General features: G+C 40.9%; 6 protein-coding genes and 1 long non-coding RNA gene across 12 annotated transcripts; 2 read left to right on the forward strand and 5 right to left on the reverse strand.

The window, feature by feature from the left end:
* Positions 1-21,475: 21,475 nt before the first annotated feature.
* On the reverse strand, positions 21,476-42,259 carry pcgf5b (polycomb group ring finger 5b). Of its 4 annotated transcripts, none has more exons than XM_084375664.1 (9): positions 41,978-42,259; positions 36,997-37,826; positions 35,396-35,492; positions 34,902-34,957; positions 32,989-33,048; positions 32,018-32,193; positions 31,709-31,807; positions 30,251-30,340; positions 21,476-21,928 (listed from the first exon to the last, which is right to left on the reverse strand). In XM_084375664.1, exons 2-9 carry the CDS (start codon positions 37,109-37,111, stop codon positions 21,881-21,883), a joined length of 741 nt encoding a protein of 246 aa, XP_084231790.1. In that variant the 5' UTR covers positions 37,112-37,826; positions 41,978-42,259; the 3' UTR covers positions 21,476-21,880. The 4 variants fall into 4 exon arrangements, with proteins under 4 accessions (XP_084231790.1, XP_084231787.1, XP_084231788.1 ...); XM_084375661.1 differs by having other exon boundaries at positions 32,018-32,196; XM_084375662.1 differs by lacking the exon at positions 41,978-42,259 and adding an exon at positions 41,776-41,857 and having other exon boundaries at positions 32,018-32,196.
* An 18,553-nt stretch (positions 42,260-60,812) lies between these two features.
* Positions 60,813-68,322, forward strand: LOC311270401 (ankyrin repeat domain-containing protein 1-like). The gene is made up of 9 exons (XM_084375251.1): positions 60,813-60,936; positions 62,192-62,359; positions 63,999-64,127; positions 64,409-64,516; positions 64,651-64,749; positions 64,832-64,930; positions 65,992-66,090; positions 66,250-66,348; positions 66,733-68,322. The coding sequence occupies exons 1-9, from the start codon at positions 60,910-60,912 to the stop codon at positions 66,823-66,825; spliced, it is 921 nt and encodes a 306-aa protein (XP_084231377.1). The 5' UTR covers positions 60,813-60,909; the 3' UTR covers positions 66,826-68,322.
* Positions 68,323-79,121: 10,799 nt separating this feature from the next.
* LOC311270189 (uncharacterized protein) lies at positions 79,122-99,471 on the reverse strand (the record flags this gene model as incomplete). The annotated part of the gene is made up of 18 exons (XM_084374934.1): positions 79,122-80,946; positions 81,433-81,650; positions 82,218-82,371; positions 82,714-82,857; positions 82,957-83,105; positions 83,323-83,478; positions 83,785-83,901; positions 85,090-85,334; positions 89,790-90,004; positions 90,253-90,262; positions 91,916-92,475; positions 92,730-92,947; positions 95,426-95,579; positions 95,768-95,911; positions 96,847-96,995; positions 97,087-97,242; positions 98,616-98,732; positions 99,288-99,471. 18 exons carry the CDS (start codon positions 99,469-99,471, stop codon positions 80,386-80,388), a joined length of 3,651 nt encoding a protein of 1,216 aa, XP_084231060.1. The 3' UTR covers positions 79,122-80,385.
* Positions 99,472-108,867: 9,396 nt separating this feature from the next.
* On the reverse strand, positions 108,868-118,397 carry LOC311270893 (high-affinity choline transporter 1-like; the record flags this gene model as incomplete). Its single annotated transcript, XM_084376120.1, has 8 exons — positions 108,868-109,590; positions 109,802-110,019; positions 112,505-112,658; positions 112,847-112,990; positions 113,375-113,523; positions 113,615-113,770; positions 115,312-115,428; positions 118,214-118,397. 8 exons carry the CDS (start codon positions 118,395-118,397, stop codon positions 109,030-109,032), a joined length of 1,683 nt encoding a protein of 560 aa, XP_084232246.1. The 3' UTR covers positions 108,868-109,029.
* Positions 118,398-120,804: 2,407 nt separating this feature from the next.
* On the reverse strand, positions 120,805-134,779 carry LOC311270889 (high-affinity choline transporter 1-like). The gene is made up of 9 exons (XM_084376116.1): positions 134,695-134,779; positions 131,299-131,543; positions 130,056-130,172; positions 127,473-127,628; positions 127,233-127,381; positions 126,544-126,687; positions 126,202-126,355; positions 122,277-122,494; positions 120,805-122,023 (listed from the first exon to the last, which is right to left on the reverse strand). Exons 1-9 carry the CDS (start codon positions 134,724-134,726, stop codon positions 121,463-121,465), a joined length of 1,776 nt encoding a protein of 591 aa, XP_084232242.1. The 5' UTR covers positions 134,727-134,779; the 3' UTR covers positions 120,805-121,462.
* Positions 133,898-180,667, forward strand: LOC311270888 (kinesin-like protein KIF20B). Of its 3 annotated transcripts, none has more exons than XM_084376114.1 (35): positions 133,898-133,994; positions 136,617-136,731; positions 137,968-138,057; positions 138,183-138,305; positions 138,505-138,643; positions 139,060-139,244; positions 139,613-139,667; positions 139,941-140,147; positions 140,753-140,864; positions 141,242-141,313; positions 141,439-141,585; positions 141,905-142,067; positions 142,577-142,738; positions 142,840-142,950; positions 143,399-143,538; positions 143,625-143,745; positions 144,262-144,460; positions 145,258-145,442; positions 145,529-145,996; positions 146,187-147,385; positions 147,846-147,984; positions 148,333-148,455; positions 148,663-148,723; positions 149,310-149,435; positions 149,841-149,971; positions 150,146-150,301; positions 151,188-151,364; positions 152,645-152,764; positions 154,043-154,150; positions 155,506-155,715; positions 167,495-167,536; positions 173,325-173,399; positions 174,285-174,402; positions 177,203-177,348; positions 179,080-180,667. In XM_084376114.1, exons 2-35 carry the CDS (start codon positions 136,618-136,620, stop codon positions 179,158-179,160), a joined length of 5,805 nt encoding a protein of 1,934 aa, XP_084232240.1. In that variant the 5' UTR covers positions 133,898-133,994; position 136,617; the 3' UTR covers positions 179,161-180,667. The 3 variants fall into 3 exon arrangements, with proteins under 3 accessions (XP_084232240.1, XP_084232239.1, XP_084232241.1); XM_084376113.1 differs by lacking the exon at positions 133,898-133,994 and adding an exon at positions 136,430-136,526; XM_084376115.1 differs by lacking the exons at positions 133,898-133,994; positions 167,495-167,536 and adding an exon at positions 136,430-136,526.
* Positions 180,668-248,343: 67,676 nt separating this feature from the next.
* On the reverse strand, positions 248,344-250,337 carry LOC311270900. The gene is made up of 4 exons (XR_014624311.1): positions 250,229-250,337; positions 249,967-250,035; positions 249,604-249,695; positions 248,344-248,663 (listed from the first exon to the last, which is right to left on the reverse strand). It is a non-coding gene; the product is annotated as an uncharacterized lncRNA (long non-coding RNA).
* Between the last annotated feature and the right edge of the window lie 38,021 nt (positions 250,338-288,358).

The following is a 288,358-nucleotide window of genomic DNA, read 5'->3' on the forward strand; positions in this document are numbered from 1 at the left end:
CCACAACAGATATTTTTGCTCCATTTGGCTCATTTGTTTAGATGAAAGTGCTCATTTCTGGTAGATAAGCCACAGGCTGTTTCCAGTTGGGTTGCAGTATTTGGAGCAGCGATGACCTCAGCTGAAGGTTTTCTCGTTCTCTTGTGAGACTGAAAACTTGTTTGGATTTCAGTTTAGAAACAGAAATAGGAACATGCAGATGATAAACTTCCACTGACTCATTCTGCACCGTTGTCCTGCTGCCGACGGACTCGTCAGTGTGTATCACCGTCAGTGTGTATCATCGTCAGTGTGTACGGTGACTCTGACAGCGAGCGTTTTCTGAGGAGAAGCTGAGCAGACTGGGCCCGGCTGGCAGAGAGGAAACCCTGCAGTATTTTTAACCCACATAAGCATCAAAGCTGCTGACCCACACAACTTTTTAAAGATCTGGGCACTCCTGGAGAAAGTTACTAAAAAAAGAAAAAAGAAAAGAAAAACAGAACCCTGCCTCTGGGTTTTCCACCATAATCTCACCAACGGTCCCGAACAAGAAAAGGTAATGATTTGATCCTCGTTACAGGCTGAACCTCTGAATCCTCACAGACTGCAGATTAAAAACAGATTCATCCTCACTTAGTTTGAACATTTTCAAGCTTTCCTTGCAACAATTTTGCTCATGTTTGTTTTAACATGCCAAAAACTTCTGTTTTCAGTAAATGTTATAGTTATATAGTTTTTCAGTGACTCAGGACGGTGCTCCAACCTTAAACAGAAACAGACAACTTTTCAAATCTCCCCGTCCGAGGGTGTTCCTGGTGGTGCTGTTGTTGCTAACACAGCTTTAGCAAAATGGCTACCGCTAGCAGCCTGGCTACTGTCCAGAACTGTCTAGAAACCCGGATGTCAGAGCTGTGAAAAGTCAAACAGCCGGTTGTGTTAATAAGTCAGCAGGTTTTGTAGAAAGAGTGTCAGTTTTCAAGCGTCTCAAGTTTGTTCCCGTGTTGATATGTGAGGAGACACATATCAACACGGGAACAGACTTTGACACAACACCGGAGCGCTCTCCATCCAGCGAACGTCCGTCTGTTTACTATTTTTTAACCTCGGTTTCTATCGCTCTCCCTCCATCAACGGCTTCTTTTTCTTTCGCAGTTATTCAAGTTCTTCCACCGTTAACTTGGGACAGTGACCGGGGAAAACAATGCTACTTCCTGTTCTGGACGTGTAATATCAGACACACTTCCTTTAATCGGTCATTTTTCCAGGAGAGAGATGGCCTGATGGCAGACTGAATGGCAGAGCCTTTACTTCAGAATGATCATTTATTGACCATTTAAAGCAACAAAGTCGTCTTGTGCCAGTTTAAATGGTTCAAAATGAGATGATAATCGTGATAAACGTAATATTTGGAAAACATCTGGAGTGTAAATGCATGCAGGGAGTTCCTCTTGTACATCTGCTGAGAGCTCAATGTCCTTCGACTCTGGAACAAAACAGCGACGTCACGTTAAAGAAAAAAAAATCTGCAAGTGAACGAAAAACAAGCAAATTGAGCAACACGTTGTGTGTGTGTGTGTGTGTGTGTTTGTGTGTGTGTGTGTGTGTGTTTGTGTGTGTGTGTGACAGCATGATTAGTCAGTTTGTGATCACTCTCAGTTTTTTGTGCTGATGTGAGAACACAGAGGAGCTGTGAGGGAGGAGAGGCATCTGTTGTTAGGAGGAATATTTGGTTTGATTCATAGCAACGCCTCAAACTGTGGGACAGGGCGAGCGAGCGAGAGGGAGAGAGAGAGAGAGAGAGAGCAGAATCCTCTTTTCAGACCTTTTGGCAGCGACACACACACACACACACACACACACACACACACACACACACACACGCCTTTCCTCAAAAAGTGGAGTGAAGAGGGAGAGAGAGGTTACTCCAGTTCAGATCCAGACAGAGGAAAAGAGAAAGAGAGAGTGTGTGTGAGAAAGAGAGAGCGAGGAGGAGGAGGAAGAGGAAGAGGAGGGTGAATGGAGCACATTTCCTGCACATGAGGGTGTTTCTGAACATTGCGGTACACAAGAGTGTGTCTGAGCTGCACCGAAAGGATGAACATAAATGAAACATATGCGGGGAATGTGCCGGAAACGAGTAAATGTACAAACAAAACAATGAACAAAATGAAAATAAAGTGACAAAGACACAAAAAGCAGTTTCTCTGCTTCCTGTCAGACGTGAACGACGATGTCGAGTCTCTGCAGCTGAACGATCGTCTGACATTAATTAACCTTAAATACAACTTGTAACGTCTTCTCTGAACACAAGAGGGTGCTGTTTACCCACGATTCACATGTGGTGGACACACAGGTGTCCTCACTGTACAACAAACATGTCTCTTGTGTATGGACACACCTGCACATCCAACAGACGATTCTGTCGGATGTGACTGCTCGACAAGAATTCAAAGCCTTCAGCTGTAGATTGTAACCAAACATTCAGTCTGACACCTCAGAAGGAGTCCACCATTAATCATTTCATTAACGGTGGAAACACATTTATGTGCTAGTTGTTTTTTTTACGTTAGCAGAACACAAATACGTCATTCATACAAGTAACATTAACGACCCCGTGGCTGCTTCCAGACATCGCCAGCCTCTGGCATCGACCTCGTTCCACATCACATAAGAAAAGGTGACAGACAAAGGAAGCTTCACCAACAACAGGCCTTTTGGACCGACACGTTTCAGTCTACTGAACATGTATTTGCTGCGTGTGAACATTTTGTGTCGTTGTGTTGTTCTTTTTTTCAGCTCTGATGAATATTGTTGGCCCAAAAGATGCCATCTGCTGGACTTTCTATACGCCTACACGTCTGAGTTTGAGGTCGAACATAGACGCGCTGTGACAATAAAGTGTTTCTCACCTGCTGTTGTGACTGATGGAAGTCAGACAGGGTGAGCTTTTTAAACGCTCACAGAGGTTTAGGGGACTCGGAGACAGGATATAACACATTTGGAGAATGTATTTGATAACTGCAGGTAAACAGTAGAAATGCAGCGTTACAAGGTCACCTACCAGGAGTGTGTGCTTCAGATACTGGACCGGTGGATGGACTGAACAATAAATGGTCCCATCAATCCACCGATGAGAGACTGATGTTGGTTTCCTGTTACCAACCAACAGTCACTTTCTTTTTATGTTATTCTTATTTTATCCAGGATGATGGTTATCAAGACACTTTAACCAAACAGTGGTCGTAACTAACCATTGAAGTTGATGCCTAAATCCAAGAAAACTACACGATTAGTGTTGGTAGGGTGTGTACATTTTCATTCCCGTACTGTTTATCGAGTGTGTAACGTAAAGTGTGTGTGAGTGAACTACTGAATGAGTCTGAGTGTAAATGCTGGATCATTTACAGCTCCTCTCCACACTTCGAGCTGTTTGCCTTGACATGTGGCTGCTGTGTTATCAGGTTTCAGCGGCACGGCTCCGTCTCACCCGTTACCGTCTGTAACCGGATCACTTTAAGAGATCTGAACATCTCAGCCGAACATACCTGCACACACTGTCGCTGTGAACATTCACAGCGAAACAAATCTGTGACAGAGCGTGGCTGCTCGCTATCCTTGGACTGGATGACTTAAATTCTCTTTAGCTAAAGGAATACAGCCATTTTCTATGTGTCCTGTATCTGGGCTTTGCAGATAGTTTGTGTTTTATTCTCAAAGGTTTTGAGTTATTTGTCTCCGTGAGGTTTCTGCCTCCACCACAACCAGAATGGAGCTGAAGAGAATTGAGGTTGTGTTACACTGAGAGCCTCAAAAATCTAAAGGAAAATAACAGCAGTCAGGGATTTCCAAACAGCGTCAGGTTCAAATAAAACACAAACTATCAGACCTCACTGATCAGCTGAGCCGCCAGAATATAAAAAATCTCTACAAACCACAAATACTTAACATCCGTACATCTTCTACCTGTCATATCAGCATTTCAACAATACGTGTCACACAATTACAGGCGAGAGACCACTGTTCAAGATGGTGTTTCAATATTTGTAAGTGTGTTAAACCATTGGAGAGCTTTAATAAAACGTCTGGACACTTTCCAGCCATTTTGTGGTGACAGAAGCAGGTATTATAAACCAAAACAGGATCTTTTCCTAACATGTTGATGAAGGTTCTCAGTCATCCAGGTCACGGTGATACTATCGTAGGCAACTGGACCTAAATGTTAGCTAAGTACGTTTTCTGCAAAATCACAGTTCAAACTGAACGTTTCTTTATGTTGCAACTTAAAGTTTATTTAGGTTGAATTTTCTATTTCTTTCTTCTCACGATGCTGTGCTTTTCGCTCTGGTGAGGTTTAGGCACAAACACCACTTGGTTAGGGTTAGGGAAACAAACAATCATGAATGGAGATGGTCCAACTTCCCGTGAACAATAGTCTTGTCGGCTGTAATATCACCACCACCATCCCCGCCACCTTCTGATGTGAAAGTCACCTAATAGGCCTATAATGTGAATGTGATATGCCATGTTTGGTACAAATGTCAGTCTCGGTTTGCAGAAACAAACTTTGTATCCTGCAGACTGGGCTGCTGACCAAGAGGGTCTTAATTTAACCAGACCATAAGCAAGGCATTGTCACAACATTAAAACTGAACCGAGAGAAACGTTAAGTTGCAACATATCACATGTAAAGTTGCCCTATTAATTATAATAATTGCAGATTGCCTCATGATGCCTTCATTGATGTTCACTCACTAAATCAACAGATCAGCAGACCTACAAACAATAATTGCAGTAAGTTAAACAAACTATTTGTCAGGTGTCAGTTGTTTTTGAAGCACTGACCCTCAAATGCATCAGAACAGACGAGATGGTGCTGAGACGTGTAGATGACTGACAGTCTCACAGAGCATGCTGACACGGTCCAGCTTCACTTAAAGCTCAGGGCGTGACATCTATAAACAGTTTGCATCACACTTTAAATATACCTTCAGCATACTGAGACAGGTCATGTTGTTTTTACAGTCATGTGTTTTCTGTTCACGTGAGGAACTCAGGAATCCACGATGATGACATCTGAACATGAAACCATAAAACTCGCATTGACGTAAAAGATGGTTGAATTTAATGGAGCTGCGGGAATGTTCTGCCGAGCCCGGGCCAAAGAATGTGTTTATACATCTTTAAACGTGAAATGTGCAACAGGCTCAGAGCTGCGTTCTGCAGTGTTTGGAGATTTTACACAGCTTTCTTCAGGTCCTGTTGTCTCTAGTTTGTGTGAGTGAACATTTTGGCCCGAGGGGTCATCAGTAGGAATCATCCTCTGGGGACCATATACCATCAGCAAATACATTTCTTTATGTTAACAGTCATAAACGTCCCGGAGACAAACATCCCTTCACACCGCCCCAAAGATCACAGCAGCTCGAGCAGTAAAAGGTCAATGTACACGGAGGAAACAGTGAACATAGTAAACATACTAAAAATGGAGGTAATAAATATAAATGAAGTCCTTCCACTTGTCTTTATGATCACATACTGGACATCATGTAGACTTGATGTTCCAACCATAAACTTTCACCCCCTCATAAATGGATAGAGGACGTTTAAGACTGTTTTATTTATTTATAGGAAGAACATGTCATGAAGTGTTACTGAGCTGACTCATGTTCAGCACAGCTGGAAACCAGCGTGACAGATTTCTACTCTGTCTTGTGAAAATCATGTTTAATGACAACTTTCTCCAAGAGCAGGACCTGCTGCTCGAGCAGTTTTGGAAAGCATTTTCTGTTCGGTATACCGGTACTAATTTGGTATAATCTATGCTCGTCCTGAACGTCCATCACTAGGTGGCGCTATAATCAAGGAAAGTGTGTTTTGGCTTATACTGTAACTCCCATATACTTTGTTGCACATTCAAAAACCATATATCCACGCATTCCCTGAATTCTGTTGAATCTCGTGATGTAGGCCACGCTAATTTGCAAGACTGTTTTTTAACGTTTTACATCTCTAAATATTTTCTTTTAATTTTTATTATTTTTTATTCATTTTTATATGTAAATATTAGCATGTTAGCTCAATAGCTTCCAGGTCATGTGATCAATTGACTCAAAATCAGTGTGGGATCATGTAACTACACTGGCTGCATGAGATACACCTCTTGTTTTTACGTTTTACATCTTTTCTTTTTTACATATAATTGATGGGTGAGCTCTCGGGCCACATAGTGGACAGACTCGCCCTCTGCGTCTGCCCTCCGACGGCGCCACGGCCCGACGTACGTGGGGGGGCGAGGGCCCGTTCATCGCTGCTTGCAGCTTTTATTATATTTATATTTTCACAGTGATTTTTAAACTTTTTGCCATACATGTAGACATGCTGATTTACAATAAATCTGAAGTGGTCCCTTCATTTTTTTCCAGAGCTGTAAAATGCATACATGCATGATCTTTATAAAGTAACAAACTTTTACATACACATTTAGCCATTTAATAACATACCATTTAAAGACATTGGTCCTACTTAAGACAGGCTATATCTAATGAAAATATTTTTTAGGTTATGTATCTCAATGTAATTAAGGCCTCAGCTTGTATGACAAATGTATCACCTTAATTTTATTTTTCACTGCAGAGGTCTGGTGCTTCTGGTCCAGATAGAGAGAAAATTGTGTGCATTAGAAAAGCTTGTCTTTGTGGTATTTTATTTTATTTACTGATTAATATGTTATTGTTCTAAGATTTTCTATTAAAATAAAGTAGTAAAGTAATGACATTTTTTGCGTATCGAAATGCATGTTGGTACCGGTACCGATACCAAAATGTTGGTATCGTGACAACACTAATTAGGACCCAAACGCAGGACACATAAAGTCTGGCAGGTTGAAAGAAGAGGGGAGCTTTAACAATAAACTGATGGTCCACAGGATAGAATCCAAAATTGCAGTCGACGAAGGCTGAAAACAAAAAGCTAGGAACAAGAGGCAGCAAAGGAAAGTCTAAATTAAGTAGAAACCAGTGAAGAGCTGGTGAAGACGAGGAGCAGGGAACACGTGATGCAGGACCGACCAAACCTCAGCGTCCTGATTGGATGAAATTTGACTTGATATTGTTTCTATGACAACTGAGTCAACTTCATCCTCTGAGGAAAGACAGTGAGAAATGTCTGAAAGCTAAATAAAAAGCTTTGATGTGATGCATTTATGAGATAACTCAATGGACAGAGTTTAACTGACATTTTAATCAGCGACTGAAGGACGAACCTTAGTTTATGTAAAGCATTCATCCATTTTTATACACAGTTTTAACTGGACAGTGAGATTATATTGATGGACAAATCAACAACAAAGCAAAAACTGAGCAAAAGTGTTGGTAATGAGGTTTATTTGTCAGGTGTGTGTTACCTCACAGAGATCAGACGTTAAGGCGACTTCACAAATCAAGTTGAAAGTATAACAACTATTGATCTTAGTGAGAAATTGTAGCAGTAATCAGGACGTTTGGTTTTACTCTGAGTTGTTTTTAGTGATGAAGAGTGATGAAGAGGGATGAAGAGTACACCTGCAACACAGCAGACTCCAGCACACACACTGAATCTGAGTCTCATTTAGTTTACTCATTAATTAAATTAACCCATTTAATGTGATTATAAATCACACCAACTATTAGTCTGAATGAAAACATGGGTTGGAGTTTTAAGTGCAGTCGTCTCACAGATGGCCCAGCAGGTGCATCACACACACACACACACACACACACACACACACACACACACACACACACACACACTGGAGGACTCTGACATTAGAGCAGTTTGATGTGAGTGATTAATTAGATCATATTTCCTCAGCAGCAGGAGCAGGAGGCTGTAAATAGGTGGTAATGTGAGGCAGTAAATGTCTGAGGGACGGACAGGGACACTGACAAGAACACACACAAATACACACACATACGATTAGTCCTGCTATACTTGGGAGGACCCTAATTGACACATTAATTCCCGAGCCCCGAGGCTTACGCTAACACGGACCTAAATCCAGCCTTAACCTTGACGAACGCTTTAAAAAGAGAAGCGACGACCGGAGAAATACGTCGCCTCAAGGTTAAAACTCAGACTGCTTCTCATGACACACAAACACAAGACACCTGATATTTTAATGTTATCATAGTCGTAAAACGTTGCTTCAAATGTGTGTGTCAGATTGTTTCACCTGGTTTCAACAGTACATGTAATTACTGTCTCTGTCCAGAAGGGGGCGACAACAAGTTCACACTGCAAGATGAATCTTTGTAACCCAGAGTAAGATGAGGTGTTGCTCATAACTAATCCACCAGTTGATGAGTTAATTAATGAATTAATTATAAGCCAGAGCTCACAGGGGAAATATTGGGTTAGAGAAGCTTGTGACAGCAGATGGTCAAATCTTTACGATGTCCAATTGTTTCAGTTGCTGTTAGTTTGTTCAGTTGTTACAGTTGTAGTTCAGTTTGCTGTGAAGAGAGGTGGATGCACCAGCTTGTTGCAGCATCTTGTTGCTGGTGAGAACTGTGTGTGCTCCCTCCATCCACCTGTGGAGACAGGTCCTGAAGGAGACCTCAGGAAGAAGTCTGACCTTCTGCAGCCGTGTAAAACCAGATGTGTTGAAGGTGCTCTCGGGACATTTCCAGCTGTGTTACCAAAAGAGATATTTTAAGCCAAACCATGATGTTCTCCTGACCATTAACCAAGTACTTTTTGTGACTAAACCGAACCGGAGCAAAAACACAGCGTTGAAACTTACCTGTGGTTCTGCAGAAGCGTACTTAGCTAACATTTACTCTGGCGATCGGGTCGGCATCTAATGAGCGCCGCCAAGTGTCCAAATTAGTCCAAGATATATTTATTTAAATGAAAATGATATCGTGCCAACATTAAACATAAATGGCTCCCACAGACTTAATTTAAATGACTGAGGAAAGCTGGGTTTGTAATTCATGTACCACAGCTTCCTTACTGTCTATCAGTACACAGTCATTCGGAGGTTAGTATTGAGAGATAACACTGAATTAATGTGCATTATTATGACTAATAAAACGATAATATGTTCCCTAATCTGTAGAATATCATTAAATGGTGATTCATCATTCAGCCGCTGCTGCAGTCGGAGAACAGAAGACTCGCTGTGCAGCTTCTTGTGTATTTGAGCTCACTTCACAAAAGATGGATATTTAATACTAAAGAGACAAACAGCAGCGGCCAGCGACAGCTCAGCTGACAGCGCGGTGAGGTTGAGTCATATCTGTGATTCAAGGTGAAACCAAGTTAAATGGGTTTTTTTTTCTTTCAAGCCTCAAGGCAGCAAAACCTGTAGCAGCAGAAGAAGAAGAAGAAAGTGTTTCCACCTTCAATATCTTCTCAGGACAAACTCAGGGATATAAATCCACAGCCAACCCACGCACACACACACACACACACACACACACACACACACACACACACACACACACAATGGCCTGCTCAGACAAAGTTACATGGGCGTTTGACTAACAGCATATTTCACATGCATGCTACATGCTGTCACACACCTGCTGCCATAAAACATGGTCACACCCACCCACATACTGACACACACACACACGCACACACACACACACACACACACACACACACACACACACACACACACACACACACACACATACACACACACACACAAAGCATCCTATAGATCTGCCATATAGATCATACGTACGCGTCGTTACCCGCCCTCTTCTCACACTGTCACACAATCTCCCTCTCTCCTTTTGCAGACACACAATTTTTCTCTTGACACACTCACACACACACGCACGCACTCACACACACACACACACACACACACACACACACTGGCTGTGACATCAGGCTGCCAGTCGGAGCATTATGTCATCTTTCTATTTCAGAAAAACACCTGTGGCTCAATGGCACACACACACACACACACACACACACGCGCTCCTCCACATACCGGTGGCTGAGATGATGGGCTGTGAATATATTTTAGCTTGCAGCCAGTTACACGTATTTTTATATCTAAATTATATGTATTTACCGTCCTATTAACATCTCAGAGCCACAGATATGTTTTTATTTCCGCGCTGCTTCTGTCTCTTGCAGTAATATATGAAGACAAACAGCTGCACAGGTCGTCTGTGAAAGCAGCTTTTCATGACGCATATTTATCATAAAGTATTGATGTAGTATGAGTAAGTGTAAACTCCCAACAAGGGGTCCATTATCAAGAAATAATGGAGGATACGGAGGACAGAACCATCCAGGGAGTCCATTAGCTCCTGATAATGGACACCTTGAAGAGCATATTCACGCTCATACCACGGTCACACGCCAAAGAAAAAGAAAAAGACCATCAGATCATATTTTCATGCATTTTGACCCCATAATACAAAGTTTTACACAAGACAACACTGAAGAGCTTGTGCAGCGGCTCTGTCGCTAACTGAACAAGGATGAGGACGTGTTGTGTTGTAATGTTTGAGTTGTGACATGTTTCCCACTACAGGATTGGATATTGTAATACTCAAACTAGCACTAGCAATAGTAATTTACACAGCCAAGATTAATTTTTATCATAACAGACATTTAATTGTACGTTTCTGCGTTTCTGTCTTTAACTCACCTGTTCCTTGCTTTCACTGCATAATTTGATCTGGAAAGTGCTCATTTTCTGTAACGTCACATGACATTAATCATCACTGAGGATAGCAAATACACTTTATTAAAAGTGAACAAAGTAAATTTTTCCACAGGGGTCCACTTTGGTCCGGTATCAAATCAGCAGCCTCACAGGCCGGCCTCATTTACATTTTGCAAGGACAGCTCCTTATTGAATCTGCCACAAGGTCCTTTATTCACACTTTAAACTCACCAAGAGGGAGAAAGCAGAATATAGAGAGGCACTTTTGCATAAATCATCCCAGACTCTCAGTAGGTAGCAGCTCCTGAGTCAGTAAACACCTGATAAAGGACATTCTAGTTGTTACTTTAAAATATATGAAGGGGTCGTTTCAACGAGCACGAGAAGGCACGAGCAACACAACTGCTCTGATGAAGACTGTTTAATGTTGCAATCATTTCTCTTGTGCTTCTTTTTTCTTCACTCTTCTCTCTGCTGAAATGAGCAGCTGAAGAATCAAAGGTGCCAAATGATTTCATTCCCGGAGGTTTGCACAGATATACTGTAGCGGTGGAAGGTGCAGCAGATGGTCGGACCAACAAGTCCTCGAAATTAAATGACTAAAATATGTTGTTTATCTTGTGCACTGTTCTGATGTGATGCAGGACGACATCTTCTGTCTGTTCGCTCTAAAACTGATTCAAATAAGTCAGTTTTTATGATGTGACGATGCTTCAGGTGTAGGCTGAACCCTCCAGTTACTGAGACAAAGCACAGTGATGACCTCAGAGATGAGGGAATAACAGACCTCATGGAAGTAAAGTGCTTTTTTTTTGGTCGGTTCATTAATGCGAGAAATGAAACGACACAAAATGAGCTCAGTGACAGGAAACCATCAGTGTGAGGTGAGTCAACAGGCGGGAAGAAGCAGTCAGATCGTTTTACCGTACAGCACGTCCTCCACCGTGATGCCTGGAACGAGCATGCAACACACCCAGACGCCATTTATCTTCCAGCTGACGGATCAATGTGTGTGTGTGTGTGTGTGTGTGTGTGTGTGTGTGTGTGTGTGGTGATGATGATGAGCAGGTGCCTTTTGCATGTCTTTATGCATACTGGTGTCATCTGACCTCTGGTGGCTCCTCAGACATGGACCACACGTCTGTGTGAAGTCCGATGAGACCATGCCTATCTATAATATGACTATTGACTTTGTAATTCTGTCAAAACTTCACCTCAGATACATTTAATCATTTGAGTGTTTTTAATTCTTTGATCGGGAGAGAAAATCCACAGTCCTGATCCAGAGAGTCCAGAGTTTCTCTGAAGTTAATCTGAGGCTTCAGTCTGACTTCGTCTTTTCGCCGTGTCTGACAGCTTCAGTTACTTTCAGATTACAATTTTTCATCCCCTTCCAGTCCAGTGAAAACCACGTAACTCCAGATGTGTTGGTGTTGGATGTTGGTAATAAACTGAAGGACGAAGTGTACAAAAGTGGTACGACACCAGCGCCTGCTGTCGTCAAGATCTTTCCTAGCGCATGCCGCCGGCGCGTGCATTTGTTTTGGAAGCAGAGAGACCGCAGGATGGATCGCGATGAGGTAATGTATTTATATGTGATATATGTGATGGACCCGAGCACAGGCGTTAATAATAACTGTATAAAAATAGCAGTCTTGTCGCTGCTACAGCTCGTTTATAATCATCAGAGGAATCCTCGTCGTCACAAACACCAAGGTTTTTATTGTAGGACTTTTACTTGAAGTGTAGTATTTTCACAGTGTAGTATTTGTACTTTTACTGCGGTAAAGGATCTGAATACTTATTTCACAAAGCCCACTTTAAAAATGAGAACAAGTACAGCAGGACAATCCTATTACAGTGCTCATAATGGCACCTAATTATAGTTTGAAGCCACTTGGAAAACTGTGAACCGATCCACTCACACTCCAATCGGCCACACATGCACTTAACAGTATCAGAGATCACACACGCAGCAGGCTCACTAACATACTGTATACTCCACGCCCTGAAGCCTCACACCCTGTTGAATGTGAATGACCTCTGACCTGCAGCCCGTCTGCCGTCATGCAGTCACTCCTCTGGCATCCTCATGTGTCACCAGCCTCAAGTAGCTGCGCTCAGTACGCCGACATGACAGCCCCACAAATGGCCATCGCTGTTGAGCTATGTGCTGAGTCGACTGGCTCTGCCTGTCATCATCATCCTCATCATCCTCATCATCATCATCGCTAACCATCAGAGCCCGGCACATACGGGAAGGGTTAACTCATCTCACTGTTACTAACTTTAGCTGTCAGAGTTGCAGTATGAGCTCAGAGTGTATAAGCAACATAATGAGAAGAGTTGAGATTCAATATGGAAGAATTTTAGTTTAAGAGGTTAAAAAATAACTAAAATAATCAACAGAAAGTAAAGAAACAACAGTTTGGATGTATCTCATCTTCCTACTGTGTTGCAGAGATATATACTGCAGTTAGCATGCTAACCAGCTAGCCCTGGCCCCTCCTACCACTTTTACTTCAAGATAGTACTGATACCGGTACTGATGGTGGGCTATAGCTCAGGAACTCGTAGGTATGCGTTGACTCATGCTGCCTGTCCTATCCCGACCCAACCACGGCTCCCAGTCTGGGCGGATTCAGCTGATAGGACCGCTAGCTACATGGCTAACGGCAGCTACAGTTAGCAGTAGTTAGCACAATACTTGAGGCATGACAAATGTACTTAGATCCTCTTCACCTCACCTGTGCAGCGGCATTAGAGAATAAAATGTGATTTGGATCTGAGTTCTGTGTAGAAATCAGCACCAGTCAGCACTCAGGCCAAAGTTGGGCCTGAGACACCCAGTGGACCCGGCCCAAGTATGCTTAAGCTGATTCGGGCACGTCGTTCATCATAACTCTGACATGTTTCTGGCAATCAGGCGGGCCCGATATAGGCCACTCCTGCAGATATTTTGGCAGTGAAGGAGATATTAGTCTCTAACATCTTCATCAGACGCTGCCAGGAGGCCCACGTTTGGGTGAAGGGTGAAACCTTGAAAGGAGCTGAAGTGGGACAAGAATACAATTATCTGTCAGGGCTTTTTCATCAACGTGGGACAAGTTCTGTTCGGATTCACACACCTAATTCTGAACTGTTAGGTGCATTTTAAACCAAGAATAAAATGGTTCAGAACCAGAGAAGTTGGTTCCCAGTTGAAACAAAGAAAAAGCAGGTTTAACTTGAGCTGAAGTGCAAACAGACGTGGGTGCATCATTTTCCACCGGTTCTACGACTGTTTTGTCGTTCAGCAGATACAACAAGGCTCCAAAAATCTTGAACAGAACCAGAGCTAATCTTATGGAAAAGGGGTTTGTGATCGGCTGTCGGCTAAACGAAATGGGACACAGGCATTGCTTTCTGCATGTTACCAGTCTCACTCATCAGATTTCATCACTCACTGGAGGTCACATCTGCATCGCTGTAGCAGAGTGAGAACCTCAACGGCCGGATGAATAAACCACGATGTTTAAACTGGTCTGAAGTTTCTCTCTGTGTCGAAAACTCAAAACCTGCTCGTGTCTTACAGTCATTTACCTTCACAGGACAGCCGACAGCAACGCGTGACAACACAGGAGGCGACAAAACCTGCAGGTGTTTCTGCTCCTGTAAAATATCACCACACACACACACACACACACACACACACACACACACACCCTACACACACACACACACACACACACACACACACACCCTACACACACACACACACCCTACACACACACACACACACACACACACCCTACACACACACACACACACACACACACCCTACACACACACACACACACACACACCCTACACACACACACACACACACACACACACACACACACACACACACACACACACACACACATAAATGACACGTCTCACAGATAGACACTCATACAGTGAATGTGTGCAAAGTCATGCAGACGCTGTCACATGGTGTCACAGTCACACATCTGATATATACTGCAGCACACACACTCACACACACACACACACACACACACACACACACACACACACACACACCAGCGTCTGTTATGTCACTTGTAAAAATAACTTACATGTTCATCTTATAAATAACCCACAGATCAGCCCACTGGAACGATAAACTTGTCTTTTTCTTTGTTTAATCAGAATCACATGAAATAGAAATGAAATGAGCAGATGAATATTTATGACCCATGTGGTGACATCATTTGTCTGTGACTGTGCTCTGCGGCAGTCAAAGCTGAACGCTGGAGGAAAATATTTATGAGGCCTCCGTACCAGGATCTCACCAGTCTGAGCCTGAGAACGCACGCCGCCGCCGCGTTATCGCCCGGTACCACCGGTTTATTTTATTAAAACCAGACAGAGCTGGTTTATCTGCACAAACTTTCTGTGCTCTTGAGGTTTTTTTTGTGGACGCACTGGTTCAGATTTTGACAAAAGCAAAGTGCATCTTCCATCTCGAATCTTTTCATTCAGACGTGCTGAGCGACTGCAGGAAGTTGTCTAATCCATGTGGAAGTGACTTAAAGTCGCAGTCAAGCAGAAGGTTCTGCGTTTCCAGCTTCTGCAATGTGATCATGTGGACAGGGTTTAGTTTCTTCCCCTGATTTCCCCTTTTTGCTGTTGTTCTAATCATTATGGCCACTAACAGGGCCGGCGACAGATACAGTCGGCAGGCTGACGTGGACGCGTTTACTTGACAGTCCCTGAGTTTAAGAAGAGTCAGAAGAAAGGGAGGATTTTGAATCACATCATCAGGACTTATTGTGTTGCCTGTTCATACTGTATCTTGCAGTGATCCAGAAAGCGCGGCGTGAACATGCTCTGGCGATGCCTCGTCCTCTCAGCAGGTTTCTGTCGGATGCTGTTTGCCCGAGCAGACTCTGCGTCGGCCCCCCCTCTGGCCTGCGGGACGTCCCGTGCCATCTGCTGTTTAACTTGGCCCGACCTTTGACACGCTGATATGTGTTGAGTGATACTGAGCGGTGGGGATGGTATCAGGGTGAGGTGGTGCCATGAAGCTGCCATGAAGCTGCCATGAAGCTGGGGTGTGGCGACATTTCTGGTGTATTCTGTCAAATCGCTGAAGTATTTTAGGTGCAAAAAGCCAACATGTCCAACAGAATTTCTCCAAATAAATACAATATTTATCTCATGATTTATACACTGTTGTACAAAGAGGAGCCGAGGGTGGAAACAGAGAGTGAAATGTACAGTATCCTCACTGGAACATGAATATGTTGGATTCATATCAGTTCCCAATGCACAAGTTACAGTTTTGGCCTAATAATAAAACCAGTTTTCAAAACTGTCCGTAAGCTGCGATATGACACTCTACTTACGCCTCAGCATCAGTTTTGCACATGATTGTCTCTGCAGGCAAGTTAGCAGGAATACGTTATATACAACACCGAGTTCGACTTTCAAAATAAAGCTGGCTGACAAGTTAAATTAGGTACCGCAGGTTAGATCATTACGAACATTATTCTGATTCTTGGACACAAATGGGACGCGAACTCTGGCATCCTGAGGGAAAGTAGTGACCTATCCAACCTCCCTCACACTCAGATGTTTCTCAGAGGAGCGCTTCAAGAAGTGATGCTCCAGGGGAACCGTCAAACTCTGAAGCATCGGTCCACTGTCCAGGCTGAGGCTGAGGACAGTGACTCTCCACACAAATCTAGTCTGTAGTTTGTCTGATACCTCGTCATTGACCTAAGTGTTGAACGAAGGGACAATTTGACCTGATGGGTCCAGACAGGAAGGTCAGAGACACCAAAATCAAGAGAATCATCCTCAAGGGACTAGAAATGTCCACTGACAGTTAAATAAATAAATAAAGCCGAACTAAAAGACAAACTCACTGTCCTGCGAGCACGTAGACGCTCTGTCTGGCTTTTTTATCTTTAATCAGCAACAGAAATATTTAACACGTTTCCCTCGCTGATGATGCAACAGCAACACCTGTTTCCAAGGTCAAGGATTAACTTTCAATTTCACTGACAGATCCAAAACATAGATACTCAGTTTCAGAATCACACTGACGAGCGTCCTCAGAGGACAATACAGTTATGATAAAGGACACGGCTGGATCCAAGGTCGGAGCTCAGATGTGGCTACTGAGCTGCAGGGAGGAGACGTATCTGTGTCTCGTGCCAGACGCTGTTTCCTCTTCAATATCACTGATGTCACTGCGCCGTGTCTTTCTGTCTGGCAGACTGGCAGGAGTCCAGAGCTGGAGGAGGAGGAGGAGGAGGAGGAGGAGGAGGATGAGGAGGAGGAGGAGGAGGAGGATGAGGATGAGGAGGATGAGGATGAGGATGAGGAGGATGAGGATGAGGATGAGGAGGATGAGGAGGATGAGGAGGAGGAGGACGAGGTCTCAGGATCCAAGTGAATGTGACAAAAGGACGTCTTTAGAAACTGGATTCAATTCAGACTGAAGTATTGTTTTGAGATTTTCCTGAAGGGATTCAGTAGTTTGAGTTTATTATTTTAATATCTGCATTTTTAGTGTGTGATTGAATAATACTTTTATTATCATCAGGACTTTATTCTTTTATTCAGGATGTGCTTCAGTTGGATTTCATGTCCCCTTATCTGAGAGCTAATGTGAGCTGCAGCCTGCTGTTGTTGTGAGTGAACTGGACGTCCTGTGAACCCGAAGACGGTGAAGTTGGGTGTAGACTGTGGTGCCGTGTTGGTGTCGATTAAAGAAGAGCATTTAATGAGAAATTGTTTTCCCGCTTATTTCCCGCAGCCCAGAGGAAATGAAGAATGCTTCAGACCGAGAAAAGAAAGAAAACAAGTATTTAAGAACTTAAGCAGAAAAATATATTTCAGTTTGTCTCAGAATGATAAAGAAACCCAGAGATGAGTGTGCTCCTGTGTCATCCATGTAAAGTGTTTTTCAGCCGGGCCATTCTTGTTTTCAGTGTGAAGGCTCGTAATGAATCAAACCAGAGGAAGTGAAAGTCGTTTGTCTTCCCACAGCTGCTTCACTGAAGCAGAATGCAGCTCGTGTTCTGACTGTCGTGACAGAAATTCTCACTTTTCTTTAACTTTTTTTCTCAGCTGGAAAAGCTATTGCAGTTACTTTCAGTATTGTTAACACTCATTATCACTCTCTCTCCGCCTGCACACACACACACACACACACACACACACACACACACACACACACACACACACACACACACACACACACACACAGAAGGGAAAGACGCGTTCACACACACACACACGCATGTTGATGGTTAACAGCTGCATCCTGGCGAATAGACAATGTGGACAGAATGCAAAATCTAAGATTCTCGTTTTTATCGAATATATTCATGAGAAATTTCTTTGAGTTGAATAAATGACACCCGTGACTTTCATAAGAAAATGGTGCAAATACTTCTGGCAGCAAGAATAAAGGCTGTCAGGAGGAAGCGCCTGAGCACAATACAATAAACACAATAAACACAATAAACACAATAAACACAATAAAGGGCCCGAGGTGTTGACCAGGCCTCCAGATTCCCCAGATCCCGATCTGGTCGAGCATCTGAAGGACGTGCTGGAGCAGGTCTGATCCATGGAGGGCCCACCCCCCAACATACAGGACCCAGAGGATCCACTATAAAACGCCCTGGTGCCAGACACCACAGACCCCCTCAGAGGTCTGAAGTCCTTCACAGCTCAGAGCTGCTTTGGCTGCACATGGGGAACCTTCACAATATCAGGCAGGTGGTCATGATGTTCTGCCTGATCGGTGTATATTTAATGACAAAGTCTTAATCTTCACTCAAAGTCCAAAATATTTTTTTTTTTCCGGATTTGCACCAAGTGGACTGAGTACATTAAACATTCAGGGTCAGCAGATATAATGTGATCTAATTCTGTTTGCACATCTACCAGCTCACTGTGTCTTCACTTCTGACCTCTGACTTTGTAGACAGACAGAAAACTGTATTAATCCCAGAGGGGAAGTTAGGTTTAGTAGTAGTTAGTCGTATCTAAGATGAAAGCTTCACATGTTCAGTGATGAATAATTCAGACCGATGTTATAAAAGAAAACCTCTGGAAGAGCCGGACTGTGAAGATGAGTCTTGAACCTGCTCCAGATCTTCTGTCTCAGTCTGCACAGTGCTGTGTGAATCCATCTGCACCAGTATTGATAAAGGTTTTTTGGGTCAGCACTTGATGATTGCTGATATTAACCACAACTGCTGTTTTGTGTCTCTACATGAAACTAAGAGAAACAGCAGGCTAAGATTCAAATGCAGAACGCTGCATAAAGCCGCTGATAACACAAAACTAGTCTTCTGCAGTCGTCTTGTGGATTTCTGACCCTGTGTGACAGGATTTAAAGACCATCTGGGGCAGCGGTAGCTCAGTCTGTGAGGACGAGGGTGGGTGGCCGGTTTGAAACCCACATGGACGAGTCAGCACGGACTGCCAGGTCACCTCCGACTGCTGGAACGCCCTTGAGCAAGGCACCACTCCGGGCAGCCCCGTTGCTCTGACACCTCTCCACACATTAATGCATGTGTGTATGTCCTGCTTGTGTATATGCGTCTACTTCAGGTGTGTGTGTGTGTGTGTGTGAAAAAAAATGAATTTCCCTAAAAACGAGCTTAATAAAGTCTGACCGCTTCTTCTATCTGAAATGTATTTGTTAACACTTATTATATAACACATGTCTAAAATACATACTTATAATGTGTAATAGCAACAAGTCATCACTCAAATATTCATAATGCTGTATAACAATAATCATAACTAATTATGATGCTGATGTCATAATGCATTATTAACTATATGCACATTATTACCCATCATAAGTATGTTAAGAATATATTATAATGCAGTACAGACATGGGCATCATAGAAAGTGGTACCAATTCTGTTAATGGCAGAGGGATTATAAAAACAAATCAAGTCGAAGGAATAAATTATAATAAAGATTGCTTCCTCATAAAAAAAACTATTTTTCATGCCTGCACTCACTGAGATTGAGCGTATTTTTAGACATATTTAGCCTAAATCCAGGCTGACATATTTAATGTTGTTGGAAACTTTAAGATCTCTGCTCTAATTTAAAAGTCAAATTCTGACTGACTGATCCACGACGGGTCAGCCGGCGACTTCTGTCTCCTGCACACGGCGTTGAGCGGTCAGCATCATCGCTGCAGGGACCTCTGGCCTACATAACTCTGACCTGAAAAAACAACTACAGCTCAAGGACACAACGAACAGCTGGAAGGACGAGTGTGTGTGTGTGTGTGTGTGTGCGTGTGCAGACGTATTCGTCTCATCACGTAGATTCCTGCCTGTTTATCATTTTGTCCGTCTGTTCTCTTCATTCATAAATTCAGTAACCCAAAGTATTTCACCTGGCGACTGTTTTAGTGTGCTGTCTGACCCCGAACACAACAAAACAATGTTGTACATGTGTGTGTATTTCTGGATGAGTTGTGACAGAAGACGTGTTTAAATCATTCATGTCGAAGCTGCATGTTTGTAACAGTTGCTGTCACCGTCAGAGTAAATGTGCATTTCTGCAGATGCACATATAATCTGAAGCTGATGTTTCTTTATGCTGATCACGGGTGGAGACGGTCCGACTTCCTGTGAAACATGGCCGGTTTTAGTCGCCACAAAAACAGCTGGAGATGTCTGCAGGTGTCGCGTGACTCAAACTGGGATCGGCCACTTGGCAGCACCACTGTCGCCTCCACCTCCTGACAGGAAGTCAGCTAATAAGCATTTAATGTGAACGTGATATGACACATTAGCTACACGTCAACACGTATCTGTTGTTTGCAGGAAAGTTAACTGCTAACAGTTCATCCTGGTGACGGGGTTTGTTTATGGACCAGCTCCCTGAGGTCTGGTTCAGAAAGCCTAACCCTGAAATCTGAGCTGGAAAACCTTTTTGGGTTTTTGGTTTCAGAACAGCTGATCAGAGTTTGTCCGATAAACTCGGAGAACATTTCTTGTGTTTTGCATTTATTCATCATCTACCAGCCTGACAGTGGTGGAATCTGTCTGTGTCAGGCTGTAGTCTACATTACATTTTAATTACATTTCTCCAGCTTTCATCTGATGCTGACAAAACACGAAGGCCAGTGTGAAGATGAAAAATACAGTTGAAGATTTAGAAAATAGCACTGTAGATTAGCCAATAACAGCCTGCGCAGAAATGTTCACATATAATCTCCAATCTTAAAGGATTAACGTTAGATAAGTAACTTTAGATAGTCCTGATTAACAAACTAAAATCCAACCAGGAGTTTAGTTTCTGACGGAGAGTAAACCTTGAAAAGTGAATGCGCTTGGATACGTGCTGTGGTGCAGACTGAATCAATGAGATAAACCAGCATGTCTGGCTCTGTGAGAGAGGAGACAGCCAGTTACCTCTCTGACCTACGCAAAGTTTAAAAGTTACCTCTGTTTCTGGAGTGGAAAACCTTTGAGTTTCACCTCCTCTCAGGGTTTTTGGTTTTTACTAGACCTGAGAGTGAGAGTGAGAGTTGTGACGGCTGAAGACAAAGACATTACTTTGGCCTTTTCAAGGTTGAAAGATCATTTTGGATTCAGCAGATGCTCCAATCCAAATAAATAAATAACCTCATGTATTTATTCAATGTTAGTGTTACATTCTCTGAGAACTTGTGCACCTTTCATTTCAACCTCCAGAGATACGATACCTGATCGAACCCATCGATGTTTAAAGAAGCGTCTGTGTTTCAGGCTGACACACCTTCAGAGCGGACGTAATAAAACCAACTGAAACAGCCGTCAGCAGTAGAAAATCAACATTTAATCTACAGAGTTAGACAGGCAAAGTGAAGATATGGTCGTACTTCATTTCTGATCTCGACAGGATTTTAGGCACAGGGACATACATTTAAAAATATCATATATTATAGCATATATTATTCTATGTAGCATAAAACCTCTTTACCATAACAACGTATGCACTTCATCATTGGCTGTACAAAAATACATTTCAATCTTTCTCCTCCTCCTTCTCTGCACGCTGTGGGCATGTGTATGTCCATGTTTAAGTATTTGTATTATGCTGCGTGCAAATGTAGATGGTGTGTATGTCTGTGTGTGTGTGTGTCTGTGTGTCTGTGTCTGTGTCTGTGTGTGTGTGTGTGTGTGTGTGTGTGTGTGTGGTCCTCTTCTTGCAGCTGTGGTTCAGCCAAAGTCGATACGTGGCCGGTACTCGAGAACCATGGGATACGTCTGAGGGAGAGACAGAAAAAGAGAGACTGTTTCAGGTTTCAGTGTGAGAGGATCGATCTTTGGAGGATCGACACGCAGCCGCTGCTGCAACACAGATTTGTTTCATAAATACTGATTCATTAAAGATAGAAAATCCAGCGTGCACATTATCATTTACTGATGCTGATCACTCTTTCTGACCCCTGTTTGTTCAAACTCAGGTGTCTTGAGTTTTTCTGACAGAGAGAAAAGCAGATGTGATTTCATCTGACGTCAAACTGCAGGTTTGTTAAAGAAGGGGGAATGTTCACCGGTTTCCATTAAACTTTCCAGGATCCCAATGCTCTCGCAGGGACGGAGGCCAAGTGTCTGATGCCGAAGGAATAGATGTAAAAAGTAACGGTCTGGCTGCTGCTCAATCTGCTGAAGCTCAGTTGAAAAGTTCATTTCCAAAAAGCCTTAAAAGTCGGTGTTTGGGAAAGCACTCATGGTCTGAAATGTATCAATCCAGCGTGTAGAGAAGTCTTACATGTATAACAAACCACCCTTTACATTACAATGAAAAGCCTCTGGATTTAGATTTGATTAAATGCCACCAAATCTAACTACTACTATCTAACTACTGACTAAAAAAGGTCTGTGTGTAGATCTTTGTCGCATCCTTCTTGTGCTTCCAGGATCCCAAGTTCCCTTAATTGACTGATTTCCTGAGCGAAGTGTCAGTCTGCCCACCGTGATTAACTCTGGCCGGTGGGACCGACTTTAAGCAACCCTGTTATAGACATTCAGCATCCATATAATGCATCCAAAAATGTCACACATTTCTCACAGAAAAAGGGAAAACACAACCTTTGCTGCAGAGAAGTCGTGACCAAGCGCAGTGAAAAAGTAGCCTGGAACACAGATCTGGTTTCCTGGATCCATTCACCCCTCACTCACTCATTAGGTGACCACAACTGCAGTTTCAACTTTTTACCTCAAACTCCACAACAAATACAACGCAACGAGTTGTTTTCCACGAGGGTTTCCATTTTCGATCTTCCAGCACAACATAGAAGCTCCACTGATCCCTCTTTATTCACGGCTGCCACTGAGGCCAAACGTCCTCCTGACGATTGTTGAGGATGTTCCTTCAGTTTTTCCAGAAGTTAACACTGACTTCCTACAGATGGCTTGGCCAAAGGGACTCTTGACTTCTCGGGGCCCCTGCGTGGGCTGAGTGGGATTCATCTATCCATCCATCATTTTGTTGAATAATAGAAATGTCAATGCTGACTACTCGTACATTTCCTGCCTTCTTTGGCTGTAAAGCGCTTTTGAAACAGTCAGAAGATGTGAGCTGCCCTTTTCATAAAAAATTCAGAAAGAAAAAAGGCGAGTGTTTGTGTCAGAGCAGCTGTAAGTGAAGACTGTGTCTCCTGTTTTTGGAATCTGTCTCCTATTTCTGGCAGCTCGAGGCTGCTGGTGCAGCAGAGTACAGCTGCTGTCATCTCCTCCAGCTTTCTGCATTTTGCTGCATCATGTCTCAGAAATAAAAAAGGGAACAAAACTGAATCCAGCCTCACCACACTGCCTCTGTGACTGCATCTCTGACACTCTTCACTCAGCATTTCTGTCTCCAAACATTTTAATTATACGGCAATAACAGATTCTGTTCAGCTGTCGGCTCGGTTTAAGGGAATTTGTTCTGGTATCAAATGACTGAAATGGAGACTCGTCCAATGTGCAGCACCAGCAAAACTCTGCAAAGGTGAAAAAATTTGCCGTCAGATGGTTTGATACAGCCAAAATTGACAGTTCATTGGTTTTGTGTAGCACATATCCTACAGGAATATCTGGCAGCTGTGCTTAATGCCAATATATTCTACTTTAACGTGTCCCTTCTGGGGTTTAAGGTCGCACTAAAGCTCATGAAATGTCAAAGGTACCTCCTCTGGGGACCGTGAATATTCAAAAACAATTTGACAGAAATCTGGACATCTGTCTTGTTAATCTCTTGTCATGAACCAAAGTGTTACCCTGACTCACCAGATGCTTTGTTACACAGAGCCATCTGGGAGGTCGCCCTAAGAAGCTGTTTGAAAAAGGGGGCAGCCACTTTCAAAAAATACTTGGCAGATGATTGGGCGAACAATCCGTCTGTCGCCATCAATCTCCACCTCACCACAAGCATCAGATCCATAGTAGGACAGATAGACAGAACCAGAGACATTGTAAGAGTAAAGACAGACACAATTTTAACAGAAAAGTCTGTAACGCCAGAGATGGTGGGTTGTCTGATACATGTCCTGCCTCTTTCCCCCAGAAGCAATGTTTAGATTTACGACAGTTTCAGCTGACTTGGTGCAGCTACAGATGGACTTCTAAGTATGGAAGAGGAGGACATCATGCTAATGTACAGGATTACCAAGAAAGGTGAGGTTAATAATAATACAAATAATTATATCCTGACTTTATATACATCTTTCAAGAGACCCAAGGACGTTTCACAAGGGAGGGCACGGACAAAATTACACTTTGGGCGGAGGACAGAGGAAGGTGGCCTGATGGACAGAGTTAGCTGAGGTTGTAGGCCTTGGTGAACAGATGGTGCTTCAGCAGTTATTTGAAGGTGTCCAGAGATGAAGCATTATTCCAAACATTAGACATTAAACTCACATTTGCTCAAGTGCTCTTGTGGGATGAGCTGATGGCATCACATCATGGCACTCAGATTGAGCAATAAAACAAGTTGCTGTTGTAAAACTTTGCACATTCATAGTAGAAATACAAACTGGTGGGGAAAAAAGCATTTGTATCCAAATTTTGGGGCGAAGTTGCGTTTTTTTTTTTGTCCCAGTAACCACTCAAAGTCAAGTTAAGGCTCTCTCCGTGTTCATTTAGACAGGAGCTTAGTCTTGTTAGCACGACGTTACTGCCCCGGGGCGTTGCCAAGATGGCTGCTGAGTGACGACTTGCCTAAGAGGACTTTGGTGCTGCCATCAGTGGAGCCAGTTGGTCAATCAAACTGATCAAAGTCAGTCTAGAGAAGAGCAAAAACATTTTTTGTCAAAAAAAAAAGCCTTCATTCTGTTCTTTGCTCTTCTCTCACTGAAATAATCTCTCCAGTTCTCATATAACTGATGCTATGCTAACCTCTTGAGTAGTCACCATTGTTTCACTTCTCGCTGCTCGCCGCACCTAATCCACGGCTGTAGCTCCTAACATGACACCGATGGGAACAAACTGAACAGTGAAGGGCTTTCTCTGGATGGAGAGTTTAAGAAAAAGTTTTGGGTTTCGCTCGTAAGTTTTGTTCCATCACTCAGGCCAAAAAACTTTCCTGCTTCTGAACACACCGTGCCAACACCTGAATCTGATTTGTGCTAACGAGGTGAATCCACTGCTTTCCAGTCGCAGGAGGGATGGAAACGACTCTGTCACAGCAGCATCCTGTGACTCTGGGTTGATCTCAGAAATACATTTTATGACTTAAAACAATGCGATTACTCTTTCCTAATCTAATCAGAGAGGTGAGCTGACCTTCGTCTGAACTGATTAAAAATGAAGGGACCATGTGTGACGGCTCATTTTATCCAACAAGACTGTCAGCGACCATCTGGCATTTAGACTGTGAGTATGTTGTTGAGACACTTGTTAATCACCACCTGCCTCTCCCTATCTGCTGCTACTGTTAACACTTTGATCATCAACATATTGATTTTGAGCCATTTTGTGTGGATGTGGAGCATCTTGGCTATCTATTTTGCATCAGGTTAAATAGATTAGTTAAGTGCACATGTAATGACCCTGGCTTCCTCTTTCCAGCTCTCAAGCAACACCAGCAAGTATTTACGGCCATTTTAAAGGTTTTATTTAAAATACATTTGACAGAGAAAGAGGATGCTGGCAGTCTGGCTGAAAGTGGAGAGAGGAGAGCCCACAGGAACTGGGAGGAGCCGGCCTTTAGCCGGGTTGGAGGCTGGAACCAATCAGCTGCCTCAGACAACCTGAACTCACACAGTCACTTAACCAAACACACCTGCAGCCAATCACACACTCACACAGGTAACACAACAGAGGGGCATTAAAGCACATATATTTATAGAAATGTTTATCGGACCTCTGGGGTCACTAATGGATTTAAAATCCCAAATATTTACTACATTCCTGCTACTATTTTATTTTGTATTACAATGTTATTTGTTAAAATATGGCCAAAATTTGAAGGTAGCTCCAGGAACATAGGGGGCAGCATATCACTAGAGTAACTGACAACTGCTGCTTTGCTAGCTACCCTTGGCTGTAGCTAGCTACTGTTAACTAATTAGCTCATGTTAGCTTTTGACCAAGGGCAACAAGGCCAAGCTCAGCTGGATTTGGCAGCCTGAGAGTAAACACAGTTGAACATCAGACTGGGACTGAACTCAGCCTCTGAGAGCGACGGAGGTCAGTGTGAAGACAGAGGACACAATACAGAGGTGATTTACAGCGGCTCTGACCAGGACTATGACTCCGGGGACGAGAAGACAGGGCAGACAGGGCAGGCGGGGACAGGAGAGGACGGAGAGAGAGAGTCGGACATCGTCAGCGTATAGAGCCACAATATTTTCATGCTACTCTGTGAACTGAGGATTTATTTGGACCGAACCAGAGGTGACTGTGGAGACAAAACAACACTGTTCTGGTGACTTTGATTCAGTTTGTGTCCAGTTTGAATGAAGTGTGTTTGACGATGAGTCAACGAGGCAATTAAGCTCGTCTTAGTTCAGTCAAAGAGAGAAACTTGAATTCAGACGGTGGACGGTTGTATTTTTCTGTTTAGTAAGGGAAGGTGTCATATATGGGTGTTTATATTAGCGGAGCGAGGAGGCTGCCAAGCCAGTAACCACAGTTCGAGACTAAGCTTTTACATTTGTAAGCTTGAAACCACCGGATTTCAAGGCGTCCTTGTTATATCTACAGCTTTGTCTGTAACAACCAAAGTGGTGCCAAGTGGTTGTTGTGTCTAAACCTTACCAGACCATAAGCACAGCGCTGTCACATCATAAAATTAAAATCTGAACCTAAAGAAACAGAAAGTTAAGAAATGTAAAGTTTCAACATATCGTGGTTTGCAAAAAAAACATACATTTCTAACTTGGATTGGGTGGAAAGAGGGCGGCTGGGACAATAATGGCAGTCCTTGTGATTCTATTCAAACTAGTGAAATACTGACGGTTATTGACTCTAACATGAAATTACAGCATGTTTAATGGAGCCAAATGTTGACATTTGATTTCAACAGAAATTTACCAAACTGAGCAAACATCTTAACTGCTGAATGACATAATTAACTGCCAGTCAGCACAGACCTCAGACAGAATTTCTCAGATACACTTTGAGTTTTTACTTTAAATCACCATGTCAGAAGATAGTTCGCTGCAGCAGGGAGAAAATGAAGCCAAGCCGAGGACTTGTCAGAAGGATGAGACTGATGAATGACTCGGATCTTCTTTCTCGTCCTCTTCTGTCTCCATTCCTGACTCTCGTGCTTTGTATCTCTCTCACCCACTCCGTCACTCCTCTCCTTACCTTTGTCCTTAAGCAGACAGGGTTCAAACAGAATTCAAAAATAATGTCTCGGTGTTTATCCCTCTGACTCACCAGGCAGGACATAAATAATTCTGACGGGTCGACTTCTGTCCGTTGTTTTGGGACATGAGAGTGGTGGGCAGTGCGGGGGTGGAGAAGATGTTGGTCATAATGGAGCGAGTTATTAAAAAATAAATAAAGTGTTTCACCTTGAACGAGTCATCAGGTATTTAAATTCACAGCAGTCACCTGGAGTCAATGTGACTTTGAAGAGTAAAACATGTCCTCGGGATTGGCAGCGGCGCTCTGAGCTTACGGTCGCCACAAACACGGGCGGACATCATCGAAAATATTCAACGGTTTTCACAGATGGAAACTGACGTGACCTACAATTGTGACAATCTGCACACGCTAAACTGACAAACTGCATCTCATTATTACATATGAAGAATGTCAGTTCAAACTGAGGCCGGACAACGTCTGCGTTGTTGGGAAACAGGCGGAAAGTGAGAAATGACGTGGCCTCAAATGACTCTGTTTTGGTTGTGTTTTCCCTGTAAGTGGACAGCGAGAGGCTGCAGACATCATAAGTCTCTCGTTTCATACTGACTTCCTTTCCCCCCCGCTCCACCTCCTCCCATCATCCTCCTCTCCTGCTCCTGACCTGGTATCTGAAGCCTCCTGTGGAGCCAGCTGTCTGCACTCCTCAGTCAGCGTCCACGAGTGGACAGGACCTTTCATTAGCCGATCGCTCATGTCGAGAAACACACACATGCAGGTGCAGGAATACACACAAACAAGTCACCGTGTGCAGAAATGAATGTTAATCACACCAAGCACACACACATATGGTGTCATGTAGATCAAGGTCATGAACACACACACACACACACACACACACACACACACAGAAGCACAGGCTGGACTGGTGACCCTGAAGCCTGAGGCTGAGCCTGCCGTCACGTTTCAGGTGAAACCAGGTCGACTCCATCTGCTGCTGTGAGCGCGAGCTGCTGCTCTTCTATCCTTGTGAGGACCAATTAAAATGCAGCATCTTGAAAGTGAGGACATTTTCTCCAGTCCTCATTTCCTTATGTAGAGTTTGAGGATTTAAGGCAACGTTAGTGTCAGAGCTGGTTTACAGGCAGAGTGCGATGGTTAATGATAGAGTTAAGATACCATCGCTCAGCGTTGGCCTATGACAGATATTTCAGTAGCTGCGTGTATTTTGTCCGATATGATTTTTTTTACAGGACAGATGCAGAAAACATGCTTGGGGTCATTTATAATTGTTACATTCCCATTGATGTTTATTGTTTCAGTGAACTGATGTAATTTTGGAAAATAAAATGTATCGTTTAACTGAAATACATTTGAGGGATCATTGCAAAAAACATGTTATGGTATATATTCTGTGAATATAAGAATATCAGCCAATATATAAATATTGAAATGTATTAACCCTCTTATATTAGTAACGTAAACAACTTTGACACAATTCCTTGAAAAATATTGATATCCACAACATTGATGGCATGAAATTTAAGATTTCTTTAAGAAGTTTAACAAACCCATACTTGATACTGTGTGTTAAGCATCACAGCATCAGTTAATTTCCTTCTGACCAGAGTCAAAGTGTTTTCCTGTCAACTGAAACTCGGCCCTGACGGCTCTGAGGGGGATTAGCTTAACTATAGGAATCACAGACGACAGCTTACTGAGGCATGTTGAAATGCGCGCTGTCGAAAACCTTTCGAAAATCTGCATGTCGGTCCTTCAGGCGATCTGTTAAATGTGTTTATCCTTTAACTCTCCTTGTTCATTTGCCTCAAATGTGAAGCATTTCCAAACAGCACTCCTGCTGGTTTTCTTGTTAACCAAAGTTGGCCGCGCAAGCTCTGCACTTGTTATCTTTAATAAGCTAACACCATCACAAAACCAGAGCCAATGAGACGAGTGACGAGAGGATGTGAGAGGAGGCGGGGCGATAACCCTAACCCTGCACAGGAAGAAAAAGCAAGAAAATGCAGCTGGTACAGTTTGTTACTGATAATGTGGAGAATGAGTGAGACACTTCAAATATTCAGGATTGATATAAAATCAATATTTTTGGGTAAAGGACAAATTTAAGTCACAGATATTGTGAAAATGCATAAAAAGTCTTGCAAGTGGATTTTTGGCATTCAAGGTCAAATATAAAGGTTAAAAGGAAGTCAAACCTTTAGACAAAGAAGAAGCACAACCTTCACAATCTCGAAACAATGACTCACACACAAAACAAACATTGAGGACAGTCTCCGTTCAGCCTGCTTGAAGTCAGAGTTCTCCCTTTTACAGAATCAGCATGAAAACTTTCTTCCTGCAGAAACTAATTAGCCGACCACCGAATAGAGAAGTACGAGCTTTCACACATGCATTCACACCAGAACACACGCCCGCCACACTGCTTCTGAAAACAATCCATTTATTTACTTTCATTTTTACTCAAACCTCGACCACACTGCAGCCTCATTCTGAGCCTTGACTCAAAACTGAGTCTAACTAACCTTAAAATGAAAGTTTAACCTTGTTGGAGTGAGCTTTAAACCCTTCTGTATAGATAAGATAACCCTTCTGAAGATTAGTCCGCATAGTGTGAATGCACAACACACACACACACACACACACACACACACACACACACACACACACACACATGCATGAATAAATGCTTTCCTGCACCGGTGCATCGACACATTAGCTTGCAAAACATGCACGCACACAAACAGGAAGTGAGGGTGACAGTCTTACATTCTCTCCGTGTAGCCTCCATCGGGTCATGTAGATGAACTCCAGAGTGTGATCTCGGCCCATGATCTCTCCGTTACACAGCACATCCAGCTGGAAAAACAACAAACACCTTTAAATGTAAAGATGCAGATAAAAAGCTCTGATGCACAAACTGAGAGGAGACTGTGGTTAACGGGTGGGAGGCTGCAGAGCGAGTGTGTGAGACTGTGTTCCAGCAAATATGGAAGTCAACAGTTGTTTAATCCTTTGATAAAGCTAACTGATGATAATGATCATCGGAATCTAATATCAATAAACAACAAAAACACTTTAAGAGTCAGCGTTGACCTGCTCACAGTTTCTTTACTCATTTCATGTGGCGTCTGCACAGACTTTCTTTTCATACAATAAATTCAGTTTTAATAAGTGGTCTCTGCTAAAATCAGTTGTTTTACTTCAATAACATTGTGTTTGTATAACGTCGCTGGTCGTCGGGTCAGTTAGCAGGCTACATGAGTCAACAGAAGTTACAGCTCAGTAATAACAGCAGCCTTGAGTCTATATTTAGAGGAACTTTGCAGTGTAGCGACATTATTTGGAGCTCCGTAGGCGACATGAGGAAGAAGAAGCACGTGTGTTTTAACCGTACAGAGATAAATTTATATCCACCAACAACTGGAGCCAAACTAACCCCTGAGACAGAGGGCCTGAACAGCACTGACCATCGGACAATTTCACTGTATAAGAGGCGGTCGAAGCTCTCACCTGAAGAGTTTTCTCAAGCAAAGAATCAAACTTAAAGAAGAGCACAGTCACCAGAATAACACGTGGACGATTAACGTTTCTGCAAACCAGGCAAACGTTCACATCTGTTCATGTCAGAGGCTTCTTACCCTCCTGACATTTCTACGACACGTGCTGTGTTCACGTCACATGTTGACGACCTGAGTTTCATGTCAGGAGGTGGTGGAGTGAGACGAGAAGCGTTTCAGCATTTATAAGTGTGAAGCCACTGGATATTTTATACAGGAAGTCGGGACTGTGGCAGGCATTTAAAGCCAAAACATGAGTTTCAGCATATCTGTGCGGACGTAACCAACATTAATTCTGGTGATTTGGTTGGTAGGAACGTGTCGGATCGAGCTGTTCAGCAGCTGTTCCCTTGTTGGAAACTATGATGTGATGAGCCACTGGACTGACTGCTGAGACCTCCCGTGAACTCATGCAAGAAGGCGAGGATCAGGGGAAGAAAACAACCCACCACGCGACCCCGACAGGGCTGCACAACACCGACATTTTCATTTACTCAACAAAAAAAACATAGAAATGTAATAATCCTAATAATTGACTTTTGAGACTGGGCAAGAAAAAAAAAAGGAAAAAAAGTAACCTGAGAAAATACTTTCTTGAAAATTTAATCAAAATGTTTTTTCTCCTTAAAAACAGTTTCTGAACTGGAGGACTGAACCTGCTCCTTACCTCATACGAGCTCGGGAGCTTTAGTTTAAGACTGAGAAACTTCTTAATTGTTCCCACGGTGACTCGACTGGAGCAGCGGATGAACCTCTTCATCAAATCCTAATTGGAACGAGAGACAAACTCTGTTACACCCTGAACCAAACGAGAGAGGAAGTTAAAGCTTTGCAGGAAAAGACCCCAAAACATTTACAAGAGTTTAGATACTGACGACCGCAGAGGTTTGGAAAAGCTTCACCAACACAGCAGCGGTCCAGAAAAAATATGCTCAATGTATTTTACATGAATTATTATTAAAACACACACACACACCGTGACAGTGCTCTCCCCCGACTGCCCCGTGTTGCGTAGGCAGTCCAGACAGATGGCTATCTGAGGGTCGCTCCTGTGGTAGTCGTCATCGGCGGCGTCGTCTCCGTCATCGCCACCACAATCACCATCATCGCCTCCGACGTCAGGCAGCCCGATCCGCTGACACCTCAAGTTTTCTGCTGTGGTTCAACACACACATACACACACACACACACACACACACACACACACACACACACACACACACACACACACACACACACACACAGTGCTACTGAGTGATAAGCCTGTAACTTCACAGTTATCATGAACAGTTAAAAAAGTAAATATCCATTAAAATACTTCTGTCAGAATTCAGACAAACTGTATATTAAGCTATCAAAATGCCAATTAATCATTCAGTCTGTGAAAAATGCTCATTATAATTTCCCAGAGCCGTCTAATGTCTTCATTTAGCTTCTTTTGTCAAACTAACAGTCTGAAACCCAACGACTCTTCATTTACCATCAGAAGTGACAAAGAAAAGCAGCAAATCGTCACATGTAAGAAGCTGCAGCAGCGAATGTTTGACATTTTTGTTTGAAAAGTGACTGAAGCGAATGATATTCTTCTGATTGACTAATTATTGCCACCTATGGAGAACAGTTCAAGCCGTGTTCACACCAGAGGAAGAAAAGTTTGCATGTTTGGTGCGTGAGCAGGAAATTCCCTGAAAGCAGCGCTGCCCCAGATTCACATGAATTTGAGCTCAAAATGTGTCGATTATTCACACGCTGATGAACCAAAACTTCACTGAAAAACTCCCCTAATCTGTGGATTTCACTTCTGACTGCTCGATGATGTGAGGAAGACGACAGAAACTGTGACCGAGCAGCAAGAAAAGGTCAAATTTCTTCCAAAAATGCTGATTTACAGTCAGGATTTCTTTAAAGATCTCTCTAACTAACAGGTGTGAATGACTGACAGCTCACCTTGGCCGTTTGCTTTGGGCTGGTTCTTCTTCCAGAATTCGAGTTCTTGCTGTTCCTCTTCTGGTTCACATGAACAACAGATAAAAAACGAAGACTTGTGTTAACAAGCAGCTCGGAGACACAAACAGGCAGTCAGACAGATGTTATAATAAATCACTATTCTGCTGTTGCATTAACTTTTCAAGTGTTTTTAACTCAACGTCTCTCAACTTGAATTTAAATCCTCAGAAACATCAGAAAGACTGGACCTGATTTACTGGCATGATGCTGTTTAACATGAGCTGAGACGTCCAGAAGCTTTCGACTAACATCTGCTCACCTGCAGCCTGTTTTCTGACGGCAGTGTAACCAAGACAAGCAGTTTGTTGTTGTTGTTTCTGTCTGCGTTTCGTTGAGTCTATGAGAATTAGAAGTGAGCAGGCAGCTCAACGCCAAAAGGGATTCAAACTTCGACTCGTCAGGAACACAATTTGTTTTATTCAGGAGGTGAGAGCAGAGAAATGAAATCCTCTGCATGGACGTGTGTCTGATGAAAATAAACATCCTGCTCTTCAGCTTCCACCACACAGATTTCACATCACGCTGGTTTCTGCTCCACTCGGCCCGGCGGCACCAGCCTCTGCTATAACTATAAGATGTTTGCTCCGTCTTTGTGCCGCTGGAGCTCCGACTCTGTCAGCAGAGGTGAAGTTATGGAGTCGTAAAATGATGGTAGCATCACAGCTTTAGTTAGACGTGTCGACGTGGCTGCAGAGAGACGAGGGTTGTACATCACCATCTTGTTTTAAAACTCTTCTGCCTCCAACTCTCTAAAAATAATGTGACACTGACGGATGATTACTTTCTCGGTAGGTGATCTCTTCCATGCAGCTGAAAACTGCAGAGCAGCACCCTGGAGCTGGTCCGGATCTGATCCTGGGTCAGCTACTCGAAGGCCGATGAATCTTTTAAATTACCAGCACGACTCTGTGCTCAGTGTTTGTAGAAAATTACACTTTTTAAATATGAAGCATGGGGCTGCACAGCACAGCATGTGAGCTCAGTTTACTGTAGCAGCTGCAAAGACAAACGGCCGTCCTCCAGCTGAAGATGTGTTTTTCTTCTCGTTCCTACAGTTGAATTCGACGTCGTTCACCACCGTTACATTATCAGCGGCCTCCATGTCAGCACACCAGATCCTTTGCCAGCTGCCTAATCAGTACTGTGCTCTCAACAGAGATGGAAAAAGAAGCGCGATATCTCACTCCTTAGCTTTATTCCATTATCAGCGCTGGAAAAACTCACGCGTCCAATTCAGAATGATATCGATTTAGACTTTTAAAAACGAGGTAGCTCAGTTGGTGTAGTGTCATCTCCTGTCTCTCCAGCTGTCCTCTCTGATAAAGCCATGAAAAGGTCAAAAAATAGTATAAATGAATGAATAAAGAATTTTGAAAAATACTTATGAAAAAGAAGTTTTAACGTCTTCTGGATCTAGTCTGATGAGATATATGATTTTCCGGTGCGTTTTGATGAACAAAAAATAAAACAAAAAAGGCAAACTCAACTCTCATCTCCATTTTAAACAATGTTAAAAAATCATATATATATAAATGTTAATTTTGGTGTGAAATGGCAGGTAACTAGTTAAAGGAAGGACACTAATCTACAGTCTGCTCTCATTTAATGCCGCCATTGTTTTCTTCTTTGTCCATGTGTAATTCAGAGTTACTCCACAGGTTAAGCTGCATATAATCCGGTGTGGGGTCACAACACTGTTAGCTCGTGTGCGCGCTGGAGGCCAGCAGTCTGCAGTAATAAATGATGTGACTGGAGTGCTGCTGTTTTTCTAAATGTTTCCTCCTACCTGCCACGAACAGTCACATAATCAAACACTGAGGAGACAGATTGATGAATCCATCTGGCAAACTCACTTTCTCTGAGTCCAGGCACCAGCTTGAAAATGATCTCCTCCAGGGTGTTGTCCAACCTGAGAGTACAGCGAGAGGAGAGTGTGAGAGAGGGAGGAAGAAGAGGGAATAAATGAAGACAAACAGAGGACATTGGTGGAGTTGGTATGGAAACACGAGTGGTTGGAGGTAGTGAGTGTTGAAACAGAAAGCATGGTAAAAAAGTAGATTACACAAAAAGAACAGGATGTGGTAAATAACATGACAGAGGCAGAAGGATAAGAAGTGGCTGAGCTGTTCGGAAGAGAAAGATGAGATGATCAGATGATAGAAAGATGAGCAACAGGTGGATGGAGGACGGCGCTCACACAGTGCAGGTGAATGGAGCTAAATGTGTGACACTCAAAACAGAATCTCTTATGATGTGAAGGAGAAGACGCAGAGCCACGGAGAAAGAAATGTGACGAGAGCTTCAGGGTGACACAAGAGAAGTGGGAGTGAGAGGAGACGTATCTTACCTGAGCATCTCCAGCGGGTTGGTCTCATGGACCTGAATGCCACATTTAGGACAGTCATTACTCTCCTCAAAGTGCTGCACGATGCAGCTCTTACAGACTGCAGGAGAGGCGACAGTAACACAGATTATTGCAGCTGAATAAGTATCACAGATGACAACGCTGCTCTGTCAGGAGAGTTTGATGTCGTCTTTTTAAAGTAGAATAAAGAAACTTGCCTTTTAGCTAGTTAGCATAAGCTCACTTGCAGTTAACTCACTTAGGTCATTAATTTTAGGGTTAGCTCGCTAGCTTTCTATCTACAGTGTTCACGACGTTACTTTAAAAATGAGTTTGCAAACTGTGGATAACCGCTCTGCATGGAGTTTCTGCAGAGTGGCAGAAACAGGGACGGAGAGAGTTAATGTGTTTTTAATGGTGACCCCCATTTTAGTCTGAAGGGACGTCATACAAAGTCTGTAGCGCCTGATAATGTAACAATTTCCTGGAAATGTAATAACATTTGCACTTAACTGGAGCGAAAATGTAATAAAACCCAACAAAGTAATAAATTCTCCTGACTGGTATTGTTTTGTTTTGTTTTTTACAAATAATGTAATAATCACATAACATTTACTGGCTCGTCATTATAATTTTTTTTAAACTGATAATGTAACTCTTTTGACAAATAATGCAATAATGTAATAATGTTATATAGTATAAAGAGTTTCATGTTCGCCGACTGAAACTTCTCACATTTGGCACTGATTTCATGTTTGGAAATGCAAACTGCAGTCTTCTCTGTTTAGAGAATTTGTATACAATATGACTGACAAAGGATGAAACGCAATATATATGAAAGTTATCTTGGCGGACTTCTGATCCAAGCGTGAGGAGTTTGAGACTCTTAAGCTGCACGCCTCCCTCCAAAAACGTGTGGATTGTAAGTGGAGTGACTCAACGTTGGACAGTAAAGAGAGGCATCATCATCATCATCATCATCATCATCATCATCATCATCCTCATCATCATCATCATCCTCATCATCATCATCGGTGAAAAATGATGTAACGATACCAGTCAGGACATTTAATTACATTACTGGTCAAGTTATTACATTCTTTTATTTTATTACATTTCTAATCATGTTTAGTGAAAATGTTATGATACTTTCAGGAATTTATAATATGATCGGGTGCTACGAGACTAAATAAGCTGACTTTTGCAGCACTTTATAATAACCATCATTAATAAATGGCAACTTTATAGTTAATTAAAGTTATTGCGCTGTTAACAAACAATAAAATGGTTTATAAACGTATTTATTAAGTTGCACGTTGACGTTCATACTTCTTTGTAAATGGTTAATAAATGCTGCAGCTCATCTGTAAACATTTACAGTTGCTTATTAAATGTTTATGAAGCATTTCATTGCATGTTAATGGTAAAATAACTACAAACTACAGTTACTTATATTCATACTATGATTATTATAAAGTATTTCCATTATTTTAATTGTTGTACATATCTGTACACAGGACTTCAAACTGTCTGGATGAACTTTTGCCATTTATCTTCAGAGTAACAGACAAACTGAAAGGTGCGTCTTCACGTGTTTTACTCACAGGTGTGCAGGCACTCGGTGACCGTGGTCGGTTTGATCAGGTAACCTCGACACAGGTAACAGGTGATGAAATGGTTAAAGTCTCTCACCAAGTGCTTCCTTCCTGTAGCAGCCATGTTTGGAGTTTTTTTTGTTTGCTGACGCTGCAGGAAGACACTGAGCCGGAGTCAGAGCTACAGTTAGAAGCTGAAGGGAGGCGACACCTTCTAGCTGGTCGAGCAGTCACACGTCCATTCACAGCGATGAGGAATGGAAACGATTGCAGTTACAGGCGAGAAGCGCCTGCTGGAGTTTAGTTAGGATTATTGTTTAACTTGTTTTTGGGCGTAAAGGGTCGGAAACTTCACCAGCAGTGGCTCATGTTAGTCCAGGCCAGTGTTCACTATCCACATGAATGAGAGAGAGGAGATCCTACTGTGTGAAATCCTGCTCCATGCTTGACTCCGAATTCTGTTTTGTAGTCAGTTTTTATTGAGGAGCATCTCCCGCACAGATCTTATTCCACCTTCACTCAGCCATGTTAGTCCCATTGGAATAAAAAAAGAAAAAAGACGGCAGCCACGTCCAGTCTGTGTAATCCTGTTTCAAACAAACGCCTCGGTTAAATTCCCAGAATTCCTGGAGAGTGAGACGTGTCGCTTCCCTCCATGTCTCAGCCAAAGTGACATGTTTAATCCATGAGGGGTCAAAGGTCAGCAGCCGACAGTGAGGCCAGATACTCCTGCACAGTCGCCCTCCTTCCAGTCTGACCGCTCATCGTTACGCTGCTGCTGCTGCCGTCGTTACTCTCCTGCTGGCACACGGAGACGTGAGATCGTCTGATGAAGTTACCTGAAGAGAATAAAACTCAAACATCAGAGTGGGACAGGATAAAACAGACGAGGAGACAAACACAAAGAAGGAACGTAAACAGGACAGCATGTGAGCAGATACTCTGCTGAGACTCTACACTGAATGTTTCACCTCATCGACTAGCAGCTTATTCTGAATCTGATGACAGCAACACGTTTCAAACAGGTTGAGACAGGAGCAACAAAGAGACTGAAGAGGAGGTGGAATGATCCAAAAACACCTGTTTGGATCAACCACAGGTAAACAGGTCTGTTGGTAACACGTCAGAGGTGGGAGGTAACAAAGTACAGATACCTTGTTTCAGATGTTTCAGGTATCTGTCCTGTACCTGAGTCTCTCTGAGACTTTCCCTCTCTACATCTGAACACAAACATCTGAACTTTCTCCTCCTCACAGCTTCAAAACAGCCTCGTTACTTTAGTTTGATGCATTTGAGGTGAATTATGGATTATTTTTCAGCGCACGACGCAAACGAGACGACACAAAGACGTAAAGACGTGAACAGACAGAGAGGGAGGCTGGAACGGGGAGAAAAGGCGTGTTAGTGTCTCGTATCTGCAGAGAGTTTCTTATTTTCTCTCTTTGTTGCTGCTCGGGACGCTTTACCAACCCAACATGTGGCTATTTGACGTCCTGGGAATGAGACTCAACATATCAACTATCTTTGTGGTGCGTTCAGGAACAGCTGGGACAAATCCTGCTGACTCTACCTTTAACTTTAATAGTCTTTGAATTATATTAATGTGACGTGAGCTTCAGGATACAGAAGTTGAATCGGTACTTCTTCTTTTAGGCAGATTTTCTCCCTCTGTACCTGATTTGCTTCGCTCTCTCTCTCTCACCTGTTTTGTTGTGAAGCGTTTAATCACACTCTTAATTAACAGACACAGAATTAATATGATTATTATTAACTAACAGAGTCGTGAACGTTCACCCGACAGGATCGTCGCAGTTCTGACCTACATGCATCCGTCTTCTGGATTAACATTACTATAGATAGCTAAACTCTCCCAACTTGCCCCCATTCCATCCCCACTGTGATGGATCTAAATGAATTCTCGGTTTCCTCTGCTTCAGATAGAGATAGTAGAGCTAAATATTAAGACTCATCGTGGCGGCTGGAAACCCACTCAGGAGCTCCATATGTTCTGTGCTCAGCCTTTTCATAAACCATTTATTTTCACTGGATGTATCAGCGAGCGAGCCAGTAAATGTTCCTGGATGTGGGATTAGTCACTGTCCTCGGGTCTGATCCGATCCCTCAGTAAACACACGGCAGACTGTCCACCGCTTGATAACAGGCTGCCATCAAACACTAATCATCATGGAAATTACTATGATAACAGTTACAGAAGAAACTGTTTGTTGTGCCGGCTGCAGCTTGTATTTATTTCTTTACCTCATCCAACATCTCTGCTGGGTCTGACGCTTCTTACTGAATGTTTGCTGTAAATTTACCTGATGTTCAATTATTACCAGAGGAGGAATTAGTCTCACAACTTCATCATACAGGACAATAATTTACTCATATGATAAATGGCGGGGTGGAAAAACTAAGTCTGGAGGACAGTCAGACTGAAAAGGAAACATTAAGAATTTTAAAAAAAGGCGAGTCATCTTGTCTCAAGTCCGACTCGAGTCCGACTCATCTTTGCTGTATGGTGCTGTGATAAAACAGCAGATTAAAACACCATGTGAACATCATGCTAACCACAAATTAAGGCTTGTTCAAACCCTCTGAACGTATAAACACAGTAAATCTGCCGATAACTGTTCATGTAGACACATCGAGCGAAGGCATCAGGTAGAAGTAATTCAGGTAATGTTAATGTGAGATTTTCAAAACTACTAAAAATAATGTCTGTAAAACAGTCTCATCACTTAGTCACTATAAATTTTATTGTACGAGTTTATCTTTATGGGAAATTTGCACTTTAAATTGAAACATTGCTGTAAACTTTTACACAAAACATTCCTTTAAAACTCCCACATGCTGAATCCTGACAACACCTCAGACTGACCGAGGCCGCACTGTCCTCGTAATTCATTTTCATATTATAATTTGAAAAGTTTAGTTTCTCTTCCCGTCGCCTGTAGAACAAACTTCCTGAACACCTGAGCTTCTGAAACTGAAGCTCATTTAAGGTCACGGCTTCAAACTGTTACTGTGTCCTGCGGCTTCATAACCGACTGGATACTTCATTAGCTTTTTCTTTTAACTGCAATTTATTTTACTATTTATTTGGTTATACTTTTGCTTTATATTTTATTTTAAATGCAGTTAAAAAAAAATATTTCTGTCTTATTGCCTCCGCCAAGAAGGTAAGTTGGCTGGTTCGTCAGCAGGACTACAGAAACACTGATACACGGGTTTCCCACGAAACTCAGGGAATAATGCAGGAAAGACATCAGGTGTCTTTAGGTGGCTCGTGTCGAGGAAGTAACTAAGTACAACCAATTACTGTAATTAAGTCATTTTTTGTCTATTTAGTTACTTTTAAAATAAAAACTGAGCACTGAGTACAATTTGCATTAAACCTTTCATCTGCACGTTTGTAGCCAATAAAGCTCTCCGATCACAAACGGGTCAATGCAAACGGTGCAGGACGTGCAGGTTTGGAGCGGTGACCAGGACCACTGGGCAGAACCGAGCAGGAGAAACAGAATCCTCTTTGATTGAACACCTGCTGTTGATAACGTACAGAGTATCAGAGGAGGACGTTTTTTTCTCATTATGCACTTCAAGAAAAAAGTGTTACAGTCTCCTCATGCTGACGACTACGCTGTGTTTATAAGAGAAATAATGTCTTTGTGACTGAAGCAGATTCTGAAGAACAGTTTCACTCGTTCATCTACACAACACTTCTGTTTGATGTCGTCTCGACTTTAATCTCCACGCTGTGACTTTCTTCTTGAAGAGCGTCCTCTCACTGTTTGGCTCCAATAACCTTCAGTAATAATTCATTTAACATCAACGGTTACAAACTAACACGGAGAAACAATACTTCCTACTTTTTATCATGTTATCACCTGTAGTTTTGACTTTATATCTCAGTAACGTAACTGTAACTCTTCCCACCGCTGCTTGTATCTACCGAGTATTAAAGGGCGGAGGTATGCACTCTACTGAGTGCCATTCTAGCATCTAACATCTGTCTCTGCACGCGTGCAGCACTTTGTGTCTGAATGATGTGATATAGAATAAACTTGTCTTGACGCTGGCTACAAACACGAACCGTCCCAGCAGCAGAACTCTGCTTTGAATCAGGCGCTCCACTTTATGTGCAACTTTGCAATGACGTCACACACAGGCTGCATGTCATACGTCAGGTGTGTGTAAACAGTGTTGCACACATGCAGAGCAGCTGGCTGCACAAACACGACTACACAACTACAGACACACACACACACACACACACACACACACACACAGCTTCACTCCAGACCTGCTCCTCTCAGCGCGGCGCTTCTGTGCTAGAAAAATCTCAAGTGCGCAGTTCAGAAATCCGTGTGTCCGTCAATGACACACACACACACACACACACACACACACACACACACACACAGGCGTGCCGTTTATTCACACACACAGCGGATCCGCTTATCTCATCGTTAAGGCGCGTCACGGGCTACGTCACCTGTGTCAAAACAACATCAATGGACGACGCACGCACATTACAGTGACACGAGCCCATATATAATACATGCTCCGGCGCTCGCGTACGCGTGCGCGCGAGCCAACGCGCATGTCGCAGCTCGTTACCGTATACATACACACATCTATCTCTATACACACACGCACATAGACAACACGCACACGCAGCACGTATCGACAGTAAAAGTTGCGGAGCTTCGTGTCGGGGGCCTTTGAACGACGCGAACGGGAAGCGCACCGCACGCGGGTTATTTGCCGTTTGCGTGAACATACCGTAATCCCGCATGTGAGTGTGCACGGCGACGCACTTTGCGTTTGAGGAGAGGGAGCGAGAGAGGGGGAGGGAGGGGAGAGAGGGAGGGGGAGAGAGAGAGGAGGTCCAGCCAGCAGCGTCAAAGTTTGGCTGGAACGTAACGCGCCCGACGTCGCTGATGAATTGTCCAGAAACGATGAGAAATAAAAAGACAGTCCTCACCTCCGGACACACTTCCCCTCTGTCCCCGGAGTTATGGATGCCGCGGCTGGGCAGGAATGTCCACCATGACACTGCCGGGTCCTCCCGCTCAGGCTTGGTCCGTGTACTGGGTGAGGAGAGAACACGGAACTGGTCGGCTCGGATCTGCCCCAGTCCGTCCAACAGCCAGGCAGCCAGGCAGGCAGGCAGGCAGGCAGGCGGGCGGGCGGGCAGGCAGCAGAGAGCAGCGGTGGGCGGGGAGCCACCAGGCAGGCAGGCAGGGCTCGGAAACTGAAAGCGGTTGTGTAACTGAGTGACTATTGGCCTACAACACACACACACACACACACACACACACACACACAAGCGCCGCGTCTGCCTGAACAGGGATGGAGCAAAGGCAGCACACAGCGAGCAAAATGTTTATAACCTGTAAAATACAGAAAATACAAATGAGATCAATAATTACGCACATTAATAACAAATAGTCATTTCTGATATTCATGGAAAAGTTTGTCTATAAGTAAAATAAATCATATCATCGTCATATGTTTCTGAGCAGGTAGATTTACGAGTCTGAGAGTCAAATCTGTGAGAAAGTAGTTAAAGGAGCAGTTCACTCATCATCTCCTCCTCCATGCTGGTGAGAGTCAGGAAGTTTCATAGTTGCAGCAACTGAAGTAGCTCGCCTGACTTTCCATCAGCATGGAGGGAGGAGATGTAGACTCCATAAGTCCTCAAAAAGACGCTCCTTACATGTGCAGAACTTGCCTTAGAAAAATCATGTTTTTAGGTTTTCTTCAGTATCAAAGTAATCTGGTGATACAGGAACAGGAAGTGATGATAGTTCATTCGGCAAAGTTTTAATGAAGTTTTGGAGTATTTTTTATTTATTTCTGGTTGTTTTTCCGTTTTAAAACAACGAGTCTCCAGCTACTTCAGCTGCTCTGTTTTACTGTGAAGCTCCAGAAATGATTCGTCAGCTATGAAACTTCACCTGACTTTCCTTCAGCATGGAGGGAGGAGATGATGAGCGAACTGTTCCTTTAAGTCCAAAATGAATCGTGTTTTTGAGCAGGTAGTCTCATTAAGGATCCTGAAACTGTTATTACAGTTATTAATGCGCCCAAAACAACATTTTGACATTATGTCTCAATCAGACACTGAGGATGTGAAACGTAAGAGATGGGACCTTCTGTGAGGCCTCGTGTCATCCCGCCACCTTTTCATTGATGCTCCATCATCATTCAGTACATTTGGTTACTCACGTGTGCCACATTCCTGATGAAGTCGTAATGGCAAAACATCACGCTTAGCTGTACCCAATAAATCTTTTATGGGAGTGTCGCGCTGCCACAAATAAAGGGCGGATGATGTGGCTCGGAATACTTTAAATGTGATGCGGAAAAAAGCAGCTCGATGGACCGGAGTTAGTGCAAAAAGTTGGCGTTTATTAACAAAAATATGAATGAAATAGAGACAGAAATGACCCCGGGACATCCAACAACACTCAATTAAGCTGATGCTTGAACCTGCTGAGGCTGAAACAGGGAGGAAAAAGATCAAGCATCAAAATCATACAAAATCATTTCTCACTTACTGCTGACATCACTGTTTACCTGTGGAAAATGGACTGTCATTTATACGTATATCACTTTACCAGTCCCTCCAGAAAAATCAGCCTTTTAACTCCTAACACCCTGAACAGCCCAGTCGCCAGGTTAAGATGTTTGCAGTTAATGTTTCAGCAAACCACGGATATGTTTAAATTTGTATGTAGCCTACGGACTGTATTGACTTTCATGTCAGGAGGTGGAGTTACAGGCAACAAGGCTGCCAAGGTGAAGACCACAGTTCGAGTCACTGTTCCAGCTTTTGTAAGTGTCAACCCGCTGGATAGTTTTAACAAGGGAACTTGGCGTTTCAATATTTGCAAGCATGACATGACTGCATATTTTTTTAAGGAGACCTCGGGACAATTTCCAGCTGTGTTTGTGGTGATCAAAACAGGTGTTTTCATTTTCTAACTCTTACCAAGGGGTTTTTGTGCCTAAACCTAAGCAGAGCATAAGCTCAGGGAACATATTGAAACATAAAGTTGCAACTGAAGAAATATAAAGTATAAAATATGTTATTACATTTATTTCTCAGGAACAATCTGGCAAACCTTGGAAAATACCCCCCTCAAGTTGAGATCCAATGTTCTGGTCTAACGGCAACTAAGTGCTTAACAACACTTGTCACATTCATACACTGATGGCAGAGGCTGCCATGCAGGGTGTCGACGTGCACATCAGCAGCAACACAGTGCTTCTACCCAAAATGTCCCGTGATATTTCTATTTCTCTCTATTTGGGGTTCAGCCGCCCAAGGATACAGTCCGGGGATCAGGGGCTCGAACCAGCAACCGTCTGATGAGCGTACTGGTGCTTGACCATCTGAGCCACAGCCGCCTCGACCGATGAGCGCATCAAAAATAAATAGAAAGTCTCGCCGCACATCTGTGTCCTTCTACACCGTGACATCGTCCAGTCCCTCAGACACAATCAGGCAAACCTGTTTTCTTTCTCCCTGACGGATCAGCTGATCTCCCTCAACATCTCAGATCGAACAACACAACAAACAAGTGAAACAAGCTTGTGAAAACCTGGTCGATGATTTATAGGACGAACAGAAACAGTGGACTGAAATTGATAATTAAAAAGACAAAAACAAACAACAACGAACAAAGTTATTCGTTCGTTATTTTGCATCTTTTCGCCTGCAATACTCGGAGGAGCATACGCTACTTCATGATCACTGAGGAGAGCTGCCTCATGGTCCAGCTGCAGTGATGGAAAGTATATCAGTAAATATACTCAATAACTGTACTTAAGTACATTATGAGGTACTGGTGAGTATTTCCATTTTTGGAGGCACACATTGTACTTTAACTCCACATTTATTTGATTACTTTAGTGACTTGTTACTTTGCAGATTGCATGCTGCAGCAGAGCCAGAGAAGAACATTTAAAAATTCATATATTTTATTGGAAGCTGGATTAACACGACAATTATTCCAATAATAAGAAAAATGCTGAATATCAGATGTGATGATTGTACAGTATCCACACTGCCATGTTTCCCCCTCTCTGTGCATGTTATCTACATGTTATCTACATGTTATCTACATGTTGTCTACATGTTGTCTACATGTTTCCTGACAGCACTTCTTGTTGTTGGAATCGTAAACTCGCTCGATGTTTGTTTTCACTTTGCTTCCAGCAGACTCGTTGGTCCCGCACTGACACACACACATAAGAGGCCACTGGAGGGGAAACAAAAGTCTTCGGTGACATCATCCCTCTGGGATATGACCTCTTGTTTTGGGAAGTGGAATGTGTCGCCATGGAAACACAGTTCCCAGTCACACAGTTGGACAGTCCTTGAGATTGTAAAAATCCCAAGATGAAAATTTTGCCCTGCGACAGTAGAAGACGTGTTATTTTCTCCTGAGACAGTTTCAGGACTGTTGAACGGATCTGTTGTCACCATCTACAGAGGTGCAGGTCATTCTCATTAAAGCTGGCCCAGACCTCGTGCATTGTTTCCTCCTCCGCCAGATGACTTTACAATATGGGAATAACATCTGTGTCAGAACAGTGACTCGCCTGCTGCATTTCTTACCCTGTAGCTGTAATAATGAAGCGGCAGTGAACAAGTCGTCCTGCAGGAATGACGCCGGCTCTAAACGAGTTAATCAGTAACTAGATGGGTCATAACGGTGAGACATACATATACATATACATATATACTTTCTGCAGGGTAAATAAAACATGGAAATCAGTACAAGCGGTGACATAAAAATTATCATGTAAACAGACAAAAGAAGACCACAAAAAAATAAATCACCACCATCAGTGTTTGGGTCACACAACTCATCACATGAGGCAGCCTGGTCGGTGGCTAACGTTCAAACTCAGACGCTCTACCTGTCCCACCAGTGTCAGTGTTGCACTTGAAGGGCTCTGCAGTCAAGTTAGCAATAAAAAGTAATATGCACCATCTGGTTTGACTCACCAAATAAAGCGTGCTGACAGACAGTTTGCATATTATGACTTTTGGACGGTTGTTAAAGTAAACTGCACACCGTTTGGTTATGTTTATGCATGAGAAATATTTGGTTATGTTTAGGAAATGATATGTTAAAATGTTAAAATAACTGTACGGTCTTGAAAAATATGTCACCTCAGATACGTAAGTGACATAACTCGCTTCCCGTAACATGATCGAGGTTAAGTGCGTATGTATGTTGTGATGTAAGTTCTCTTACTGACGCAACGTAACTTAAAAGCAAATCACTTTTAATTCTTCGTCACAAATTGGACGTGAGCCTCGGCCTCTGGAGGGAAAGTCCACATTTTTGGGTGTATGACCAACCGAGCAATCCACCCCGACTCTGACTTAGATGGGCGCTTCTAGAAGAGACTCTACAGGGTAACTAGGCCTACAGTTTTCTGTAATGAAGTGATATAATGCATTATTGTTTCCAAAACTCAGTAATCACAAACAGTTAATAATGGAACAATTAGTTCTTCAGTTATTTTCATGTGTTTTCATGCACAACAACCGTCCATGTAGATGGTCTTCAATCTGGACCGTCTTGTGCTCACTCTCAAGGAGGAACACAACATTTTTGAGAGACTCCTCTTCAAGAAATAACCACTGCTGGACCCAAACGAGGGGATGAGGTGGAGGAACACAGGTGAGGGAAATAAGTGGAAAAACACTGGCAGGAGGCTAATGAGGGAGATGCAGTGCAGGTGTGGAGGGAAAATCAGGCTGGTGAAGAAAACAGGAGGAAATACAGATCACTAGATTAAAAAGGAGTTTTGGATGCTCTTGTGTTTCAGCTGCACATGTAAAGTTCAATCTTTTATTCTTAACTTGCATTTATGTGAAAATGCATCTTGGGTAACGATGCAGAGTGACGCAAATGTCATGTGAACGAGTAGCGTCACAAATTACAAATGCATGACTGTTTTTAATAAGAAGCACAACACAGGAGAATTTCAGTTCATGTTTTTGTCACAATTGTCATTAGTGTTCATGTTTTGTTCTGAAAATGTAAAGGATGTGTGAGCACAGGAGTTTGGGTGTGATGTGGAAAGGAAATAACATTAAAATGAATTCAAAATAAAATAAGGATTATAATAAAATAATACAATTTTGTTTAATATCAATTTAATGTTTAGTAACTGTAACTAATGTGAACATTTTTTCACCTGTAAGTTTGGCACGCTCATTAGACCAATTAGTGCCAGCTGTGAGGATCAGGGTCGCGGGGGTCACGTCGGTCCAAATTACAGTGAAGTCCTGAACAGAAGACTGAAGGTAAAAAAAAACACTGAGACAAGAGGTTAGACTCAGAAGAGCAAGAGAGGAGGTGGTTGAGAGGTCAGGAGAAGTTGGAAAGGACAATTACTGACAGTAAAAACACACATGTAGAGATTCATTGATGAGACAAAGCAGCAAAAGAATGAGGGAGAAGAAAAAAGGGAACAGGGAGGAAGACGAGGAGGTGGAAGCGACGGAAGAGAAAGATCGCGCCATGTGTTTGAGATAACGAGAGGAAGAATGAGAGCGAGGAAGAGGAACGTGGCGGAAAAGAATCGAGGGCAAAAGTGATACGAAGAGGAAGAGTGTCGAGAAAAGAGAGAGATAAAAAGACAAACAGTGACAGGATACAGATACAGCAGATGGATATCAAAGTGGAACAGACAAAAATGAAGACAGCTGCAAAGAAAGAAAAGAAAAGAAAGATTTAGAGAGAGAAAGAAGAGCAGAGTGTGTGTGTGTGTGTGTGTGTGTGTGTGTGTGTGTGTGTGTGTGATAGACAGTCTCAGCTGTATATTTAGGATGTTTGTTTAACATGGCAACAGTTTCACCAGTTTGTATTTTTATCTGTTTATTTAAATCACAAAAGCGTCATCTTCATCTGTTGTGTGTTGTGCACACTGTTCTGCGCAGATACAGGATCTAAATATATACGTCTAATTTGTATCGCCGTGTGTGTGTGTGTGTGTGTGAGAGAGAGAGACTGTCCCTTTGTTTGTGTTCATCCATCATTTATTATTAAATTTGGGATTATTCTGACTCTTATATATATATAGTTTTATCACAGTGGAGCTCTGTGAGGCTGTACGTCTACAGGAACAGTGTTGCTTGAGCTAAATGCTAACGTCAGCATCACCGTGCTGGTGTGAGGCAGCTACAGTCTTCACCTTGTTTACAGCTGTAGTTTTATGTCAGTCTTGCTATCAATCAACACAAAGTCTTGCAGGTGTTGAGTCATTCGTTGCATACTCAGAACTTTGTTGGCTCTGACTGCACCAATTCTCATTCTGGTAAAGGGGGGAAAAAAAACACTTGGCGCTAAACACAGGTTGCATCAGCGGCGCCCCTGCAAAATCGTGTCACGGGAAACTTGTTTTGCACGTGTGGTGGCAAGCCCATGCATTAAAACGTCTGAATACTTGGAAAAGAAAATGGTGACAGCTGCTCGATAGTTTAGATTCCTACCATTCACAGCGAGGTTGGGGTGAGGGTAACTGCCATTTTCATTTGTTGTTGCGATGGGATTTTGATAGCAACATCAGAACCATCTGGAAAGATGCCACTAAAAAGTATTTGGAAAATGGGCAGGCACACTCAAAAAAATACTTGTCAGGTGATTGGATGAACCATCTGTCGATCACCTTCAAACAATCAGATCAGCAAGAAGAAAATCCTTCAGTGTCGTTCTTTGCTCTCCAGTTCTGATAGAGCTGATGCTACAGCAGCTACGCTAACCTCTTGAGGAGCCACCATTATCGTCTTCAAGCTAAATTCACTTCTCTCACCGGTCTTCACACCTAAACACCTGCAGCTGCTCGTCGTTTCCTCAGAGGACGCTGACTGGTTGAGCCACTGTGTGTTCGGCCACGAGCACACAGCCTGAAGCCTGGCAACTTATTTACATGATCTTGTCATTTTGTGAATCCAGCTGCCTTACGAGGTAACGCGTGATCGCAGGAGGGTGGACACCAACAGTCTACACCCGCTGACTCAGACTGTTCAGTCATAAACTAAAGCATTGGACAATTCTGACCTACTGTGATCATAAATACATATCTGTGCCACATCTCTCTCCCATAGTTGAGATATTTCAGTCTGAGGCAAAATCCTGGAGCAACATACCGACTCGCCGTCTCTAACAAATTCAACTCTGTTTAACAATTTGAAGATTGAACACGGCTGTTGACAATAAAATATGGATAAACTTAACATAATAATCTTCCTTCGTGACAAAGTAAATACTAAATGAGAGAGAAGAAGCTGCACTCCTCGTCTCTGTTTTCCTGAACTGGATCTCAGGAGGTTTCTGTGCCCTGAACCCTGCTGGCGGCCATTGCTCGATATCCTCACATGACAGGAATGTGGATCGACTTCTGAACCCCCCAATTACTGACCACTGCTTCATGAATTCCCCTCTGCTCGCCTCCCTCCCTCCTCTCTAATGCGCTCTGTTGTCCTCCTCTTTCTCGTTTCCCTGCCACGTTTCGCTCTCTTGCTTTCCTTTTTCATGTATTTCTTCTTTTTCACCTCCAAACTTCTATTTTAAACATTTTCCCCTCTGCTCCTTCTCTTTCCTCCTCCTCCTCCTCCTCCACTCTTTATCCATCCGGCCCTCCTCTCATCTGCGTTCACCGTCGCTCCGAGGCTCCTTCAGCAGGTTCCCAACTGACTAACTGACTCATCCTCAGTCATCTTTCACTTTGAATGACTCATTATTGTCTCTGCATGATGTACAGCGGTCACATTCAGAGAAGCACTTTGATACTTACAAGCAGCGGCGTGGATGAGTGGCTGCATGGGCAAAGGGACAATTAAACAACATGCAGATCTTAGAGAGTGAAAGAGGCTGCAGTTACATTACAGGATTACACTTAACTCTGACGCAGTCTGGACGTCAGCGTTCGCTGCATGCAGTCATACAAAGAGCACGTCAGACTTTCACACTACATTGAGAGTGTATGTCAGTGGGAGAAGGTATCAGGAGTCTGACCAACACTTTGGTAAGTGGCAGTAATCAAAGTTCAGGGTCAAGGTGATTTTAAAAATGTTTTTTGAGTCAATGGGTCACATGACCAGGAAGCTATTGAACAAACAACTGATTACACATGAACCCTATTGGATAAACATGCTTTATTCTCAATGAAAATATTAATATAACATATGACGAGGACTAATATCCAATAAAAAGATGTGTGTCTCATTCACCCGGTGAAGGAAAACATTTCAGCGTTGATCATTCAACTTTAAATCCCATTAAAACTTTCTTTAAAGCTTAATTATAATGGAAGTCAATCAGACCCACTCATTTTCAAACTCTTCCCAGTCCTTCATACATTCACGTAGAAACTCCAATCAAACTTTGAAACCTTCACAAATGTTAGGACTTTCTCACACCAGTTCAGCTTTTTCACATCATTCATACTTTTTGCACAGTCACAGTTCAAAACTTCATCGCTTCTGAGCCATTTTTCAACTGACAGAGTGGAGAGGAGCTCTAAAATAAAAAGTCTGAAAATCTTGTCTTCAGCTCGCTCTCATTCCCACGATGATCACTCCACTTATATAATTTCAACATCAGCTTTAAGGGAAATTCATGCCGGTCGCACACATGTGACTCTGGAAGCAATCGGACCAACGCTTCCAGCTTGGTGGGCTTTTAAGTGACAGGACGCTGAACAACTGACGCATTGACTCCCACATCCACTTCTCTCAACTGATCCACAAGCCACATTTCTTCCACAATGCGCTCAGTCGGCTCTCATGGTTTCTACCATGTCATCATTTAAGTGATAGCAGTTATTGTCTTACAGGGAGAAGCATGAGATTATGAGGTGAGCCTCAGCTGCTCATTTTTAAAGCCAGAAAACCCATTTAAATTATAATTTTCCCCACATTTGTGCATTTGAAAATGATTTAACTTTTCAGGCCCGTCGGAGTATTTGACTCATTTTACTGTAACATCTCTTCAGACTCTATTAGCTGCCTCGCGACACAAATTCAAGTCAGCGTTGCAGTTTGGCTCACATCTTTGAATCCTTCGTTGTCATCTCACCATTATGACTCTTCTTACTGTGCAGATGCAACTTAAAATATGTTAAAGCCACCAATTCAGTTTAGAGTTAACAAACCATACAGATTTCCACATCATTCATAAATTACTGGTATTATTCCACTTTTTACATCCAGCAATGTGCAAAGTTTTCCATATTTTTCATATATTATTCATATATTCTTTCATATACTCTGTTCAAAGTTTTAACAGCCAGCATTCACATTCGCAAGATCTTCTGTAGTTTGTGTTAAACTTTCCTTCATCGAAATCCCATTAATCATTTAAATCGTTCAAAAGAGCTTTTCTCCAAATCAGCACCTTTAGGCTACAGAAAAAGAAATCCCAGAATCCATCCAAGTAACTTTTAAAGTCAACCCATCAACACCCACAGATTGGCCATTTTGTGCCAATCAGCTTTAAATCGAATCTTGTTTTGTGCTCGTTTTTGTTCGCGGCCGTGTGCCCCACCCTCTGCACGGAGCCTGCTGCAGCTGAACAGCGGCTGAGTCACAGAATACCAAACTGGGATTATTTCAGGGTGTGATGGGCACCAGTGCACGAAGTCCCTTCAACACACTGCAGCTCCGACCACAGACATGCTTCTGGGCAGCCGGATGGCACGAGGGTGGAGGGTGAGTCAGTGCAACAGAGGAGGGGTTCAGACGTTGAAGTGTTTCAGAATAAAGCTCTACCATCCTTTTACAGAGTGTTTAATGCTCCTGTAGAAGTTTATCCTTGAACTTTTTGCTGCATAACTCAGCATCATAAAGTTTGATTCCTAAGTGATAAAACACACCCCCGGGTGTTCACTTGTAGGTACTCAGCGGGTTTTACTGAGACAGTCTGGGAGTGGCTGACGCTAACAGACAGGGATCGCTACATTTTTGCATCACAGATAAACGTTTCAATATATTTTGTCTCAAAAGTAAAACAGGAATAAAACACAGCTCTGTTCCGCTCACGAGTCTGAGAATATATCTTGTACGGCTCTCACCTCAGATGTGTTTCACATGTCACGTTTTCCTCTCTGGTCTCATTATATTGTTCTATTACTCTGACCATAATGCGCTCTCCCTCCCTCCCTTCTTTAACCTTGAACCTGAGGATCAGCACTGATCCGTCTGAAGCTGCTGTTTGGTGTCAGCGAGCCTCTCCTCACCACAAGGCCTCCGACACCCCGCCGCTGGGCCCGCTCCACCTGCTCACGGCGAGCAGTTGGCATTCTTGTGGACACATATCCATAAACACACACACACACACACACACACACACACACACACACACAAAGACATACTACATGATCGTTCCCTCTACATTTGGTTTAACACCAGGGTCTGTTAGCAGCATGTGGAGAACATGTTGCCATATGTGTCGTCTGTGCCAGCAGGATATCACAATCGTAAGGCAGCGACCCTTCAGTGGCAGCAGTAACCATGACGGGGAAACAAGGAAGTCAGGGAGTTTAAAGAGTGTGTGTTGGGAAGGGAGGAGGCCGAGGGCGGATGGGTTAAACACACTCAGGCTTTCACCCTGGAGACTGATGTTAATGCCCCCATGTGAAACCAAAAAGTCCAAAATGGATGTAGAAACGTGTTCTGTACGTAAGTTTGAGACTCGTTGATACTAACACACTTCGAAGTGTGTTTTAAAACAACATATATGACATAACTTTAATGTTCCCTCCTGTTCATACTGGTCACTGAGAGATCTGTTGCTAATGTGCATGAATGCACATGACGGGGAATAAAATTCACAGTCCTCCTTCTGTGCAAAGATACACTTAAACTGATTTAGGAACAGATATGATCAGAACCAGTATGAAAAGAAGTCCGGTACCAACACACCTGTCCTTACATAAAGATTTACAAAAGACAAGTTACGCAGCTCACAGCATCACAGGAGCGTCGTGTGCAGTTTGTTTTGCAAAATGAAATGATTTTATTTTCTGGAATATGTTTTTTCTTTAGCAGAAATCTGTTAAAGGATTAGTGAAGTAATGTTTGAAAAGTAACCGGCGATGTACTTTAACTTCTTTATGTATTTAATGACAACATAGAAAGCCGATCTGGGTTTTATTTGTCTGAGTGTTTCCTCAAAGAATAAGAAGACTGCCTAATGAAGACCACTGGCAGGCAGGATGTATTATTAATATACAGAAACATGAATATCATATAACAGCATAAATGATATATAAGTATCATATATGAGCATTTATCGTTTATATATATTTAATTTCTATGCTGTCGTCGCTTTATTTTTATGTACACATGATACTGTCGACACATTTACATTTACATTATATTATTATAGCTGTAATTTCACCATTTAAGCAAAACTAACTGAGTGTGTGAACTGAACATTGACAGCGAATATAAAACACTATAATTATAGCATGTGAGTGTGATTCTAGGAAACGTGCTGGACCCGTTACTGACCCAGATTCAGTTTCTGTCTGAGTTGTGACGAGCAGTTATTAAACTTCCCCTCGTTAATCTGCTCTCTGTTGTTTCAGACTGGAACTTTGTTTTGAGGCGTGACGGAGATTAGAGGAGGATTATGGATTGTTTCTCATCAGAGGTGTCACACAGACATAACTCGTACAGGGAGTGTGTGTGTGTGTGTGTGTGTGTGTGTGTGTGTGTGCGTGTGTCTGGTTACAGCAGGTGCTGGTTCATGGCACTTGAACTTTGCCCCCACTTTTATGAGGATGATCACATGTACACACGTGCAACCACACACACCACACACAGACACACACACACACACACACACACACACACACACACACACACACACACGCACACACGCACACACACACACACACACACACACACACACACACACACACACACACACACACACACACACAGAGTGTTACCCTGTGATCTTGAGCAGTGAATCTCTCTGATATGCAGCTTTAATGTCCATATATGCCGATGTATGCATGCATGTTTGTGCCTGTGTGTGTGTGTGTGTGCCTGTGTGTGTGCAGCATATGCATGTGTGTGTGTCCGTGCACATGTGAGTGTGACACCTGCGTTTTAATCTCAACACATCTCCACCAATCTTAAAGACCGTCATTACCGCCATCCAGCTCACTGTGTCTATTAATACACGCGGCGACGCTTCGTTCTTAAGCTCCATTAGTGCTAACACAGGAAGTGTTTATATGTCGGGGGTGGAGGAGGAGGAGGGTCAGGTCAGAGGGACCGACCAGCAGCTTGTATTCCCTCGGACTCCTGCCACAACGTCCGAGCTGACCCAATTCTCACACTGTCATAAACTGTAGCATCAAAACAGTGTGTCTCCCACACACACACACACACACACACACACACGGCCATCCATTCACAAACACGCTCACATGCTCATAAAAACACGGACTGATGCAGGCCATGATGTTTTTGCTCCACCTCAACACGCTATAAGAGGAAAATGGAAGCTGTGGTGAAGTTCAGATTCAGTTTAAAGGAGCAGTTCACCCCAAAAAATGAAAATTATATAACAACAATCAAAATATATAACGTAGGTGACGACATTTTGAGACGTGTTACTGCAGATAGTTCATGTAGAGTTTTGTTTGTGTCGCCTGATGAATCTTAGTCCAATCTTTAATCTCTTTTAGCTCTGGTTTTGGGCTCCACCAGCTCCTGGGGAACATATCTGGGTCTTACCTGCCCAGTGCTCCACTATGTTCCCCAGCTAGTCTCCTCCTGAGTCTGTCTCAGCAGGGAGTCTACAGTGCCGGCCTCATGAGAGCGCCAACAGTGAACCAGAAGAGCAAAGTTGTGCCGAAGTCAGCAGCAGATGGAGCTGATCATTTTCTGGAGCGTCATCACTACCAGAGACACCTTTTTTTTTAAATTTTTGATTCATTGTTATTATAAAAATATGAATTATAGCTGTTTTAAATCGGATGACAAGGAGCCAACGACTTTCTATCACTGCCTGTCCACGTTCTGTTTTCATTCTGCTGCGTGTTGTTCTCTGCTGCACTGAACGTCTTTCATTTTTCAGCTCCTGAATTTCTCTCCGACACTGTATCTCCTCTGTGCTACAATAGACCCACTGATGAGGACGTTAATAAGCATGAGTCATAAATTTGAAATAGTTAAACTGTTATATTCCCCACACTGAAGACCTTGGCGGTTCCCAACACAGCCAATAAGATAATGTTGCTTGGCAACAAATAAGTTATTTTCCAGTAAACCAAGTTTTGGCCAGCGCTGCTTAGCAACAAACTTTATTTCCATGAGTTATTATCTGGAGGGAACACCTGAACTGTCAGGTCCTGAAGTATCTCTGCGCATCAGTCTTACAGTTTAAAGACTAATGCAGCTCTCAGTGTGTAACGAGTCGTCCTGTTGCAGCAGCGTGCAGACGGTGCGCAGGTTGTAATAACTGCACACTATGTTTACATCGACCCGTGGTCGTGTTTGCAAAGGAAAGAGTCCGGTTAGTTGTAGTTTACACAAAAAAACGGATTCGATTTGACCTTCGATTTAAACATATCTGTTCAGCGTTCATCTTTTTTTTAAACAAAAAATGCCTTTATTTTATCTCTCATCAGATGAGATGAGATGACCTTTATTTTATACCTTTTATTTTGACCTTTATTTAACAATACATAATAAAATGCAGATAATGTACTGAGTAAAGTATCATCTGAGTAAAATGTGTCAGTATCTGTACTTTGATGAATGAGAATCCTCATTAGGTGGCTGACTCATTCAGGGTTCTTCTTCTGATCAGCCCACAGATAATTCAGTCGGATGAACAGATAACGGTTCACTTGCTCATCATATCATATCAAGTTTGACGCAAAGTTTCATTTTTTTTCTCAAGTCCGTCCCAAGTAAACCCTCTTACCAAACAAGTCAATAAAGGATCTCTGAAAAATAAAATACATAGAGGGAATATATTTCTAAACGAACACATTTTGGGTTCGCCTCTGTGGGTGTCAAATTTCCAAAGAACAGCCGAGGTGGAAGTTTCACTTTGTGTCACACCTTTACGCTCTGCCTCGACACGACACTGCTTCCTGCTCTGCAGTGAATATTGGCAGTGGACGTAAAGCTTTAGGGGTGAAATCGTGTAATGTGAATGTAAATCTTTGAGATGCTGCAGCGTTTCATTTTAACTGCCATCATTTACAGTAGATATGCTACAAACCTGTTCCAGAAGCAGCTTCCATCCAGCGTCATCTCTCCCCGACATAAGTTTCATGTCACATTTTATCTCATTTCATCTCTGCTGTCACTGCTGTCTTTTCTGAGAAACGTGGCAGCAGTGTGACAAATTACCTTTTAAATTTCATCGCTGTCAGAGTTACAGCTCTTTCAGACAGATGGGCAGAGGACGGTCGGGGGGCTGCCGAGCCCCCGCAGGCGCTTGTCAGAAAGCAAACAGCGTCATGAATTACTACCGGACGGTTTGTCTCTCTGAGTGAAGGATTATCTTCATACGATGACACACTCGTAAACAGTGCCGAGGCACTGCAATCGATCTCACAGATGCACTGCCCCACACCCCTCCAATAAGGATAGTGAGTGAGAGGAGGATTTACACGGCTAATAATAGAGTAAACTAGATATATTTCCAGAGAAGGAATTCTGCACGGGGCCTATTTATAATTACAGAATCCAATGATGTATCCCTGTGGGTTCAATGCCAAACTAGACTACCGGCACGCCACTGACCAGGCTGCACAGGAACTCAGCACACACACACACACACACACACACACACATTTATAGATAGTGTTATCTTCACACTCTCCTTCAGACTGCTGACAAATTTCAGAAAATGATCTCTGTGTGTTTGAAAGGAGGGAGTGGCAGCTGTAATAGCCATAAGGGACTTTTATTTTGGTGAGCTGCACCTCTTTTATTTAGTCTCACTGTTGGTGCCAGGCGCTCATTGCAGCAACGTGGTATTTCCGTTCCCGACCGAGCCGTGGAGCTGTCAGCACCGCGGTCGCACACTTCATCACCGCACAAAAATAAATGAATAAAAAGTTGTTGCTTTTATTCCTGTTCATAATTTATGGTCAGTGCTGCTGCTGGAGGAGAATACAGAGGAACCTGTTGTGACGCTGTGCTGTAGGGGGACTGTAGGGGTCTGACTGCCCTAATTAAGACTTGGACCCACCTTAAAGAGGCAGAGACAGCAGGTCTGGTGGAGGTGTTGAACATTTATTCATCCCTTTTACCTACAATCATTAATATCACAACATATTTCTCATATTAATGGTTGGAAGGATCTTGTGATATGATTTCAGACACCCATTAAGTGAACCGTGCTGTTTTTTGGTCTCGGTGTTAGTTGCACATCTCGCCTGTCTTCAATATTCTGATCACTGCAGCGGCCTCATTAAAATCTATGATCACTCGGGTGGAACGAGCCGGTGGAGATGCTGTAGGTGACTTTAACCAGCTAGCTATTGAACCATACAGTTTACTTGTAAAGAGAGTCTGAGGACAGAGGAGGTTGTTTTACTTTCTCACCATTTCTGAATTAGATTGTGTCAATTGTCCACGGATAAATGCAAACATTAGCTAGTTTCTAACTTTAGCGTAACGTTTTGTTTTTTTGTTTTAAACTTTTGAGCTGATAGACTGAGTCCTACCTTAGCTATTCATTTTGGTCCACAGTCCAGGATGTGTCTGCTGTGTGGTATGTGCCCCATGAGCTAGTGTGAGGGATTTAATTCATTCATCATATCGTCATCTAAAGACTGCAGACAACACGGTAAACTTTCAGCCCACTGCAGGGACGTGAAACACGTGCCTGAGGTCCATTTACACCGCAGAGAAATTGTTGCCGCCCTCCTGATTGTCAGCTGCACGTCTGTTTTCTGTTTTACATGCAGTTAAATGTTTCTTCCTTATTTAAATCAATTAAAAAAATCGGTGACAATTCTCTAGAAACCTATTTTCTAATGCACATTAGTTGCATACAAACATCATTTCCAGGAGACAGTGTTGCTAAGTCTGTACAGGACTAACACAGTAATTGTTGGAAAATGTACTTTAAAACAAATGCTGGCCCTTAACTAAATGTGTACTGTCTCATTTTATAAACCCATGCGTCAAAGCTTCTGCTGATTCACGAGGACGCCGTTATGTTCCTGTTCACGTTTCCTTCAGTTGCGCCACAGCTGTAGTTTGCGTTCGACACGCCGCCGTGCACTTGAGCAAGAACTTCAATCTGCTGCTGCACACACATCTATAGCTGGATGTCAAAGTTGTGAAGGTCCACATCCAAAACAGTTTGCCCCCTTTTACCATCTATTTCAGTCACAAGGTCAGCTGCAGAAATAGCTTGCAGCTACGAATTCACTGTCAGAGGGTCAGACACGGACAGCGTGGCTGCAAGCATCCGAGCGACGGCTCAGTTCTGATGTTAAAGGAGCAGAAATAAGCGGAACACTTTTGTTATCATGTCATTAAACATTAATTATCGAAATCTATATTTTTCTCTGGATTGGCCTTGATTCTTCTTCACTTGCAATACGACTTTTGTCATATGATCTTTGTTGTCGGTCAGTTATTATATGTGCTTTATATCCAAGTTTGGTTCAGAACCCATTTCAGTAGGTTACCAAGGAGTCAGTTAACAATGTCTGTCTGTGGACTTCACGTCTTTTTGTCCAAGAGAGAAATTCTACACTTTTACATGAAAACAACTTTCTTTATATAAAATCTGCTTTGTCACCAGTTTATCCACCCCTGCTGCCATCTTTAACTTTACTCCATACGGTCATTCTGCAAGTAAGAATATTTTTAGATTAAAAAACAACAACTCAGTATGCTATGCCCGGTTCCATTTTTCAAAATAAGGGCACCAAAACTAAAAAATACTTCCAATTTTATCAGCAAATAATCGGATAAAATTATAAAACATACATGTAAATATATGTTTAATTTAATTTTACTTTTAGTTTAGATACTTTGGTTCATTTATCGCCAGAAGATTACTTTTAACCTCAGATACTTCAGGACTTTTGTGTGACTTTTGTGTACTTTTTGAAACACTTATAATAACTGAGGTGATTCTCTCCCTCACAAGTACAAGTTTGAGTGTGTGCACTGAAAGCAGCTGAGGTGTCAAGTCAAGTCTGACATCTAACTGAGCACGACTTTGAACTTGCATTAATAATAAAGTACTTTTCAGGCATCACACCTGACATGTTCGCTGTCTTACTTCTGATTGGTTGACGGTGAGCTCACAGCTTGTGACTGTCACATACCGTCCGGTGTCCTGCTGTCAGAGCATGCACTGACATCGCTGTGAGATGTGTAATATGCAGTTTGACCACGTTTACCAGCAGGACATCAAGCAGCTGATACGACGTTACTCACTGCTGGTTGTCACGCAAACTGTCAGGCGTCCTGCTCAACTTTGACCTCGATCTGTGATTGGCTGGAGTGCAGTGAGATGATGTTTGGAACCGTGACTATTTATTTCTCAACCACCATGAACACCATGTCTCCTCACCGTGACATCACTGCATGTCTGAGGCTACATGCCCAGCGTGACGCTGCCAAAGATGGTCTATGTTTGAGAACATCATCTACTCCGGAGTTAACGGGAAAGGATGACACGGTTTACTAAGGATGGGCTTTAACCCCTAAAGGATAAGTTCACTAAAAATGAAAATTCATACCCACACTGATGGAAAGTCAGGTGAAGTCTCGTAGTCCACAAAACATTTCTGGAGCTTCACAGCAAAACAGTGTTGCAGTGCTCTGCTGAACAACTGAAGCAGCTGGAGAAAAACAACCATAAAGTGGCTCCATACAGCTCGTACAGTGTAATCCAAGCCTCCAGAAGCCCTGAGATCCCCCACTGATTCGAAAAGACATTATTTACAACCTCGACGTGCGGGCAACGCTCCTGTACCCACTTCAGACAGGGTGAACGCTTTAAGCTTAGCAGCTACAGTGAAGATTTCGGCTTGAAAGAGGGTTTAAATAACGTCTTCTCGAATCAATTTGGGATCTCAGGGCTTCCAAAAACTTGGAGTAAACCAGATGAGCTGTATTGTTTTTGTGGTTGTAGTCGTTTTACATCTCAGAAAATGCCCAGTGAACATGTGACATTATCTCTATTGCATGGGGATACACAGTCACGTGTGAAAATGAGGAATTCACGTGTGAAAAAGCAAATTTGATGTCCTTTAAAGTGCCATGATTTGTTTCCAGATGAGGAAATCGAAGAAAATGTATGTAATCCTGATGTGAACGTGTATATTTCACTTGTGAAAATATTCATTTATGTGAAAAAAAGTACATTACTTCTGCTGATATGCAGCAAAAGTGTGACGTATATTTTATTTCACACGTTATTTCTCACCTGACGTGAAAAAGCTCATCTCACATGTGACATTTTCGTCCGGTCTTCAGACTACGCATTTCTTTACAGTCCCATTAAATTCTTTCGGTATCACAAACCAAGAATGTGAACACACATCAGAGTGTGATGCAGAGTGACGCCTCTTACCTCACCTCCATCTTTGCGCGGTGACATAGAGTGACATAAACTGGGCAGGTCTGATGGTGGCTGTGTGTGTGTGTGTGTGTGTGTGTGTGGGGGGGGTGATGTTGAGCATGCCAAATGAGCACATGAGGAGGGTAATGTGATCTGAGTCGAGGTCTGACGGGGCTATATAAGAGGCCGAGGCTCCGACTGCAGGCAGCAGAGACACACAGAGACGCTGACCATCACAGCAGAAGAACCGCTGGACTTAACTCCACTCCAGTTACCCACAGAGCTACTGAACTGCTTCACATCAAGGAGAAGAATGGGACTGCACAGTGTTGAAGAGCTGGTAAGATCTGAGATCACGTGTGTCAGTGTGAATGACAGCAATTAAGAGAAGCTCGAGAGGCAGACAGATGAGCAAAACAGAGATTTTGTATGTTTCTAATAATTCTTAAAATAAGTGAAACATGCAGAATGGAAATTTCTCCCTAAAACGAGAAGCTAAAGAAATGATCTCCTCTGGGTTTTTGTTCTCATTTACTTTAGAAAATATATTTTTTTTATTAAGTATTCTCTGATTTTGATTCTAGAAAATGTGTTGAACCAAGAACATCTTAGTTCAAAGAAAAGGAGTTGTTCTAATCCTGACATTAGACAATAATGTGTAATAGTAGTGATGAATAAGTAAACTGTGTTGGGGTTTCTGCAGATTGTTTTAACAGTTTGCCATCTACGTGTAAGTCATCACATCAGTTCCTGACATGTAGAGAGAAAGTAAAACATGAAGGTGATTAAACACCAAACGAAAGATGATTACTCAGAGCTGTTGTTAGTAATTCAACTGAAGGTTTCTCGTCAATAATCATTAAAAGTTAAGTCGGATCATTTCAATAATCACACGAGTGATTCAGTCACATACAAACAGCTGGACGTACAAACAGTCCCAGCTGATTAGAGTGTGCAGGTGTGTGTGTGTGTGTGTGTGTGTGTGTGTGGTGTAATGTGTGGGAGCCTGCTGTGTTTACATTCCTCCGTCAGCAGCGGGACTCGGCTCGGCAGCGGCTGAACGCTGGGAGCTGCTCATGTGTTCAAATCCGGATTGACACAAAACAAAAGCTCTCCTGCTGATCTTCCAACGAGACGTTAGCATGAGAGTCTGCCTTCGCTTTAATTTAGCTTTCCCCAAACTCACGTCTCACGAGTCTTTGCTTTTTCACATTGTTCAGTCTTACACTTATGAAAATGTCACATGTGAAATTTGCCTTTTCAGATGTTGAAAAATCACAATTTCACTTTTACAAATCAATGCAAATTACCACATTTGAATCACATCCATTCACATGTGATTGGCTTTTTTTTCACATGTGGACACAAACCATGAAATCACATATGAATGTTACTATCCACAATATTTGGCTATTTTCACACATGAACTAAATAAAATAACAGTAACTGTAACATATGAATGAACATCTTTACATGTGAATCACGTAAGTTATGTCGACTTTATTGAAACACGGAGGGAGCTCGTGGTGCTCTACCGCTGTGTTTACCCCAGAAACCTGTATTTAGTTATAAATCACCTCTCCTCTCTCCATCAGGTGTCCGGCAAGAGGTCAGAGGGCAAAGAGGCGGACGACTTTCAAGGGGGCGTGTACGAGGCAGCTGTCAATCAAGAGAAGCAGGACGACCGCAGGTCCCACAGGGATCTGTCAGAGGAGAGCGACAGTGGCAGTGAGCAGGAGGAAGTCAGCGTAGCCGCTCTCAATGTAAGAACACATAAATACATTAAACAACAGTGTCAGTACCTGCTGTCACCACTGCAACCAGTAGTAGTGGTTATAGTGAGGTGTGTATGGAAGCAAATATTTCACTACGTTGATTTAAGGAACATTACTTGTGGCATCAGTGACCTCATACAGCTGGTAGTAATAATTAGCAGCTGCAGCAGGAATAATATTAAATGCAGTAACAGGAGAGAAATACATTAAAAATAGTGAGCTAGGTACAGTTTCAGATCATTTACTTCAGTAACGTAGTAATACCACAACAAACCAGTAAATACACTCCACTCCACATTTTTTTACTTTTGTAAAAGAAGTGTTATCTGATAAATGTACTTCAAGTACTTGACTGGTCCTGTCAGTGTTATATTATTATATTATTGGATCAATATTATTGATGTATTTGCATTAAAGTAGAACTTAAATGTTCTATTTTTCCAGTTGGAGCTGTTTCACATAGTTCCTTCGTATTTAATCAAAAGCAGTGCATGTGGCCGAAAAGCAGAACAAAATGACATAAAATAAATAAATAGTCAGTGACATTATTTATTGTGTCATGCACGTTCAGCCCACACGGACTTAAACGACACCAAAAACATCTGTCAAACAATAACAATGTCTACATGAGCAGTGATGGAGTGCTGCACTTCAATACAGTTTTGAGGTACTTGTACTTTACTTGAGTATTTTTATTTTTTTGCTACTTTATACTTCCACCTCACTACATTTATTTGATAACAGTAGTGAGTAGTTACTTGGCAGACTGCAGGCTGAGTTTTAGATGTTTAGACCTTTATTATAGACAGTCTCAGAAAACCTCAGAAAAATGCTAACTATCAGGTCCAATACTCGTAAAGTAGTAAACAGTTTATAACCCAAATATGTATGTATAAATCAGTTGTATGTTTCGTACTTGTGTTTGATACTTAAGTCCATTTAATATCAGATACTTTAAGACTTTTACTCAATTACTACTTGTATCGACGACTTTCTCTTTTACCAAAGTATTTTGAAATGTTATCTTTAAAGCATCAATTACCACAAAAGCTTCCTTCTTAAAACACAACTCAAGATTTTAAATAACCGTCCAACCAGAAGAACTCATCAGAACTGAACCAGGTCACTTTGCAAACATGTGTCATGACATGATGGGCAGTAAAACGTGTTCACAGAGGTCAGACTGCAGTTTCTTGTTGTTTCCATGATTGTACAACAGGTAAATACAGGTGGTAACTAATGCAACACCTCAAATGAGACTGATACATTATACACCATTTAAATCCAGTGACGTTAACGCTGGACGAGGACAGTCTTTGAAAGGCCCCCTGAGTTTGTCTCGTGGTCCTTGCTGCCATCTGGTGGCCTTTAGGAATATAACACATCTTTCTGGATCATAATCTACTCGGGAGGAAACGAGACTCTGAACCTCATTGAAAGTTTTTAAAAAGTTATTTGACACAATCTTTTTCAAGTCCAGTGCGTTCATTTAATTTCCCTAATATTAATTTCTCACTTCACTTGATTATGGTCAATCACTACATAGAAGAATAAAAGCTTTTTTTTAAAATATAAAGCTTTCTTCGTTGCTGTGCTGACACCCTCTGTCTTGACGCTGTCCTGTCAGACCGATAAAAGCGGCAGGCTGAAGTTGGAGACGGTCGATGACCTGTTTAACATCCTGCAGCTGAGGAAGAGGAGACGGGAGAGGAAGGCTCCTGTTCACAAGAAGAAACAACCAGAACCAGAGACGGTGGTGAGATTACACTCTTCATTCCTCTGTTGTAATGATCAATGTCTCACGCTGCTTGTAACTCTGAGACTGACATCCGGTATTTGAAGGATATAAATATTATTATACCATATATTTAAAAGCTACATGTAATGTAGTGAAAACACTCTTTTATTATAAAAACACAATTTTCAGCTGAAATTGTGTTTATTGCTGGAAAAGCAGTAGCCAGCTCTGTGTGTGTTTCTTGGTCAAATATATGATCTGTACCTTTACCGATAGTTTTTTTTAAATGTACCTTTCAGCCTGAGTATGTGGACGAACAGCTGTTTCTGACAGCAGCTATGGAGAACAAACTGCCAGTGGTAGAGAAGTACCTAACTGATGGAGGAAACCCCAACGCAGCCGACCATGTGAGTGTCACGCAGCGATGCACCTCTGTTGATATAATTATTTTGCTTTTAGTTAATCAGTTGTCTCCATAAGAAAACTGTTTTCGAGCTATTTAAAAGGAAACTTTTTATATTGTCCACTTTTCATTGTCCAGTTCCAGAGATCCGCTCTGCACAAAGCCTCGTTCAAAGGACACGTGGAGGTCATGCAAAGACTCCTGGAGGCCGGAGCTGCCATTGACAAAAAAGACAAGGTGAGAACTGTAGGATTTAATTCAAACTGTCATTCTCTAATAAACACACAGCGTCGGTCTAACAGCTCAGAGTGTGTTTCAGCTGGAGGCCACAGCCGTCCACTGGGCCTGCAGAGGAGGCAGCCTGCCTGCCCTGCAGCTCCTCCTCGACCAGGGAGCCAAGATCACCTACAGAGACAAGGTAGGTCCACGACATCTCTGCTGTCAGACCAAAAGACACGAAGGAGCAACCTTCTTCTAATTTCTTCATGTGCCAACCATGTATCTCCAGATGTGTTGATGCTGAATGTTTGTAAAAAATTGAAGGACGTAGAGTTCCTTTTTTTGTGGCTACTACTGTGGTCTTAAACTAAATAAACTCTTTTGAAGGTTTTGAAAATGTTTCTCCACATTTTCAGCACTGCATGGACTCGGCAACGCCACAGTGGCACTGACAGACAACAGTGTAGGAAGAATTAAACAGAAGTGTTATCCTCAATATGCAACTACATTCGAGTGCAGTGCAGTACAGTGTTTTTCTTTGAGCCACTTGTTTTAACATTGTGCCACTTGAAAGCAAAACTGCAGTAAGGATGGAAACTTCTCATTCCTTCTGCAGTTACACTGGTCCAATGCAAACTATTGAACCGCCTTTTCTGTTGAGTTTGTCAGAGTTTTCTCCAGTCCGAACAAACGAAACATGGTTCATCCGGCAGTTTATAGATGACATATTTAGGCTCACATTCAGCAATTATTGTGGATAATCTTTTAGAGGCACTGCTGGTCTTCAGCAAACACAAGTTGAATTTAAAAGGTACATATATCCGAGATGGACGGTATCGCTCTCTATGTTAAAAGAAAGAAAACGCTCTTCCTCAGGTCTTTCTTCTGGCTGCGTCCGTTGTATCCTGTGGTCCACTTGCTTGTTTTATAGTAGATGGGAGGGAGAACCACTCTGCACATATACCCACATCACACAAGCAACACAGGTTAACATTCATAGATAACCGTAAGATCATCTTATGTGTAATATCTCCACCACTGTGTGCAGGTCATGAAAACCCGTAAGGGGTTTGGCACCATCTGGTGGTGGTTTTTAAAAAGACACCAGCAATTCACACCACGACAAACAGCCGAGCTCGAGGCAACCCACACGTCTTTGGTTGAAAATACACAGATAGGGCCTCTGATGTTACAAGTGTCATTTCTGGATATTTCTCATGCATTAATTAAAAGTGAAATCCACTCCTCTCGTCTCCTCAGTTGCACAGCACTCCTCTCCATGTTGCAGTGAGGACGGGACACTGCGAGTGTGCTGAGCATCTCATTCACTGCGGAGCAGACGTCAACGCCAAAGACAGAGTAAGGACCTGGGCAACACAACGCAGAGATCACCTGTCTTCTTACAGCTACATTAAATCGCCACAGACTTGTTGTATTTACGCATATCAAATAGTACCAGAACCAACTGTAAGTTCACATAAAAACATTTTCAATATCTGTTTTCTGCCCCGACTGAAGGATGGAGACACGCCCATGCATGATGCTGTGAGAATAAACAGATTCAAGATGATCAAGCTGTTGATGATGTATGGGGCCAGTCTCAACACTAAGAACTGTGTAAGTACTGAACAACACCTCAGGCCCAACTTGACTCCGCAGAAATTCACTAATCTGCTGAAAATGGATGTAAACAATCCGAGATAACAGTTTCATATTTTGGCATCAAGGGCGACAAATTCAAGTAAACACATCTCCTCCCCAGTGCAAACTACATCCATAAGCATTTTGAACTCTGATAGTCTTCAATTACATTCGCTTTGGATACTCAGTGGGGCCCTGAGGGTGAATCTTGATGGTTTTGATCACTTGTTTAGGGTGTTTAAGGTGTGTTTGGGCTGGTGTCAAAGCTGTCGATCAAAACATGTTGCTAATCAAACAACAGGACCTAGAATGCTTATCTGCAGGGGTGGATCTAAAGAAAAGTGTTTTCTCTCTGTGCAGGATGGAAAAACTCCACTGGAGACGCTGAATTCATGGCAGAACGGAGCCAAGAGCCTCCTGTGTAACTTCAGCCAGGAAAATCCCAACCAGTAGAGCCCTGCACATTCCACTATAAACAGGAATTCAACATGAGATTCAGCCACAGGTTCTACTGGCTTATCAGAGAAAATGTTTTAAAAGGGAAGTCTTTCTTTGAATTAATCTAAACTTGACTCAGCCGGATCGTTTGGGTGTTGAACGCTATCTTAATTAAGGGAGCATTAGCCATAACCTTACCTGACCATACCTCACGTTACTCCTCCTGGATCAGGGATTTTAACTGGCATCCTTACTGGCTTTGTGCCTGAAGAGTCCTTGCACCTTGTGTACAGACACAGGGGAGAAGGCAGCAGGGACTTGAAGGAGCCTTTGATCAATAATGTGAATTCTAATCAGGATGTTGTTAATAATGTGATCATTAGCACTGATAGATTCATTGATCGCCAAATATTGCTGGACAATGTCTCGGCTGACAACATGAAAATGTCTTTTACTTAATTTTGATGTAAGCTGAGTTGAAGTCAGTGACACTACATTGAGAAGGTGACTTATTTATTGATTTATGACAACTGTCAGCATCTATTTATCGAGTTTGATTAATTTATTTCAATACCATACACTTAATAACCGAGTGACTGTAACTGAGTTGTACTGTAACTGGTGTTTTGACTTTTAATTAGCTAACCAGGAGATACTGCTTTAGGTTTTCAGGTGCAGATCATCTGGCTCAGTCTTTACTCACAGTCGCATTAGATAAACAGTCTGATCAACTCTAGTGTACAACCAAGTGATTTATTTGTCTAAAATTTCTCCAGCTCAGTGTGAAAAGTTAGATAAAGGGAGAAACTATGCCTCCCCTGGCTGAGAGACGATGTGTGCTGTTATACTTAAACATTCAGATGAGTCTAACCGAGTTACTTGGTCTTATGTATTTTAAGATTGAGAGATGAGACAGGACAAAGTAAGTTTTTGGATCAGGCTGAGAAGAATCTCTACACTTGCACTTATATTGATTTCAGTGATTTATACGTAGATTTACATGTGACTTTAAGTTTCTTTAGACACCAAGACTGCAAAATGGACTACATTAGAACTTGTCTCCTCCTGCAGGGACAACTGGAAACTGAAACTTACACAGGTCTAAAACCCTCAAACCTCAAGCACTGATTAAGGCATTGGTTTGTAGGTTAAGTCCAGACAACCTTTAGACAAAGTTCATCTTGTTCAGACGTATTAATGGTCACTGCAGTGACACACTGCCACAGTGTGACCTTGGCATTTCAGCTGCTGTTCCCTTTTGTTTGGTTGAAGTGAAGATATTTGGAGAAACTTCTGGTTCGCGTTTAAAAAACAAACAAGCAACAAAAGAGAGAAAGAGAAAGAAAAAGTCAGTTGGTTCAGAGGATGTTTGACAAGTGTTCACATGTTCATGTGGAGAAAAAGAGGTCTTGATATTTGGAATGGTAATCAGATTTATTTTTTATTGTTAAAGATGTATGTACATTTTGCCTTGTATTTATGGACTGATTGAATAAAAAAATATTTTAAATGTATACTTTTTTTATTGAAAGAGAGCACCGATATGCAGACAAGGAAACACAGACAACAAAGTATTCTCTGAGACAGAGCTCCACTTACTCAATGAGCCTGTTCACACCTGGCATTAGCACGAGTCTCTAGTGACCGCTTGTGATCAGACCTCACTTCCCTGCTTTATATGAAGATGAACACATGCATCACCGGGACAGTGTAGATTACACAAGAAGGACGAATTTCTCAGAATTGTTTTTTTTATTATAATTTATGTTTCTTCTTTTGTGTTGCTTCACCTCACTCCACTTGCACCTCATCCCCTCATTGATTGTGTGTGTATTAGTGTTGTCATGATACCAACATTTTGGTATCAGTACCGGTACCAACATGTATTTCGATACTTTTCGATACTTTTTCAAATAAAAAGAGAACGCAAAAAATGTCATTACTTTACTACTTTAATTTAATAGAAAATCTTAGAACAATAACATATTAATCAGTAAATAAAATAAAATACCACAAAGACAAGCTTTTCTAATGCACACAATTTTCTCTCTATCCGGACCAGAAGCACCAGACCTCTGCAGTGAAAAATAAAATTAAGGTGATACATTTGTCATACAAGCTGAGGCCTTAATTACATTGAGATACATAACCTAAAAAATATTTTCATTAGATATAGTCTGTCTTAAGTAGGACCAATGTCTTTAAATGGTATGTTATTAAATGGCTAAATGTGTATGTAAAAGTTTGTTACTTTATAAAGATCATGCATGTATGCATTTTACAGCTCTGGAAAAAAATGAAGGGACCACTTCAGATTTATTGTAAATCAGCATGTCTACATGTATGGCAAAAAGTTTAAAAATCACTGTGAAAATATAAATATAATAAAAGCTGCAAGCAGCGATGAACGGGCCCTCGCCCCCCCACGTACGTCGGGCCGTGGCGCCGTCGGAGGGCAGACGCAGAGGGCGAGTCTGTCCACTATGTGGCCCGAGAGCTCACCCATCAATTATATGTCATGTTGTAATGTATGATTTGGAGAAAACAGCCTGTGAATGTCATGCAAACTGGATGATGTTTGTCGTCACAGCATGATTTTGAGTCAATTGATCACATGACCTGGAAGCTATTGAGCTAACACGCTAATATTTACATATAAAAATTAATAAAAAATAATAAAAATTTAAAAAAAATATGAACAGATGTAAAACTTAAAAACAAGAGGCGTATCTCATGCAGCCAGTGTAGTAACATGATCACACACTGATTTTGAGTCAACTGATCACATGACTTGGGAGCTATTGAGCTAACATGCTAATATTTACATATAAAAATTAATAAAAAATAATAAAAATTAATAAAAAATATTTAGAGATATAAAACGTAAAAAACAAGCCAAAGTACTGCCACATCGCACTTCGCGCCCCTGGTTTGTCCACAAGTTGCTTTCAGAAGCCATTTTCCTCTCCGTGCTCCTCTCTCTCTCTCTCTCTCTCTCTCTCTCTCTCCCTCTCTCTCTCTCTCTCCCTCCCTCCCTCTCTCTCTCTCTCTCCCTCTCTCTCTCTCTCCCTCCCTCTCCAACATCTCTGCTCTCTCCAAGCTTTCCTCCTGCTCCGCTTGTTGCTCCAGTCCACGCTGCTCGCTCACTTGCTAGCTGTTTCCTCCGGCTTGCTCCTCGTCCTCTCAGCTGTAGTTACAACGCGGTGACGTCACGTGGCAAGGTCGCCACGCTGTTGTGGGCGCTGCCAGCGGCGCTGCAAGTACCGGTCCCATCTAAATGCAATATAGTACCGCTTTAAATGCCTCAGTACCCTGGTACCAAATTAGTACCGGTATACCGAACAACCCTAGTGTGTATACAGTTTTTGTTCTCCCCGTGTTATTTCCAGTGTCTTCTAGTGTCACCCCGTGGTAGGTTTTTTCTGGTTTTTGCTCCTGGCTTTATGTTTCTGTTCAGCTCTCGTACTGGTTTGATATTTGCTCTTGGTTTGTACTTGCTACTTTGTATTTAGGCGTTTTTGCAGGTAACACAGGTGAGGCTCCTGGACCAGCTGGGGCTTCTCCCTGTCAATTCTCCTCTTTCAAGGGTCTCATTTATGCACACAGGTCTCCATTTCCCTGTGTACAGCATACTATTTAGTATAGCGTCTCATCCTCAACTGGAGTCAGAGCAAGAATCCACCCGTACATTATTTAATGCAGATGTAGTTTATTCTTGAAATGGCTAACTATATACTAACTAGGAAAATAACTTCTTCTATCAAGCTGAAACAAAAGGCGCCAATCTGCGATTAGGTAGTGGCCCAGCAGCAATAAAAAAATACACCACACGGCTCTGCTTTGACAAAAACGGTAATGCTGTGCTCCTCACGTTTTGCTGCTCTGCATGAACGGGCCCTTAGACTGGGTCAAACAAGGTTCTCAGAATGCCTTTAGGCCTATGCTAAGTGCTGCATGAAAAGCATTTACTTACTTCTCTAACCTCATTTTTAAACTCATACTTTGACAACAGAAACAATGTGAATGTTGTAGTACATTTCTTTCTACCTCTGTATCTTTTTATCTGCCAGGTTCTTCAGGGAAGAGAGCATCTTGAATAGTGAGGAGACCTGTCCAATATGTTTTATCTGCATTTTACATACACAGCTAATTACATTTTCATACCACCCAGCAGGAACAGCTACCAACACATGACTGCAGAATAAGAAGAAAATACAGAGTCTCTCTCATTGTTCTCTCACTCTGTGAGAAGGAAAACAATGAGGGAAACAGCTGACAGATTGAAGATGGTGAGGTTGGTCCTTGAGTGTCTACTGCTCCAACAGTTAATCTGTGGAAAGGTCAGAAGCTGTGTGAACACGAGATCACATCGCTATATCTGTAAAATGTAGTGACTAGCACCCAAGGACAATTATTGAAAACAGAGTCGACCATCCACCCTCTGTAACTTTCCAGTTACACCGTGGACAGCCCAGTGAAAGATGGGAGAAGAGGGAAAGGCAGCACGTAAAAGGAAGATATGTGCTGTTATACTTAAACATTCAGATGAGTTTAACCAAGTTACTTGGTCTTATGTATTTTAAGATTGAGAGATGAATCTCTGCACTTGCGTAGATTTACATGTTACTTTAAGTTTCTCTAGACACCAAGACTGCAAAATGGACTACATTAGAACTTGACATTACTAAAAGAAAATAAAGAAAAGCAGAAAAGGGAGGAGAAACTTTCCATTGTTTGTATTATTCTGTTACTCTTACACTAAATGTTGCCTCAGGATCTGTGAAATGTGCTCTCTATTTTCAAAATCCTACTTTATTTTGGATGACTATCTGAGTGGAGACATTGGGTAACATTGCTGTCATTAAAATGGAACTGATTGTTGTTGAATTTGAAGCAACAAAAGATATACCTCATAAAAGGGAGCACTTAGCAAATAAATAGAAAAGGTGACTGTTGAATTTTAGCAAGACAGCAAAAAAATTAACCAACCCTGTTTAAAAATAAAAGATGTGGTAGGAAAATGACAGATATAAACAGATCTTCCAGCCAAAAACCACAAAAACAAAAAACCCTACAGCCCAGTAACATGTATCCCCTATTGCAACACCCGAAAGCAGACGAAAGTCAAAGATTAAACTTTGTATTGTGATTTTCTTTTTTTAAAGTTAAACGTTCTTGAAATTTCCTCAAATGCTAAAAAACCTAATGTTTATGTTTTATGTGCTATATCGTAGGAAACTGGACTTGTTTCAGTTGCTAATGGTCATGTGCGATGAACCAATCAATCCAGAAGCCGAGCAGTAGTAATGGGGCTTCCTGAACCAGATAACATACAAAGACATATAAACTCAGTTATTCATATAATTGTGACACCAACAATAAAATGAAACAATCACTGGCATCGTACAACCCCTCTATATTGGTGAAAAACACATTTCAACCTCATTACAATGCAACTTTTGCAACTATCAGCCTACAATATAGCCTACAATCAGATCAGATTATCTTGATGACTATGAACCTGCTTTTAGGATGTTTGGTTGTGAGGAGTCTGCCACTCCCCTTGCTCTCTCTATATCTGTCCTGACTGCGGACCGGACTGCGGGAACTGGCTGCGGGAACTGTGCCCAGCCGCAGATGGTGTCTGGGGTAGAGGGAGAGGTGCCCAATATCACGAGGATCTTACCATGTGGAAAAGAATACAAAAATCTTATGAAAGATGTATGACATACAATAACTATTTACTATAAAATATATAAGGCATATATGAAATAACCCTGAAAGTGTCCCATTTCATATAACATTTCTTATGAGGATATTGTATGTCATTTATAGTACTTGGATGTTCGCAAATTGTATATCAGATCTGTTTTTCGCCATTTGTGGTGACATTCAAGATGGCTGACTAACAGTATTCAAACAACAATAACAACAATTATCTCGGGGGGGCGTAGTGTGCGAATAAATCAGTTTAAAAAACGCCAAAATGGCCGCCAAATGGTATTCAAACAACGATAATTCAGCGTGTGATAGTCAGATTGACTCAAAGTTTATTTCTCTGTGTTCAGATGACTTGGGAGCACAAAATAATCAATTGGATCATGTGTCTCCCTCCCACACACAAAGACTTATAGAGCTTTACATTTCTGGGGTCAATATGACCCCTGAGGAACGATGGTGCGGTCAAAAAGTGTACAGAGAGTTTAGAACATATCATGCTGTTGATTTTATATTTTTCTGTGTCACCCTAATGGATTAGGAAAACTCATGAAATATTAGGAAGAAAAACTAATGACAACCATATTTTTAGAGACCCTCAAAATGCATTGGGGTCATATTGACCCCAAGGTCAATAGGAGGGTTAATGGCCACAAAGTGGTGCTCCTCATACCTTTTAATTTGTCACAAACACGCTTCTTAAAGGCAACAGAATTGCAGGAATATCATGTTGTGTTGTTACTGTAGCGCCCCCTGTGTGTAGAATTAACATCACATTTAACAGAAGAATTGGCAATTGATGTCTGATGGTACCAGCCAGAATCACAACAAGAACTTCCACACACTGTTCACCTCACATTCAATCAAGAATTAATTTTAATACCAACCTTTTGGCACAAAGACCTTCATCAGATTATCTGAATGGTATCACCCATAATGTGTGCTGATTGAATCGCGTGTTAAAGAGCTACAGAGGCATGTTATTAATGTCCAAAAGGTGTTGCTGTTGGTACCACTCTTTAGTATATCACACACATGCTCATGGGGAACTCGGTGCAGAGTGTAATCTTTCCAAAAGCAACTGAATTATTCATTAGCCTTAGAGGAACAGAATCTAAAAACAATGGAAAGCTGCTCCCATCAAAAAACAGAATGCAAGGAGAGCTGCTCGGTTGTGGAAAATAGCAATACGCTAAAGATATCAGGCACACAGTAAATAGAAAACTCAGTAAGGGGAGGAGAGGGATTAATAAGGCTCTGACAAAGAGAATCGTTCTGCATATATACACTGAAAGCGACCCAATACCCAGGTTGAACGGGGAACTAGACTCTTCTTTTTTATAACTTTTTTTTCTACCAAGGCATCTGAGGCCTTAAAAGTCTGAAAAGGGTACTTTAGGCATTTGAGAAATGAGCAATTGATACTTATCTGAGTGTATTGCATTCTTTAGAAGTTTAAAGATTTTGTGTATGTATATGTTTCTATTATCTTGCTCACTGCTTGAGATATTTTTCTGCTAAACATGCTCAGTCTATTGATTTTTAACTGCCTGATTATGTGACTACCAACCTGCTCATATTGATCATGTGACAACTCACCTTCCTGTGTAGTCTGTCAGGTGGTTATCTAGACCAGTCATGTTACTGCTCACCTGTCTTCGTTGATCATGTGACTAACTGTCTAGACCAGTCATGTTACTACTTACTTGGCTTTATGATAAAGGCAGCCATTTTGTACTGCCCTGATGAAGGCCTTAATTGCTAAAACTCGTACTATTGTTGTGATTCAACAGCCATGATTAATTAAAGTCTTTTCAACTCATTACCCTCTTGAGTGCCTCAGACTTTTTCTACAATTTGGAAAGTTGCTCCTCTCTCCTGCTTTTCTTTCCTTTACTTGCTGCCTCTTCTTGTGTTCTGCTTCTCATCTTCTCCCGTCTTTCACTGGGCTGTCCACGGGGTAAGTGGAAAGTTACAGGAGGTAGATGGTTGACTTTGTTTTCAATAATTATCCTTGAGTGGTAGTCACTACATTTCAAAAATACAACAATGTGATCTCATGTGAGTGTATACAGCTCCTGACGCTTTAGCAGAGTAACTTTTGAGACACTAGAGACAAGGACCAACTTCACTGTCTTCAAACTGTCAGCTGAATCTCTCATTATTTTCCTTATCACTCCACTATACAGTAGGCTATATTCTTATGATTTTTCAGTCATGTGTCGATAGCTGTTTCAGCAATGCCATTCATTCATTCATTCATTCAACCTTTATTTAAATCTTGAAAAATCATTGAGGGCAAGCCTTCATTTTCAATGATGTCGAGAGCACACATTTAAAAACAGAATAGGTACAAAAATGTGATAACAAACAGAAACAACGAACATAATCACAGAGCGAATAAACAGAATGGGTACAGAAAAATGATAACAGATAAGAAGCAATATGACAAAATACAAATACAACAGAAAAAAGTGCTTGAAAAATGATAAGAAACTGCAGCAAATGAACATGACAAAACACAAATAAAACTGAAGTACATAAAAGATAAATGGCAGACAACCATACAGGACAGCACGTAGTTAAAAACAGTTACACTCAAATGCTGAGTAGTTTGAAAAGAACATCTTAAACTGACCTATAGGTATAACTGTATCAAGTTTAAATGTACAATGTAAAATGTCCCAAGTGTATGGAGCACTGAAACTGAGAGCAGTTTTCCCAAATTTAGTGTTTACCCGGGAACATTATACAATCACTAGAGCGTGTTGAATAGTGACTCTGTGACCAGTTTAATAAAAAGTTGATATATCGTGGCATGTTGTCCTTCAAGGCTTTAAAAAGAAACACAAACCAATGGCTGTCACGTCTTACTGTTAAAGGTGCCCCCCCAAGTTTTTCATATAGAATACAATGATGAGTGGAATAACATTCACCAGTAATGAATCTGAGGGCGGAGTGATAAACCGAGTCTAGTGGAGTAAGAGTGAGACAGAGGCATGTTGAAATTAAATGGGGATATTAATTGATTATCCATTATTAATCAAGTTATTAATGTTAATCAATGAAATGTATGTTATTACTATTCATTAATAATCACCGGAGCACCACCCTGGAATCAGGGATCAATAATCAATTGATATGCTTTTAGTCTTAATGCCTGAAATTTATCACAAATAATAATATCAAATTGTGCAAAATAATCACAGGAAAATGCTAAATTATAATCAACAGTATTTATTAAAGCTTGTTCTCAATCCACAAACCACTCACTTTAACAAACAACAGTCGCTAACTACAACTAGCACATCTGCAAAGCAAAATAAGCAAGCACAGATATAGGAATGGATGTAGACCTGTATGTGTGTGTGTGTATGTGTGTGTGTGTGTGTGTGTGGGTGTGTCTGTGTGTGTGTAAAATGGCCGACAGTGAGTCCTTTGAAAAGAATACAAAAATGGCCGAACCGGACGTTGGACTACAAAGTTGCGGACGTGACGTAGGGGAAGTCACGTTCATAAGACTACAAAAATGGCCGGAACGTGATTTGGTGAAACCACGCACGGACACGAACTCAAAGGGGTGATATTGATTTTGCTAAATCACATACCTGGAATTCAAAAATGGCGGACTGAAAACATCAACCAAAGGTAGTCACTCTAACGAGAGCGCGAGATTTAAAACACTGGCGATGGTTACACCACCATTGGCCTCATATGCACTTTGATTGCACACAAGATAAATTTAGAGGGAAAGTGACTCACTGTTCCAAGAAAGGTAGCTGTGCTCCCAGGAGGCGTCCGCCTCTAAAGTTATGAATGGGGAATATTACGAGACACACGTCTCTTATGCTATAGCGAGGTTATTAACCGTAAGTTTACAACACGTCGCTCATAAGATCACGACACTCGAACACGTATATGTGGATGCGTGTGTGTGTGTGTGTGTGTGTGTGTGTGTGGAGGTTAGTAAAAGGGAAAGAAGATAAGCAGCGGGGTTCCCTGACCTTTATGCCCTGAGTGACGTCAGGGTCATCTGGCCGGAGTTTTATGGCCTGCGGCGACTTTGGTCCAATAGGGAGCGGATTAAAGTTTGGGGACTGACTGTACCTCGAAGTACAGTTTGCCAGACCTTTGGGCGTTGGCCCAGTTCCTTTGTTCTTGAAAACTCATGATGGTTTAGGAGTGCCTCCTAGTAAGGCTTCTGGGTTTCCTTACAGGCCTCTCCTTTGTCTGAAATATCTGATGAAGGCCCAACAGGCATGTCTATAGACAACATCACCATAATCCAGGACAGATAAAAAGACAGCTTCAGTGATGCGTTTCCAACAGAACACGGGGAAAGTAGTTCTGTGTCTCTATAAATAACCAGTTTTTTGTCTTAGCTTGCTAACAAGTATGTTAATATAAAATTTAACTGTGAGTTTCTGATCCAACCCAAATATTCGTATTCAGAAACCCTTTCAATACTATGTCCTGTTGGAGTGGTAACATGCAGACCAGTGTCTGCGATATCTCCGGCTCTTGAGAATATCATGAATTTGGTTTTGTTTGCGTCGAGGACTAATTCCAAGTTAAAAAGAGAATCTTGCAGTTCGTCAAAAGCTTGCTGGAGAATTGTAATGGCTTTATGTGCAGTTTTAGCACAGCAGTACAGGACTGCATCATTAGCATAAAGATGGGTGTTACAATTTGTTATAGAGAATATAATATTGTTAATATAGATTGTGAATAGGACAGGACCCAGTACTGAAGCTTGCAGAACCGCTTTAGACAATGGTAAAACCGGCATTGTATGTTCTGTTTTCTGTGACAGAGAAACTGAACCTGCATACCAATCCAGGGTGTGTGAATATGTTTGCTGTGTTTCTAAAAAGGTTTGCACAACAAACGCATTGTTTCACTGTTGACAGCGTTCTCTTGTGGTTAATTACATTTCTACAGTCATCTGAATGCAGCAGGAGCAGTATGTCTTTCTATCTCATTTGAGGAAATGGTGCAGATGTTTCAAAGTGAGCGCAGTTACGCAAGTGTTTTCCAGAATGGATAATTCAATAACATATCAGGCTCTTGTCAGATGTCAGAAAAGCTCCAAGAAGGCCTGCAAGAGGATTGACACTGTGCTTCTTCCCCCTCCAGGACAACCCCTGTTATCACACCAGGTGACACAAAATACTTTTGTTCAATAAGAGTGTGTTCAGAAGCAACGTAGGTAAAATGTGTTGTCTATGGACCACCTGCAAGTCTGAAATAGAGTTTGAAATCGAAAAAATGTAATTCCTTCAGATATTTTCCACACGTCTACCAACATCTCTCAGCTGCTATATGGTGCTTTGCACAGTTGATCATTCAAGTCTTCCTGATTTGTGTGTGTTTTAAGGTGTTGTCCTTTGTTAGTGCAGTGATAAATGTTTAAAAGTCTTTGCCTTGGATTTCAGTCAGTTTACACATGTACTGATTTCTTTGTTTCCTTGTAGGCTGAGTTTGCTTGTCACCAGTTCTAGGTGCTCTACATTGCTCTGTTTATGCCTGGGTGGGGACAAAAGGAGGACAAAACACCGAGGCATGAACAGAGCAATGTAGTTTATGCTGTTCAATGTAGCCAGGACTGCACAGATTTGTACATTGGGGAAACAAAACAACCCCTCCATAAACGAATGGCACAACACAGTAGGGCCAACTCCTCAGGTCAAGACTCTGCTGTCCACTTACACCTGAAGGAGAAAAATCATTCCTTTGAGGACAACAGTGTAAAGATGTTGGCCAGAGAACACAGATGGTTTGAAAGAGGAGTAAAGGAATGCATCTATGTCAAACTGGAACAACCGTCTCTGAACAGAGGAGGTGGCCTGTGACATTACTTATCACCCACCTACAATGCAGTACTGAGTTCTTTACCCAGACAGCTTAACAACCATTCACACCTGGGCTCACCTAGCCTTAACGACTCTGTAAGGACACTTCCACACAGAGTTTAAAAGCCAGCCAACTGCTCTCCAGTTAGTTAGAACTGAAGAAGCCTCTTGGATGAGAGGTGAAACGTCTTCAAGAAACTGAAACAAGTCCAGTCGCCTATGATACAGCACCTAGATTTACCATGACCTGGATGACTGAGAACCTTCATCAACATTTTGTCACCAGAGTTAATATGCATTATAGACACCGTTGATTGATCAAGATCATACCCCATTTCATTTTGAAAATGACTATATACTACCAATATTCTTTGTAGTAAAGGGGATATAATTAATTTTTTCAAGGTAATTTTCTTTGGTATATATTTTCACCACTGGATGGACACCTAAGACTACAAATTATCCATCGAAGTTGGATCAACAACATGCTGCTATTTAACTGCTGTTTAACTATTTGGTTACTACTTTATTATATATTATCGAAGATTTTGTAACTTTGTGGATAGTGTGACACTTTAAATATTGCTTTTCATTCCACAGTCATCATACCAGAACTTCCTCATGTTACACAAACAACCCTGTGGAGGAATGTTGTTTTACCACAAGCCTTTACTTTAAAGAAAAGAAAAAAAGAAGGCTGTAGGAAGTGAGGACACTTGGATAAAGAGGGCACTCTTTTGCCTTTACTTGACAATCTATACATGTTTATTTGCATTTTCTATACACAAATACATATTTCACATCATACACATAGACCAGCAACAAACATATGAATGCAATATATTAAGAAATATGAGTTAAAGGGAGCACTATGTGGTTTTGGAGAAGAAATTCAATCTCAGAATTGTAACATTAACAACATTAATGAGGTAAGATCAGAAATATTTATTCTTTCCATAACTGAATAAACAAGCTGTTCTCCTAGAGTTCCCCAAAGCTGGTCCCCAGAACACTGTTTGAAACTAGAAAGGTGGCAGGGTCCGCCAAAAAAGTTAAACTGTATGAAATTGTGTTGTCCTTTAAGGTCAGTTTGTTTATTCAGCTTATTCAGGCATGGACACAAACAGCTTTTGTTTATTTTGTTTATTTAGGCATAAAAATCAATTCATGATTATTATAATTCGTCCCCCAAAACTACATTGCGCACCTTTAAAGTAAACTAAAATGAAGAAATGAGGATCGTTTGAAGAAAGTGAGGTTGGTCCCTGAGTGTCTGCTGCTCTGTGAAGAGGTCAGCAGCTGAACGTGAACACATGAGATCCAGTTGTTATTCCTGTGAAATGTAGTGACTAGCACCAGGATCATCTTTGAAAACAGAGTAGATCATCGACCCCTCTGTAACTTTCCACTCAGCTTGGACAGCCCAGTGAAAGATGGGATAGGAAGAAGACACAGTAAGTAAAGGGAAGAAAAGCAGGAGAGCGAAGAGAGAAACTCTCAATTGTTTCGTATTCTGCTACTCTCACGCTACATGTTGCCTCAAGGTCTGCAAAACATGAAATCCTGTTTTATTTTGGATAACTTTCTTCTCAGTGGAGATGGAAAACAGGCCATACGTTATCACAGCAAACACCTGTTTAACAAGCAATACAGAACATATATTTGCTATAAAAATAGCATTACAATATGCCCAGCTATATTAAGAGATTAATGTGGGTTGTTAGTTTTCTGCAAATTGGTTTGTCCCCACTGCAGTATATTATATGTTTCTTTTACAGGGTTAGACATTCCTGTCATAAAAATGGAGGTGACTGGTAAAATATGTGACGACAGAAAAGACATGATTCTGAAAGGAGCCTAAAAGCAACGATAAGCAGGACAAAACACAACAGAGATAAAGGTGCCCATTAAAGGGTGCCCAGGTTGCTTCACTCATCAAGTCTACTCTATTCAAAAATTCATCTCCATCTCATCACCACCACCAGTGTCTAGACTCCATCCAACACTAACAACTTGTGCTACTCATTGGCTCTGATGCCTCGTTCTGAGAGTTGTTCCTGTTCAATTTCTCATTCTCATCATGTTCTGTGGTGTCACCTATTGGTGTCAGTGGTTGTGGTGAGTGCTGGACTTTCACTTTGAACACATCCCACTTCTCAGGAAGCATGCCTTTGTTGAAGAGCACAGAAGCCAGATAGGAGAACAACAAGGTGGCAGCAATGGCAGACAGCATGGAGATGGTCCTAACTGGAGAGTACTGGACATAAACACCGTCCTCAAGGGTGCATCCTGGGAAGTGTATGACTGGTGCTAACCCTAGTAACGGGGTTCCACTGAGCAGTCTTAATGGTATTCCCACCAGACAGCCCATAATAGCTCCGTAACCATTGGAGATGTCGCAGAAAAGGGCGCAGACGAGTTGAGGGAAAATTACAACGTAGGCCACTTCCATGCTAAGAAATTGAAACATTAGGATGCTGACTGCTACATTGGTGAGTGATGTACCAACCAATCCTGTTACTGCCACAGACACACGGATCACCCACTGAATCTCTCTGTCTGATGCCTGAAGAAGAAAAGAGGAGGAAGAAGAACAGCTAAACAATAAATGCAATCCATTTTAGGGACAGCTTAATCTTTAAAGTTTAAGCACAACATTACGTTATTTGTCTAAAAAACAAATACTAAAATACCAATAACCACTGGAGTGTGCTGATGGAACTGCTGCCAGGAGTGTTGTTTTTGTACCATGGGAGTCCTTCAAGCTGGAAATATCACCTTTTAAAGTTTAAATCGTCCATTTATCCATTGAATCACTCATCTACCAAAATGTTTAAATGCTTACTGCAAATATTGGTATGTGCGATTCATTTTGATTAATCACAAAGCTTGTAATTAATTATATATTTTTTAATCGCTTGTCAACCCATATGTACTTTATGTCGTGCTCATACCTTTCATTTTGTATAAACTGTATGACATATTGCCTAATAACTAAACTCTACCTGTTGTGATGTAGTAAATTGAAAAAAAAACAAGTGCATTTTCTCACCTGGGGCCTCAGGATGTTCTTGTAGATGTTGGAGCTGAAGACAGAAGCTGCAGAAAGCAAAGCAGAGTCAGTCGATGACATCACAGCGGCTGCCACACATCCAATACCCATAATGGAGATAACGGATGGGGTGAGGTGTTGCAGGGTGATGGGCAGAGCGAGAGCTGCTTCCCCACGTTCATAAGGAGATGGAGAACCATAGGTAGTCAGGTTCCAGTCTGAAGCATGGACACAAAAGTAGGAAAGACTGATAAATGTATGTTCATTTCAGGAGACACCAATTGGTTACATACGTGACTTCATGGAGATAACACAACTTAACGATGTTCGTGAGTTGAACTAATTTACTTGACTTTTGTTTGGACACAAACTGGACAGAAACAAACAGCAGTCGCCTGAATGTTCTGTCCTGTGCTTGTTTGTTGCTCTTTATACTACTTCACCCGACTTCCTCTTTTGCTGCCGTAAAAATTGCTATGGCCTCTAAAGGTCGCTGCCGAGCAAGAAACATAAAATGGGTCATAATAAATTGCTTTTATAATGAACCTTTTGAAATGTTTTCTGTAGAGACCTGGCTGGTCAGTCTGTCGTTCAATAGACTGAATGATTTCAACACACCTGAGACTATCCACAGTCAAGATATGATGTTTCTTAGTTTCTGTTATTCAAATCTGGTATCTACAGGTCTTTTTTCTGTCATAGCACCGGTACATGATATACAATTGGTTATTGTTTTAGCATGTATTAACAAGGTTTGGATCAAAGACACGGCACAACATTATTACCTACGGATGCAGCTGCTGCCCCGAGCAGTAAAGGAGGGATTCCAAGTACAAGTAAGACGAAGGCAGCAACAAGGCACATGAGCTTGGCTGTGGCTGAGGAAGAAGCCGACAGGGTCCTCTGGTGGAAGCACTGATATCCCAGACTGCCCAGCGCCTTTAGTGTGAAACAGTTAGTTGGTTGATGTAATCATGACTGTGTCACCTCCATAGGGGAAACATGGACAATGTTTGCCTGCTACTTACCTGGGAGCACCCCTTCAGATTTTAGGAAAACTTTATGAGACGTACCAACTACAGTCAGAGGATAGCTGATTTCAATTTGACATTCACAATCATACTGTTTCAGTTAATAGCCTCTGCCTACGAACCGATCCTTTAGTAACAATGGGAAACTATCCACCATTCAAACACTTATGTTATTTACCATCGGTCTTAAGATGGCCATAACAACTAGACTGAATTGCATTTGATAAAGGCTGTATTGTTGCCTCCTTACAAAGAATAAGAAATCGTCAATCAAGAGCCATGTCTTTCTCAGCTCCAGTGTACCAATCCAGGGAGCATGTAAGGTGTTGTTCATTAGCGTCTGGCTAATATCCGAGACAGAAGGATTCATCAGAACAAAGGGAACACAGAGCCACTGCAGAGACACAAAACATTTCAATGATAAATAAACACTTTTTTGATGCCTTGTTTTCTTAAAACAAATAGAAAAAAACTGAAACTAAAGCAAACTCACCATGCTGATGAATATGAGGACCAGCTGTATAACATCTGTGTAGGCCACAGAGTAGAGACCTCCCAGCAGTGTGTAGGTAATGGCGATGGCAGCAGAGATCCAGATGCACACAGTGAAGGACAAATCCAGGATGACACTCATGGTTCCTCCTGTCAAACACATTATATTAGTGCAGTTGTATAACCAGTTTTTGTGTAAATATTGCCACTGAATCTTCATTGCAGTAAGTCTTACCAGCACAGTGGGGGTAAGATTTAACATCAGTCTATACATTTATTGTACAGATAAAGTACACACACACACACACACACACACACACACACACACACACACACACACACACAATGATGCAACCATAAATCGTACCTAAACCAATCAGGATAGTAGGCACTAAGAACACCTCAAGAACAATTGTAGCCAGGCTCAGTCCAGCTGTCAGTACTTTTCCATACTTGATATGGAAAAGGTCCAGCATCGTCACATAGTTTCTTTCTCTCATTGGCTTGGCGAACACCAAGCCACCTTTATTTAAAAAAGAAAAAGAAAAGCCCACATCAGAGTTAGAGTTAAAGAAAAAACAAGAATCAAGTGAGATGATAAAAAAAAACCCCAAACAACTAAAAGGAAAAATGACATGCTTGTAATCTATTTTTACTTCTTTTCTATCAGCCTTGTTACATTAAAAAAAAACACATTCAATGTTAAGTTTAAAGGTAGCCGAGCTGATTCTTATTCATGTCTAATTTACAGTAATTCCTGTTTGGAGAGATTGTTTTGTTAACCATGCAGAAAAACAGTAGCCTGTCAGATGTAACTACAAAGTCTTACCAATTATAAAAGATGTGCTGTATCCCATTAAAAATACGATTGCCCTGGTTAGTCCCATGGAGGGTGTGTACACCATCTCAACTGTGCCAACAATGAATCCTCCTCCGACCCACGTAGCTACAGGACGGATAAACACAGCAAGAAGAGAAACAGCAGCTGTTTGGACAGAGACCATCAGGCTGGACACTCATTCATCATCTTTCTGAAAGTTACTGAAAGTCATTCTACAAAAAGCTGCAGCTTGGTGCATTGTTAGCAGGTAATTAAATTATATTCACATAACTTAAGTCAAAACATCTTGTTGCTAAATGGAAACTGTTTCCGCCCTTTTGCAGCCTGCACCTACCGTGTAAGGGGGATTTATTGTGAGTTTAATTCACATTACACAGTTTCCATCCTAGTTTTGCCATCTGTGCTCTCCTCACTAGGGCTGGGAGGATCAATTCAAATATCGATAGTATCGATACCAAGGTCAGTATTGGTATCGGATCGATACTAGCGTGATGAGATCGATATTTTTGTTGTAGTTTCAGCAAATCACTCGTATTTCTTCACAGAGTTTGTGTGTGCACAGCGCTCCTCCACCTCTCTCACTCCGCTCACTCAGGTTCACTAGGCCCCTCCCCTCCCCTCCAGCACTGCCTGCCAGAGCAGAGACAGACTGGCGAGATGGCAGAGAGGAAGAGGAGTGCTGTTTGGAGTTATTTCACAGTTTCAGACAGAGAAACTGCTACCTGTGACGTATGCAGGAAAGCAATACTTGTATAAATATTGAAAAGCAGCACACCCAAAAGTTAACGCTGAGCAAAGCAAACGGAGGGAGGAGGAGGAGGAGGGAGCTCCCCAAACCTGAACCATACCCCTGGCACAGAGACAGACGTCAGGGGCCAGAGGCCTTTCAACAAAAACCTCAACAATATCAAGGCAGCAATTTCTAGAAGTGAAAGTGATTTCCAGCATTAATTAATGTTGTTTTTCAAAGTGTAATTGGTCGTCAGAAATGTAATTTTAGCAAAGTGATTAAACTATTATCATATATTCAGACAGTTGAAATAAATCTAATTGTTTTACTGGAACTCAAAAATATATACTTATATTAAGATATATAGCCTACCTCAAACCTGAAGTATGAATATGGCAGGATATAATAACCTGTAATAATCTGTTGAAGGAACATTAGTATTCCTATTTAGGCTACATGCAGATTTTCAAGTATCGGTATCGGTATCGGCAATACTGGCCCTGTAATTACTTGGTATCGGATCGATACCAAAATATGCAGTATCGCCCACCCCTACTCCTCACCTGTCATTGTGAACATCCCCACCACCCAGTTTATGCTCCGGTTTCCCAGCAGGGTCATCTCCACTCCAGAGGCTGCACTTTTCTTCTGCTCCCTTTTGGACTTAAAAGAAGCCCAGATGCCGGTCCCAAGGACCAGGAGGTAGAAAATCACCATCGCTATTACTCCTGGGATGTTGACAGCCATGATGGACACGTTGACTGGTTTCCTCACTGAAGGATGTCTGAGTGTCTGAGTGATAGACCAGCTGAGTATTTATAAAAGGAGGGAGACATTTCAGAGGAGAAACAGGAAAAACAACCGTCTCCTCCAACTGAAAGGTACATTGATGCCCTCTGGTGAAAAAAGCCAGCTTCAGTTGGCTGGTCCAGCTGGTTTCATTGTGTATCTTGTGATGTTAACAACTAGACAGTTGGAAGTTGTGTTACTCTTATATATTTTTGGCATTTTCCATTTGACTTGTATCTGAGAGAAACTTACACTCAGCACTCTGTATTCTATGATGTTTTATTGGTTTTTAAACTCTGGTCCTGGAGAAACAATATTCTTTTCTTTTGTCACAGTTTCCCTTTGCTTTTAATCCATCTGAATTGTTTTGGTGTGAGTTGGCAGGTTTTGGAGATATTGCTTGTAGAGATGTCTGCCTTCTTGAATATAATGGAACTAGTTTAGCAGCTAGCAGCGTATTAACCTTTATCTTTCAGTGTTTAGACGTACTTATTTCCTGGGATGTTGACAGCCATGATGGACACGTTGACTGGTTTCCTCACTGAAGGATGTCTGAGTGTCTTGAGTTAAAGGTTGAGTATTTATGAGGGGATGGCATTTCAGCGGAGCAACAGGAAAAACAATGGTCTTATCAGACTGATACATTGATGCCCTCTGGCGAAAGTAACTGGTTTTCTGTCTTCCTCGCTGACTGATGTCTCTGGAATGTGTCAAATGAAGTACCACATTCTGGAGTAGGAACATGTAGCGTAACAAAAACATTGTTACCCTGTTGTGACAACAGTTGGTGTTCAGGTCTAGTCACTTGGAAAGTATATAGACACCACAACACTCGCATCTTGAGAATCCTAATTATAGAGCATGACTGACGAAACTGGAACTGACTTTTGCAACTATAACTAATTTGTCACAAACTTGGTGCCGCTGTTGGTACCACTCTTTAGTATATCACACACACGCTCATGGGGAACCCGGGTGCAGAAAAAGCAACTGAATTGCAGGACTATCATGTTACGTTGTCATTGTAGTGTCATTTTGCAGTCATCAGCCTTAGAGTAAAAGAATCTAAAAACAATGGAAAGTTGCTCCCGTCAAAAAACAGAATGCAAGGAGAGCTGCTCGGTTGTGGAAAATAGCAATAAGCTAAAGATATCAGGCATAGAGTGTATAGCAAACTCAGTAAGGGGAGGAGACGGATTAATAAGGCTCTGATAAAAAGAATTGTTCTGGATATATACACTGAAAGCGACCCAATACCCAGGTTTGAACGGGGAACTACACTCTCTATTTAGAAGTTTAAAGATTTTGTGTATGTATATGTTTCTATTATTGTTTTCTGCTAAACATGCTTAGTCTTTTGCTTTTGACTGCTGATTATGTGACTACCAACCTGCTCATATTGATCATGTGACAACTCACCTTCCTGTGTGGTCTGTCAGGTGTATGGAGAGAATTTTGTTCCTTTATTATTCAATCAAATAGAATAGATTTGAAACCAAAAAAGAGATTTGAGAGCAAAAGAGAGTAAGTGGCAATCAATTTTTTTTTTTTTGAGATCGAAACAGAACAGGTTGCAATTGAAAAAACAATATGAGAGAGCATATTTCTTCAACTTCAATCAAAACTCAAAACCATTTTGCTTATCGTTGGCTACAGCCTGCCGTACATTCACAACAACAACAACAACAACAACAACAACAAGTAGGCCTAATGAATTATAATGCCCTGCTGCTGCAAGCACACTGATTAGCAGCATCATCGTTGTCTCTGCTAGTCACGGCCTGAGCAGAGCAGCCTAATGAGTGAGTGAATTACTAAACTACCGCTGAACGCGGTGCCAGTTTCACTGTGACAAACACACGTGGCGAATAATTTAACAAATTGACGCACATATTTCTAACCAGCCAGCATTACTGGTCTATACAGGAGCAGCTGCGTCCGACGGTCCGACTTCAATGACACTGAATGATGCTTTTGACCTCCGAGATGTAGAATGTGTAGGCTACAGGAGAGAAACGCACATTTCAGCACCACTGATCTGTTTGTTGACATTAAACAGCTGTAGTGAGAACGGAGCCGGGAGGAGTTTAGTTGAGGTAGTTTAGTAATCCACGGTACTGTTGTGTAGGAACCGTGACGTGTTGGCACCGCAGTACCATGCAACACTACATGTTTAAATCACAGCCCTACGTTGTATCCGCCTCCCTGTAATTCACTCACTCATTAGGCTGCTCTGCCCAGGCCGTGACTAGCAGAGACAACCATGATGCTGCTGATCAGTGTGCTTGCAGCAGCAGGGCATTATAATTCATTACTTGTGTTGTTGTTGTGAATGTACGGCAGGCTGTAGCCAACGATATATAGCGCAATTCATTACTTATGGGAAACGTTTCAAGATCATCAGGCTATCAACTTACCTCCCAGTAGAGCTTAGATCAGGCCCGACCCTACCCGAGCCCGTTGTGTCCGAGCCCGGCCCGGCCCGACACATGAACTGTAATTATGAGCCCGAGCCCGATTTAAACCCGACAATTTTTAATACGTGGCGTAACAGTCAGAGTTATTCAATGTAGCCTCCTTTTGTTTAGTGGGTGATGTAACCTGCACGATGAAGAAGAGCAGGTGTACTTCCGCTCCCTGTGAGAAAGGATACTGCCGACAGAGCGAAGACTCCCCATTTTATTTAGTCTATATTTAGTAAAGTGTTGGTGCAGAACCTCGGCCTGGATCGTTTGCATGTATGCCTGTAACATTAGTGCCGCAGAGACCTGGCATGGTGTGGTCAGTATTATGAATAAACCCCCACATGTTGCCTGCTGTCTCTTGAGTAACCGGAGGCACCGCACTAAAGTGGACCATCACCTTCAGCAGCCCATGTTACAGTGGGCTGTTATAACTGACGTTCTCAACTACAACTCCCAGTTGTTGAACTACAGAAGTCTGTTTACAATTATCTTAATGAACAACAAGGACGAAGCATGTACACTGCATTGTTTGTTTATTCAGAACGGAATTGATCTCAAATGAATAAAGTAATGATTAAAAAAAAAAAAACATACACAAATGCTTGATCAAGGGCCCGGCCCGAGGATAATGGTGGGAAATAAGTCCGGGCTCGGGCTCGGGCAGAGAATCTAAACTCTACCTCAAGGAAAGCACAGAAACACAAAAAAAAATTGATTGCCACTTACTCTCTTTTGCTCTCAAATCTCTTTTTTGGTTTCAAATCTATTCTATTTGATTGAATAATAAAGGAACAAAATTCTCTCCATAGTCAGGTGGTTATCTAGACCAGTCATGTTACTGCTCACCTGTCTTCATTGATCATGTGACTAACTGTCTAGACCAGTCATGTTACTGCTCACCTGTGTTCCACGATGTTGCCCATTCAGCACGCACTGTATACCTAGAAGGATTTTGCTCTTTCTGATTGGCTTCTTGATTGCATGGTTCATTGTACATTCACATTGGGTTTTCAAGGTTCTGAGAGAGTTTCTTAACATGTAATGTTTTTAATAAAAAGGACACAATACAAAGGGCGACTTTTGTTTGCACCGAGGTGTTCTCAGGTGAGGTGAATCCTTCTGGGCTTCAGGTGAAGTTTTTTGTTGTTGTTGCAGTACTGCAGTTCACCACAGAGACAAATTGGTTGCTAGGTGTTATATAGGTCTTCATATTTTAATGGTATTATAAAAAATATAACTACAAAGGGTGTTATCCCAATTTAATGTGGTGTGTCTCAACATTATGTTGTAATAGTGGTATGATATTATAAAAATGGAATATATAACTTTGTGCCCATCTGGTACAATAGACACATCAGATTTTAAAATCTAAACTGGGAATTTACAACAAAAACATTATATTTGATATTTGTTGATTAATTTATTTTATTGAACCTGCCCACAGTAGCTTAGGATGCCTATTAATGACATCAGACAGTTAAGAGTGATTCTGGAGCCTTGATTGATTATTATAAACACAAAACACACAGATTTGTCTGATTGGAATGGCTGACTGAAGCATGCAAGAGGACAAAATCAAGTGCCATTGCGTGTACACGTGTACCACACAGGTGTCTTCAAGTCTATGTGGGTGTTGCATTTGATGACATGCAGAGCACATGTGTTTAGTGAGCTGGAGGAGCAACAAACATCAAAATCACATTTTTATATCTTTATGTGTGCAATTTCCTTTTTTTCCCCAAGAAATCAGACACCGAGTGATCAGCTATCCCCAATGTTTGCCTTATCGACCAAGATGAAGCTCTGAATTTAGCTGACAGACTTTGATGCTGATTTTATGCTAACCATTTTGAAATAGATTTGCTGTATTAGCCTGTTCAACAGGTGTTTGCAGTGATAATGTATAACCTGGATTCGGTCTCCACTGAGAAGATAGTATCCAAAATAAAGCAGGATTTCAAAAGTTGACAGCACTGTTTGCAGACTTTGAGACATTACAGTTCTCATACCAGATTGAGACGCAGCTGGTCATTATGCTCTCCAAAGTACTCCTGTAGAAAGTGGTAAGGATGGTAGGTGGAAGATGTGCTCTTCTCAGCCGTCGCAGGTAGTGGAGCCGCTGGTGGGCTGATATGTGCTGGGACCAGGTCAGGTCATTGGTGATGTGCGCCCCCAGGAACTTGGTGCTCTGGACGATCTCCACAGCAGCGCCCTCTATGTAGCCCTATATGAGATAATATTAAGCACTCTTTAGAAGGGGCACCACATCCATTGATTGATTAATCAATTTATTAATTGATAAAGAGGAAAATAAATCACATCGAATGAATCAGTCTTATATCTGAAATTTGGAAATTCTGATTACATTGACCTCCATCTCTGTCACACTGTAAGGGATCTTAATTCAAGATACTTACTGAACTACTAAGGGACATGGATGATGAATAAGGACCACTAAACATATATACATACATATATACAACTAGAGTGGATGAGACATGAACGAATTATGTCGTTATTACACGTTTGCTGACAGAATGAGTAAATGAATGAATGAATGAATGAAGTAGTTAATGTAGTCGAAAACCATTTAAGAACGCAAAAAGGGAAATATTTCACAAAGATCAAAAAAAGTAAAAATCAGAATTAGCTCTGCCTCAACTCTCAGACAGGAAGCATGGAAATGGTTATTTTCTCCTTTTCTGGGGTCATGGACGGGCTGATGAGGCGAATTTCCCAAAAAGCGCAAAGCATGGCGAGCAGACTGAGTGATCGTCGGTCGCCAGGGGACAGCCAGATAATAATGTACAGTAGATTCAGGGAAGCAGCTGGTCTCACTTCTTCTGGATGATGTGTCCAGGCTTAGACAAGGTCTATCTGAGCCCACAGAGGAGACACACAGCATGTGCTCTCCCGAGTTAAGATGCAAGGACCAAAAAAGTCTTCAAAAGTAAAAAAGTTGATTACATAAGGATGGAGGATTACAAGATTAACGATTATTTATATAGCAAACGGCGGGCTTTCCTTATGGCTTTTAGGAATCTTTGCAGTCTTTCTTTTCAGTTCAGAGCTCATTCCTGCGCTTTGCTTCACTCAGTAAAAAGCCAAGAGCCAAGACAAGAGGATGAGCTGAAAGAGAAAGGAGAACCAGTCGCATGCGTTGTAAAGTTTTGTAGTCCAGGGAGTCCTTGGTGCTCTTTTACTGATTACTAATTCATTGCTTTGTCTGGAAAGAGAACTGGCCTCTACTTGAAGGAAAGTAATTCAATTTCTAAATAATATTTGAATTATAGACGCTGGCAAATTGGAAACTCACTCCTTCTGTCATTATGCAACATCTCAGAAGAACCAATGGAGGCACCAGAACTTGTAACAAACATGTTTTTTTGTGTAGTTTAGGATTATGTAACAGTGAAGCACATCTAAATTAATAAATGATAATAGACACCAAATGTCGCGTAAGGCATACTGGTTAACATGAAATACATGTGGTGGAGCGCTTGTTTTTGTTCTGTTGCAGGCTTCAGTCAGCCATTCCAATCAGACAAATCTCTGTGTCGTTTGAGTTTATAATAATCAATCAAGGCTCTACTTTCACTCTGAGCTGTCTGATGTTGTTAAATGTCATTCTAATCATATCATGCTTTTAGTGTAATTTCCCAGTTCAGATTTAAAAACTGGATGTGTCTATTGTACCAGAATGTCACAATGTTTGATGCTGTCATTTTTATAATATCATACCATTATTACAATATAATGTTGACACACACTACATTAAATTGGGATAAAATCCTTTTTAGTTTTATCTTTTATTTAAATGAAAATTTACCAAAACCTATACTACACCTTGCAGCCAATTCATCCAGGTGGTGAAGAAAAACCTTGAAAACCCAAAGTGCAATGAACCATGCAACTGAGAAGCCAATCTCAAACACAAAATTCATTCAGGAGTACAGTATGTGCCGGGTGACTTACTTTTATTGGAGTGAATAAGCAACATCTTGGGACACATGAACGTTTTATAGTACATTGATGTTTTTCATAATTCTCCAGAGTGACTTTGAGATACTTACTAGGATCTACTCGTCAATATTATACTTTAAGAAAACAGAAACTACTGTACACACAGGAATACTAACAACTTGTGCTACTCATTGGCTCTGATGCTTCGTTCTGAGAGTTGTTCCTGTTCAATTTCTCATTCTCATCATGTTCTGTGGTGTCACCTATTGGTGTCAGTGGTTGTGGTGAGTGCTGGACTTTCACGTTGAACACATCCCACTTCTCAGGAAGCATGCCTTTGTTGAAGAGCACAGAAGCCAGATAGGAGAACAACAAGATGGCAGCAATGGCAGACAGCATGGAGATGGTCCTAACTGGAGAGTACTGGACATAAACACCGTCCTCAAGAGTGCATCCTGGGAAGTGTATGACTGGTGCTAACCCTAGTAACGGTACTCCACTGAACAGTCTTAATGGTATTCCCACCAGACAGCCCATAATAGCCCCGTAACTATTGGAGATGTTGAAGAAGAGGACGCAAACGAGTTGAGGGAAAATTACAATGTAGGCCACTTCAGCAGCCACAAACCAGAACAAAAGGATGCTGGTTTTCAGGCTGGTGAGTGATGTACTAACCAAGCCCACTACCAACACAGAAGCACGGATCACCCACTGAACGTCTCTGTCTGATGCCTGAAGAGGAGAAAGAAGAGGCAGAAGAACAGGTAAACAATAAATGAATGAGACTGTCCTGCTTTCAAATACCTCTATCCCTGCTTTCTTAGCTTGTTTTCCATCATGCTACTTTATTCCATTCATTTCATTCTGCATTCCATTGCTTCGATTTTAAAATAACTGTGACACCTTCACAATAGCAAATAAAGGTTTAGTCAGGATATTTTTGTTGTGATGAAGCACATTAAAAAAAAATAGTGATTTTTTTTCACCTGAGGCCTCAGGATGTTCTTGTATATGTTGGAGCTGAAGACAGAAGCTGCAGAAAGCAAAAAAGAGTCGGCTGATGACATCACAGCGGCGGCCACACATCCAATACCGATGATGGAGACGGCAGATGGTGCGAGGTGTTGCAGGGCGATGGGCAGAACTAGAGCTGCTTCCCCACGTTCAAATGGAGATGGCGAACCATAGGTAGTCAGGTTCCAGTCTGAAGCATGGACACAAAAGAAGGAAAGATGGAAAAATGGTCACATTATCCGTCTTAGTCTGCTGTATATACCAAGAGGTGAGCGCTGTGTGATAAGATAGACAAAGCAGAGAGGGCTGTGTTGATCATTTAACCCCGACCTGCTATTCAAATCAAACCACCCAAATACCCCAGGTGTCTATCTGCAATGATATTCCTCGGGACATGCTGAACAAGTTTGTCTTAGTCTAGCTGTGTGATATCCTCATCTTTTCCCTGAATGAAGAGACTCACATACAGCATGTTCACCAGGGTCTGCAGTGCCTCCTTGACCACCAGCTCTTCATGAAAGCAGAGTTTGAGTTTCGTGTCTCCTCAGTCTCATTCCTGTGTTTTGTCTTATCGTCTAGCAACATTCAGATGGACCTCGCTAATGTTAGTACTGTAGCTGGCTGGCCTATGCCTACCAGTCAAAAGCTAGTGCCATGTTTTCTCAGGTTTGCTTAATTCTATAGAAAGCTCTTTAGGAAGTTTCACCCCGGCACCCACACTTGCAGTTTGTGGTGGGGGTGGATGCCTCAGATATTGCCGTTGGGGAGATGCTCCCTCATAACTCCACTGAGGATAAGAAACTCCATCCCTGTGCCTTCAGAGGTTGGAAGCTTTCCCCTACAGAGAGGAATTCAGATTTGAGGAACAGAGAGCTGCTGGCACTGAAGGTGGCATTGGAGGAGTGGCTTCACTAGTTGGAGGGAGTGAGTATCCTTTGCTTGTTTGGATCGACCACAAGAACTTGAAGTACACTTGCAGCCAAGCAACTCAACACCAGACAGGCCAGGTGGGCTCCATTTTATTCAACTGTACTCTGCTAAGAATATTAAACCTGACGTCCCGTCTCATCTGTTTGACTATGACTCCTCTGCCAAGTCTCCAACCTACAATTGGCCTCCTCCTGCATTGTTGGAGGTGGGTTGTTAAAAAGAGAGTACAGAGTCCTCTCACTCCCAGGTCATCCGTTTGGCCCACACCTTCTGCTTCTCTTGTAATCCTTGAGTCCAGCAGACAATCTTCATCATAAGACAGTGCAACTGGTTTTGGTTTATGGAGAAGGAGTTAGGGGAGTATGCAGCTGCTTGCTCAGTATTTGACCAGAACAAAGCCTCCTGACGTCCTCCTCCGGGACTCCTATACCCACTCCCGATGCTGCATTGTCCCTGGTCAGGCATCTCTCTGGACTTCATCACAGTCTGCCTCCTTCTAAAGGTAACACCACCATCCTCACTGTTGTTGACAGATTCTCCAAAATGGTTCATTTTATCCCTCAATCCCAACTGCTCACCACAGAAATGGTGGAGGTGAGGTTGTCCCATGTGTTTTGCCTGCATGGCTTTGCAAGTGATACGGTTTCTGATCGTGGACCCCCATTTAGATCAATGTTTTGTTTTGTTCTCTGCCTGGAGCCATGGTCAGACTCTATTCCGCCTACCTTCCCCATACCAATGGCCAGGACTGAATGGCTTGACCAGGAGCTGGAAACTGGCCTACGCTGCCTTCTCTCCAAGAATCCAGCCACCTGTAGCAAACACCCCATCTGGGTTCAGTATGCTTGCCATGCTGTCACTCTGGTCAGCCTTCCCTGAGGCGTAAACACTCTGTCATCATTGTCATGTATTGAATGGGGCTCTCCAGAACAGGATGGCTGATTGCCGGCAATTACCTGCTCCCTCTTACTGGCCTGGACTAAGGATTTTTCTGTCAATGCTGGTTCTCCTCCATCAAGTGCTTTCTTACAGTTGTCACCTTGGTCGTTGGGGCCAGTACTCAGTGGATTGGGAGGGTATATTTTAAATACTTTCTTTTCAATATTTTAATACTTTCAATATTCTTATATTAAATCTTGTTTTGTTCAGTGTTATCTGTTACTCTGTGTTGTCAGGAAGACCAAGAGTCAAGCAATTTCAATTCCTGAATATAACTGTGTATGTATTGCAGAAATTGACAATAAAACTGACTTTGACTTTGACTTATGGACTGGAGAGGCAATTGTGGGTTCCCACCAGCAACATTAAGGACCCAGACTACCATGTATCTTGGCATCTGCCCTCACTATTCCACTTTTACGTGAATTTCAGAGGATGTTCAAGTGCACTTAAGCTGAGGGAAAGGTGGCTTCCATTAAGTTGACAACCCTCTGGTTGGACAGTCTTCCATGACTGTTAAAGTAAATCATAAATCATCGTGTTCTTACATTAATGATTGATAAATTGATAAATTTTTGTTTTGAAAACATTTAAAAACCAAAGAAAACAAATAGTATCATAAAAGCTTTCAAGAAAAATTAGTTAAGAATAACAAAATGGAAACAGAAAGAATATAAAACCTTTACAACAAATTCAGATAAAAGAATTCTCAAAAAATGACACAGTTTACAGTTTACAATGATCAGAATATAGACATTAGCTTTGACAGTTTAACTCAGTATGTAAAAGCTTTTAATACCTGTGGATGCGGTGGCAGCCCCGAGCAGTATTGGAGGTATTATAAGTACTAGATAGACAAAAGCAGCAAGAAAGCATGAGCGCTTTGCTGTGGCTGAGGAAGAAGCTGACAAGGTCCTCTGGTGGAAGCACTGATATCCCAGACTCCCCAGTGCCTTAAAAGTAAAACAGTTAGATGGTTATTTTAATTACCAGTGTGGCATCTCTGTAAATCAGTCAAATGATAGTTATTTCCCTTGGACACTTACAGTCATGCTGTTTCTGGTATTATGCTCTGGCCACAAGCTGTTTTAATCTTTAGTTACAGTGAGTTAGTTCACAGTAATATTTGTTGTTTACTTACGAAGAATAAGAAATCATCAATCATGATCCAGGTCTTTTTCAGCTCTGGTTTACCAATCCAGGGAGCGTGTAAGGTGTTGTTCATCAACGTCTGGCTGATATCCGAGACAGAAGGATTCATCAAAACAAAGGGAACACAGAGCCACTGCAAAGACAAATATACAAATGTAAATGATCAACACACATTTTACCGACACCTTACCGTGGTGGAGAGGTTTGAGCACCTGAATGATCCTAGGAGCTATGTTGTCCGGGGCTTAATGCCCCTGGTAGGGTATCCTAAAGCAAACAGGTCCCAGGTGACAGGTCAGACTAAGAGCGGTTCTAAAGCCCCTTATGATAGAGACTACATCAAGGAAGGCACGTCGCCTGGAATGGCGTCACCGGGGCCCCACCCTGGAGCCAGGCCCGGGGCTGGGGCTCGCACCCGGCTGGCCTAGGAACGCCTTGGGATCCTCCCGGAGGAGCTGGAGGAAGCGTCCGGGGAGAGGGAAGTCTGGGTGTCCCTGCTCAGACAGCTGCCCCTGCGACACAGCCCCGGATAAGCGGTAGAGAATGGATGGATGGATGGACATTTTAAAGGTGTCCTTTGGAGTTTTTGATGCCTTGCTTTAAAGTGTTTTCTTGCAACAAAAGGGCTGACGTTCTGTCAATCTTTTCACACTGCACTAAGCCCAGGGATAAAGCCTTCTTCAAACCTTTTGTGGGAAATTAAATAGTTTTGAATTCTGTGATCAATGTATGGTAGAGAACATATCAGGATGTGAGAGGAGGGGAGATTCCCCTTCACCTAAGGTGTGGAGGTCAGAAAGTCATATGAGGGGCAATTCTCTTTGCCTGAGGTCTTTACAGGAAGGTAGATAGGATGACATTTACATTCCAATGAAACATCAAACTGTCACTGTCCGGCAGATGTAATGAAAACTGGCGTAAGAAGGCTTTCACAGTGGAACAATGGTGGCAGATCCCACAGTAGGCTGACCCTGACTTTAGCTGCGGGCTTGCTGGCCCTGCTGTAGAGTAGGTTAGTGAAAACCTCTAATGAAAATAGATTATATAAAGCATGTATAGCAAACAAACCAGGCTAATGAATACGAGGATCAGCTGTATAACATCTGTGTAGGCCACAGAGTAGAGACCTCCCAGCAGTGTGTAGATAATGGCGACGGCAGCAGAGATCCAGACGCACAAAGCAAAGGACAAATCCAGGACCACGCTCATAATTCCTCCTGTCAAACACATTCATACAGAAGTGTAAGAACACAGTTTATTATGCATATCTGGATGTATGTATTTAAAGTACATACATATATACTGTACCTAAAGCAATTAATGTTGCTGGCACAGAGAGCACATCCAGAATAATTGAAGCCAGGCTCAGTCCAGCTGTCACTACTTTTCCGTACTTGATATGGAAAGGGTCCAGCATCGTCACATAGTTTGCTTCTCTCATTGGCTTGACGAACACTGAGCCGACTTGATTTGAGAAAGGACAGACCACAGGACAAATAGAAATAAAAATAGGGTGAGGAAAAGTTCTTGTCAGCCTTTTAACGTGTAAAAAAGCTTCAGTAAGGAAGCTGTAAATTCTTACATGCATCACTTCATCTCAGTAGAGGCTGAGTTGAAACACAGTATATGTTTGGACTGTGTATCCTCACTGTGCTTTATTAGTCAACAGTATTGAGTGTAGTGTAAATGTGTGGATGTGGAAGTGTAGTGAAGACGCAGATCACTTCATGATGACATGGTGAAGCTATAATTGAGCAAAAAAGGGTTTAAAAATATTATAATGTAGTTGTTATAAATCTCTCGTATCTTATGATGTTTGATTAGAAAGACCAGTTACTCTAATTCTAACAAATCTAATTTAGAGGATTCTGTCAGGGTCCTGCCATTTTAATTTCTTGGTATGTGTATTTTATGTGTGTTTCTTTGGTCTTTGTGGTATATTTTGCCCCTTTTTCTAGCATTGTTTCTGTTTCCCTCTTGTTTTCTTCACCTGCCTGATTAGCCCAGCCCTGTTACCTGAGTTCATCTCCCTCATTAGCCTTTCCCCCCATTTCCAGTGTTTTTCCAGCTTTGCAAGCTGCTGCCTTATTTCCATGATCCTGCTTAGCTTACGTTATCTCGCTGTTCCTGTTTCTCTGATGTTCCTTCGTGTTTGCTTGCTCCTTGTATTGCCATTATCCAGATTAAAACTTCATCCAATGCACTTCCTGCCTGCTCTCATACATTTGGGTCCATCTTCTGTGCTCCAGCATGACAGATTCACTTTCATTCATTATTTCATTTCCCTCCTGTTTTTACTGTGTACAGTTGCCATTACATTGTCATGTGAATTTGAACCTGTCTGTAAACAAGATATTTTAATTTGTTTTTCAGTTGCATAATTTTATTGCATAAGATATTGCATAAGGTGCCAGTTCCCATTCATGACATTATAATGCTGCGCTCCAGAAAAAAATTCAACCACTTTCTAGAAAAAGTACAATAGAACATCACTCACACTAAAAGTCCAACCTGTAAATCTTGATGTCACACAACAATGGCAGCACCCATGGGAAGGGGATAGGATGTATTTTTTGCTGACAGTATTTGTATTAGTTAAAGTTTCTTTGTTGACTTTTGCAAACGAACAGCCTGTTTGCCTACTTGTGCCTGCATGTCATCAATAAATCCCTAAAGTCATCCTGCTGCCAACTCTGTCTGCCTTTGGGTCCTATCTCTTTTGCGTACATCAAACTTCATTGTTGCCTACAATGTGACTTTCAGGTTTAATTAAGTAGTCTATATGTGTGTAATTATACAGACAGAAATACAGTATCTTTGTAAGTTTAAACTCTTACCAATTAAAAAAGACAAGCTGTATGCCACATGCATCACGATTGTCCATATTAGTCCCATGGAGGGCGTGTACACCATCTCAACTGTTCCAACAATGACTCCTCCTCCAAACCACGTAGCTACAGGATGGATGAACACACATCAAGTAAATTTAGAGGACAAAGAGCAGCTATTTGTACAAAGGACAAAAGGATGGGTGATAATTCATCATCATTAATAAAGTGAAAGGACAAGGAGACCGCACTGCTTTCCAGGTGTAGCAAGGAATTAATTTCAAATGAATTAAACTCCTCCTCTGCATAATTGTCTAGATTTTCAAAAAACCTGAAACCCAGAAATAAAAAAAATCTGTCCTTGGTGATGATGACTTAAACAATCATTCAGCAAGCTTTCAAGCTGCTTAGTCTTGGACACAATGCTTATTATCTTCAAATGTCCGCCAATCAGTCGTTTTGATTTTATTTTCCTAAGAGGAAGCTGGAATTGCCTCAAAAAAGCCTCAATTAAGGAGGTGCAAGTGACTAACTCTTGGAACTGGTTGGCTGTTTTCATCTGTTTTTGTTGTCTTTTAAACTAAAGTTAGTCCTTTTGCAACACCTACAATATATAGAGAGAGTTTTGAAATCACAGTCATACAGTTTCCATCCTAGTTTTGCCAGCTGTGCTCTCCTCACCTGTCATTGTGAACATCCCCACCACCCAGTTTATGCTCCGGTTTCCCAGCAGGGTCATCTCCACTCCAGAGGCTGCACTTTTCTTCTGCTCCCTTTTGGACTTAAAAGAAGCCCAGATGCCGGTCCCAAGGACCAGGAGGTAGAAAAACACCATCGCTATTACTCCTGGGATGTTGACAGCCATGATGGACACGTTGACTGGTTTCCTCACTGAAGGATGTCTGAGTGTCTTGAGTTAAAGGTTGAGTATTTATGAGGGGATGGCATTTCAGCGGAGCAACAGGAAAAACAATGGTCTTATCAGACTGAAGATTCATTGATGCCCTCTGGTGAAAGTAACTGGTTTTCTGTCTTCCTCACTGAATGATGTCTCTGGAACAAGTAGGAACATGTAGCGTAACAAAAACATTGTTACCCTGTTGTGACAACAGTTGGTGTTCAGGTCTAGTCACTTGGAAAGTATATAGACACCACAACACTTGCATCTTGAGAATCCTAATTATAGAGAATGACTGACGAAACTGGAACTGACTTTTGCAACTATAACTAATTTGTCACAAACTTGGTGGCGCTGTTGGTACCACTCTTTAGTATATCACACACACGCTCATGGGGAACCCGGCTGCAGAAAAAGCAACTCAATTGCAGGACTATCATGTTACGTTGTCATTGTAGTGTCATTTTGCAGTCATCAGCCTTAGAGTAAAAGAATCTAAAAACAATGGAAAGTTGCTCCCGTCAAAAAACAGAATGCAAGGTGAGCTGCTCGGTTGTGGAAAATAGCAATACGCTAAAGATATCAGGCATAGAGTGTATAGCAAACTCAGTAAGGGGAGAAGACAGATTAGAAAGGCTAAGGCTGTTGTAATAGTGGTATGATATTATAAAAATGGAATATATAAGCTTGAGATATTTTTCTGCTAAACATGCTTAGTCTTTTGCTTTTGACTGCTGATTATGTGACTACCAACTTGCTCATATTGATCATGTGACAACTCACCTTCCTGTGTGGTCTGTCAGGTGGTTATCTAGACCAGTCATGTTACTGCTCACCTGTCTTCATTGATCATGTGACTAACTGTCTAGACCAGTCATGTTACTGCTCACCTGTGTTCCACGATGTTGCCCATTCAGCACGCACTGTATACCTAGAAGGATTTTGCTCTTTCTGATTGGCTTCTTAATTGCATGGTTCATTGTACATTCACATTGGGTTTTCAATGTTCTGAGAGAGTTTCTTAACATGTAATGTTTTTAATAAAAAGGACACAATACAAAGGGCGACTTTTGTTTGCATCGAGGTGTTCTCAGGTGAGGTGAATCCTTCTGGGCTTCAGGTGAAGTTTTTTGTTGTTGTTGCAGTACTGCAGTTCACCACAGAGACAAATTGGTTGCTAGGTGTAATATAGGTCTTTATATTTTAATGGTATTATAAAAAATATAACTACAAAGGGTGTTATCCCAATTTAATGTGGTGTGTCTCAACATTATGTTGTAATAGTGGTATGATATTATAAAAATGGAATATATAACTTTGTGCCCATCTGGTACAATAGACACATCAGATTTTAAAATCTAAACTGGGAATTTACAACAAAAACATTATATTTGATATTTGTTGATTAATTTATTTTATTGAACCTGCCCACAGTAGCTTAGGATGCCTATTAATGACATCAGACAGTTCAGAGTGATTCTGGAGCCTTGATTGATTATTATAAACACAAAACACACAGATTTGTCTGATTGGAATGGCTGACTGAAGCATGCAAGAGGACAAAATCAAGTGCCATTGCGTGTACACGTGTACCACACAGGTGTCTTCAAGTCTATGTGGGTGTTGCATTTGATGACATGCAGAGCACATGTGTTTAGTGAGCTGGAGGAGCAACAAACATCAAAATCACATTTTTATATCTTTATGTGTGCAAAATATCCATACATTTTTTTTTCAAGAAATCAGAAACCGAGTGATCAGCTATCCTCAATGTAGTCCTTATCGACCAAGATGAAGCTCTGAATTTAGCTGACAGACTTTGACGCTGATTTTATGCTAACCATTTTGAAATAGATTTGCTGTATTAGCCTGTTCAACAGGTGTTTGCAGTGATAATGTATAACCTGGATTCGGTCTCCACTGAGAAGATAGTATCCAAAATAAAGTCGGATTTCAAAAGTTGACAGCACTGTTTGCAGACTTTGAGACATTACAGTTCTCATACCAGATTGAGACGCAGCTGGTCATTATGCTCTCCAAAGTACTCCTGTAGAAAGTGGTAAGGATGGTAGGTGGAAGATGTGCTCTTCTCAGCCGTCGCAGGAAGTGGAGCCGCTGGTGGGCTGATATGTGCTGGGACCAGGTCAGGCCGTTGGTGATGTGCACCCCCAGGAACTTGGTGCTCTGGACGATCTCCACAGCAGCGCCCTCTATGTAGAGAGGAGTGTGAGTGGGCTGCTTCCCCCTGAAGTCGACAGTGATCTTCTTGGCATATACAAAAACTTTAATCAATGAGGTAAATTTACTTCCATTGAAGACATGGTGCCACTCAAAATATCAAAAGAGCCAGCCCCACTGTAACTCTGCTGACACTCCTGTAGTCCAGGTCATTTTTTATAAAGACGCTTTTTGCCACTAGATGGACACCTAAGATCACAAATTACCCATTGATGTCAGACCAGTGATATGCTGCTGTTGAACTCCTAAATAATCACCCCAAATGCTATCATGTTACAACAAACAACCGTGGAGTGAAAGTTACATTACCACAAAACCCCTAAACTCACTTACTTTACAAACAGGCTGTAGGAAGTGAGGACACATGTCATCCCATAGGTAAAAAGAAACACTCACCTGAAGTCATAGAGGCCTTGTTTTATCTTTTATCACTAAAATTGTGTTTTTGTTTTTACTCAAATTTTCACAATGTCCTAAACATCAATGAGCCAGGACTGGGACTCGTACCAACTTCTAACTTCAGTTTTATCGCAAATTAAGTATAATTTTTTAGAGAGAACCAGGAGTTTATTGAATAATGTGAGGGGACCCATCCAAACATTTTTTGTTTTGATCTTAAACGCACACCTTATTAATTTTTTATATACCATCCAACCGCAACAGCTGCCACCACATGACTGAAAACCATGAGAGAAACAGCTGACAGTTTGAAGATGGTTGGTCCTTGAGTGTCTGCTGCTTCTAGAGTCACTCTGTGTACACATGAGCTCACATTGTTATATCTGTGAAATGGAGTGACTAGCACCCAAGGACAATTATTGAAAACAGAGTCGACTATCTACCTCTCTGTAACTTTCCACTTACATTGTGGACAGCCCAGTGAAGGATCAGAGAAGAGGGAAAGGCAGCAAGTGAAGCGCTCTCACCACATATATGAGATAATATTAAAGGATAACTACCGTTTTTTACAACCTGGACCTTATTTCTAGCAAAATATATGATCATTTACTCACCCAGATAACTTTGGTGTCATTTGGCGTCGTTCGAAAAATTAGATCCAGTGTAGCGCCGCGTATATCCATATAATGCGAGTGACGGGGCACCGAAGCGCAGCCTCTATGAGCATTATCTGACACGAAACTAGTTAATTTCACCAATATTTTGTTACGATACGCTAGTGCTATTCCCCTCTGTGTCCGAGCTTGTCTGTTGTCAACATCCGGGGTCTGTAGGTTGAGCTACTACCTCTGACCTGGAAGATGTCATCTCTGAGCTGCGCGCGCACCCGCGACAGCCCGGCTTGTTTACCTGTAGCTGCTACTGCTAGTTTGACCCCGGATGTTGATAACAGACGAGCCCGGACTCAGAGGGGAATTGCACTAGCATATCATGACAAAATATTGGTGAAATTAACTAGTTTTGTGGCAGATAATGTGTTATATAGAAGCTGTGTTTCGGTGCCCCGTCACTCGCATTATATGGATATAGTGGCGCCACACCGGATCTAATTTCGTCCGAACGACTTCAAATGACACCAAAGTTATCTGGGTGAGTAAATGATCATATATTTTGCCAGAAATAAGGTTCAGGTTGTAAAAAACGGTAGTTATCCTTTAAGCACTCTTCAGAAGGGGCACCACATCCATTGATTAATTGATCGATTTATTAAGTGATGAGGAGGAAAAAAAATCACATCGAATGAATCAGTCTTATATCTGAAATTTGGAAATTCTGATTACATTGACCTCCATCTCTGTCACACTGTAAGGGAAAACACAAATACAACAACTTAATTCAAGATACGTACTGAACTACTAAGGGACATGGATGATGAATAAGGACCACTAAACATATATACATACATATATACAACTAGAGTGGATGAGACATGAATGAATCAATCAATCAATCAATCCTTTATTTGTCATTGCCATAAATAACAACGAAATTCCGTTGGAGCATACAACCTTACATAGTGAAAAAGTGCATAGTGCAAAAAGTGCAAGATGTGCAATGGTGCAGAATCCCACGGGCATGTCATGTACACAAAAGAAGGACAAAAACACAAGGGGCGCCAGAGTACATTGTCAGAGGTAGTATGGTGTGTGCTGCAGCAATGCAGAGACCAGTTCACAGTTATTGTAAGATGGAGTGTGGTTACTGTCCATGTGGGGCGGGGAGAGAGAGGAGGGGGGCACTGTTCAGCAGCCTCACTGCCTGAGGGTACAGGCTGTGGGCCATTCTGGTGGTTCTGGCAGATAAGGCCCTGTACCTTCTACCTGAGGGCAGCAGATGGAACAGGTGATGGGCTGGGTGGTGTTGGTCATGCAGGATGTTACGCACTCTCTTCAGACAGCGGGAGGTGTAGATGGTACTGATCTCTGGTAGAATGGTCCCCATGATTTTCCCCGCTGTTTTTACCACCCGCTGGAGTGCCTGCTGTTCGGCCTTAGTGCAGCTGGAGAACCACACAAGGAAACCGTACGTCAGAACACTGCTGATGGCACAGTTGTAGAAGTTCACCATCAGCTGTTTCTGGATCCCGGCATTCTTCAGTTGCCTCAGGTAGTAGAGCCGTTGCTGGGCCTTTCCTACTGCTGAGGCGGTGTTGATGCCCCAGGACAGGTCCTCAGTGATGGTCACTCCCAGGAATTTGAAGTGCGCCACCCTCTCCACCGCCTCGCTGCCGATAGAGAGTGGAAGGTGGCTGTTTTGTCTCTTTTTGCGGGGGTCCACAATAATCTCCTTGGTCTTCTTGATGTTCAGTATGAGATTATTACCCACACACCATGCTGTTAGATGTTGCACTTCAGTCCTGTAATCCGTCTCATTATTGTTGTTGATCAGTCCGAGCACTGTGGTGTCGTCGGCAAATTTAACAATGAGATTGGAGGGAGAAGAAGCAGAGCAGTCATGTGTGTACAGGGTGTAGAGCAGAGGACTGAGCACACACCCTTGGGGGGCCCCGGTGTTGATTGAAAGGGTGGAGGACGTGTACTTGTCCACTCTCACACTCTGTGTTTCGTTTTGTGAGAAAGTCCACAATCCAGTTGCACAGTGAGATGTTTAGTCCAAGATGGTGTAATTTAGCTTGGAGCTTGAGAGGCCGGATTGTATTAAAGGCCGAGCTAAAGTCGACAAAGAGGAGTCTCGCATAGGTGTTCTTCTGCTCAAGATGCTCCAGTAGTGAATGAAGCACAATGGCAATAGCGTCCTCAGTCGACCTGTTCTGTTTGTACGCAAACTGGTGTGGATCAAGTGTTGGTGGTATTGCGCCTTTAATGTGTTTGATGACCAGTCTCTCAAGGCATTTGGCGGGAATGGGGGTGAGTGCCACAGGTCTGTAGTCGTTCAGACATGTGACATTTGACTGCTTGGGGATGGGAACAATGGTGGCTGCCTTGAAGCAGGCGGGGACCCATGATGTAGACAGTGATATGTTGTAGATGGAGGTGAAGACATCCGTTAACTCCGCAGCACAGTCTTTCAGCACCCGGCCCAGCACGCCGTCCGGCCCGGCTGCCTTCCTGATGTTAATGCTGCGGAGAACACGTCTCACCTCATGAGAGCTCAGGACTGGAGCAGGGTCAGAGGAAGGAAGGGGGGGCAGCACAGAGTCTGTGTTTTCCCTGTCAAAGCGGGCGTAGAAGTGGTTTAAGTCCTCAGCCAGGGTGGCATCAGCTGAGGGAGATGTTCCTGTTGCCTTGCTCTTGTAGTCTGTGATGGCCTTGATGCCCTCCCATACCTGCCTGGAGTTCGTCGAGTTGTTGAAACAGGCTTCAATACGCCTCCTGTGTTATTTGTTTGGCAGTATTGATGCCCTTCCTCAGTGCAGCCCTGGTTCTACTGTATGCCTCAGGATCCCCGGAGCTATGTGCCCAGTCCCTGGCTCGGATCAGCTGTTCTACACTGTGTGTCATCCAAGGTTTCCTGTTCAGATACACACAAGAATGTTTCCAAGATGTAACTGTAGGGAAACATGCCTAACGCTCTCATGTGGACCTTTGACCTGCTGAGGCCCTGTTGTTTTTTTCATTATTAACACTTTCCATCTGTGTGAGGACGTTATCAGGATGGAGACGCCGGGATGTCTCCCCGTGTTATCTCTTAGGAGGGAGAACAACACTCTCTCGTCATAAAACCACCAGAGGGAATCAGTTTGAATTAATTTACGATGGTAACCCCCCTGTACGAACTGTTTTTGACCTAACAAACAGGAACATTCCTTTCACACAGGTCAAACGAAGGAAACATATGAAGCTACTTCTCCTTTAAAACCTCAACCAAAGGAACCGGGATTGTTTGTGATAAGTTGTGTGATACAATGTCTTTATAATTGTAATTAGGTAACACGTCTGATGGACCGATCTTGCTATCTGTCCCTCAGACTCACCCTTCTTCTCCCTACTTCCCAATACACACACTAGAGAAAAGGACGGTGGAAACCCCCCCCTTTCTCTACCTCCTCTCTTTGAAGAGATTAACGACACATCTGTTTCAGTGTTATCTTTGGTACATTCCAAACAAATGGTCAGAGTTTCCTCTAGACTTCAGAAGCATTTCTAATTAACCATTAAATCAGAGTCTCACCTGTTTAATTCTTACAATTTGAAATCCAGTAAAATAAGCTCATCAAACTGAACCAATTCCTAAGTTTCTGTGATGAACATGGACTGAGATCCTGCTTAATGCTCACTGGTGTCTGGTGTTTGGTGGAGTCACAGTGCCATCTAGTGGTAAGTTATGGTTAACTGGATTAGACTGTCGGAGATCCTTTTTTTTCTAACGTGTTTATAAACTACAATTTAAAAGTCTGTAAAATGTTTTTCTTTACAAGCCTTAAGCTAACACTAGAAGGAACATGTATAAGTGACCAGTTTCATCAGTCCTACGTTATCTTCAAGTGTATTCTTATGTTCTGATCCAGTGTTGATTTCATTTAAGTGTTCAATGATTTTAATCAGATCATACTGTCTTATTGTTTCACAAAAGTCCATCTACTTTTGCCATGGTAAAGTTCTGAGAAAGGCTAAGCGCGATTTCGAAGCGTTAACTTGATAGTTGGAATTAATTAAGTTTAAAGGTGTGGAATTAAAACATCCACACTGGGAGTGTGGTCAGTACGCCCCTTTGCTCCGCCTGCACCACCAGAACTATTAAAACCAAGGGACAGAGCTCCCTCTCTCTCTCTTTCTCTTTCTTTGCTCTCTTCTTTTGCTTAATTTTTCAACACTTTACTTTGCTTCTTTTTGTAACAAGCTCCTAGGTATAAAAATCTCCGTACAATCGACCACGTGCGATAATCTTTAAGAGCTTTTATTTTTGTTAGATGTTAATAGAAGTAAGTTCCGTTCTTACTATTTTTGTTAAGTATCACTATTTTATTCAGTGGAACAGAATTCAGTTTAATTATTCTTGTATTGAGAAACAACTGAGGAAGCGCCAGGCCAGCGTTATCCTTTCGTTATCCTCGTCAGGAAAGTTAAATATCAGTTGAATTAGAGTTAAAAGTCACCACTCAGAGTGTGAAGATAAACAACAGTCTTTTTTAAGACTAAAAACGCCAAGCAAAACGTGCAGTGTCACTGCCTGTTTCCACAAACCTAGGACCACGGTTTGCAACGACTTTGTGCCAAGCTGAAGTTACGCTGCCCTCTACGCTCACGAGCGGTACCATCCCGCTGGGCAGCGAACCGGACCATCCTCTGCTGAGCGCTGGACCAGCTGATCTCTCTCCGACACCTGGACGAGAGAGAGCCGCCTGCTGTGAGGTCGACCGACCGCATCTTCCCTCCTTCGTCGGGACCCGCAGCTACCGCGAGCCAGCAATCCATCAGACGAAATCCGGCAGAAAGATCGAAGCAAAAGACTTCTCCACTCTTCAGACGAAGTAGGCTAAGCATCTTGCACACGTTTCACTAAACGTTCATGAGTTGGTGTTCTTTTAATTCCTAATTCATAATAATCTTTTCACAAGACAAGTCCGGTTAGGGTCTCGTTAGTATCAAAATTACTCTCGTAACATTTGAATGCTGCCCAGACTCACGACTTTACCATCGCTCACATCCACCTTAAATAATCCTGTCACTTTAACCATATAGTCTTCACATTTCTGTTTGTTTTATTGTTGTCTGAATCATCATTTCATTTATTCACCTTGATTTATTTAGTAAATAAACATATTTAACCGTACGTCGTTGTCTGTGCTTACTTGCTTTGATGTGGAGAACCGAGGAAACTGTATAAAGAAGTCACTAATTCAGCTATGAGACTAACTAAATTGATTTAAATTGATACAAGTCAACCTTGTTTAGTCGGATTTGATTAATTACCTCCGGATTATTCAAATAGACAAAACATCGGAGGTGGTGCCCCATTAACGAGTGTTTTATTAATCTTCAGTGATTAATACCTTGCCTTTAATACAGTGTATCTCCTACATAACGTTATCCACACAGAAGTTGATGTAGCATAGGACAGTGGAGGTGTATTCGTCCATGGATTCACGAGTGTCTGTGCCCTGCTCTCTGAATACATCCCAATCCGTGTGGTGGAAACAGTCCTGCAGCATAGGAATGGCGCCTTCTGGCCATGTTCTCATTGATTTGGTGATAGACCCAGCGCTCTTAATCTTAGGTGTATACCGTGGGTGTAACAGCAGAGAGAGATGGTCTGACAGACCCAGGTGTGGGTAGGCCTGAGCCTTGTATGCATCTGCTATGTTAGTATACACTTGGTCCAGCGTGTTCTTTCCCCTAGTAGCACATTTCACATTACGATGGAATTTGTGAAGAACTGTTTTCAAGTCAGCATGGTTGAAATCCCCAGCTGCTATAAAAACACTGTCCGGATGAGCTACTAAGCTGTCGTTTATGCTGTCGTTATGCTGTGAATTATGTCGTTATTACACGTTTGCTGACAGAATGAATGAATGAAGTAGTTAATGTAGTCGAAAACCATTCAAGAACGCAAAAAGGGAATACTTCACTAAGATCAATAAAAGTAAAAATCAGAATTAGCTCTGCCTCAACGTTTTCAGGAAAAACCTTGGCAATGAACCATGCAACTGAGAAGCCAATCTCAAACACAAAATTCATTCAGGGCTACAGTATGTGCCGGGTGACTTCCTTTTATTGGAGTGAATAAGCAACATCTTGGGACACATGATCGTTTTATAGTACATTGATGTTTTTCATAATTCTCCAGAGTGACTTTGAGATACTTACTAGGATCTACTCGTCAATATTATACTTTAATAAAACAGATACTACTGTACACGCAGGAACACTAACAACTTGTGCTACTCATTGGCTCTGATGCTTCATTCTGAGAGTTGTCTCGGTTCAATTTCTCATTCTCATCATGTTCTGTGGTGTCACCTATTGGTGTCAGTGGTTGTGGTGAGTGCTGGACTTTCACTTTGAACACATCCCACTTCTCAGGAAGCATGCCTTTGTTGAAGAGCACAGAAGCCAGATAGGAGAACAACAAGATGGCAGCAATGGCAGACAGTGCGGCGATGGTCCTAACTGGAGAGTACTGGACATAAACATCATCCTCAAGAGTGCATCCTGGGAAGTGTATGACTGGTGCTAACCCTAGTAACGGGACTCCACTGAACAGTCTTAATGGTATTCCCACCAGACAGCCCATAATAGCCCCGTAACCATTGGAGATGTTGAAGAAGAGGACGCAGACGAGTTGAGGGAAAATTACAATGTAGGCCACTTCAGCAGCCACAAACCAGAACAAAAGGAGGCTGGTTTTCAGGCTGGTGAGTGATGTACCAACCAAGCCCACTACCAACACAGAAGCACGGATCACCCACTGAACCTCTCTGTCTGATGCCTGAAGAGGAAAAAGAAGAGGCAGAAGAACAGGTAAACAGTAAATGAATGAGACTGTCCTGCTTTCAAATACCTCTATCCCTGCTTTCTTAGCTTGTTTTCTATCATGCTACTTTATTCCATTCATTCTGTTCTGCATTCCATTGCTTCCATTTTAAAATAAGTGTGACACCTTCAGTGTCACAGTGAGTGAATAGAGCAAATTTTCTCACCTGAGGCCTCAGGACGTTCTTGTAGATGTTGGAGCTGAAGACAGAAGCTGCAGAAAGCAAAAAAGAGTCGGCTGATGACATCACAGCGGCGGCCACACATCCAATACCGATGATGGAGACGGCAGATGGTGCGAGGTGTTGCAGGGCGATGGGCAGAACTAGAGCTGCTTCCCCACGTTCAAATGGAGATGGCGAACCATAGGTAGTCAGGTTCCAGTCTGAAGCATGGACACAAAAGAAGGAAAGATGGAAAAATGGTCACATTATCTGTCTTACTCTGCTGTATATACCAAGAGGTGAGCGCTGTGTGATAAGATAGACAAAGCAGAGAGGGCTGTGTTGATCATTTAACCCCGACCTGCTATTCAAATCAAACCACCCAAATGCCCCAGGTGTCTATCTGCAATGATATTCCTCGGGACATGCTGAACAACTTTGTCTTAGTCTAGCTGCATGATATCCTCATCTTGTCCCTGAATGAAGAGACTCACGTACAGCATGTTCACCAGGGTCTGCAGTGCCTCCTTGACCACCAGCTCTTCATGAAAGCAGAGTTTGAGTTTCATGTCTCCTCAGTCTCATTCCTGTGTTTTGTCTTATCGTCTAACAACATTCAGATGGACCTCGCTAATGTTAGTACTGTAGCTGGCTGGCCTATGCCTACCAGTCAAAAGCTAGTGCCATGTTTTCTCAGGTTTGCTTAATTCTATAGAAAGCTCTTAAGGAAGTTTCACCCCGGCACCCACACTTGCAGTTTGTGGTGGGGGTGGATGCCTCAGATGTTGCCGTTTGGGAGATGCTCCCTCATAACTCCACTGAGGATAAGAAACTCCATCCCTGTGCCTTCAGAGGTTGGAAGCTTTCCCCTACAGAGAGGAATTCAGATGTGAGGAACAGAGAGCTGCTGGCACTGAAGGTGGCATTGGAGGAGTGGCGTCACTAGTTGGAGGGAGTGAGTATCCTTTGCTTGTTTGGATCCACCACAAGAACTTGAAGTACACTTGCAGCCAAGCAACTCAACACCAGACAGGCCAGGTGGGCTCCATTTTATTCAACTGTACTCTGCTAAGAATATTAAACCTGACATCCCGTCTCATCTGTTTGACTATGACTCCTCTGCCAAGTCTCCAACCTACAATTGGCCTCCTCCTGCATTGTTGGAGGTGGGTTGTTAAAAAGAGAGTACAGAGTCCTCTCACTCCCAGGTCATCCGTTTGGCCCACACCTTCTGCTTCTCTTGTAATCCTTGAGTCCAGCAGACAATCTTCATCATAAGACAGTGCAACTGGTTTTGGTTTATGGAGAAGGAGTTAGGGGAGTATGCAGCTGCTTGCTCAGTATTTGACCAGAACAAAGCCTCCTGACGTCCTCCTCCGGGACTCCTATACCCACTCCCGATGCTGCATTGTCCCTGGTCAGGCATCTCTCTGGACTTCATCACAGTCTGCCTCCTTCTAAAGGTAACACCACCATCCTCACTGTTGTTGACAGATTCTCCAAAATGGTTCATTTTATCCCTCAATCCCAACTGCTCACCACAGAAATGGTGGAGGTGAGGTTGTCCCATGTGTTTTGCCTGCATGGCTTTGCAAGTGATACGGTTTCTGATCGTGGACCCCCATTTAGATCAATGTTTTGTTTTGTTCTCTGCCTGGAGCCATGGTCAGACTCTATTCCGCCTACCTTCCCCATACCAATGGCCAGGACTGAATGGCTTGACCAGGAGCTGGAAACTGGCCTACGCTGCCTTCTCTCCAAGAATCCAGCCACCTGTAGCAAACACCCCATCTGGGTTCAGTATGCTTGCCATGCTGTCACTCTGGTCAGCCTTCGCTGAGGCGTAAACACTCTGTCATCGTTGTCATGTATTGAATGGGGCTCTCCAGAACAGGATAGCTGATTGCCGGCAATTACCTGCTCCCTCTTACTGGCCTGGACTAAGGATTTTTCTGTCAATGCTGGTTCTCCTCCATCAAGTGCTTTCTTACAGTTGTCACCTTGGTCATTGGGGCCAGTACTTGGTGGATTGGGAGGGTATATTTTTCTCCTAAATACTTTCTTTTCAATATTTTAATACTTTCAATATTCTTATATTAAATCTTGTTTTGTTCAGTGTTATCTGTTACTCTGTGTTGTCAGGAAGACCAAGAGTCAAGCAATTTCAATTCCTGAATATAACTGTGTATGTATTGCAGAAATTGACAATAAAACTGACTTTGACTTTGACTTATGGACTGGAGAGGCAATTGTGGGTTCCCACCAGCAACATTAAGGACCCAGACTACCATGTATCTTGGCATCTGCCCTCACTATTCCACTTTTACGTGAATTTCAGAGGATGTTCAAGTGCACTTAAGCTGAGGGAAAGGTGGCTTCCATTAAGTTGACAACCCTCTGGTTGGACAGTCTTCCATGACTGTTAAAGTAAATCATAAATCATTCGTGTTCTTACATTAATGATTGATAAATTGATAAATTTTTGTTTTGAAAACATTTAAAAACCAAAGAAAACAAATAGTATCATTAAAGCTTTCAAGAAAAATTAGTTAAGAATAACAACATGGAAACAGAAAGAATATAAAACCTTGACAACAAATTCAGATAAAAGAATTCTCAAAAAATAGCACAGTTTACAGTTTACAATGATCAGAATATAGACATTAGCTTTGACAGTTTAACTCAGTATGTAAAAGCTTTTAATACCTGTGGATGCGGTGGCAGCCCCGAGCAGTATTGGAGGTATTATAAGTACTAGATAGACAAAAGCAGCAAGAAAGCATGAGCGCTTTGCTGTGGCTGAGGAAGAAGCTGACAAGGTCCTCTGGTGGAAGCACTGATATCCCAGACTCCCCAGTGCCTTAAAAGTAAAACAGTTAGATGGTTATTTTAATTACCAGTGTGGCATCTCTGTAAATCAGTCAAATGATAGTTATTTCCCTTGGACACTTACAGTCATGCTGTTTCTGGTATTATGCTCTGGCCACAAGCTGTTTTAATCTTTAGTTACAGTGAGTTAGTTCACAGTAATATTTGTTGTTTACTTACGAAGAATAAGAAATCATCAATCATGATCCAGGTCTTTTTCAGCTCTGGTTTACCAATCCAGGGAGCGTGTAAGGTGTTGTTCATCAACGTCTGGCTGATATCCGAGACAGAAGGATTCATCAAAACAAAGGGAACACAGAGCCACTGCAAAGACAAATATACAAATGTAAATGAATTCTGTGATCAATGTATGGTAGAGAACATATCAGGATGTGAGAGGAGGGGAGATTCCCCTCACCTAAGGTGTGGAGGTCAGAAAGTCATATGAGGGGCAATTCTCTTTGCCTGAGGTCTTTACAGGAAGGTAGATAGGATGACATTTACATTCCAATGAAACATCGAACTGTCACTGTCCGGCAGATGTAATGAAAACTGGCGTAAGAAGGCTTTCACAGTGGAACAATGGTGGCACATCCCAGAGTAGGCTGACCCTGACTTTAGCTGCGGGCTTGCTGGCCCTGCTGTAGAGTAGGTTAGTGTAAACCTCTAATGGAAATAGATTATATAAAGCATGTATAGCAAACAAACCAGGCTAATGAATACGAGGATCAGCTGTATAACATCTGTGTAGGCCACAGAGTAGAGACCTCCCAGCAGTGTGTAGATAATGGCGACGGCAGCAGAGATCCAGATGCACAAAGGAAAGGACAAATCCAGGACCACGCTCATAATTCCTCCTGTCAAACACATTCATACAGAAGTGTAAGAACACAGTTTATTATACATATCTGGATGTATGTATTTAAAGTACATACATATATACTGTACCTAAAGCAATTAATGTTGCTGGCACAGAGAGCACATCCAGAATAATTGAAGCCAGGCTCAGTCCAGCTGTCACTACTTTTCCGTACTTGATATGGAAAGGGTCCAGCATCGTCACATAGTTTGCTTCTCTCATTGGCTTGACGAACACTGAGCCGACTTGATTTGAGAAAGGACAGACCACAGGACAAATAGAAATAAAAATAGGGTGAGGAAAAGTTCTTGTCAGCCTTTTAACGTGTAAAAAAGCTTCAGTAAGGAAGCTGTAAATTCTTACATGCATCACTTCATCTCAGTAGAGGCTGAGTTGAAACACAGTATATGTTTGGACTGTGTATCCTCACTGTGCTTTATTAGTCAACAGTATTGAGTGTAGTGTAAATGTGTGGATGTGGAAGTGTAGTGAAGACGCAGATCACTTCATGATGACATGGTGAAGCTATAATTGAGCAAAAAAGGGTTTAAAAATATTATAATGTAGTTGTTATAAATCTCTCGTATCTTATGATGTTTGATTAGAAAGACCAGTTACTCTAATTCTAACAAATCTAATTTAGAGGATTCTGTCAGGGTCCTGCCATTTTAATTTCTTGGTATGTGTATTTTATGTGTGTTTCTTTGGTCTTTGTGGTATATTTTGCCCCTTTTTCTAGCGTTGTTTCTGTTTCCCTCTTGTTTTCTTCACCTGCCTGATTAGCCCAGCCCTGTTACCTGAGTTCATCTCCCTCATTAGCCCTTCCCCCTTTTCCAGTGTTTTTCCAGCTTTTTTTTCCAGCCTATCAGCACCTTCCCTGTTTCTAGTGTTTTTCTGTTCTCACCTGTGTTACTCCACCTCACTCTACCTGCACCTCATTAAATCTTTATTTAGTTTGTGTTTCAGTCCAGTCTTTTGTTCAGTCATTGTCGAGTCATTTGCTTAGTTTCTGATATTTTGCTTCCTTACTTTGATTTTGCCTTGTTTCCATGATCCTGCTTAGCTTACGTTATCTTGCTGTTCCTGTTTCTCTGATGTTCCTTCGTGTTTGCTTGCTCCTTGTATTGCCGTTATCCAGATTAAAACTTCATCCAATGCACCTCCTGTCTGCTTTCATACATTTGGGTCCACCTTCTGTGCTCCAGCATGACAGATTCACTTTCATTCATTATTTCATTTCCCTCCTGTTTTTACTGTGTACAGTTGCCATTACATTGTCATGTGAATTTGAACCTGTCTGTAAACAAAATATTTTAATTTGTTTTTCAGTTGCATAATTTTATTGCATAATCACTGCTGCCAGTTCCCATTCATGACATTATAATGCTGCGCTCCAGAAAAAAATTCAACCACTTTCTAGAAAAAGTACAATAGAACATCACTCACACTAAAAGTCCAACCTGTAAATCTTGATGTCACACAACAATGGCAGCACCCATGGGGAGGGGATAGGATGTGTTTTTAGCTGACAGTATTTGTATTAGTTAAAGTTTTTTTGTTGACTTTTGCAAACGAACAGCCTGTTTGCCTACTTGTACCTGCATGTCATCAATAAATCCCTGAAGTCATCCTGCTGCCTACTCTGTCTGCCTTTGTGTCCTATCTCTTTTGTGTACATCAAACTTCCTTGTTGCCTACAATATGACTTTCAGGTTTAATTAAGTAGTCTATATGTGTGTAATTATACAGACAGAAATACAGTATCTTTGTAAGTTTAAACTCTTACCAATTAAAAAAGACAAGCTGTATGCCACATGCATCACGATTGTCCATATTAGTCCAATGGAGGGCGTGTACACCATCTCAACTGTTCCAACAATGATTCCTCCTCCAAACCACGTAGCTACAGGGTGGATGATCACACATCAAGTAAAGGACAAAAAGCAGTGGACAAAAGGATGGGTGATAATTCATCATCATTAATAAAGTGAAAGGACAAGGAGACAGCACTGCTTTCCAGGTGTAGCAAGGAATTAATTTCAAATGAATTAAACTCCTCCTCTGCGTGATTGTCTAGATTTTCAAAAAACCTGAAACCCAGAAATAAAAAATAAAAACTTTCCTTGCTGATGATGACTTAAAAAATCATTCAGCAAGCTTTCAAGCTGCTTAGTCTCAGACACAATGCTTATTTTGTTCAAATGTCCGCCAATCAGCCTTTCTGATTTTATTTTCCTAAGAGGAAGCTGGAATTGCCTCAAAAAAGCCTCAGGGTCATTATACGAAAACGTGCCATTTACCATTCTTAATGTTTGATTTTCAAAGTACTGTTTTAAAAGTCTTTAAGCCCCTTTTTGGATGAAGTATATCCTTACCTTTCAGAAAAATGTGCCGTGCCATCTCAGGCCATCTTATTTTTTTATTTATTTTCACATATAATCAACATACATATGTGTTTTGTCAACCCTGTTACTGACATATCAGTTACTGTTTGAAAAGGTTTTAAATCCAAATTTAAAACAAATCTGATATACAGTGAAAGATACAACCCCCCTTGTTACACTAAGTGTGTTTACAAAGTGAGAATATTGAGGATTTGACTTTTTTCCATGAATGAATATGCTCATTTACAATTGACTCTTTCACAGCATCTTCTGTTTTAAGAAAACGTTATGAAAACAAAATAATAATACTACAATTTCTTTGTGTGGATTACTGGTCTCTTTTACTTAACATATACAATGAGTTGATTTTTACATTTGTCTTTTAATTTTTTACATTATATTAGAATATTATACAAGTAACAGGGTTGACAACAGTTACCGTATTGGTTATACTGCTTGTTTAAGTTACAGTTATGGCTATAATCAAGTTATAATGGGACATTCCTAAATCTCTCATTCAACATGACTAATCTGAATATTTTTTTTATTAAAATAAAAAGATCTTAATCTATCTAAAAAGATAGATCAGTATAGGTCAGTAACCTCAACAAATTGTAGCCCGCCTATCAGTAGAATAAATAGAAAAACATGATATTTAGGTATGAAACCTGCAAAAACATGTAAATACTATTGGAAAGACAAGTATATTTTCATGTACACACAAAAGCTTATACTTTCGTCAACCCTGTTACCCTAGAATGGTAACAGGGTTGACGAAAGTATATGATTTTGTTACGGTAACAGGGTTGACGAAAAATGTTATTGGCAGCCATTACTAGCCATGTGGTAAATGTAATGACACCACATGGTGTGCATTCATGAGAGGCTTAAATGTTGTTATATGTGTACATTTAAAATGTCAAACAAATAACTTTTTAAAGTATGCTTTTGGGGTAACAGGGCTGACACAATGAGCTCGTCCCCCCCTGTCAGACATTACATAACTCAAAGAAAATTCATTAAAAAAAGAGGACACTCACTTGTTTTTTCACCATCAACTTCATAAAAGGCAGATGATTTCACTACCTGGAATGATGCAACTTTTGGAACAGTCCATTATTTCTGAAGGGGTGTTTTCATTGAAAGTAACAGGGTTGACAACAACCCAGGGACCCGAGTAAATTGTTGTTTTTTTCAGCATTTAACACATATTAAGAATAAAATCCATTCATGAGTAATGAAACAACACTTGAGGCTTTATATAGGTTTAAGTTTTTATGTGATAGTTTGACTTTTTTGGCCTTACTAGCTAGTAAAGGTAGACAAATCATACTGTGGGACAGGCCATTTTTACATTTCTTGCAAGATGCTTTGCACAAAAAAGGGTTTAAAACTCTAAAAACAAAAGAAAAAAAAACTTTTAATTAGTTTGTATGTTACTAGGCTTATCAAGGAAACTAAACTATATATATATCTCTATATTATTTATTGTTTATTCAGATTTGCTGAGCAGTTTTGTTGGAGGGACACAAAATGGCAAGTTTTCGTATAACCACCCCTCAATTAAGGAGATACAAGTGACTGACTCTTGGAACTGGAGACCGTTGGCTGTTTTCATCTGTTTTTGTTGTCTTTTAATCTAAAGTTAAAAGATATGCTACAAAAAAAACCCAAAAACTAACGGCACTGAGTAGAGCACATACCTCTGTCAACGGCCAACAGTCCCATTTTATACTCATAGTCATAGTCATAGATGGCAGCCACCCAAATACAACTGGTGTTTGAAATACACATCCCTGCATTATTTTCTGACACATTAATGAAAATGTTGAAAAACGCTCACAATGAAGAGTGAAAAGATTGTCTGGGTCTGCTCACCCCCCCTCACTGTACATGAAAACCTTCACCTCTGTCATACAGAGTCTCTCCAGGCACACGGCCCTGTGCAGTATTTCAGTAGTGAAATAATTCATGTGCAATATTTCAGTGTGTGTTTTTACTTTATTGTCAAGTTAATTCATAGCATGTACTTTTTTATACAGTGTATATTTTGCTCCCTTTGTATTTCTTTGCTCCTCTCATAGCCTCTCTGACTTTCTTCTAGCAAGCTAACTTTGAGAGACACACCCAAGAGTTCCAGTCTACCTGTGCCACCCTGTGCCTGTGTAATCGGCAATAAAATACATCTTATTGTGAACTGGAAACTGTGTGTGTCCTTTTGCAACACCTACAATATAGAGAGAGAGTTTTGAAATCACAGTCATACAGTTTCCATCCTAGTTTTGCCAGCTGTGCTCTCCTCACCTGTCATTGTGAACATCCCCACCACCCAGTTTATGCTCCGGTTTCCCAGCAGGGTCATCTCCACTCCAGAGGCTGCACTTTTCTTCTGCTCCCTTTTGGACTTAAAAGAAGCCCAGATGCCGGTCCCAAGGACCAGGAGGTAGAAAAACACCATCGCTATCACTCCTGGGATGTTGACAGCCATGATGGACTGGTTGATGTCTGAGTGTCTGAGTGATAGACCAGCTGAGTATTTATAAAAGGAGGGAGACATTTCAGAGGAGAAACAGGAAAAACAACCGTCTCCTCCAACTGAAAGGTACATTGATGCCCTCTGGTGAAAAAAGCCAGCTTCAGTTGGCTGGTCCAGCTGGTTTCATTGTGTATCTTGTGATGTTAACAACTAGACAGTTGGAAGTTGTGTTACTCTTATATATTTTTGGCACTTTCCATTTGACTTGTATCTGAGAGAAACTTACACTCAGCACTCTGTATTCTATGATGTTTTATTGGTTTTTAAACTCTGGTCCTGGAGAAACAATATTCTTTTCTATTGTCACAGTTTCCCTTTGCTTTTAATCCATCTGAATTGTTTTGGTGTGAGTTGGCAGGTTTTGGAGATATTGCTTGTAGAGATGTCTGCCTTCTTGAATATAATGGAACTAGTTTAGCAGCTAGCAGCGTATTAATCTTTATCTTTCAGTGTTTAGACGTACTTATTTGTGTTTGTGTCTCTGCCCTCATTTGTTTTGTTGTTGCTGTGAATTTAACTTTTCAGCCACGTGCTGTTTGTCACTGCTTTTTTTATATTGCTTTAAATTGTGTATTTATCATTAATGTAAAACACTCTGACTTTGTATCCTTGAAAGCTGCTGTACAAATAAACTTTACTCTTTACGCTTACTTACTGATTTGATAGCATTCAGCTTGTGGTGCTGAACTTGACAACTCAATACATGGCTGTGTCAGCTTCTGGCAATTTTGTTAGCAAACATCACTGGCTTAGCAGTTTAAGTTTGCAGTTTGCAGTCACAAAATAGTGAATGAGTGAGCCGGGCCTCTAGGCTAGAATCGTCAGGGTTAATGTGTTTGCTAACATTAGTTGTTTTTTAGCTTCAAAGCTAGTGAGTGACACCAGCAGAGCTTTACAATTAACATTATAACTTGTAAACGTTTGTCTATCCTGTTGTTGTAGTGACACATACCAGGAAATGTGTCTAAATGAGCATAACACAGAGCCGGTCCGAGGCATAAGCGAACTAAGCGGCTGCTTGGGGCCCCCTGGCAACTAAGGGGCCCCCAATCGACAATTTATTTATTTTTTGTGTTTTTTTAATTTTATTTATTTTTTACTTGTGTAGCCAGGTGAACAAGACAGCAATACTGTTTTCAGACTGTTAAGACGGAGTTTAATTATTCTGTAGGGAATTATTACTGTGTTAGCAGTTTCTTTTTGTTTAGGTGACACTGTCACTTTAAGAGCAGCGCAGCGGTAGGTTGCGCGAGATGCAGTGTTAATGCTGTTACTTTTATAAATTGCAGTCGGGAATAAAAGACCCACAATGATTATTCTACTGTGTCCGGTCTCCTCATTTATGACCTGGCCACACTTGTTTACAACAAATGCAATCTCTGCTGTTGTATTTTGTTATTTTTCAATTCAAGTTCAGTAAACCACACTTAGTGCTTCACTTTGAAAATGAAAGTTTAAAATACATTTGTGATTTTAGTACCCTCTAAGGTTAAAAGGGGACTGATTTGGTGTAAATAAAAAACTATATTAATACAGGGGTCTACCAAGCCCAGGGGGCCAGAGGTCTAGAGGGGCCAGGAGCCCCAAAACATTTGTGGCATGTGAGCAAGGATGGATTACTGAATGAGTCTACCGGGCCCAAGAGGTCAAGGGGCCCTGAAGCCCAAGTCGTTGCATGAAGTAACTACCTCAATCAGTCAAAAAGCAAAAGGCAAATCAAATTCTGCTTAGGGCCCCGAAAAGGCTTGGGCCGGCACTGTCCCATAGGTAACAGAAACACTCACCTGAAGTCATAGAGGCCTTGTTTTATCTTTTATCACTAAAATTGTGTTTTTGTTTTTACTCAAATTTTCACAACGTCCCAAACATCAATGAGCCAGGACTGACACTTGTACCAATTTCTAACTTCCGTTTTATCGCAAATTAAGTATAATTTCACAGAGAGAACCAGGAGTTTATTGAATAATGTGAGGGGACCCATCCAAACTTTTTGGTTTTGATCTTAAATGCACACCGTATTAATTTTTTATATACCATCCAACCACAACAGCTGCCACCACATGACTGAAAACCATGAGAGAAACAGCTGACAATTTGAAGATGGTTGGTCCTTGAGTGTCTGCTGCTCCTAGAGTCACTCTGTGTACACATGAGCTCACATTGTTATATCTGTGAAATGGAGTGACTAGCACCCAAGGACAATTATTGAAAACAGAGTCGACTATCTACCTCTCTGTAACTTTCCACTTACATTGTGGACAGCCCAGTGAAGGATCAGAGAAGAGGGAAAGGCAGCAAGTGAAGCGCTCTCACCACATATATGAGATAATATTAAGCACTCTTCAGAAGGGGCACCACATCCATTGATTAATTGATCGATTTATTAAGTGATGAGGAGGAAAAAAAATCACATCGAATGAATCTTATATCTGAAAGTTGGAAATTCTGATCACATTGACCTCCATCTCTGTCACACTTTAAGGGAAAACACAAATACGACAACTTAATTCAAGATACTTACTGAACTACTAAGGGACATGGATGATGAATAAGGACCACTAAACATATATACATACATATATACAACTAGAGTGGATGAGACATGAATGAATTATGTCGTTATTACATGTTTGCTGACAGAATGAATGAATGAAGTAGTTAATGTAGTCGAAAACCATTCAAGAACGCAAAAAGGGGATACTTCACTAAGATCAATAAAAGTAAAAATCAGAATTAGCTCTGCCTCATTGTTTTCAAGAAAAACCTTGAAAACCCAATGTGCAATGAACCATGCAACTGAGAAGCCAATCTCAAACACAAAATTAATTCAGGGCTACAGTATGTGCCGGGTGACTTACTTTTATTGGAGTGAATAAGCAACTTCTTGGGACACATGAACGTTTTATAGTACATTGATGTTTTTCATAATTCTCCAGAGTGACTTTGAGATACTTACTAGGATCTACTCGTCAATATTATACTTTCAGAAAATAGATACTACTGTGCACACAGGAACACTAACAACTTGTGCTACTCATTGGCTCTGATGCTTCGTTCTGAGAGTTGTTCCTGTTCAATTTCTCATTCTCATCATGTTCTGTGGTGTCACCTATTGGTGTCAGTGGTCGTGGTGAGTGCTGGACTTTCACTTTGAACACATCCCACTTCTCAGGAAGCATGCCTTTGTTGAAGAGCACAGAAGCCAGATAGGAGAACAACAAGATGGCAGCAATGGCAGACAGTGCGGCGATGGTCCTAACTGGAGAGTACTGGACATAAACACCGTCCTCAAGAGTGCATCCTGGGAAGTGTATGACTGGTGCTAACCCTAGTAACGGGACTCCACTGAGCAGTCTTAATGGTATTCCCACCAGACAGCCCATAATAGCCCCGTAACCATTGGAGATGTTGAAGAAGAGGACGCAGACGAGTTGAGGGAAAATTACAATGTAGGCCACTTCAGCAGCCACAAACCAGAACAAAAGGAGGCTGGTTTTCAGGCTGGTGAGTGATGTACCAACCAAGCCCACTACCAACACAGAAGCACGGATCACCCACTGAACCTCTCTGTCTGATGCCTGGAGAGGAGAAAGAAGAGGCAGAAGAACAGGTAAACAATAAATGAATGAGACTGTCCTGCTTTCAAATACCTCTATCCCTGCTTTCTTAGCTTGTTTTCCATCATGCTACTTTATTCCATTCATTCTGTTCTGCATTCCATTGCTTCCATTTTAAAATAACTGTGACACCTTCACAATAGCAAACAAAGGTTTAGTCACGACATTTTTGTTGTGATGAAGCACATTGAAAAAAAATAGAGATTTTTTTCACCTGAGGCCTCAGGATGTTCTTGTAGATGTTGGAGCTGAAGACAGAAGCTAGAGAAAGCAAAGCAGAGTCAGCTGATGACATCACAGCCGCAGCCACACATCCAATACCGATGATGGAGACGGCAGATGGTGCGAGGTGTTGCAGGGCGATGGGCAGAGCTAGAGCTGCTTCCCCACGTTCAAATGGAGATGGCGAACCATAGGTAGTCAGGTTCCAGTCTGAAGCATGAACACAAAAGAAGGAAAGACTGAAAAATTGTCACATTATCTGTCTTAGTCTGCTGTATATACCAAGAGGTGAGAGCTGTGTGATAAGATAGACAAAGCAGAGAGGGCTGTGTTGATCATTTAACCCCGACCTGCTATTCAAATCAAACTACCCAAATGCCCCAGGTGTCTATCTGCAATGATATTCCTCGGGACATGCTGAACAACTTTGTCTTAGTCTAGCTGCATGATATCCTCATCTTGTCCCTGAATGAAGAGACTCACGTACAGCATGTTCACCAGGGTCTGCAGTGCCTCCTTGACCACCAGCTCTTCATGAAAGCAGAGTTTGAGTTTCGTGTCTCCTCAGTCTCATTCCTGTGTTTTGTCTCATCATCTAACAACATTCAGATGGACCTCGATAATGTTAGTACTGTAGCTGGCTGGCCTATGCCTACCAGTCAAAAGCTAGTGCCATGTTTTCTCAGGTTTGCTTAATTCTATAGAAAGCTCTTTAGGAAGTTTCACCCCGGCACCCACACTTGCAGTTTGTGGTGGGGGTGGATACCTCAGATGTTGCCGTCGGGGAGATGCTCCCTCATAACTCCACCGAGGATAAGAAACTCCATCCCTGTGCCTTCAGAGGTTGGAAGCTTTCCCCTACAGAGAGGAATTCAGATGTGAGGAACAGAGAGCTGCTGGCAGTGAAGGCGACATTGGAAGATGGCGCCCGTGATGGCAAGCCGTCCGCCTCGCTCCTTTGCTGTTACGTCTGTTTTCCTGCTCCTATTGCTTTTTGCCTTCGGATATGTTTCCGCTCTGCTGGCACATGATCGCCAAACCCTCCTCGACCTCAGGGCTTGGTCAGAGTCCCTGTTGCCATCTGATCGCCCACTTTTCGATCAGAAAACACCGGTGCTGGCCGACATTCTCGATCACCTGCGCCGACTGCCTACTGTCTCTCCCCGGAGGGATCGTGACCAAAAGTCCCGCTCCAACGGACCCTGCGGCTCCGAACACCGATGCCGGCTGTCATGCCCTCTCCCCCAGAGAAAGCGCTCTAGAAGACGTGGGAAACGCACCGGTGTGATTGCCCGTCTCAAAGCTCACCTGAGAGTCTTTTCCTCGGCTGGGTTGCGCCTAGGATTTTCTCCCCCTGCCCGGTTCGTATGCAGCCGATGGATCCGCCCGGTCTTCCCGGAGCCAGCGCCGCTGATTACTCCGGTAAACGGACCCGCTACCCTGGCACAGCTTAAAGCTGGAAGCTCGCAGAGAAAGTGTATTTACATCCAGCCTTCCCGACACCGGCTCCATCTCATCCACCTGGCCTGCCCAATTCATTCAGAACTGTGCTGCCCGAACTCTGATGAAAACCCGCAAATACGACCACATCACCCCCATTCTTCAGAACCTCCACTGGCTCCCCATAACCTCAAGAATCCAATACAAAATCGCCCTCATCACCCACCTTTGCATCTACAGCAACGCCCCGCAATACCTCAAAGACCTCCTTACCCCTCACTCATTCACCCGTAACCTCCGCTCCCAAAGTACCAACCTCCTCCATCTGCCCCGCACACGACTCTGCACCATGGGAGACCGAGCCCTCTGCTCCGCTGCCCCCCACATTTTGAACTCCCTCCCTGAACACCTACGACAACCCCAGACTGTGGTCACCTTTAAAAAAGGGCTTAAAACTTTTTTGTTCAGGCAGGCTTTCCTAGGTCGTCCCTAGATGGTTTTATTCTCTCTCTGCACTTTCATCGCCTCCTTTAGCTGTTTTATCTACTGCTGATTTTAACATATCTGATTTTTCTCTTAGTCTTTTAACGTGTCTGATTTTTCTCTTAGTCTTTTGTTTATTTTGTTTCTGGTTTCTGTAGCACTTTGAGATTACTTTATGAAAAGTGCTTTACAAATAAAATGTATTATTATTATTACTAGTTGGAGGGAGCGAGCATCCTTTGCTTGTTTGGATCGACCACAAGAACTTGAAGTACATCTGCAGCCAAGCAACTCAACACCAGACAGGCCAGGTGGGCTCCATTTTATTCAACTGTACTCTACTAAGAATATTAAACCTGACGTCCCGTCTCATCTGTTTGACTATGACTCCTCTGCCAAGTCTCCAACCTACAATCAGCCTCTTCCTGCGTTGTTGGAGGTGGGTTGTTAAAAAGAGAGTACAGAGTCCTCTCACTCCCAGGTCATCCGTTTGGCCCACACCTTCTGCTTCTCTTGTAATCCTTGAGTCCAGCAGACAATCTTCAACATAAGACAGTGCAACTGGTTTTGGTTTATGGAGAAGGAGTTAGGGGAGTATGCAGCTGCTTGCTCAGTATTTGACCAGAACAAAGCCTCCTGACGTCCTCCTCCGGGACTCCTATACCCACTCCCGATGCTGCATTGTCCCTGGTCAGGCATCTCTCTGGACTTCATCACAGTCTGCCTCCTTCTAAAGGTAACACCACCATCCTCACTGTTGTTGACAGATTCTCCAAAATGGTTCATTTTATGCCTCAATCCCAACTGTCCACCACAGAAACGGTGGAGGTGAGGTTGTCCCATGTGTTTTGCCTGCATGGCTTTGCAAGTGATATAGAAACTATATCGTCGATCGTGGACCCCAATTTAGATCAATGTTTTGTTTTGTTCTCTGCTTGGAGCCATGGTCAGACTCTATTCCGCCTACCTTCCCCATACCAATGGCCAGGACTGAATGGCTTGACCAGGAGCTGGAAACTGGCCTACGCTGCCTTCTCTCCAAGAATCCAGCCACCTGTAGCAAACACCCCATCTGGGTTCAGTATGCTTGCCATGCTGTCACTCTGGTCAGCCTTCGCTGAGGCGTAAACACTCTGTCATCGTTGTCATGTATTGAATGGGGCTCTCCAGAACAGGATGGCTGATTGCCGGCAATTACGTGCTCCCTCTTACTGGCCTGGACTAAGGATTTTTCTGTCAATGCTGGTTCTCCTCCATCAAGTGCTTTCTTACAGTTGTCACCTTGGTCGTTGGGGCCAGTACTCAGTGGATTGGGAGGGTATATTTTTCTCCTAAATACTTTCTTTTCAATATTTTAATACTTTTAATATTCTTATATTAAGACTTGTTTTATTCAGTGTTATCTGTTACTCTGTATTGTCAGGGAGACCGAGAGTCAAGCAATTTCAATTCCTGAATATGTCTGTGTATGTATTGCAGAAATAGTCAATAAAACTGAGTTTGACTTTGACTTTGACTTATGGACTGGAGGAGCGATTGTGGGTTTCCACCAGCAACATTAAGGACCCAGACTACCATGTATCTTGGCATCTGCCCTCACTATTCCACTTTCACGTTTACTTCAGGAGATGTTCAAGTGCACTTAAGCTGAGGGAAAGGTGGCTTCCATTAAGTCGACATCCTTCTGGTTGGACAGTCTTTCATGACTGTCGAAGTAAATCATAAATCATTTGTGTTCTTACATTAATGATTGATAAATTGATAAATATTTCTTTTGAAAACATTTAAAAAACCAAAGAAAACAAATAGTATCATAAAAGCTTTCAAGAAAAATTAGTTAAGAATAACAAAATGGAAACAGAAAGAATATAAAACCTTTACAACAAATTCAGATAAAAGAATTCTCAAAAAATAACACAGTTTACAGTTTACAATGATCAGAATATAGACATTAGCTTTGACAGTTTAACTCAGTATGTAAAAGCTTTTAATACCTGTGGATGCGGTGGCAGCCCCGAGCAGTATGGGAGGTATTATAAGTACAAGATAGACAAAAGCAGCAAGAAAGCATGAGCGCTTTGCTGTGGCTGAGGAAGAGGCTGACAAGGTCCTCTGGTGGAGGGACTGATATCCCAGACTCCCCAGTGCCTTAAAAGTAAAACAGTTAGATGGTTAATTTAATTACCAGTGTGGCATCTCTGTAAATCAGTCAAATGATAGTTATTTCCCTTGGACACTTACAGTCATGCTGTTTCTGGTATTATGCTCTGGCCACAAGCTGTTTTAATCTTTAGTTACAGTGAGTTAGTTCACAGTAATATTTGTTGTTTACTTACGAAGAATAAGAAATCATCAATCATGATCCAGGTCTTCTTCAGCTCTGGTTTACCAATCCAGGGAGCGTGTAAGGTGTTGTTCATCAACGTCTGGCTGATATCCGAGACAGAAGGATTCATCAAAACAAAGGGAACACAGAGCCACTGCAAAGACAAATATACAAATGTAAATGATCAACACACATTTTAAAGGTGTCCTTTGGAGTTTTTGATGCCTTGCTTTAAAGTGTTTTCTTGCAACAAAAGGGCTGACGTTCTGTCAATCTTTTCACACTGCACTAAGCCCAGGGATAAAGCCTTCTTAAAACCTTTTGTGGGAAATTAAATAGTTTTGAATTCTGTGATCAATGTATGGTAGAGAACATATCAGGATGTGAGAGGAGGGGAGATTCCCTTCACCTAAGGTGTGGAGGTCAGAAAGTCATATGAGGGGCAATTCTCTTTGCCTGAGGTCTTTACAGGAAGGTAGATAGGATGACATTTACATTCCAATGAAACATCAAACTGCCACTGTCCGGCAGATGTAATGAAAACTGGCATAAGAAGGTTTTCACAGTGGAACAATGGTGGCACATCCCAGAGTAGGCTGACCCTGACTTTAGCTGCGGGCTTGCTGGCCCTGCTGTAGAGTAGGTTAGTGTAAACATCTAATGAAAATAGATTATATAAAGCATGTATAGCAAACAAACCAGGCTAATGAATATGAGGACCAGCTGTATAACATCTGTGTAGGCCACAGAGTAGAGACCTCCCAGCAGTGTGTAGATAATGGCGACGGCAGCAGAGATCCAGATGCACAAAGGAAAGGACAAATCCAGGACCACGCTCATAATTGCTCCTGTCAAACACATTCATACAGAAGTGTAAGAACACAGTTTATTATGCATATCTGGATGTATGTATTTAAAGTACATACATATATACTGTACCTAAAGCAATTAATGTTGCTGGCACAGAGAGCACATCCAGAATAATTGAAGCCAGGCTCAGTCCAGCTGTCACTACTTTTCCGTACTTGATATGGAAAGGGTCCAGCATCGTCACATAGTTTGCTTCTCTCATTGGCTTGACGAACACTGAGCCGGCTTGATTTGAGAAAGGACAGACCACAGGACAAATAGAAATAAAAATAGGGTGAGCAAAAGTTCTTGTCAGCCTTTTAACGTGTAAAAAAGCAGAAAATAATACAACGTCCTTAGCTTCAGTAAGGAAGCTGTAAATTCTTACATGCATCACTTCATCTCAGTAGAGGCTGAGTTGAAACACAGTATTTGTTTGGACTGTGTATCCTCACTGTGCTTTATTAGTCAACAGTATTGAGTGTAGTGTATATTTGTGGATGTGGAAGTGTAGTGAAGACGCAGATCACTTCATGATGACATGGTGAAGCTATAATTGAGCAATAATAATAATAATAATAACAATAAGCGTTTTAAATTTAAAAACTTTGAAAATACCTACAAAATCAACAGTACATGCTACAGTTTTGAAACTTTCACCAAACTGTAGCCCCAATACTGCTGAAACTTTAGTCCACTTAAACTCATTACAAATTATGAAGTCCATCACTCAGTTTTTTTCAAAACCTGTAAAACTTATAAAACCTATTTCCTCCCACAATTTTTGCTCAATTGTCACCAAACTTGCTAGAGAGCATCTTCAGACCGTCAGTACTATAAACATATACTGTCAAATTCTTGCTAAATACATTTTCAATCTTCCTGGAAAAAAATGAGAATATTTTGGAGTCATGGTTGATGGAGTTTGGCAAATATCAGAATGTTATCTAAAAAAATGAATTTTTGAGAACATTTTGAATTCTGCTCTCATGGAGTCAATGTAAGAGTGGCATTTTTAAACATCAGATTTTCTCTTATGAAGCAAAACACTTTAAGTTAAAAACAAATCACCAACATTTCCATGCTGTCAAGATGCAATTTATGTATTTTCAGATTTTTGTTCAGGTAACAGAATTTCTGACATTTTGACCATTTTTAAAATCTGCCTTGACAACAGCTGCCCAAAAAATTGAGCCTCAAAAACTGATTTTTTCACAGCATTTTAAATGTTTCTTTCATGTGAACAATTGGAGTCAATGCAATAATGACATAGCTAAACATCTCCATGCTGCAATATGTGTATTTTCAGATGTTTGTCTTGATAACTGATTTTTTTTACAGTGGTTTCAAATCTGCCTGCACAACAGTGAATGGCTTAATCAATTTGTGAAGCCACTGTTGTAATGCCACTTGCCAATTAGCTCAGAGCGATAGATGACAGTCTTTGGTTCCAGAAGTTGTGGGTTCAAGTCTCAAGTGGTCCAAAATGAACATTGTTGTTAACTGTCTTGTCTTCCCATTCTCCTGTTTGTTGCTCAGAATTGCCTAAATTTGCCAAAAATAGCCCGGACCCGACCCATCGCTGCGCAGCAGCTATAATTCTAGCGTTGTTTCTGTTTCCCTCTTGTTCTCTTCACCTGCCTGATTAGCCCAGCCCTGTTGCCTGAGTTCATCTCCCTCATTAGCCCTTCCCCCTTTTCCATTGTTTTCCAGCTTTTTCCAGCCTATCAGCACCTTCCCTGTTTCTAGTGTTTTTCTGTTCTCACCTGTGTTACTCCACCTCACTCTACCTGAACCTCATTAAATCTTTATTTAGTTTGTGTTTCAGTCCAGTCTTTTGTTCAGTCATTGTCGAGTCATTTGCTTAGTTTCTGATATTTTGCTTCCTTTCTTTGCTTTTGCCTTGTTTCCATGATCCTGCTTAGCTTACGTTATCTTGCTGTTCCTGTTTCTCTGATGTTCCTTCGTGTTTGCTTGCTCCTTGTATTGCCGTTATCCAGTTTAAAACTTCATCCAATGCACTTCCTGCCTACTCTCATACATTTGGGTCCACCTTCTGTGCTCCAGTGTGACAGATTCACAAAATCTTCATTACACCAATCTTTATTTTTGGTGATATTTTTTTTTCATTTCATTTTCATCCTGTTTTAATTGTGTACAGCTGCCATTACATTGTCATGTGAATTTGAACCTGTCCGTTTTTCAGCTGCCTAATTTTATTGCATAATCACTGGTGCCAGTTCCCATCCATGACATTATAATGCTGCATTCCTGAAAAAATTTCAACATCTTTCTAGAAAAGTACAATAGAACATCACTCACACTAAAAGTCCAACTTTTGTGTAAATCCTGATGTCACACAACAATGGCAGCACCCATGGGGAGGGGATAGGATGTGTTTTTTGCTGACAGTATTTGTATTAGGTAAAAGTTTCTTTGTTGACTTTTGCAAACGAACAGCCTGTTTGCCTACTTGTACCTGCATGTCATCAATAAATCCCTGAAGTCATCCTGCTGCCTACTCTGTCTGCCTTTGGGTCCTATCTCTTTTGTGTACATCAAACTTCATTGTTGCTTACAATATGACTTTCAGGTTTAATTAAGTAGTCTATATGTGTGTAATTATACAGACAGAAATACAGTATCTTTTCAAATGTAAGTTTAAACTCTTACCAATTAAAAAAGACAAGCTGTATGCCACATGCATCACGATTGTCCATGTTAGTCCAATGGAGGGCGTGTACACCATCTCAACTGTTCCAACAATGACTCCTCCTCCAAACCACGTAGCTACAGGGTGGATGAACACACATCAAGTAAATTTAGAGGACAAAGAGCAGCTATTTGTACAGAGGACAAAAGGATGGGTGATAATTCATCATCATTAATAAAGTGAAAGGACAAAGGAGACAGCACTGCTTTCCAGGTGTAGCAAGGAATTAATTTCAAATGAATTAAACTCCTCCTCTGCGTAATTGTTTAGATTTTCAAAAAACCTGAAACCCAGAAATAAAAAAAAAAACCTTTCCTTGCTGATGATGACTTAAAAAATCATTCAGCAAGCTTTCAAGCTGCTTAGTCTTGGACACAATGCTTATTATGTTCAAATGTCCGCCAATCAGTCTTTCTGATTTTATTTTCCTAAGAGGAAGCTGGAATTGCCTCAAAAAAGCCTCAATTAAGGAGATACAAGTGACTGACTCTTGGAACCGGATACCATTGGCTTTTCATTTGTTTTTGTTGTCTTTTAAACTAAAGTTAAAAGATATGCTACAAAAAAAACCCAAAAACTAACGGCACTGAGTAGAGCACATACCTCTGTCAACGGCCAACAGTCCCATTTTATACTCATAGTCATAGTCATAGATGGCAGCCACCCAAATACAACTGGTGTTTGAAATACACATCCCTGCATTATTTTCTGACACATTAATGAAAATGTTGAAAAACGCTCACAATGAAGAGTGAAAAGATTGTCTGGGTCTGCTCACCCCCCCTCACTGTACATGAAAACCTTCACCTCTGTCATACAGAGTCTCTCCAGGCACACGGCCCTGTGCAGTATTTCAGTAGTGAAATAATTCATGTGCAATATTTCAGTGTGTGTTTTTACTTTATTGTCAAGTTAATTCATAGCGTGTACTTTTTTATACAGTGTATATTTTGCTCCCTTTGTATTTCTTTGCTCCTCTCATAGCCTCTCTGACTTTTTTCTAGCAAGCTAACTTTGAGAGACACACCCAAGAGTTCCAGTCTACCTGTGCCACCCTGTGCCTGTGTAATCGGCAATAAAATACATCTTATTGTGAACTGGAAACTGTGTGTGTCCTTTTGCAACAACTACAATATAGAGAGAGAGTTTTGAAATCACATTACACAGTTTCCATCCTAGTTTTGCCAGCTGTGCTCTCCTCACCTGTCATTGTGAACATCCCCACCACCCAGTTTATGCTCCGGTTTCCCAGCAGGGTCATCTCCACTCCAGAGGCTGCACTTTTCTTCTGCTCCCTTTTGGACTTAAAAGAAGCCCAGATGCCGGTCCCAAGGACCAGGAGGTAGAAAAACACCATCGCTATCACTCCTGGGATGTTGGCAGCCATGATGGACTGGTTGACTGGTTTCCTCACTGAAGGATGTCTGAGTGTCTGAGTGATAGACCAGCTGAGTATTTATAAAAGGAGGGAGACATTTCAGAGGAGCAACAGGAAAAAAAACAGTCTCCTCCAACTGAAAGGTACATTGATGCCCTCTGGTGAAAAAGGCCAGCTTCAGTTGGCTGGTCCAGCTGGTTTCATTGTGTATCTTGTGATGTTAACAACTAGACAGTTGGAAGTTGTGTTACTCTTATATATTTTTGGCATTTTCCATTTGACTTGTATCTGAGAGAAACTTACACTCAACACTCTGTATTCTATGATGTTTTATTGGTTTTTAAACTCTGGTCCTGGAGAAACAATATTCTTTTCTATTGTCACAGTTTCCCTTTGCTTTTAATCCATCTGAATTGTTTTGGTGTGAGTTGGCAGGTTTTGGAGATATTGCTTGTAGAGATGTCTGCCTTCTTGAATATAATGGAACTAGTTTAGCAGCTAGCAGCGTATTAATCTTTATCTTTCAGTGTTTAGACGTACTTATTTGTGTTTGTGTCTCTGCCCTCATTTGTTTTGTTGTTGCTGTGAATTTAACTTTTCAGCCACGTGCTGTTTGTCACTGCTTTTTTTATATTGCTTTAAATTGTGTATTTATCATTAATGTAAAACACTCTGACTTTGTATCCTTGAAAGCTGCTGTACAAATAAACTTTACTCTTTACGCTTACTTACTGATTTGATAGCATTCAGCTTGTGGTGCTGAACTTGACAACTAAATACATGGCTGTGTCAGCGTCTGGCAATTTTGTTAGCAAACATCACTGGCTCAGTCTGGCTGGAAGCGACTTGTACTTGTAAAACAAGTTTGCAGTTTGCAGTCACAAAATAGTGAATGAGTCGGGCCTCCAGGCTAGAATCGTCAGGGTTAATGTGTTTGCTATAGTTTGTTTAGCTTCAAAGCTAGTGAGTGAAACCAGCAGAACTTTACTATAACTTGTAAGCATGACGTGTTGCTGCTCTAACGTTTATAACCTAAAAGTTTATTCATTTATTTCTATATTTGGATTCTGCTTGATTTAAAATAAATCTAGCTTCTAAATGTTCCGGGACCTTTGTCCCCGTCTTTCTCTCCGTCCTGCTAAAGGGGCTAGGGGCTAAAAACGAACTACATGCTTCAGTGGAAGTTTCCTGGAAAACTGCAAAACATCACTACGAACACCTCTCAGTGGATTATTGTTGTAGAGAGTTTCTCACAAATTGTTGTGTTTGCCTGATGCTTTGCAAGTGAGTATAAATAGAGACAGCTGTGTCTGTCTGAGAGAGAGAGGGACAAAAGGCCGACAAAAAGATCGCTCGATGAGTTGTACTTACTCGTACTCATTTACTACAAAATACTTACAAATAAAAACAAAGATTGGGAACATCTTTCTGTCTACTTTCCTCCAGAAAGGCTCAGATTTAACATGGGAGCTCATGAGGGTCGGTGGTGCTGTTGCAGCTTGAAAGCCCACACAGCCAAAAGTGTAAGTCTGTTTGCTTCCATAACTACATGCCTGCAACCAGCACAACATGTCCCACTGATTCAATGTATAAAATATGTGTGTGGAATTAAATTGTGGGGTTTTAATCAAGATTAAGAGAAATGTTCAAGATTTTTTTTGTTGGTCCTCTCCACTCTAGTGATGATGTCACCCAATCTAGCTTCTGTAAAACACACATATTATAAAATCAATAACGGACTGGAAATATCCACAACACAAGACACATGAAATTCATTTTGTAGTTCCTCAATTGGTTCAGAGAAACATGGGGTCCATTACACAGACGTCTAATCTGCTGTTACCACCTCCGCTGCCACATTAAAGCAGGAGCAAAAAATGTTCCCACGATATGCGTTTGTACATTTCAGAGTTACAGAGCAGCTCCTGGAGCACTAAACGGTCAAGGACCAACCTCACCATCTTCAATCTGTCAGCTGTTTCTCTCATTGTTTTTCTCCTCACTCTGCTACATTTTCTTCTTATTTTTCAGTCATGTGTGTTTATGAAATGCAAATTATACATTCCTGATATGTGTCCTCGCTATTGAACATGCTCTTGATTCTCTGTTGAACCTGATGGCAAAGTGAAAGAGGTCAAATAAATGTATAAATTATTTATATATTTATTTATATATTTGTTTTTACCATTAAAAGAAGAAATTGATTCATTAATATTCTGATACCTACATCTACCATGATTAAACATAATTCAAACTAAATCAGACGATCAGTGACAATGCTATATAAAATCCGTTGCTATTGGATGTGTGAGTCTGTCCTGAGTATGTCCTGATTTCCAACCACAGGAGAAACTTTGAACGCAGCACAGAAAGGACGCATGCGCACTTGTCGCTTGAACCCGATTGGTCCGTTTCAAACTCAGACCGCGGTTGTGTTGTTGTGTTAGCTCAAAGTCAATTAGCGTTAGCGCACAAGATATTCTGTAGTTCCAGGGTCTAATGTCCCCAAAATAACTGCCAGGTAAGTGTTTTTGTTGCCTAATATGCCAAGTGTAGTGTCATTATTGAGTTATTTTCTTAAAAGCCGACGGACATGTAGTATGTTACGATAATCAGTTGGCAGGTGCGTCCGCAGGTCGACTAAAAGTTTCCAGCTGGACAGCTAACTAGCTTGTGAGCTAGCCTCGCCAAGAGACGTTCAGTTAGTCAGTAAACACAACAAGTAATGATTACATTGTTTGCCAATAAACGTTAAGACGGCCATATACATTTATTGCAACGTCCGAACAGTTGGTTTGAGTTCAATAACAACACCCACGCCAACCTAAACATTAGACCCCGTTCAGTTGAATCGCTGCGGGTGTGTCAGTTTAACTGGTGTTCATTTTAACTGGCGAGGGTCCCAGATGTGCTGGAGGGGTGCGTCTCGAGAGGGGTCCTCGGCCCTGTCCGCTGACCAGGAAAACATTCCGATCACCCTGCTCATTGATCCAAGTCATGTATATGTATATTAATGTTGGCGTGGCTTGAACACTACTACTCCACACGGAGATGCCGGAGTCTGCGACCTGCAAGCCACTTCACAACGAGCGCTACAGAGCGCACAGTGACAGTGTAGGTGACTGTGTCGATGCCTGTCCAGAAAAACGCAAGTGTCAATAAATCGTCCAAAAGTGCATGTTTGTCGGTCTGATATCTTTGTCGTGAATGTCTGTACTCACATACAGCTCATGGGTGGGACAGTCTGACGCATCTGTTCACGCCGAGCGGCTCGAGAGCAGCGTGCAGAGCGCTGTTCGCTGCGGCGGTGAGTGCGCAGCGACCAGGTCAACTTGTGACACTTGATATCGAGTATTTCTTTCATTCCACACTCCGTTCAAATGGTCACTTAAAGTCATCGGTCCCAGCTGTATACATCGCTATTAAGCTGGCGCCAAGTCGATGTGAAAACTGTGTACTCTGTCATACAGCTGTTCGTCAAACAGTCTGCAGAGTATGTATCAACTTGTGATACAAACACCTGTATCGACCGTCGATCGTGGTTCATAGCAGAGTCCAGACATGTATCTCACACTGCTCAAGGTGTCAGGATGAATATCAGAAGGGAGACAAGTGAGGGCAGGTGTCAGCAACCTTTACTGTCAAAGGGGACATTTTTGCCCCGTCCCTTGCCAAGAAAATCTTCTGGAGACGCAAAACATATTTGTGTCTTATAACGAAGGTAACACAGCCTAGAAAGTCTAACTTAGCCTATCAAGATTATTAATAGGCCTAAATGAACATTCATTTATATTTTCACATGATACTATGTCATATTGTAAATACCGATTTCATATTGTAGATATTATGTATATACCAGTTAAATTCTATTTCTTATGTCTTATTATATTGTTTATTTTTTACTTTTATTACTGTTTAAGTGTGATACTGTCCTTTGGCTGTTGTGACAAAGAAATTTCCCCATTTGCGGGACAAATAAAGGAATTCTGATTCTGATTCTGATTCTGATGATGTAGCAACTCTGCAGGGGGCCACTTATGCTTACAGTATAAGGTACTTGAACTTTGCATTTCCATTTCAATGATGCAACACACCAGCCCCGTGTTACAGCAGAAAACGAATCCAACATATGTCAATGTGGTGGACAACATTAAATTCAACAGTAATGTCAGTGATGTAGGACTTTATTTTAGCTGTCCCAGCCTTTACAAAAGTAGCCCCCCTCAGTAGAGGGATGACCAACACGTGGTGTATACTACACGCTGCATGTGATGCATTCAATCTGAAAGGGAATGATGTCAGATTTTGGCAAACAGGTAAGCTCTTTTGCCCTTTTACTCTAACTCACACTGAAATGGACTAAAATAAAATTAAACTGTCCTGTGTTTTTTTCCTAACTTCTGGTAAGAAGTCATCCTCTCCCTTCTGATATTCATCTTGACACCTTGAGCAGTGTGAGATACTGTACATGTCTGGACTCTGCTATGAACCACGATCGACGGTCGATACAGGTGTTTGTATCACAGGTTGATCTTTGCGTCTCACGCTTTGCCACAGCTGACCGACCTCACGCTGAGTTCTGGATATCAACATACTCTGCAGACTGTTTGATGAACAGCTGTATGACAGAGTACACAGTTTTCATATCGACTTGGCGCCAGCTTAATAGCGATGTATACAGCTGGGACCGATGACTTTAAGTGACCATTTGAACGGAGTGTGGAATGAAAGAAATACTCGATATCAAGTGTCACAAGTTGACCTGGTCGCTGCGCACTCACCGCCGCAGCGAACAGCGCTCTGCACGCTGCTCTCGAGCCGCTCGGCGTGAACAGATGCGTCAGACTGTCCCACCCATGAGCTGTATGTGAGTACAGACATTCACGACAAAGATATCAGACCGACAACCGACAGAATGTTTTTCCTGGTCAGCGGACAGGGCCGAGGACCCCTCTCGAGACGGGATTCTCAAACCACTCCTGCAGCACATCTGGGACCCTCGCCAGTTAAAATGAACACCAGTTAAACTGTCACACCGGAAATCAAGGCTGATGTAAGAGCTGCTTGGTGAATAACTTGTGAGGAAAGCTACTGTCCATGGGACAATAAACATATGGTTAACTTTTGTCCTTGTTTGTTGCAGGATGATGGAATCGTGTCTGAGCCACACGGCTGACCAACGGGAACAGGCAGAGGAACAGGTTGACTGTTTGAAGAGAGGTCTTTCATCAGATTTCAGCACCGCCCCAGACTCTCAGGTAAACCAGGTAGCGACAGGTCAATTCACTGTGATGCTATCGATACCTTTACCCACATTAATGACAATACTATCACCATACAGGAGACAATGGCCAGCATTAAACTCTAATATGCTAATATAGTGATGTCTTTACTGCATTAAAAAGTGGCCATATGATGGTCAGGGACGTGGGAACTACTTTCATGGAGGGGTGCTGTAAATGAGCTGAGGAGCAACATTATCCAACACTGCAGTAGGCTACTGGTTAGACTGAACTAATGAGCCTGACCCAAGGCTTTCATTTCACATAATTTGAGAAGTAAAGAGCAAAAAAAAAAAAAACATTTACAAAGCATCTTTATTATTTAGATGCGAGACCACTCTTGAAGGCTGTGTCCACAGTTCAGGGACCTCACTTTGCTACCTTCTAAACCTAAATTGGGATCTTTTAAAAAAAAAATACTTGACGTGGAAATGTATGTGAATTTAGGGAAATGTTAACCCATGTGTACGAACATTTTGGAGACTGGAGAAACTGGTGACACAGATGGTGAGGTGGTAAATTAAAGCCCGATTGTAGAAGCCCAGACTCCAACTTGATTTCCAACTCAATTTGGGATTTATTAAAGGAAATTGTGCACTGCCATAATTGACTGCATTTATGGACAATTTCATTCATGAATTCCAATTTTCTGATGCATTATTATTATAATTAGAAACGAAAGTCAGACAAGTTGAAGCAACAGTTCTTATTTCAAACAAAAAATGTTTTGTGCAGTAAAGAGAAGCTGTCGCATCCCGACTTCCAACATCTATGATGATGACGATGATGATGATGTAAATGGGCAAACCACAAAATCAGGAGGTTATTGTGATATTGTGTCTCTCAGTCTTTTATCTGACTTGCAGTGAAGAACACCATCCACAGTTAACCATTTTGTGAGTTTTGCTTTTCAAATAGCTCAGGGCTAATTAACTGATGACCACGACAGCGGTGCATACGGCAGACGGGCTACTTCAAAAACACTTGTAGGCATAGTACTTTAGTACTTAAGCAGCAGTTTTCTCCTACTTATAGAGTGCCACAGGAATGAATCCTCAAACCTGGAAATAAGTTGGCATTTGTTGCTCTTCTGGTTCCCTTGTCTCAAAGTCAGTGGGTTTTTTAAATTGGGTTTTTGGTCAGTAATGCCAAAAAGTAAAGTGTCCTTCACTATTATCTTGCTGTTTTTGATGAAACACTGATGTTGTGCAGCTTTCCAGCACTGAGGAGAGAGAACACCTTCAGGTCTTCCTCCGCATCCGACCCTTCACCTCAGCAGAGAGCGATACTGGAGAGTCGCAGGTAACAAAAACAAATAAAATAGTCAATCCCTAATTTAAAAAAATGCCTTTTTAAATACATGTCAACAAAACATTCAGTGCATACACAATTCATAAATATCTTTTTTTTTTTACTGTTTTTAACAGGGCTGTGTTACTCTTGAGCCTCCTGACACAGTTCTGCTGAAGCCTCCCAGTTTGTCCCTCTCAGCGAGACTTAGCACCGACAAATCCCTTCCACAGACTGGACAGCGCTTTCAGTTCTCTCAGGTCGGCAACTTTTGGTTTTCCTGATAAGAGCCAACAAACTTTAGCTCCTCTGGCCACAGAAAGCTTGGTCTTCATTTCTAAGACCTGATATTTGCTTATGTATTTTAATAAATAACTATTATTAGTAAATCATCAATTGTATACAGTACGATCCATTTGGGTGTCCCTCTTTGATGAGCTTTTTTTGTACCCTCAATAGGTGTATGGTCCTGAGACATCACAGAGAGAGCTCTTTCAAGGCACAGTAAAGGATTTGGTGAAAGATGTCCTCGAAGGGGGGAACTCTCTGGTTTTCACTTATGGAGTCACCAACGCTGGAAAGACCTTCACATTCTTAGGTCTGCTTCACTCTCATACATTCAGATAGTGCTGCTTTTTAAGATGTATTAAAAATGACTGCTAAATTCAATAAAAAAAATGACATGCCATAGTTTACAATCTCTCATGTTGTTGGCACAAGTTTAACAAACTTCAGCCGCTTCACATGAAGTTATTAAAAGATACAAAAATTGGTCACCAAATTTACTTTGGTGGCCGTTATTATACCCGGGCAGCCCGCCTAAGTTAAGTCTATGTGTTGGAAACACTGCATGTCTTACTGCCACCTGCTTTCTGCCCATGCATTCTTAGACAACATTACAATGAGGAAGAAAGGACCTTATCGTTTTCAGACTTATTTCTGTCATGAGCATTTTAGCATTAAAGAAGTTGCCCGAACTCCACACAATCTAGCAATATCCTCTTGTTACTTCAGGTCCAGATGCGGATGCTGGTATCCTGCCTCGGTCTCTTGATGTCATTTTCAGCAGTATTGATGAACAGGTTTTCACTGGGATGAGCATCAAACCTCACCGGTGCCGAGAGTTCACCAGGCTCACCAGGGAGCAGCAGGCAGAGGAGGCGTTGTTCAAGAGAAACCTCTTCAGGCAACTTAAAGAGGTAACTTGTGTGCTTTAGGCTGCCGTGGACATTCAGACAAAATGACTAAAATAATAAAGTACTTGTGGCTCTGAGAAGAAAAAAGAGAAATTGATATGATGTCAAAGTGACATTCATGCACTGCCATCGGGTTGTACGTTGTCTACAACAATGTTTGGGTAGGTTGTGTTTGTCAAGTGGCATCCATCCATCCATCCATCCATCCATCCATGACTGCCGGGACCCAGGGTTTCAAAACAAAACCTTAGATTGTAATAAGATGATCAATGATGGTTACTTCACCTGTTAGTTGTTTTTTAATGTGTCTTATCATTGTAAGTTCCTTTGATGGGTTTTTACCATTTTCATCTTTGCTCTTTGCCTTGTAGAGTGAGAAGAGCAGCGCCAGCCTGTTGAACTCGACCAATAAGACGCTCCTTGAAGGCAAGATTTCCTCTTTTAATTTATTATCTCTTAATATGTTTTTTCTTGTCTTCTGTTATTTTTTGCACTGCAGCTGCAAATCTGTCCCTGAAACCACCTGTGCACTGTGATAACGTTGTACTAATTCTGATTGACAGTACTGCTGCACCTTGTTTGCATTTCTAAGACTTGCTGTTTAACCTCTAGGACAGGACTGCACTATGGTATGCTGTAGTGTGTCTTACTACAGGGTTTAAAAACATTTTTTTTATACTGCTTTGGCCTCTGTTGCAGATGCCTCCATGCTTGGGACGACTGTTGCAGCAGAGGATAAAATCAGCCTTGAAGTGGAAACGCACACTAAGTTCTCTGTTTGGGTTTCGTTCTGTGAAATCTACAATGAGAACATTCATGACCTCCTGGAGGTGTTACCCAGCGGGGCCTTGAGGAGGACTGCACTGCGCCTGTCACAGGACGTCAAGGGCAATGCCTTCGTCAAAGGTTTGAAGGGATGGGGGCACATACCACGATACTTGACAGAAGTTTGAATTATTATTAAGTTTTAAGCAAATACTTGACCTATTGGAGTAGTAGAGTTGGCTAAAATGGGTACTGCACTTCCTCTTTTTTTGGTATGCAAACTTTACCACCTCAGCCAAACGTTAAAACTTGACAGCATTAATTTTTTCTCCTGCATGTCGGGTGTTTGAGTTTGCTTTGTAAGCAAATTTTAAAATACACATAAGGGCTGATAGAGACAAGGTCATTTTTCTTCATATCTTCTTGTTCTGGTTTGTTGTGACACATTTGACCTTGTAGTTTTTCGATGATATATTTCTCCACAGCTAAATTAGCTACTTGCTAACAGCAGCTTGTTGCTGCAGTTAGAAATATCTACAGCAGACAGTACAGTGAGCAGCAGTTCGCCTAGCTTAGGCTATGCTGCCCTCTGCAGTTTTGGAGTTTTACCTTCGAGTTCTGGCCATTTCTTACAAATGACCCCTGTGAAAAACTTTTCAACACACTAATTATAAGTGTACTTTACTTCCTTGTCCTAATGAAGCCTCTACATTTTCTTCTTTGTTTTTTTTTGCATTTGTATTTAGATCTGCGTTGGGTTCAGGTAAATAGTGCAGAAGAGGCTTACAAGGTGATGAAGCTGGGCAAGAGGAACCAGAGCTTCTCCTCCACCCGGCTCAACCAGCTCTCTAGCAGGAGGTGAGGACAACAGTCGGCAGCATCTGCAGACTAACAGCTGGAAGTTTTTTTATGTTGAGTTAATTTGTCAGATACACTTTCCCTTGGCAAAATTCTGGGTCATCTTTACTACTTCACCTTCTCTGTGTTGCTTGTTTCAACCCCATAAATGCCACCTGTTCATGTGTAGGTGTGCGTTTGTTAAACGTCAACACAAATAGTTCTATAAGGTTATTTTTCTGCTTCGTCTTTTTTTTCCACTCTCTTTATATAAAGTCGATATGAAGCAAATGAGCCCTGGTGTTGTATGCATTTATCTTGTTTTTGTTTTTGTGCTTACTCCTTCTGGTTACATGTAAGAGTCTGTTGATCTTCTACTTTTCTCACTCTTTCTGCAGTCACAGTATTTTCTCCATTCGCATATTGAGGATTGAGGACATTGCGACTCCAAGGGTCCACACAGTCAGCGAGTGAGTGACTCTTTGATTTGACTGCCATATATAATCATGGATTTAGGCATGGACTGTGTGTTTGTAAAACAAGGCACTGTGCATGTGTAACAAATAATATCTTGTAAAAATGTGTTTGTCATCAGGTTGAGTCTGTGTGACCTGGCTGGCTCTGAGCGATGCGCCAAGACCCAGAACAAAGGAGAGCGTCTGAAAGAAGCTGGAAACATAAACACCTCTCTGCTCATCCTAGGAAAATGCATCAACGCACTAAGACACAATCAGCAGGCCAAGTGAGATCATTACCTGTCTCTCTTTTTTCAGTTGATTTGATCTCTCATCTTAGTGGTTTCTCTACACTCTAGTGGCCAGAACAGCAGGAGTGTATCTTTAGATACTTCAGAGGAAATTCTGTGAAGCAGCACAAACAGTGAACCGCGAATTGGGACCGTAACTCTTGTATTTCACATCATATGCATTTTTTATGAAAATTAACTAGTTAGTTACCAGTTTTTTAGAGGCCGGGCTACTGAAAGCAAAATTACCCAACTGACACTCCTAGAGTCCACATAGAACGGTGCCAACTAAGCTTTTTTTCTGTTCCCTCCTCAGGCTGCTTCAGCATGTGCCCTTCAGGGAAAGCAAGCTGACCCACTACCTGCAGGGCTTTTTCTGTGGTCGGGGTAAAGCCTGTATGATCGTCAACATCAACCAGTGTGCCTCCATGTACGACGAGACTCTCAACGTCCTCAAATTCTCTGCTGTGGCACAGAAGGTGCAGACACATTTTCATTTTCTCTCCTATTGTGATTTGTTCTCTGAGTGTGACCTCTTTTTCGCTCAGCTGAAATCCAAACACACAAAGTGACGGTGTCAGTTAAGGTGTTGGAACCTGATAACATTAATGAGGAAAATGAGTTGGCTACCTCACTGAGAAGTTGAAGGTGTGCAGCCTGTCACCTGCTCTTCCCTGACATATTTAAAATGGATCCGCTGTCAACAAATGATCCAAAAGTCTGTTGTTTTGTTGTGAAATATTGCTGAACTCACTGAACAACACTGCCTTTCCTTTGACTAGCCAATGTGATAAATAAAGTCAACTCTTGTTTAGCCACTTAAATTATTTTAATGTGAAGCTGCAGCATACGAAAGTGTTTGATTCGCGATAGCAGTGAATTAACACAGCGCCGTACAGATAGTGAGTGTCTCCCAGTTGAATAAATATGCTGACACTGCAGTATTGATGGTTATATAATCTTTTTTTACACTTTTTTCTATTTCCAGGTTGTGGTTCTGACCACCAGGATTCTTCCTATCATGCCACAGAGGTCCACCAGTGAGGTATCCTTCATCAGTAGCAATGCTGAGAGGAAGGCTCATGGCAGCAGCAGCAGCAGCAGGAGGAGCTCTCTGATTGGCTGGGATACCAGCCTGGAGGATGTACAGGTGAAGTGGAGGCAGCAGTACCTCCTCAGTACATTTTATAATTATTTATTTTTTAATCACAAGATCAAGTCATTGTGTTATTTTTAAAATCGTTTGTCCAGGAGGATGACGATGATGAGCACGAGGAAGAAAAGAGCCTGATGGAGAATTCAATGGATCAGACTGACGACAAAGATGATGGCGATGAAAATGATGATCAAAGGTCACACCAGGTCAGTCCCTTTCATGTTAACTTCACATATTAAAAACTAGCAGAGAGATCAAGATCATTGGAGAAACATCAGGGAGGTAAGAGCAGACGGAGAGAAAATAAATAAATATAAAGAAGTAAGTCAGATTGTAAAATAAATGAACTTTTTTGGAGGAGCTATTCTGTTTTTTTAACTTGATTTTATACAGTTCCTTATTTTAGAAGGACTCTATGATTAGAAAGCATGTCTGAAAGTAGGGAAGGATAAGGAAAATTATTTTATTTAATGTCGGATCAGTGAGTGCAAGTCTCCATCTTACTGCTTAGATGCAGTGTTGAATTTCATGTTTTGTAAATAGATTTATAGATTTAACTGTTTTGTTTTTTTTGTAATAAAGAAAACGGTTAACAACAACTTTTAAATTGAAAACTCTTTGTCGTTGTGTGTTACCATTTGTCCCGTTCCTCAGAGGCAGGCGGTGCTGTTGACACAGCTGCAGATACAGCTGAAGAAGGAGCGAGCGGAGAACCTGCTCTTGGAGGCACGAGTCAGAGAGGAAATCAGCAGAGAGTTCTCAGAGCTCTTCTCTGAGATGCAGAGTGACTACAAGTGAGGCATTTTTGTTGATACTGTGTATATCCAGGAAAGATTTGGGTCCAATGTTAAATCCATACAAATGTGTGTGTTTGGTTCAGAGAACGCCTGGTGAGGGAGAGAGAAATCTTGGAGGAGCGAGCAGAAAAGAGGCTGGAGATCTTCAAGAACCTCATTGATAAAATGGGTTCTGCTGGACCCAGTCCAGATGCACAGGCCATGGTAATGCAACCTCTTTTCCTTGGATCACAAATAAAGGAGTGCTTTGTTTACTCGTTGGCTGGTTAAATGTTGTGAATGCTAAAACAGATTCATGATTAAAAATTTCATGATTTAAAAACATGAAATATGCAGAAGCTGTGTTTGATACGCATCACATTGCATCTTAGTGACAAGATTAATGTGCTACACTCTCACTTCACGCACAGTTTCCTTAATTATTGAGTTCAACCTGTCTTTGACCCGCTTCCGTCTCCAGCTTGTCATTGAAATAATAATGATTCCTGTTGGAACAGCTTTGCTCGCTGTGAGAGCAAAGGGAACTGCAAGGTTTCTAACATTTCATACAAGGACAGACAAGTTATTTGATCTCTTTTTGAAGTCCTATATTCATTTTCTAAGGAAAGTTATATGTAGCCTCTCAAGCAAGTATGAGTAAAGCAGCATGTTCCAGGATTGTGTCTTTGTGCTCACTAATATCCCTGACTAATTTTCTCTGATGTTTCCTTCCTCCCGCAGGATACATCTCTGGACTTGTACTCCTCTGAATTGGCAGGCATAAAGATGGCCGCGGAGGCTGCTCATAAATGTCTGGGTTCAGGCCGAGCAGGAGCTCAGGGAGACCGAAGAGACGCTGTAGAGGAGCTGAAGAGGAAGGTGCTGGAACTGAATGAGCACCAGCGGAAAGTCCAAGAGCAGACGGCTCACGAACACAATGGTAAAAACACATATGAATCCATCAGTGTTTAATCTGTCAGCCCGGCAGATGGAGGAATAAACTGCAAATTGAGTTATTCTCCTTCAGTTCAGTACCGAAGGACTGATGTAAAGATATGTTTATGTATCCATATAACAATTATGTTTCTCAACAACATTTCTTCATTGGAAAGTATTCCCAAAAACAACTGTTCACAGTTCAGTCTGTGGATTATCCAGGCTGTTTCTTGAAAATCACTCTATTTTCAACTGTACTTTTTTTTAAGCATTTTTGAGCAACGCTAATTAAATACTATTGGCCACTTTTTGCACGGATCGGAGTTAATATGATTTAATTGGTACCGATGCTTCCTCTCAACCATGACTCCTCTTCCTTTTCAAGTTTTCCAGCAGCGAAGATGCATTAGTTTAACGGTTGTTGGTTTTTTGTCAGAACTGCAGCAGCTGTCATGTTGCTGAAAAGAGTGAATAATTGCTGAGGCATACGTTTCTGATAAATCGGACCAGTTCTCAGCTGTAACTGGGTCTCGATTCCCATCCCTGTGTGCCAGTATTGGTATGGAGGGAAACACTATGTAATTGTGTCATTTGTGTGAACAGACTTGCAGACCGGCTGTACAGAACATTTAAGTGACACAGCTGTAAGCTCTCTATTTGACAGACCCAAATGGTTATTTAAAGTAATAAATAACAACTTATATTTCTATGATTTATTACAAAATAGACAGTTGGAAAGCTGTGTCAGCTCTAGCTTTTCATATCCTGTTGTGTATCTTCTTTCTTTGTGTTGTTTTCCAGGTGAAGCCAGTGAAGTCGTGGATGAGGAGAGAAGGAGGCTTCTCTTTCAGCTCCAGCAGAAGTCATCAGAGGTTGCCCAGCTGGAGAAAAAAGTTGGAGACCTGCAGAGGGTGGCAGAATGGGGCTCACAGGGCCACTCCTTGCTGGTTGCGGAGGGGGGTTCATGTGAGAGAGACCCGCTGCAGGTAAGGTCCACATAACAATCAGGAGATGTTGATTTAATGCTTTTTAAAGATTAAGATAGGAATTAATCAATACTCCCATCACCCAGGAGGCGTTGGCTGCCCTTGAGAAGGAGAAGAGAGGCCGAGAAGACGCCCTTGCAGCTCTGGAGTATCAGACTATGGGAAAAGAGGAGGCACTGGCTTCCTTAGAGGAGGAAAGGAAAGCAAGGGAGGAGGCCCTTGCCACAATAGCGGAACTGAAGAGAAGCAAAGAGGAGGTGCTAGCATCCCTCAAAGAAGAGAGAAAAGGCAAGGAGGAAGCCGTAGTGGCCCTTGAAGCTGAAAGGAAAACCAAGGGGGATGCGATTGCAGCTCTAGCAGAAGAGAAGCAAAGCAGAGAGAATATACTTGCAGCTCTTAGTGAGGAGCATAGTGGCAAAGAGGCGGCTCAGGAGATGAACAAGAAGGAGATCAGCAGGCTGGTGGAGGAGAGAGAAAAGAGCCAGCAGGAGGGTGATGCACTCCGACAAGAAGTCAGAGAGCTGACTGCCAAACTAGAAGCCACAGAGTGCAAGGTCAGTATTCATAGAGACAAGTCTGATATTTGATATGTGAATCCTTGGCTGTTCAGTGTCTGAACAGCCAAGGATTTTAAGTCAGCTTTTAAGTTTTGTCAAGTTTTGCAAGTGGCTTTTGCGTAGGTAGTGGAATAATGGTTATTTATGTTTTGTTAATGGCCTTTTTTTTTTACTAAATTTACCACAGGTGACCACTGAGATGGAGAGAGCTGAACAAGCATTGGTCCAACTCCAAACTGCTCAGGCACAACTGGGCGAACACTCCAAGGAGATGCAGGAGAAAACTACCCAGATCCACACCCTGATGCATGAAGTTCAAAGCCTGAAACAGGAAGTGCAGAATTCAGCAGCCTCATGTGGTGGTGACGATGATCAGCTGAGAGAGGAAGTGTCAGAGCTGAGGAAGAATCTGGATGAGGAAAAGGAGACAAATGAGAGCAAGCACAGACAAATCCTGGAGCTGGAGCGTGAGCTAGCTCAGGCAAAAGAACAGCTGGCACACAAACAGCTGATCTCTGACCAGCAGCTGGAACAGCTGAATCATCAAGAAGCAGCTTCAAAACAACAAGTTGAAGAACTGAGAACAAAGCTTCAGGAGCAAGAAAATATATCCCAACAGCGCCTGGATGAACTCGGGTCCAAGCTGGAGTGCCAAGAACGTGCTTCCAGAGAGGAAGGAGAACAGCTGAAAACGAAACTTGAAGAACAAACACAGGCTTCGAAAAAGCAGGTAGAGGAGCTCAATGAGAAGCTGCACGAACAAGAAGTGATATCACAACAGCAACTGGACGAGTTAAAACACAACCTAAGTGAACAAAAAGAAACCTCTGGTAAACTTTTAGATGATCTTAAGCAAAAGCTCAGTGAGCAGGAGCGAACTGCAGAGCTGCTGAGGGCCGAACTAGAAGAAGCTAGGTGTAAAGGTTCAAACAGTTCCTCTAGCTCTGCTGCTGAAGGAGAAGAGCTCAAGAGGTTGAACGCTGATCTCCAGAATGAGGTCGCATCCCTGAGGGCAAAGATTGTCAACATGGAACAAACGAAGGAGTCTACGAGCAAAACTGAAGCTCAGCTAGCTTCTTCAGAAGACGAGAAAATGCTAAATGAAAAGAACAGACGGGCGGAGGAGAAGCTAGCAGACTTGGAGAAAGCGTCGGCAGAGAGAGAGGCAGAGCTGCAGAAAAAGCTGCTGGAAAAGGAGGCACAGGTGACATCTCTGCAGAAGAGCCTACAGGAGGCACAGGAGCGGCGGGAGGAGGAGGAAAGCCAGGCAGTCCAGGAGGCCCGGCGCAGGGAGGTGGAGAGACGCAGGGAGCTACTGGCTGTGGCGCATGAAGCCATCGCTCAGAAGGATGCAGAGCTGGAGAAGAAAGCTGAGGAAATTAGCAGGTAACCAGTCGTTTCCTTCACATATATCAGGGAAGGATAGTACATCTTCAAAATATTATCAAAGGTTGGACCCTCTTATGAGAAGAGGTGTGCCAATCCCCCAATACCACAATTAGGTCTGACTTTTAATTGTTATTTTTTTCCCCCCAGCACTGAATGCTTTGCCATTACTGTATAAGACTATTGACAGATTTTTTTGGAGAAGCAGTGTCATTGTATGAACCTTTCTCGTGGTTCTGTGCTAGACTGGATTATTCTGTCACTGTGAAATACCTTTCTCTGTATTATCTTGCCTTTCATCTCTCCACAAGTACCTTGTTGTCCAGGAAGTTTTTTTATTAATCCATCTATCCACCAGCTGTTTTAAAGACTTTGAAAAATGTTGTTCTGGACCACAATGTACTATTGTGTCTTTGAAATCACTTGTTGCATTTCACTGTTATCTCGTACACTCTCCCAGACTGAAGGAAAATGCCAAACAGGACATGGAGAAAGCCAAGAGCCTCAGCCTCGACCTGCAAAGGAAAGATGACGACACTTCAGACCTCAGAGAGAAACTAGCCGACTACAAGAAGCAGATCCAGCAGGTCCAGAAGGAGGTACACAAATTATCTTTTTAAAAACCTAAACATGGTCACACCGAAGTGAAAACAACCTCAAGGAGCAGCTGATTTTTAAACTGTTGGTGTCACTATGCAGCAAAGAGATGTCTCTCTTGGGAATGCAGCATGGTTTCTGATTTATTGTCTACATTAAGCTGAATACAGCTGAAAGGTAATAAGGTCTCGTACAAATAAGAATAAAATATTCATACTTGCTTGGGGAAACTCCAACACAAAACATTTCCACATCACTGGATATGAGTGAGACACTGACATAAGCAGGCAGCTTGAGTTTCTTTTATCTATAATGTGTAAACTTTTGTTCGTAACTTTTCTTTTCTGAAGATCTCGGCCATGAGAGAAGAGGAAAAGTCTTTGAGGCAGAAGCTGTCTGACATGGAGAAAGCTAAGAAGCAGCTTCAGTGTGACCTTGCCAACAGAGATAGAACCATCCAGCAGCTCAAAGTGGTGAGATAATCTGTTTTCTTACGCTCGCATTTACCAAAACAAATCCCTGAAGACTTCAGCTCTGTTTTCCATGGAAGAGCAGCACCCTCATGCTGTTGTGTGCCAGTAAGGAATCTAACAGATTTCCCTTTGACCGCCTCCGTACTCCAGTAGTGAAGTGCCATCTTTATGCTTTCCTCATCTCCTCCTCCTCCTCTCTTCTTCTAGGATCAATCATCTGACACAAAGTCTGACCAGACACTCCAGCTCTACCAGAAGGCCTGTAAAGGTAAACAAAATGCGTCTTTGTGTATCTGACATTATTTGAATACCAAGCAAAGATAAAATACAGAGTTGAGAAGCTTGTATCAGATTTTAATTTGACTTTAAAGCTGCTACTCTCTTTGTCGCCTGGTTGGACGTTTCTCTGATTTGTGGCTTTCAGAAGGCAACAAACTATTTAAACTTTTCAAACAGAAGACACAAATTTAAGAAAAGTCAAAATATCTTTGAGCTCTGAAGATTTTTTTCCAGTATACTACAGTGGTTATATTTAATATTTAATTAATAATGATATTTAATTTATTGGTTACACCGCGAGCCTTTCCCTTCACAGGCATACATTTGCAGTTCCTTCCCATTGTGCACACGTTGCTAGACTTTGCATCGTTAACACACATCTAAAAATACAGCACCAGCTTACTCCTCCTTTATCAAGCCTAGATTATGTTTTGTGGAAGGGCAGTGAAAGGAGAATACCTCCCTCAGGGATCAACATATCATAGTAAATATATTGTTGTATGGGGGCCAGGATGCTGTTCTGCATGTAAAACTGTTTTGGGTGGCTGGCTGAGTGCGTTGCTGTTGATTTGTAGACCTTGAAGCCAAGGAGCGCGTGTTGGAGGACATGCGTTTGGCTCTGACGGAGCAGGAGGAGACACAAGACCAGATGGAGCAGGTGTTGGAGGAGAAACTTGACCTAATCCAGGAGCTCTCCAGTGGTAAGACACAGGATCTTAAAATAAAAAAAAAGCATGAAAAGCAAACACAGACATTGTGAAATTGTGGATTTCATTGTTTAGAATTTAAAATGAGGTTTGGCCCCAAGGCAGCTTACTCTAATCCTCTTATCCCTGCAAACTACAGAGAGACAAGAATGTTCATAAAAGACCGTAAATGAAACTGACTAGACACTGAGACTGGAGCAAACTTGTATTTTCTCACAGCCACAAGACATTTTAACTGGCTACCAAAGTCAGGCCAGTAAGTCCGACAGTGTTGGGTAGCTAGATATGAGGACAAAAACATGAAGGATGAATACATATCCATATATTTTATATAAAGTCTAAAACTACCTATTTCGTCTTTAAATGTGAGTCTTAACTTTCTGGTTTCTACAATTTCAGAGGTGGATAATTTGAAAGGGATGTTGTTGCAGCAGAACCGCGCAAACAACACACACCTTCAAGTCGAGAACCCATCCGATGACCTTAAAGCTGCCAGACGGGAAGCTGCTCAAGCTCAGGACAGCTTGAAGGTAATGAAGGAAAACATCCCAACAGGAATACTGATGATTAAAAGTTAATTCTTGGTGAAAATCAGATAAATAAAGAATATTTTTCCTGATGTTTCTGAAGATTCTTAGTCATCCACAAAGTTGGGGCAGCAATATTTGTATACCCCCCTAGAAATAAAACACATTTGCTTACAGCTGGTTGCAGAGAAACATCAAGCGGAACGTAAAAAGTGGCTGGAGGAGAAGCTGTACCTGATTGGCCAAGCTAAAGAGGCAGAGGACAAGAGGAACCAGGAAATGAGGAAGTTTGTTGAAGACAGAGAGCGCTACACTCGGCAGCAGAGTCAGCTGGTAAGAGGGGGATGATATGCAGACATGCTCAACGCTAGTTTAAACACGTAAACATGCCACTGTGTTCGTATAAAGGAAAAGGGATTATGCAAAGGGGTGATGTTAAACTTCTATCCATTTTGCGTGCACCCAGAGCTCCCCACTTTTTCATCAGCTCAGATGATGCTTTTCACCTCATCTGGGAGATGTAAGGGCTGTTGTATCAACCACAGATTGGACTGTAAAACAAGGCTGTGCTGATCAAATATGAACTAAACCATGAGCCTGATGATTGTGGAATTTCTCCTACGGTTTTGATTTAATATGATATTGTTTACCAAATCCAAGCACCACCCAACTCACATGTCATCATTCAGTGAGCGTGTTTATTGGTCCTGTGCAGCGCAGTGCATTCTGGTTCTTGAAGGTTTTCTAACTTTTGAGCAAAAGGGAATCCCATTCTCCAAGTTCACAAATATTTACGTCTTTGTACTGTGCGGACAGCACATTTTTATTCAAGGCCCATCTTTCCAGTGGTGAAATACTTTAATGTCCATGCACAGCTGAACAAAAGAACTTGCACCTGCAGCTAGAAAAATAAATCCATCTTACACTGATTAAGGTTAAACCACAGCTGACAATGTAGAGCTAAACCTGACAAGCTGAGTCTGAAATTTCCAAAGTGGCCACTGTCCAGAGGATAAACCCTTTCGATTTGGGTAAAGCTAATTTATCCAGAAATGTGTTTTTTTTGGGGGGGGGGGATTTTTTTGATCATTTCAGCCTCACTGATGCACTTTAGGCTATTATATTCTCTTTTTTTACAATTATCTGAGTTTATTATCTTTTGAGTCATTCACACGTACAGCCACCTAATACTTTGCATCTACATTTCCCTCTGTCTCAGGAGTCCTTGTCATCCCAGCTGGCTGAGAAGGAGCAGACCATGGAGAAGTGGAGGAAGGAGAGAGACACTCTGGTATCAGCGTTGGAGGTCCAGTTACAGAAGCTTCTTTCCAGCCAAGCCGAGAAAGACAAACTCATCCAACAGCTACGCCAAAATAACACACAGCCACCACAAGAGGTCAGTATGACATAAGGATGAAAACAGGTACATGGATCACACACTGACTACAAAATTGTGAGTGAAACATCCTGAAATATTACATCTGCTTAGAAGAATAAGAGGAAGGTTAAAGAAGGTGGTGTGAGGCACAAGTTACATATTGATATTTGCCCTCAACTTTTAATGGATTATTTAACCAAAAGTAGCAAAAACTATAAAAAGTAGCTGTTCTCTCCTGCTTTGAAAAACCCCAGGACTGTATGTTTAACCGCTGTAGACACTGCAGTCGGTGATGTCGGAGCACTTGGTTCTCATCACCTGTCAAGGCAAAACAGCTGTTGTGATGTTATTGATTGAGGGTTAGCCAGAGGTGAAACTTTACTGAATGTTTGAACCTGCAGAGCGCACCGCATCAACACTCTTCTGCCCCATTTAATTCGGTGTTGATTTACCTTTTGGATTGGATTTACTGGGGCAGCAAAATCCAAACGTTGTGCAGGGATCGAAGCTGAAAAACATCTCTCAGCCAACACCGTTATTGAAACCCTTCAGAAGAGACGGAGGGAAGGCGCGTCATTAAAACCCACTTTCTAGCAAAATTCAATAGATAAAGATAAAGAACTCCTTGTCTCTTTGTTAATTGGTTTCGGTGAGGGCCCTTGGTGCAGAGATTCCTTGCAGTTCTGCTACACTTTGTAGCAGCTTATCAGGATTTGGTTCACTAGTTTGACTCTGGTGAATCAGTAGTGTTAACATGGACTCTTATCTCTGCTCCACATATGTAACATTTCAGAATTTGCACTCTGCTCGCTCACATTTTGTCCTCACAGAGCCTTTGTGCAGTTTTCAAAATGATGTAATTTCTTTCTTTGTGATCAGCCGGCTCGTTTAGAATAACTGCAGAAAAGACGGCGTGAAGGCCAAGCTGTAACGATTCACCAAATTAAAATGATGCCAGGCTCAATGTCTGATGATGGTGGCTGTATTGATTTAAAAACCTGTATTAAGCAGAATTTTGCGAGAGAATAGCAGCTTATTTTATGCAGGCATCTCTGTGTCAGAACAGCCACAAAGGATACTCGATAAGTGTGAGAGAGCACAAAACCTGCAGCAGCAGGGAAATATCCAGACTGCAGTGCCAATCATACAAGGATCACTGAAAGCACTTATTATTCTGTTATTATCAACTAACAAGATTTCAAATAGGACGCTGTTGTAGTTCTAAATTGTGCTTTCTATATTGGTGATATTGGGATGTAGTATTGTATAGTTCACTGTCCATGAACTTCCTGTTTCAGAGTGGCGATGGTGGTGTCAGCGTGGCAGAGTTGCAGGCTTCTCTGTCCCAGAGGGAGTTGGAGATCCTGCGACTGAAGGAAGAGCTCGAGGCATCAACAGCCAAACAGGAGGACACACAGGTCAGTCTTGAAGGAATGCTGCACCCAAAGTACAATAAAATCTATAAAAATAATTGTAATCAAAAGAACTACCCACGCTTGATGGAAGATGGCTATTTAAAAAAAAAATGGGGTTTCATCTTTCACAGAGAAAATCTTTAATTTATGTCTCTTAAATAGTTTTCATGGTCGAGTTCAAAGACGTTTGCTGGCCCATATGTATCAGAATCTTACACAATTATGTTGCATAAATTTTTCTATTTTAAGCCCACCTGAACTCAAACTAGTAACAGACAACTTTTGTAAGTTATCAGTCTGAAGTAAATACTGATTGCACCGTTAATGGCTGTAGAAAAATGATCCACGTATAGTTTGGTTCCCTGTAATCCTCGCTTCACTATGCTGTTCGGTCTGCGCCACCAAAACAGGGAGAAGCATTGTTTTTCCTTGTCACTTGATATGATGGAATAACTGTGGAGGAGGAGTCGATGGAAAAAAATGTGTATTTGCACTTTAAAAATGCCATATCTTGGGAAAGCTTCTCAAACAACTCCTGTCATGGTACATTTCTGTTGTGTCTGGCCAACTTTTCAAACTGTTCAAACAAGAAAGCCATATGCTGAAAATGACTGTTTTTTTAGTTTTACATGAAAAAGAGGCATATTAAAACTAAAAGTTTAAGAATCCAGTTTTTCAGTTGAAGCCATAAATGCCTGTGATTCACAGGATGGGAGGCAGCAGCGTAGTTTTGCTCTCTTTTACATTTAAATCTTTTATAACTGATGTTTGCTTTTCATTTTCCGCTCAGGTCAGGAGTGAACAGGTCAGAGCGTGCAGGGATAGATAAAAGAGCCTCGTGTTTTGGCTTGAATCTGTGGTTTTCATTTCCTTTTTAAAGCTTTTCCCCAAAATTTAAACGCAAGATTAATTGTGAGGCTTTAAATTTGAAGGTAATAAACGAGTGGAACAGGATTCCTGGATTTAACTCAGAACATGAAGTTGCATGTCAGCGACACAGAAAATGTCTCTGGCTGCTTTATTTATTCATAGTTTGTCCTCAGGTGTTCTCCATCTTCCAAGTAACACAAAAATATGGACAACAGACCACAGACTGTTAGTTAGGATCTTTTTGAATTCCTTGGTATGATCTTGAGTACCGTCTTAACCGCAAGGTATGAAAAAAGGTCAAGTCTAGCGGTGTCACTGTAAGTTGACACCACTAAATCATGTATCAACACTTTATCATGCCTATAATCACGATTTATGTTATTTCAATTTCTCTTATTCTTTCTGCATCAGACTAAACGCAACGAGAGCCCTGCTACAGTGGTTGAGAAACCCCAGAGTGATACCATTAACAGGAGGTCAGGAAGAGGGAGGGATACCAGAGCGTCAGTCAGCAGTCAGGTAAGCTCATGGACTGACATGAGGACGAGCAAAAGTTTCATTTTGTGTTGACAGAAAGATGCTGAACACACAGATGAAGGAAGGTGATCAGAGGCGTTTGTCTTTTCCACGTTTTACAAATCCGTTTTAAAGTTCAGTTTTGATAGAAACTCACTTGACAGAAATTCTGCTGGTTGATTTGAGTCTTATCACACTTTATAAAAAGATTTATGTATTCAAAATTGAAATCCTGTCATCCTAATTGCTTTGATGCTTTGGTGGTTTGAGGTAGACACTGCTCATGACATTTAATCTGTACTTTATCTGTCTACCAGTCTTGTGGTAGGAGATATCACAGTCAGCCAGCAGCTGGTCAGACAGGAACATCAGACACAAATGAATAATGGAGCCTCATCATAATACTCATTTGCAAGATAATATGATTTCCAATTCTGTCGTTGTTCTTCAGATGGCAAAACGACATCTAATATGACCTTTCCAACATCAGATTTATCCAAAAGATTTTCTTTTTTTTTTACTTTCCAAACCTGAAAACCCGATACTCAATACAATCACACTCACTTCACACAGTGATTTGCCAGGAGTGCAGAACTGAGAAAGTCTGCGGTCACTTTGTGTTTGTGCATCATCGTGAATGCATTTGAGGAGAAATCCTCTAGTTTACCACCTTTTGAGTAGAACCATTCAACAGGTGTGAACATTTGTGCCTTTGGTGCTGATCAGACAAACTATTTTACCTCAATAGGTCAGTTAGGATTAGCTGTATTTGCGAGGTCATGTGAGGTCACAAATCCATTTCAGGCTTCAAGCTATGCACTTGTGGACCAACCACTCGCATTGAACCAATCAGCGTCCTTTGAGGAACCAATGGCAGCTACACATGAAAGCAACAAGCGCAGTTAAGGAGTGACGACCAGCTAGAGAAGCAACTTTTCATTATCAATTATCAAGTATTTTTTGAAAGTGCCAGCCCTTTTCCAAACAGTGTCTAACCATGTTGCCAGCGGGTTAAATGAAGACAAAGCCGCACCAAGCAATTTAGAAAACTTGAAACTTGATTCTGTGATGAAGGCTCTCAATTCTTTCTTTTTTTTTACGTACTTATTCAAGGCACATAGGTACAGAAACATTTGCCAGTGATAAGTGGGTATTTAACAATTGGCAGCCTGAATCTTTTTCAGATGTTGTGTTGCCCAGCAACATTTACACAGATATGGATACTTGGCTGTTGTGGCGACTGACCTCGGCACCATGTATGAACAGACAGGCCAGCCTTTATCCTCAGAAGTACACACATTTCTCTCTTGAGTGACCATGAGGCGACCCTTAACCTTAGATCGTGTGTGGTCCCACAGAGCTCAGCTGGCTGTCCGTCAGTGCTCGACTCGTCTGAGATTTCCACAGAGAACGGCAGGACGAGCCGCTTCCCCCGGCCGGAGCTGGAAATCTCCTTCAGCCCTCTGCAGCCAAATCGAATGGCCCTGCGACGCCAGGGAGAGGAGAACGCTGTCACCGTCAAAATCACCCGTTCAGCACGCAAGAGGAAGAGTGGAGAGATGGAGAAGGTACGAAACGATCAAACAAAAGCAGCTTCTCCACACAAACACCAGGTGTTGAAACATTTTTCATATCCAAACTAAGCTAAGTGAAAGTTATTAATCTGCAAATTCATTAGTGTGGTGGTTTAAGCTTTGAAGTCATTTTAACAATCTCAGGTCTTTATATATCCTACCAAGTCCCTCTGTATGAATCCACAGTTGTACTTGATGTTCCCCTCTCGGTTCCCTAAAAATAAATCCTCCCTAGATAACTATAAAAAAAAAAAAGATGAGCTTCAGAGAAAGGCTTTTTCAGTTACTTTCAGAGATGATACTTCATTTTTACACATGTTCTGTGGAAAAAATGTCGCAGTGAAACGTTTCCCTTAGCTCTCATCAGTCCAGCACCAGAAATGCTGGATTGTCTTGACAGGTACCACTCCACTGAGAATGGGGCAACAGCAGTTGTGAAACTGGAATTTCTACACTATTACATAATAATCTCAACAGTTACAATGTGTAAATAAGTTTGCAATTTTTCCATGAATATGTTTGCACGGTTTTAAATACATGTATGCAAAGCATGTGATTGTAATCTCTTCATCATCACTTGTGATTTCTACTTTCTCTTCCTCCGTTCCCCTTGCTGTAGCTTTCATATATAATGGAACATGATAAAACTTATAGAGGTAAAACAAAAAAGACAACAACAAAAAAAATAGGGTGACATTTAAAATCTCAAAGAAAGAAAAAGAAATAATGCAATTCATGTTGTCTTCGTGCCGACAGTGATGATCAGCTGCTGGCAAAAAGACAGACTTCTTTCTTGAAGCAGATCATTTAACTGCGTGACAAACTAAGATTAAGAGCAATCAACCAAGTGTGCTGTCCACTTTATAGAGGAGTACACCGACCAATTTGTTTGTTCTGCCATCTAGCGACACCGCCATTACTGCAGTGGCAGGTTGCAGTGACTCACTGTCTGCTGCTGACCGAAACACGGATATTTAGATTAAAGACGTTAGACAGTGCTCCCAGTTACTGATTGAGATACCTTTTTATATGTATGGCTAACATTCACATTATTCAGATTTTACATATTAGACATAGAGAAAGAAATAGAGAGAGAAAAAAACTGACCATCTGCCACATTTCAAGTGATCATACTGTGTGTCTACTTTTGGGTAATTCCCCAGATCTGTGTATAAAACACCTCTGTGTTTGAAAAGAAGATACTAATCGTAACAAGCAGACAGCTCACCTGTAGCCAGATGTAACACCTTGTCCAGTTATGACAGAGACTGCTTTCGCAATGTTTGATTTTTTGATGGCAAACAATTTTTTCCACATCCAAACTCCAGCGGTTTTTAAGAAACTGCTCCTGTCCTGTGTGTTCCTTCAAGGGAAACTCTGTTTCTGCCTGCTGCTATAACATTAGAGCATTCAGCACCACATCAGGAATAGCAGCATTTGTTCAGCAACACATTATCCATTGCTTTGAGCCATAGCTGTACCCTCTGTAGTCTTTTTACGGACGATGCTTGGGTTGTCTTTATCAGCGATGGATACATTTTTGTTGCTTCTTCAAAGCTTTTTCTTTCACTGCGTTTCACTCTCGCGTCAGATTTATTGAGCGTGAGTGTCCTGCCTCTTTCTCTTTACGCACAGTTTGTCACACTTGTCATTTGTTGATGCAGCGTCGAGAGAAATTATCAGTGGTTTTTTTGATGCAACAGATCCCCCACTAATACATGAAATCGCATAGAGACCTGTATCAAGGTTGTATTTTGATTAATCAAACAGCTTAAGGTAAAGGGGAAGAAACATTTGTGTAGACCGCACCTTCATAAAATGTCACATGTAATAAAATTCATTGTAGAAATGCATACAGTTTTATCTGGCACAAAATCCTCACCAAGAGCATTATGCACTTGCCAGAAGCTCAACAATTGCAGTTTGGATCCTGTGTAGGCGATGTGCGACTAGTAGAAGTAACAAGGTCAACGAACCAATCCCATCTGTGCCATTTGGAAACGGCTTACAGAGTCTTCATCCTGCGAACTGGTCGATACTACGGCTGTTCTGTGAAACCAATTGCAAGTCACACATTGTCATGAAATGTAATCCCAGTTTCCCATGGAAACAAGACCAGACTATATAGAAAACTGAAGCTGCACTAGAGGGTGAACAGTGTAAAGGTTGTTTTCAGGACAACGTCTCACAGGAAGTTGATTAAATGCAACGGAGGAGCTGCACTTACGTTAATTTGTTTGTTTTGAGTAATGCAAGGGAAGTAGGCTAATGCCTCTGTTACGTTTGGCTCCCAAAGGCATGTGACGCTAATACGAGCACATACTGTGTATATACACAACTCAGAGAGAAACATGCATTTTACCCTAGAAATCTGTGAAGTGTACACTTATTGTACAAGGTGTACAAGAAGAAATTGTACAATGTTGAAGAACATATATTCCAGTAATTTTAACTTTAATTGACACAATTTGTAACACAATTTCGACTCAATTTATAACTTGATATATGATGATAAAGTTATTTATTGTGTTGTGCATACTGCCCAGCTGGCATGGGTTCAGAAGACATCACAAACATATCAAGATAACAGCATATAGATGTTTGTCTACAGCAACATTTTTGAATTCATGACAACTGATTTAATAGCCCAACCTTAGTAGGCTAATGTAAATGTTAAAATTAAGCAGTCATTCCAATTAATTTTGGAATAAAAAAAAGAATATTTCAGTGTTTTCTTTGGACTCATTTCAACAATCGGCAGACGTTGACATCTTACAGTAAACCATCGTAGATGAAATTGCAGCCACAGCTGAAGTTTATTTTCATAACTGATGAATCTGCCAGTTATTTTCATTATAAATCGATTTTAATCATTTCGTCTATAAAAATGTCCACAATTGCTTCTTTTGACCAGCAGTCCAAAACCCAAGGAGCCCTTCTTTATTATCTTAAATGATAATGAAATCAGAATATTTTAAATGTAAGAACCTTGAACAAGCAAACGTTTTGCTTAAAAAAAGGACTTAATTTTTCAATCTACTAATAGATTAATCGATGAATTGTTGCAGCTCTAGACAGAATAAACTTCTAACAAAACATACAGTAGGTAGAGGAAGAAAAACGGTTCATAATTGTGCAAGTAAGGATATTTGGAAAATGTATTCAATCACATATCCTTTTTTCAAATACATACGTCTATACTTTTGATTTTTACAGCATATTTTCAAACAATTATTATTCAAATTTGCAATTTAATCCAGTCAACATACTATCTACTACATATAAACATACAATATATATGATACATACTGAATAGGCAAGAGAAATCATAGATGCCACATACAGGGAGAAACACACATACACTCATTTCAGTTATAGCACATGCATACACAGACACTAACATACCCCCCTCCCCCCTTGAGAACACTGAACAAGCGTCGCACTCGCAGGAACACAAGTTCAGTTACAGTTCACTTGTCACATCACTGTTCCGCTGTCGGGGTCTGCAAAGGTTAACGCTGGTTGCAGCTTCTACTACTCCTCCATTTGAGAAATCATTCACTGTTCTCTTGTGTCTTTGGCAGACAAATGTTGAACATGCATCATAGCTGCATTTTGAAAAGTATAAGATCTTTTTTTTTTAGAATAGTTTCTACTCATTATGTATTCTCATTGAATCTAAACGTAGTAAATGTTAATTTGCTGAATAAAAACTACGTATCTCTGAGCAAATAGCAGAAGAGACCTTTCAATTTCTTCCGCTAGATTGTGGCTGTATAATAAACGATCAGTAAATATCTCCACCCCATGCTTCCAAATACAGCTATGTTAAGACTTTCTCTCTTGCACAGAAATATTATATCTCATCATTATTGCAGTTTTACAGTGCTGGCTGCTCGTTGCGCTTCCTGTAAACACTCAATTTCCCTTGTTTCCACATCATCCCAAGTGGCAGTGTGCATGGGAGGTGCTGGAATATTCTGAGTGCTTAGGCATGAAAATACCTTATGCCAGTAATTCATACTTGCACGTGCTCAGTGTTTTAAGTTAACTACTGATAAAGTTACTTTAATAGCGATTGCGATGCGAGCCCTCATTGGAAAAAGGCAATTTTGTGCATGGCAAACCAGAATAACAAAGTGATGATGTGAAGATAATATCAAAAGGACAAATGAAGGAGACTGTGTTTTGCTTGATAGTCATGGTTGAGATAAACTTTGATGAGCATAGCAGCTCTCAAGTGTTGACTTGAAAAATGCTGCAGTCTACAGGCCTGAGGAATTCATGTCAAAGGTTTTTCTCTTGCATATTTCATTTTCATGTAATACAGCATCAAGAAGCAGTCCAAACATATCTGCAGCCTTAAAAGCAGTTATATTGCAACATGTACTCTGTCAGAATATTGAGGGATTTAGGGATGCAGCAGTTTGATGGTATAATTATAGTCCGTGGAAAATTCCCATTTGAGGTTTCATGATTATAATACATGAATTTCTTCCACAGCACTATGGATGTGTGAAATCACATGAGCAAACTTACGTAAAAGTTTTATTGTATTTTGACCCCACGGCATTTCTGTGTTGGCTTCTTATTAAACAGAGCCCATCTCTTGAAACAGAAATGATACAGTACAGGTGAGCATTATTTTAGAAATGGTGCAATGCTCCTTTCAGTGCAGTGTATACCAACGACAACAAAGCCCAACTCTCAGCTGCTTCAGAACACTCAGTGTTTTTTGTAAAATGAATGACGCAGCAAGCTTCGGTTCAAACACAAAAGTAGTTATTGAAAATTGTGTTATGCACGCATAAATTTAATGTGGTGCATAACTGAAGGACAGTTATTTTATTCCATCAGTTTTTATCACAGTTTTTGCTTCTTTTGGCGGTGTTGGTTGTGGTTATGATGCCATCCAATCTTTGTGCAGCTTGACAGATCTAAATCAGGTTGACAACCTCGCTCAGGGACTTGTTGGAAGTATTTTGACATCAGTTTTCACACCTTCAGTGACAAAAACAAACTTCCCTGAATAACTTTTTGACGCCAAGGGCAAGGGTATGAATTCTTTGCAGATTGTTGGTAGGCTTTCACCATGTTGAAAATAATAAAACCGACAAAGCTGAATATTTAGAATCTACTTATTCTTGTAAAAGCAATTTTGTTTAGCGGAGAAACATTTAAAAGACTGTTGGTAGAATACAGGTGCTCATTTGTGTCATCACATCACAGAGAAAAACTTAGCATGACCTCTATTCTACTGTTCGGTCAGCAAAAACTAAATCTGCCTGAACATTATCAATATTTAACAGGGTTAAGACAACTACCCATTTTGTCCCACAAACAAAGGTTTTTTGCAACAAGATGTTGTGAGCCTTGCCCTCTGCAGCAGTGTGTACACTGTGATGGCGTTAACACTTTATATGTGTCAATTTAGGGGTAAATAAAACTATATTTCATTAAAATAAACATTGACTTGTACGAATGGTAACAGATGGGCATTTTGATCGCAGCAGTCAGCTAATATTGCCTTGTATTTATACTGTACGTTTGAAAAGTGACCAAAGTTGTAGTTAGTGACTTTATATAAATGCTCTTGAGACTCAGCTTTTCTAGATGCATCTTGACTCTGCAGTCATCTTGATTCTGCAGAAAACGAACCTTGCTGAATAAAAGATGAAGATCATTTTAAGATGTCACCAAGAGAAAAAAACCCATTTAGAAAATGAATGAGGCAACTTTGAGATGCAGCAGCTTAAAACATGTTGCTCACTTAAGTGTTTTTGATTAACAGTTTGAAAAAGCAATAGGTCTCAAGGCAAACTGTCTCAAGGGCGCAGTATCATTGGCAGAATATTTTGCAGGATTAGTGGTGAGATAAAACCAGTTTCCAGTACTCGGACAACAAATGTATTTGATGCAGTCCTTTTAAGGAACCTGAAACCTTTTTGTTCAGAGCTCTTGTTTTCATTTAACCAATAAAAAAGAGCTGTCACATCTTGAAAATAGTAATACAAGCAGTTGTAGAAGTTGTACAAGAACTTTGAACAATGAAGTAAACGGCATAACTGAAAATTCACTGCCAAGACAGTTTGAAAAAACCTGGGATTAGGAACACATCAATACAAAATACTGACTCAATATCGGCATGCAAAAAACCTAAAGTAGCAAAGACTGTTCACCTGTAGGTTAGGTTTGACTACCCTTGTCTTGTGTTTAGGAATAGTTATTTTAAGTTGTTAGTAAAGAGAAATTAGTAATGCAATGAAGAATGCTCTCACTTTTCCTAATATTTTTAGTATACCAATTGATAATTATCAGACTTAGAGCAGTGAGAAGAAAGACACCTGCGACTGTGCATCTTCCCTCTTCATTACTTCAAAACCACCAGTCGTGAGAACAGTGTGAAGACGTGTTAGCCGTGTGCCTGCATGCTCTGACAAAAGCTCATTAGCTGGATCGTATTAGGCGACGTTCGTGCAACAAGTACTCCCCCAATGTAACTAGGTCCTTTGGACTCAGTCTCCTTGTACCCTGCTGGTGTGACGACATTTTCTCTTTTGATACCAGCAGTGGGAGTACTTATACATGGGGTGAGAGCTCTGAGATGAAACCCCAAAGTAATTCCACTAATGACTGCCGTTCTGCTGACTGAGCTAGGTTCAAGAGAGAGAACTGGAACAGAAACAGAGGAGAGGGAGGTGTAATGAAAAGCCCACAAAAAGATGTAGGTGTTTGTGTTGGGGAGCGGTTCTACGGCACATCCAAAGTGATGCGATGTTACATCAGATTTTATTCTGGGGATCTGGGACATTCAGTCAACATTAATGAATATGAAGACATCCCTCTTTAAAAAAGAAGTAAAAACAGAATGAGACAGGAGACCCAGACTGACTCTCCATAGGTTTGAATCTTTTTCTTGTCCTCTATAGCTGCACTACAGTTACATCAGGAAAAAAGATTTAATCATGGAAAACCCCACTGTTTCAAGAATCTTCCAACAGTGGAGTTAAAGCAAAACCTTACATTTATTTTGCCATTTGTACACATTTTTTTCTTATATTGTCTCAAAAAAAAAGAAGAAATCATTTCAGCCTTGTAGAGATGGCCCGTCTTTTTTCTTTTCTTCTTTTTGTACACTTTGTTCTTTAACCGATATCTCTGTTCACACTGCTGCAATGACCCAGTTTCCACTTGGAATGCAATGGTGTCTACCTCCATCTAAACATATGAGAAAAATGATAAAGGGTGTTTGAAGTGTCAAGGGCCCAAGGGTCATCAGAGCGTCAACACATCAATGACCCTGTCAGCCTTCATACAAAGGCAGGCCAACGGAGGTTGAAGTAATGTTTTGTACCCAACAACAGAAAAAGGATAGAAGATAAGGTGTCGAGAAAACAAAGGGGGGGAGGTGAGCTTTAAACAGAAAGAGAAATGGGCTCAAATAAATTGAGGGAAAAAAGTGCAGAGGGAGGTGGAGGCAGCACAGAAAGAATAAATTGAGTGAGATTGGGTGTGGGTCAGAGGGGGAAAATGCCAGCCGGGGAGGAAGAAAGTGAAATGAAACAAGATGGTGTAAAAGGACCGGCAGAGAAAGACGGCGGAGGGAATACAGCGATGGAGAGTGGGGGGTTGGAGGAAAAGAGGAGAAAGCGATTTGGAAAGAGGGGAAGGGAAAGATAAAAGTGACAGGCAAACTGAGTTGAAGCAAAGATTGGGAGGGGTTGGTGAGATGGCAAGATGAAAGAGGAGGGATTGTGGGTAGGGTGGTCGGAAAAGGAGCAGAGAGAATAAAAAGCAATGGAGGAGGGTAAAAGGGGAGCAGGAGAAGCCGACATGACAGTGACAGTTGCTGCTGAGAGTTTAGATCTGAGCAGAGTCTGACTGCGCAGCCTGTACTTAATGTACACATCCATTAACACAGCATCTCCCACAGGTTGTCGCTTTATTGCACACTTGGAAATGTAGATGTGTATACTTACTGTACCACCAGAAACCCATCGACGTATCTTTCTGTCAGAGGAAAATATAGGCTATAATTATTGACTCTCAGACACATGGTGCATTGTGTTTAAGTTAACTTGCCATTAGGGAAAAAGACAAAGGAGCTTCAGATTACTTGCTGTGTCACATTTTTACACTCTCTTCAATATGACATTGCATGTCTACTCAAAACCCCACACAGCATTGAGCGACACAGCCTATACTTACTGAAATTTACTGCCACCATTGACACAGCATGTAATTGATCACAGCGGCTCTCACCGTCCCTCTCCCACTCCAGCTACACAGCCTGAGGCTCTCTGCCTCATTCGTCACTACCAGGAGCTGGTGTGTGTGGAAATAACCTCTAAATATATACTGAAGCAACCAGGCAAGACAAAAACACTTGGTTAAAACTTGCAAAGGGGTTTTGTACATGGAAATTTTACTTGCGTCACAGGTTGTGGTTGAGCCTTGCTGAAATCACTCTGGGTAGGTGAGTGTTCGCTGTAAAGTATTATAAGAATTATTATTACTCAAAAACAACATTTTAAAAGAACATTCATGACGTTTGCATGGATATTTTTGTGGCCCAGTTAAGTGATATTTTTGATGTCTTGTGCGGCAGTTAGCCTGCTGAGTAACTCTCAGGTTTATGCTACTTACCTGGCAGCAAATGACTGGCAGGCAAAGTTGATGGAGACCAAACCAGAGCTAAACAGACGTATTGTTGCACTTAGACTGATCGTATGCATTTGTTTTGAACTCTTTCTGGCCCCGCAGGTTAATGCAGCTGTTTGATTTGCAAATGTCACAGAATCTGCACTTTAGTCTGCACAATTAATTGTTAATTAACAAGTGTGATAGCCAAATCGCATTGTTGCAATGTTTTGATAAAGTTAGTTTGTGTGAGTGTAGTGATGCAGCGATGTCCTGGCCTACAAACCTTGTTCTCCAGATGTAAGATAACACGTTTATTTGGTACAGTCCCCAACAAATGTCCCATCATTATTATTTGAGTTTTTTGGGGTTTTTTTTTTGTGAAAATAAAAATTGTATCTCTAAAATGATTATTTCCACTAAATCATTTGCAATATAATTTTTGGATTATGTTGTGCAGCCCTAATCTGCACACAACTACTAATTTTGTGTTGTGGGTGGAAGACCAGACCCACCAACCCCTATGATTTAAAAATGACCAAATTTACATGGATTGAAACTGCAAAAATAAGTCCCGGGGCCTTCACCTCGCAAATACATATTTTATTCTGCTCTTTTAAAACTGGCTTCACTCAAATAAACATGTAATAATGACTGCACATTTCCCGATGTTGCTTCAGGGTAACCGACATGCAGGTTGTCTGTTGCCAGAGGGCATTTTAGATTCGTCTGAAACTGACCCCGTAGAGCTCATCCCTGCCCCATCCCTTCACTCAATCTTTCTCACTGCGGTCTGTCTGCCCGCAGAGTCTTGGCCTATCCTTGATCCAGCCGAGAGTCAGCGGGAGCACAAGCAGAGAGCAAGTTCACCACTGATTAATGGGACAACACTTAATAAGGCCTCACAGAGGTCAGGGAGAGAGCGAGAGTCACAGAACAGACAGACTCACAAAGACAAACAGTGAGGTCCTCTGAGCTTTCAGCCAGCATTCAGGTCTGTCAGCTAAAAAAACTAAAACAACAGCTCAGTTTTGCTCTTTGGATCATTAATTGGAACGAGTTTTGAGTATTTATGGCCTGTGAGTTTCTGTTTGGCTGTGGTTGTGATGCATCAACACGAACGTGGATGAAGGTGACAAAGGAGAATTATAAACCACCATAACTTTTGTTCTTTTGGAGCTCAGATGGATTTTCTGAAGCACCTTTGACTAAGCAGTTACATGTTGGACTTTTTGGTTTTGTTTGGTGTTGCATCAGTTATTCTTGAATCGATTGTCTGAGTGAGTTCTTTGAGTTTGAGACATTTTGGGCTGGACATACATTTTTTTTAAAAATCGAAAAATAATCCCTCAGCAGAAAGCTTTTATCTGAGATCAACACGGAGGCAAATTAAAGTAAACATTAAAACTGCTGCAGATAAATGGCTTTAACATTTAAACAGTAGTTAATGCTTGATCTTTTCATTTAGAAAAATGAATTTGTTGGAGAGCCCTTTCAGTTTTAAGCAGGTCAGTGTGGAGGTGTTGAATAGGGAGAACATCCCTCAACTGAAGGACCCAGATTCAAGTGTGCCTCCTCCTCTATGTCCGGTAATACTCAATCAGAAGGGGTTCAAGGTTTGATGAGGATAGTCAAGTCCTGTGGTTAGGTTTTTTATAAAGATGGAGATGATGCATAAATCACAACAGGTTGTTGCTACACAGACTATAACTGGACAAAGAAACAAATTCATGTTGGTTTTATGATAAAGCAGCCTCACCCTTTAAACCTCCTTAGTGTTTTGGGCTGTGGTGGTGGCTTCGATACTACAAAAATACTACATTTTCTACACAAATAATCCCTTCAGCACTAATTGAGCACAACTGAGATTGTAACACTCCTAGAAGTCACAGCAGCACGTAAATCTTAAACAATGCTTCCACTGCTGATTATATTTGTGATTTCTTCCATCAGTATTTTCCTCTTGACACTTAGATAGCTGTGTTTTTGTGGCATCCTCACAGAAGGCAACACGGGGAGTATTTATTACACATACGTATGCACACAGTGATACTGTTTTAAACAGCTGTAAGCATATGCATGTTAATGTCCTCCCTCTGTGTCTGTGCCTGTAAACATCACACAATAGATACAACAGATATGGATCTACAAACACAGATCTTATTGGTATTTCATTTAACATGAGTACAGCATGGAGTAGTGGGCCAGTTGGGGGTCCAGCCGAGCCTGATGATGAGACTCGTGATGGCACCAGTGGCACTTCACATCCAGAGCCATCAGGAACTGAACTATATCAACTTTTAATGCTTCCTTTCAAAATTACATGAAACATTAAACTATGTCAGGGCCTTTTCCTCATTAGTGTCTGACGAGGCCATGTAAAACTCCAAAATGAACTGTACTGTAAGATACATGAGTTATTATGTTGGTGAAGCCACTTTCACTTCTATCCAGTAAATATAAAGCGAGCAGCCAGTTAGCTTGTTTTAGTATTATTAAGACTGTAAGCAGGGGGACACAGCTGGTTTCCCTCTGCTAACATAGGGTGAAATTATTACACTTCTGTAAATAATGTTATTACTCAGTTAAAATGTAAAATAGTTTTGGAGGCTTTACAAGGTTCAATATGAAGGTCAGGTTAGGGTTCAAAAATCTACTTCCTTGAGGTCAATTTTTATGAGCCCCTCTACAAATTAGGGATACATGATATAATGAAGTTATCGGCTTGATAATGGGAAGTTTATATTAACCAGTTAGACAATAAGGAAAATACAGGCGAACAATATAACCCAAAATAAAAAGCAAGATTGCTTTCATTGACTTCACAAGCGCAGCATCTACACACTGATACAGTAGGTGGCAGGACGTAGCTTTTGAAGGTGGTTGGAGATCCAAAATCAGTCAAAAACTTTAGGTTAGCCTACAAAAATATGTCAACTCTATTGCTTTACACCATTACCTCAAGTCACCACAAACAGTGCTTAGCAGTACAGAGAGAAATAATGCTAAATCTCTCTCCTACATTAACACAGTTAACTGTTTTTAGTGGTTCTGCATATTGCCACTTCCAGTACGTAGGGTTCTGATACAGAGTAGTTTGTTTGTTTTTAACCAAGTTCTTTCTTTTCTGAAGTCTCATATTTTCAGGAGGAGTAAACGACGAACAACAAAAGAGGTACCTTTTTTTTCCTTTAAGAAAACAGCATTATGTGTTCATCAATCCAAACTCATGAGCAGACAAGCATTCCTCATCGTCTTCATCATCATTTACCATTTTAGTACAGCTTTCACTCCTGAACCAAATGATGCACTGCTACCAAATGGCTTTACCCTTCATCAACATGTTACACCTCTTGTGAAGCATTTTATACAGCAAGTTCCAGTGTGGCAGCAGCAACGTGCAACTCCAACGTTCCTCACAGATCTACGAGGTTCGTTAATGCAAAGCCTAAGAGGTTTTGTACTTCCAGTGTTTTCACCTCCAGTTTCTTCGTTGGCTCCTGACCAACAGAAGATTCAGGAATGAACAAATGAATAAGTGAGGATACAATGCAGAAAACTGCACGTGTGCATCCAGCCGTCCCTGCGTCAGTCCCTGCTTAACAGCAGGGAGACTGAGGCAATGTTTACTTGCACATAATCTAATCACAGCAAATACACAAACGAGGATGTTTACATGGATTGCTTGTTGGTGCGTTCAATTCATGTACCCGTTTCTGTGCTCCAGAGCGAAGTGTATCTAATGTGTTAACAAAATGCCCCCCTCACATTATATGGCAATGTCACAAATTCCCTCCAGTATTCAGTGCAAAAAACACATTTCTTCCATGATGCTAATGTGGTATAATTTTGTGGAACCGTGTAGGGCTGCAGCATAGGTGTGATCCTGTGGGAGCAGATGTTGGGTGTGGGAGTTATATTTAATGCAGTTTGTATGGTAGGCAGAGAATAAGATTTTATGTATGAAAGTAGAGACGGTTGTTGGGCTCCACTTTGCACCTAAATACTGTACGTGGTTGAACAAGATCATTACAGCCCCGCTCCAGTCAGTGTTACTTCCCGTTATTTTATTTCATCCCAGGCAACCAGGGTGTCGATAGTCGGACTTCAATCCATTACCATTGCCTCCAGATTGCCGTTCTAGCGATAGCAACATCATTAGCATGGATAGCACTAGCATGAATATTGAGTGTAGCAGCCAACTCTTTCCTGATCAACCACACTAGCTTTTGTGTTCTCAGTGCGCCTGCGTAAGCTTGGAGGATAAGTATGACTCTCAGTCTACTTGGTCTTTCATCATTGTCCCATTTTAGCAATAATGTATTTTCTTTTAAAGTTTGAGCAGTTTTTTGTTTCCTTGTCAGGAAAAGTTAACTTACTTAACTATTGTTAGTGATGTATCTTAGGCCCATATTACATGTCCATACTTCAGAGATTTAATAGTAAAATAAAAAGGTTAAGTTTTGTCATTTTTAATTGAAAGTCTCAAACATTATGAGCTTTTGATAAGCGGCTTTATTATTGCGTGTTGCAACACTCAGTAAAAACGGATACTTGGTCGTACCTGGATAATGTGTTTAAGTTTCAGTTTTTAAGGGAATTAACGTTGACGTTAATTATAGTTTTGTTTTTGGAGGTGTGCTATGCCTTGATCACATAAGCATTTGATTTGTTGGTGTGTGAGAGCAGAGTTGCTGTGAAAGTCTTCTATTGATTTCCTTTGTAAAAAGCTTTCTTTCTTTTTCTTTCTTCTCTCTATTTGCACCATCTTGACTGGTTAGTGTCTCGGGGGAGAAAACATTTGGTCTGCTTTATTGCTCTTGTAGCTGCAGACTTGTGATCTCTTTGGGGGGTACGATCAAGCTGTGGCCTGTTGCTCCCCCTACAGGGAGGTCAGAGTTGAGGTTGAGCCACGGGCAGCGCTCCTGGAATTGATTCAGTTCCTTGTTCAAGGACACTTGAGCTTCTAACTCAGAGTCAAAGTGTAAAAATATTATTATAGGGGCACTTGTATGACCACAGGCCCGCACTGCTCCCACCTGAGTGTGGACTTATAACTGGAATTACTTGTTTCTGTGCAGCTGCACTTGCAAAAGATTGTCCTTACCAAATACAGCTTGATAAAATGAAATAAAGATGAGGGTGCACAGTCGTAGCTGAACACTGAGATGCACAGTGTTGTATTTGATTGTATTTTTCTGTGGGAAAACGTTATTCCCACATCGGATGATTATTGTGCGATTCAGAATCCACACCCAGAACATCTTTGTATAGATGTATAGAAAAGATTTGATTTAAACCATCTAGTCACGTTCCTCCCTCTGTCTATTCTTAGAAATGCTCAGACCGACGGCTCTTCTGCTCGGATTATTCAAGGCAACATTCTCAGTTTTCACTTCATGAGATTGTTGATCTTTGCATAAATGAAATTTGTCATCAAATAGTGGAGACAAGTGTTAGTCTGCCCCACAGCAGTGTTAGTGTTAAGCCTAGTTAAACATGTTGACCGATGCACTGGTGGGTCAATTCAATCTGCCAATATTGTTTAATCACAGATGTATTTTGTGTTTGCAAATGGATAAGCTGCATTTGTGCCACTGCTCACGACACGAGATAGAAATGTTCCTCTTCCTGCTTCCTCCTTTTTTTAAATACAAAGAAGATGCTTCCGTTCATTGTTGCTATTTGTGTTGTTCAGACGAGTTATTTTGTCAAACTCGTCGGAATAATTTAAACTGAAATCGAGTGCTTGTATTTCATCCTTCTGACACCCAGGGAGGGAGTTGCACGGTAAAGTGGGTTCTTATCTGATGGGTGTGACATCTGTAGGCAGTGACCCAGCAGTGATGCGGTAGCCGATTTCATCAGCGATCCAGCACTATTCAATTTTTCTCAGAGATAATGGAGTGTTGGCACGCTGGAACATGCAAACTGGCACAACGTGAACACGAGTGAGCAAATAAAGTGCTTCACCTTTTACTCTTTGCACACAATCATTTTCTCCTCTGTCTTCATGCATTTGCCCTCTGATTTCTCTCTCTCTTCTTGTCTTTCTGTCTCTCAACATTTTTCAGTCATTCCTCTAAATCTCCATCTTCCTCTCTCAGCCTCTGAAGCCTCGTCTCTCCCAGCCACGTCTGTCTGCTCAGCAGATGACTTCCTAATGATTTATTGACGATGGTGTGGCTTTTCTTCAAAAGGGAGGCTTCTCAGCTGTCCCAGAAAATCTTTATCAGAATTTTTAGCTTTTATGATTTTGGTGTTAGAGTTTTGTGAAGTCCTGTGCACAGTGGAGTGAATCCGTCATGTACACTGATGTACTTTGTTTGTTTTTTACAGTATGACTTGTAGTCTGTTTTTTTTTTTTAACCCTTTCTTCTCTGTTCTCCAAATCAGAGTGTATTTAAATAAGTCAGTCATCACAGTTCTTGCATGATAGTGATTTAGTTTGCCAAAAGACATCTACTGCTGATCGTCATTTCTTCCCAAAGAAATAGATTGTATGTACGAGGGGTTATATTGGAAGATTTATTGCATTTGCAGCAGCACGTGTAACGGGCTTGGTTTTGCCTAATATTTTTGATCTTGTACTGGCTGATATAAGCTTATATGTATCGCAATCCACTGTGTATATTTCACTTCTATGTACACAAAATGCTCCCATTGGTGTCAGGCTGAGGTGGACAAAACTTGCCATCAGCTGAAGGATCGGACTTTGATTGGCTTTATTTAAGCCGCTGTTATGATCCATTTGGATCAGCTCCGATACCGTTCCTTGGGATCAACTGAGGACATCTCTAAAGATGTTTGAGGTACAGGGAATTAAAATCCACTGTTCTTCAAAATCTTCCAAGAAAACCAATCAGCACATCTCTGCCTCTCACTATCTCCCCTGTATCTGTCTTTGTCCCCAGTCTTGACTCACACTATCTCATGTCTCATTTACTTTCTCCACACGCTCCCTCTATCATCTCATCTCCATCTCACACACACACACACACGCACACGCACACACGCTTCATCTTATTTACTTTCTCCACACTCTCCAATTACGGTTTATCACTGTAACATATCACTACTCATCTGTATCTTTCTGCTTCTTTCTTGCTTTTCCTCACTCTGTCACACACACACACGTGCATGAACACACTCCAGCTCCATTATGTACTTTCTTGACATTTTCTATCTCTACCGACCTCGACTTCTTCCATCCCTCCTTTCTCCGATTATATCTTAGAACGTCCACTGAGTCACTGATGACTCCACATGTTTTGACCTTTTTTTCTGCCTTTCAAAGTGGAGCATGTTTACGGCTTCCACCACGCCCACTCCTCAGCCGGGCCCGTGAGCCACCCCCTCAGGTCAGCCTCGTCCCCAACCGGTAGTTGTGAGTCAGAATCGCTTCATTTGTTAGTGTACCAAACTATGTCCAGGGATTCGTTGTACTGAAATCGTTGCAGGAATATATACTGACGGATCAAATCTGAGTTTGTTGGTTTAAAACGATTTATATTTTTGCTGCTTTTCTCTCCCAATTTGGCAAAGCCAGTCTCCCTGTGGTCTTTGTCCCCGCTGACTGTTTGCCTGGGTAAGTTGTAGAATGATTGGAGCCTAATTGTTGCGATGTGTCCCGCACCGTTGGCACTCATCGGCCCTTTAGGAGTTGGAGTTGGCGGCAGAGCCCGTCGTTGAGAGAACCTTTTGACCAATGAACACACTGATTGGCTGTTCAGCTAAGCAAACCAGTGTATGAGAGGAGAAACTATGAAAGAAAGGGAAAGCCTATTGAGCCTGTCGCTGTGGTATCCATGAGTTCACTCATTCAGCACGTTTTTTCCTTATTTTTTGCCTACGCATCTTCACCAGTGCCATTTGCAACTTGTGTGAAGTGAAAACGCGGTATTATCATAACAGTTTGTATATCGACAGTCTTCCTGATTCCCTTTTTGAGTGACAGCCATTGCTCAAACAGTAAAACACACAGGCAGAGGGCAGAGTCTCTGCAGATACAGACACCGCCACCACACTTGGCCATTGCTATTTCGATCACCTATACGGCCCTATATAAGACTATAATCTTTTTCTTTTTTTTTTAGGAGAGTCCTGATCAAACATAAAACCTTTCAGCTACATCGCAAATCACTCTTTCTACTCTTCAATGGTTGCAACAGGAATAAGGTGGACAGTTCTTTAATAGTGCCAGACAGTGAACTGAAGGTTTCTCCTCATCAAAACTTCTATGCAGTCGTTCTCTTTTCACTCATACACCATTGCCATCATGTCTTGTCATCACCTCTCAAACAGCAGACAAGGGAAAAAATTGTCAGACGCTTCAGTTGACTAAAAAACACCTACAGCTGAGATGGCTGTCCTTGGCATGCCTGTTCCTTTACAGTCTGTCTGAAAGCATGAAGAACACATCATAGACACATAGATTTGATGAAAGGTTTTCTACCCATGGTTGAAAATGGTATTTGTCGTTGACATCAGATTCTTGTTCGAAAATGAAAACTAAAGATTAATTGGCTGATGCTGAGACAACCGGACAATACATTCTGACTGGTAGCAGTTCAGCTTGTCAACCCTTCAAGCCCCTCTGGCAGGTAAATAACCCTAAATTGGAGCTTGTTTTCTCCCCTTGAAAATTATTACGGCTGGTAAAATGGTAAAAGTGGAATTGACCACCGACTGAAGCCAGTGCACAAAGTGTCTGAATGTTTTTCTCCTGATGTCTGTGTACCGTGTATTAATGGCCGAAGCCATCTCGTCCTGACCGCCCTGCCATTATGAAACTGTGTGTGGTTGTTTTTAGCTCCTCTTCTCTCCTCTCTCTAACCTCTCTGATCGTCTGCTTCGTACAGATGACTCAGTACACACACTCTGTGTTTTACCATTTGGTGTGTGTGTGTGTGTGTCTTAATCTTGTATGTGTTTGTGCATTTCCCTCCTGTGTGTGTTGATAGGAAGAGGTGGAGGCGCAGAACAGACGGAACACAAGGACCAAACTGACGCCGAAGCTGACCCCACACCAAGAGGAGGTGACAACCAGACAGAGTCACACACCCCATGCATAACCATGAACATGTGTCCCGATGCATCCTACATGTATTAACATAAATAATTCATACTTAACACCTCAATGTCGCATCATACAGTGGGTCACTGCAAACCCGAAGCAGTCATCTTCTTACATAAAGAGGTTACGTATGCTAATCATGAGATATTCTGTTTTTGTGGGTTTGACTGGCGGTGTGATCTGTAATGTAATGTTTCAATTGCTAGTTTAAGGGAACAGATCAGCCAAAATAGCCACCATGCTGGTGGAAAGTCAGGTGAAGTTTCGTAGTCCACAAAACATTTCTGGAGCTTCACAGTGAAACAGCGTTGCAGCATTCTGCTAAACAACTGAAGCAGCTGGAGACTTGATTTAAGATGTAAAACAACAACACCTGAAAAGTCAAGATTCAAGTAGACGAGATAAAAATGGCTCCATACAGCTTGTGTGGCCTAATCAAGGTCTCTGGAAACCCCAGGTCCTTACTTGATTTAAAAAGATGTTATGATGTTAAGATTTTACAGCCTATTTTAAGCCAAAATCTTCAATGTAGCTTCTGAGCTAATAGTGTTCTGTTCACCTCGTTTGAAGTGGGTGCATGAGGTCGACCGCACGTCGAGGGTGTAAATTACCTCTTTTCCAATCTCCGGGCTTAGAGAGACGAGAATTTATGATTTAAAACAAGTCCCCAGCTACTTCAGTTTCATTTCAAGATCAGTGCTTTAGATCATTTGTTCAATCTGTACAACCACCCTCATCAGTGACGTTTTTAATATGCTTGTACTGGAAGCCACTTTTCTTTTTTTCAACAAAATGTACACCATCCATGCTGAGAGACTAACCGAGGTTCACTGTCGTCTGTGATCAGATCTCCTCCCCAGCGGGTCGCCAGGACTCCCAGACCAGCATCCGCAGCAGAAAGGAAGGAACGCTGCAGAAGATCGGAGAATTCCTGCAGAGCTCCCCCACGCTGCTCGGCACTAAAGGTTAGTGTGTCAGTGTGTGACTCTTTACTGTGGGAGATATGTAACTTTTATCTGGTTTCCGATGACTAGTATATTAGAGGCTGCAGATTGTTTATTTCAAACATAAAGAGGAGGTTAAATATGATGAAGCAACAAAATGATACAGCAGTGTAGGGCTTAAATCGTTTTTATCAGTAATGACAAAACAAATACTTCTAGCTGATGACAATGCTGAGCTGCACAAAACTTGTGTATAACTACAGTAAGTGCAAGTGTCATTAAATTAATTTAACTTGTGAGATAACAGTAAGAAGTCAAATCCGTCTTTCAAACAATGGAAATACAATAATAATCCTTATTTGTGCACAAGACGACCAACAAAAATAAAAATAAAATGGACAAACTGAGAGCTAAAGAAGAAATTATACTGAAGAAAAGCTGTGCAAAACTAATTAAATTGGAAATGTTTGATCTGTTCTGGCCCCGGATTCGTTTCCAAATCAAATTGTTCTTTAAACTTTTTGATGCGTCACACAGTCACTCCACCGGTCAGTGTCACACTTGGGTCGAACAGCCTCAGGTGCTGTGAGTGGTTGTGCTTGATGCAGCCTCCTAGATGTTTTTAATCTTGTAAAGGTAAGATCCCAGTCCAGTCTTAGCTGTTGTCTGTGGAACAAGTCAAAGGCCAACTTTTGTGTTCCTAAAGGAAAAGGATTCTGTGTCTTTGGGTGAACATGAGCAAGGATTGTTTCAGTCCAAAGCCTGAAAAAATCAGATTCCTCTGGGCTGTCGAACACGTTCTTGCATCACCATGAACACACATTTTAGTTTATTTTGACTCAATCCCACATACGCCGCCCTGCTGCCTCAAATACTCACTAGAGCACCAAATAGAGACGAGTCCAACAAATACAGGTAACGTTGTCAAAAACTACAGTGAGCAGCTGTTTTAGGAAACTGTTTTAGGAGCTTGTGTCTTGAGTGCCAGCAGGGAAGTCAGAAAGATTTGTTGGCAATAAAAATATCCAGTAAAGGCTCCGGGGGTGTGACAGTAGACAGAAGTCATTGTGCGTTACAAGTTTGGTCCAACATAAGATCCTGAATTGATAAGGATAGTTTTATTTTTCATTTAGTGTAATTTTTAGTGTTTTTCACCTTCACCTAGTTCCACCTGAGATCGTTGGTACAGCTTGTAGTGCATTAAGCAGTAAAAGGTGAACATACACTCTCACAAAGGTCACATTCGTATGCTGGGCTGATAAAACCAGTGTGAACTTAAATGCCTTGACTCCCTTTGCCTTGCTCCAGTGATTGACACTTCTGGGTGATGCCATCTACGGCAACAGCATATTCAACGTGTTTCCACTCACTGATGAACAAAGTCTGCGACAGGAGTGAAAACAGAAACAAAGAGTCGGGCTCAAAACGACGCGCTGCACTGCACAGCTCACAGCCAGTTTGGGCACCCTGAAAAGGCACTAACGACTTTTGAGGACCAATAACACAATCTAAAAAATATTTTTAAACCAACGGGCGCCCAATAGTGTCGTTAAAACGTAAAAGTGTAATGCATGCTGCCATTTTAATCTCGTTGAGTATATGAGCAAAAATGTGCACTTCATCTTCAGGCATCTCAGAAAAAAGCCACAAATGTGAGCGCTGCAGTGATGAAGCATGTTAATGATGAAAGTCTGCATCAGTATCTGCCCTTTACAGAAATTGCTTTACTGATGCAATATTTCTGTGTAACTAAAAAATCAAGTTTGGGCATTTAAAGGAGCTTCAATATTCCAGTAACGATCAGAAAACACACCGTCGGTATTTGCTTTTGGCTTTTCACAACCAGTCCGGCCACAAACACACCAAAGCTTGCTTTTATACTCAGTATGTCCTCCCCACTGTGCTCTGATGCCTTTTACTCATTCGCCTTCAGCCATTAACTGATTCCAGGATGCAATCACATCGTCCCGATGAGTTTCTAGAATTCTTTAAAATTTCATAGTTGAAAACCTGTTAGTGGAAACACGTGCAGACTCACAAGGACAAAGCCCTGCGTTCCTGGAGGAGTCATCTTGGGAAGGATAACACAGGTTTGACAAAGTAACCGGGCAAGGTTGGCCAGTTTTGGACACTAATGATGGCTTAGAGGAGAAAGCTAAGACAGGGAACATATTGGAATCCACCGGAGTCATCTCTGTGTTTTATCCCCGAGGACCGGCGGTTTCACTCGGTCAATTAATTGTCGCTCCAGGGTTCTGATGCGAGGGGGCTGCCGTCTGCTATCTGATCCTCCTTCCCTCCATCTCCCTCTCTCCTCTTCTCCTACTCGCTGTCCCTTCCTCCCGTCCCTCCATCTTTCATCTCTCACCTTCACTTGTCTTTTATCTTCATTGTTATAACACCTCACTCTTCCCTTTTTCATCTCTTCTCTCTCTCAGTCGCTCACTCCTTCTCTCCCTCCACTGATTCTTTCCTTTCCCCTCACCTCTGATCCCTGAACAGTAAATAACAACCGTGACACTGTTGACCTACAGGTGCTTAGACGTTTATCAGGTCAGTGTCATTTATTAAAAGATAACACTGACATTTATAAAATGACATAACAATGAATTGATTTTGTTAAAGTGTTGTGGATCAGAGTCTGACAGACTCCGCTCAGTGACTCCAAAGTAATTATACTCATGCTATAAAGGATTTAAAACTGATACACAGAGCACATTTAACATCAGCCATCACTAACATAAAGTTAAGCAGTAAATTCAAAGATCTATCCATCCAGTCAGCATGTTCCTCTTATCTAAAATTGTCTCCGTCTCTGCAGCCAAGAAGATGATGAGTCTGGTGGGCGGCCGGGGCGATGCAGACTCAGCAGCCTCCTCTTCAGCCCTCAGCCTGAGAGCCAAGAAGAACAAAAGGAAACTCTACAGGCCTGAAATCTCCTCCCCCATGGACATGCCCTCACACCCAGTAAGTCTCCATCACACTGGTGTCATGAAACATGATAAGCTCATAGCAGCTCACACACACACACACACACACACACACACACACACACACTCAGTCAGGGTTGCAACGGCATGAGCGTTAACAGTACAATAACCATCTCAAAAAATATCACAATTTCATGGTATTATCTAACTTATGATGACGATGATTATTAGTAGTAGTGTGTACGACCTGGATGGAATGAAACACTGTGGGACGACACCCGACGGTTATCATACCGCGTACAGTCGCTTATACAGTATTGAAATTTTTTTTTGAGCATCACTTGCTGCAACCCTAACACACACACATGCTAACCAAACAGCTGGCTATCAAAGTCAACATGTGTAAAACAGAGTCTGGGAAACTCTCAACTTTGATGAGATAGATTCTGATTAAATCAAACTTTGAGCCTAAATAAAAGAGTCTAATATTGGTAAGTTTTTATGTGTTTAGAAAACATGTAACATTTGAGAATTTTCACTAATTTTGCTAAATGTTGATCGCCTAATGTCATAGCAATCCATCCATCCCTGCCCCCATGATACCCTCCAGGTCGTCCTGTCACTCAACTGGAACCGACGTTTTCCGTGGTAACAAGACGCTGAACCTCGTTCTTAGAGCAGGTTATTATTGCTTAGCCCACTTAGCCAACGTTTCTAAAGCCCTAAAAGTCCCACCAGTGTATCACTTCTTATGGTACTTTGTTACTTATGCTAGTTCAGCCTAGCAGCAGAAGTTTCACACCTAATCGTCTCCCTGTAAACTTCGCTTTCACTATGCTGTTCTGTCTGCCACTGGGCATGAGATCTCTGGGGAAAGTTGATCCAGTCAGGCTTGCAGTCTGGCACCGTTTCTATCTGCTTTCATGTCAGTGGAAAAACTCACGTTTTATCCGGTGTTGTCAGCAGATGTTACTCCAGTTGTCTTTGTGTCACTGGCACCAACAATAAGAAAATGCTAGAGGGGGGAATTTTGTCTGTTGACACCTTGGGAGAAAAATGTGTACAAACACGGGGATCCACACTGTTGCCTCCAAACATTTCAAAGGATGCCAAGCCTCGATCAAGAATAACCCCAATCGATTTAATCCAACAATTGCTCATAAAACTATCCCTTATAAAACCAGCTCCTCACTGGTCGTATACGGTTTTAGCAATTATATTTCTGTTGAAAATATCGTGAAATATATCTTAACACTTACTTACACTGGAGCCACATTCAGCTCTCTGGCTTGATATAAGTAGCAAAACGTGTGCATGTCAGACGTGACCTTACCTTCTCATGGCTCCTCACCTACGATGAACTTCCTGCAATGAGAGACGAGAATCTAGTGAGCAGCGAAGCACTTCAGCAGGAACAGCTGTCAATTAACAGTGAAGAGTCACTTCAACCAAACAAGAACCATATTTGCCATTTAGCCGTAATAGTACGGCACTCTGCACAGTTAATCAGAATATTGTCAACATTGCCGTGCTTAGCGATAGCATGTTGCTTTCAACATTGTTACTGTAGATATCAGACCCTTTACAGTAATGTCACTTAAGTGCAAGAATAAATAAAGTTGAGGCACTTATTCACGTAATTACTCCATTTTAATGACCTGAATAAGCATTAACCGATACTTTAAGTAAAATACTGGATCTTCTGATTACAACCCTGCAGTGATACACACACACTTTAAACAACTTGGTCTTTCTTTTCTTGTTTTAGATCATCAGCAGAGAGCCAGAGGAGAAAGAGAGCGACCACCAGATCATTAAGAGGCGCCTTCGCTCCAGGATGGCCAAATAATTAGCCTTCATATCGTACTGTACATCGTCCTTTTTTTTTTTTTTTTGCTTAACACTAGTTTAAAAAATGAAGGAAGCACAGAACATTTTTCTGTCCTGATGGCTGAAGAGTTCTGAAACATAGAAACAAGACTTATAAGTGATCCTATTTAATTTGAAATCCTCAATATTTAACTGTTCAAATAGACGTTTAGAGTGAAGTCACTGACTGACAGTTATTAACGTTAAAAAGGTGGCAGTTTAAGAATAATTCAGCTTTTTGGAAAGTACAATTATTTACTTTTCTGCAAGCGTTCCGCTTCGAGGCACGTCTCTGTGACCTCGCATGTACAACGCAGTTTTATTTTGGAGAGTGACCAGGTGCTCTATGTCGCCAGTGTTAGATGTGAAGATGAATACTGCTTGTGTCTGCAATCGAGTACGGAGCTGGACACAGGAGGTTAGTTTGGAGTAAAGGCCTCAGTCCAGCGTTCAAAACACACCTCCCAACTGCTCTGAAGCTCGTCAGCGTGGTGTATTGGTGCTTATTTAATGGCTACAAACAAACTAGAAATCATTAACAGATGCTCTCAAAAAATGAACCTCCAGGAAAGTACGTCTATGCAGAATCCAAACCAGGCTGCTTCCAATCTGAATGCAAAGACACAAGTGGTATTAATCTTATCTTACTTTCCAAAAGAGAGCAAATAAGTGCATTTCCCAAAATGTTGAGCTGATATATAATTTAATCAACTTGTAGAAAGTATCGATTCATCACTCTGATCTAGTCTTTGAGTGATGCTACTTTGTAACTCCTGTTACTGCATATATATTTTAAATGGTAAGCACTCTAAACTTGTATATCTTTACACTACACTTTATAGAAAACAGATGCACATTATTTTTTTTTCTTACCTTCCTGTGCAATTTTTGTGTGTGTGAATCGTCTGGACTGTGCTGGAGTTTGGTTTGTGTTTTTGTTTTATTTTTAATGAGTGAGATAACACATTGTTGTCACTGTTCAAACCTCTGTTCATAACAGGCAACATGAAACGTCTTTTTCTATCTTGTACTGAACCAATTGGCTGACAACAAAGCTGCTAACAGAGCGTTGAACAAGTCTGACATTGTTTTCAGCAACTTTCTGTGTGAAACCGTTCAGAAGAGTCAGATATACTCACTCAGCTCTTACTGCACTTTATCTCTTTCCTCCAACACGTTTAAGAAAAGGAACAAAGTGTGACACTGAGGCTCGATAACACTTCTGCTGTGTACTTGTACTCAAAACCCTCAGCTGTTATTACATGACTGCATGAAGGTGTTTGACTGCAGTTGATGTCGAGGTCACTATTCTGTTCCAGATGAAGGACTGCTGACTGTTTTTCCTTTTGTACAGAAACATTTTGTTAAAGCTGCCTGAGAAAAGGTTGTTGTTTCATTCCTGATGTTTTATTTTCTTAAATTGTGCAATTTTCTCTATTTTCACACTTTTGTAAGAAAAACCTATTACAAACTTTTCTGTCATACAATCGTGTTTGTTCTCCTTTATTTTTTATACAAATGTCCTATTGGTTGTTTCAGTCATTTACCAGCTACAGATACAATATGTTTGCTTCTCAAATGTAGAGACTTGCTGTTTTTCACCGCTGGTAAAAAGAAAATTTACATTTTAAACACATCACTTGGCTGGGCAATAGTGTGTATACAATTTATGTTGTTATCAGGATGTAAGACTATACAGGTGCACCTCAAAAACTTAGAATATCATGGAAAAGTTCATTTTTTTCTGTAATTTAATCAAAAAGTGAAGATTTAATATAAATCCAGTACCTCAAATATTAGAATATTACATAAGACCAATCAAAAAAAGATTTTTAATACAAGAATTGTCGACCTTCTGAAAACGTTTCTACGATATTAAAATTTTTTGAGATGCACCTTTCTGTTACCTTAGATTTTGAACACCGTTATAGCGCGATAAGCGTTTCATTTCTGGGTTTTAAAAGCTGCATTACAGTGAAGTGTACTCGCCTTCAGCCACATTACTGATCATCACCAAAAATCTCACTGCTAATATTTTGTGAAAGTACCAGTAGTCAGCTTTACAATAGTATTTGGTTAAAAAAATATCCTGATGTTTGATTTTGTCGACCAGTCCAAAGTGCTTTTGAGGAGATTTTAAAAATGTTAAGACACCCTGAGAGTACTGCAATAATGTCCATATCACCCAGTTGTAACTTATGTTTCTACATCATAAATATTACAATAACAGCTGAAAAATCATAAGCGGCAGTTCCACCTGTAATCTACGTGCATCATCATTGACCTTCCCTCTAAAGTCTTTTAACCACACTCGTCTTGTTTATGGCTCAAGACCCAGAATCAAATGTTGAAAATAGCCATCCATCTCTGCAGGACTCCATCACTCACTGAAAGCCTGTTGTTAACACTAATGACTCATAGTGCACAAAAATTAGGCGATACATCAATCATCTGTTTCACCTACACAGTTGGAGACGTGCACTTTCTGCATTCAGGCACTTTTGATATTTTCACTTAGTGGAAAAACAAGCTTGATGGCGAACCCCACCAGCCGGCTTCGTGTCGGAGGTGGTCTATTCCTGAGTTGCTGTGATGTGTGGGCACTGAAATGTGGTCAAGGAAAGCAACTAAACGGAGAGAAAGAAGCGCTGAGGTTACTTATGAATCACTGCTGTCCAGAGGGGACACTGACCCAGATTCCAGGAAAGTCAGGACGCATCGTAAATCATGCATAATATAAACAGAATGATATCATTTACATATAAATATCTGTGCACCTGACATGTTATGGCAATCTGTACTGACCCAACATGCGACATTGCAGCTCTGTGGACTCGACACGAACAGGGCAAATATACAAGTAAATAGCAAGAGTGCCGCAGAAATAAGTATTATATAATATTATAAGCATTATTAAGCGTTTACATGTCTTAAAAAGGGTGGTTGGTACCAAAAGGCTAAATGAGACTACAGAGGCTGGTCTGGGACATTAAACGTCATCACGCCGAACACGGAGACTCGGCACCAGTTCCTCTTTACAGGCCGGCGTTAGTCGCAATCTATCCTTTACAAAACGTAGATCAGTTTGGAGAGAAGTGTGTGTCGTGTACTAAAGCTTAGTGGTGGTGACTTTAAAGTCACACCACTGCAATGTAGTTGGTTTATAGCCAAACATAACCTCTTTTTAAAAATAATGAAAAAATAATTATGTCTGTAAGAAGAAAGCTGTGTTCAGCTTCAGGTCAAAGAATCAGCACCTCTTCACATTAAACAAATCTTTATAACACAACTAACTGAGCTCGATGCACAACACGTATATTTAGTCAGTGCTAAATGTGGAGGTGGGGGGGGGGGGTGGTCTAGCTGTGAAATGAGTGTGGAAGCGATGGGAGGTGTTGCTCACACACACACGCTCACACACACACACACACACACACACACACACACACACACACACACACACACACAGATAAGCCTTAATGTGTGTGTTCTCATATCTGTTTCTGACGTCAGAGATGTTTCGGGCTATTTGTCCAAACAGTGATAATATTACTAACTCACACTGTTTTCCACCCAGCGGAGAGGTGGTGGTGGGGGGGCCGATTATCTGTGGGTGTGTTTTTGTGTGTTTTGAAAGGCTCACAGGCTTTCATGTGCAAGAGCAAAGCGTTTTTCCAAAAAAGCGAGAGGTTCAAGCAGCAGGCTTTGATCGTGAAGTGAGGGTCCAGAATTGAAGGCCAATTTCATTTTCTTGCGCGCTCTTGCATTCTGCCTTTTCTTTTCCTCTGCGGCGTCGGTATCTTCAGATTTCAGTCCACCAATTTCTTTTTCTTTGCCCGTCAATCACAATGTTCCAGTTTGTGTTTTTACCCCAACATCAAACATGAGGGATTGGTTGTAAAAACTGAATAATTAATTAAGACTCTTTTCTTCCTTTCTGGGAACAATGTGCTGTTTCTCATGTGAACAAAACAATGGAGCTACATTAAAAGGAAGAACCCTTCAAGTTTTGAACAAGACCCATGTGTGAACAGTCGACGATTTTCTCTGCTGTTGGCACTACGTTCAAAGTGCTGATGATGTCACCTACCAGATTCTGAAGGGACGCTGTAAAGCCGGGACTCTGGACTCGGGACTCACCACCAGCTTCACCAGTTAATGGAGCCAGAAACTCCAAATGGAAGCAAAGTCTGAGTGGAGCTGAGCTGAGACCAACACGTGGTCGGCACCGCGGCCGATTCTGCAAAATGATTATTTTTATTCTTCTCATTTTCAGCCGTGTTCAGCTCACTTCACAGGAGCTAGTTAAAGTAAAACTAGCTCACATTCATAGTTCTCGATTTTAATTTTTAAAGGTCACAGTCTGAAAACTAATCTTGTTAATGTTCATTTTTCATGAGCCGCTCCAACCTATTCTTTATCAATAGATCTTCTCCATCCATCCCCAGACCCCCATCATTTATTTACACCAGCAACGCACAGCAACCACTTCAATCAGGATGCACTAACTCTTTTAGCTAGGCAGCTACAGTCGGCTTAAAAGTATTGTGCAAGTAGGTCATCATGATCTTTCATATCAGTTTGGCCTCTAGACCTGAGACTTCTGGAGACTTGGATTACACCGGACGTGCTGTATGGAGCCATTTCATGTTTTTTTGGGTTGTTTTTGACATTTTACATGTAAATCATTTGCTACACGCTGTTTTACTGTGAAGCTCCAGAAACTTTTGTGAACTTCACCCTCTACTTCAACTTCTCCTTTAAAAACGCTCACCTTTACATTCTTTATTTGCAAACACACATGGTGACCACGCTCAACGAACACCTTCAGTACGAGACCCAGTGTGATCCCTGATCCGAGTGTTATCAGAACCAACAGAAACTGTTGCCACACTATAGAAACAGGCCTCTGTCTCATTAGATGAGGCTCGATGTCGACCGTTTCAATCCTACATGATTGTGCAGAGTTCATCAAACAGTTCATCAGGAGGAGTGAAACTTGCAGCTTTAACTCTAAATAGAGTCATGAAAGCAGTTTTGGATCGAGCTGTAACCGAGACTTCAAGCACAGACCTGATTATGGAGACTGTCGGGGGGGAAGAGCCGGGACTTATTTGCATGAGGTCTCCCTGATGGTTAAAATTGTAATTATTAAAAGTGAGAATATGTGGTTTTTGAAATGACTGCACTCTGCTGCATCAAGGGTTTCTGGCAGCACAAATGTGACACGGAGGCAGAAAAACGCAGAGTGCAGACGCTATCACTTTATGCGTGTCAGGAAGACTTGAAATCCAAAGACATCATTAGAAGTAAGCCTCATAATCACCGTACAACAGAGAGAGAGCGAGGAAGTGACAGCCACTGAGGGTGAGTGCGGAGAAAATACAAGAAACACGAGGCAGAGCGGGATGACAGCGAGCCGGCAGAACAAAGAGTAAATGAGACAAGAGGAAGCGAGTGAGCAAGGATGGCAGCGAAGGTGAGAATTCAAATAAGGACACATCCATCTGCAAGTCGAGCCCCTTTTTTTTTTTTTTTCCTCCATCACAGAAACTCTTGTAGAGAACAGAGAGAAAGGGAAAGCAGTCACATGTTTTGTGAATGATGGAGAGGCTGCCATGATGCAATTTTAGCAATCACTTCCCACACAGCTGGGCCCTTTGTGCCGCCTGAACAGCCCTGCCTTCCTGTTCACCATACACACACACACACACACACACACACACACACACACACACACACAGGAACAAGGAGTGTGTGTGTGTGTGTGTGTGTGTGTGTGTGTGTGTGTGTGTGTGAGAGTCCAACATACGTTTATTATCTAACTTTTTAGCAAGTTAGTTCATGAGTCAGAGCTTTAACTCTGAGAGAAAAGGTTAAAACACAAGACAATGTGAGTCGCAGTGTTTATGAGTTCAGCGGTCAGTTATCTGAGGCTAATTTAGGGGTTTGTAAAGATTTTAAAGGGTAACGTAAGGTGTATCTTTTGTGTGTTAGTGACTAATCAGAACAACAATCTTTGAAACTGGTCCAGCACTGAGTGCTGACCCTTTGAGGAACACAACAGCTTCATGGATTACCAGCTGATTTCCTATTTTTACATTTTTTATTGAATGTCTTGTGTTCCTTCTCTGAACACGGCTGTTCCTGCCAAAGTTTCCCAAATTTCTAAAACAAAGCTGCCGAGTAGGGCTACAACTACCAATTATTGTCATTATGGATTAATCTGCTGGTTATTTTCACAGTTAATTGAGTCATTGTTGTTATGAAATGTCAACAAAAAACCCACACAGTCTTCATTCACTGTCAGACCGGAGACAGAACAGCAGAATATCCTTCTAGAAGGTCGAACCGGCAAAAGTTTGATATTTGTGCTCGAAAAATGAGAATCAGTTATCAAAGCGGTTGGCGATTAATTTTCTTTGTCGGACTAATTGATTGATCGTTGCAGCTTTCGTGGTGAGTAAATGACCAATCAACGACCAGCAGTCATTGCTACTAAAACACAGAGAATAAGAGGTCGACACGTTTGAATTTGACTAATTTTGGACATAAAATGAAAGAATACGTTTTTTCTTGTTTTTTGGGTGCAACAAATATTGAGTCTGGTCCAGTGTTGAGTGAAAACTCAGCCAGCAGCCATGAAACAGGCTGCATCATTTTGTTTTTCCTTTCCACTGTTCCAACAATCACCAACTGTGGTTTGATAAAATAAACCCTTAATGCCCCGCCCCCCCATCCCCCCCATGTCCGACCTCCTCTTGAGACCTGCAGCGACACACCTGGCAGCGTCCCCAGTTCAATTAGTCTGAATCATTTGGGACCAGTGGTGACCGGGAACCATGCGGCTCATGAATACTTTCACTTTAACGTCAACCTGCAGGCTGACTCACCTGCCGATTTCATGTGAACACTCATGTGAGGCTGTGCTTTCAATTTATGCGCCTGAGAAAGAAGTAATGGCAACAGGAGAAGGTGCAAAAATACAATTTCAGGGATGTCACTGTGGTGTTTTCCTCTTCCTGGCTTCAACAGCTGCAGGGATTTCCAGAACCGTTTCTGTTTGTGATGCTGTTTAATCGAGCATTTCCCCAAATATCCACAATCTATCTGGTGAGCATGATCCGTCACCATGACTGAAAATTATAATGGACAAAAAAGATTTAAATTTTAAAATTTAAATTTTGGTGAGTCTACTTTGAAATGATCTGTGACTGTGCTGTTTCTGGAGACGTGTGTGGTTGACAAACATTTAGTTTAAAGTCAAGATTAAAGTTTGATTTCCTGTTCTGATATATTTTAGCTGTTTCCTCAGAACCGCAGCACGATGTTCACCGCGAGCAGTGACAAACACTTTGGCTGAATTCTTTCTTCTAAGGACTAAAAGTTGTGTTGTTTTTTTGCTGTCGGCCATTTTGTTAATCTATGTGTAAACTGCTGTATATTGGCTTGTTTTTCATGTTTTATAACTGCAGACAGTTTGCTGAAAAGATTCAGCATTAAAGTTTCTTTTTCTTCCAGACAGCCGTTGGTTTCAGTTAATCTTCATGAATTAATTTGCAGAACAGTTCTGCAGATAGATAATCCATTAACAAATGAAACTAGTGACATCTATATTTTCTATCCAGACCATGAGAATTACTGACTGTTTACAGCTGATGATTAATCGTTACGGTTATTAAGCAGCCTGCAGTCAGTCTGTGGTTCAGAGAAAATATTTGACCAACTTTAAATCCATCCTGCCGAAACGTCGTCCATCTGGCACCAAGTGTGATTAAAACAAAGCATGAACAGGTTTTACAAACATCACACACACACAATGCACAGGTGGTTCAACACACACACTCCACAATGTGTGTATTATAAGATCCAGACAAACAAGCCAAAGCTCCCATCTGGACCAAATTGCCTCGAAACGTCAATGTCCTGCAAATCCCTTTTATCTTCAGAGGGAGGCGTTAAGAGACTGGACTCAGCAACAGGACGGAGCCACAATAAACACATTACGAGTATGAAAGTAGCTGTAAGGGAGCTTGAGGGTGTTCACATCCACGGGTGAACAGAGTCGGACTCGCAGTCCTTTTTAATCAGAGGAACAGAATTTCGGACAATTCAGCAGGAAGAAGATTAGTTTCCAACGACTTTCTCCAAACTTAAATTGGAGAACTGAGGCTGCAGGAACACTTTTTATCTGATAGTAACACGGGCCAATTAAAGCTGAGAGTCAGAACTTTAAAACCAAAGTCACAAAGAAACAGTCCCAACAAAAAAAACACAGGACGGGTTTGTGTTGAGTGGCATCAGTCTGCATGATAACAAACCCGATGAACATTAAGCTTATTTGATCATTTGATCATTATTCAGTCAGACAACATGTTCATTCATCCATTTTCATGTTGGGAGCAGTTAATTTCATCTGACCAGAGGTAGCAGAACTTTACCTAACTGAAACTCAGCGGTGGGTCACACCTATTCTCATGTAAAAATCACAAAATTACCTTTTTCCTGTAATTAATTTACACATTTAAAATATCTGGTGGGCCAAATCTAACTTATGGTGGGACAACTTTTTGGCTGACATATTTACTTTTGTTGATAGGCGGGACCTCCAGTGGGCAAAGTGATTATAATGGAAGCAAAGGAGGAAGTCAGGTAGAAAAAATATAAAGATGACAAACTCTGCAAATAGAGGAACTTGTGGTGGATGGATGAGTAAAATAAACAAAGGGCACGCCTGCTTAAATATGTATGTACATACGTATGTACATAAGTTAAGTTGTAACAGTAACGCACTTATTTTAACACAATCCACGATGACAGAAAGACACACGTCACATAGTCCAATTTGAAGGTCTTGATGCTCATTAAGGTTTCACGAGACAACCTGAAACCAGATCCAACAGCTGGATCAGAATCAGCAAAGTTAGCCATCATTTCTAAACTTTAGCGCTGTACATTGTGTAACTGGATACAGAGTGCAGTTCAGGATACACCTGATGTGTGATCAAAATATAGGAAACAGAGGCCCGCAGAACATTTCCCACCTGCGTTTAGAAAAGCTTTTATATGTGAGCAGGCCTTGTTATGGAAATGTGGACTAATGGAGGTGTCCGTTAGAGAGGGACACAGCTGGAGACCTCCATTTTCACGTGTCTCAATTGTATTATTTGGTGCCGCAGTTTTGAATTTTAAAAACTATTCTCACCTGGTCAAACAAAAAAACCACAGCACAGTGAGAGAACACGTGAGGCTTGAACGCAGCCTCCGTGTGGGCGGCCTGAGTGAGGCTGAACAGCCTCCTCCAGCGGGCCGACGGGCCCACATGACTGCAGAGATGGAGGGAAGAGGTGCTCGACAAACCCCATCAGAATCCAATTATTTTTGACATTTTTCAAAAACAATGTCAGAGGTTTGACTCGAAGTGAGTCTTCGCTGGAGAGTCACCAGCTGTCACTCACACAGTCGTAAAAAGGAAATTGTGCCATCAATCACACAAAAGGTGTGTGTCACTACTTTTTTTTTTTTTTTACCATGTTGTAAAATAAAGCACACTCAGACGTTCACTCCTGTGCAAACAGGGAGATCTCCTCCATTCAAGTCAACAGTGTTTTACAGTGCTGCATTATTGATGCTCTCAGATGGTAAAGCTGGAGGTGAGAGCTGAATGTAGGACAGCAGTGGATCCAGATGGTTGTGTCTCCTCAGGCGTCCAGACCTGGATTTTGGCTCTACTGAATGGCTGGCAGAACGAGCGTGTGTGTGTGTGTGTGTGTGTGTGTGTCATTGTTCTGCCTGTCAGATCTTTGAGTACACACAAAGCAGCCACATTAAAATGGTTTATTGATGAAATATCTGTGGGTGTCTACGAGTCTTTTGGTGTGTGTGTGTGTGTGAGAACAATCATTAACACATTTAAAATCCTTGAGTGCTGATATAGTACTCAGCTATACACAACTGGTTTATTGATAACGTATCAGCATGTGTATGTGTGTGTGTGTGATCCATCCTTCTAACCATTCATCGTTCATTTGGAGTCACATCCGTGCATCTGTTTTTATTTCTCTCATTTTTTTGTGGCACCAGTAGTTTTGGGCTCAAGTACATTGAGTTAATGTCGCTGTGGAGCTGGAAGTGCGCAGCTGGCAGCTCTTCATCTAATGCCTCGGACAGATTATCGACAGAGTCGTCAGATGGCTGTCCTGTTCACACCACACAACTTTCTGCCTCGTAATCAGGAGTCTTGCGGCCGTGGCGGTTTGCACACTACATGACTGATCGGTGACGGGGTCGCACGTTACGAGATCTCACAGAGACATGACATGAGAACGACACGGTCCAAGTTGTGTGTGTGCTGACTTACACAGAAGAAAAACAAGGAAGAGACAGAAAAAAGTGAGGAGTGAGAGGATGGATTAGGATGCAGCAAGGATTATTTTTGCACTGAAAACATGAAACTGTCTGCTCGTATATTATTGTAGGCTTCATACAAAAAAATGCCTGATAAGAGAGTTCAGAGAGCTGCAGACGACAGCAGAGCCGAGGAAGAGGAGAGGAGGGTCTGCTCTCATTGGATGTGGCTTGTTTTTGGCTCCACCCGTCTGCTCCAACCAAATATGTAGCCTGCTGGAAATCCAGCGGGCGTCAGCGACACATCTGTCTCGTCTATGAAAAGTTCACACACGGGGATGGTTGCACAAGGGAACAAGCGCTGATCTGCCTCTGATCTGGGCTTCTTATGTTGCCAATAAACAGCCTGTAAACAGCCTGCAGCGTGAACAGGTAGCTGTAGCTGCTCCTGACTTTTCAATTACTTACTGCAATATTTAAAACGGATTGACTAACAATGAAAACTGTGACGCAAAGAAGTAATTACAGTGTGTAAATACACTGAATGGTACAGAGAACATACAGACGATGAATGGACTTTCATTCATAAAGCGATTTGCTGGTCTACTGACTACTCAAAGCGCCTTACAGCACTTGCCACATTAAACCATTTACACACACATTCACACACTGATGCCATGCAGGGTGCCGACCTGCTCATCAGGACCATTCGTACATACACCCACACACCAACAGAAGAGTCATCGGGAGCAATCTGGGGTTCAGTATCTTGTTCAAACCACAGACCTCAAATGTTTTGCTCTACATGTACGACATGCAGAATAAAGACTACGTATAACAACAGTAGGGGTTAAAGGTCGCTTAAAGTGTCTAATATAAAAAATATTCCACTGTTTTGAAGGCACAGTAAATGTCAGGTAACCATAGCAACCGTACACAGGTATGATTAAATACTGTGAGGTGTCCTGAAGTAGAAAAACACTGAGTCAGCAGTCAGAATGGTCGTGATGTCCTGTTCCCTCGTTAATCACTTTATTATCACAGGACAGCGTGTTGTCTGTCACCGCTCACGTACCTCATGCTTATTACAGCAACAACACTGCAGCCGACCAACACACAACACTGTAGCATGTCATGATATTCACCGTCTCCTTTAACTGTTGATGCGTGTCTGTTAAACTGCGGCTGGGAAAGAAGTTCAGACAACTTCATCGAGGATCGAGGGCTCATGTGAGGTCAAAATGTTCAGACACTGAAGAAGACGCTCAAATCCAACCTGAAACCCAAATAATGAAACCCAAACACGAAACCTAAACCTTTGTCAGGAGCCATCGGGATTGGGTTGCATACCAAAACTCGAGCCCATTCCCCCCTTTGACCTTGACATCACATGTAATTTACAGGCTGAAGGCTAAACTTTCTGACTTACTGATTTAAGTAGACGGATGATCCTCCTGAATTTACCCCCGAATCATCTCAGAGCTTTCAAGCTTTTCTTTTCTACTTTGCCTGACAGATAGAAAACTTTCTGTAAACCAGAAGGACTCCTTGTGAAAAAAAAGAAAGAAGCAGATCTCATTATCACGCAGGGCTGGACTAACCTGCTAGAAGCAACAATGAGCCTGACTGCTCCCCAGTGAAGTGAACCGCATTGATCATCTAATTATAAAGCAATTTTCTGCTGAGAAAGTTCTGGTCCTGGTATTCATTTAGATGCCATTTGACACACACCACCCCGCGACACCGGAAAACTATTCAGGAGTGATGCGAGGAATGCCACAAAACGCTGAAGGCATCGACCTGGCCTCTGATTTCCCCAGATCCCAGAACGTTTGAGCATTCAGGGGGGCATACTGGACTCGTCACTGACCCATCAAAGCACGGACCTCTGGGGATGCCCTGTGGTGTTTGGCATCAGAGCGTTAGTGATGAATCCTTTGAGTCCGGTGGGTTGAGAGGTGAGGCCTCCCTGGAACAGACTTGTTCCTGTACGTCCCACAGATGTTGATCAGACTGGGATCTGGGGAATTTGGAGACCCTGTCGACATCTTGAGGACGCTGTCACATTCTTGGGTCACTCCTGAGCAGTTTTTGTGGTGTCGCAGGACACACTGTCCTGCTAAAGGTGGGCCATTGCCATCAGGGAGTGCCGTTACCATGAGGGGGTGTAGTTGGTCTGAAACAGAGTCTGGCTGGGTCGAGTGTATCAAGTGAATTTTAAATGTGCCCTTTAAATGTTGTGGTATGTAAAACAAATCAATTCTAGAAATAACCACAGCAATAAAACTAGGCTTTAACTCTTGTTGGTAATCCAGCCGGAGTTTGTGTTTGTTACTGTAGTGATCGAAGGATTTTGCTGCTCTGCACAGGACAGGATCACAGGAGGGTTCCTGCCAACACTACTGATGTTTTATGAGTAGTTTTAGGTGCATACATGTCTGAAGTGTGCTCAAAATGTAGAAAACTTTTAATTTTTTTAATTTAATCATCCACATTCCAACAATGACCTCTATTTAAGGGTCTGGAGAAAATGAGTGACACCTTCAGAAACTTCTATCTGTCTGTGGTAATCAGCTAATAGAGCAGCTGAGTCCTTGTGAAGGTCCGTCAGCAGGAACCTGATTTGAACTGCAGGTAGCCGAATTCAGTTGAACTGAATTGACTTCAGCACTTGAAGGCAGGAGACACAGAGCTCCTCCGTCACTTCCCATTTTCCCCCTGGCTTCACCACCAACCCCACCCCTCTCTCTCCGAGCTCTCTTCCCCCCAAAAGCCTCCCCATCACTCCATTCAATATTCACCAGAAGTGCACATACGCTCTACTTTAAGTGCGTGTTTGGAGCTTGTTCCTGCAGCTTTTAGTGGTCAGAACGTAATGTAGGTCCCTGAAGCTTCGAGGATTAGATGTGAACGGGCTCAATGTGAATCCTTCGTCAGACTAACGTTATCGTCCTGGTGGAATTATGAAAAGGTCAGGTGTATCTGGAGACTGACTCTTTTGTACTGTAGGTGTACTGTACATGCAGAGGACACTGAGCTCATTCTCCACTCACAGAAAAGGAGTTTCACTTGAAAAAAATATACTTTTTGATATGACTGTATGTTTTATGTTTGGACTGTATTCATATTGCAACTGTCTCAAGGTAATCAGGAAATTACACAGAAAACAGAAACGTTTTTAATTCATGGAAATGGAAAATAGTCTTTATAAAAGTTAATAATGAAAACTGAGCAGGAGATCTGAGGCGGCACAAATTGAAGACATTAAACTGCAGAGGTTTGGGTAATGACTTGTTTTTATTACGTGCATCATCAAAGATTTCAAATCAAAAGAAAGGGCATTTATTCCAGAGTCTGTCACCTGCCTGCAAACATTAAGATGGATATGTTCAACTGAATACCTCACTCTCAGATCCCAGGCTGCTGTCTCTCTGTATATATTAGACATTTCATTCTGTGACTCATTTAGTTCAACACCATCTGACAACCTGTATTTTTGACGCCTTTCTTCATATTACGGTTTTGATCACAAGGTTTTAATTTAGATACAGATCAATCTAGTCAGGCATTTACGGTGCGTTGACGTGTTACATCGAAAGATGAAGGTGCTACAATTTTTTATTTATCTGGCTGCTGGTGCTCTGACTCAGTGTGGAGGTGGGATGGTGGAAAATTGGAAAATGGAAATTAGCTGTAAATGTCTATAAATGTCAGGTAATTAATCTGTAAACAAATCATTTAACCCTCTGGAGTCCGTCTGTTTGTCAGTGAATACACTGAATAAGTTAGATTTACAGCAATGTACACATTTAGTTTGTCCTTCGATATAAACATGTTATCAGCACAGCTATGCCTTTCTTACACCATCACATCTGGATTTGTACATACTCGACATGCACCGAGCTCAACGGTTTTCAGCCCAAACATTTTCAAACTCTTCTTTGAAACCTGCGTTTTGCAGGTTTGTGTTAAATAACTGACACAATGAGAATATGCCTTTGGGGTCAGGACAGTTTAAAAAGTGCCAAACAAAGACAAAAGAATGTATAGAAACTCTGAAAAATTAACCAAAATCAACCTGAAGTCCAGACAGTTACAGAACAATCTATATATTCAAACCTATTTTCTAGGTTTAATGTGTTTTTTTCAACTTATTTTAGTGATACTTTGTTACGGAGGAAAGAATCCACCTGCAGACACTTGAAACTTGTCTGAGTGAAGTAATCCATCACACTGAACATCGGGCCCAAATTAACTGTTGTCAAGGTTACTCCACCACCGAATGCACTGACGTGAAAACTGCAGATCTTCAGGTGCATGCACGGATACTCAGACGTTTGTGTGCTGCTGATAAAAAACAAATGAATCCAGAAGAGATAAATGATGATAAGATAATAAATGATGACCTGTGATGGATGTCAAATACAGGTTTGGCCTCCTCTCTTTGTTGTTTGTTTTGCTGGCTACCATGAACACAATTCATTTTTACAACACAGAACCTGGAGCCTACTCTGTTCTCATGAAGGATGACTGATGATTACTTTCTGCCACGGCAGGCTCACAGTGCTGGAGACAAACTTACTGAGTCAGCCTGGAAGCCATAATGTTGCAGCTAAGGCTCAGATGAAACAAGGTCACCTTCAGTTTCAGCACCAAAACCATTTTCCTCTCAGTCAAAACTGAGACTCAACAAACTCATTCAAGACCAACCCACACTGAGCTGTGCTGTGGTCCTGCTGACAGACCTGCTGATCCATAAGAGGACACCGTGTCAGTGTCAGTGAAAGAACATGTTTGTATGAAGGTGCAGTGTATGAAGGTTTCATGTGTGAAACAACAGGAAAAAAAATTCATGAGAACATTTTTTTCCTCAATCGCTTTCTCAGAGAAACAAATAACTTTCCACTCTGTTTCACACAAACCTGAAAAAAATTCACTAATTTTTTGGTCACCTAGTGTAACGGCCTGAGAGCACTTAACACTTAACACTTAACTCTTTCTCAAAATTAGGAGTTTTCCCCCAAAAAAGTTTCTCCTCAAAATTCAGACTTTTTTCCCTTAACTTTTTCTCAAACTTCTGACTTTTATCCCTCAACTTTTTCTTAAAATTCTGATTTTCTTTCCCTTAACTTTTTCTCAAAATTTTGACTTTTGTTTCAAATTTTTCTCAAAATTCTGACTTTTGTTTCAAACCTTTTCTCAAAATTCTGATTTTTGTTTCACAGTTTTTCTCAATATTCTGACTTTTGTTTCACTCTTTTTCTCAAAATTTTGACTTTTGTTTCAAACTTTTTCTAAAAATTCTGATTTTTTCACCCTTAACTTTTTCTCAAAATTCGGATGTTTCCCCCCAAAAAGTTTCTCCTCAAAATTCAGACTTTTCCCCCCTTAACTTTTTCTCAAACATCTGACTTTTATCCCTCAACTTTTTCTTAAAATTCTGATTTTCTTTCCCTTAACTTTTTCTCAAAATTCAGACTTTTTCTCCTTAACTTTTTCTCAAAATTCTGACTTTTTTTTTTTGTACTTTTTCTCAAAATTCTGACTTTTCCACAAAAAATGTTTCTCCTCAAAATTCTGACTTTTTCCCCTTAACTTTTTCTTGAAATTCTGACTTTTTTCCCTTTAACTTTTTCTCAAAATTCAGACTTTTCCGCAATAACGTTTCTCTTCAAAATTCAGACTTCTTTCCCTTAATTTTTTTTCAAACATCTGACTTTTTTCCCCTTAACTTTTTCTCAAAATTCTGATTTTTTCCCCCTTAACTTTTTCTCAAAATTCGGATGTTTCCCCCCAAAAAGTTTCTCCTCAAAATTCAGACTTTTCCCCCCTTAACTTTTTCTCAAACATCTGACTTTTATCCCTCAACTTTTTCTAAAAATTCTGATTTTTTTCCCCTTAACTTTTTCTCAAAATTCGGATGTTTCCCCCCAAAAAGTTTCTCCTCAAAATTCAGACTTTTCCCCCCTTAACTTTTTCTCAAACATCTGACTTTTATCCCTCAACTTTTTCTTAAAATTCTGATTTTCTTTCCCTTAACTTTTTCTCAAAACTCTGACTTTTTTCTCTTAACTTTTCTCAAAATTCAGACTTTTTCTCCTTAACTTTTTCTCAAAATTCTGACTTTTGTTTTAAACTTTTTCTCAAAATTCAGATTTTTGTTTGTTTTTCTCAATATTCTGATTTTTGTTTCACTCTTTTTCTCAATATTCTGACTTTTGTTTCAAACTTTTTCTAAAAATGTTGACTTTTGTTTCAAACTTTTTCTAAAAATTCTGATTTTTTTCCCCCTTAACTTTTTCTCAAAATTCGGAGTTTTCCTCCAAAAAAGTTTCTCCTCAAAATTCAGACTTTTTTCCCCTTAACTTTATCTCAAACATCTGACTTTTTTCCCTCAACTTTTTCTTAAATTCTGACTTTTTTCTCTTAACTTTTCTCAAAATTCAGACTTTTTCTCCTTAACTTTTTCTCAAAATTCTGACTTTTTTTTTTTTTACTTTTTCTCAAAATTCTGACTTTTCCACAAAAAACGTTTCCCCTCAAAATTCTGACTTTTTTCTCCATAACTTTTTCCTCAAAATTTTGACTTTTCTTTCAAACTTTTTCTCAAAATTCTGATTTTTGTTTGTTTTTCTCAATATTCTGATTTTTGTTTCACAGTTTTTCTCAATATTCTGACTTTTCCACAAAAAACGTTTCTCCTCAAAATTCAGACTTCTTTCCCTTAATTTTTTCTCAAACATCTGACTTTTTTCCCCTTAACTTTTTCTCAAAACGTTTTTCCCTTAACTTTTTCTCAAAATTCACTTTTTTTCCTTAACTTTTTGTCAAAATTTTGAATTTTGTTTAAAACTTTTTTTCAAAATTCTGATTTTCCCCCCCAAAAAGCTTCTCTTCAAAATTCAGACTTTTTTCCTTTAACTTTTTCTCAAAATTTTATCATTTCCCCCGAAAAGTTTCCCCTCAAAATTCAGACTTTTCCCCCTTAACGTTTCTCCAAATTCTGACTTTTAAAAAAAACTTTTTCTCAAAATTCTGACTTTTTTTTTTTTTTTTTTACTTTTTCTCAAAATTCTGACTTTTTTCTCTTAACTTTTTCTCAAAATTCTGATATTTTTTGCCTTAACTTTTTCTCAAAATTCTGATATTTTTTGCCTTAACTTTTTCTCAAAATTCTGATATTTTTTGCCTTAACTTTTTCTCAAAATTTTATCATTTACCCCGAAAAAGCTTCTCCTCAAAATTCAGACTTTTTTCCCCTCAACTTTTTCTCAAAATTCTGATATTTTTTGCCTTAACTTTTTCTCAAAATTCAGACTTTTTCTCCTTAACTTTTTCCCCAAATTCTGACTTTTGTTTCAAACTTTTTCTCAAAATTCTGGCTTTTTTTAAATTTATTTTTTTTAACTTTTTCTCAAAATTCTGACTTTTCCACAAAAAACGTTTCTTCTCAAAATTCTGACTTTTTTCCTTTGACTTTTTCCTTAAAATTCTGACTTTTTTACCTTTAACTTTTTTCTCAAAATTCACTTTTCCCCCCAAAAAGCTTCTCCTTAAAATTCACTTTTTTCCCTACATTTTTCTCCAAATTCTGACTTTCCCCCCCAAAAAGCTTCTCCTCAAAATTCAGACTTTTTATCCCCTTAACTTTTTCTAAAAATTCTGATATTTTTTACCTTTACTCTTTCTCAAAATTGTATCATTTACCCCCAAAAGTTTCTCCTCAAAATTCTTATTTTTTTCCCTTAACTTTTTCTCAGAATTCTGTTTTTTCCCCCTTTATTCTTCTCAAAATTCTGACTTTTGTTTTAGACTTTTTACTTTTTCTCAAACATCTGACTTTTCCACCCACAATTCTGACTTTTTTCCCTTAACTTTTTCTCAAAATTCTGACTTTTTTCCCATATGTTATGGCCTAAGAGCCATCAGTGGTTGTGTGTGGGTGAGGCTGCTCTCTCCTGTGCTCCTGTGTCCTCCAGGTGCTGCCCTCCACCACTGGAGCAGGTGCATTCTGATTTTTTCCCCTTAACTTTTTCCTCAAAATTCTATCATTTTCCCCCAAAAGTTTCTCCTCAAAATTCTGACTTTTTTCCCTTAACTTTTCTCAAATTTCTGACTTTTGGTAAATAAATGACGTCTAAAAGATGTGATCTAGACCACTTTTTGCTCACTGGGATATTTCTTGATCCTGCCCCAAGTTCCTTTAACTTTTTCTCAAATTTCTGACTTTTCGACCCACATGGGTTTTAAAAGGTTTTCCCTTAAATTTTGAGAAAGAGTTCAGGGAAAAAAATCTGAATTTTGATGAAAATTTGAGGGGAAAAAAGTCAGAATTGTGGGTGGAAAAGTCAGATGTTTGAGAAAAAGTTAAAGGAAAAAAAACTCGGAATTTTGAGGAAAAGTTCAGGGGAAAAAGTCTGAATTTTGAGAAAAAATTTAGGGAAAAAAGTTTGAATTTCGAGGAGGAACCATTGGGGGTAAATTATAAAATTTTGAGGAAAAGTTGAAGAAAAAAAATCAGAATTTTGAGAAAAAGTTCAGCGAAAAAAGTCAGAATTTTTAGGAGAAACTTTTGGGGGGAAATGATAACATTTTAAGAAAAAGTTGGAGGGCCTCTGTACATGGGCTGCCCGCTCTACCAACTGAGCTAATCAGTGGCCCAAAAGTAAGGTTTTTGAGAAAAAGCTGAGGTAAAAAAGTCAGACTTTTAAGAAAAAGTTGTGGGGGAAAGTCAGATTTTTTCTTTCCTTTATACAGCTGTATTCAGGACAAACAGAATGAGAGAGAGGGGGAGCACAGGGCCCCTGGCTGGGAATTGAACCTGGGGCCACTTCATTGAAGAGAGAGAGTCAGAATTTTGAGAAAAAGTTTGGGGGATGAAGTCAGAATTTTGAAGAAAAAAAATGGGGGAAAAAAAGTCAGAATTTTGGGAAAAAGTTGTGGAAAAAAGTCAGAATTTGGGGAAAAAGTTGGGGAAAAAAGTCAGAATTTTGAAAAAAAATGTTGGGGAAAAAAAGTCAAAATAAAAAAAAATAGTTGTGGGGAAAAAAAGTCAGATTTTTTCTTTTCTTTATACAGCTGTATTCAGGACAAACAGAATGAGAGAGAGGGGGAGCACAGGGCCCCTGGCTGGGAATTGAACCTGGGGCCACTTCATTGAAGAGAGAGAGTCAGAATTTTGAGAAAAAGTTTGGGGGATGAAGTCAGAATTTTGAAGAAAAAAAATGGGGGGAAAAAAAGTCAGAATTTTGGGAAAAAGTTGTGGAAAAAAGTCAGAATTTGGGGAAAAAAGTCAGAATTTTGAAAAAAAAATGTCGGGGAAAAAAAGTCAAAATAAAAAAAAAATAGTTGTGGGGAAAAAAAGTCAGATTTTTGATAAAAAGTTGGGATAAAGTCAGAGTTTTGAGAAAAAAATTGTGGGGAAAAAGTCAGAATTTCTAGAAAAGTTGGGGCAAAAAAGTCAGAATTTTGGGAAAAAGTTGTGGGGATGAAGTCAGAATTTTGAGAAAAAAAATGGGGGAAAAAAAGTCAGAACAATTTTGGGGGAAAAAGTCAAAATTTTGAAAAAAATGTTGGGGAAAAAGTCAGAATTTCTAGAAAAGTTGAGGGAAAAAAGTCAGAATTTTGAAAAAATGTTGGGGGGAAAAGTCAGAATTTTGATAAAAAGTTGAGGGAAAAAAGTCAGAATTTTGATAAAAAGTTGGGGGGATGAAGTCAGAATTTTGAGAAAAAGTCACAATTTTGAGAAAAAGTTGAGGAAAAAAAGTCAGAATTTTGGGAAAGAGTTGGGGAAAAAAGTCAGAATTTTGAAAAAAATGTTGGAAAAAAAGTCAGAATTTTGAAAAAAAAATTGTGGGGAAAAAGTCAGAATTTCTAGAAAAGTTGGGGGGAAAAAGTCAGAATTTTGGGAAAAAGTTGTGGGGATGAAGTCAGAATTTTGGGAAAAAGTTGTGGGGATGAAGTCAGAATTTTGAGAAAAAGTTGGGGGGATGAAGTCAGAATTTAGAAGAAAAAAAATGGGGGAAAAAAATTCAGAATTTTGAGAAAGAGTTGGGGAAAAAAAGTCAGAATTTTGAGAAAAAGTCAGAATTTTGAGAAAAAGTTGAGGAAAAAAAGTCAGAATTAGGGGAAAAAGTTGGGGAAAAAAAGTCAAAATTAAAAAAAAACTAGTGGGGAAAAAGTCAGATTTTTGATAAAAAGTTGGGATAATGTCAGAATTTTGAGAAAAAGTTGTGGGGATGAAGTCAGAATTTTGGGAAAAAGTTGTGGGGATGAAGTCAGAATTTTGAGAAAAAGTTGGGGGGATGAAGTCAGAATTTAGAAGAAAAAAAATGGGGGAAAAAAATTCAGAATTTTGAGAAAGAGTTGGGGAAAAAAAGTCAGAATTTTGAGAAAAAGTCAGAATTTTGAGAAAAAGTTGAGGAAAAAAAGTCAGAATTAGGGGAAAAAGTTGGGGAAAAAAAGTCAAAATTAAAAAAAAACTAGTGGGGAAAAAGTCAGATTTTTGATAAAAAGTTGGGATAATGTCAGAATTTTGAGAAAAAGTTGGGATAAAGTCAGAATTTTGAAAAAAAAAAATTGTGGGGAAAAAGTCAGAATTAGGGGAAAAAGTTGGGGAAAAAAGTCAGAATTTTGAAATAAATGTTGGGGAAAAAAAGTCAAAATTAAAAAAAAACTAGTGGGGAAAAAGTCAGATTTTTGATAAAAAGTTGGGATAATGTCAGAATTTTGAGAAAAAGTTGGGATAAAGTCAGAATTTTGAAAACAAAAAATTGTGGGGAAAAAGTCAGAATTTCTAGAAAAGTTGGGGGGATGAAGTCAGAATTTTGAAGAAAAAAAATGGGGGAAAAAAAGTCAGAATTTGAAAAAAATGTTGGGGAAAAAAAGTCACAATTTTGAGAAAAAGTCACAATTTTGAGAAAAAGTTGATGAAAAAAAGTCAGAATTTTGGGAAAAAGTTGGGGGAAAAAGTCAGAATTTTGAAAAAAAAAATGTGGGGAAAAAGTCAGAATTTCTAGAAAAGTTGAGGGAAAAAAGTCAGAATTTTGAAAAAATGTTGGGGGGAAAAGTCAGAATTTTGATAAAAAGTTGGGGGGATGAAGTCAGAATTTTGAAAAAAATTTGTGGGGATAAAGTCAGAATTTTGATAAAAAGTTGGGGGGATGAAGTCAGAATTTTGAGAAAAAGTTGGGGGGATGAAGTCAGACTTTTAAGAAAAAGTTGTGGGGGAAAGTCAGAATTGTGGGTGGAAAAGTCAGATTTTTTCCTTAAACAGCTGTATTCAGGACAAACAGAATGAGAGAGAGGGGGAGCACAGGGCCCCTGGCTGGGAATTGAACCTGGGGCCACTTCATTGAAGAGAGAGAGTCAGAATTTTGAGAAAAAGTTTGGGGGATGAAGTCAGAATTTTGAAGAAAAAAAATGGGGGGAAAAAAAGTCAGAATTTTGGGAAAAAGTTGTGGAAAAAAGTCAGAATTTGGGGAAAAAAGTCAGAATTTTGAAAAAAAATGTCGGGGAAAAAAAGTCAAAATAAAAAAAAAATAGTTGTGGGGAAAAAAAGTCAGATTTTTGATAAAAAGTTGGGATAAAGTCAGAGTTTTGAGAAAAAAATTGTGGGGAAAAAGTCAGAATTTCTAGAAAAGTTGGGGCAAAAAAGTCAGAATTTTGGGAAAAAGTTGTGGGGATGAAGTCAGAATTTTGATAAAAAGTTGGGGGGATGAAGTCAGAATTTTGAAAAAAAATTGTGGGGATAAAGTCAGAATTTTGGGAAAAAGTTGTGGGGATGAAGTCAGAATTTTGAGAAAAAGTCACAATTTTGAGAAAAAGTTGAGGAAAAAAAGTCAGAATTTTGGGAAAGAGTTGGGGAAAAAAGTCAGAATTTTGAAAAAAATGTTGGAAAAAAAGTCAGAATTTTGAAAAAAAAATTGTGGGGAAAAAGTCAGAATTTCTAGAAAAGTTGGGGGGAAAAAGTCAGAATTTTGGGAAAAAGTTGTGGGGATGAAGTCAGAATTTTGGGAAAAAGTTGTGGGGATGAAGTCAGAATTTTGAGAAAAAGTTGGGGGGATGAAGTCAGAATTTAGAAGAAAAAAAATGGGGGAAAAAAATTCAGAATTTTGAGAAAGAGTTGGGGAAAAAAAGTCAGAATTTTGAGAAAAAGTCAGAATTTTGAGAAAAAGTTGAGGAAAAAAAGTCAGAATTAGGGGAAAAAGTTGGGGAAAAAAGTCAGAATTTTGAAATAAATGTTGGGGAAAAAAAGTCAAAATTAAAAAAAAACTAGTGGGGAAAAAGTCAGATTTTTGATAAAAAGTTGGGATAATGTCAGAATTTTGAGAAAAAGTTGGGATAAAGTCAGAATTTTGAAAAAAAAAAATTGTAGGGAAAAAGTCAGAATTTCTAGAAAAGTTGGGGGGATGAAGTCAGAATTTTGAAGAAAAAAAATGGGGGAAAAAAAGTCAGAATTTGAAAAAAATGTTGGGGAAAAAAAGTCACAATTTTGAGAAAAAGTCACAATTTTGAGAAAAAGTTGATGAAAAAAAGTCAGAATTTTGGGAAAAAGTTGGGGGAAAAAGTCAGAATTTTGAAAAAAAAAAATGTGGGGAAAAAGTCAGAATTTCTAGAAAAGTTGAGGGAAAAAAGTCAGAATTTTGAAAAATGTTGGGGGGAAAAGTCAGACTTTTGATAAAAAGTTGGGGGGATGAAGTCAGAATTTTGAAAAAATGTTGGGGGGAAAAGTCAGAATTTTGATAAAAAGTTGAGGGAAAAAAGTCAGAATTTTGATAAAAAGTTGGGGGGATGAAGTCAGAATTTTGAAAAAAATTTGTGGGGATAAAGTCAGAATTTTGATAAAAAGTTGGGGGGATGAAGTCAGAATTTTGAGAAAAAGTTGGGGGGATGAAGTCAGACTTTTAAGAAAAAGTTGTGGGGGAAAGTCAGAATTGTGGGTGGAAAAGTCAGATTTTTTCCTTAAACAGCTGTATTCAGGACAAACAGAATGAGAGAGAGGGGGAGCACAGGGCCCCTGGCTGGGAATTGAACCTGGGGCCACTTCATTGAAGAGAGAGAGTCAGAATTTTGAGAAAAAGTTTGGGGGATGAAGTCAGAATTTTGAAGAAAAAAAATGGGGGGAAAAAAAGTCAGAATTTTGGGAAAAAGTTGTGGAAAAAAGTCAGAATTTGGGGAAAAAAGTCAGAATTTTGAAAAAAAATGTCGGGGAAAAAAAGTCAAAATAAAAAAAAAATAGTTGTGGGGAAAAAAAGTCAGATTTTTGATAAAAAGTTGGGATAAAGTCAGAGTTTTGAGAAAAAAAATTGTGGGGAAAAAGTCAGAATTTCTAGAAAAGTTGGGGCAAAAAAGTCAGAATTTTGGGAAAAAGTTGTGGGGATGAAGTCAGAATTTTGATAAAAAGTTGGGGGGATGAAGTCAGAATTTTGAAAAAAAATTGTGGGGATAAAGTCAGAATTTTGGGAAAAAGTCGTGGGGATGAAGTCAGAATTTTGAGAAAAGGTTGGGGGGATGAAGTCAGAATTTTGAAGAAAAAAAATGGGGGAAAAAAAGTCAGAACAATTTTGGGGGAAAAAGTCAAAATTTTGAAAAAAATGTTGGGGAAAAAGTCAGAATTTCTAGAAAAGTTGAGGGAAAAAAGTCAGAATTTTGAAAAAATGTTGGGGGGAAAAGTCAGAATTTTGATAAAAAGTTGAGGGAAAAAAGTCAGAATTTTGATAAAAAGTTGGGGGGATGAAGTCAGAATTTTGAGAAAAAGTCAAAATTTTGAGAAAAAGTTGAGGAAAAAAAGTCAGAATTTTGGGAAAGAGTTGGGGAAAAAAGTCAGAATTTTGAAAAAAATGTTGGAAAAAAAGTCAGAATTTTGAAAAAAAAATTGTGGGGAAAAAGTCAGAATTTCTAGAAAAGTTGGGGGGAAAAAGTCAGAATTTTGGGAAAAAGTTGTGGGGATGAAGTCAGAATTTTGGGGAAAAGTTGTGGGGATGAAGTCAGAATTTTGAGAAAAAGTTGAGGAAAAAAAGTCAGAATTAGGGGAAAAAGTTGGGGAAAAAAGTCAGAATTTTGAAATAAATGTTGTGGAAAAAAAGTCAAAATTAAAAAAAAACTAGTGGGGAAAAAGTCAGATTTTTGATAAAAAGTTGGGATAATGTCAGAATTTTGAGAAAAAGTTGGGATAAAGTCAGAATTTTGAAAAAAAAAAATTGTGGGGAAAAAGTCAGAATTTCTAGAAAAGTTGAGGGAAAAAAGTCAGAATTTTGAAAAAATGTTGGGGGAAACAGTAAGAATTTTGATAAAAAGTTGAGGGAAAAAAGTCAGAATTTTGATAAAATGTTGGGGGAAACAGTCAGAATTTTGATAAAAAGTTGGGGGGATAAAGACAGAATTTTGGGAAAAAGTTGGGGGGATGAAGTCAGAATTTTGATAAAAAATTGGGGGAAAAAAGTCAGAATTTTGAGAAAAGGTTGGGGGGAAAAAGTCAGAATTTTGGGAAAGAGTTGGGGAAAAAAGTCAGAATTTTGAAAAAAATGTTGGAAAAAAAGTCAGAATTTTGAAAAATAAATTGTGGGGAAAAAGTCAGAATTTCTAGAAAAGTTTGGGGAAAAGAGTCAGAATTTTGATAAAAAGGGGGGGATGAAGTCAGAATTTTGAAAAAAATTTGTGGGGAAAAAGTCAGAATTTTGGGAAAAAGTTGTGGGGATGAAGTCAGAATTTTGAGAAAAAGTTGGGGGGATGAAGTCAGAATTTTGAAGAAAAAAAATGGGGGAAAAAAAGTCAGAATTTTGGGAAAAAGTGGGGGAAAAAAGTCAGAATTTTGAAAAAAATGTTGGGGAAAAAAAGTCAAAATTTAAAAAAAATAGTTGTGGGGAAAAAGTCAGATTTTTGATAAAAAGTTGGGATAAAGTCAGAATTTTCGGGAAAAAGTTGTGGGGATTAAGTCAGAATTTTGAGAAAAAGTTGTGGGAAAAAAGTCAGAATTTTGAGAAAAAGTTGGAGGGATAAAGTCAGAATTTTGAGAAAAGGTTGGGGGGAAAAAGTCAGAATTTTGGGAAAGAGTTGGGGAAAAAAGTCAGAATTTTGAAAAAAATGTTGGAAAAAAAGTCAGAATTTTGAAAAAAAAATTGTGGGGAAAAAGTCAGAATTTCTAGAAAAGTTTGGGGAAAAGAGTCAGAATTTTGATAAAAAGGGGGGGATGAAGTCAGAATTTTGAAAAAAATTTGTGGGGAAAAAGTCAGAATTTTGGGAAAAAGTTGTGGGGATGAAGTCAGAATTTTGAGAAAAAGTTGTGGGGATGAAGTCAGAATTTTGAAGAAAAAAAATGGGGGAAAAAAAGTCAGAATTTTGGGAAAAAGTGGGGGAAAAAAGTCAGAATTTTGAAAAAAATGTTGGGGAAAAAAAGTCAAAATTTAAAAAAAATAGTTGTGGGGAAAAAGTCAGATTTTTGATAAAAAGTTGGGATAAAGTCAGAATTTTCGGGAAAAAGTTGTGGGGATTAAGTCAGAATTTTGAGAAAAAGTTGTGGGAAAAAAGTCAGAATTTTGAGAAAAAGTTGGAGGGATAAAGTCAGAATTTTGAGAAAAGGTTGGGGGGAAAAAGTCAGAATTTTGGGAAAGAGTTGGGGAAAAAAGTCAGAATTTTGAAAAAAATGTTGGAAAAAAAGTCAGAATTTTGAAAAAAAAATTGTGGGGAAAAAGTCAGAATTTCTAGAAAAGTTTGGGGAAAAGAGTCAGAATTTTGATAAAAAGGGGGGGATGAAGTCAGAATTTTGAAAAAAATTTGTGGGGAAAAAGTCAGAATTTTGGGAAAAAGTTGTGGGGATGAAGTCAGAATTTTGAGAAAAAGTTGGGGGGATGAAGTCAGAATTTTGAAGAAAAAAAATGGGGGAAAAAAAGTCAGAATTTTGGGAAAAAGTGGGGGAAAAAAGTCAGAATTTTGAAAAAAATGTTGGGGAAAAAAAGTCAAAATTTAAAAAAAATAGTTGTGGGGAAAAAGTCAGATTTTTGATAAAAAGTTGGGATAAAGTCAGAATTTTCGGGAAAAAGTTGTGGGGATTAAGTCAGAATTTTGAGAAAAAGTTGTGGGAAAAAAGTCAGAATTTTGAGAAAAAGTTGGAGGGATAAAGTCAGAATTTTGAGAAAAGGTTGGGGGGAAAAAGTCAGAATTTTGGGAAAGAGTTGGGGAAAAAAGTCAGAATTTTGAAAAAAATGTTGGAAAAAAAGTCAGAATTTTGAAAAAAAAATTGTGGGGAAAAAGTCAGAATTTCTAGAAAAGTTTGGGGAAAAGAGTCAGAATTTTGATAAAAAGGGGGGGATGAAGTCAGAATTTTGAAAAAAATTTGTGGGGAAAAAGTCAGAATTTTGGGAAAAAGTTGTGGGGATGAAGTCAGAATTTTGAGAAAAAGTTGGGGGGATGAAGTCAGAATTTTGAAGAAAAAAAATGGGGGAAAAAAAGTCAGAATTTTGGGAAAAAGTGGGGGAAAAAAGTCAGAATTTGGGGAAAAAAGTCAGAATTTTGAAAAAAAAATGTCGGGGAAAAAAAGTCAAAATAAAAAAAAAATAGTTGTGGGGAAAAAAAGTCAGATTTTTGATAAAAAGTTGGGATAAAGTCAGAGTTTTGAGAAAAAAATTGTGGGGAAAAAGTCAGAATTTCTAGAAAAGTTGGGGCAAAAAAGTCAGAATTTTGGGAAAAAGTTGGGGGAAAAAGTCAGAATTTTGAAAAAAAAAATGTGGGGAAAAAGTCAGAATTTCTAGAAAAGTTGAGGGAAAAAAGTCAGAATTTTGAAAAAATGTTGGGGGGAAAAGTCAGAATTTTGATAAAAAGTTGGGGGGATGAAGTCAGAATTTTGAAAAAAATTTGTGGGGATAAAGTCAGAATTTTGATAAAAAGTTGGGGGGATGAAGTCAGAATTTTGAGAAAAAGTTGGGGGGATGAAGTCAGACTTTTAAGAAAAAGTTGTGGGGGAAAGTCAGAATTGTGGGTGGAAAAGTCAGATTTTTTCCTTAAACAGCTGTATTCAGGACAAACAGAATGAGAGAGAGGGGGAGCACAGGGCCCCTGGCTGGGAATTGAACCTGGGGCCACTTCATTGAAGAGAGAGAGTCAGAATTTTGAGAAAAAGTTTGGGGGATGAAGTCAGAATTTTGAAGAAAAAAAATGGGGGGAAAAAAAGTCAGAATTTTGGGAAAAAGTTGTGGAAAAAAGTCAGAATTTGGGGAAAAAAGTCAGAATTTTGAAAAAAAATGTCGGGGAAAAAAAGTCAAAATAAAAAAAAAATAGTTGTGGGGAAAAAAAGTCAGATTTTTGATAAAAAGTTGGGATAAAGTCAGAGTTTTGAGAAAAAAATTGTGGGGAAAAAGTCAGAATTTCTAGAAAAGTTGGGGCAAAAAAGTCAGAATTTTGGGAAAAAGTTGTGGGGATGAAGTCAGAATTTTGATAAAAAGTTGGGGGGATGAAGTCAGAATTTTGAAAAAAAATTGTGGGGATAAAGTCAGAATTTTGGGAAAAAGTTGTGGGGATGAAGTCAGAATTTTGAGAAAAAGTCACAATTTTGAGAAAAAGTTGAGGAAAAAAAGTCAGAATTTTGGGAAAGAGTTGGGGAAAAAAGTCAGAATTTTGAAAAAAATGTTGGAAAAAAAGTCAGAATTTTGAAAAAAAAATTGTGGGGAAAAAGTCAGAATTTCTAGAAAAGTTGGGGGGAAAAAGTCAGAATTTTGGGAAAAAGTTGTGGGGATGAAGTCAGAATTTTGGGAAAAAGTTGTGGGGATGAAGTCAGAATTTTGAGAAAAAGTTGGGGGGATGAAGTCAGAATTTAGAAGAAAAAAAATGGGGGAAAAAAATTCAGAATTTTGAGAAAGAGTTGGGGAAAAAAAGTCAGAATTTTGAGAAAAAGTCAGAATTTTGAGAAAAAGTTGAGGAAAAAAAGTCAGAATTAGGGGAAAAAGTTGGGGAAAAAAGTCAGAATTTTGAAATAAATGTTGGGGAAAAAAAGTCAAAATTAAAAAAAAACTAGTGGGGAAAAAGTCAGATTTTTGATAAAAAGTTGGGATAATGTCAGAATTTTGAGAAAAAGTTGGGATAAAGTCAGAATTTTGAAAAAAAAAAATTGTAGGGAAAAAGTCAGAATTTCTAGAAAAGTTGGGGGGATGAAGTCAGAATTTTGAAGAAAAAAAATGGGGGAAAAAAAGTCAGAATTTGAAAAAAATGTTGGGGAAAAAAAGTCACAATTTTGAGAAAAAGTCACAATTTTGAGAAAAAGTTGATGAAAAAAAGTCAGAATTTTGGGAAAAAGTTGGGGGAAAAAGTCAGAATTTTGAAAAAAAAAAATGTGGGGAAAAAGTCAGAATTTCTAGAAAAGTTGAGGGAAAAAAGTCAGAATTTTGAAAAATGTTGGGGGGAAAAGTCAGACTTTTGATAAAAAGTTGGGGGGATGAAGTCAGAATTTTGAAAAAATGTTGGGGGGAAAAGTCAGAATTTTGATAAAAAGTTGAGGGAAAAAAGTCAGAATTTTGATAAAAAGTTGGGGGGATGAAGTCAGAATTTTGAAAAAAATTTGTGGGGATAAAGTCAGAATTTTGATAAAAAGTTGGGGGGATGAAGTCAGAATTTTGAGAAAAAGTTGGGGGGATGAAGTCAGACTTTTAAGAAAAAGTTGTGGGGGAAAGTCAGAATTGTGGGTGGAAAAGTCAGATTTTTTCCTTAAACAGCTGTATTCAGGACAAACAGAATGAGAGAGAGGGGGAGCACAGGGCCCCTGGCTGGGAATTGAACCTGGGGCCACTTCATTGAAGAGAGAGAGTCAGAATTTTGAGAAAAAGTTTGGGGGATGAAGTCAGAATTTTGAAGAAAAAAAATGGGGGGAAAAAAAGTCAGAATTTTGGGAAAAAGTTGTGGAAAAAAGTCAGAATTTGGGGAAAAAAGTCAGAATTTTGAAAAAAAATGTCGGGGAAAAAAAGTCAAAATAAAAAAAAAATAGTTGTGGGGAAAAAAAGTCAGATTTTTGATAAAAAGTTGGGATAAAGTCAGAGTTTTGAGAAAAAAAATTGTGGGGAAAAAGTCAGAATTTCTAGAAAAGTTGGGGCAAAAAAGTCAGAATTTTGGGAAAAAGTTGTGGGGATGAAGTCAGAATTTTGAGAAAAGGTTGGGGGGATGAAGTCAGAATTTTGGGAAAAAGTCGTGGGGATGAAGTCAGAATTTTGAGAAAAGGTTGGGGGGATGAAGTCAGAATTTTGAAGAAAAAAAATGGGGGAAAAAAAGTCAGAACAATTTTGGGGGAAAAAGTCAAAATTTTGAAAAAAATGTTGGGGAAAAAGTCAGAATTTCTAGAAAAGTTGAGGGAAAAAAGTCAGAATTTTGAAAAAATGTTGGGGGGAAAAGTCAGAATTTTGATAAAAAGTTGAGGGAAAAAAGTCAGAATTTTGATAAAAAGTTGGGGGGATGAAGTCAGAATTTTGAGAAAAAGTCACAATTTTGAGAAAAAGTTGAGGAAAAAAAGTCAGAATTTTGGGAAAGAGTTGGGGAAAAAAGTCAGAATTTTGAAAAAAATGTTGGAAAAAAAGTCAGAATTTTGAAAAAAAAATTGTGGGGAAAAAGTCAGAATTTCTAGAAAAGTTGGGGGGAAAAAGTCAGAATTTTGGGAAAAAGTTGTGGGGATGAAGTCAGAATTTTGGGAAAAAGTTGTGGGGATGAAGTCAGAATTTTGAGAAAAAGTTGGGGGGATGAAGTCAGAATTTAGAAGAAAAAAAATGGGGGAAAAAAATTCAGAATTTTGAGAAAGAGTTGGGGAAAAAAAGTCAGAATTTTGAGAAAAAGTCAGAATTTTGAGAAAAAGTTGAGGAAAAAAAGTCAGAATTAGGGGAAAAAGTTGGGGAAAAAAGTCAGAATTTTGAAATAAATGTTGGGGAAAAAAAGTCAAAATTAAAAAAAAACTAGTGGGGAAAAAGTCAGATTTTTGATAAAAAGTTGGGATAATGTCAGAATTTTGAAAAAAAAAAATTGTAGGGAAAAAGTCAGAATTTCTAGAAAAGTTGGGGGGATGAAGTCAGAATTTTGAAGAAAAAAAATGGGGGAAAAAAAGTCAGAATTTGAAAAAAATGTTGGGGAAAAAAAGTCACAATTTTGAGAAAAAGTCACAATTTTGAGAAAAAGTTGATGAAAAAAAGTCAGAATTTTGGGAAAAAGTTGGGGGAAAAAGTCAGAATTTTGAAAAAAAAAAATGTGGGGAAAAAGTCAGAATTTCTAGAAAAGTTGAGGGAAAAAAGTCAGAATTTTGAAAAATGTTGGGGGGAAAAGTCAGACTTTTGATAAAAAGTTGGGGGGATGAAGTCAGAATTTTGAAAAAATGTTGGGGGGAAAAGTCAGAATTTTGATAAAAAGTTGAGGGAAAAAAGTCAGAATTTTGATAAAAAGTTGGGGGGATGAAGTCAGAATTTTGAAAAAAATTTGTGGGGATAAAGTCAGAATTTTGATAAAAAGTTGGGGGGATGAAGTCAGAATTTTGAGAAAAAGTTGGGGGGATGAAGTCAGACTTTTAAGAAAAAGTTGTGGGGGAAAGTCAGAATTGTGGGTGGAAAAGTCAGATTTTTTCCTTAAACAGCTGTATTCAGGACAAACAGAATGAGAGAGAGGGGGAGCACAGGGCCCCTGGCTGGGAATTGAACCTGGGGCCACTTCATTGAAGAGAGAGAGTCAGAATTTTGAGAAAAAGTTTGGGGGATGAAGTCAGAATTTTGAAGAAAAAAAATGGGGGGAAAAAAAGTCAGAATTTTGGGAAAAAGTTGTGGAAAAAAGTCAGAATTTGGGGAAAAAAGTCAGAATTTTGAAAAAAAATGTCGGGGAAAAAAAGTCAAAATAAAAAAAAAATAGTTGTGGGGAAAAAAAGTCAGATTTTTGATAAAAAGTTGGGATAAAGTCAGAGTTTTGAGAAAAAAAATTGTGGGGAAAAAGTCAGAATTTCTAGAAAAGTTGGGGCAAAAAAGTCAGAATTTTGGGAAAAAGTTGTGGGGATGAAGTCAGAATTTTGATAAAAAGTTGGGGGGATGAAGTCAGAATTTTGAAAAAAAATTGTGGGGATAAAGTCAGAATTTTGGGAAAAAGTCGTGGGGATGAAGTCAGAATTTTGAGAAAAGGTTGGGGGGATGAAGTCAGAATTTTGAAGAAAAAAAATGGGGGAAAAAAAGTCAGAACAATTTTGGGGGAAAAAGTCAAAATTTTGAAAAAAATGTTGGGGAAAAAGTCAGAATTTCTAGAAAAGTTGAGGGAAAAAAGTCAGAATTTTGAAAAAATGTTGGGGGGAAAAGTCAGAATTTTGATAAAAAGTTGAGGGAAAAAAGTCAGAATTTTGATAAAAAGTTGGGGGGATGAAGTCAGAATTTTGAGAAAAAGTCAAAATTTTGAGAAAAAGTTGAGGAAAAAAAGTCAGAATTTTGGGAAAGAGTTGGGGAAAAAAGTCAGAATTTTGAAAAAAATGTTGGAAAAAAAGTCAGAATTTTGAAAAAAAAATTGTGGGGAAAAAGTCAGAATTTCTAGAAAAGTTGGGGGGAAAAAGTCAGAATTTTGGGAAAAAGTTGTGGGGATGAAGTCAGAATTTTGGGGAAAAGTTGTGGGGATGAAGTCAGAATTTTGAGAAAAAGTTGAGGAAAAAAAGTCAGAATTAGGGGAAAAAGTTGGGGAAAAAAGTCAGAATTTTGAAATAAATGTTGTGGAAAAAAAGTCAAAATTAAAAAAAAACTAGTGGGGAAAAAGTCAGATTTTTGATAAAAAGTTGGGATAATGTCAGAATTTTGAGAAAAAGTTGGGATAAAGTCAGAATTTTGAAAAAAAAAAATTGTGGGGAAAAAGTCAGAATTTCTAGAAAAGTTGAGGGAAAAAAGTCAGAATTTTGAAAAAATGTTGGGGGAAACAGTAAGAATTTTGATAAAAAGTTGAGGGAAAAAAGTCAGAATTTTGATAAAATGTTGGGGGAAACAGTCAGAATTTTGATAAAAAGTTGGGGGGATAAAGACAGAATTTTGGGAAAAAGTTGGGGGGATGAAGTCAGAATTTTGATAAAAAATTGGGGGAAAAAAGTCAGAATTTTGAGAAAAGGTTGGGGGGAAAAAGTCAGAATTTTGGGAAAGAGTTGGGGAAAAAAGTCAGAATTTTGAAAAAAATGTTGGAAAAAAAGTCAGAATTTTGAAAAATAAATTGTGGGGAAAAAGTCAGAATTTCTAGAAAAGTTTGGGGAAAAGAGTCAGAATTTTGATAAAAAGGGGGGGATGAAGTCAGAATTTTGAAAAAAATTTGTGGGGAAAAAGTCAGAATTTTGGGAAAAAGTTGTGGGGATGAAGTCAGAATTTTGAGAAAAAGTTGGGGGGATGAAGTCAGAATTTTGAAGAAAAAAAATGGGGGAAAAAAAGTCAGAATTTTGGGAAAAAGTGGGGGAAAAAAGTCAGAATTTTGAAAAAAATGTTGGGGAAAAAAAGTCAAAATTTAAAAAAAATAGTTGTGGGGAAAAAGTCAGATTTTTGATAAAAAGTTGGGATAAAGTCAGAATTTTCGGGAAAAAGTTGTGGGGATTAAGTCAGAATTTTGAGAAAAAGTTGTGGGAAAAAAGTCAGAATTTTGAGAAAAAGTTGGAGGGATAAAGTCAGAATTTTGAGAAAAGGTTGGGGGGAAAAAGTCAGAATTTTGGGAAAGAGTTGGGGAAAAAAGTCAGAATTTTGAAAAAAATGTTGGAAAAAAAGTCAGAATTTTGAAAAAAAAATTGTGGGGAAAAAGTCAGAATTTCTAGAAAAGTTTGGGGAAAAGAGTCAGAATTTTGATAAAAAGGGGGGGATGAAGTCAGAATTTTGAAAAAAATTTGTGGGGAAAAAGTCAGAATTTTGGGAAAAAGTTGTGGGGATGAAGTCAGAATTTTGAGAAAAAGTTGGGGGGATGAAGTCAGAATTTTGAAGAAAAAAAATGGGGGAAAAAAAGTCAGAATTTTGGGAAAAAGTGGGGGAAAAAAGTCAGAATTTTGAAAAAAATGTTGGGGAAAAAAAGTCAAAATTTAAAAAAAATAGTTGTGGGGAAAAAGTCAGATTTTTGATAAAAAGTTGGGATAAAGTCAGAATTTTCGGGAAAAAGTTGTGGGGATTAAGTCAGAATTTTGAGAAAAAGTTGTGGGAAAAAAGTCAGATTCTCTCTGATACAGCTGTATGCAGGACAAACAGGACCATAGGCTGGGAATTGAACCTGGGGCCACTGGTGTGGGGATAAATCCTGTCTACATGGGCTGCCCGCTCTGCCAACTGAGCTAATCGGTGGCCTGAAAGTAAGATTTTTGAGAAATAGTAAAGGTGAAAAAGTCAGATTTTTTAGAAAAAGTTGCAGGGGAAAGTCAGATTTTTTCTTTCTTTTATACAGCTGTATCCAGGACAAACAGAATGAAAGAGAGGGGGAGCACATTTTGAGAAAAAGTTGTGGGAAAAAAGTCAGAATTTTGGGAAAAAGTTGTGGGAATAAAGTCAGAATTTTGAGAAAAAGTTGGGGGGAAAAAAGTCAGAATTTTGAGAAAAAGTTGGGATAAAGTCAGAATTTTGAAAAAAAAAAAGTTGTGGGGAAAAAGTCAGAATTTGAGAAAAGTTGGGGGAAAAAAGTCAGAATTTTGAAAAAAATGTTGGGGGAAAAAGTCAGAATTTTGAGAAAAAGTTGGGGTGTGGGGGGTCAGAATTGTTGGTGGAAAAGTGAGATTTTTTCTTTCTTTTATATAGCTGTACTCAGGACAAACTGAATGAGAGAGAGGGGGAGGACAGGGCCCCTGGCTGGGAATTGAACCTGGGGCCACTTCATCGAAGATGAAGCCTCTGTACATGGGCTGCCCGCTCTACCAACTGAGCTAATTGGTGGTCTGAAAGTAAGAATTTTGAGAAATAGTCAAGGTAAAAAAGTCAGATTTTTAAGAAAAAGTTGTGGGGGACAGTCAGATTTTTTAGAAAAGTTGAGGGAAAAAAGTCAGAATTTTGAAAAAATGTTGGGGGAAAAAAGTCAAAATTAAAAAAAAACTAGTGGGGAAAAAGTCAGATTTTTGATAAAAAGTTGGGATAAAGTCAGAATTTTGAGAAAAAGTTGGGATAAAGTCAGAATTTTGAAAAAAAAAAATTGTGGGGAAAAAGTCAGAATTTCTAGAAAAGTTGAGGGAAAAAAGTCAGAATTTTGAAAAAATGTTGGGGGAAACAGTCAGAATTTTGATAAAAAGTTGAGGGAAAAAAGTCAGAATTTTGATAAAAAGTTGGGGGGATGAAGTCAGAATTTTGAAAAAATATTTGTGGGGATAAAGTCAGAATTTTGATAAAAATTTGGGGGAAAAAAGTCAGAATTTTGAGAAAAAGTTGGAGGGATAAAGTCAGAATTTTGAGAAAAAGTTGGGGGGAAAAAGTCAGAATTTTGAGAAAAAGTCAAAATTTTGAGAAAAAGTTGAGGAAAAAAAGTCAGAATTTTGGGAAAGAGTTGGGGAAAAAAGTCAGAATTTTGAAAAAAATGTTGGAAAAAAAGTCAGAACTTTGAAAAAAAAATTGTGGGGAAAAAGTCAGAATTTCTAGAAAAGTTGGGGGGAAAAAGTCAGAATTTTGATAAAAAGGGGGGGATGAAGTCAGAATTTTGAAAAAAAATTGTGGGGAAAAAGTCAGATTTTTGATAAAAAGTTGGGATAAAGTCAGACTTTTCGGGAAAAAGTTGTGGGGATGAAGTCAGAATTTTGAGAAAAAGTTGTGGGAAGAAAGTCAGATTCTCTCTGATACAGCTGTATGCAGGACAAACAGGACCCCAGGCTGGGAATTGAACCTGTGGCCACTGGTGTGGGGATAAATCCTGTCTACATGGGCTGCCCGCTCTGCCAACTGAGCTAATCGGTGGCCTGAAAGTAAGGTTTTTGAGAAATAGTAAAGGTGAAAAAGTCCGATTTTTAAGAAAAAGTTGTGGGGGAAAGTCAGATTTTTTCTTTCTTTTATACAGCTGTATCCAGGACAAACAGAATGAAAGAGAGGGGGAGCACAGGGCCCCTGGCTGGGAATTGAACCTGGGGCCACTTCAACGAAGATAAAGCCTCTGTACACGGGACAGCCACTCTACCAACTGAGCTAATCTGTGGCCCGAAAGCAAGAATTTTGAGAAAAAATTAAGGTAAAAAAGTCAGAATTTTGGGAAAAATTTGAGAAAAGTTGGGGGGAAAAAAGTCAGAATTTTGAAAAAAATGTTGAGGGAAAAAAGTCAGAATTTTGATAAAAAGTTGGGATAAAGTCAGAATTTTGAGAAAAAGTTGTGGGAAAAAAGTCAGAATTTTGGGAAAAAGTTGTGGGAATAAAGTCAGAATTTTGAGAAAAAGTTGGGGGGAAAAAAGTCAGAATTTTGAGAAAAAGTTGGGATAAAGTCAGAATTTTGAAAAAAAAAAAGTTGTGGGGAAAAAGTCAGAATTTGAGAAAAGTTGGGGGAAAAAAGTCAGAATTTTGAAAAAAATGTTGGGGGAAAAAGTCAGAATTTTGAGAAAAAGTTGGGGGGGTGGGGGGTCAGAATTGTTGGTGGAAAAGTCAGATTTTTTCTTTCTTTTGGCTTTTATACAGCTGTACTCAGGACAAACAGAATGAGAGAGAGGGGGAGGACAGGGCACCTGGCTGGGAATTGAACCTGGGGCCACTTCATCGAAGATGAAGCCTCTGTACATGGGCTGCCCGCTCTACCAACTGAGCTAATCGGTGGTCTGAAAGTAAGAATTTTGAGAAATAGTTAAGGTAAAAAAGTCAGATTTTTAAGAAAAAGTTGTGGGGGAAAGTCAGATTTTTTCTTTCCTTTATAGGCAAGGCAAGGCAAGGCAAGTTTATTTGTATAGCACAATTCAGACACATGGCAACTCAAAGTGCTTTACAGGCGCATACAATTACAGTAAAAGCATTTAAAATACATTAAAACAAATCATTAAAACAAGTTAAGAAACGAAACGTTAAAACAAGTTAAGAAATAGACATCAAAACAAAACATTAAGACAAGTTAAGAAATAGGAAAGTAGGCTAAAATATCACAGAGAAAAAATAAAAGTCACAGTGCAGTTCAAAGTCTTAAAATTGCTTCAGTGAAAGGCTGTGGCAAACAGAAAGGTCTTCAGCCTTGATTTAAAAGAGGTGAGAGTCGGAGCAGACCTGCAGTTTTCTGGGAGTTTGTTCCAGATGTGTGGCGCATAATAACTGAACGCTGCTTCTCCATGTCTAGTTTTGACTCTAGGGACTGAAAGCAGCTGTATTCAGGACAAACAGAATGAGAGAGAGGGGGAGCATAGGGCCCCTGGCTGGGAATTGAACCTGGGGCCACTTCAACGAAGATAAAGCCTCTGTACATGGGACAGCCGCTCTACCAACTGAGCTAATCTGTTGCTGGAAAGTAAGAATTTTGAGAAAAAGTTAAGGTAAAAAAGTCAGAATTTTGAGACAAAGTTGTGGGGGAAAGTCAGAATTGTGGGTGGAAAAGTCAGATTTTTTCCTTAAACAGCTGTATTCAGGACAAACAGAATGAGAGAAAGGGGGAGCACAGGGACCCTGGCTGGGAATTGAACCTGGGGCCACTTCATTGAAGATAAAGCCTCTGTACATGGGCTGACGCTCTACCAACTGAGCTAAACAGTGGCCCGAAAGTAAGAATTTTGAGAAAAAGTTGAAGTAAAAAAGTCAGAATTTTGAGAAAAAGTTGGGGGGGTGGGGGGTCAGAATTGTTGGTGGAAAACTGAGATTTTTTCTTTCTTTTGGCTTTTATACAGCTGTATTCAGGACAAACAGAATGAGAGAGAGGGGGAGCACAGGGCCCCTGGCTGGGAATTGAACATGGGGCCACTTCATCGAAGATGAAGCCTCTGTACATGGGCTGCCCGCTCTACCAACTGAGCTAATCGGTGTGCTGAAAGCAAGAATTTTGAGAAATAGTTAAGGTAAAAAAGTCAGAATTTTGAGAAAAAGTTGAGGGGAAGAAGACAGAATTTTGAGAAAAAGTCGGGGGAAAAAGTCAGAATTTTGGGAAAAAGTCAGAATTTGAGAAAAGTTGGGGGAAAAAAGTCAGAATTTTGAAAAAAATGTTGAGGGAAAAAAGTCAGAATTTGGGGAAAAAGTTGTGGGGATAAAGTCAGAATTTTGAGAAAGAGTTGGGGGGAAAAAAGTCAGAATTTTGAGAAAAAGTTGGGATAAAGTCAGAATTTTGAAAAAAAAAAAAAAGTTGTGGGGAAAAAGTCAGAATTTTGAAGAAAATGTTGGGGGAAAAAGTCAGAATTTTGAGAAAAAGTTGGGGGGGTGGGGGGTCAGAATTGTTGGTGGAAAAGTGAGATTTTTTCTTTCTTTTGACTTTTATACAGCTGTACTCAGGACAAACAGAATGAGAGAGAGGGGGAGCACAGGGCCCCTAGCTGGGAATTGAACCTGGGGCCACTTCATTTAAGATGAAGCCTCTGTACATGGGCTGGCCCCTGTACCAACTGAGCTAATCGGTGGTCTGAAAGTAAGAATTTTGAGAAATAGTTAAGGTAAAAAAGTCAGATTTTTAAGAAAAAGTTGTGGGGGAAAGTCAGATTTTTTCTTTCCTTTATAGGCAAGGCAAGGCAAGGCAAGTTTATTTGTATAGCACAATTCAGACACAAGGCAACTCAAAGTGCTTTACAGGCGCATACAATTACAGTAAAAGCATTTAAAATACATTAAAACAAATCATTAAAACAAGTTAAGAAACGAAACGTTAAAACAAGTTAAGAAATAGACATCAAAACAAAACATTAAGACAAGTTAAGAAATAGGAAAGTAGGCTAAAATATCACAGAGAAAAAATAAAAGTCACAGTGCAGTTCAAAGTCTTAAAATTGCTTCAGTGAAAGGCTGTGGCAAACAGAAAGGTCTTCAGCCTTGATTTAAAAGAGGTGAGAGTCGGAGCAGACCTGCAGTTTTCTGGGAGTTTGTTCCAGATGTGTGGCGCATAATAACTGAACGCTGCTTCTCCATGTCTAGTTTTGACTCTAGGGACTGAAAGCAGCTGTATTCAGGACAAACAGAATGAGAGAGAGAGGGATCACAGGGACCATGGCTGGGAATTGATCCTGGGGCCACTGGTGCAAAGATAAAGCCTCTGTCCATGGGCTGACGCTCTACCAACTGAGCTAAAAGGTGGCCTGAAAGTAAGAATTTTGAGAAATAGTTAAGGTAAAAAAATTCAGATTTTTAAGAAAAAATTGTGGGGGAAAGTCAGAATTGTAGGTGGAAAAGTCAGATTTTTTCCTTAAACAGCTGTATTCAGGACAAACAGAATGAGAGAAAGGAGGAGCACAGGGACCCTGGCTGGGAATTGAACCTGGGGCCACTTCATCGAAGATAAAGCCTCTGTACATGGGCTGACGCTCTACCAACTGAGCTAAACAGTGGCCCGAAAGTAAGAATTTTGAGAAAAAGTTGAAGTAAAAAAGTCAGAATTTTGAGAAAAAGTTGTGGGGAAAAAGTCAGAATTTTGGGAAAAAGTCAGAATTTGAGAAAAGTTGGGGGGAAAAAGTCAGAATTTTGAGAAAAAGTTGGGGGGGTGGGGGGTCAGAATTGTTGGTGGAGAAGTCAGATTTTTTCTTTCTTTTGACTTTTATACAGCTGTACTCAGGACAAACAGAATGAGAGAGAGGGGGAGCACAGGGCCGCTGGCTGGGAATTGAACCTGGGGCCACTTCATTTAAGATGAAGCCTCTGTACATGGGCTGCCCCCTGTACCAACTGAGCTAATCGGTGGTCTGAAAGTAAGAATTTTGAGAAATAGTTAAGGTAAAAAAGTCAGATTTTTAAGAAAAAGTTGTGGGGGAAAGTCAGATTTTTTCTTTCCTTTATAGGCAAGGCAAGGCAAGGCAAGTTTATTTGTATAGCACAATTCAGACACAAGGCAACTCAAAGTGCTTTACAGGCGCATACAATTACAGTAAAAGCATTTAAAATACATTAAAACAAATCATTAAAACAAGTTAAGAAACGAAACGTTAAAACAAGTTAAGAAATAGACATCAAAACAAAACATTAAGACAAGTTAAGAAATAGGAAAGTAGGCTAAAATATCACAGAGAAAAAATAAAAGTCACAGTGCAGTTCAAAGTCTTAAAATTGCTTCAGTGAAAGGCTGTGGCAAACAGAAAGGTCTTCAGCCTTGATTTAAAAGAGGTGAGAGTCGGAGCAGACCTGCAGTTTTCTGGGAGTTTGTTCCAGATGTGTGGCGCATAATAACTGAACGCTGCTTCTCCATGTCTAGTTTTGACTCTAGGGACTGAAAGCAGCTGTATTCAGGACAAACAGAATGAGAGAGAGAGGGATCACAGGGACCATGGCTGGGAATTGATCCTGGGGCCACTGGTGCAAAGATAAAGCCTCTGTCCATGGGCTGACGCTCTACCAACTGAGCTAAAAGGTGGCCTGAAAGTAAGAATTTTGAGAAATAGTTAAGGTAAAAAAATTCAGATTTTTAAGAAAAAATTGTGGGGGAAAGTCAGAATTGTAGGTGGAAAAGTCAGATTTTTTCCTTAAACAGCTGTATTCAGGACAAACAGAATGAGAGAAAGGAGGAGCACAGGGACCCTGGCTGGGAATTGAACCTGGGGCCACTTCATCGAAGATAAAGCCTCTGTACATGGGCTGACGCTCTACCAACTGAGCTAAACAGTGGCCCGAAAGTAAGAATTTTGAGAAAAAGTTGAAGTAAAAAAGTCAGAATTTTGAGAAAAAGTTGTGGGGAAAAAGTCAGAATTTTGGGAAAAAGTCAGAATTTGAGAAAAGTTGGGGGGAAAAAGTCAGAATTTTGAAAAAAATGTTGAGGGAAAAAAGTCAGAATTTGGGGAAAAAGTTGTGGGGATAAAGTCAGAATTTTGAGAAAGAGTTGGGGGGGAAAAAAGTCAGAATTTTGAGAAAAAGTTGGGATAAAGTCAGAATTTTGAAAAAAAAAAAAGTTGGGGGGAAAAAGTCAGAATTTTGAAGAAAATGTTGGGGGAAAAAGTCAGAATTTTGAGAAAAAGTTGGGGGGGGGTGGGGGGTCAGAATTGTTTGTGGAAAAGTGAGATTTTTTCTTTCTTTTGACTTTTATACAGCTGTACTCAGGACAAACAGAATGAGAGAGAGGGGGAGCACAGGGCCCATGGCTGGGAATTGAACCTGGGGCCACTTCATCGAAGATGAAGCCTCTGTACATGGGCTGCCCCCTGTACCAACTGAGCTAATCAGTGGTCTGAAAGTAAGAATTTTGAGAAATAGTTAAGGTAAAAAAGTCAGATTTTTAAGATAAAGTTGTGGGGGAAAGTCAGATTTTTTCTTTCCTTTATAGGCAAGGCAAGGCAAGGCAAGGCAAGTTTATTTGTATAGCACAATTCAGACACAAGGCAACTCAAAGTGCTTTACAGGCGCATACAATTACAGTAAAAGCATTTAAAATACATTAAAACAAATCATTAAAACAAGTTAAGAAACGAAACGTTAAAACAAGTTAAGAAATAGACATCAAAACAAAACATTAAGACAAGTTAAGAAATAGGAAAGTAGGCTAAAATATCACAGAGAAAAAATAAAAGTCACAGTGCAGTTCAAAGTCTTAAAATTGCTTCAGTGAAAGGCTGTGGCAAACAGAAAGGTCTTCAGCCTTGATTTAAAAGAGGTGAGAGTCGGAGCAGACCTGCAGTTTTCTGGGAGTTTGTTCCAGATGTGTGGCGCATAATAACTGAACGCTGCTTCTCCATGTCTAGTTTTGACTCTAGGGACTGAAAGCAGCTGTATTCAGGACAAACAGAATGAGAGAGAGGGGGAGCATAGGGCCCCTGGCTGGGAATTGAACCCGGGGCCACTTCAACGAAGATAAAGCCTCTGTACATGGGACAGCCGCTCTACCAACTGAGCTAATCTGTTGCCGGAAAGTAAGAATTTTGAGAAAAAGTTAAGGTAAAAAAGTCAGAATTTTGAGACAAAGTTGTGGGGAAAAAGTCAGAATTTTGGGAAAAAGTCAGAATTTGAGAAAAGTTGGGGGAAAAAAGTCAGAATTTTGAAAAAAATGTTGAGGGAAAAAAGTCAGAATTTTGATAAAAAGTTGGGATAAAGTCAGAATTTTGAGAAAAAGTTGAGGGGAAGAAGTCAGAATTTTGAGAAAAAGTTGGGGGGAAAAAGACAGAATTTGGGGAAAAAATTGTGGGGAAAAAGTCAGAATTTGAGAAAAGTTGGGGGAAAAAAGTCAGAATTTTGAAAAAAATGTTGAGGGAAAAAAGTCAGAATTTTGATAAAAAGTTGGGATAAAGTCAGAATTTTGAGAAAAAGTTGGGGGGAAAAAGTCAGAATTTTGGGAAAAAGTTTGGGGGGAAAAAGTCAGAATTTGAGAAAAGTTGGGGGAAAAAAGTCAGAATTTTGAAAAAAATGTTGGGGGAAAAAGTCAGAATTTTGAGAAAAAGTTGGGGGGGTGGGGGGTCAGAATTGTTGGTGGAGAAGTCAGATTTTTTCTTTCTTTTGGCTTTTATACAGCTGTACTCAGGACAAACAGAATGAGAGGGAGGGGGAGCACAGGGCCCCTGGCTGGGAATTGAACCTGGGGCCACTTCATTTAAGATGAAGCCTCTGTACATGGGCTGCCCCCTGTACCAACTGAGCTAATCGGTGGTCTGAAAGTAAGAATTTTGAGAAAAGGTTAAGGTAAAAAAGTCAGAATTTTGGGAAAAAGTTTTGGGGGAAAAAAGTCAGAATTTTGAGAAAAGGTTGGGATAAAGTCAGAATTTTGAGAAAAAAAAAAGTTGTGGGGAAAAAGTCAGAATTTGAGAAAAGTTGGGGGAAAAAAGTCAGAATTTTGAAAAAAATGTTGGGGGAAAAAGTCAGAATTTTGAGAAAAAGTTGGGGGGGTGGGGGGTCAGAATTGTTGGTGGAGAAGTCAGATTTTTTCTTTCTTTTGGCTTTTATACAGCTGTACTCAGGACAAACAGAATGAGAGAGAGGGGGAGCACAGGACCCCTGGCTGGGAATTGAACCTGGGGCCACTTCAACGAAGATAAAGCCTCTGTACATGGGACACCCGCTCTACCAACTGAGCTAATCTATAGACTAAAACTAAGAATTTTGAGAAAAGGTTAAGGTAAAAAAGTCAGAATTTTGAGAAAAAGTTGAGGGGAAAAAGTCAGAATTTTGAGAAAAAGTTGGGGAGATAAAGTCAGAATTTTGAGGAGAAGCTTTTTTGGGGGAAAAGTCAGAATTTTGAGGAGAAACAAGCAGTGGTCAGTGCCTTACTCAAGGGCACCTCAGCAATGCCCAGGATGTGAACTAGCATTCTCCATTACTAGTCCACATCACATGTCTTTTGGTCCAAGTGGGACTTTGAACTAGACACGTTTGAGGCCCAAGCCAAGTACCCATGGACTGAGCTATTGCCACCCAAAAATGAAACACCAGCAAAAAATAAGTCTTACTTGCTCATCAGGCCTTCAGTTAATCAGGCATAAAAAGGCTCTAAAACAAGTTAGAGCCATGAGCTGGAGTTATGTAATCAGCAGGTCGGTGTCGCAGGGAGGAATGGTACCAGTAGAAACAGCCACAGTGAGCTGGTAGATGTCAGAGGACATCACTGCACATCAACACGTCATTAACACCTTCTGATTGTAAACAGTGAAAAAGAAAACACTGTTGAGAAATGCCACACAGGACCCGAAACAGCAGCTCCCTGCCTGTTAAAATACTGGCAGATATTTTGAGGCTGAGCTCAGGTTCTGTCCAGTTCTCTCCCATCAGAACGATCATCTGCATCCAAAATGCTGCTCGCAGAGTTCTTGCTGCAAGCGTTCGACATGCCTGAACCTTCCCCCCGCTGATGACCACAATGCTTCAGGGCAGCCATACTGTCGTTTCACTCCACATGACCTCCATTACCATCAGCTTTCATCCACGAACTGTGTCCATCATACTCGAGGGAGCAGAAGGGAACGACGGAGAGGAGAAATGTTGATGACCGCCGTGAACTGTTGGAGCGGACACACAGAAATCACTCATGCGAATCTAAAGCTGTTAGTAAAAACGGTAAAAATTAACCTCAGGTGTGATTTCTGAAACGTTATTGATTTAACCTTATTTCATGAATTTAACTGACTCCTGAACAGAACCAAAAAAACTACATTTATAGTGAATTTACACCTAAAATGGATGAATTGCTTGTCGATCTTAATGTCAACAATCTGTATTACCCACAGGGAGAGACTGTTTAAAAGTGTACACCAATTTCATATCAACTGTCAATAAAACAGCAGTTTATATCAGAATGTTTTGAATAGTGTCTGAAAAAATGTCCATTTCATTTTATCTTGACTCTGTAGGAAAGAGTCTGAGCCGGAATCGTTTCAGTATTGTGTGATTTCTTTCTGAATCGTGATCTTAACCCTTGAATTATTTCGCCGCGGCTGCTTTATTTGTTGCTGTTGTGTCACCTGGCCACTTAAACTCACTTGTCTCAACAGATTTCATCAGCAGAGTCAGTGACTGTAGAACATGTTTATGACTAACGCTTCACCCCCCCTTTCCACTTGATGTTGTGTGATGTAATGAGGCGTTAAATATCTTTAAGTGTGATTTTCCTCTCCACAAGGTCAAGCTCTGTGCTTATTTCTGTGTTTTTTACACCTTTATTTCCTCGGGGAAGTGTACCATTTTCATACAATATCCAACTTCACAATGAAAAAAAAAAATCACCATGGGCGTGCACGCTTTCCATCGTGTGTTAATCTCTTAAGCAGCTCCATCGAAGTAATTTGGGGTTCTGAACACGCTCGCCAAAACTCTCCCTTTGGAAAGATAAATGTTAATGTTATTCAGCACACTCAATCACTGCAATTTCATCTGATCTCTGACCCTGATCTGTTTTTTTTCTTTTTGTGTCTCTGACCTTGAATACTGCAGCCTGCTGGTGTGAATTAAAAGGTGTCAAACGCAGGTTCAAGTGCATTAGTGGGTGAGAAAGCGTCTTTTTCCACTTAAAGTACATCACACTGCGAAGGTGTCAGATCCGTATGGAATAAATCTATATTATTTCTTCGCCTAAAGCGGAGCGCGGCCATCTGTTCATCGCTGTAGCGCACATACAAGGTGCTGGTCCGCCCTTACATCATCATCACCATGAGCCTGGAGCCAGTGGGAAGCAGAAACAAGGTTGAGCCACACATTATAGTCGTGATCAGGTACAGAGGTGACATTTAAAGAGATAAATATTCACAAATATAGAGCAAGTTTTCTTTTTCCTCCTATGAATTATTCACCAGAAAATGGTTCCTTTCCCATTGAAAAGATAAAATCTCTTCTGGGAGGAAGTGAAACGTATTAACAAAACTAAAAGTCTAGAGCCTCTTCAAGCTCCACTGTTCACAGCACCAACAGTGAGGATTTATCTTTTCTTATGCCACTACAGCGTACACACGATTTGTCTTTACAGATGGTCTGTGTGTGTTATCAGGTGATGCTGGTGCCACAAACTCCTGCAGTAAATTTTACAACAGAGACCCACAGAGAGCTGCGTCCTCACCAACAGCAGCCAGCAGCCTTTGACCCGATGATTCAAAGGTGAACATGGCTTTTCTTTTCACAGTATCTAATGTATTTGTGCGCTGAATCTCATATGTGGAATTAGAGTAACATTTCTCATTATCTAAAACCAAAAGATGGAACATTTCCAATAAAAACAAACATCTGAAAGCAAAGAATATTGATCCATGAAGTTTATATATTGATCTGCAGGTTTGTTCAGCACTGACTCAGTTTGTGAGGAGTTTGACAAAGGATCTTTGGAGTGTTTGTTGCCACCTGAGCTTTGAGAAAAGCTGCAGTCGATGACAATTAATTAGGATGTTTAGGATGCTGGAAACTGAAGCTTGAAGAAAATATATTCAAGCATTTATTATTACTTTCACTCGAGCTCCATTTATCCAGGTTAGCTGCATTGAGATCACAAATTTCTTTTCCGATGGAGAGCAGCCGCAAACAGCATCAGCAGCATATTTAATTAGAGACAGCAATGACAAACACTTTACAGCTAAAGTCACAGACAGACTCAGTCAGTAGTTGCAGTGCTCTCCTCCTCTCCCTTCTAACAATCATCATCATATATTAATACATTCAGGCGCCAACGTCACTTTTTCATGCTCAATCTAACACACAGCTCCGTGCCTCTTCAAACTGAGGTACTAATCCATTATAAACTCAATCAGGAACCCTGATGATGGACACTCATGCATGCAGAGCTTTCTCTGGATATGGTCACCCGGTGAAGGTAGCTCCAGAACTACAGGGAGCAACACCAATAACTGCTGCTCACAATCACAATACTCTTTGCTGTAGCTATCTTTGGCTAGCTGCTGTTAGTTGCATGGCTAACTGTGCTAACTAGCTAAGTGGCTGTACTGGACTGACTGGAGTTGCCTGTCTTGCGAACTCGCATCACCGTGGGCAACAAGGCTCAGCTCAACCGGGCTCAGCCGCCTCCCAGTGACCACGACAGGACACCAGACTGGAACATGAGGATTTTTTTTGACTAAACCAAAATAAATAAAAAAAAAAAAACGGATCGTGGAAAGACAAACCAAGACCGTTTTGGTTAGTCTTATTACGTTCGTGTCGAGTGTGACTTAAGTGTGTTTTATGATGATTAACGAGGCGATTAAACTTGTCTTAGTTTGGTAAAAGAGTCAAACAGGATGTCTGCTTCGACTATTCCTCCTCCTCCTCCAGTTGACTGGCTCATGATGGAAACAAACTGTAGGGAAAGAAAAGGGATTCAGTGGACAATGTGAGAGCAGCTAGATGACCTTGACTTTGCGGATGACATAGCTCGTCTCTCTCACACACACATACAAAAGAGAGCAGCAGAGGAAGGACAGACTCTCACAACCTGCGACAAAACGTGGCCGTACACCCAAAACAGAAAAGACACAGGTGATGAAGATTCTCTTCAAAATCAACAACCCTATCCTCGTGCTCAGCACTGCCCCATAATGCCATAAAAACAGGATGAATAAGGCTAGAGTGGTGTGCTAACATGCTCAGGAAGATCTGGAGCTCAAAACCAACACCTAAATACTCATCTTTCACTCAAATATGAGGCCGTTGAAGATGGATCAGAGACGAGGAGAACAACAAAATACACAACTGCCAGGCTGCAAACATTCATTAAAAACTGCCGCAGGAGAACATCTGGTGGAGAGACAACTTAATCTACGTGGACCCTTGGAAAAGAGCCCACTGACTCACAAATCCGAAGGAGGAAGTGGAGTTGCATTGAACAGCGAACCTGCCAAAAACATCAGCCGGCAAAGCCCTTAAATGAAAACCCCCAGGGACGAGGAAGACGTTGGAACAGCTGGAGAAGAGGTGGTAGAAATGTCAGCGAGTGGACTCAACAGGGGAGCTCTCTAAAGAACAGCCAACAACTGAGAGTGCTGGAGGATATTTAGCAATGGCCTACGCTCCCTGGAGGAGCTCGAGCACACAAGTAATTAAGCTAAACCTGTGGGTGCTCAAATAAAAATAAAGTATAATGTGTTTCAGACCTTAATACCTTCTCCAAAGGTCTTAACCTCCTGCACATAAAGGATTACAAGTATTTTTAACATTCGTAGTTCACAGCTTGAAAAGTGTGAAAATGAAATGGTTTGGACTCTTGGTTTGACACAACAGGGCTTCAGAAAACATTCGTTTTGGATTTTGAAAAGACATTTTTTCAAGATTTTCTGGCATTTTTATAAACTTCATGACTAATTGATTAAAAGCCGATGCATTAATCAAACACAAAACAATCGGTAGTTGTTAAAAGTTAATAGCATTGAATTAAAAGTTAATTTCCTGGTGTTTTTATTTGCGTTTTGTGAAATGAACAGAAAGTTAATTGTCTACACAGTGTTATGTCAGAGCTGCCGTCTGTGTTTTAGCTCGTTCTTATAAACTTTAAACCTCTTTAGTGCCTGCGGTTGTTCCTCTGTCGAGCCGCTTCATAATGCAGATATTTCTCATTTTCTCTCCGTTCTGCTCTGCTGCCGCTGATATGTCCGATATGACTGTTGATGCACATTTAATCACACGCGTACATTTCTTCTTAATAGCTTAGTGCCAAAATGGTCTTTGTGTGTGTTTACAAAGTCCCTGTTTGCCCTTCTCTTATTTATCTCCTGCTCCTCTTCGATTTATCCCATCACTACCTGCTTCTGCTGCAGCTGGAGCCCAATTTCCCCTCAGGGATGACAACAACTAATCTAGTCTATTGATATTTTTCAGTAGCTTCATCTCTTATAATCCTAACAAACTGCTCCGAGCTCTCTTATAGTGTTTTCAGTTTGCCACTCCCTGAGGCCTCGGGATTTACAGATGGAGTGTGTGTTTGTGTGTGCATCCTTATCAGGCTGTCTTTGTATAAATCATTCCTATTTGTGGTCTGTGCCCTTGAAGGAAAGGCCACGCTCCAGATGCATTATTAAGATTATTTCCGATCTGCTCAATACAGCAGAGAATTTAAGATCTATTAGTGTTTTCTGGTAAACTCGTGGCAGAGGTGGTCGGCTGACCTCGGCAGAGTCAGTCACAGCTGGATTCTGTCCTTGCTCGTGTGTCCTTGAGCAAGACAATGACCCGCCCGAGATGACGTATGAAGATTACACCCACAAAGTCAATTCTGAGGCAAAAAGTATAATACATCTTCAATCCCATTATAAGAATGACTCTGTCTGTGCATGCTGCTGGATTTACGGCTTAAAACTGTTGGGAAACATAATGCGGCAGGGATATGTCACACGGCTGACAACAGGCCTTCAGCGTTTGAGTTAAAACTCCCCTTTGTCCCATTTTCTTACATACTGTCTGTCTTTTAAGGTCAGCCACAAATAGATGGAGATAATGTGCAGTGAACAAGTAATTTAAAGCTTTCATTTTCAAGTTACTTTCATTTCTTCCACACCCGAGCCGGCAGAATTTATTTCAGCGCGGATGATTGGAAATTGCAGGATCATATTCTGCATTTTGCACAGCGCTGCTGACACTTTCAGGGTTACTAAGTTCCATTCCCAGTGGATTTACACAGTAGCATGAATGCTAACAATGCATTTGAAAGAGGCACCTGGGATCAAAGGGGCCACCAAATGCCAGATTTTATGTTAATCTAAATTCACAAGACAACATAGCTAACCTTGAGAGAGCTTTGTAACGGTGAAGCAGGGAATGTGGAGGGCAGGATTTGTACAGCCCGCGGGGGAAGCAGCTGTAATGAAATCCAGATTCAAGACAGTGCTGAACTCAAGAGGAAGGTTACGTCCATTTATTAGTGCAGCACGTTTTTAATAAAGGTGTTAAAGTACATGCCCGGCATCTCTTCAAATATTTAAACTTTAAGTAGAACCTGAGGATTAAAAGTATGATACATGTGTCAAACTTCTTCTTGTAACGAGTTACACCCACATTACACAATCCTTTGTTTGACTGTGCATAAAATATTGTTAATTATCAATTTTCTTTTAATGAATCAATCAGTGTCATTTTCAGGCGAAGCCAGGTGGGTCTGGAGGAGCGCCATCATCAGGCACAACAACTTAATTTTATTGATTTATCTAAATCTTTAGGAGGTAGTTCTTAACTTCTTTAATGAATTCATATGTTTAATCAAATCTTTCACCTTTCTATATACAGTATGAATGCAATTATAATACAGGATCTCCTGAAAATATAACATTCATCACAGTAGCAAGCAATTCGTGGTAATGATAAAAACTTTAAAAATGACCTCAACAACTGATTCAGCTAACTGACTTACAATACGCTCCTTCAGTCTTATTTATTGGAGCAAAAACTGCTGATTTCACCCTGAGTTGCACACAAGAAACAACGCCTGGTGAAAGCATATTTATTTTTAGTGCTCGTCTGGCTCCCGCTGCCGCTTTGTTCATCTGTTTGAAAGGTGGAACACAATCAGAGCGGATGTTTCATCTCGACGTTGCTCTTCAGGGTTTCGGAGGATGAGATAAAAAGTCGTTCAGTTTGATTTCTCTTGGGGAAAATCATTTGAGCTGGAATCGTAGAGAGCCGCAGGATTCATGCCATCCTCACATTGTCCAACATTCTGGCGACTTGTCATCTCCGGGCCTCGGGGTGTTTTCAGAGGGCAGGTGGCTGCTGCAGCGTCACAGTCAGTCTTCACACATTTTGGATATTGAAGGCAAGCAGGGACAACATATCTGTTTTGCCACATGCTGCATGATGATATCCACTCCAAAAGGTGACTTTTGCAACTTCGCACACTTTTTAAAAGAAAGCTCTTACTCCTCGATATCCTCCGTCTGAGATATATAAACACTGAGTGAATGAAAACTCTCACACGTCAACAAAAGGTTTATTTGTAACAACATACAGGAGTTTTCAGGAGGTGAAAAGAGACCAGATATGGGACTAAAGTTTTTACAGGCGCCTGCAGTTAAAGTCAATGTGACATATCACTGACAAGGAGCCATCTACTGCTACAATAGCAATTACAAAAACTGTGGGACACTGGTTTTCCTGTCCATGCAAATGAATGAACAATAATTTTTCCCATTCTGAAAGCTTCTGTGTTTAAAGATACACAATCACCGTCCCCTCTGGGCTCATTAGCTGTGACTGTCTGTTGTTTTGCTTGAGAATAAAGAACAGAAATCTCCAGGCAGCGATCATGAAAGCACGAGGAGGAATTGACTGTGTTTTATGCTTCTTTGTGATTAAATTCAGAGGACAACGTTAGCTGGCTGTTAGCCACCCCAGGACAGCAATTTGTTCTTGGACTGCTTTACTGACCATCTCAAACCTACCACCCCTCTGTGCATGTGTATGTACCAACAGCTCAAAGTTGCCATTATGCTCAGCACACCCCGCAGACTACACATGGCAGCTCTGGTATCTGCCTAGAGATGCATAAACCAGTAAACAAGTCATAACTGCACCCCCAGGTTTCTAAAAAAATAATCAAACATTCAAGACATTCAAACTAGATTTTGACAAAGGGTCCCTCGACATGGATGACAAGTTTCAGCCAGAATAAAATGTCAGCACTTTTTCCTGCAAACGTCGGATACATTATATCTGTACCATGCTAACATTTCCTGCCAGGATGGCTGCTGAGAGGCGAGACTTGCCTTTAAGGACTTTGTTTCAAGCCTCCAGGAAGAGCACCAGGCTTCAAAGACAGTTTTCGTAGTCCCATAAGCCGACGTCGTGAAAGAAGCACCTGTAAAAAACAACGTCACAACCCCCACAAAATGAATTATTTTTCACTGAATTTGATCCATTTGGTCCAATAAAGTTTGGAAAGTCAAGCATTCAAGTTAGCCGGCAAAAGTCTCTAGTGTGCACGCTCTGTGGGAAGATCTCAATCTATTTTGGCTTTGAATGTCGCTGAGCAGCTTTCATACAACACTGTGAGCAGATGTAATGTACCTTCCTTGCTGTGGTTTTTGTCAAAACAAAACATTTTTAATTTGAACCTAAAGAAACTTAAAATTTCAACATATCTGAGATTTACATAAAAAGTACATTGCCAACATTAATCCTGCTGATTGGGTTGCAAGCTGTGCCCACTAACAACAAATACACCACTAGCCGGATCAAGATTTTCTGTTTGCCCCAGTGTGTGTTGGTGCTCACTGCTTTTCTCCACAGGTGCTGGCAGAATCAGCACAAGATGAAACTTCCCTGTCGCTGCGTTAAAGAACCAACCCGACGTACACTACATTAGAAGAGATGAGCCCCTGATTCTGCCTGTGTAGGTTCCACTTGTTAGAAAAAAACCCACTTCTTCCAGCACTAACACCCTGGAGAAGTGTTTATTAAAGAGGAAAGGTTTGAGCTGCTGCCAGCTGGCCCTGCACAGCCTTCTGTTCCCACCACCACCACCACAATGATGCAATCACCGTTTTACTGTATAGAGATGGGGTTTTGAACCAACATGGCAATGACTCATTAAAAACAGACATGTCCTCTGGCCTGCTGAAAGATGTGATATTGGCCTCCTGCTATTGTACGTGCATGTGTGTGGGTATGAATACTGCAGCTGCCCGGATTAATAAAGTCTATTTTGGCCCGAGCGCTGCATCTAATGAAAAGGTTTGAAGCTCTCCCATTCATCCAGCTTAATGTTCACTATATTCCACTTTGCACTGTAAATCCAGGCCATTTGCCACCATACAAATGGCCGTTAATGCCGAGGTGACTTTTCAAACCCATGAACCTCTTCAGCTTATATCACGGTGAAATAACACTTTGGTCGGGAAAGAGACACCGAGGAGAAAAAGTTCTGAAGAAATTGCTTTTTCCTCACCTCTTGGATGACCTGCAACTTTAAAAGTAATAGCTGTGGGTTGGAACAGGTTCAAGAGAGGAAGGATGAGGACACAGATATACATCTAAATACATAAAGATGGAGGAGGCACTGAAAATGTTTTGGGAACTTCGGCTAAAGTGGGGGATCATTTATATCAAATGCATTTTTGTATTGGTGTAATTTCAAGAACTAAAGGCCATTAGTGAGAAAACCCTCGACTAAAGTGAGGAAACACTACAGCAATCAACAGACGATAATGCTACACACACTTCAAGAGAACAGAAGGAGGGAGGTCTGGTTACAAACACCTAAAAAATGAAGCCTGCTCAAGGAATGAGTATGATAATCTTCAGTAGGAATCTATGCAGAAAAAGTTGTATTGACTTGACATTGTTTTCATTGAGCAGGATATCTTTGTTACAGGTGGGAAGGTTGGGACTGCAGGTTTAGACAGCCTTTCAGACCAAGTGTGAAACCACTCGACATTTTCAAGGAGACCGTGGAACAATTTCCAGCCCATTTTGTTGGTGACAAAAACAGGAATTTTAATCCAAAACATGTTTTCCTAAAGTCGTCTTTGTGCCTGAACCTAACCTGAGAATAAACACAGTGATATCACAACATACATTTTAAAAATTCAACATAAAGAAATACAAAGCTTCAACATGTCCGTGTGTGCATTTCCAACATGTATTCATGTGGTTGCAGTGTATTGTTCCTCAGCTGGCAGGTTGACAGATTGTTAATTAGCAGAGTTGAAGCATTACTTTTAAAATCCCTCTCAGGATTTGAATTTCATGTAGTTGTCTCCTCCAAAGCCGATATCAGACTTTCACCCCTGGTTAGAGAACAGCTACGAACAGCAGAAAATACAATAGTGGCTTCATGACATTTTCCTGATTTGAGACTCCATGTAGAAGATGGTGGGGATGCTTTTCTTTGCCACATAGCTCCCCAAACACAAGAGACAGATCACACTGTTTGTCAGTGTGCCTTCCAAAATGGCCAAACATTTGAACGTTTTCTACTGGGACACGCCCGCTGGCAGGAAGATGGTTCTTCTCTGCCCATCCAGACGGTTACAAAAATGAATCACACAGATTTTATTTTATTTTTTTCAGATCTTGCCACTGCTATGATGATTTATGTACACAAACATAATTAGGGGAAAGACTCCGGAGATGATGAACATCAACTTTTGGTAGGCAACAGGATGTGAACAGTGTCTTATCATGTTCAAATGTTTTAATCCACTACTGCATATGTTTGTTTTCTGCAGCTGTTTCATGACAATATACCAAAAGTCTAACATAGGAGCTAAATGTATGAGCTATATTTCACAGAACAAACAGTCTCTGTAAAATCCAGCCATGCACGGCACTGAAAATCCCACGATCTGGACTTAAAACCGGTCAGCAGAGCCAGTTACGAGTCATTTAGACCCTTGTTCATGTTTTTTTATTCAGGGCAAAATACTTCATTATTCTGGCTCGTTCTGAAACTCGTGTATGGGTTCTGGCACGACTTCAGGTTCTTCGGAGTAATTAAAAATGAGCTTTAACTCCGGCTCAGCAGGGTAAAAACAAACATAATAACGAACCCCAGGCATAATTTCAAATTAAGGGATATTAAGTGAAATGTGTTTTATCCTGATGCTCACAGTCAGAGGCCACTTTTCTGTACTATTGCAGTCTCTCACATCCTTTATAGCCACAAAAAGATCCATTCTTTTAAAAGCACCTTTTGTTCAGAGACGTGCTGCTGCAGTGATGAATGTAATGCATCGGTGTAGGTGAGGAGAATGAGGATTTTTCCTTCCATGTTGTAACTTTCTAAAAGTCACAATAAATGTGGGATAAATCATCCGTACACTTCACATCCAGAGTGTCCCACTGATTTATAGACGGAAACACCTTAACACCGCGACGAACACACAAGATAAATGCTGCATTTCAGACGACTCAGAAGTGGAAACTTTCCAACCTCAAAATCAGAATTCCTACTTCCCTTCATGAAGAAGCAGTTGACATCACTGAGAGACATAATTTTGTTACTGTCAGCCAAGTTTTTTGGTTAATTTGGGTGCCGTGCACCTGGAAGGTAAGGAGGTCTGAAGTTGGATGTTTCGACTCAGAAATCCCGACCTCTGACTTTTACTGGACTGCAGCATAAGAGTGCAGTTCTGAAGATCAAGTTGGGCTCAATCCCTCATTTTTATACATCAAAATGTGGTACTGTCATGCACAAATCGGTAATAACAATAAAACTTAAGCAAGCTAGCACCTACTGAGACATAAGCAAACTAGTGGCAATGGTTTTGTGCTTGTTAAAGAGGACAAGCCCATAATACAGCAAATTGTTCTCATAACCCTGGGTTTGAAGTGTGCCTCTGAAAATCCTCTGCTTGGAGCCCGAACACTTTACGCTACCGCTCTATCCCGACAAGAATCAGAACACCCTACCCCGAGCTGTGAATGTGCAAAACAGGAGGTAGGGCGGCGTTTAGGATGGGGCCTTCCTCTGCAGACCAGTAGAAGCCAAAATCCACTTTTTGTCCCTTTTTCTAAACTATACAAAAGACACACAAAGGCAACTTCCCTGTGAGAAGTGAAATGAGGTATCTGAACTGATGTGGGTAAAGAATACAGTCTTGCAGAGGGAACACAGATTTCCTTGGGAGTTGTTTGACAAGGCTGGAAAGAAAAAAAAGCATAACATGTCAAGGCCATTATCCCCTCCTGAGCAACTTCTCTTGCTCTTCCTCTTTGTAGTCCACCGTCTCTGATCCCGCCAGAAGTAATTTGTTGTACCCCAACCCGAGCTTTAAGGCTGAGTTGGTTTCCCAGAGCTCGGCAATCAGTCGGTCTCGACTGTATCTGAGCCTCAGATCACTAAACTAACCAGTAACTCATTAATCAGCATGTGTGAACGGGACAAATACGTCTCTCTCTCTCTCTCCAGACGCGCTTATCAGCGGATGCACGGGCATAAGTATAACACACACTGCATCACTCACTGGAGGCATCCATACAAACCACATGCTCGGTTGCACAAACACACACACACACGTGCCAAATATGCTGTAATGCATGTTTAGCCAGGAGCATGTAATTATGCATCATCACAAGCATAACAAGAGAATATTACACAGAGTGGCATGAAGTTGCATGCTTTCATAAATTACAGACACACACGCAGAAAGAAGGTCCCTGGTAATGAGGCGTCGGGGGTTAAGCTTTCAATCTGCATTCTCTCTTTGTTTACTGGATGCAACTTCTAATTAATCATGTTACCACAATTAATCATTTGTCTTTGTTGAACAGCCACTGCAAGCCAAAACCACTGAAGCTGGGAAGTACAGACTGTTTTCTGTCTTTAGAATGGGTTGCAGCACGCTTTTATATCTAAGACAGCTGGGTTGTTCTTGTGGAATAAAGAATGTGCTTTAATGAGGCTGTATTAAAAAAAGGGACATTTAATGGGATTGGAGCTGAAAGGTTCAGCCATGAAAGAAGTATTCAGATACTTCCTAAAGCAGAAATACTAGGGAAATACAGTATACTGCAGTAACTTGTATCAGGGCTGCACGATATGGTCAAAAAGTGATATTGCCATTGCGATAAGATTCATTATTATTCAATTTCCATTGTCATTGAAAAACTAGTAAAATCATGATGATGTGGGATTTCTCTCCTGGTCTCTGCCAAACAAACATGTTTTTATTACATCTGGAGAACGAGCTCTGCAGGCCAGAGCGTCTCTGCAGCGCTACAACATTTAATTAAAAAACTGTTTTTTGACACGTTTTACCTTTTATAAAATAATTGCCATTCTTGCGATTCCGATTATTTTGCGATTTATTGTGCAGCCCCTAACTTGCAAGCATGTTTCTGTCTTCTGCCTGTATGAGAACAATCAATGAAAGTGTCGACCAACACTTGATTGTTCCAACTGTAAAACAGAGGTTGGACCTCTGGAGTAAGATGTTCTGGAGAACCTTCTCTTGCCTCAAAAAAAAAGGGCCACTATAATCCGAACTGTTTCTGAAAATGACACTTTTTTTTTTTTTTTTACCTCAAATCATGAAAAAACGTCAAGTAGTAAAAGTACAAGTACCTCAAAACTCTTCTTCCTCACAGTACTTGAGTTGATGTAAGACTTCCACTACTGGGTTCAGGGAAAGCTAAACTTAAAGGACCATTTTACAGGGGAAAGCAGTAAGTTTTTTATTACCCCATAAACACATAATTACCGTATTAGCTGCAGTATATGTGCAGGAAGTTCAACAAGATGTTCATCACACCAATGACTTAACAATTACTTTAAGGTCACACAGTGATCAGGTATTAATTAATCCAGCTTTGATGACCATTTCACGCTCAGCTAGAACGTTTTTCAAACACATCTCCCATGATGTGTCTTTTCAGCTCTGTGACATCATCGACGCAGTTTTAACCCGAGCGCCAGAAGGAAGCTAACGTTCACAAGGTCGAAATTCTTCATCCACATGATGACCGACGAGCCTCCAAAATGGCTCCATATTTCTTTGCTCTCTGTTGGAAGCGGCTCTCGGCTGCAGCGCTCGTATATTCTCTCCAGAAATCAATAGCTGAGGCCGGCTTGCCTCGACAACTTTCTTCTCCTCTCTCGTCTGAGATATGAGGCCTAGCGGTCAAACGTCAGCTCCGCTCTCGCTTGGTGGACGACTCCAAGCGTGAATTCAATAACCTGAGTCAAGTCGGATCTCTTCAGTCTGTTCTTTTTTGCCCCTCTGTCTTCACCCTGTTTCTCCCCTCTTATCTCCCTCTGTTCACACTGAGGGAGTGAACGTCCATGGGGACTTAAACTCAAGTCAAATCACATCCACTGTAGACTTTTCACAAGAGGTTTGTCTCAACATCAGGAGTGAACTTTCTTCTTTCTGCACAAGGCCTCTCAACCCTTGTGGCTAGTACAAGAAAGACTATGCTGTTGCAACTTTAATCACACGTTTTGAGACCTGGGTGTGCTGTGATTTGGATGCTGGAGGCCTAAGGAGGAAAGTGGGATAGCCCCATTGGGATAATGCCTCAAACTCTCGATTTCCATTAAACCCGCACAGTTCACTAAAACATCCCAGAGGGTCGCGAAGATAAGCAGATGATCAATCAGGCGTCCTCATAAACCCCCAGTTCTGTAGGATTTACAGGTCCGGTGAAGTTCAAATGAGGTCATGCTGATAATTGGAGGTTTAGATGCTGTAAATGGCCTCTGAGGTCTAGTGAAGGCAGTGAATGTCTAGCTGATCAATTTCCTTAAAGATAACATAAAACACTATACTGTGACTAATAATGTGCTTCTCAAAAGTTGTTTTTTTCTCACAAAAGTTTTATTATCTTGTTAAAATCCCTGAAATTAAAATCTACTCCTCCAATAAAACTCACTGAATCTGTGACTATGCAAATATGTGTCATTGTGTCAAGTTTCACTCCGCCACAGGCGACGTCGCCTTTTTCATTATAAAGTCTATTCTCAGTCTTTGTGCACTGGTGGCTTCAATTTTCCACATCATACCTGTGTTTGCTGAATATTGGACCAGGATTGGCTTCTAGATGATTTTGAAAAAAAAATTACCTCCGACACGAAAAAAGTGCAGTTGGAAACTCGGACAAGATCCACGTGAGCCAAGCTTCCTGAAATAGTTTAAACACATATGAAATCACATCATTACGGCGGTGCACACAGTGAACAATCACTTTTTACCTCATATAGTGTTTGTTTTGTGAAACGTGCAGTAGATAAACCTTTGAAGTTTCACTTTCATTCAGTCGATCTGTGCTCAGTAGAAGTCTTTGAGCGTCTGTGTTAGGAGCCGACTCCTCCCGTCTTTTTTTAAGAGCCTTCAGCTGTTAAATCAGCTGCAGCAGCTGCTTGTGAAGAGTTGACGTTAGCTTGGCAGCCTTGTTGCCTACAATCCACCGCCATCTCCTCCTCCCCTGCAAATAAAAAGGTAAATTATCACTCTGTTTCTTTTCTTTAAAAAACATTCCTCGGAAAAAAGTTATTTAAAAATCTATGACATCATCACAATTTCATGTCCTCGGGCTGAGGGGGAAGAAACTCTATTGTGCAAATAAAGTGGGCCTCAAACCAGGAAGTACATCCAGAGGCTAGAAACGTGTTTTCCGTACGCTCCAAGCGAGTCTGGACTGATGCCATGTTTGCATTCAGCATCTTGTTCTTCTTATAAATCAATGCTGTATTGTTGAAACTGCATGATCGCAGACAAACATACTGTAGATCTAGCAGCAAATCACCACTGTTACTGTCAATGCAGTGTTGTCTGAGGCAAACGTTTGGTCTGGTTTATTAACAGTTTTTATTATTTCTTCTTTTTCTCTGCAAGTGCTCAACACATCTGCTGATTTAAAATATCGTGGTAGTCAGAACATCTTTAGTCTTCGAGAGGAACAAACAAGAAACTGTACTTGAGCAGAGCGCAACTCTGGGGGCGTTTTGATGTGATCACTTGGACAGGGGTATGACAGTGACATCTCTGGATAACCACAGTGATGTAGAGCTCTCTGATCAATTGCAGAGGACGGTTTGATTCAACCGACACCTCCATGATATGTAATCACAAGATGGAGAAGTTGACTGTGACTGTGTGACTTTTAGAAAAGTTTCTGGCCGACGGTTACACTAAAACCAACGTCCAACTCGTCACCCCAAATCCCATTTGATGGATAGATTCATTTACATGCCTCAGAGTGCAGGATGAAGATGGATAATGATGACATGCATGTGACATATAATGTGAAATGGCAGAACAATTACTTCAGGGATTTCATTCAGCCCAGTCGTTTCCAAACCAGTCCTACAGTTGTTGAAGTATTAAGTTACATTTCACAGTTAAACTCAGAATGACACTTTGATATAATGTCTGACAATATATAGAAGCTCAACGCGACTCTCTGTGTGAAGTTTCAGGCTGCGGAGGATGTTTAAATTATGTTGTGACTTCTCAAATATTTAACCAAGACTTAAATAGAATCATTATTCACCCAGTTAGATTATACAACAGGAAAATACTCTTAATGAAATTCACATAGAGGCACTTCCATTTACATACAGCAGCACCACACACTGTGACTCACATTAGAGAGACGACAGGACCTAATTTATCCTGCATGCGTTCCTTCTTTGAGTGCCTGGGGAGCGAGTGGGTGTTTCCACCTTAAAAGTTACATGAACAAATGTATTCTGGATGGAGAATGGCTTCAGAAAAGAAAAAAAAGGGGGAAACTTTTGAATTTGGCCTCGAGAGACCGTTGTGACATTTTGATAAATGTCTTTTGCCCAGAGAGGCGCAGAGACTCGGAGACAGAGGGTTGATCCAGAGCAGGTTCTCAGCCTCGGGGCCGAAACCCACCAGGCAGCCTGCGAGAACACGTTGGAGGGGCTGAGATATGATTCATGTGATCTGAATGAAGTTTGTCTTGTTTTTAAGATTTGTAATGTTCTGCTTAAATGAAAATATGCTAATTTGCAGTATTAAGTCACACCTAGATAGCTAGTGGGTACAGGTTTGAGACGTTTGTGGTGATTAATTGAGCAAAATAGCGAGAAAATAAGAGAAAAAAATCAAATGTTGGTTTCTTGCTTTACTTCTGTGAGGCGCTGAGGTTGAGGAGCACCGGCCCGTGTTCATACGCTGCGGAGCAGAAACACAGACTGATAATAAGTCCAGATCAGATACAACATGTCCCTCGTGGCGATGAAAGGATGCTTCATTCTGCTTCCTGGTCTCACCTTATCTCTGAATTGCATGCGTGCACACTTCCTGTTCCAACCATTTCTGGGCTGATGCTCTCATTCATGTTTGTCCAAATTACTTGTATTGTGTTCATGCTGTGAATAAAAAGGGAATGATGAGACAGAGTGAGGGAGAATTATATGCCATAGCATTGTAATTACAAGGTTCTGGTTGGGTTCAATGTTGTTTTTTTACCTCCCATAGAACAAACTTTTTTAATTAATCTCTTTCAGACCCTGATGCAAAAACTGGAAATGTATCCTCAGCCACATATGAAGGCGTTTATTGAGGAAGTATGCTCGAAGTATCGTTGCAACGGTATGAAATGTTTCATGATATAGACAGGTGAAGTCACGCCCCTTCCAGTGGACGACCATGGGACCTTATTTCAGAAAAAAGAAAATATGTATGGTAGTGAATGGTGAGTGAAAGTATGTCATTTAAATGACTACACACCTGACAGTCACATCAGTGATTCACACCATTTTCAAGATAAACTCTTTGCTGCGGAGTTAAAAGCTTTAGCGTGCACTCCATCCGATATGGGTGCACGAGCCCTAGATGCATGGATAAATGCGTTTTTAAATCAAAGGGGAACCCCGGGCTTCTGGACACTTGGATGATGCAGGACAAGCTGCATGGAGCCATTTAGTGCTTCTTTTTTATGTTTTTTACGTTTTTTTTACTTCAGTTGTTTAGGAGAATGCTGCAACACAGTTTTGCTGTGAAGCTCCAGAAATAATGACTGATTTTTCATGTTTGGGTGAACAAAAACCCTCATTTCACAACATATTATATCCAGACGGACATGAAACTTGAAATAAACTGAATTAAATGTAGTTGCTCTTTTTGTGCTACTCACAAACACTATCAGTCCAAAACATTAATAGTGCTCATTTCACTTAAAACATGCCTTTATAACATTTTAAACAAAGCAAATACAAACCCTGAAACAAGCGGATTCCTGGAAACTGTTGAGTGAAATGATCCACGAGCACAGTGAGATGAATTCATTACAAACAACTGAACAACAAGTGAAATAAACCTGCCGTAATTATTCCAGCCCTCTGCCAAGTTTGTCATTTTCTGCACGGCGATCCTCAAAGCAGCGCCGACACTCGAATGCCAGTTGAGCAGAAATAGACACAGTGTGTGGGAGTGATGGTAGTTTGTAAAAGGACGGACTGAGCTCTGTGCTGCCTCCGTGTTTCTTCCGGCCTCCATCATTAGCATTATTGTAAATGTGAGTCAAAGGCCTGTGGTCAGCTACATTGATCCAACATTTGCAAAATGTATTACATTTTTGGGCAGTTCTCCTCCCTCGACTTTGAAAAATTAGATTGAGCTGTGACAGTGAAAGTCAACGATTAAGGTCATTACATAGCTTTTTGAAGACGAGGCAGTTTCCTCCAACTGCCAATGGTTAGAAGTTCAGTAACTGTCTTTGCATTACAGCTAAAATCTGCTACTTTTATCCTAAAATTACAGCAAAGCTAAAGTCATCTCCACCCTCATTGTTTTTGATATGCAACAATCAAAGTGAGGAGTCACTGACTGTACAGGTAACATGGTTGTGCTTTATTACCGAGACAAACTGACCTGAACAAAGATAAAGTTAGTCAAGTCAAGTCAAAACTGTTGCGGTCATCACTCAGGCCCTAAATATGGTCCAGTTAACTCGCCAGACGAAACTTTCTCTCTCGTTGCCTCGCCCTACACTACCTTCCATACACGTGTGCACTAGGGTTTACAGTCGGGTCTAAAGTAAATGCTCTCCTGTGTTTATGAGTTGAGATCTGGTGGATAAAAATGTCATCATGTCAATCATGTAGGATACGAACTGCTGTAGCCGATGCAGAGTCGGCTGCAGGGTGACAATCTTTTATTAGGCTCTAACTAATCAAAACTCTGGTTTAGTCTTATTTTCTGGACAATTAGGACAGGCTGCGGGATTCAGGACAACCGCCTCTAATTTGGGAAAGCCCCAAATTTTTCAGGACGCCTGGTCACCCTCGCGTGCACCTCGTTTATCTCCTCAATTTTCAGTCGGTCTGAGCCTTTCCAAGGTCGAACAGCCGCCTGCATTCGAAGGCGCTGGTTCCTTTGCAGACATGTTGCACGTGAGCGTGAAGTGTAAGTGCTCCAGTTGCTTAATTTGCAATACTGCTAACATTAAAGAGCAACACTAAGTTGACCTGAGGCTGAATGATCACTGCACTCCTTTAATGGCCATTAGATGTGCGTCAGTGTGTGTTGAGTCTGGAAGCTCCGACAATATTCACCTGCTCTGATGAAGCTCGTTATAAAAGGACATGTTCTGCCTCCCTCATCCAAAACAGAAGCTCACATACGCACAGAGCTGACCCTGCACAGGCTACAGAAGGACAGAGAAAGACATAATGAGTGTAAATGTGATGTAACATCATCCCTGACGGTGAACTAAAAGAAGCCTCTCACACTTAAGCTCTCTGGATTTTAGTTTTTTTTCGTGGTCGCTGCAAAAAACAAACATTCTTGAACCCTTTTCTCTGCAACTGATTTACATAAATGCAAAATTTTATAGAGGCATAAGTCAAAACTCTCCATATACAAGCTCATACATACCCACAGTCTCCTGTGAAGATACAGACACCTGAAATATCTCAGTGTTTCTGGGTCAGCGGTAGAGAAAGTGCTAACGTGCGTGATGAGGCGAGGAGGAGGTCGGAGCAGCGCTCTCGGTGGACGGATGGATGATTCGCTTTGATGTTCACGCTACACTGATGACCGACTATGTGCATCCTGGGAAGTTTAATGAGGACCTATAGATTGTGTTTCTGTTGTTTCGCTTTCAAGATGAATCCAACAAAAGTGAGCTGGACCTGGATTGTCAGATTAGTCAACAGGAGCTGTGACTGAGCAGGAGTAATGCCAATAAATGTCACGTAGGGGAGCATTAAAACATCCTGAGGAGGTGTTTTTGTCGCCTGGTGTTCTGAGACGAATGCTACACATCCTCCTCACTCTCATTAAGATCTCCATCGAGGAAAAACACTGACGTATAATCTTTAAAAATCTGATTATTTAACCACATTGTACTGAAAATATATGTATCTGGGTCGACCTGAGCATGTGAGCTTGGTTTAAAACTTGACGTGACATGAAAACTCAACACAGAATCATGCGGGAGAGCAATAACACGTTTGAAATTCATGCCGATGATAAATTGAGTCTTCACTTCACACTGCTGCTACTTTGGGGCCCTATTTTTTCCCCCTGTTTTGAATCAGAAGTAAACTTTTACTGAGCTCCTCTCAGAGCAGAGAGCTCGTTTCTGCCGCTGCTTGATCTGTTGATGAGAACATCCTGTTAACTGCTTTATTTGTGGCCAAAGGGAGGCTCACTGGCAGGGCATTCAGAGGTTCGTGCAAACACTTTAACCTAAATTAGACCTGGACCAGACTGCGGCCAGCAGCCTGTTTGGACCATGCGTCATCTTTGACCCTCCTCTCCACGACCCAACGTGTTAAAGACAGTCACGGCGGACTTCCAGCGTCTGCGTGTCTGCGACACCAATGTTTTGACCCAACTGACCCTCTACTACTAGATCCAGATGATGCCGTTCCACCCGGGAGCGATCGTTGGCGGTCTCAGCTTAGTTTCTCCTGTTTTTGTTCTCCAAGGGAGCTCAGCTGTGGTGCAGTCTGCTGTGCACTGAAGCCTTATGGTTGAAGTGGAACATGGACAGAGTGTTTTTCTCAGTTAGAATAAGGAGCGCTCTCCCAACACGACAAAACAAGTTTGTTTCAGTGCGCCTTCTAACACAGAGTGAAGAATTCATTTATAAGAAATGTCATTAAAATCATGTACTCATCAACCAAAAGGCTGAATTTTTAATAACATGTCACACCGACTCAAAAAGTTAGAAGACAGAAGATAATCGAGTCACTTTAAGAAGTAATTGATCACCCGTTCACTTCAGGAAGGGCGACCTGCTTGATTCTGTTATTGATCCGGTCAAACTTCCTCATCTCTCAATATTTAGGAAAGTGCTGAGTCATCTCTTCTCCACATCTGTGTCAGATACTTTAAAACCCTGTTTCACGTCACTTCATGGTGCTTTCTGTCTTTCTTTGTTTACACTTTGCATTCACTGTGAGTCTCTGCTCTCCTGCTGAACTAAGTAAGAGAAAGAAATGTCACAACTTCAGTTCACAGTATAATCTATTTTTTAAGTTTCTCCTAATCTATGATTTTAATGACCATGTTTAATGTTATTATCATTGTAAATGGTAAAATAATTGACATATTAAATCATTTTATTCTTCTGATCTCATGTGAATAATTGATTCTGATCATTTTCTTGAGAATTTAACCATTTTTCATTTAAGGTTTTGTATCATCTATGTTTTATGCAGTTATATCTGCTGCTTTTCCAGTTTTATTGCAAATTTGTCTTCTTTTATGTTTATGTTAATGTTATATTGTCTTTAACTCATTCAAATAGGTAAAATAGTTGGTCCTAGTCTAGGTGATGTCCGATATCAGCGTTATTCTGTACACTATTCAATAAACATGGGGAATTTTCTCTCATAGAATCATATGTTGCAGATTTGTTCACATTCACCACCTTATCTCAACCTTGAACTGAATGAACAACAATGGGGGATTATCAAATCACCAAATGAGGGAATATCTCAGATCATTCTGGCTCAAAACACCGGTTTTGATCAACACAAACACGGCTGGAAATTGTCCCGAGGTCTCTTTGCAAATATCCAGTAGTGTCACACTTACAAATGTTGAAACTCCGTCTCAAACTGCGCTCACTGGCTTGCAGCCTCGTCGCCTAACTCCAACACCATCCCCTCAACCTCCAGATATGAAAGTAGGGTCATAAACATGTAAGTCTGGTATCCAGCCTATGACATGGGCTGGCTCGGGGCGGCTGCTGGTTATTGAACTTCCTACAGTTGACCTCCACGACAACTTGCAAAGGAAACATAATGTGAGGGAATTGAACTCTGGTTCTATAACGAGTTAAATAGTTGTGTAACCTGTAAATCTGCAGCCGCTGTCATAGTTTCTCTTTACTTATCCTGTTTGTTCCAGACTTAATTATCAGTTGAGACAGCAGATAAATGCAGTGCTGCTTGGCAGCTCACACGGCGAGCCTGTATATTAGCCCTTCACAGCAGCACATAACACTTACGTAACCGCTATGGTTGAAAACTGATCCTCTCTCATGGCAGAAATCCCAGATCAGATTTATCGCCAAAACCTAAATGATCTGTAGGCCAAATGACATCCAGGCACCAAGTTTCTGCCAAATCTGTTGATTTATTGCTTTCTAACACGTCGCGTTCAGGCTGCCGCTGGCTGGATTACACACCAAATCAAATTTGGCATGTTTGCACAGAAGTGTTGGTTTACAACCACAGTCGCTTCAGTGTGTGTGTGCAAGCTGGTCAGCCAGCCAGCCAAACTTAGGTTGACACACACACACACACACACACACACACACACACACACACACACACACACACACACACACACACACACACACACACACACACACACACACACACACACACACACACACACACACACACACTCCCTCCAATACAGTCCTGCTGACACATTTGGCTGAAGTTTGGAGAGCAGTTCTTCTTTTCTTTAAGCTTCGCTGGCTCACAGTCGGGGTATCGAATAGATTATAAAAGTTCTTCTCCTACTTTTCAAAATCACTTAATGGCTAAGAGCCAAAATATACGAATGCTTCTGCTTATTTATGCTGAAAGAATACAAAGTTAACCCAGCAGCTCCCTTTTATCTTTGGGCAGCAGTCAGTTCGTTAAGCCTCCAGTCAGAACAAAATGTGGTGATGCTGCACATTTCCTCGAGTGAACTTTCCTTTTGTTAAATAAATTTGGGGCGGCCTGTTAATGAAAATCCTTGTCCATTAGGCTACTTGTCAGTTTTTATTAAGTCGTGTGGGGAATAAGGTCCCAGAACAGAGTTTGAAGACTTCTTACAAGGGTCCTGCTTTGTTTAGTAAGTTTATTCAGTCATGAAAATCAATCACTGAGCCCGTTTACATGCACACTAATAAACCAGATTATTCAAGTGGTCACGGTAACAGCATAATGCGATGTGCTTTATCGAATAAAAGGCTTTATCAGATTATGAAAAATCTGATAACGGACCTATTTTTTTTTGCCCAATAGTCCGTTTTATTCTGCGCATCTATGCCGTTTTCTTTTGTTCTTTTACATCTACACATGTAAAAACGTAAAAGAAACCGGATGTTGTTAAAACGCAAGCGGATGCAGATGTGATCAGCTTATGCTCTCAGCAGCTACCGAGCTTGTGCAACGCTAGTGCAACTGGCATTCATGTAAAGTACATGTAAACACGTCAAATCAGATTATTAACCTGATTATTCCCAGTTATCGGATTATTGTGGTCATGTAAATGGGCTCACTGAAGATTTTTCCTCTTCTGATTAAAATTACTTCCCCATAAAACTACCTAGCAGAAAGCTGAGTAACAGTGATTTCAAAAGAGTGCATTATTTCCAGATGAAAGTCCTGTGCTGTGCTCGTTTTGTGAGCTGAGAATGAACATTAAAAAGGAGAGTGAAATCATCAGCAGGACGAGAAAGAAGATGACAAACATCCCTGAAAGACAATGTGGAGTGACATAATTAAAATGAACTCCATAAGCTTCACATTAATGTGACAGCAAACGTAGACGGTACCAGTAGACGGATGAGTTTGTTGCGGATTTGCAGGAAAACCTTGGTGATTTGCACATTTTGTTAAATTAAAACCCTCCCAACTGTCTGAATGGGGTATTTACTGAAGAATACCCACAAGTGCTCAATTAAAGCAATTACAATGTGTTTCTGTAAGGTTGACCCTAGCTGAAGGTGTACTGCTTGTAAAACAAAATGGGCTCTAGAGACATTCAGGGTCATCCACACTGACAGACTGCATTCAGAGGAGAAGAGAATAAGATGAGGATCAGCAGGGCGGCAGACAAGGTCACAAGTTCAGGTTCATCTTTTCTTATTCAAAGATGTCTGTGATCCACGAGCAGCTGCGCTCTTTTTAGTTCCCGAGACTCACAGAGACATCTGAGCACAACAACCACCACAGTCTGCAGGCGTGATCAGGCAGACGTTAGCACCGTGTGACAAACACAGCATTGACACAAAAATAGACTCCGGAGAAGAAAAAAAAGCTGAATCTCACTCAACTTTTATCACGACAACAACGTCCTCCAGCGAGGGACTGAATCAACACGGTGACAACGCAGACAAACACGATGATTGATTGATTAGCATACTAAAATAACTTGATACATAAATTTCCCAAAGCTATTCATTCTTGCAATCTGCTATTAACAACTAAAATATGGTTAAAAATGCTGTATGCTTCTGGCCAGAGACTCACAGCACGGGGATAAGTTAGCAAAAAGACTGTTGTCTTGCTTTAATACTCAATAAGTCAACAAGTGACTTAAGGCACGACCACATAGGTTGACTACGAAATCAGCTTATTACGACCCATCCTTATGTTTGTTAGGCGATGGTGGCCATAGTTGTTATCACGGCAGCAAAGGAGGAAGTCAGGTAAATTATTGGAAAGGGCGACAAAGTCTGCATGTGGAGGAAGTTGGTGAGGACAATGGTTGAGTTAAACAAGCCCAGGACTGTCACCCAGGAGACAGCTGTTCGTGTCCACGGTGAGTTACTTCCACTTATTAATATAGTAAAAAGTTACGTCTCCTACATGAATTAAGTTTTCTTGCCAAACTAACCAAACTGCGAGCGTATGACGAAGGTCTGGCAACACACACAAATCGATCCACTCAGTTGTTTCCTAGGCATGACGCATGACATGGTATTATTATTATTAAATGTAAAACAACGGTCTGTCTCTTACCTTGATCAAATTGTTACTAACGCTGGTCTCTGGCAGGTGGGACTAAAAGAAAGAAAAACATTGCGACGGAATAAATTCCAGGAAGCAATTACGTTTCCAATCCAAATGCAGTCAGGAGAACACATTAGTAATATATAAACATAATTTGAAGGAGGCAGGGTTCATCAAATACACTTAAGTGCACATTACTGGTTAACTGTCATTGCAATGATGAGTTAAACGACTGTCACTGCAGCTCATCCAGCGGTTAAAAAACACTTTTTCACTGTTTTGACAGATTTTCTCTGTGCAACATGCACTTACATGCACCGACTGTTTGTGTTGTTCCTGTATTTTCTATTTAACAAACATATTTTTAGATTTCCTTCCCCCTCTTACAGCCACATTTTCCAAACTTGGCAAGAAATTTTAACCAGGCGGCTTACGATCCAGATCGGCATTGATCAGACTGCCCAATTATCTGTATTACAAAAGAATTTAGAAACCATGTGGGGGGGGGGGGGGGGGTTTCTGTTTGCTTTCTAATTCTGGCAACGCCTGATAATCATCATTGGTGTAATGCGGTTGATCCGCCTGTATGTCAAACACTTGTAGTCCTTGGCACGGTATCTCAACATTTGACAGCCAGATTGTCAAGGAAAGCGGTACGTATTAAGATGGAAAGTCTCCAGTTATTATTCCCTTTTGCAGCTTAAACCAACTCACTGGTCCATCTGGAAAACTGGAAATATCTATTAAATCCTCTGAATACAAAACTTTGTACACAAGATCTTTTAATTTTAATTTCATGAGAATAACAGCAAACATTGCTCCTCTCCAGAGGATAATTACTGGTTTTATTGACACCATAACTGGACAATCTTCACATTTTTAGCTCCACCGGCTCTAAGACGACCTTGATCATCAGTATATTGTTTGCTCCACCTAACACTCTTGTATTGGAGGAGTTTAATTAACACTGCAGCCACTCAGGGACACTAGTGGGTCAATTGGCTTTTAGTTGTCTTATTATGAGTGTAAATTTCAGCAGCAGTAGAGTCCTTAGAAGAACTGTGTGCCAAGAAAAGAAAAATTAACACATATACAGCAATTACCTAAATTACTCATGTGTGAAAGACTGAGTTCCTACTGGACTTGAAACCAGCATAATATGAGAACACAGAAATACAGTAACATCAGTTTTACAGAACAATACTGAATATTACACCATTCTGAAATTTCACACTTGAAATAAAATTGATCTCACATCAATAATACGCCCCTGATCAGTCAACTAACAACTGAACAGATCTTTTACTGAAGCTCTACTGTGTTCGAGCTGCTGTCAGTCAGAGGTCCGGCCATCAGTGAAAAGCAGACAGCTCCATTAATCGAGTGAGCTTTTTGTATTTCACAGCTCTGTGCTTTTAAATAATTTGTCAGAGAACCTTAAGGCGATCACTCTCTCCTCCACAAAAAATTTAACTAAGCTTAATAATGTGTCAGAGCGTTAAGGGACAGTTCATCCCAAAATCTTAAACTAAGAAACTTTATCCAACTTTCCATCAGCATAGGGAGCGAGTACATAATGACTGGATTTACATTTTAGGGGGGGAATTACATTAGAGAACGGGCATTACAAGTCTGTCACAGCCAGACACTTCATCCATCTGGTGCAGAAGGACTGTGAGATTTAAATGCAGACAGATGAACCTAAAATGTAGCAGAAGGAGCCACTGATGAGAGAAGTTAATGCTGTCAATCACATGCAAAACATTAATTAGGATTAATTGCAATAAATCTTTTATTTCCGTACATATTGAATCCATGATCCATGAAAACATCTTCAGAGTCACAGGTAAGAAGTGAGTTGCAGTGTGTCTGTTTCCCGACTTCAGGGACGGCTTCGTTCACGTGCTGCATTTCTACAATGAATGCTTCACGTCGTGCTGACGAGGCCCGTCTCTTATTTTAGAGGCTCCTTTGAAAAGCATCTGAGGAATAATGTTTCCTTTTTCCTGGAAGGAATCACCTGGTGTGTCCCACAGACCCAAGTGCATCCAGTGATCCTCGTCCACCCGTAAAGAAGTTTAAAAAAATGTTACGTTCCCAACGCTGCAGGAGATACATCACGTAGACAGGTTGATCATATGGATATATTTACTTCTTGCCTGATGATTTCAACATATTTGTTGTTCATTTAAGTCAGATTTCTGGCATCAGACCGTTGAACAACTTGACAAAACAGGACCTGAACGTGGCATTAATGCTGCTGACTTGTGTGGAAAGCAATGATTACTGATGAACAATGGACATGAATATGATACACATACATCACTAGAGAGGATGCATGCATTATAGACGCATTTTGTTGCCCCCCATACTACTTGCTGTTTACGGGGGAAAAAATGCAACACCACAGCACAAAAAGTTACAGCTAACGGATCAACCTGCTGCAAACCTTTTACTACATGTAGCAGTTATGGATGCTGATGAGGAAAGTATTTCATGCTCACGTATTCCTCAGATGACAGGTAATAGTTCAGTGCACATCGACAGTAATTGTATCTGGAAATGAACCCACAGGATTATTTTCCCTACTGCGACATCACACTCGTTGTTAGAGGTGAAACAAACAGGACAGGAGACGTCTTTTTGAACGTGCAAAGAAGATAGAGAGTTAATATTTATCTCTTTTTTCTGCTCATACAGTCCGTCAACATCTCATCAGTTCACATTCCTGTGCTTTAGTCAGTTGCTCCAACACATTATAAACACAAGTTGAAACTTTGTGTACTCCAGAGCCGCCTCCAGTTTGTGTTTTGTTATAAAATGAGCAGAACACGTCTGCAGATTCTACCTTTTTTTTTTTAAGAAACAGCCTTCGCCTCTTTTTCATGGCGCGGCACTGTAAAACAAATGCATATTTGGAGCTCCGGGCTTCATTTTTCATGAGATGCCGGTTCCTGCAGGTTCACGCACTACATCACTTAACCATGGTGATGTACTGGCACTGACACAAATCTACATATTTCAGATTGATAACCTGACTGACCTGTTTGTTTGCAGCTCCAACACAACAGCAGATTAGTCACCATCCGTATCTGTGTGTGAGAAGAATCTGCACCGATGTAGAGATTATAATGTCTGCAGCAAATATAAACAGAACTTCTTCATTACCTGAGAATAACTATATCATATATATTTAGTCTTTCAGTTTACTTATGTAGCTCACTTGAATTTACAAGAGTTATCATCCACTGAGAGATTTTTCTGTTGTTAAACCTAAAAATACTCTTTAAAAACACTTCTGATGAACTGATGCTGCTAAACTTTTGTATTTTATGACCAACTTCATTTCATTTACATAATCAAAAAGATGAAAAACAACCATACTTCCTGTTTCCTGTGAGCTCACCTTGACCGACGTGTCTTCAGTCTCAGGTGGAGGACTGCTCTCAGTCCTGGAGTCTCTTTGTGACTGTCTCTGTATGTGAAGGACACACCTTTTTAAAATATTAGCCTCAAATCCCAACATGACACGCTGCTTTGTGGAGACGTTCACACTGCAGTCCTGTGAATCTCTGGTCCTCCATGCAGCTGTCATTCCTCAGTCCTTCCCCAGTTCACTCAACACAAACATGTTTTAACGTGGATTAAAACACATTTAGCAAACGTACCTTTCCTGCATCCAGTCAACAATTGTTCCTTCGTCCTTCAGTTTAAACCTCAGTTCCTTTAACTTGACTTAATTGTAGGAAAACACAACTGAACACCTGAATCAATCAGTGTGTGTGCAGCCTGTGAGTGCAGGTGAGGACTGAACCATGTGTGTCTTAACCAGAGGGGTGCAGCAAAGAAAGAGAACCTGTTGATGTTTATTGTTGATGTTCATTTATCTTATTGGGCTGTCCAAGCCGCTCAGTGGCAGAGTGTTTTCCTCTTTCCTCACATCCAGAGGCTTTGTCATTTTTATAGTGAACAGGGTTTGAATCCAACCTGTGGCTCTTTGCTCCATGTGTATCCCCCCTCTTCTATTTCACCTTGTTGCCTATCACTTTCTTTAAATCTTTAACAGTTTAACAGTTTCTTTTACGTATTTGATTTTAAAAAAACTCAGCACAAGTATTACACTACTCAATATTAGTTAGGGATATTGGGATATGGGTGCATATACGCATATGCATGGATATGCAATAAAAGTTCAATGTTTCGCATTATATTTGACGACCAAAAATATTCACAAAAGAACAAAATAAAAATTCAGATATGTCGCAGAATAAACAGTCAAGTGAAAGACTAAAATATCCCAAGATCCCTGACTCATTTATGAGTTGTGAATGCTTCAGGAAATAGAAACATATCCCAAGTTCTAGTGAGTTTAACATTTCACAGCAATGTTAAAAGAAAATTCTCTTCTATTAACTTTATAAATTTTGCTCTGATTGTTGGAGAGGTGTCTGTGAGACATGGAGACTCAAACTTGTAAATGAACCCACTTGTAATTATTGCAATTGCTGAAACTGAAACAAGTTAATTACAGATTTATTTGCAGATTTATTTTCTTCATTTTGTTGATCAAGCCATTAAAATATCTGAAAGTTTCCATTTAAATTGACCATTACAACATTGTGTTCTGTTGCTCCCCAAAATATTCAGTTTCACAATCGAGACAGAAAAAAGAAAAGCAGACGAGATCCACTGAGAAGCTGGAACCACTGACTGTAAAATGATTCAAACAATTAATCGATTATCAAGTAAAGTCAAATCAAATGGCAGTATCACACAGCACGCTTCAAAGGACTTTACATAAAAGAAAAAAGAAAAATCAAACAGTATGTCTCCAGCCTAGAGGAAACCTAACATGCTGTGCGACTCCCCCCTTCTTCTTCTTCCCACTCAAGACAGGCTGACTGCACAGTGTGAGTCGAGGTTCAAAGCAGCAGCTGATTAAGACTTCAGAGCTGAGTGGTGCCCGAAACAACAAACACAAGTTCACTCACTTCCACCGAAGTCTCAAGAATAAAATGTTTCCTGCAAACCACAAACGTAACATTTAAACCTGATCCTAAAGAAATGTAACATTTCTTAACATATCTGTGTTTTGCAGAAATACATAATGCCAACATTTATTCTGGCGATCGGTTGAAAGAGTTCCCAGCAAAAAAAACCTCTTGCAGCATCCACGACTATTTCTATCCTCTCTGATTTACTTTCTGCCTCAGCTTCTTCTTATGCTTTCTGCAGTTGTGTCTGCAGCAAACATCCAGCGATGATTCATTTACTTCTATTCCTGCAAATGATCTTCCCTAATCCACCTCACCTGTTGTATAGAAATTGTTTTCAGTCAGTTTTTATTCCAGCCAAGTCATTTTCATTCTTATCTTTTTGCTGCCTTTTCCCTCCCTGATTTCATCATTGTTCAACCGTCCTCATCCTCATCCTCCTCCATCTCTCCCAGGAGGCAAATTGCTGTCAGTTGGGGTTTAGAAAACCTGCAGTCATGCATTGGTCCAATACAGAGGTTGGCTGAATTTCCTTGCTTCAGTAAAGAAAATCTATTCGACAACTTTCTTCAATTTTTTTTGGGGGGGGAGCAATACTGGTGAAGTACATGATTTATGTGACATTGTTGAAATGAAGTGGATGATGGGTAAATTTTAACCTCATTCAGGTAAATAAATGCGTACTCTAATCCGTGTCAGGCCGCCCCCTCTTTACCCTGTTGTATCTATTTATTTTCCTTCATTTGTTTATCTCAAAGGCCAAAGACTGTCTTTAATTAAGCTGCCATATTATAATGTAATCAGCACTGGAGCTACCACTGAGGACAGTGAGGTTGCTGTTTGTCCTCGAGGAATTTATTTCAACATTCAAAACTGTGATTCTGTACAGCCAGTGTCCTTAAAGGTGACTGTGCACCGAGACCATCATGCAGGGAGAGAGAATTGGCAGATAATGTAACTAAATAGTTAAATGAATATAATTTAAAGGTGCCCTATAAAGGTTTGGGGGAAGAAGTTTCCATGTAATGGCTCGTTGACTGTTACTGGCATAGATACGTGTTATAAATACCTACAAAACAATGATTTTGTTGGGCCTGATGCTGCTGTGTAGTTGAGATCTCGAGAGAGACTTACAGGATGTGATAAGAACAGTTAAACATCGATTTTGACTTCCTGGGAAACTTTAAGCGTTTCTCATGGGAGCTGAGTTGTGGTGAGAGAAGTTGTACTCAGTATTTCTAAGATCCCGGCTACAGCGCTGCACTTCATATTTCTGATATTGTCTGGGTTTGTGCCAGTGTAATTTTGTTCTCATTGAAAATGACAATAGAGATATGCTTGACAGAATAAAGGAAGTCTTCTGAAAGACCAAAGGCCCATCTATCCCAGTAAAATGTCTGTTCCTGTCAGCTGAGCAGCACATATTACAGCCTCCTCTGCCTCGGCGGTGATAGCAGGAGGGGATAAAGACCGAGGAAAGTCTGGATGAAGTGCAACAGGCTTAAACAAATGAGACAGCTGGAGTAAATACCAGCGCAGACTAAGCCGGTGTTCAGCAGCGTGGCTCGCCGACATGTGCATACGCTGATTATTTCTTGGATTGCTGATTGTTGGCGTGATTTTCTCAGTCTCGATGTGTCTCACACGTCTAATTAGAATCATTCAGCATTAAAAAGAGCAGAAAGTAATCTGACCTCTGTCGGCCTCCTTAAAGCACAGCAGCTGCAGCAGGATCACAGACTTGAAGTCCCCGTTGATGGAAAAACAACTATGTCACATAAGGAGCTCATTTCATCATGTCTGGCAGCAAATTTGTTCTTTATCGTGACATGTTGCTCACAAAGGTCTGTTTAATCTAGATCAGTTTAAAACCTCAGAGAAGGAGCTGAAACTCCACAGAGAATGAGAAGCAGTCGATTAACTTTACTTCAGTTAAAAAAATAAATCACCCGCCCTTGTTACAAACTGTCCAGCCAATCACAGACAAGCTCTTGACCCTCCCCTTTTCTGTTAAAGGTCAGGAAAAACTGTGAAAAACGGCTTTGGTTAGGTTTGGGAAAATATCATAATATATAAGTTTACTTACATAGCATAACTTAGAAACAAATCACACTTGACTCTGGGCCACAGTCTGGACACAAACCCTGGTCTCCAGAGGGAAAGTCCTGCATGTCTCGCTCATCATACTCCTGCATTAGAGTGGCTGCTGTATCTGACGTGTTGGGAGTGACAGCAGGCTGTAATGCTACAGCATACAGTACAATGATGTATTGAGACAATAGTGTTCTTCCAAGTTTGTGGCAACAGCTTGTGTTTGTCCTCAACACGACGATGCCCCTCACACACAAAGCAGCTCGATGAAGACAAAGGTTTTTGTTGTGGAAATCATTAACTGGCCTCGATCAGCATCCGGCCATCCGACACCTCTGGGATGAACTGGAGCACAGACTGTGAGCCGGACCTCGTCACCCGACATCAGCGCTGGACCTCATTAATGCAGTTTGTGGCTGAATGAGAGCGAATCCCTGCAGCAGGTTCAACATGGTGGTAAGACTCAAACCAGAAGAGTGGAGGCTGGCAATGCAGCATGTCAATGGAAATGGGCAGTTTTTCCCTAATAAATGAAAAATAAGTATGACTTTGCAACACTTGCACACTATTGTGCTGCTTCTTGGTAACTTTTGTTGCTTCAGTCCAGGTGTTTTAATGTTTCTCTCTTTCTCTTCTTCAGAACTTTCCGTCTGCACCTCAGACACCCACAGCACTCAGAGGTGTCAAATTTTCCAGGACGCTCAGACAGCACAAATCACACAAACAGGGGCAATTTGTGTTATTTTTAAAGTACCTCCGTGATTTGGCCAACAGTGTCTGAACTGAGAGCATTTTTTTAAAACTGGAGGCAAAACTTTACAATCTACAGTGTCAATCATAATAATACACAACGTCAACCTCTAATCAGGACCTGAAAGTATTAAATGTAAAAGAGTAGAGGCTGAGGGAGAGATTGAAATCGTCGCCTGTGACAGACTGAACCAACAACAAAAGCTTGATGAAGATTGAAGGATGATAAATGTGATAAACAAGCGTGCAAATTGGAAACAGAGTGATCAGTTGTTGCTGTTGTCAGAAGTTGGTTCCAACAATTTTCTCATTTGTAGGCATGAATTACAGGATCACAGAGACATGATCAGAATGATAAAAAGTCTTTGTTGATAACATCGACGTGCAGATCCTTGTTCTGTTACTTTTGTGCTTCTTCTTTTGCATATTTGAATCATAAGATCAGTGCATTTTATATTCACTTTAAACTGGCTTTACTGAAGCCCGTTAGACCTCAGATCTCTGAATTAAAACTGTCTTTACATTTATTAAATCACTTGATGACTGTACAGAGGAAGACAACAAAGAAAACGTGGAGAAACTCTGAAAAGGGTCATTTAACCCACAACACGAAGGATAAATGAATGAATAAAAACACTCCTTGTGCCTCTGTTGTTATTCTAGAGGAGGTGTTGAGATTGCCTTAGCAGCAAATTAAAACAATTTAGTGCTATATAAACATAATTTCAGAAAGGCTTCTAATAAAATCTGATAAATAACACCCAGAACAGCAGACCAAGACTTGTCTTTGCTCTGAAGTCAAGTCACAGTTCTGGTATCCGCTCACATTACTCTGATCTATTCTCTTTTTAATTTATGAATTTCTAATCAGCCACTAAAGGTTTATTGTGTTTCTTTATCTTTTAGAAGCAACTGATGCTCATCAATGCAGCTGTGCACACAGGGCGATGTGTGCATGCAGACCAGGCTGCCACTGGCCAGACTGTCTTGGAGCACCCGGACTCATAAATATGGATTTTTAAAGAGCCGTGCAGCAGTTTGAGTCCAAATGTAGAGGACCACTGTGACCACTCATGATGACAAATCTGTCCTATTTACTGAACTGGACAGCGTATATATATTTACCTTGGAGCAGTTTGAGAATGAAAGTCAGTGAGCTTCTTTTACAGTGCAGAGTAAAATATAGAAAAGACATAGAAAAGAAACAATAATGGATCCAGTTTAAGATGAATACATAAATAAACACTAACATCATCTCCTGAGTAATAAAGTGTCTGAGGGCAACAAGAGGTTAAAATCATAAAAGAGAAAACGCTTGTCTGTTGAAATATAATTACATAATGTAAGAATTTAATTACTTCCATCCTCTTTATGAGACAAATTGGCAGAACGTTAATGTGAGGTGCAGTGTTCAGCTGAGACCAGAGCTGCTCCTCAAAGATAAAACACATTCCTGCATTTTAAAGGGCTAAAAACGACCTCAGCTGTGTTATCTACCTAATTTACTCAGTCATCCTAAATGTTTTCAACAATGTTCAAACCTGGAGAAATGTGTAATAGGACGTTTTTGTGACTCCAGTCCTTTAAAATCTGTATCTGCTCTGTTTGTGTTTGTCAGTCGTTTGTATTTACGCCCCTTCTGTAATGATCGCCCATCAGGTTAATTGCAATTGCACCAATGTTCTGCAGATGAAATGAGTATTGATGCAAACAAGCCGTAACGTGATGAAGACTGGGGAAGATGGAGACATTTTCTAATCGCTCAAATCACTTTTGTTTCCACGTACGCTCCGAGGTTAAAAATGGAATTCATGACACAGACCGCGTTTTTGCTTCTTGTCAGGAAACACATGAATGAATCTGAAGGGTTTGTTTGCACGTGCACAACAGTCACAACGCTGGTCATTAATTTGCAAAACAGTCACCCAGAGAAAATGCCAGCATGTGTGTACCGGAGGGCATGTCACTGCAACTCTGTCTGACTGCATTCAAACTGAAGACACGCAAACACATCCAAGCTCTGTCAGGTCCGTTTAAAAATATTCTGAATATGAATGCATTTTTTTAAACAAACTGACTTATATGTATTCAACATATGCCTGATGGTGCATGGGATTTAAATTCCTCTTCGTATTGACCCAACAAAGAAGTGACAGTGTGACTCCCCTGCAAGAGAAAACAGAGAAGCGAGGAGCGAGGGAGAACAGACTGGTAATTAACACAGCTGTCATGCTCAAAGCTATTAGGACCCGCACTTTAGAAAGTAGCACTCCTCTGCAGAATCGAATATAAGACACCAGCCATTATGTTTATACCGCTGAGTCAAATGTGATTTAGACCACTTTGAATTTCTCCATTTAACCTTTCAGAATGGAGAGGGTTTGCGTTTTATAGCCTGGCTGTGGGGCGTGAAAAGAGACTTTAACCACAAAGCATTTTGATTAGTCGTTAAGAGAAAGACAAGAAGCGGCTCCACAGAAGCATCGCTGCTTTTAGTGTTGAAGTGTGTGCAAAATTGTTTTGTTTCTCTTTAAAGAGGTCACGTGATGTTACTTTTTTACTAACTGTTTTGTTTTAATTACTGTGCATTACATAGATTTAAAGCGTTAGAAACCGCTACTCTGGAATCCAATACAGCAATTAAATACACAATCAATTCAGATAAAAAGAAGTAGTAATGATGAGGACATAAAATGTTCATTTGCAAGTTTTATGCGCTGGTTCTGTGCTGCTGTGGTCATCTGCAGAACAACAAGCTGAAAGTATTGGACAGCTCCTTCACTGATTAAATAGCTAACCAATGGCCTCCGGGCTGACAGGCTATGGAGGACAGAACGCATTGAGAGACTGACTAACACATTGCTGACGCCGTAAGAGGCCACTATGCTTTTTTTTTTTTTGTTGTTGTTGTTGCATGCATTGCCTGAGTCATATCCGATGCTACTAAAAACACATATTTGGGAAAATCTCATAGGAATTATGGTCAAATGTAACTAATTTGCACTTTCCGATATTAAACCGGACCAGTCACCAGAATAAAAGGTTAACATTGTGCGTTTCTGCAAACCACGGACACGTTTAAATTGGTAAGTCTTGTGTATCATATTAACATTTATACACTCACATTACATGTGCTTTATATAAGTTGGGTGTGACGGATGTCAAGCAAGAGATCAGTGTTTGCATTTCTAAGTGTGAAACCACTCGAGCTGTGTTTGCAGCGACAGAACGAGGTATTTTAAGCCTAAACAGGATATTTTCCTCACCCTAACCCAGTGGTATTTGTGCCGAAACCCAACCAGACCATAAGCACAGTGTTGTCACAACATAAAACTGAAAAATTAACCTAAAGGCACATAAAAGGCACAAGGCACAAGGTTTGAACATATGGATGATCTGCAGAAATGTACATTGCAAACATTTATTCTGGTGACTGGGTTGAGGAGACACGGTGCCAACAATATTATGTTCACTGGCAACATTTGATCTAATTTGCGATCTAATGACATTTTTCTGTGGAGGAAAGTCATGGAGAGGATGTCTGAAGGCAGGCGGCTTTAACATTGCAGACTTTACCACTGTACAGTGCTGTGCTTTGAGTCAGTGGTGACTTTTGAGCCCATTTGTCAGGACATACTGTAATATTAGCAGTGCATGTTTCTGCAAACCACAGATTTGTCTGGGGTTGACATTTGTACCATATCACATTCACATTACATGCTTATTAGCTGACTTCCACATCAGGAGGTGGAGGAGGTGGAGGAGGTGGTGTTGGCGTTATTACAGTCCGAGTCACTCCAGTGGATACTTTTAAGGACACCTGAGGATATATTCAGACGTTTTTTGTGGTGTCAAAAGCCGAAGTTTATTTCAAAGAGCTCTCTGGACATTTACAGCGTTTCATTTGGCAACCAAAAGCATCTATTTTTCATAGAAAGTTGGACCGATCCCATTTTTGATCCTGGCAACCAAAACAGGTATCTAGTAAGCCAAAAGCATGATGTTTTCCTAACCCTAACCAAGTGGTTTTGTGCCCAAACCTAACCGGGAGCCAAGAAAATTCAACCTAAACAAACATAAAGTTGCAACATAAAGAAACATCTAGTTTCAACTCATCTGTGGTTCTGCAGAAACATACTTCGCTACCGATTGATTGATTCTGGCGATTGGGTTGTGTTTTTGTGCTATCACTTTACTGAGGACAAAGATCTAAAACTATGAACATTTTTTTATGTTTAATGTATAGAGGAATAAACCCACCACATTTATTCCACAGCTGCAGAAAACCTTCACCATCGGGGATCCTCCTTTGAGCTCGAGATTGGCAAGTAAGGCCCGACCGAGTGCTCGGTCTCCTGGGAGCGACAGGGGGTGTGAAAACAAAAGCAATCAGCAGTGTCACCGAGGCTGCAGAGAGATCGTCTATATGGAGACAGCGCCGTGGAGTTAAGTGCTTCGGGAACACAAGCCGGGGCTTGATCGACCCTGGAGGGGTTGGCTGGGGGCGTCTGATGTTGAAATACCCCCAAAAACCCAAAGGCCCCAGGCTACATGCCTGTGCCTGCTTAGGGACCAGTGCAGGTGCTGTGACTAGAGGAGGCTTTGTCTAAATCTGATTTGACTGTCTGCTGTATTTAAGGATAACTTAAAACTTGTCTGATTATAATCAAATGTAATGGACAGTGATTACACGAAGGGAAAGAGGAAAGAGATTAGCTTCATGTGTAGATTCTGATCCGTTCGTGTATCTGGATCATTTTTCTTTTCTGTGGTTCTTAAGTACGGTGAAGTGATTGACGGATGCAGTGAGTGATTGATGTAATGGCTGCGAGACATAATTATTAAATCACAGGCATTGCAGACCAGTTTGCTCTCGCTACATTATGTCACACTGCTGCAGAGTTTTGATTTGAAGGATTCCTGCAAGAGAAGAAATGACAGATAAGGAACTTTTTACACTACAAACTAACAGTTCTTTAAGTGGATATTACACATAATTTTGATATTATAGATGATCCGTTTAGTTGCTGCCTAAAAAAAACTGTCCCAAGACGTCCCTCTGGGTCTCAAATTACACCTCAGCCATCACTTACTTTTCTTTTCCTTTCCTTCTCGATGTGATCCTCCACCCTCACAACTGTCCTGAAAAATGACAGCAGCAGAAAGAATGAATTTGTGAAAGTCACAAGCTGTAACATCCTGATGTCTCGAGGCCTCCGCTAACACCGGTTCTGTCTGAATAAGTCTGAGCTCACTTTTCGGTCGCATGAAAGGAAATGTTTGCTGCATACAGAAAGTAAACTCCTGACCCATTACTCTTTCCCCAAAAATAATCATGTTACCCTCCATATGACTGTGTGAGAGCAGAAATTAGTTTCATACCTCATAGCTTCAGCGCTCATGCTCCCACTGCATCACAAGCTGACAATTTATTCCATGCATTTCCATCCAACTCAGTGCGACTATTTCATGGTGGCTTCTGCTGCGTGATGGACTCACACCCAACACGCCTTCCAGCTCCAGCACGAAACACAACCTGAATACATATCACGGCAAAAAAACACATAGATGTAGGAGGTTGTATGTAGAGCTTACTGCCTATCCAACATCTTTAGACTGAATATGAGGTTGTACTACATCTCTATCATGTGACGTCTCTCTGATTGGGGCTAAAAAATGTTCAGGATGACTTATTAGGATTTCTTCAGGGTGTTGTTTGAGACGTCTCTGCTCAAAAAGCTGCCGGCTGATTTAATGACTCAGTTCCAGCGAGCTATTGAAATGTTTTCTATTGCTTTGGTAGTTTGGGATGTAAACTGAGTCGCGGGGTTGATTGTGGTAATGATGACAAGAGTGATGAGATTTAATGAGCGGGGGCCGCAGGGCCAGACTAAAGACGCTGAAAACAGCCCCCCGAGCTCTGAGAGTAGAAGAAAATAACAGTGTTCAGTTTGAGGGATTGTTTGACTCTTGAAAAATGGTTCACATGTATTTTAAGTCTTGAGGGATTGAGACATGACTCCCTGAGCCGAGCTGAACCACTGACTGTGTGATGTGGACCAGGATCTTCCTGGTCTACATTTTTCCTAATGGCCAGCAGGGGGAGACTTCTCTGGTTCAAAAAGAAGTCAGACTGTATGTAAGCTTATGAGAAAATGACTTTTATAGGTACGCAAGACTATTATTAGCAACTAAAGGTCACTCATAACTGGTCTAAATTACGATGAAAATTATATTAATCAATTGATAATAATTATAATACATATCATCTATATTTGGCGAGCATCTTGGTCCTTTACAGGGCGAGGGAATCTATGTAAAGTGTATGGTCTCACTCTTCATGATGTAAAAAAAACCCTGTGTACTTCAAGTTTAGGTGTTTTATCTGAAGTTGAAGTTTGCCACGACTGTCGGAGCAGCTGAACTGCACAGGTTGTCAGAAGTAACGTTACATAGAAAGTGATGGTAAAAGTAGAAAATTGTTCACTTTTGAGGACAAATGCAGAGATATCGTAGGGAGATGCCACCACAGTAATGTAAATACTTCTGGTACTTAACACCTTTAGTGCTTTAGCTTTGCACCGCTGGGAGCAGGAGGCTTTCAGGCCCCAGAGATTTGTGCCCACAAGGATTAATTTTACATATGTTTACTGCCATTATTTGACATTTTTGCTATGAACACCTAATATTGTGACATGATATATTCTGTATATACCAAAAAAATGAGGAATAGTATTATAGGTCCCCTTTAAAAGATGACTTTGTTCACAAGGGAGATAAAAAATACATAAATAGAAACATGACATTGATAACCTTGTACTTCTGTGGCCCCCAAATGGCAGTAATGTCAGTTTATCATAAAAAGATCCAAAGGCAGGCAGATAAGGCAACAGTTTAATACAAATACCAAAAACAAAAGACAAATCATGGAGTCATGGACAGAGGGGAACAGATCAGGAGAAAAAATCAGTAAAGCATGACACAGGAGGATAAACTTACAATATAAAACAGGAAATCACCTAAACGAAAACCTAGCACCAAGGAAAGTAAAATAAATCCAGAATTCCTCGAACGTTATATTAATTACATGCAAAAGATGGTAATTTTTCTTGACAAACTAAAACTTCCACTAAAACCTAATTCGAGCAGAAGAGGTGAATCCCCTGTTTCTCTGTTTATGGAGATGAGCTTCCTGTCTCCACTGCAGCCACACTTGATGATGTCGACTGATTTCTGCAGGATTAACATCGAGCTGAGGGACTTTACAGCGAAAACTACCCAGCTGAGAGAAACTGGCAGAGTCACAGAAATGCTGATGAGATGAACTGTCCCTGTGAAAATGAGCTCAATGAGGTAAAGTGGTGAAATTATAAAAATATGACTTTGGTGTAGTGTGTTAATCATCCATCTGCTCTCCATTTTTTTTTCTCTCACGCTCATTCCTGTTCATTATTCGACACTTCTTTCCTCCGCTGTCACTTCACTCTTTCATTCACTCCCTCATTATTCAGCTGGAGCGAAATCCATCCACTCCACTCCACTCTGGCCTTTTTCCACTCCTGGTGCCGGGATTATTTTGGGATGACAGGAGGCTCAATGGGACGTAAAGGAGGGGTTCAGGCTAGGAGTCCAGCTGAGAAAGAAGGGTAGGAGGACGAGGCAGGGACTGGGTAATGAGATTGATGGCACGAGAAGAGGATGCAGTTGGCCTAATGGGATGATCAGTGGTCGTAAGGAAAAAGAGGACGAGCTAATGATGAGAAATGGTGTTAATTCAATCTGGATGGAGGAGGAGGAGACAAAAAAACGCCTGTTGTTTCATCATAGTTTTCCTCCTCTGCTCTTTCTCTGAGTCTCACGCTGACAGTAAATCACTAAGTCTTACTCTGATTTTTTCTGTGTCCTCTCGGTTTTGGACAGTTAGTCAGACAAAATCAGCTCATTGAAAACATCTCCTCAGGCTCTGCGACATGAAAACATTTCACTGCCTTCTTATACTTTATAGACTGAATGGGTAAAGAGACAGATTCAAGGAAAAAAATAGCCGAGAGCTTAATCAATAGAGGAGATAACTATTAGATGTGGCACCAAATTCATTTAATAAGCGTCAGTCGTGCAGAGAAGCACTTAATACAGAGCCATCATAGATTCACGCCACCTTTCCTCACAAACAAACACATAAATGGAACAAGGTCGAATTACAAATCCTCCAGTAATTACAGAATTTTTTGCTTGGTGTCTTCACAATGAGATTTAAACTGACTTTCACACCTTTTTTAGGCGTTAAGTAAGTGTAACATGAATGAACAGGATTTGGACGCACGGATAGCAGCCTGACAAAACAGATAAGATTAGAAAAAGAAAAGAGCACCATGAGCTTATAGTCACAATCAGCAGGCGCACACTGAGGGTTAGCAAATCCAACAAGGGGGTTTCAGAGGTGAACTGAGGCAGAAGGTCAGAACCAGGAAGAAATGAAGCCGAGAAAAAAAACTAATCTGTCAATGTCTCTGAGGAACCGGAGCTCAGACTGTCCTCATTTTTAAACAGAGTACGTTGTATTCAGGGATACGTAATTAGCACGGCTTTACTGTTCAGTTTTAGCAGGGTTACTTAGAAAATGTATAAATTACTCACTTTAAAAGGGTAATTCACTGACCTTTAGCAACCAAAGTTAGCTCAAGTGACTCTATGCATGTCCAGTGTTCACTGTAAAACCTCTGACTTCATGCACCTCCTCCCTCCCATGCTTAACTTAACACAGTTTAAATATCTTGGTCACATAATAGTTGAAGAAACCATTTGCTGATTAGAAGATTATCAGTCGGCAAAGGTTTTATTTTTCTGTTAACACCATTTGGAAGATGAGTCCTGTCGGTAGGTCTTTTTCTCTTGGACCGCCGGGATGAGGAGGTTTTGAGGGATGGTTGTCAGGGAGGAAGACAGATTCAGGACAGGAGAACCATGAAGCAGCAGAGGAGTATGTTTTTTTTAAGTTGGAAGTTTTATTCCCATGTTCTGAACAAGACACACTCAGACACATTATCGCTTTTGCTGTAGCATTGACTTTAATATGCGGCTTGCTTTGTCAAAGCCCCCCAAAATATAGTTTTAAACAATTAATATCATAAAGATGCTACGACTGGATGACTCATGGCTCGAACACTGCAAGCTGACTAGGAAGGAAAATCTTTAGTCAGGAGTAGCCATGAAAAAAAAATCTGATTTGTGCTGATCTTCACTTTGTTGCAGTGATATGCAACAGCACTGCGAAATGACAAACAGCAGCTCACTGACTGGTCGGACACCGAGGCAGCCGTCGCTACATGGATATTGTTTCTGGGATAATGAAGCGCTCCACATCACCATGTTCAGGGGATGAACATGGCAGGTGGATCCAGGAAAGACACAGAAGGCTGAGTGTTTGACAAAGATTAATTAACTTACCGATAATAGATTAAGGTTTTATGTTGGGTTGAAGTGGAGAAAAAGTTAAGAACAAAATGTGTCTAAACGCGTGAAGCGCTTCAGGTCGTTCTTGAGTAGTGGGACAAATTCAACGGATGCTCGCTCTGAATCACAGCTCAGCTTCCTCGACAGGTGGTGAGCAAGAAATCTGTAAAAAAAAACGATATTGGAAGTGTCTGTGCAAGTCAACAGATGGTGTAATCAGTGTGAACAAGGGGCACCAAAGACCAGTGAATAAGGAACTTAACGCTGCTAGTTGATAATATTCAACAGATTTAAAAACAAAATCAGTTTAAGCTCATCTCCACTCAGGTTTTTCATCAACATAAATCTAAAAGTTTTTGTTTCCTGTTGCAAAAAGAGATCACAGACAAAGTCCTACCTTTTCTACAATGTGACCTCTTTCTGCCTCCCTCAATCATTTCGCTGTTACATTTAAAGGATTACCAAACTAAAACCTTCATCAAATCCTTTGGCCACATTTCTGAAGGAGGCTTTTAAGAGTTTGTCTTTTATCCGGTGAAAACAGCTCCCTGTGTACCCTTCCACCTCCTCATGAAACCCAGCCTTCACCGTCTTTCTATAAATGTTAAACATCCAGCGGCCTGCGTGAAAAACACAACAACATCCTCATTAAAAAAAGATTGTTCAGACGGAGGATTACACAAAAACTACTGAATGGATTTACTTGACACTCTCAGTGCAGATCTGAATAAAGGAACAGATCTGGTAAGGACAGGGTGTTTGTTTCTCAGGGTATAATAATGGATCTTCATGAAAAGGCTGATTTAGGCTGGTAACTCTGAGTGAGTACAGTCTGGTGCAGATCCTAGCTCTGGTGAGTTTAAATCATGGTTAAGCAGTTATGGGTGGTGTCTATCCAGTTCAAAATTGGATTATACTTGATTGAATTAAAGGAGAACTGCTGGACTTTGGGGGATGAATGTGTTCTACTGATCCTGGTTTATCTTTTCACTTACTCATTTGTTTATCATCCGGTTTATTATGATTGTTTTTTATCTCACAATATTGTTGGGTATTTTATTCCAACTTTTTTGTGTGTATGTTTTTATTATCTGATATTATTTTCCTCTATACAGTAGCAAATGTTTTAATCCATGTTCAACCATGTAAAAACTGTAAATAAAGATTTTTATTATTGTTATAAGTGCTATCCTTGTCTGAAAATGCTCACATGTTCATAATATGTGATTTTCACCTACTTACTTAGTCGTCCTCCGTTTGTTTATTATTCAAAGAAAACTCCAAATAAAAATGATTTACATGTTTTTTACAGTTTGCCAAGTTTGTTTCTTTGTTTCTATATGCATGGAGAAAAATGTCACTGACATTTACAGTTTGATTAAACTTTTAACCAGAGTTTCCTTCGTGCCTCTCAGGTTGACCAGGTGTGGCTGTGAGCTTCAGCAAACTCACACAGGTAATTATCTCTGTCTCCAGAGCTGCTCTGCTGCTTCCCAGAAATGTTTGTCTGACTAAAACTCCATGTGACATCGCCTGATGTCGAGGGTCTGAAGAAGAGATGCAATTAAAATTCAAATGTTGTTGTGGTTGCCAAAGTTATTAGCGACCACTATTAACTTGTCAAATGTAATTCGAATTTTAATCATTTACAACAACGAGCTCAAGTGACAACAAACTCTGAAGGGAGTTGAAGCGACTAATGTACCGCAGAAAGCAGAAAGTGAATCCAGGTGCAATTTGACTTTCGCACGTGACAGTTTAATGGGTTTGTTTGTGTGTGTGTGTGTTGTGTGACCGATGAGTCACCTGTCACGCCGTTCACAAGTGAATGAGCGCAACAGTGCCACCCGCCAAGCCGAGTCGACAGACCTGAGCTGTCGCTTCCTGCAGAGAGGAGATCTGGCGTGATCCCGGCTGTGTTTTCTTGGCGAGGTTCAGGTCACAGAAGAGTGTGGAGGGTTTCATTCCAACCAAACGCTACAGTGTTTAACACACCTTCGGTTCAGCTGCTGTTGTGTTTCGCTGGATAGGAAATGGACGCCTGGTCATGGTTCAGGGCCAGGAGCAGGATGGATGATAATGAATGTGGTGTAATACATTAGAGTATAGAAAATGTCAAAGGGAAACTTAAATCTATGTGTTTTTCAACCTGGGTCATCATAATTAAACAAATCTCCTGGACTAACTCCTCTATTCAGGACTCCGTGGCCAAGCGAGGTCTTGTGGTTCTGTATTCTGGTGCTTTGGTTGAAGCTTCTTCTGTCTCTTATTCAAGGTAGAGTTTCCAGAGTTATTCCGCTTTTTTCCACCATCACCTGGGGAAAGCGACCGGGGACAACGATGCCTTGTCCTGCTTTGGCTGTGTGATGGCAAAGGTGCTTCCTTTGTGCCGTAATCTGACCTTTGTTTGGTTTCAAAAATATTTTTTAGGCTTATAGGGAACCAACGTATACGCTGACGGTGTTGTTTTTCTTTAACTTTTACTTTTACTCGTGCATGACTTTGAGATAGTTTTAACATCACTGTTCTCTCCTGCTCAAGGTTTTTCTTCCTCCTTCTTATAAAAAGCAGATACAGATCTGTAACATATAGAGGATGTTTTTTGAAAGAACTTCCTGTGCACGGCAGGATATTGTAAAAATCTTGACCTTTTAAAAATTGCATCTGGCTTTTAGTGACTTCACTGATCATCAGCTCTCTAAAAATGATCAGATAGCCTTTCACAGCGCTGCCATTGAAATGCAAGCTTCCTCTGCCTCTTCCCTGCGGAGGAGTTGTACAATGAAGGGGTGTATTAATGCCCTTAAATCCTTTTCATTCGATATCCATTCAGCTCCAGAGGAGAATAGAAAGTGTGACCTGTGTGATCTTGGTAAGGCTGCAAATGAAATTAATTTTATTATCCATTATCTATTTCACCATGGTCTCCAGGTTAATCTGTTTCTGAAAATGTCTGCAGAGTTTCTGGATCTGATTTATGTGAGAGATGAATGCAAGCTGCAGTTCAGTATGTCAGCCTATGTGGTTCTGGATGTCCACCCCCTTCACTCAGCGCCATTTCTGTTATTTTGGATAGTTTACATGAATATCCTGATCGGGACCTTGTGGTCTGACCCCCCCGAGGTCTCCTGACTGGCACTGAGATGGTGGTCGTCTGTTCCTCCCACAGCAGAAACCCTCAGCTGGACGTCCTGTTTTTCCTTGGTTTGACTTCCTGTTTGCTTGTGTTTGTTCTTCCCACTCACAGGGCAACACAGCGGGTTTCCATATAACTTATAAGGAAACTTCTGCCCGTGAACCAGATGACCCAGTGGGAGCAGCGTGAACTGTGTGTATTTAGCTGCAGTATCTTCAATAAAACTGTTCTTCAGTCATCCTGAGGCACAACATCCCTTTTTCAGAACTCCTGAAAACAAGGTTACGAATTCCTAGTATTTTTCTGCAGCATGTTACAGTCACAACCAAAGACAACTACATTTATTTTCAAATGTCAGGACTGTTTTGGAGTGGATTCATCATATTAAATATCATATCATCAATCGGGACACAAAACTATGTAAAATCATGTTTTCAAACGGCGCTTCATCCACTTCCAACTATTTAGAAGAGCTAGATCAAAAACACAAATACAGAAATCACTTAAATGCAATAAATGACCGATAACTGGTCTGACTTTGGCACCAAATTGTGTGTTCATAGAGGACTGTATCACTTGCTGTCATATCCCCACATAAAATCAGACATTTTTGAAATACCAGTGGCATCCTCGATCCATTTCAATCAGAGTTTAAACTCTCAACAGCACTGAAACAGCTCTGTTAAAGGTGATGGATGACCTATTGCCCTCTGTGGACTCCTGGTCCTGGTTTTACTAGACTAGACCTCAGTGGTGCCGTTGATGGACCATAACGTCATCACAACACATCTTGTACAGTGGATTGGTATTAAAGGTAAAGTGCTAAGCATGGGATGTTCTTGGTAGATATGGGCCAGTTTTCTGCCGCTGTCACCTCAGTCCCTCCCTATAGAATCTAGGGATTCCCTACAACTTCTCTTGGACCGTTTCAAAATAATTTCCTTCAGCTAGAAACAATTAGACTGAAGTAATTATCGTTGGTCCCCTTGAAGTCCAGGAGCCATCTGGCCATGCAAAAACTATGGGTGGCATCTTTGATTCTGAGCTCTGCCTTGAAAAACAAATCAGTTTTGTCGTTAAAATCAAATTATTTGGTGCCGCCCTGTTTACTATCTTTTGCGTCTGTGAACACACAAAACAAATTCCCGGCAACTGTGAAAATTAATGTAACAAGTAATATCTGAACCTGAATCTACATTCCTCAGTAACAACGTGATTTGAACAAGCAGGAGTGAGTTGCTCACTAAAAGAACCGAAACTCAAAGTTCAGTCCAGTCAACTCCTCCAATATTTACATATTCTAAGTCAGACATTAAAAAGGTAACTTCAAAGCAAAAGTGCACTGTTTGGTCATTAATTAAGACTGAGGACAGCAGCTCTGCAGAGAGTATCTGCAGAAAGCCATATTTTTACACCAACTCTCTCATCAGTGTTTGCTGCAGGCGGTGTGACAAGCAGCAGAGTTCAGTGTAGCAGCAAACTGTGAAGGAGATGTACTGCACTGAAAACACATACACACACACACACACACACACACACACACATACAGAGAGAGAGAGTTAGTGATGAAGACCAAGGTGAGGAGCAATATCCGGTGTGTTATATTGTTATTCAACATCAACAGGACATTTGTCCCGAGACTGAAGATAAGCTTCCTCCTGAGAAAATAAAACTCAAATTTATATGTAAATCCACTTCGTCGATGGAAACTAAAGTGATTCCTTCCTGAACGCTCTGGAGTTTCTTGAAATTTATCACATTAACATTGTAGAAGTGTAGTTTTTTTAGCTGACACTCTTGTTATCCTCGGCTGAACGGCCCAAGGAGACGAGCTTTATGATTTACTTCTCAATTTATCCGTGTAAATTATTTTATAGTGAGAAAAATAACTTTGTTAGAGCTGTCAGTGTGAAATGAATGCTTACTGCTGCTGTCTGTCCAGTGCCTTTCCTGCCTGTAATTATCTCATTATTCAATTAGTAGTCTTTCTGGGAACAAAGTCCTGGGAAGGGCCCACTCACTCTTCTAATGCATAATTATTGATGTATTAATTGGCGTTTTCCCTCGTTATTTCCCTACAAGTCTCATATCCTGCAAGAATTTCAGGCAGTGAAATTTCTTCTGCTGATCTGATCTCGTCTCACAGTTCATTAACCGAGTCATCAAGCAAGAGCAGGAACAAAAGAAAGAAAATAAAAAGCACATTATGGTGGAAATGATTACCATGAAAATTGAATGACAATAAAACAAATTGTGGTGAAAACAGAGCAAATAGAGCCGGTAAATATGTATGATCCCATTTTTGCTATAATAATAATTTTCTCTGACACTTGAAGAAGATGAACTGTATCAACAGATGGTTTTACCCTCCATTAGTAATATTTATGAGAATATACCAGATGTGACCAGATGTTACAAGGTCACTGTTTCTGAGAGTCTTGACCACATGTGAAGCTGTCATGACTGTCCTCACTCAACCTTGGTGTTATCTGAGATAGTACCAATAATTTCACAGTATTTCCTCCTGTACATTGATTTAACAGTTACCTAACAGTTACATTTAAGCGTCTATAAAGGCTAGAGTTTCAGAGCACAGCGGTACAGTTTCATAATTTATTGAGGTAACCTGGTTTGGACTTCTGTCAGTCTGTATCGTAACATGGCTGGCTACGCTGAAAGGTTGAGGTTTTGTTTACCAGGAACAAAAACTATTGTAAGTGCAACAATGAGCGCCTGACTAAATCTCACATACACCGTCCTGCTGGCCAGAACTTTGTGTTTAACAAAAGAGAAGAAGAAGAGAGTTCATCTCAAATCATGGAGGACAATGACAACACTGGCTGATAAACTGAATGTAAGAGTAGAAACATCACCAAAACTGTAGGAATAGGAAAAACTGTAGCTACAATACTATCTGCCTCACGCTGGGCACCATATACAGCATCGTTTGATACCGTGGATGCCACACTCCCTACCAGAGCCCTCTCTGCTCTTACCTTGTTTGCTGAATCAGCTCATCCTGGCGAGCGAGGTGTAATTACTGGGCCTGTTGCACGCTGTACCTTCGCTCACCGTGAATAATTCAACCTTGAAATCTGCATCCTACTTTGATGAGCCAGTATTAGTCTTGCTCTTGATGAAAGCATTTTGTGTGAGTATGTTTGTCTGAAGGAGACGGAGAGAGAGCAAAACAACAACACTTGACAGTGTTTTTGTAGAACCAACAAAGCAGAGACAGGTTGTGTCAAATAAAAGGGTAGAGTACCGTTCCTTACTCCGGATCCGCACCAAATGTTTGATCCAAGTTTTGTGGAAATCTGTCCAGTAGTTTTTGAGTAATCCTGCTGACAATCCAACAACCAAACAAACAAACACACACGTCCTTGGCAGAGGTAATAAAATTGATTTTGGTGATGTTTGAATATCAAGAACTCACCCAGCAGGAAACACAGCGATAAGAGGTAGAAATTAAACCCAAACTGATGGCGGCAAGAAACACTTTTTTTTCTCTTGCGGCACACATACAGTAAACTCCTGAGCAAAGTGTCGCTCAAGCAATAATTAACCTGAGCAGAAAAGCACTGCAGGGTATCGTCTCTGCTAAAGAGCTCCAGCATCCCATAAGTGGCAAACATGGTTTCAGTGCTACAATGACAATGATGAGTGTGTGTTAAATCTCTAAACACAGAGCTACACAAGCAAGTTTCTGTCCTCAGAGAGAGAACAAGTGCGCAGACTGTTTCACAGACATGTTGCATCTGTTTCTGCAACCATCAGCCTCTGCTTTGATGTCTGAGCTGACATGTGTCTGTCATTCAGCTCTGCTGCATCTATGCTCAGACAAACCTGAGTCATTTACACTTCACAGACATACCTCCTATGGAGAGCAGCACTGCGGTAGGTGTGATGTGGTTTTAAGCTGTTATGTCATGACTATGGTGCTCTGGAGAGTGCATGTGCTGTGCGATAAAGCTATAACTGACACACGGACTAACTTGTAATCACAATCTGAGGAGTTTGAGATGAAGGCTAGCAGCTCGTCTAATGCTTTTCCATCTTTAGTGAAGCTTAAGATGTGTCTCATGTGGGAGAAGTGGAAACTTTCCTGCTTTTTGGCCTCTTCTCTGCACTTCATCTCCATTTTCTCTGCGGTAAAGTTTGATTCTCAAGATATATCTATGGAGCCCCTAAAGTGCAAAACACAACGGCAAGTAGGAGAACACAGCAACTTAGAAATCCAATTAACAAAAGAGAAAACACAACAACATTAACTTGGACCGGAATACCATCTATCGACAGGGATCGGTACTGATTGGATGGATGCACTGATGAGGAAGAAAAGTTGTGATTTGTGTGTTTGTATGGATCCCACTGCTTTTCTTGTAAGACCTGTCCAACTCCACCTCTCATTGGCTTTCATTTCGTTGAGAGTCTCAGCTGCTTTGTGGTCCTGACACTCCGTACATTATGTTTTAATGACGTAGAAAGCTTTCTATAAATCCCCATTTGCTACCAAAATGCTGCAGACTGCTGCTCTGTTGCTTTCAGCTACCAGTCCCAAAAATTGTGGTCATTGAGTACGCCCCCACAACCCACGCAAGTTTGTCCTCATCAACTCGTATACATCAGTGTCTCTTAGTCCAGCCAGTAAATTCTAATCAGCAGCTACAAGCCGCTTAAATCAGTGCAGAGCAAACCAAGATGATTCAAAAATGAATAAAAACGCCAGCACGGTGCCAGAGAAAATCTGTTTAAACAGCTGAATTTTCTGCCAAGGTTTTGTAAAATAACATGCAAATTTCGAAAGCACAAATTCTTTCAGAGCAGGAAGGCGAGTACCACGGACAGCTCCTGCATCCCTGACAGTCGCAGGCTCAGCACCCTGGACAGCGGCCATGACACACTGCAGCAGATTGTTGTCAATGATCACAAACAGGAGGTTCTTTACGCTCACCAGGCTAAAACTAACAACCACTGCCCTGCATTGAATCCTACATTTATGTGGGCTGTAATGTTTAGAGAGGTCGATGATTCATCTTTATGGTCATCCTAAAGTTGTTTGTTGTGCAGTTGAGTTGTATTGTGTTGTGCCCGAGAGGTCGTTCTAACGTTTTTACAACTGTCACTGATAAAAATGGGGCTGGCACACTGTCCAGAAGTTTTTGTTGCACAGTAGCAAAGCTGGACTCTGTTTTTAATCAGCGTTGCACACAGTTAAACAAGTCTTAAAACATCCGTCTTCCTATTTAGTGTAGAGGCGATATGATGAGACTTTATTGATCCTGCACCAGGGACAGATAAGTTTATTTGCAAATGTATACATGTTACTACTTTAAATCTTTTAATTGTTCATACATCTCATTGTCAACATATGCATCTTCACTTCTCAATAGTGTTAATTATTATCAACGTATTCCTCCTTCATCATCCCCTCCTCGCTTCTATTTTACGGATTTAAGCTGCATGTGCTTTAATTTTATATCTGCGCCTCGGCAACGCTGCAAACGAGGGTTCTCCCTTAATGCATTTTCTCAGAGGACTGAAATAATTAAACGTATTAATTAATTCACATAATGCCAGTAAAGATAATTAAACGTGAAAATGATGTTATTGCTCTGTTGTAATGGAAGCAAGCGTAGCCTCTATTTCAGCAGGTATTTCAGCCCACACATGTGGAGCAGCTTTCGTGAGCTCATTTCTACGTCAGCAACAGCATCAGAGTATGTTTGACTTAATGACACAGAACGGTTCAGGATTTGTTCTCGTTTCCTTCATTTAGTAAATTTCTGCAGGGTTTAGAGGTGCATGTGCTGTGTGGAAGAATCTTTGCTTTAATATCTGACAGTTTGAGAAAGGTGCCACATATTTTCTGTAGTTTTAGGCAGCTGGATTTTGGGGAGCAGAACTTTAAAGGGAAGAAGTAACTCTCTCTGTCTTTTGTCTTTTGTCTCCCTCTCATGCCAAGCTGCACCCAGTGGTGGAGGAAGTATTCATACTTTATAAAAAGTAGCAATCATTCTCTGCAAGAATACTGTTGCAAATACAAGCCAAACTTTCACTAAAGTAACAGCAAAAGTATTAAAGGTATTATAGCACTTAAGGTATTAAAGTACATGTTGGACAGGAGTGACCCCTTTCAAAGAAAATCATTACTGATATATTAAAGAAACAGTCATTATTATTATTCACCCCCTTGCTGGTGGAAAGTCAGGTGAAGTTTTGTAGTCCACAAAACATTTCTGGAGCTTCACAGCAGAGTTGCAGCATTCTGCTAAACAGCTGAGGCACCTGGGGACTTGTTTTAAAATGTAAAAAACAACCCAAAAAAATAAAAAAGACTCCATACAGCTCGTTGGCAAAATCTCCAGAGTCTCCAGAGGCCCCCCGCGATCCCAAACTGATTTATAAAGACGTTATGTACACCCTCCACATGCAGTCAAACTACATCAGCTAGGTTTCCTGCCAACATTTTTAAGTCAGCGGTTATGGTGTAAACAGCACCTTTTAAATCAGTTTCCATCTTGTGGGCTTCTAGAGACTTGGATTACGTCTGTGTGGAGCCATTTTATGTTTTTCGGTTGTTTTCTTCCCATTTTAAAACAAGTCTCCAGCTACATCAGTTGTTTAGGAGAAGGCCGCTGTTTTGCTGTGAAGCTGTCAGTGGTGGAGCACTTTATAGTGTTGGATAGTTTAATCTGTAGCACAGTATCATATTTTATAAACTGATCATGTGCTTTGTTCATAATCTGTAAAGTAACTTGTACCAGCTGTCAGATAAATGTAGTGGATTAAATTGTACAATAAGCTCCTTTGAAATGCATAAAGTAGCATAGCCTGAATTTTAAGCACACATTTAACACATTTTTCTTTATGAGATGGATCCGGTCTTTTTTTTCTGATCATTGACCTGTTTGCGATGCCTTTCTCTGCTGTTTCCACTGTTTTTTTTCCTCCCTCCAGCTCATGATATTAATACACTCGTCCGCCCACTTCCTTCCCCACCACCAGCAGCAAGACTCAGACGATGATGGAAACATTTTGCTTTCCAAATTCTGTGGATTTTTTTTTTCCACCTGTATTCATCCGCTTGCTTGCGATAGAGCATAAGCCAAAATCTGCTCATGAATCAGTAAAACCTTTAAACCTCTCTGATTCAAAATTCCCCTTTCATCCCGGCCTAATGAAGTCTTGTCAGCGCTTGTCTCCTTCTGTGATCATGTTGTTAGTCAGCCCCTCCTGTCTACGTGACACATTTACACCTTCGAGCTCCTCTGAGAACGATGACATCTGCCTTTGAAAGAGTTCAGGTCTTGATGATTTTCCAAAAGGGAGAACATTAAAGAAGTGCCTGCCAGAACGGGGTCAGAAAAGTGGCGACTGCTCAGATTTCAGGAACAGGTAGTGTCTGCCAAAAAACCTGACCAGGCACTTTGCGAGTGAACACCTTTGATCCATTCAGCTGCTCAAACAATTCTTCTGCCAACACACAGCCTAATTTCACTTTGTTGTGTCTGCAGGTAGTCTGCTGCTGCTGGAGGGCACCGACTCTCTGCATACACAATCTTCTGTCCTTCAGTTTTCCTCTAAGTAGAAGCCGGATTCATCTCAGAGCAGCTTTCAACCTTATCTTGTAATCCCTCTTTGGTCCACTGACTCTTGCTTGTAAACCGCAGGTGGTGTTGATAGATTTCTTCCTTTTTTTTCATTTAGCCAGGTACACGGGAATGACATTCACAAGTTAGCTGTCATCCAGCTGCACACACAGTAGTCAGTCAGACTCATGCACACTCTGGTAGCTGAATGGTTACAGGGTCGCATGGCCGCACAGTTGCAACCACTGTTTCATTCCAGCTGGCGACCTTTGTTGCGTGTCATGCCATACCATTTCCTCTCCTCCCGAAAAAAAGTGCAAAAAATAATCTTTACAAAAAAAAGAGAACTGGATTCAATCTTGCAGTTTTAGGTTCCTAGGAGTGAACATCACACAGAACCTGTCAAGAAGAAGAAACTCCTGTGCCAAGTTCTCGACAAACTTTTACAGAGGAGCGGTAGAAAGTCTTCTCACAACAACACCAACTAAAATACAGTAAATAAAAATAATCAGAAGAAAGACTTCATGTCCTGTCCTTCATGCACTGTAACTCTAATTATGTCCATTAATGTATAATGTCCGTTGTGTCCAGTATCCGGCTTTGTTTTCTGTTAGCTGTCATCACTGAACTCTCGTTGCCCTCCATTTACCCTCCAGATGCATTTCTAGGGTTTTAATACACTTGAGCTCTCAGTTACCTGTCAGAAATGTGTTGAGCCTCCTGATACCTCCTCTGTCTTTCTGCAGCCTCGTTGTTGTGGTGCTTTTACTCGGGTCACCTACAGCTGCTTTTATCTCCTGGGGAGAGAACTGAGCATTTGGGCCGTTTGTGTACTTACAGCTTTCTGCTGCACTGTCATCAGTGTCTCACTTTGGAGGTTGAAAAGGTAAAATAAAGGGCATTTAGTCTGCAGGCTCAAACAACTGTCAAGCCTCTATTTCACTGTCCATTACTGCATTTAGTCTGAGTGTCTCCCTGTTGATCCCTGAAGCTACAAACCTTTAAACTCTTTTGATGCTGTATAGCCGAGTTTAACACAGTTAATAACACGGAGCTGGAGCGCTTTGAGAATTGATTCAAACTTGCCAGATTACTTTTTACGTTTGTGATGTTGCGATTGCCAAAAAAAAAAGAAGAAGGAGAAAAATTCAATTTTACAAAACAAATTGTCTTAGAGACGGCGTAATATTACAGCAGGCGTACAATAAATGTGACACTTCTACAGCGTCTAAATGTAAGTGCTGGAGAAGTCAAAGTGATGGAAATCTGCTCAGTATTCATATCCTGCACTGCTACAGTCCTTAATCCTTTTCACACATTGGGACACAGCAGTGGGAATGAGATGACTCCCTAATGGGAATGGATTGCTGTCTCGAGGGAAGAAAGTGAACTGTAGGGAAGAGAGATGTGAAGGAGAGCAAAGCTCGACACTGTGACTTTGACATGTCATTTCTCTGCTCGTAAAAATACACCAGCTGAAGTTTCAGCAGCACTCGAGTCTGATGCAGAGTTTGATATTACAAAAACAACAACATAAATAAATTGCTATTTTTGCCAAATCACATCGCAACATGTCATGACGCGTAATTGGAGTTGGAACTTTTATAAGATTTTAGTTTTATTGAGCACAATTTCTAATGTCTTGCAGTCGAGTCCGCCATTAACACACAGGATTCACAAGATAATTACATGTTGCTATGAGACATGATGTGTAAGACAAAAGCCGGTGGTGGTCCAGAAGGTCCAGGAGTTTGTCCGAGCTGGCACTCAGCAAACAGCTTTGGTTTTGGGAGTTGTTACAGCTTCTGCCTCTGATCAAATGTAGATATGATGTGCATTTAATGGGAAAGGCTCTTCTGTCCTTGCTCTATCCTTTGAGTCTTTCAGCTCAATGTTTTGGATTTACATTCCTCAACTTTACTGTTCTGGTTCAGTCTCTCTCATCAGCACCAGTGGAACATCTACAGTAACAGCTTAAGGTGTCGGTGGAGATCAAATCAGAGCTGAGAGGAGAGTGAATATTTCATTTGTTAAAAAGAAACAGCGCTGATTAAGTTGTTTTGTTTTTCTGTCTGGGCCTCAACAACGTTTTAAGAAAATGACAGGACAGTGATGTGTTGAACGCTTGTTCCTCTGACGCTTTTAAAGATAACTTTAGATAAAAAATACAAAGTGATGAAGCTTGCTGTTTGCTCAGACTTCTGTTTGAACCGTAGACATTTTGCATGTTGCAGAACTCTGATGTGTTTCTTCATCCAAAACCAAACCAACCAGATGAAACAACTCCAACAAATACAGCAAGGGATTATGGGTTATCAACAAATGACTGTTGTCGTGTGATAGTCGACAGTTACTCATGCATGTAAAGCTGAGCTGCACCAAGTTAAATCTGGACTAATGGTCAGATTTAAGTCAATAGCTAATCCTTCATGTCCTCTCCACCGGCAGTGTGAACACCAGAGAGGGTCAATTTATAGGAATTTGTGCCAGAGGAGGAAAATTAGCCACTAACAAGCTGCTTCTGAGTGACACGAAGCAAATCCTAAAAATGTATCACATTAAACTTTTCCACTCAGACTCAGATCAAAGAAACCTGGATCTGTGACTGCAGACTGATTATACCGCCGCACTAAGTCACTCTGGATAAGCGCTTCAGCTGTACGACATGTATTTCTGGCAGAGAGGAAGTCGGCTGAAAGCGGGAGGCAGGAGGGAGTGACAGACAAAAGGCAGTGACAGACAGACGCTGCGAATAAAGCAGGAGAAAGACACCAAAGTGAGGGAAGAAAGACGGAGCGACAGGGCAAAGGAGATATGAAAGAATGGCCAGTGGGAATGAATGGGGAGCTGCGAGGATGTTTCCGGAAGCTGTTTAAGAATTAATCCAACAGCGAGCGGTAAACAGAGCACAAATACATCGCACCCCGCCGCAGAGCTCCCCGTGCTGAGGCGGCTAAAAGGGAATATTATAAAGATGCAAATGTGGCCCATTTACAGAGGTGCACAGGCTCAGATTGAAATTTTGGGTGTTTGTGCTCGGTGTGTATATACGCATAAAATCAAACACAAGGACAGCAGGCTGATGCACACACCACCGATTAGACATATAAACAACTGACATTGATATAATATCCCCTCGCCCCTTTCTCTAACCTGACATAACACCTCATTTCATAACATAATTCAGGTTTATGACATTTTGGACCTCACACAGCGGAAACACAGCGTCATCGCTGTACCAAAGTTTGACGAGACCAGTAAGAAGATCAGACAGACGAGCAGGTAGAACTGAACGTGTGTGCACCTGGAATCAGTAATCCGGTAATCCGTCTGTAATCCCTCGTCGCGCAGGAAAACTGAGCGCAGACTATTATGTAGGTCAAAGCTGAAGCAGAGTTAAAGTCAGAATAGATGCAACATATGTTGAATTGTCTTAAATTTCTCCTCCGATTCCAGTTAGTCCGACCTGTGGGTTGGTTTGGTTTCAGTAAAAGCTGTTAAAGTGCGGACAGATGAAGCTGCAGCAGCCTGACAGGAATGTTTTGAGTGCACAGAAGGACAAATGTTCAGAGATGCCGTCACAACATCAGTCTAGAGGAATATACATCTTCAGTGACGCCATGTATCTGCAAATGTGTTGACGATGTGGTCGCAAAGGCAGGAAGGTCATTCCCCAATCACAAGGCCTGGGTGGATGGAGAGGTGAGGGCCAAAAAAGCTGCCAGAGCAGGAGATGGACCGCAGGGTCCGTTATGCGGTTCTGTTGTGATACCAGCCGAAAATATCTGACAGTTGTTGGTTTGTTGCTGATTGTGTATGATCAGAGTCTAACAAATCTGATCAACCACAACAACCTTTATCAATCTTTTACCTTGATTATCAAATGTTTGCATCATATACAAAACACTTTTCTTTAACCGAAGACTTAAACCTTAAACAGAAGTTTGAAAGGGCAAAATGTCCAAACATTACAGACTCTCTGTGGTTCCTGGCTTCTGATTTGGTTCGGGTTTGGCTGTGTGCCCTGAGGGCTGTTTCCCTGTATAAGTATGGTAACATCCTTTTCCTACAAATGGGCAAGTTACCCAGCAACATTCATACAAAATGCAGATGGAAAAAAAAAACAATCAAACAGATTTTCTTTGATTCATGTGAGAAACTTCAGTTAACTGCTCTGAGGAGGAACTGCTGCAGCTCCAGAGTCAAATGAAATTGTGTTGGTGGGACAGAAACATGACTCAATATGATTGTTTAGGGAAAAACCAAAAAGAGAATTACCCCCTGGTGCCAAACATAAATCCACCAACATGAACACAATGTCCGGCGGAATAAATGAAGCAAAACAAAAATAATTCAGGTAAAACACTCTCGAGGTCTGAAACTCAAATTGGTCCTCACTGAGAGAGAAATGCATGCGCACACGCTCACACAAACAAACACATCCTCGCTTCACCCCGCTCTGAATAGATTACCCCTCCTACATTTAGAGGCTCGGGGCGTTAGCTATTAGCTCTCTGCCGCCCTGAAGGAATCCAAACATTAGAGCAGCCACAAAGGTCCAAAAAGAGCTGTGGGGAAAAGAAGATTTTGCCCACAGGAAAACTTTCTTACAAAGGCTCCCCCATATTTTCACAGCGTGCACATTATCTCAGGCGAGTACTCAATTCCACAAAACCTTCAGGGTGCTGTCTGAACAAACACTCATTAGAGGGTTTCAGTCGAATAGTAATAATTCAGCTGTGCTGCTGAATGAGAGAGGTGGCTTTCAAAAACAAGTCACCTTCTTCTCCGCTCGGCATTGTGTCGCTCTCCCTTTGTACGCGCCGATTGCTAAGCAACGATGAAATAACGGGAATGAAAAAATGCCAGCCTACTCCACCGCCGTAATTATTTTAGCTGCTGTCTCAAAGTGGCAGCTTAATGCCTTCCGTTATAATTATAATCAGTGCGAGGGGGCGTCACACAACTACAAGGTCAACAATTTAAATCCAGGAAGAGCCAATCGCATCGCCGTCAAAGTGCACGAAGCTGAAACACTTAAAACACATTAGACTTGCTCTAATTAGAAGATCGCTTTGAAGATCATCAAGCATCTTTCTTAATTGTTTGTTCAGGCTTGACCTATCTGAACAGTAATAGTAAAGTGCTGGTTTAATTTATTTTAAGGAGACGAGCTTCTGTTGGGAACAATTAGAATAAGAATTATTAAGTGAATCATGGACCAAAGGTGCTTTTCTTACCTCTGCAGAACATTTTGTTTTGGGTTTAAGATTTAAACTCCTGTATTTTGTGACTCTAAACAACCTGTGGTTTGATTTCTGGGGAAAACAAACTTAAGACTTGGTTAGGTTTAGGAAAAGATCATGTTTCTGGGTTAAAATAGCTACGTTACTTATGTTAATATAATTACGTAGGAACCCTGCTTATGTAATTTATATTCACCCAATGACTATGTGCTGGTTAATTTCTACATTTTTCTGAAATCTGAGGTCAGGACTGTTTTGGAAAACATCTCAACATCCACAGATCTGTAAGCTCTACAACAACAGACAGTCTGCCTTTGCTTCCCAAACCTGTTACAAATCACTGCTGAGATAAAACTGTCTCCTTTGCGTCCGTCGTAATTCCTGCGGCCGCTAGAGGGTTTGTCACTTGAAAACGCTCATTAGTCTGAGTCTTTACGCTGCACTAATGACACCTACAGGGTGGGACACCGGGTCATCACTGCCAGGTGACCATGAGCCACATGGTGTTGTAGCATGTTTGTCTACAGCGCTCCACCTCACGACAGTTAGACGTGACGACACTGTGCAGACGGACGTAAGCTTTCAGAGCTGAGAGAAAATTGGAAGAAACAGATTAAAAAGCACTCATTTGGAAGATGCTTTTATTCAACGCGACAATAAGTGCATTCAAACCACTTAGAAACAAGAGATATCATCCATAATTGGGTGTATACCCTTTTAAGCAAACGACTGAAAGCCTGTTCAAAGATAATGCACCACTCCTCACTCTTTTGTTCACTCGTCACTCGTTGAGCTCTCAGTTCTGCCTCATTAGTGACTCGAAACCTGCAGCTCACTGTGAGGAAACTTGCAGAGTTCAGCACCACGGACAGCTCCCAGAGCTTTCTAAACCCACTTCGACAAAAAAAAAAAGCATTTAACCGTCTATTGTCTCCGTCTGAGTCAAGTGAGTATAGATTCAACTTGATGTTGTTGTGGGAGGCTGGAGATTTTCAGTGACGCTGTACTCGATTGCCCTAAACTGTGGGTTCATGATGTCACTCTGCATTTTCTCACATATATTAAACTTTAGTTAAAGTCGAGCCTCTTTCACAAAAGGTGTCATGTATACTCAGAAGAATCAACCACGTAATGATGATATGAAATAATAAAAGTCACATCATCCCTCATATATCCTGCTTCATCCTCTGTTCTGTCCCGACTGTCAGTCACAGAAGAAACTACAGAGACAAGGTCATTTATTATGAGCAGCGTGGAGATCTTAATTAGGCTTTTGACAGTCGAGGAGCATGCGGCGGACTTCAGCTGTCATCTAAACTCTGCTGCGGTGTCACTAAGATTGATTGTGATAGTGTAATTAATATTTTAAACCGGGGTTACTCAGAAGACATGTTTAAATAACGGCTTCTCTCCTGCCCTGCAGGTGCAGCGTGGGTAAACTTTCCTGTTTTCCTGCTTTCGTAAGATCTTAAAAACTTTAAAACCAAAATTAGGAATTGAATTAATATTAAATAAGTTTTGCAGGTGCAGGTTTTTTTGGTTGGATTATATTTTAAATGTATGTTTCTCTCTCATTTTAAAGAATGCGTGTGAAGTGTAAGTGAGTAATAGTCTGTTTTAGATGGAGGGTTGAACCTGAAGCGATGTTTTATGATCAGCAGAGACAGGTTGTATATTTTTGATCAGCGTATCGCCTGAAGGAAGGTCAGAGGGAGTATGTCTACCGGTTTTATATGGAAATCACCATCAGTGATGAGATGTAACTGAATACATTCAGTCTGAGTTTTATACCTCAGTATAATTTTAGGGTACTTTTAATGTTCTGCATTACATCTTCAAGGCCTAAGTTGTACTTTTTACTCCACTTCATTTATTTTAATAACTTTTAGTTACTCGTTACTTTGCAGATTTCATGCTGCATCTGAGACAAAATGTATTTTTAAATGACTTTATTTTATTGGCAATCAGATTTAAAATAAAACAAACTTCTATATGAACGATTCAGTAACTACTTTAGCCAAGAACAAAATGTCTTTTGCAGTTTATTTAAGGTTTTGGCTCCGATAAATAAATACATGTGCAGTTGAAGCCACAACTCTCAGTAGAAATCTTATCGCCTGCTCTTTAATCTCTACATACACATTATCAGACTGAAGCCAGAGTCGACTGAAGATCTTCTGAAGAAATACCAGAGAACAAACAGGTCGCTGCGAACACGGAGCGTTAATGACTGTTGTCCTTTTAGGAACAAACAACAGAGGCTGCATCTATTATTTACACAACTCAGCGGCTCAGCGTCTGAATACTAAAGAAATACAAAGGGCAGCGGATACGACACAACAAGTCTGTCCTGTGGAAACACAAACACACACAGGAGTGATTACACAGGCAGCTGTGATGCATTTAATTTATCATTTGAAAGTCTTCATGAGCTCGTTCTCATGTTTGCAGGATGGCAAAGGATGGAGGAAGTAAGATGTACTGTCAAGATGTCCAGATTGTGAAGCCTCTTAAAGAAACTGATGATTTATTTAAAATTTACTCAATATCACAAATTCATGATTTGAATGAATGGCATGACGTAAATAATTTCACAAGACAATCCAAACACATATCATGTCGATTTAAATGATAATTTTTCAACTTGAGAAAATAAGTTTTTTATTCAAGTATAAAACTTAGTAGGTGGACAAGCAGTCGGGCTTTCACTGATTTTTGCCTTTTTTTTTACATACATTTTCTTTGCCGGGGTGACGGCCATGTTGGTGTTGGTATTTTCCTTTCTTCATGACATATTGTGAATTTCCTCACACTTAAACCTAAACATCTTATGTTTAATTCATGGCACAATTCAAACTCGGATCAAGAATCATTTGTCTCTCACCGATTGACCACTGATGTACACATTTTTTCCCATGAGGCACGCAGGAAGGGGCAGGACTTTGACTCTTAATTGCATTTATTAATCCAAATTTAGTGCACATATAAGTATTTCCTGTAGTTTGGTGTATGTAGGATTGAGTCAGTATAATGGCAGAATGTGATTTTAATAGTTTTTGACCAACAATGAAGGAATAAAATATATCAGGCTTTGTTTAAAGAGGCAATAATTCTGTCAGTCTTCTTGTGATTTGTTAACTTTCGGACAAAAAGAAATATCACCAGACTTGTTAGGGTTTCGACAAACCATCTTTTTATTCAGGCAGCAGCAGACATGATGAAACTGTCTCCTCTCACTGTTGCGTCTGGCGCTGTGAGATCCCACAGCGCAGCTGCTGAAACGTTAATGTGACAACGACAGAACAAACCCTGAGACGTGACCGAGTCGCGTGTTGGGTCTGTGTTATTTTAGTGTCACTGTCAGGTCGAGTTGCCTCTCTCTCTTTTTCTGTCTCTCTGTGGCACACACACACACACACACACACACACACACACACACACACACACACACACACACACACACACAATACAAAGAGTTGAAAATAGCACTTTCCTTGCGCTGTAATCATGAGAACATTTGCATACAGCAGACTCATTCATCCCCCAAAACCCTGAAGTAAAATCTTAATGATTATCCTCGTTGACCCAAAATCCCTCTCCTTCTCTCTCTCACTCACACACACACACACACACACACACACACACACACACACACACACACACACACACACACACGTCTGCAACAACAAAGACTTCTGCTCTTTCTGCTATTTTTGGCCATAATTAATTCATGAAGGATGCTGTGTTTTATGTCTCTTAGCGATGGCCACTGGTCATGTGACCTGACAGCTCAGGCAGGAGCAGTCGGGTGCAAAGACGCTGGACAGCTGGCCGCTCTGTGGGGTGTGTGTGTGGCATTCATGCATTTGTGTACGTGTGTCTGAATTTCGGTATATCCACATTTGCATTTATGCATTTTTGTGTGTGCATGTGTGTATTTCAAAGAGGTGGGCCACTGGGGAGGTGAATAGGCTCAGCTCAACACATGTGGCTCACTTGATTACATAAGAGGAGAGTGATGTTGCAGGAGAAGGAGGGAGGAGGCGGGAGAAAAGGAGGATGCTGGAGAGACTGAAAGAAAATCTCTCTCCATAAAAATGTAACTGCAATACCCCCAAATTCTGGAGGGTTTCATCAGTAAACTCCTGCCATGCTTTTTGGTTTCCGCTCTGAGGGTCTGTAATATTTTACACTTACAGATATCACAGGGAGCAGAGTGGATCTAGTGAGAGCTGGAAAACACCAAACTGTTGGGGACACAGTGTCATCTGTTCGCTTGTCAAATAACACACAGAAAAAGTCAATTAAATGAAGTCTAGGAGAGACTTGGAATCCATTTCAGGTTGGAGGAAAAATAAAAGAAATATTCCTTGCTTGTGTCCCAGCAGCAGCAACAACAATGAGACTTCAGGCCCAAATCTTTAAAAAAAACCTAAATAAACTATAGTTTTATTTGGCAAAATATATACCCTCTGGTGCACAATGTACATAAACATACAACATAAAGTAAAAACATTATTAATGACCAGCTTTGATTCTGAAAAGTATTATTATTTCACTATTTTGGGGGGAAAATTGTTTTTCTCGCTGTCGTACAATCAAACCAAAAAAAAACCTCATACATTTGAATATCAGAGGGAATCTCTCTCATTCACATGTATTATTTTTGCAGCCTCCAAAATTAGAACGCTGCAGCTCTGAAATGGTAATTCAATATGTGTATCACCATCACACATTTAATCAGACCCAGCTATGATTTATCTTATTTAAATAAGTCAATAAAAACACATGAAAACACCACAATAAACAAATATGTAATAAAAGGCACGACATGAGTCGACACAGACATAAGACAGGAGGGAAACACAGCCGGGCAGGGTTCATCTTTTTAAAGTTTTATTGTTGAATACACAAACACGGTCTTTAGTTGGTCTTTTTTTGGTCGGAGTTGATTGTTTTTTTTTCGACTTTGTGTGTTATGAGTTGTGACCATGGCTGTGGTCCTGTGTTTGGATAAAAAGGTGAGAAATGTTTCTTTAAATCAATAATCATTTTATGTAAATGCTCCCATTTGACTGTTTTGTACACTGATGCAGAAAAGGAAATAAAGGTCAGTTTATTACACGTTTGCCAGAATGTCATTGTGTAACTGGATGACAGCAGATGGTCAACGGCAGCCAGTGATGCAGAAAACAAGGTTGTGTCTGTGTGGAGGCAGTCATGCCTTTGCAGAGGAGAAAAACATGGGCGGCAATTGATATAATAAGCATTTAATAATAATGATAATAATAACAACAACAATAACAATACTTTGAGGCAAAAGGGCCTTGTACAACGCCTGCATTACTGCTTAAGCCGCACTTATCTGCCGATCCATCTCACACATTTGACCCCCACTTGAGAACAAGACCACGAGACACATATTTATTTTAAATACAGAGGGGAGTATTTGAACTAGAAGGAGCAGCCACAGTGAGCTGTGAGATAAAGAGCTGCAGGCGACGGACTTCACACCTCTAACTCCTCATCAGGTAACCAACTCCGTCTACCGTGTCCTGCTGTCGAGTGGAAAACCACTCACACTGTGTGCAGCATGATAGAGACAACATGACTTTGTTAGAGGCTCCTCTGTTGCATTAATGACAGAGTAGTTGCTTGCTGCGACCGGCAGTATCAAGCCACGTTCGCTGTTACCGAATCAAAGGCGCTGGTCTTGATGAAACGTTTAAAAAGTTGACACATCACTGGGCTGTTTATCATTCTTGAAGCAGAGCGTTTCAGTAGCCTTACGTCATGGCAGATGCACGACAAAATCCAAAGAGTTCATGCACACCATCCACCCCGTGCAGTACAGGAATGTAGCGCTTTATAGACTGGAAATCACATCAACAAATAATCTGTGTAGCAATTACATTTCATCACAAAATCTACAAGACACAAACTTTTAGCGGTAATAAACATTTTAGGAGACACAGTTGAACCCTAAAAACACTCAAAGATTCTCCCATTGGGAACAAAACCTTCCTTGTCGTTGTCCCACAGGACCTGAGAGACATGGTAATATGCTAACAAGCCAGCTGTCATCGTGTTATGTGTCACTTTGTCATTTTTATTGTCGTCATGTCCTTGATAAAGAATATGCCTCTAAAAAAAAATCTATTTTCCTGACAAGGGCAGGTCAGCTATTCACACTCCTCACACCTCATCTGTCTTGTCTCCTTTTCATGAAAAACTCATTTACACGTCCTCAAAACCTAAATGACATAACAGGTTGTTTGTTTGGCTGCATGAGCGCTCCAACACTGGTTCACATGAGAGTTTTCTGATCTGCGTTCTCTCAAAAGCTTAAGTTAAGTGTTTAACTAAAGCTTGACGTAAGCTTCTGTTTAGTGGCTTAAACATGGTTTATTTTTGCGACTGACTGGACTCATGTTTAGAGGAAACCATTGTCAACTGTTGGAAGGAAACAGAAGTAGTGGCACTCATCAGCAGTAAGATGTTCTGATTGCATGTAACTCAATACAGGCGGCCTAATGCGTCTGAAGGAGAATCATCAGTAAACAGCGAGCACGATTTCAGCGGGATAACATTACAAACAGAAATGCTTGTTTACATGCAGCATCATTTCCTGCTGAATCCTCCATGAGTGTGTGTGAAACATTTGAAATCCATCACAGGACTCAGGCCTCAATATAACCATGAAAAACATGAATCACGCTTTATTTTCAGCCAGAGGAAAACAAATGAAATATGTTGACAGTTAATGTTGTGCAGACATTTTCACTCCATCAGCAGCATAAATAGTGGATGGAGCTGAAGTCAAGTGAAGTCAAGCCGGGCCAGCAGAGGGCGACTCCACTGGTTTCAAAAATAAGTCTTATTGTAAGTAAGCTTATGAGAAAATGACCTTATTACGTCAGTAAATAGTTCCCTCGTGAGTTTATGGTTTAAAGTCTTCAACACAACATGATGTTCAATTTGTAAATCATGGTCCCATTTAGAGTAAAATATAAGTATAAGTTGACTGTTCAGGCAGAATTTTATGACCCATGTTTATGTTTCTTTTGTCGGCGGTGACATCGAGTGGCCGTAGTGATAATTACAGCAGCATAGGAGGAAGTCAGATGAAGTAGTATAAAGAGCGACAAGGGTCTACAGGGAAGAGCACAGGCTGGGTGTTTGGGCGTCCAGTGTGAAGACAAAAGTCAACAGTGCATACATAATGGAGGATGTTTTCATTAATCTGAGTAGATTAAAAAACTGCAAGCATACAGCGAAGGTCCGGTCCGACGATGAGCCAACCTATTCAGTTGTTTAGGTTTGAGGATGTTTTGCAAATCTACTGACTTTATTGAAGTGGACATAACTTTTAATTTCATTTTCAAAGACTTCCACTTCTTTGTGGCTCATCGATTGTGTTTTGTTTATTTGATTTTCAAGTTTTAAATTACGTCTTTAAATGAAGTCACTAATGTGCACTAACAACATCAAATCAACATTAATGCAATGCGGATATGTTACGTCTGAGCCTACTAATGTAATGGTAAGTAATGCTAATGGCATCCAGGGGAGTCTTTTGTGTGCATTGAGAACAAATAAACACAACCCAGACGCAGGCAGAAAAAACGTCTTTAACCTCCTGTGGTTTTGTATATTTTCTGTTTTGTGTTGTTTGATTTGATCGGATGAATTGCAAACAAACTCAAGCTGTGACACATTAATCATGGATAAGCGATGCAGAGACAGATAAGCACAGGGCTCATAATGCATTTCATAAAAGAATGAAAAGCCTAAGATCCAGTTTCCCACAGAGAGTGAAGAAGTGCTCGCTGAAGAAGAGAGTGATGTATATATAGATGGAAAGAGCTTGTTGGAAGAGAGTGGAGAGGTGAGATAAAGAAGTGGGGGGAGAAAGAGAGATGGACAAAGATAGAAAGAGAAGGAAGACAGATGCAGCCGTTCTTTTGGTCCCCGTCCAAAAAAAAGACTTTTTAGTTGAGCTTTTAAATTCTGAAAATAGGATCTGCCTCAAGGGCGAGACAAGTTCAGTGAGATATATTTGGGCAAAGAATCCAGAGCCCAAAATCATACATCCAAGCGAATACCTCAGTTTATTAGCTGGCCAAAAGTATGTGGACGCGTATTTCATCGTTGAACATGTCATTCTAAAAAAACTCTCTTTTCTGGTTCCAGGCTCTCCGTCATATCTGAGGACCCGGCTGCAGGGATTTGCTCTCGTTCAGACACATGAGCACACGAGAGGTGATGTTGGCTGATAAGGTCCGGCTCACAGTCAGCGTTCCAGTTAATCCAAAAGGTGTTTGGATGGGGTGGAGGTCACGGCTCTGTGCAGGTGTTTTCATGTTGAAACAGGAAAGGATGTTCCCCCAAAAACACACTACTTTATAAAGTACTATTGTATCCTCAAGCCTCAGGCTGGGTTTATACTCCATGCAAGGTCCTATTCGCTGATAAACTCAAGGTAATTGGAGTATACCTATTTCCACGTAGCGTCCGACTCTGCAGCCATTTCACC

This window comes from Pagrus pagrus, assembly GCF_965226575.1.
Source record: "Pagrus pagrus genome assembly, chromosome: 15".
Lineage (NCBI taxonomy): Eukaryota > Metazoa > Chordata > Actinopteri > Spariformes > Sparidae > Pagrus > Pagrus pagrus.

Coding starts and splice junctions, on each gene's coding strand:
- pcgf5b (XM_084375661.1), bottom strand. CDS start 37,111: ATGGCTGCTACAGGAAGGAAGCACTTGGTGAGAGACTTTAACCATTTC. Junction 35,493..36,996: donor CACCGAGTGCCTGCACACCT/GTGAGTAAAACA, acceptor CCTCTCCTGCAG/TCTGTAAGAGCTGCATCGTG. Junction 30,341..31,708: donor AGCTCCCGAGCTCGTATGAG/GTAAGGAGCAGG, acceptor TTGTTTTTCCAG/CTGGATGTGCTGTGTAACGG.
- LOC311270401 (XM_084375251.1), top strand. CDS start 60,910: ATGGGACTGCACAGTGTTGAAGAGCTG. Junction 62,360..63,998: donor TCAGCGTAGCCGCTCTCAAT/GTAAGAACACAT, acceptor CTGTCCTGTCAG/ACCGATAAAAGCGGCAGGCT. Junction 64,750..64,831: donor CCATTGACAAAAAAGACAAG/GTGAGAACTGTA, acceptor AGTGTGTTTCAG/CTGGAGGCCACAGCCGTCCA.
- LOC311270889 (XM_084376116.1), bottom strand. CDS start 134,726: ATGCGTCAGACTGTCCCACCCATGAGCTGTAT. Junction 122,495..126,201: donor GGCTGCCACCGCATCCACAG/GTATTAAAAGCT, acceptor TTCATGCTTCAG/ACTGGAACCTGACTACCTAT. Junction 122,024..122,276: donor AGAACATCCTGAGGCCTCAG/GTGAAAAAAATC, acceptor TCTCCTCTCCAG/GCATCAGACAGAGAGGTTCA.
- LOC311270888 (XM_084376113.1), top strand. Junction 138,644..139,059: donor AAAGACCTTCACATTCTTAG/GTCTGCTTCACT, acceptor TTGTTACTTCAG/GTCCAGATGCGGATGCTGGT. Junction 144,461..145,257: donor GACGGCTCACGAACACAATG/GTAAAAACACAT, acceptor GTTGTTTTCCAG/GTGAAGCCAGTGAAGTCGTG.